The sequence below is a fragment of the Cygnus olor genome, chromosome 11 (assembly GCF_009769625.2).
Source record: "Cygnus olor isolate bCygOlo1 chromosome 11, bCygOlo1.pri.v2, whole genome shotgun sequence".
Classification (NCBI taxonomy): domain Eukaryota; kingdom Metazoa; phylum Chordata; class Aves; order Anseriformes; family Anatidae; genus Cygnus; species Cygnus olor.
In genome coordinates, this window is record NC_049179.1 from 21,735,306 (window position 1) to 21,991,267 (window position 255,962).

At 63.1% G+C, this 255,962-nt stretch overlaps 30 protein-coding genes and 3 long non-coding RNA genes across 80 annotated transcripts in view; 14 read left to right on the forward strand and 19 right to left on the reverse strand.

Annotated features, from left to right (window-relative positions):
• Positions 1-2,236: 2,236 nt before the first annotated feature.
• LOC121076077 lies at positions 2,237-7,813 on the reverse strand. 2 transcript variants are annotated; one of them, XR_005823318.1, is made up of 3 exons: positions 5,976-7,813; positions 4,756-4,876; positions 2,237-4,367 (listed from the first exon to the last, which is right to left on the reverse strand). It is a non-coding gene; the product is annotated as an uncharacterized LOC121076077 (long non-coding RNA). The 2 variants fall into 2 exon arrangements; XR_005823317.1 differs by having other exon boundaries at positions 4,756-4,965.
• Positions 7,814-7,853: 40 nt separating this feature from the next.
• ANKRD34C (ankyrin repeat domain 34C) lies at positions 7,854-10,872 on the forward strand. The gene has a single exon (XM_040570093.1). The coding sequence runs from the start codon at positions 7,854-7,856 to the stop codon at positions 9,432-9,434; it is 1,581 nt and encodes a 526-aa protein (XP_040426027.1). The 3' UTR covers positions 9,435-10,872.
• A 389-nt stretch (positions 10,873-11,261) lies between these two features.
• TMED3 (transmembrane p24 trafficking protein 3) lies at positions 11,262-14,012 on the forward strand (the record flags this gene model as incomplete). Its single annotated transcript, XM_040570095.1, has 3 exons — positions 11,262-11,450; positions 11,967-12,215; positions 12,674-14,012. Coding segments are annotated over 3 exons (675 nt in total), but the record flags the coding sequence as incomplete, so codon positions are not given.
• Positions 14,013-15,229: 1,217 nt separating this feature from the next.
• LOC121076075 (gonadotropin-releasing hormone II receptor-like) lies at positions 15,230-17,808 on the reverse strand. Its single transcript, XM_040570094.1, has 4 exons — positions 17,530-17,808; positions 16,574-17,127; positions 16,079-16,283; positions 15,230-15,909 (listed from the first exon to the last, which is right to left on the reverse strand). Exons 1-4 carry the CDS (start codon positions 17,561-17,563, stop codon positions 15,473-15,475), a joined length of 1,230 nt encoding a protein of 409 aa, XP_040426028.1. The 5' UTR covers positions 17,564-17,808; the 3' UTR covers positions 15,230-15,472.
• Positions 17,809-18,108: 300 nt separating this feature from the next.
• Positions 18,109-42,301, reverse strand: LOC121076102 (AP-3 complex subunit sigma-2). Of its 3 annotated transcripts, XR_005823330.1 has the most exons (7): positions 42,091-42,301; positions 41,715-41,806; positions 41,517-41,628; positions 40,023-40,094; positions 36,797-36,904; positions 35,918-36,126; positions 18,109-18,127 (listed from the first exon to the last, which is right to left on the reverse strand). XR_005823330.1 is itself a non-coding variant. In XM_040570153.1 (6 exons), the coding sequence occupies exons 1-6, from the start codon at positions 42,157-42,159 to the stop codon at positions 35,995-35,997; spliced, it is 585 nt and encodes a 194-aa protein (XP_040426087.1). In that variant the 5' UTR covers positions 42,160-42,299; the 3' UTR covers positions 35,339-35,994. The 3 variants fall into 3 exon arrangements, 2 of the variants coding, with proteins under 2 accessions (XP_040426087.1, XP_040426089.1); XM_040570153.1 differs by lacking the exon at positions 18,109-18,127 and having other exon boundaries at positions 35,339-36,126; positions 42,091-42,299; XM_040570155.1 differs by lacking the exon at positions 18,109-18,127 and having other exon boundaries at positions 35,339-36,123; positions 42,091-42,291.
• Positions 18,809-20,297, reverse strand: LOC121076101 (mesoderm posterior protein 1-like). The gene is made up of 2 exons (XM_040570152.1): positions 19,392-20,297; positions 18,809-18,961 (listed from the first exon to the last, which is right to left on the reverse strand). The coding sequence occupies exons 1-2, from the start codon at positions 20,295-20,297 to the stop codon at positions 18,899-18,901; spliced, it is 969 nt and encodes a 322-aa protein (XP_040426086.1). The 3' UTR covers positions 18,809-18,898.
• On the forward strand, positions 23,302-24,225 carry LOC121076209 (mesoderm posterior protein 1-like). The gene has a single exon (XM_040570339.1). It carries the CDS (start codon positions 23,302-23,304, stop codon positions 24,223-24,225), a length of 924 nt encoding a protein of 307 aa, XP_040426273.1.
• LOC121076100 (alanyl aminopeptidase, membrane) lies at positions 25,363-31,061 on the reverse strand. The gene is made up of 20 exons (XM_040570151.1): positions 30,430-31,061; positions 30,090-30,232; positions 29,877-30,013; positions 29,673-29,799; positions 29,375-29,529; positions 29,188-29,301; positions 28,887-29,030; positions 28,701-28,766; positions 28,487-28,552; positions 28,109-28,281; positions 27,935-28,011; positions 27,683-27,816; positions 27,529-27,584; positions 27,286-27,433; positions 27,054-27,145; positions 26,761-26,871; positions 26,515-26,682; positions 26,301-26,441; positions 26,073-26,154; positions 25,363-25,810 (listed from the first exon to the last, which is right to left on the reverse strand). The coding sequence occupies exons 1-20, from the start codon at positions 31,059-31,061 to the stop codon at positions 25,658-25,660; spliced, it is 2,919 nt and encodes a 972-aa protein (XP_040426085.1). The 3' UTR covers positions 25,363-25,657.
• A 5,224-nt stretch (positions 42,302-47,525) lies between the features above and the next one.
• On the reverse strand, positions 47,526-49,464 carry LOC121075910. Its single transcript, XR_005823239.1, has 2 exons — positions 49,355-49,464; positions 47,526-47,814 (listed from the first exon to the last, which is right to left on the reverse strand). It is a non-coding gene; the product is annotated as an uncharacterized LOC121075910 (long non-coding RNA).
• On the forward strand, positions 48,873-77,202 carry ZNF710 (zinc finger protein 710). 9 transcript variants are annotated; one of them, XM_040569657.1, is made up of 5 exons: positions 48,873-49,037; positions 71,418-72,887; positions 73,818-74,009; positions 74,535-74,709; positions 74,929-77,202. In XM_040569657.1, exons 2-5 carry the CDS (start codon positions 71,445-71,447, stop codon positions 75,099-75,101), a joined length of 1,983 nt encoding a protein of 660 aa, XP_040425591.1. In that variant the 5' UTR covers positions 48,873-49,037; positions 71,418-71,444; the 3' UTR covers positions 75,102-77,202. The 9 variants fall into 9 exon arrangements, with proteins under 9 accessions (XP_040425591.1, XP_040425592.1, XP_040425588.1 ...); XM_040569658.1 differs by lacking the exon at positions 48,873-49,037 and adding an exon at positions 49,550-49,722; XM_040569654.1 differs by lacking the exon at positions 48,873-49,037 and adding an exon at positions 50,271-51,003.
• A 104-nt stretch (positions 77,203-77,306) lies between these two features.
• Positions 77,307-81,235, reverse strand: IDH2 (isocitrate dehydrogenase (NADP(+)) 2). Its single transcript, XM_040569661.1, has 11 exons — positions 81,040-81,235; positions 80,269-80,360; positions 79,767-79,932; positions 79,404-79,564; positions 79,174-79,317; positions 78,885-79,021; positions 78,579-78,730; positions 78,372-78,484; positions 78,200-78,297; positions 77,969-78,061; positions 77,307-77,666 (listed from the first exon to the last, which is right to left on the reverse strand). Exons 1-11 carry the CDS (start codon positions 81,152-81,154, stop codon positions 77,579-77,581), a joined length of 1,359 nt encoding a protein of 452 aa, XP_040425595.1. The 5' UTR covers positions 81,155-81,235; the 3' UTR covers positions 77,307-77,578.
• Positions 81,236-87,848: 6,613 nt separating this feature from the next.
• On the forward strand, positions 87,849-95,875 carry SEMA4B (semaphorin 4B). The gene is made up of 14 exons (XM_040569696.1): positions 87,849-88,102; positions 90,785-90,945; positions 91,268-91,330; positions 91,423-91,521; positions 91,620-91,731; positions 91,850-91,966; positions 92,066-92,223; positions 92,721-92,902; positions 93,028-93,178; positions 93,316-93,526; positions 93,615-93,730; positions 93,964-94,127; positions 94,208-94,302; positions 94,445-95,875. The coding sequence occupies exons 1-14, from the start codon at positions 88,000-88,002 to the stop codon at positions 95,218-95,220; spliced, it is 2,508 nt and encodes an 835-aa protein (XP_040425630.1). The 5' UTR covers positions 87,849-87,999; the 3' UTR covers positions 95,221-95,875.
• A 1,210-nt stretch (positions 95,876-97,085) lies between these two features.
• On the reverse strand, positions 97,086-100,090 carry CIB1 (calcium and integrin binding 1). The gene is made up of 7 exons (XM_040569701.1): positions 99,968-100,090; positions 99,616-99,650; positions 99,162-99,264; positions 98,660-98,813; positions 98,271-98,389; positions 98,104-98,192; positions 97,086-97,823 (listed from the first exon to the last, which is right to left on the reverse strand). The coding sequence occupies exons 1-7, from the start codon at positions 100,061-100,063 to the stop codon at positions 97,802-97,804; spliced, it is 618 nt and encodes a 205-aa protein (XP_040425635.1). The 5' UTR covers positions 100,064-100,090; the 3' UTR covers positions 97,086-97,801.
• On the forward strand, positions 99,616-101,379 carry GDPGP1 (GDP-D-glucose phosphorylase 1). The gene is made up of 3 exons (XM_040570340.1): positions 99,616-99,649; positions 99,967-100,116; positions 100,258-101,379. Exon 3 carries the CDS (start codon positions 100,276-100,278, stop codon positions 101,377-101,379), a length of 1,104 nt encoding a protein of 367 aa, XP_040426274.1. The 5' UTR covers positions 99,616-99,649; positions 99,967-100,116; positions 100,258-100,275.
• A 126-nt stretch (positions 101,380-101,505) lies between these two features.
• On the forward strand, positions 101,506-114,067 carry TTLL6 (tubulin tyrosine ligase like 6). 4 transcript variants are annotated; one of them, XM_040569697.1, is made up of 15 exons: positions 101,506-101,693; positions 102,368-102,408; positions 103,490-103,608; positions 104,142-104,272; positions 105,841-105,997; positions 106,278-106,421; positions 107,538-107,623; positions 107,765-107,990; positions 108,586-108,770; positions 109,719-109,907; positions 110,379-110,562; positions 110,914-111,111; positions 112,795-113,164; positions 113,605-113,715; positions 113,783-114,067. In XM_040569697.1, the coding sequence occupies exons 1-14, from the start codon at positions 101,539-101,541 to the stop codon at positions 113,688-113,690; spliced, it is 2,271 nt and encodes a 756-aa protein (XP_040425631.1). In that variant the 5' UTR covers positions 101,506-101,538; the 3' UTR covers positions 113,691-113,715; positions 113,783-114,067. The 4 variants fall into 4 exon arrangements, with proteins under 4 accessions (XP_040425631.1, XP_040425633.1, XP_040425632.1 ...); XM_040569699.1 differs by lacking the exon at positions 109,719-109,907; XM_040569698.1 differs by lacking the exon at positions 106,278-106,421.
• A 370-nt stretch (positions 114,068-114,437) lies between these two features.
• On the forward strand, positions 114,438-120,669 carry VPS33B (VPS33B late endosome and lysosome associated). 2 transcript variants are annotated; one of them, XM_040570292.1, is made up of 23 exons: positions 114,438-114,705; positions 115,006-115,086; positions 115,163-115,221; positions 115,409-115,458; positions 115,848-115,915; positions 116,103-116,148; positions 116,521-116,615; positions 117,020-117,124; positions 117,283-117,379; positions 117,494-117,571; positions 117,665-117,738; positions 117,894-117,980; positions 118,063-118,153; positions 118,362-118,436; positions 118,742-118,806; positions 118,889-118,943; positions 119,023-119,069; positions 119,341-119,473; positions 119,672-119,745; positions 119,998-120,099; positions 120,204-120,279; positions 120,350-120,463; positions 120,547-120,669. In XM_040570292.1, the coding sequence occupies exons 1-23, from the start codon at positions 114,610-114,612 to the stop codon at positions 120,624-120,626; spliced, it is 1,848 nt and encodes a 615-aa protein (XP_040426226.1). In that variant the 5' UTR covers positions 114,438-114,609; the 3' UTR covers positions 120,627-120,669. The 2 variants fall into 2 exon arrangements, with proteins under 2 accessions (XP_040426226.1, XP_040426225.1); XM_040570291.1 differs by having other exon boundaries at positions 114,440-114,705; positions 115,160-115,221.
• Positions 120,670-120,780: 111 nt separating this feature from the next.
• On the forward strand, positions 120,781-128,511 carry PRC1 (protein regulator of cytokinesis 1). Of its 4 annotated transcripts, none has more exons than XM_040569985.1 (14): positions 120,781-121,038; positions 121,553-121,685; positions 121,786-121,908; positions 122,272-122,505; positions 122,586-122,756; positions 122,998-123,147; positions 123,400-123,547; positions 123,681-123,817; positions 124,072-124,167; positions 124,290-124,436; positions 124,884-124,985; positions 125,313-125,423; positions 125,859-126,044; positions 127,438-128,511. In XM_040569985.1, the coding sequence occupies exons 1-14, from the start codon at positions 121,028-121,030 to the stop codon at positions 127,513-127,515; spliced, it is 1,827 nt and encodes a 608-aa protein (XP_040425919.1). In that variant the 5' UTR covers positions 120,781-121,027; the 3' UTR covers positions 127,516-128,511. The 4 variants fall into 4 exon arrangements, with proteins under 4 accessions (XP_040425919.1, XP_040425921.1, XP_040425918.1 ...); XM_040569987.1 differs by having other exon boundaries at positions 125,859-125,967; XM_040569984.1 differs by having other exon boundaries at positions 120,883-121,038; positions 124,884-124,994.
• On the reverse strand, positions 127,958-132,086 carry RCCD1 (RCC1 domain containing 1). The gene is made up of 7 exons (XM_040569989.1): positions 131,901-132,086; positions 131,421-131,775; positions 129,874-129,995; positions 129,611-129,715; positions 129,386-129,529; positions 129,274-129,303; positions 127,958-129,097 (listed from the first exon to the last, which is right to left on the reverse strand). The coding sequence occupies exons 1-7, from the start codon at positions 132,055-132,057 to the stop codon at positions 128,955-128,957; spliced, it is 1,056 nt and encodes a 351-aa protein (XP_040425923.1). The 5' UTR covers positions 132,058-132,086; the 3' UTR covers positions 127,958-128,954.
• Positions 132,087-132,150: 64 nt separating this feature from the next.
• UNC45A (unc-45 myosin chaperone A) lies at positions 132,151-139,417 on the reverse strand. 2 transcript variants are annotated; one of them, XM_040569982.1, is made up of 20 exons: positions 139,317-139,417; positions 138,599-138,757; positions 137,937-137,973; positions 137,657-137,832; positions 137,458-137,550; positions 137,036-137,203; positions 136,595-136,763; positions 136,196-136,366; positions 135,881-136,052; positions 135,333-135,633; positions 135,091-135,185; positions 134,876-135,017; positions 134,575-134,715; positions 134,232-134,359; positions 133,969-134,035; positions 133,758-133,871; positions 133,253-133,368; positions 132,996-133,113; positions 132,764-132,919; positions 132,151-132,632 (listed from the first exon to the last, which is right to left on the reverse strand). In XM_040569982.1, exons 1-20 carry the CDS (start codon positions 139,326-139,328, stop codon positions 132,372-132,374), a joined length of 2,796 nt encoding a protein of 931 aa, XP_040425916.1. In that variant the 5' UTR covers positions 139,329-139,417; the 3' UTR covers positions 132,151-132,371. The 2 variants fall into 2 exon arrangements, with proteins under 2 accessions (XP_040425916.1, XP_040425917.1); XM_040569983.1 differs by having other exon boundaries at positions 138,599-138,712; positions 139,317-139,356.
• A 149-nt stretch (positions 139,418-139,566) lies between these two features.
• LOC121076211 lies at positions 139,567-141,812 on the reverse strand. Its single transcript, XM_040570342.1, has 4 exons — positions 140,539-141,812; positions 139,974-140,187; positions 139,690-139,837; positions 139,567-139,605 (listed from the first exon to the last, which is right to left on the reverse strand). The coding sequence occupies exons 1-4, from the start codon at positions 140,885-140,887 to the stop codon at positions 139,567-139,569; spliced, it is 750 nt and encodes a 249-aa protein (XP_040426276.1). The 5' UTR covers positions 140,888-141,812.
• Positions 141,813-141,901: 89 nt separating this feature from the next.
• MAN2A2 (mannosidase alpha class 2A member 2) lies at positions 141,902-150,266 on the reverse strand. 3 transcript variants are annotated; one of them, XM_040570178.1, is made up of 23 exons: positions 150,091-150,266; positions 149,644-149,898; positions 149,336-149,480; positions 149,070-149,241; positions 148,634-148,761; positions 148,368-148,541; positions 147,889-148,075; positions 147,624-147,801; positions 147,278-147,480; positions 146,609-146,791; positions 146,306-146,420; positions 146,059-146,126; positions 145,685-145,850; positions 145,182-145,418; positions 144,955-145,077; positions 144,741-144,855; positions 144,513-144,646; positions 144,284-144,425; positions 144,057-144,190; positions 143,636-143,713; positions 143,125-143,319; positions 142,909-143,019; positions 141,902-142,547 (listed from the first exon to the last, which is right to left on the reverse strand). In XM_040570178.1, the coding sequence occupies exons 1-23, from the start codon at positions 150,220-150,222 to the stop codon at positions 142,395-142,397; spliced, it is 3,528 nt and encodes a 1,175-aa protein (XP_040426112.1). In that variant the 5' UTR covers positions 150,223-150,266; the 3' UTR covers positions 141,902-142,394. The 3 variants fall into 3 exon arrangements, with proteins under 3 accessions (XP_040426112.1, XP_040426110.1, XP_040426111.1); XM_040570176.1 differs by lacking the exon at positions 143,636-143,713; XM_040570177.1 differs by lacking the exons at positions 143,636-143,713; positions 149,644-149,898; positions 150,091-150,266 and having other exon boundaries at positions 149,070-149,203; positions 149,336-149,460.
• An 803-nt stretch (positions 150,267-151,069) lies between these two features.
• FES (FES proto-oncogene, tyrosine kinase) lies at positions 151,070-157,233 on the reverse strand. 2 transcript variants are annotated; one of them, XM_040570320.1, is made up of 19 exons: positions 157,086-157,233; positions 156,110-156,360; positions 155,840-156,013; positions 155,661-155,757; positions 155,245-155,428; positions 154,788-154,925; positions 154,566-154,685; positions 154,361-154,483; positions 154,102-154,288; positions 153,918-153,995; positions 153,497-153,706; positions 153,053-153,175; positions 152,831-152,884; positions 152,619-152,737; positions 152,306-152,400; positions 152,064-152,187; positions 151,803-151,960; positions 151,464-151,586; positions 151,070-151,354 (listed from the first exon to the last, which is right to left on the reverse strand). In XM_040570320.1, exons 1-19 carry the CDS (start codon positions 157,210-157,212, stop codon positions 151,212-151,214), a joined length of 2,628 nt encoding a protein of 875 aa, XP_040426254.1. In that variant the 5' UTR covers positions 157,213-157,233; the 3' UTR covers positions 151,070-151,211. The 2 variants fall into 2 exon arrangements, with proteins under 2 accessions (XP_040426254.1, XP_040426253.1); XM_040570319.1 differs by having other exon boundaries at positions 151,464-151,960.
• A 2,102-nt stretch (positions 157,234-159,335) lies between these two features.
• Positions 159,336-174,502, reverse strand: FURIN (furin, paired basic amino acid cleaving enzyme). 2 transcript variants are annotated; one of them, XM_040570081.1, is made up of 16 exons: positions 174,310-174,502; positions 171,372-171,729; positions 167,232-167,330; positions 166,741-166,836; positions 166,108-166,236; positions 165,780-165,856; positions 165,345-165,433; positions 164,964-165,136; positions 163,818-164,030; positions 163,623-163,723; positions 163,418-163,521; positions 163,209-163,326; positions 162,013-162,192; positions 161,810-161,934; positions 161,297-161,413; positions 159,336-161,209 (listed from the first exon to the last, which is right to left on the reverse strand). In XM_040570081.1, exons 2-16 carry the CDS (start codon positions 171,549-171,551, stop codon positions 160,641-160,643), a joined length of 2,370 nt encoding a protein of 789 aa, XP_040426015.1. In that variant the 5' UTR covers positions 171,552-171,729; positions 174,310-174,502; the 3' UTR covers positions 159,336-160,640. The 2 variants fall into 2 exon arrangements, with proteins under 2 accessions (XP_040426015.1, XP_040426014.1); XM_040570080.1 differs by lacking the exon at positions 174,310-174,502 and adding an exon at positions 173,362-173,484.
• Positions 174,503-178,959: 4,457 nt separating this feature from the next.
• On the forward strand, positions 178,960-182,895 carry MFAP1 (microfibril associated protein 1). Its single transcript, XM_040570195.1, has 9 exons — positions 178,960-179,192; positions 179,266-179,485; positions 179,964-180,093; positions 180,388-180,575; positions 180,886-180,994; positions 181,065-181,225; positions 181,484-181,643; positions 181,982-182,071; positions 182,192-182,895. Exons 1-9 carry the CDS (start codon positions 179,114-179,116, stop codon positions 182,372-182,374), a joined length of 1,320 nt encoding a protein of 439 aa, XP_040426129.1. The 5' UTR covers positions 178,960-179,113; the 3' UTR covers positions 182,375-182,895.
• A 677-nt stretch (positions 182,896-183,572) lies between these two features.
• HYPK (huntingtin interacting protein K) lies at positions 183,573-184,567 on the reverse strand. The gene is made up of 4 exons (XM_040570196.1): positions 184,337-184,567; positions 184,155-184,210; positions 183,972-184,023; positions 183,573-183,787 (listed from the first exon to the last, which is right to left on the reverse strand). The coding sequence occupies exons 1-4, from the start codon at positions 184,523-184,525 to the stop codon at positions 183,692-183,694; spliced, it is 393 nt and encodes a 130-aa protein (XP_040426130.1). The 5' UTR covers positions 184,526-184,567; the 3' UTR covers positions 183,573-183,691.
• Positions 184,568-185,143: 576 nt separating this feature from the next.
• SERINC4 (serine incorporator 4) lies at positions 185,144-189,545 on the forward strand. Its single transcript, XM_040570388.1, is given in 12 exon segments — positions 185,144-185,364; positions 185,438-185,584; positions 185,869-186,047; positions 186,122-186,201; positions 186,296-186,389; positions 186,453-186,664; positions 186,904-186,999; positions 187,073-187,199; positions 187,504-187,576; positions 187,916-187,974; positions 187,976-188,242; positions 188,571-189,545. Coding segments are annotated over 12 exon segments (1,602 nt in total). The 5' UTR covers positions 185,144-185,313; the 3' UTR covers positions 188,788-189,545.
• A 606-nt stretch (positions 189,546-190,151) lies between these two features.
• Positions 190,152-193,160, forward strand: LOC121076010 (ras and EF-hand domain-containing protein-like). Of its 8 annotated transcripts, XM_040569909.1 has the most exons (12): positions 190,152-190,218; positions 190,293-190,408; positions 190,791-190,859; positions 190,964-191,045; positions 191,244-191,317; positions 191,387-191,537; positions 191,652-191,732; positions 191,839-191,977; positions 192,042-192,123; positions 192,249-192,363; positions 192,501-192,883; positions 192,965-193,156. In XM_040569909.1, exons 1-12 carry the CDS (start codon positions 190,153-190,155, stop codon positions 193,062-193,064), a joined length of 1,458 nt encoding a protein of 485 aa, XP_040425843.1. In that variant the 5' UTR covers position 190,152; the 3' UTR covers positions 193,065-193,156. The 8 variants fall into 8 exon arrangements, with proteins under 8 accessions (XP_040425843.1, XP_040425841.1, XP_040425836.1 ...); XM_040569907.1 differs by having other exon boundaries at positions 190,964-191,317; positions 192,965-193,160; XM_040569902.1 differs by having other exon boundaries at positions 190,293-191,317; positions 192,501-192,734; positions 192,807-192,883; positions 192,965-193,142.
• A 454-nt stretch (positions 193,161-193,614) lies between these two features.
• Positions 193,615-194,431, reverse strand: SERF2 (small EDRK-rich factor 2). Its single transcript, XM_040569910.1, has 3 exons — positions 194,276-194,431; positions 193,937-194,045; positions 193,615-193,841 (listed from the first exon to the last, which is right to left on the reverse strand). The coding sequence occupies exons 1-3, from the start codon at positions 194,412-194,414 to the stop codon at positions 193,778-193,780; spliced, it is 312 nt and encodes a 103-aa protein (XP_040425844.1). The 5' UTR covers positions 194,415-194,431; the 3' UTR covers positions 193,615-193,777.
• Positions 194,432-194,829: 398 nt separating this feature from the next.
• LOC121076012 lies at positions 194,830-195,297 on the reverse strand. Its single transcript, XR_005823299.1, has 3 exons — positions 195,113-195,297; positions 194,958-195,035; positions 194,830-194,880 (listed from the first exon to the last, which is right to left on the reverse strand). It is a non-coding gene; the product is annotated as an uncharacterized LOC121076012 (long non-coding RNA).
• A 1,489-nt stretch (positions 195,298-196,786) lies between these two features.
• On the forward strand, positions 196,787-201,760 carry ELL3 (elongation factor for RNA polymerase II 3). Of its 3 annotated transcripts, none has more exons than XM_040569912.1 (11): positions 196,787-196,923; positions 197,189-197,307; positions 197,808-197,968; positions 198,382-198,623; positions 198,699-198,823; positions 199,037-199,139; positions 199,515-199,755; positions 200,058-200,112; positions 200,462-200,633; positions 200,706-200,750; positions 200,868-201,760. In XM_040569912.1, the coding sequence occupies exons 1-11, from the start codon at positions 196,873-196,875 to the stop codon at positions 200,973-200,975; spliced, it is 1,422 nt and encodes a 473-aa protein (XP_040425846.1). In that variant the 5' UTR covers positions 196,787-196,872; the 3' UTR covers positions 200,976-201,760. The 3 variants fall into 3 exon arrangements, with proteins under 3 accessions (XP_040425846.1, XP_040425847.1, XP_040425849.1); XM_040569913.1 differs by having other exon boundaries at positions 196,788-196,923; positions 199,040-199,139; XM_040569915.1 differs by lacking the exon at positions 196,787-196,923 and having other exon boundaries at positions 197,112-197,307.
• A 904-nt stretch (positions 201,761-202,664) lies between these two features.
• PDIA3 (protein disulfide isomerase family A member 3) lies at positions 202,665-211,756 on the reverse strand. Its single transcript, XM_040569911.1, has 13 exons — positions 211,483-211,756; positions 211,261-211,339; positions 210,142-210,259; positions 209,347-209,454; positions 208,365-208,494; positions 207,763-207,879; positions 207,174-207,299; positions 206,428-206,610; positions 205,766-205,874; positions 204,769-204,897; positions 203,990-204,069; positions 203,375-203,432; positions 202,665-203,071 (listed from the first exon to the last, which is right to left on the reverse strand). The coding sequence occupies exons 1-13, from the start codon at positions 211,644-211,646 to the stop codon at positions 202,952-202,954; spliced, it is 1,521 nt and encodes a 506-aa protein (XP_040425845.1). The 5' UTR covers positions 211,647-211,756; the 3' UTR covers positions 202,665-202,951.
• Positions 211,757-214,500: 2,744 nt separating this feature from the next.
• Positions 214,501-225,199, reverse strand: LOC121076183 (creatine kinase U-type, mitochondrial). 2 transcript variants are annotated; one of them, XM_040570316.1, is made up of 9 exons: positions 225,102-225,199; positions 218,369-218,567; positions 217,822-217,917; positions 217,468-217,689; positions 216,934-217,019; positions 215,774-215,897; positions 215,452-215,586; positions 215,012-215,137; positions 214,501-214,760 (listed from the first exon to the last, which is right to left on the reverse strand). In XM_040570316.1, exons 2-9 carry the CDS (start codon positions 218,528-218,530, stop codon positions 214,644-214,646), a joined length of 1,068 nt encoding a protein of 355 aa, XP_040426250.1. In that variant the 5' UTR covers positions 218,531-218,567; positions 225,102-225,199; the 3' UTR covers positions 214,501-214,643. The 2 variants fall into 2 exon arrangements, with proteins under 2 accessions (XP_040426250.1, XP_040426248.1); XM_040570314.1 differs by lacking the exon at positions 225,102-225,199 and adding an exon at positions 224,561-224,751 and having other exon boundaries at positions 214,502-214,760.
• A 537-nt stretch (positions 225,200-225,736) lies between these two features.
• PPIP5K1 (diphosphoinositol pentakisphosphate kinase 1) overlaps positions 225,737-255,962 on the forward strand; it is a 52,991-nt gene continuing 22,765 nt past the window's right edge. For 5 of the 15 annotated variants that reach the window (XM_040570408.1, XM_040570414.1, XM_040570420.1 and 2 more), the window contains exons 1-26: positions 225,737-225,796; positions 230,550-230,710; positions 231,032-231,206; positions 233,327-233,522; positions 233,611-233,701; positions 234,351-234,436; positions 234,673-234,827; positions 235,827-235,928; positions 236,203-236,364; positions 237,396-237,517; positions 237,943-238,044; positions 238,155-238,241; positions 238,682-238,757; positions 239,280-239,389; positions 240,360-240,445; positions 240,855-240,983; positions 243,350-243,471; positions 244,211-244,393; positions 246,689-246,830; positions 247,470-247,693; positions 248,756-248,883; positions 249,368-249,482; positions 250,913-251,020; positions 252,311-252,427; positions 252,754-252,918; positions 253,977-254,067. In XM_040570408.1, the coding sequence (XP_040426342.1) occupies positions 231,060-231,206; positions 233,327-233,522; positions 233,611-233,701; positions 234,351-234,436; positions 234,673-234,827; positions 235,827-235,928; positions 236,203-236,364; positions 237,396-237,517; positions 237,943-238,044; positions 238,155-238,241; positions 238,682-238,757; positions 239,280-239,389; positions 240,360-240,445; positions 240,855-240,983; positions 243,350-243,471; positions 244,211-244,393; positions 246,689-246,830; positions 247,470-247,693; positions 248,756-248,883; positions 249,368-249,482; positions 250,913-251,020; positions 252,311-252,427; positions 252,754-252,918; positions 253,977-254,067 (3,046 nt within the window). In that variant the 5' untranslated portion in view covers positions 225,737-225,796; positions 230,550-230,710; positions 231,032-231,059. Of the gene's footprint in view, positions 225,797-225,933; positions 225,959-226,339; positions 230,711-231,031; positions 231,207-233,326; positions 233,523-233,610; positions 233,702-234,350; positions 234,437-234,672; positions 234,828-235,826; positions 235,929-236,202; positions 236,365-237,395; positions 237,518-237,942; positions 238,045-238,154; positions 238,242-238,681; positions 238,758-239,279; positions 239,390-240,359; positions 240,446-240,854; positions 240,984-243,349; positions 243,472-244,210; positions 244,394-246,688; positions 246,831-247,469; positions 247,694-248,755; positions 248,884-249,367; positions 249,483-250,912; positions 251,021-252,310; positions 252,428-252,753; positions 252,919-253,976; positions 254,068-255,962 lie in introns of those variants that run through there. The other 10 variants (XM_040570415.1, XM_040570416.1, XM_040570417.1 and 7 more) reach the window with 9 other exon arrangements.

The window sequence follows — 255,962 nt, forward strand, 5'->3', positions numbered from 1 at the left end:
ACTCCCAGCCTTCCCCCGTTTCCTGAAGCAACACCACTTGGATGCCAGCAGAACAACACTGCTCCTCAAATTGGTTTCCTGGCAGAGAAAAGAGCTCAGTGCAGCACGGTCTGTGCCCCAGGGCACCCCACACCAGGTCCCAGCGGTGCAGCCCGAGCCCCAGCCACACACCCAGCGCAGGAGCAGCGGGGCCTTTGCACAGCCCCAGGGCAGCTCCCTGCACAGGGCAGGATGGAGCCGGGATGGAGACCCCCAAGAGCGAGCGTCCCACCACAGCAGGGACACAAAGGGGACATGAAGGGGTCGCCGCGGGGAGCAGCCCAGGCTCCGCTCCGCAGGGCTCCCACCCAGGGGCAGGAGGCAGGTCCCGGTCCTAGCACAGCCCCGTGGGGACGGCAGCTCCCCAGGGACAGGGGGACGGAGCGGCGGGGCTCCAGGCACAGGCAGCAGCTCCCCAGAGCATGGCGCAGGGCTCGGCCGCCAGCCCCGCTCCGCAGAGCGCCGCATGCGAGGAGCTCTCCCTGCCAGGCCTGGCAGCTCCCAAATGCTCCGACGCTATTTTTACCCCGCGGTTGCCATAGAAACCCCAGACCCACTTGCGATGATGCAGCCTCTTTCGGAAGCGCTGTATCACCAGCTGCCTCCTGCCTCCGAACGCTCACAGGGCAGGGGGCCGCTAATTTTTGTGCTTCGGCAGAGCCCCCCCAGCAGGAGGTAACGAGCCCTGGGGGACTGCCCGGCTCAGAAACAGAGGTAGGGAGGTGGGGATGGATGAAGGGGGCATTTCAGGGCCCATCCCCTGCCCCCCAGCTGCTGCTCCCCACCCCGGGGCCACCTGAGGGGAGGGCAGCAGCCACCCTCTGTCCCGTCCTCCCCCCGGCTGCCCCAGGAGCTGCCTCCTCGTTTCTGTGCATCCCTGAGCACCAGCAAGCCCAGGCCTCACCAGGTCTGCAAGGAGAGAAGGCTCGGGCTTCTCCCTGCGCCTGCAGCGGGAGGATTTCTCCAGCAAGTCGCGCTCTGGGCAGATGGACCTGCCAAAGCAGCAGCTGTTGGGGGTTCCCTTCCCCTGGGCAGGAGAGGCTCAGAGCTGGGCTGCTTTGAGGCCACGAAAGGAGATGGCACAGGTTGTCCAACACAGGATATCCCAGGAGGGCTGGGGCCTAGGAGCTCACAGAGCTGCAGATGAGGAAGCAGCCGATCAGGATTTGTCCCTTCTGCCAGGCTGTGTCCAGCCGTGCAGTACACACAGCACTCAGACTCAGAAATTAGCAGGCAGCATTTTTAAAGGCAGGAGAGGGCTGCTGGTCCACGTGAGCGCCTCCTCCTGCCCTGGCAATGCTGTGGGATGTGGAAGAGCCCTTGAGGAGCAAACAGCCACCTACCTGCTGCACCATTTCTGGTGCCCCTGGGCTAAGGGCGAGCTGCTGCCCTCCCGAGCCAGGACCAACCGGGCAGTGACCGTGCAATGTCCCCACAGTCCCTGCATCAGAACAGCTCCCCAAAGCCCCCAGACCCCCACGTGCCCAAGGCAGCCCCGGGCTCTGTGCCCCACTGAGCCCTGTGGGTCAGGGGACACATCCTGCACTGCAGCCGTGCCCCAGCAGGGCAGGAGCAGCATTCGGGGCGGAGGTGGTGCTCTGCGAAATGCCAGCACCAAACGCTCCCTCCAGCACCTGCGTCCATCCCTCCAGGGTGAGCGTGTTTATAAAAAGCTGCCGTGCGTGGATGAGCTGGCAGAAATAGCTGTGCGCAGCCATCTCCGCACGGTGTAAGGGATGATCACCAGCTGTTCTGCAAGAGCACCCAAAATAGAGCCAGCGCCTGCCATCCCCAGGGAGACGGTCTGCATTTAGCCAAGCCCGCCGGCAGAGGCGAGGCTGCGCACCGTGTCCCCGCGTCCCCCAGCAGCCCCCACACCCAGGGTGGGCTGCACAGGGCCGGGGAGCTGCTGTGCCAGGAGGAGCCCCTGCAACAGGAGATGGCCCGGGCTCTGACAAGCCACCGGCTGCATTCACTGCAGCTCCTCCCGTGGCCCCAGAAGCACTCGGAGCTGCGGCCACCCCTTGCCACTCACAGCTTTGGCCTCCTGGAGCAGCACTGCAGCCCCTGCACAAATGCACCACAGACCACAGCAACACCAGACACACCAGATGTCCCATCACAGGCCCTAAGCAGCTGACAGCGGGTCCCTCCTCCCAAGCCAGGCTCTAATTATAACTTCCAAAAGCTGTAATAAACTGACCAGAGCTGCTTGTCTGCAGCGAGGTCACTGGAGCGGCCCAGTGAGCACTCAGCAGCTCTGCTGTCCTCTTCTGCAGCACAGCGCGTCCCCTGCCGTGCTCCCAGTGACTGCACAGGGTGCAGGTGCCCATCACAGCAGCAGGGGCCAGCCCAGCCCCTCGCCAGAGCATCTTCATAGGCAGCACTCCGGGCACTGCTGGAGTGCCTGGGGACAGGATCCTGCTGGGCTCGGCCCTCTCCTCTGCCACCCCCAGCCCAGGCCCCACACCTCCCCCCAGCACTTCCAGCCAAGCCCCCTACTCCACGCAGCCTGGCCCGGGGCCACATCCAGCCCCTGCACCAGAGTTTCAGCTTCTCCCCCTGCAACCATCGCTGCTGGCCCCATTGCCATGGCACCCCCAGGATGCCGGATGGAGGAGGCTGAAGCCAGGATCCGGCCTCAATCCCCTCTCCGGGAGGACCCAGCCCACCCCCCAGATGGCCACTGGCAGCAGTTCCTGGACAGCCCCATGCTCGCTGCCAGCAGCATGAAGCTGCAGGATGAGCTGGCCCTGGCAGCACAGGCACAGCTCTGCCCCAGCGCTGCCCTCACTCCCCTGTCCAGCCCCCTGGGGGCTCTCGGACAGCACCGCCTGCGTCTGTGCTAGCAGAGAACCAAGAGCGAGCCACACCGATGTTCCTGCAGCAGAGGTGACTTCAAAATGCTCAATCCAGAAGGACAGGGAGGGTTAAAGCTGAGATGACAGAGCACTTGCCAGGCATCTCTACGCACCCCTTGGTTCAGCCAAACCCCCTCACATTCATGATAAACCAAGGAAGGAGCAGGAGTATTCAGCCCAAATCTGCTTCATAACCAATCACCCATTTAACCCAAATCTTCTGCTGCAGGCACATCTGTCTGTATGTTCAAGCAACTGGGCCTCACACTCCCAGCCTGGTGAACTGGCACTAGACACGCAGTGCTGCTTACCTGGCCGAGGAGCAGAAGCTGGCCCCGAGCCGGGTGGGTGCAGCCGGGAGCCTGCTGCGCCCCTCGCCCCATCACCAGGGAGAGCACTGCAGCCTGAGGAGCTCGGGCATTACTCAGCAAATCGTTATGAATAACTAATAGTGCTGAAAAAATGCAACCTGTGATAATGTGTGAATATGGAAGGGGTGGCACATCTCCATTAATCACTCATTATGAATTATTCAACAAAACAGGAAGCAGGAGGCAAATGTTTGGTGTGGAAATGGAGTGGGCTACAACGGACACTCCAGCCCCATCCACGGGGTGTCCCCGGTGTGATCTGAGTTGTCCAGCCCATGCAGACAGCCCCGCCAGTGCTACCCACACCCAGCCCCAACCCAAAACGCCCCGTGGGCAGCCCTCCAGCAGCTCCTCAGGGCTGGAAACCAACGGGCAGATGGAGCCAGCATCACCACGCACCGGGGCAGGGCTGGGCAAGGGTCCCGTGCAGGCAGGGGGTGCTGGCTCCTCGGCTCTTGCTGCTGACGCTGTCCCCAACAGAGAGGAGTGCTACCGGGAGGAATAATTAGAGCCTGGTGGATATCACACGTGACTCACCATGTCTCGGCAGCCCCCTGTACAGCGCGGCCAGCTCTCCATGCAGCAGCTGATGCTACATGCTGGAAACGCAGCAGCCCCCTCACTTTGAAGCAGCCCCACCAAACCTCTCAATGGAACCACTGCAGGATGCGACCAGCCCAGGGCACACCACGCGCCAGGAGCTGGATGAGGCCACCTCCAGCCCAGGCCCCTCCGCAGGGGCACCCTGCCCCAGGGGACAGCCTTGTGCTGTCCTGCGTGGTCTTCACATCGCCCTGCCCTCGCACAGGCACCCACTCCCATCACATCTGAGGTCCCAGAACCTCTTTCCCCTGTTGTGGCTGTACCTTGCTGCCCTTAGCTCTGAAATCACTGGGGCAGGTGGGCGCATTTCCTCTTGATCCAGCCCAAGAATGCCCGCTCCACGCCGGGAGCTGCAGTGCTGCCATCGGGAGCAGAAGGGAGAACAAACCCACACTCCTGGGGAGGGAGTTCTCATCCTGCCAAGGCAACTTCTGTGATTCTAAATCTGTTCTGTATGTAGAGCTTTGCTACAAATAATCTGCTGTGCATGCATCTGTGAAAATGAATGGACAAACAGTTACATTTTCAGAGCTTATATGGCCAATTTAGCAAGTTAGTGAGAAGTCTTTGCTTTACTTGATTTAATAAAGAAGCTGCCATAAAGTTTTCCTAAATGCTTGCTAACGTAATAAGACCTACTTCATTTTTCTGCTGGCTCTGATTATTATTGTTATCATCATCTTTTACCAAAGAAGGCTACAATTTTAGATTATATTTTAGTAATCACAAGAGAATTTCCCTTAATGTTAATCTAGTTTCAGAGAGAGTACTATAATAAGTACCACTACAGGCAGCAGTAGCCTGCTAAATTATAGAATCATGTGCAACGTTGTGTTTATCACACATTTATGACCATTTTTCCCCACCTTGTAGCCAATTACCTGTTTCTGCTGGGACTACTCCTGAAGAGCCAATCTTCGCAGCAGAGCAAGACGGGCTGGAGGCTGCAGGAAAGCGGTTCTCTGCCTGGATGAGAGATTCAAGGGCCGGAGACTTCTGCCCCTGCGACAGCAGAAGGCCATGGTAGCTTCTCGCCGGACACCGAGGGGAGGCTCTGCCCTAGAAAGCAGCACATGGCCTCTGGCTTCCCCCTGCAACAGAGCACTTCGGCAGCGCCCGTGTGCACACGCAGACCTCAGGGTCACATTTTTGTCAGGTGGAGCTCGGGGGTCCCAGCCCAACCCTGCCCCAGGCAGGTCCAGCCGTGGGCTCTGCCCAGTTTGCTCGTGACAGCCCCCAAGGATGGGGGCAGCACAGCCCCCCCCCGCCCCGGGGAGCCCGCTCCCTGCTGGGCTGCCCTCGGTGGCACCGGGCACCGTGGCACACGCGGGGCACGGCACACCCCGGGCGGAGCTGCGCACCCCGCGCACGGAGCCACACGGCCGCGGGCAGCCGCACGCAGCCCCCCCGTGCCTGCGCACACGCGTGCCGGGACAGAGCCGTACCCGGGGCACGCGCAGACCCCCGGGGCACCCGCCCACTGCGCCGCCCGCATCGCGCCCCGGGACGGGGGCACCCGGCGTGCACACGGACACACGCGGACCTCCGGGGCTCCGCACCCAGCCCCGCGCTCGCACGCTGCACAGCCGGGGGCACGCGGGCACGCGCCTCGCCCACCGCCACGCGCGGAGGCGGCCGGCAGGACGCCCGCCCGCTCGCTCCCCCCCCCCCCCGCCGCCGCTCCCCGCAGCCAGCCGGGGGCGGACGCGCCGCCCCCCGCCTCCTCCCCGCGCAGCCCCGGTGCGGCCGGGCACGGCCGGGAGCAGCGGGCACGGCGGCGGTGCCGCAGCCGCCCGGGGCGCACGGAGCGGGCGGGGGGCGGCGGGGCCGGCCCCTGCCGGGGGCTCTGGCCGGTGCCCGCAGCGCCGAGCGGCGCCGGGGGAGCCCCCGCCGCGAGGGGAGGGAGGGGAAGGACCCCCCCAAAGCCGCGGTTCGTCCTGCTGGCCCCCGGGACGGCGGGAGGGGCCGAGACACCGCCACGACCCGGCGCAGGACCGGCACGGGACCCGCCGGCGGCCCCGCGGCCGGGACGAGGGGGATGGAGGTGAGAGCCGCGGGCACCCGGGGAGGGCTGGGGGCGCGGGGGGGGCGCTGCACTTACCGGGCCGGGGCCGCGCATCCTCCGCTGGGGAGGCTCCGGGGACAGCCGGTGAGGTGCGGGGCGCTGCGGGCTGGCGCTGCCCCCTCGGGGGGGCACCCGGGTGGGCACGGCGGGAGGGTTGGAAGCTGCTGCTGCTGCCGCCGGCTGCACGGCCGGGGGGGGGGGCAGCGGGAGCGGGGGGCGAGCAGGCGGCAGGGTCGCTGTGCCTCCAACGTTCCCGCGGGGCCGGGCGTTCGCTGCCCCTTCCAGCAGAGCTCCGAGCCGCTGCTTCTGCCTCGTGCACGGAGCTCAGCGGCTCTCAGAGCTGCAGGTGCTGCTCTTCGAGGAGGCAGGCACAAGGCCAGGAGGCACTCAGATCCTGGGCGGTGGCACTGGGGCAGCACACAGGAGCCTTGCCCAGCTGAATTTCCTAGAGCCAGCCCGTGGCAGGCAGAGTCAGGGAGCACTTTCCAGAAGAGACCGTGCCCGTTGAGCCTCTTGAGCCAGTCCTGCCACGAGTGGAAGCTGCTCTCCTACAGTACTCTCCTGCACAAGCGGCTCACACCACCATGAAGCAGCACAGGGTTACAGACAGCATTTCCCTCAACAGTGAATAAGCAAAGATCACAGCCTCTGCTCAAGAAGCCGCAGGAGACGCTCACAGCCTCCAGCGGGCTCTGCCTTACAGCCTGAGGGACCTCCGAGACACGGCAGAAACCTCACCAGCATCGGGACCATTCTGATTTCTCTGGCACTTGAGGAAATCAGCTGCATCCAGGCAAACACCAGCATGGCTGTTGGAGAAGTAGAGCTGGAAAAGAGTGAGGCAAGATGAGCTGAGAGTTGTATTGCCAAGGGCAGCGAGAGCAGAGCTGCTCCACAAGGGGAGGCCAGCCATAAGCAGCAGGCGACCATCATGCAGGCAGGTGGTGAGACCGCATCAGCGGGGACAAGGTGGTGACAGGTCCCATCAACAGAGAGCATCCGGCCAAGGCAAGGTGACAAATCAGACCACGAGGGAAGTCCAATGAACAACTCCAGTCTGACAGGGCCAGATGCAGCCTTGGGCACCCACACACTCAAACCAGGCCCAAGCCTCTGGGCCTGCATTTAAATAGAGCTCCCAGCCTGGGTAGAGTGGGTGGGGTCCCAGGTGAGGCTGCTCAGGGCAATTGAGGCTGATTGGGGCACTGAGGGCACATGCCAAAAGCAGAGTAAGGCCAGAGACCCTGTGCCTGATGGGGCTTCTTGGAAAAATAAAATACATCCTAAAATTAGATTACTGAGAATGGACCGATGTCATAAAGTAAAAGCGTTGTAGGGGTGTGAGAAGGCTGGGCCAACGCATCTCCCAGCTGCCACAAAGCTGCTCTTTCACTCCAGGAGGTCCCAGAGGAGAACAGGCTTTTCCTCCTGCTGCAGTTCCCCTTGCACCCCAGCAACCCCAGCAGGCAGCAGGAGATGCTGTGCATAAGGCCAGAGAATCACAGCATTGGTTGGGTTGGAAGGGACCTTAAAGATCATCCAGTTCCAGCCCCCTGCCATGGGCAGGGACACCTCCCCCCAGCCCAGGCTGCCCAAAGCCCCATCCAGCCTGGCCCCGAATGCCTCCAGGGATGGGGCACCCACAGCTCCTCTGGGCAGCCTGTGCCAGTGCCTCAGCGCCCTTGTGGGACAAAATTCCTTCCTCATATCTAATCTAAATCTCTTTTGATCGGGAAAATGCATGGGGGGGGCAGCCACGGGAGGCAGAGCAGCGCTGGGAGCGCGGCACCCCAGGGAGGGAGGCAGGGACGGGGCGAGGGCCGGGGCAGAGGTGCCAGCCTCACCTCTCCATCCCGGTTGCTTTCCCAGCTGCCGGCTGACGCTGCCGTTCCCTGCCAGTGAGCAGCGGGTGCCATGGACGAGGTGACGGTACTGCAGATGGGGGAGAACTCCCTCCTGAAGGCGGTGTGGCTTGGCCGGCTCCGGCTGACCAGGCTCCTGCTGGAAGGGGGGGCTTACATCAACGAGAGCAACGAGAAAGGGGAGACCGCCCTCATGGTGGCCTGCATCACCAAGCACGTTGACCAGCAGAGCATTAGCAAGGCCAAGATGGTGAAGTACCTGCTGGACAACAGAGCCGACCCCAACATCCAGGACAAGTCTGGGAAAACGGCTCTCATGCACGCCTGCATCCGAGGCGCCGGGGGAGAGGTGGTGTCCCTGCTGCTGGAGAACGGGGCTGACCCCAGCCTGGAGGACCACTCCGGAGCCTCTGCGCTGGTCCATGCCATCAACGCGGATGACAAGGCCGTGCTGCAGCACCTCCTGAACGCCTGCAGAGCGAAGGGGAAGGAGGTGATCATCATCACCATGGACAAGTCAGCCACCGGCACCAAGGCCACCAAGCAGTACCTGAACGTGCCTCCCTCGCTGGACTTCAAGGAGAGGGCCCCCCCCGAGGCGTGCACGGCAGCCCCCAGCCTCAGCCTGACAGCAGCCGTCCCGTCCCCCCCGCCCGCTGAGAAGGAGGACGGTGCCTTTGGGCCGCACTCGGCCCAGCCCGGGGACAGCCCCCCTGCCAAGGCCACCACCGAGCCGCCCTCCCCGGGGCGGAAAAGCGGCGCTGCCAAGAGAACGCGGCTGCCCCAGCTGAAGCGGCTGCAGTCCGAGCCCTGGGGGCTGGTCGCGCCCTCGGTGCTGGCCGCCTCCGCGCACCACGAGGACCAGCGGGTGCGCACGGATGACGAAGTCATCGTGGGCATCGGTGAGCTCTCCTTTTCCAAAAAGGCTCCCCTCACCCGGAGCAACAGCAGCAAGAGCAAAGACCCGTCTCTCTTCCCCCTGGTGGACGAGCAGGCTCTGAGGACGCCGTCAGCCTCGGGGCCGGTCTCCAGGAAGGCGGCCTACGAGAAGAGCCCGGCCGGCCCCCAGCGCCTGCCCCGCAGGAGCACGGTGCCCGAACAGCCGGAGAGCGGCGGCCCCGGCTCCGCGGGCCCGGCAGCGATGGAGGCGCTGCACTGGCGGAGGCTGGGCGCCGAGCACCACGACTGCGACGACAGCACGGGCCTGGCTGAGGTGGGGAAGGTGGCCTCGGAGAGGAGGAAGCTGAACGGGTCCCACCTGGCCCTGCTCAACGGCTCGCGGGAGGCCCTGGACAGCCTCGCCAGCACGTCGCCTGGGGCTGTCCGGCGCCGGCCGCCCAACCTCCTGGAGCGGCGAGGGTCCGGGACCCTGCTGCTAGACCACATCTCTCATACCCGGCCGGGGTACCTGCCCCCTCTGAATGTGAACCCCAACCCCCCCATCCCTGACATTGGCTCCAGCAGCAAATCTTCCTCCCTGCTTGCTGCTGGCTTGAAGTCCCTGGTGCCCATCGCTCCCAGCTCACCCAAGCGGGGTGACTTGAGAACCAAAAAGAAGCTTCTCCGGAGACACTCCATGCAGGTGGAGCAGATGAGGCAGCTCTCTGATTTTGAGGAAATAGTGGCCCAGTAGCCGAGTCACAGTCGATTTCCCAGAAAATTTACCAAATACATGCTCTCTGTAGAAACATAAATGATGGTTCCTGAACAGAGCGGTCGCTGGCTCCGGGGAAGTGCTGGCAGCCCTGGGTGTTCAGCCCCGTACCCAGGGGCTGAGCGAGGAGGGTCTCGTGCTGCTTCCCAGAGCTGGGGAGAGCCAGGAGTCGCAGGCGGCAAGGAATCGAGCCCAAGCATCTGTCATGTACTGATAACTCATTTCTGGACTTTCCCCCAAGAGTAACTATCTGAGAAATCCAATCCCAGAACATCTCAGATACAGAGTCAGGCTTCACAAAAAGGCTCCTGGCTGCAGTTTATTTATTCCTAATTATTTACGATCCGTTTTTCTTCCATCCCACTCATTCTAATACAGAAACCGGTCTGGGAGCCCCACGCCAGGGAGCCGGGGGCTGATGTATTTGTGAAGTGCCTACCAGGAAGGAGCTTACTGCTGCAAGAGGTTGGAAGAGCAGAAATAACCCTCCTCAGCAATTGAATGTATTTATACCCTCACTGTGCTGGAGAAGGGAGAGGATTCCTGCCTCAGAGATTTCCAAGCACTTTGAAATGACAGAGGCTGAGCTAAATCTGTTGCTGGTGCAACCCAGTGTCTTCAGCGGGCCTGCCACCAGGACGGATTTGCCTCAGCATCTTGAGAGCCACCAAGGCGCAGGGGCAGTTCCCACCACACTGAGCAACTCCAAGCACTGACGTCCCGGCTTGTCCCTGTGGGAAGCTTCCCCAAGGGGAGCGAGGGTGCCGAGGATGGCACGTGGCGAGCACCAGGGCTTCGTGCCAGCCGCAGGCAGCCGCAGCCAGGACGCCTTCCTCCTGCTGACCCCGCTGCCACCACGGTCCTTTGGGGTGAAGCGGACGCAGGGACACGGCTCCGTATGCCGGGCTGGGGCACAATTGTGTCGCCACCTCCACCCCTCGGCCGTCCCGAACCCGCCCGCGATGAGCTGGTTCCTTACCCAGGGCATTGGTGGTCTTTCTCCGGGCTGTTGCAAAACTTTGCACAGGTCCTGCGTACAGCGGCGTTGTGTTCTGGTTTTATCTGCACAAGAATGTTCCCTGAAAGTGCATTTTAGATTTAAATATGCTATTTAGAGCAAAGGCGGGCTTATATTTTTACAGCCTTAAAGTTTACACTTCCTGTCTGTCAAATGTCTTATAGATTGAATTTCAGGTGTATTTTGCCTATATCAATGAAGTTTGTCTTATATTTAAGGCTGTGGAATTTAAAATCCCATAGCTTTCGTTTCTAAATATTCTGATATTTCGTGGTGCGTTTGGTTTTTTTAAAGTAATACTTAACGTCATCTGCCAGTGGTCTGAGAAAACAATGGTGCCTGCAAACCGCAGCTCACCCGTTACGAGCCTCCCGCGTTCTGTGCGCTGCTACCGGGAGCGTGCCGAGTGTTTCCCCGCGGGAATGTCCCGCACTCCTTTACTGCGTTTGTTCAGCCGGCTGCGGGCGCGCACGGCCGCGAACGCGCGGTGCGGGGCGATGGCGCCGTGTGCCGGCTCGGGATTTTCGAACCGCCGCTCGCTCAATGAAGGCGCTGCCCCTGGCCCCGCGGCCTCTCCTCGCCCTTCCCCTTCTCTGCCCCCGGCCCCCCCGGACCCCCCCGAGCCCCGCGGAGCCGCCGCCTCCCGCCCGGAAGAGCGGCGGGGCCGGGAGCGGGCCGGGGCCGCTGCCACGTCAGGGCTGGGCGGCCCGCGGGCGGAGCGGGGCCGAGCGGGGCCGGGAGCGGGGCCGGAGCGGTGCGGAGCGGGGCCGGGAGCGGGGCCGGGAGCGGTGCGGAGCGGGGCCGGGAGCGGCGCGGCGCGGCGCGGAGCGGGCAGGATGCGGGGCTGGGCGCTGGCCCTGCTGCTGGGCGCGCTGCGGGCGGGCGGCACCGAGCTCACCTTCGAGCTGCCCGACAGCGACAAGCAGTGCTTCCACCAGGAGATGGAGCGGGGCCTCAAGTTCACGCTGGACTACCAGGTACTGCCCGGGACCCTGCCCCGGGACCCTGCCCCGGGACCCTGCCCCGGGACCCTGCCCCTTGCCATGTCCCTTCCCGTCTCCCCCCGTCCCTGCCCGTGCCCCTGCCCGCATCCCACCGAGCCCCAGCCAGGGCTGCCCCCGCACCTCTCCCGTGCACTCCCCGCTCCCCCTGCGCTGCTCAGGCCATTCCCTGCCCTGAGCCCTGCCCAGCACTGCCCACCCTGGAGCTGTTTGGCAGAGCCAGGATGGACCCGCGGGGGCTGCAGCAGCACCCAGAGCAGTGGCAGGGGAAGCAGCCCCCCTGCCCAAGTGCCCCACCTGAGCCCTGGGCACCATGGGGCAGAACCTCCCCGGGCCTGGGCCCCCTGCCTGCGGTGGGCAGCCGTGGGCATGGTGCCCGTGCTGCTGAGGGCATGGCCGTGCTATGGGCACGCGGCAGGACAGCGCCGCTCCGTGCGGGGCGCAGGGATCCTCCGGAGGTTCGGCAGGTGCCACCAGCATCTCCTTGCGCAGGTGATCACCGGAGGGCACTACGATGTGGACTGCTACGTGGAGGACCCCAATGGCAGGACGATCTACAGGGAGACCAAGAAGCAGTATGACAGTTTCCCACACCACACCGAACTCAAGGGCATCTACACCTTCTGCTTCAGCAACGAGTTCTCCACCTTCTCCCATAAGACCGTCTACTTCAACCTGCAGGTGGGCGACGAGCCGCCCATCCTGCCCGACATGAGCAGCCGCGTCACCGCCTTGACACAGGTGCGTTGCGCAACGTGGCCGCTTCCCGCGGCAGGAGGACGGTGCTGCTGCAACTCCTGCTGGCGGCCAAACGGCACAGCCCCGCAGGACCAGGCTCGCCCCCTTCCCCTCCGCCAAATGCAGAAGTGCCAACCGCCGGCCAACCGCCCCTGCGGCGTGCCAGCCACGTCCTCCTCCCGCTGGCACGAGCACAGCCGCCGTGCCAGCTGAGCAAGCTGGGACCGAGAGCCCTTCCCTGAGCCCAGACACCTGGGCAGGGCTCTCTGTGGTGCCCTGCAGCTCCAAGCAGGCTCCCTGCTGCTGGAGGCTGCTCTGCCTCAAGCACCACTGCGCTCAGGCAGGGGCTGGCAGAGACCCAGCCGCGCAGGGAACTGCTGCCTGTCCCCGCTGCCTGAGCACAGTCCTTGGGCTGGGCTGTGTGGGGCCCCGCGAGCAACAGCGTGTGCTTGTCCCCCCAGATGGAGTCTGCCTGCGTCACCATCCACGAGGCTCTGAACGCGGTGATAGACTCCCAGACTCACTACCGGCTGCGGGAAGCGCAGGACCGGAGCAGAGCCGAAGACCTCAACGGCCGGGTCTCGTACTGGTCGGTGGGGGAAACCGTCATCCTCTTTGTGGTCAGCATTGGGCAAGTGATGCTGCTCAAAAGCTTCTTCACCGAGAAGAGACCAGGCAGCGGCGGAGCTGGCACCTAATGCCGAAGCTGTGCCCATGCCCAAACTGCAGGAGGGGGAGGCAGGAGGGAGCGGGCAGACAGCGTTCCCCTGGGTCACGCTCGACCTCTGCTTTTCACAGGGTGCTGCCGTGGGGACGTGGCTGGGGATGGAGCAGAGGGTGACGTGACTGCTGAGCTGGATGGAGGACGGTCACCCGAGCACCAGCCCCCCCACGCGAACCCCACCAGCAGCACCTCCCGCTTTGCTGCCACCCCCCCTGCCTGCTGCCCCTCCGTGCCCTGCCCCGCTCCCCGGCTCTCCCAGGGGTTTGGGCTCGCGGGGGCTCTGCACCAACGCTCTGCTCCCGTGTCCGTGCCAGGTGCGACTGCAGGGTGCAGTCACAAGGCCACGGGCACCCAGCAGAGCGCAGGGCAGGGAGCTGTGCCCCCAGCAGAGCCCCCAGTGCCCCCCTCCTGGGTGCTCCCGCAGCCTGCCGTGCTGCCCTGGGGGCTGCAGCATCCGTGCGTCCCTGGCCGTGCGAGGCAGGCGGAGCGGCTGTGTGCGCACAGCTCCCCTCTGTGTCCGCAGCGGGCAGGTCGTTCCCCGTTCCCCTGGAGCACGCTGCAGCACCGGCCGAGGCTGGGAGCGGGGTCCCAGGAGACCCTGGCTGGCTCAAAAAACGGAGGTGAGGTTTCAGCCGGGGCTTTTTGCTTGGTTATTTCATGTGCTTTCACACTTCTCACGATGCAGCATTTCCCAGGCCCTTTTCTGCCACATGCACGGGCGGTGTGCGCCACAGAAGACATTTTCATCCTTACATGAGTCCATGCCAGGGACTTGTGCTGAGACCCAGACCCCTTCCCCGAGCCCCAGCCACCTCAGCAGAGGCTCTTGGGGGGCAAGTTGGGTGGGTTCATTGCACCGTGCGAGGCAGAAGGGGTGGGCACAGCTCCGCTTTGTCCCAGCCAAGGAAGCCCCCAGGAGCCGCGCTCCCTGCAGTCCCTCGGGACAGAGCCCCCCAGCAGCAACGGCTGCAGCACCCAGCCGTCCCCAACCCCTCCGGCAGCTCCTGCCAGACCCATGGGAGATCAGCACCACTGTCGTTCCCCTTTGCCACTTCATAATAAACCATGCGACTGTGCTTCCTGCTGCTGCTTCTGGGCACCGCTCCCATGTCCTGGTACTCGGGGCCACCGTCCCTGCCTGCAAAGGGTGCTGCCAGCTCCTGCCTCACCGGGCTCACCCCCAGAGCTCCCCCAATGCCATCAGCACCTGCACACGGCCTCTGCCCCTCCTGGTGGCCCGGTGTGCCCGTGGCCCTGCACGTGGCAGTGCTGCCCTGCGGGGCCGTGCCATGCTGGGCTGTGCTGTGGTGTGGGCACGGGGTTATGTGCCGTCCTTGAGCCCTCACCAGCACCAGGCTGTGAAGATGTGGGGGCTGCAGCTCTGCCCTCGGCTCCCTCCCAGCTCCCTGCAGCGAGTGCGGGGCTCTCCCGGTGCCCCCCAGAGCCCAGCCCACTCTGAGGCTGCGTCCAGCCCTGCAGCAGCAGCCCAGGGCTCGGGGAATGGTGCCCATGGCTCACTGGGCCCATCCCACCCATCGATGGAGCAGAGACAGACTCAGCACCTGCTGGAGCGGTGCCAGGCTCCATGCTGGCCCATGGCAGACCTCTGTACAAGGGGTTGGGTTTTGGCAGGGCCAAAGCATTCCCCGGCCCCTGCTGCCTGCTTGCAGCCCATGCCAAGCACAGGCAGGCCCAGCAATGGCTCCAGGAACTGGCAAATGTGCTCCCAGCACAGGTCCGGGTGCCAGACCCCGGGGGACCTGCCAGCTCTGTGCTGGAACCTGCCAGCAGCCCCCCACCCTCACGGAGACCCCAGGCACAGCTCGCACCGGGGGCTGTAGCTGCAGCCCCCACCCCACAGGAGCAGGGCGGCACAGCCACGTCTCCAGGCATCCGTGGCCCCAGCAGCCGCACTGGCCTTGGACCAGCCGCCGCAGAGCCGGGAGCTGCTGGGCTCCCGTGCCTCGCAACGACCTTGGGCAGGAGCCCAGCTCCCGTTCCCAGCAGCGGGCACAAGGCTGGGGCTCTGCCTGGGGCGAGCAGCCCCCAGCAGCTGCTGCAGGGGGAGCAGCACCAGCCCCGTCCCACCCGCAGACATCCCTGAAGCTGCCCCCCTGCAGCGGGGGTGTCCCCAGGGACTCCCCGCTGTGGGGACAGGAACAGCTCCAGGCCGGGTGCCCTCGGGGACAGCAGCGGGGGTCCCTGCACAGCCCAGCCCCAGCCCCATGAGCCGGCAGCCCCAGCACAGCCCAAGCTGGGGATGGATGCAGGCAGCGCACGAGTTGGCCACGGGGTGCTTTATTGCTGCGTCCTGCCCCAGCACAAGGCTTAACGGGCACAGAGAGGGAAGAGGAGACCCGGGGGCACTCGTGCCCACCCGACCACAGGACCAGCTCTGCCCCACTGCTTGCAGAGGTGCTTTGTGGCACAGGAGCAGTGCCGCAGAGCCCCCATCACTTGTGCTCGCTGTTGTGCCATTACAGGTCCCCTGCCCAGAGCCCCCTGGGGATCTGTGTCACGTCGGGCCAGCCCCGGCTCACAGGGTGCTGCTTTGGCAGGAGCCAGCCCCAGCGGGCAGCCCAGGCCCCCGCACACCCCCAGCACCCCGCCTGGCCCGCAGGGACGAGGCCGAGCAGTGGAAGGAGCCCGTGGCCGGGGAGGGCGGCTCGGGCTCAGGGCTGTGCCCGCAGGGGCAGCCGCAGCCCCTCCGGAAGGGGATGGTAAAGAGCCCGTAGGTGATGGGGTCCAGGCAGGCGTTGAAGAGGCCGAAGATGAAGAGGATGTGGGTAAGGGACGGCGAGACCCTCTTCTGCATGGCCCGTGGGCAGAACCAGTACCACAGCCCCAGCAGGTAGTAGGGGGTCCAGCAGAGGATGAAGGAAGAGACGATGACCAGGCTCATCTTCAGCATGCGCAGCCGTGCCCGTGGGATGTTGTTCCCGGAGCACCGCAACGGCACGTCCCTGGAGGAGACTGAAACGCAGCAGGGGACCCCTGAGCGGGGGGCTCAGCCTCCTGGCCAGGGCCAGGGACCTGCACACTGAGCGGAGCCTGGAGGGCCCCACACAGCCCTGGCCTGGGCTTCACCTCCAGGATGCTGCTCGCCGCTCCCCCAGGCAGGGCCCTGCCAGCCCCCACTCACAGAGGCCGGAGCCCATGCGCCGGGAGATCTCCAGGAGGATGCGAGCGTAGCAGCAGACCATGATGAGCAGCGGCAGCAGGAAGAGGCAGGTGAAGCTGAGCATGTTGTAGAGGGTCTCGTGCCAGCGCTGGGGGAAGCTGCCCCGCGTGGTGCACTGGGTGAAGTTGTGCGGGGGCTGGAGGGTGACGGTGTGGAAGAGGAAGAGCTGGAGGCAGAGCAGAGGCGGGATGGTGCCAGCCCCCGGGGGCTGCAGAGGGCACAGAGACCCTGCACCTCCCCGAGGCAGCACGCGGCGATTCTGGCTGCAGAGCACCAGAGCGGCAGGGTCAGATCCTGCCCGTGCGAGTGGGAGCTGTGCCCGAACCCCTCTGGCCCTTCCCATCTGCCGTGCCAGGGGCTCACGGCATCGCCATGCTGGCGCGGCCCCTGGAACCCCCCCGGGAGCCCCAGGAGCAGGGGGTGCATGGGGCCGGAGCAGAGCTCCGTGGCGGGCACCTGTGGCAGGGAGAGCGCGGCGCTGAGCAGCCAGGCGGCACGGAGCATGGCGCGGTTCCTCCTGCGCGCGCGGGCGATGGCCAGCGGGTGCAGGATGGCCGCCTGCCGGTCCAGGCTGATGACGACGGTGACGAAGGCGGAGGCGTACATGGCCAGCAGCCGGAGGTACATGAGGAGGCGGCAGGCCAGGTCGCCCGCCCGCCACTGCAGCGTGATGTTCCAGACGGCGTCCAGCGGCATCACCGCCACCGTCACCAGCAGGTCGGCCGCGGCCAGGTGCCGCAGCAGCAGGCGGATGTGGGAGCGCCGTGCACCCCGCCGGCCCCCCGCCGCCCGCAGCACCGCCAGGTTGCAGCCGGCGGAGAGGGCGAAGAGGGCGAAGGTGACGGCCACGCGGGCCTGGGCAGCCGGGGAGAAGGTGGGCAGCCGCAGGGGCTCCTCGCCGCCCTCGGGGCGGGGGCTCCAGGCGCAGCCCTGCTCCGGGAGGGTCGGGCTGCCGGGGGGCTCCGCGCTGCCGTTCCCCACCGCGGGGCCTGCGTCTGGCCGGTCCCCTCCTGCCACGACAGGCAGACAGGCAGCGGGGCCTGGCGTGGGGGCTCCCGGAGGAGGCAGGTTGCTCTCAGCGCAGGAGGGCCCCGTCCCCTCCAGGACCCCCAGCCCAGCTCAGTGCACTCCTGTCTTCAGCTGCTCCCTGCAGCTGGGGGCTCTGGGAAGTCTCCAGAGACCCCCCCCCGCAGCCTGTAGACATCTGGGACCCCTGGCATCAGCAGGCAGGGCAGGGGGAGGCACTCTCAGCTGGCCCCAGCCCCCTGCCCACCCCAAGGCACGCCTGCCACCCCATGCCTCCCCACCCCGCAGCATCCCTCGTGGTCCTGCCCGCAGACGGAGACCTCCCGGCGCAGGCAGCCCAGCGCAGGACCCCCCGGGTGCAGCACCCCGCTCCCCACGCCCCTCACCTGCAGCCGCAGCGTCCGGCCCCTGCCCGGCCATGTCGGGGCTGCTGCTCACACGCCGCCGGCTCCCTGCTCCACGGGCTCCCGCATGGGCGCTCGGCTCAGCCGCAGCCGGCGGGGAGAAGGGCGCAGGGCAGGCACCGCGGTGCTCCAGCACCCGCAGCCACCTCCGCTCCTGCCCCACGCAGCCGGTCGGCGGGACGCCCTTGGCAGCTCGGGTTGCTCCTTGACGTAGCCAGCCCAGGTGGAACGTCTCGGTCCTTCACCCTGAGCCACCCACACAGGCACGGGCGTGCACAGCCTTCATGCATGCACACACAGGGGCTCAAACGCACACTCACGGAGATGCACGTGCACAGACGTGGCTGTCTGTCCCCACGGCCAGAGCCTGTCCCTGTGGCCACAAAGCACCCCCGGGGGCTGCAGCCTGGGGGAGGGGAACGTGGTCATTTTGCATCTCAAAGGCTTTGTGCCCCCCGGCAGAGGGAATTACGGTTATTAGCAAGTCATTTCACAGATAAGTGGGGCTCATTATCCCTGCAGACCCCCTGCCCCAGAGACCCCGGAGCGCGTTAGCATCCGCCTGCCAGTCCCGGGCAGGGCCCCAACGCCTGCTCCAGACACCCCTGAGCCCGCGTCCCGCCAGGGCTGGGAGGGGGCCGAGCCCCCTGCACCCACCCGGACCCCCCTGCACCCACCCATGGCCGTGGGGTCCCCCCACCCGTGGGGTCGCCTGCCCGACGGCGCGCAGCCCCCACCCTGCAGCACCCCAGCCCTTTCCTTGCTCCTGCCCCCGGGCACCCACATCTAACCCTGCGGTGTGGGGGCCCCACAAGCTCCAGGTGCAGGGGGTGAGTGATGCTCAGCCCTCACTGAGCCCCAGGGCCGGATCCGGGGGTGCTGGTGCCACCACGCGTGCAGCAGGAGGTGTCTCTCCTGATGCCTCCCAGCAATTGCTTTCCCAGATGCTGCCCGCAGCTGCGTGTCGTGGTTCCCCGGCCCCATGGCGGTGCTCAGAGGTCCTGCTCATGCCCCGAGGCTTGCCCCTGCGTGGAGCAGCAGTTTCACTACCTCAGCCCTTCTCTCCTGGCCCCAAACTCAGCACAGTGGCCCAGGCACATCGCGCCCCATCCCTCGCCCAGCAGCTGCTGCAGGAACGGCCTCATGGCGACACACAGGGTGGGCAAAAGGGTTTATTTATGTACAGTCACAGCCAGCCTGGCACAGCCAGCATGGATCCAGGCTCATGAGGCACCTCGTCCTCCCCACCTCCCAGCTGTCCAAGGGGGGACACGCGTCCCCTGCGCCCTCCAAGTCACAGGCGTCCGGGCGCTGCGTGGCTCCGGCTCCGAGGAGCTTGGGTTTGCCCCGGTCAGTCCTGGGGCTGCGGCGGCAGCAGAGCCTCCAGGAGAGAGAGGAGATCTGCGGAGAGGTCCTGCGGGGGAGAGAGTGTGGGTGAGATGGTGACCAGCCAGGGCAGGGCTGCAGGTCAGGGCTGGGATGTCGGGGCAGCAGGGATAGGGGCTGGCAGAGCCCACCTGCCAGGAGGGCACCCGCTCAGGGACCTGCAGGAGCCTGGCCTCAGGTCTCTGGCAGCTGGTGGGACTCCGACAGACACAAAGGAGGGTGGCACTGGGGAGGACAGGAACAGGGGAAGGTACCGAGCACCCCACGTGCACCCACTGCAAGGGAAAGGGGACGAGGTCTCCATTCCCAATCCCAGACCACGCTGCTGCGACCCCAACACCAGTCCCACACTGCCTCAGGGGTGCTCCAAGCCCACCAGAGAGGCTGTGCCCTGTCCCGTGCCAGCCCCCTGCCAGGGGCCATCCAGGCTTACCCCAGCCCCGCAACCGTGCACGTACCTGGGTGACCGTCCCTGCATCCGCGACCTCCGGCAGCATCAGTCCTGCATCCAGGATGGGGTCGCTGGGGGGGTCCGGCAGGGTCCCTGCCCCTGCGCAGTGAGGAAGGGACAGCCAGGAGGACACGCCGGAGACAAGAGCCCCGTGCAGCTCCGGTGGGGTCCCCACAGGGGGGCTGTAGGGGGGTGACGGCCAGGCCCCCGTCCCCATGTCAGGAACCCCGTGCAGCGCCAGGGGAGTCTCCAACGCCGGACCATAGGAGGGTGACCCCCAGGCCCCCATCCCCATGTCGGGAACCTCCTGCAGTGCCAGGGGGGTCTCCATCACAGGGGGTGACCCCCAGACCCCCGTGCCGGGGGGCGAAGCGTCCTGCGGGGCCGGTGCCGGGGGGGGCGGCCGAGGGCGCGGGGGCTGGCAGCAGCCCAGGCCCTGGGGGCAGAGGGGGCAGTGCCGGGGGGCCGCCCCCCGCCGCCGGGCCAGCGCCTCCTCGCTGAGCCCCAGCAGGGCCGAGAGGTGGGCGATGTAGCGGATGGCGAGGCGCAGGGTCTCGATCTTGGTGAGGCTCTGCCCGGCGGGCGCCAGCGCGGGCGGCAGGTAGTGCCGCAGCCGGTGCAGCGCCTGCGCCAGCCGCCTCATCCGCAGCTTCTCCCGCTCGCTGGCGCTCTGCCGTGGGCCCCCGGGACCCCCGGCACCCCTCCTGCCCACGGGGCCGCCCCGCGGGCGGGTGGCAGCGGGGCCGCGGCGAGGTCCCCGGGCGGCGGCAGGAGGCGAGAGGCCGCAGGAGTCGGGCGAGGGTGCGGGCGAGCTGCTGCTGTAGCCCTCGGGCTCCGGGGCTGAGGAGCGGCCCCAGTGCTGCAGCGAGGCCGTGGTGGGCACCAGGAGGCCAGGGGCTGCCGGGCGGGCCATGGCTGCGGGGCCGTGTGCCGGCGGCCCCCGGTGCCTCGGCTTTATGCCGAGCCGGAGGTGTGAAGTGGCACCTCCATGGCCGGCGTCGGCAGCACTTCAAAGGCCGGGGGGGGGGACAAGCGCAGCCAGCCTTTGAACACACGGGTGACGAATTTTACCCCAGCGGTGTGAGGCTGCTCTGTGCCGCCCACCCCCCTGACATCCCTCACCCCAGCACCGGCACCAGCACCGGCACCGGCTGGAGGAGTCCTTGTGAGCTTGGGACCCGCACGGACCCAGCAGCAGGGTCAGCAGTGGTGCTGGCAGCAGCAGAATGTGCACAGGGGGGTCTGCAGGGGGGTCTGCAGGGGGGTGCAGGCTGCAGTCACACCAGGGCCAGCCCATACCCATGTCCCCAGCATGTCCCTGGGTGGGCAGCATGGTGCGCAGCACAGCACCCCCAGGCACCGTCCCACCTGCACCCTGCTCCCCTGTGACCGGCCAGGCTGGGGGCCAGGGCCCTGCTCCCCCCCCATGGCCAGCCACGGCAGTGGGCTTTGGCCAGGTCCCCCGCAGCCCTGGCTAATGGCATTTCACATGCTCACACTAATGAGCCCTGACGCCTACAGAGCCGCTCAGCTCCTGCCAGGGCCTGGTGCCCGGCAGTCCCTGGTGCTGTGACTGACAGCGCGGGGCCCCTGTGCTGCCCCCCGCACCCCTCCCTGCTCCCCCAGACTCTGCAGCAGCTCTGAGCTCAGTCCCAGACCCCAATCTCCAGGTGCTGCTCCCCACCTGCCAGGAGCGGCACCCAGGGGTAGCAGCAGTGAGCACAGCCCCACGGGTCCCTGGCCCTTCCCGGCACATGCAGCCCCATCCCGGCCACTGGCGGGGGCTCCGGGGGCTGGGAGGGGGCCCCCCGCCGCGTTCCCAGGCCCTGTGCAGGGGTCGCTCCCTGCGGGTGTAAAGGTTTCCAGGGAAACCCAGCACTGCCGCGGGAAGGAAAACAGATCAGGGAGAGAGCCCGGGGAAGACGGGGGGAGAGCTGCATCCCAACGTGGGCTGCAAGCCCCCCGCCACACTGCCCCCGCAGCACAGGCTGCACAGCCTGCCCGTGCACTGGGATGCACAGCACGGGGTACAGCCGTGTGCACAGCCCCCAGACACCGCGGGTGCAAGGTCCCTCTGCAACACCAGGCAGGGGGCACAGTGCCGGGCACGGGGCATGGAGCCAGCAGCGGGGCACGGGGCACGGGGCTGACCCCTCCCCAGGGCAGTGCTGGCGATGGGGCCGGGTGAGGCAGCGCCGTCACCAACAGGCTCCTGGTTCCCAACGGTCACATGAAAGTTATGAAATTTTCCTTGGAAAAGCAGTGGCATGGAGGCAATGACAGAAGTCCTGCTTAATGGTCACCGCTGGCCCCCGCATTTCCCCACTCCTCACCACGATGGCCAGGGCCAGGCCCGTGGCTCAGCCCCACGGCAGCTGCAGGGTCTGGGCAGGGGCATCTCCATCCTATAAAAGCCATGCCGTGCGGGTCACACCATGCCCAGGCGCTCGGCGGTGCCAGCACTGCCAGGACAGGCGCTCCGCCGCCTCCAGCCCCGCTGCACCAAGCTCGCCTCGTGCCCAGCCCCGGTGCCGCTCGGAGCCACGTGCACCCCGGGGCACCCCCGGCAGCCCAGCACCGCAGGGGCACCTCGCTGCAGGGCACCCCGGCACCTGCTGCACCCCGAGCCCCCTCCAGGTGACCACCTCCCATCGCCCGTGCCACCCCAGCTTGGCAGCGCCGGCATTAAAAGCGCAGTTATCTCCCTGCAGACACCGCAGGCATAGAAGATAATTGCGGAGGAGTTAATTGTCATTAACCCCTCTGCCCTCGCTGAAGGAAACGCCCTTTTGCTGCCCCATCCAAGGTCCAAGCGTGCCGGGGCACAGCCGACCCAGACGCACGGCACCTCTCCATGCTCAGCCACCCAGCGCCGCCCAGAGCCCGTCCGCAGGGCTGGGGCTGCGGTGGGGTCTGTGGCATTTGGGGGAGCCGGGGGCTCCGTCCCAAGGAGCACAGAGGTGCTCAGTGGAGGGCTCTGCACCCATGGGCACAGCCTGGGGCACGGCCCCTTCCCTGCGCGTCCCTCTGCGCGCCTCTCGCCCTGCTCCCTGCTCCCCGCTCCCCTCCCATTCCCAGACCCCCTCCTGTTTCTCATTAGCTGATGAGCTCCTGGGTAATGAGTTCTGCGGCCCTGCTGGGCAGTCACTTCCCACTTCCCTCCGTGTTTAGACAAGTGCTGAAGCGCGGCTGTGCCACAGCAGCGCTGGGTGTGGGGTCAGAGCCCCCCCACGGGCCAGCGCCCACGGCCCCTCCCTGGGGGAGCTGGGGTCACCCCCCCAGCCCGTGCTGATGGAGCGCAGCGGGGCAGCCGTGGTGAGGGCACGGGGATGGAGCTTGGCCAGGGCTGGGGGCCAGGAGCCTCCACCAGGAAGGGGGCACACGGGACTGCCAGACACACCAACCTGGCTGGGCACCCACCTAGCTGAGCACCCCTGCGTCCTCCTGCCCCTCACAGCAGTCATTCGGGGCTGGAAGCGCACCCAGAACATGCAGACCTCAGAGCTGGGAGCTGTGCAGAGGGGCAGGGGCAGCGTGGGGACGCCGGGGGTGTCCTGCGGTAGAAGTTCAAGTCCCCGCTGCCCCTCGCAGCACAGCTGGCCGGGCAGAGCTGACACACGGGGCGGTGCGGGCGCTGGCAGGGCTGGTCGGCACGTTAGCATCTCTCACGACCGTGTGAATTGGTCCCTGCACACTTCCCAGCACCGGGCAGTGCCAATTAAGGGCCAGAGGAGTCAGAACTGACACCTCCACAAATGGGTCTGGCTTTCCCAGGCTCCTGGTCCGGCCCCAGCCTGCACTCTGTAGGTTTTGACACCTCCGGGTGGCCACAAAGGTGTCACTTCGCACCCCGGACCCACATAAAGCCAGGGCTGCCGGGGTGCCCCCAGACGCGGGCGACAGAGAGGACCCCAGCCATGGCCGGGTCCCCGGCCCCACTCCTGCCCCATGGCCTGCAGCCCCCGGCGGGACGTGCCCTGCTCCGGCACCGCCTCGGCGGCCTTGCCACTGCCGCCTCCCCAACCCTGTCTGAGGAGCCCCCCAGCGCGTCCCCGTGCCCCCTGCGGGGCCAGAGACCGTGCAGTGGGGCCGAACTGGGGCGATGGGGGGGCCGCGTGGGCAGGAAGGGTGCCGGGGGTCCCGGGGGCCCACGGCAGAGCGCCAGCGAGCGGGAGAAGCTGCGGATGAGGCGGCTGGCGCAGGCGCTGCACCGGCTGCGGCACTACCTGCCGCCCGCGCTGGCGCCCGCCGGGCAGAGCCTCACCAAGATCGAGACCCTGCGCCTCGCCATCCGCTACATCGCCCACCTCTCGGCCCTGCTGGGGCTCAGCGAGGAGGCGCTGGCCCGGCGGCGGGGGGCGGCCCCCCGGCACTGCCCCCTCTGCCCCCAGGGCCTGGGCTGCTGCCAGCCCCCGCGCCCTCGGCCGCCCCCCCCGGCACCGGCCCCGCAGGACACTTCGCCCCCCGGCACGGGGGTCTGGGGGTCACCCCCTGTGATGGAGACCCCCCTGGCACTGCAGGAGGTTCCCGACATGGGGATGGGGGCCTGGGGGTCACCCTCCTATGGTCCGGCGTTGGAGACCCCCCTTCAGCTGCATGGGACCCCTGGCTCAGTCTCAGGCTCCTGGTCATCACCGCTGTGCAGCCTCGGAGCAGTGACCCCGCTGGAGCCACCCTGGAGCTGTGCAGCAGCCACAGGCACCGGGACAGTCCCCTCCTGCTGCTTGGAACCCTCAGCCCCTGCCCAGCCTCCCAGGGCAGGATCGACGGCCACGGGGGGCCCTGGCCCCCCCCCACATGGCTCCCAGGTACGTATGACTCCCTCCCCACCCGCAGGCTGAGCACCAGCACAGCCCTGCTCCCGCACCACGCCACACAGGGCCAGCAGGCTGGCAGCAGAGCTCAGGATGGGGTGGGGTGGGGTGGGGTGGGGTGGGGTGGGGTGGGATGGGATGGGACGGGACGGGACGGGACGATGCTCCTGCAGAGTGCAGGCAGAGGTGCACCAGCAATGGTACGTGTGCCATGACTGGGGAGACTGCATGGGGTGACTGATTTAGGGGGTGGGGGGCAGAAAGAAGTAGAGCCCACTGGAGAGGCAGCCCGGGACGCATGGCACAGGGCATGGGCATGGGGCACAGTGGTGTCGCACGCAGCTCCCCTGACAGCTCTTTCTGCACAGCTCGGCAGCCCAGCCCCAGACTTGCTCCTCTCCTCCGACACTCCTGGAGCCCCCATCCTGACTGGCTGCGCCCCAGCACGGTGCTGGGGGTGGTGGAGCTGATCCGGTGCCAATGGCTGGCGAGGAAGCACGGAGGGGACATGGCGCAGCGGTGCCACGGAGCACCGTGGGGTGCTTGGGAAGGGCTCCTCATTAAAGCCGCTGCTCCTCATTAAAGCTGCTGTGCACCACGGTGCCCTGCCTCGTTACTGTGGGGATCCCACGTGCTGTGCCCCAGCATGGGAAGGAGCTTGGGGCACCCCAGGGTGGGCTGTGGAGGGGCAAAGCTCAGCCATCGCCCTCCCCACACACACTCATGCCCAGTCCCAGCCCACCCCAGAGATGCCCTGGGGTGACGGAGGGGCCCCCCACCCAGGGCTTCCCCAGCCCACCGCCTCCCCCAGCACCGCTGCCCCCTGAGAGGGCAGTGCCCCCCTGCCCACCACGTCCCATCTCTTCTCTGTGCCTAAGACCCAAGGGAGGGTTCGGGGCTGAGGCTCGCAGGCTGCTGTGTCTGTGCTGCTCCCCCTGGGAGCGCAGCAGGAGAGCTCACACACAGCCGTCAGACGGAGGGGCCGGGCGCTGGCGTCGCAAAGCCCCCAGAGCCACTTAGCACCGGGCTCCTAATGCCCAGGGGCTCTGCCCCCCCACTCCCTCACGCTCTGCAGGGTCCCGGACGTTTCCTGCCTCACCCCCCCTCAGCCCCCTGGGCCAGCCCGTGCCCTCCACGCCCCGCTGCCACAGCCTCTGCCAAAGCTCCTGTGCATCCCTTTATTTACAAGAGCTAAGGCTTGGCACAAGCGCCCGCCCTCACCCATCCCTGCCCATCATTCAGGTGCTGGGCACTGCTGGGGCCCATTCCCATCATGAGCAGCAGAGGACGCAGATGGGCTGGCCCCAGGGGCGTGGGCAGAAGCGCTTTGGGGTGGCCGCAGGAGGGGGCCGGAGTGGGCGAGTGTCCAGTGTGGCCGCCGAGAGCAGCGGGTGCAGGAGCGCCGTGCCGAGCCCCCACGCCTGTCCCATGGCAGGAAGGTGTGCGGGGCCAGGTGCGGTTATCTGGAGTTTTCCGTGAACCAGGCCAGCACAGACTCTTTGTTCTCATTCACCCAGTTGATGTTGGTCCTTGTCCTCTCCAGCGCCTGCTCCAGGGCGCGAGTACCCGACCCGAAGCCGACGTCCTGGTTGTCTGCCTTGAACTGCTCCAGCTGCAGGGGGACAGAGGGGCTGGAACTGGGGCAGGGACCCCCGCGGCGAGTGCTCTCCCCCCCGATGGGGCCAGGCAGCTCAGGGCAGGGCAGCAGCTACCCGGACCCCCAGCCACACAAGGGGCAGGGGCAGCCGTCCCCTCCCTGGGGCTGCTGGCAACGGGCGGGCTGCAAGGTGCGGCAGGATGGAGATGGACCCAGCCGCGGGGAGCCTGGGTGCCAGCCGCCCAAGCCCACAGACCCTGCCAGGGCCCAGCCTCACCTGCTGCAGCTCAAACTCCGTGGAGAACCGCTGGGTCACGGATAGGATCAGATTGGAGAAGGAGAAGGAGCCACCCCCGTACCTGGGAGAGCAGAGAGGGACGGCTCAGCCGGGGGCTGCGGGCTGCACAAGCAGGGGGAAGGGACAGAGCCCCCACCCCTGGGGGCACAGGCAGCCCACCGATGCTCCCAGCTCCTCTGCCCCCCCTGGCCCCCATGTGGTGCTCACTGGCCAAAAAGAAGCTTCCAGTTGCTGCGGATGAAGTCCCAGGCCAGGGGCTGCCCCACCACGTTGCTGGCGATGCTGTTGATGGTGGAGGTGGCATCCTGCTTGCGGATCTTGGTGGGGTCGATGGTGTACTGCAGGTACCTGGGGGGGGGAGCCACCGGGTGAGGGGCTGTGCGAGCAGAGCCCTGGCCCTCGCCCTGGCCCCTGCACCCACCGCTGGAGGATCCAGGTCTCAGTGCTGCAGGCGAGAGCCGTGCGGATCTTGTCGGCCTCGGACACGATGGTGGCCTCGCGGAACCTGTCCCACATGAAGTCCCAGGCCTCCTGACCGCCCGTGGCCACCGCGCTGCAGTAGATGGCGGAGCGCAGGTTCGCGGTGATGCTGCAGGGGAAAGAGCCGTCTCAGACGGGGAGCCCTCGCCATGCCCAGCCCGGCCGTGGGGGCACCCCAGGGACTCACGGGTTGATGGCGGAGTTATTCTGCCACTGTTTGAAGAGACTGGTGGCCAGCTCCTGGCACTCAGGGATGCCGTAGGAGCAGGCTGTGCTGATGGCATTGATCTCATTGTACCTGGAAGGAGAGGAACCCATGGGGCTGGGGACGGGCACGTGGAAGCCAGACACCAACCGGCCAGCGACAGGCCACGGGCAGGACCCTGCGCCTCCTCCCTGCACACGCTGGGGGTGAGCGCCCTGGTGCGCCTGGGGAGATCCCAGGGGCCCGGCCAGGCAGCGGAGCCGTGTGACACTCACTGGTCCATCAAGCCATCGGGGTTCTTGGTCCAGTTGACAGTGATGTTCTTGTAGTATTCGAAGAGGGGCTTCACCTGCTTCTGGATGTATTTCTGCAGGGCAGGCGGGAGGTCAGTGCGGGGCAGCACCAGCAGCATCCCGCACCCCAGCCCCGGGTGCAGACCCAGCCCTCAGTCCCCGTCCCGCAGCGCGGGGTCTGCCCTGCGCCCCCCCGGCGGGCGGCACAGCTCACCTTCATCACCCCGAACACCTCGCTGCGGTCGAACATCAGCTGGAAGTACTTCAGGTTGCTGAGCGCCGCCTGCCACGGCATGTACGCCGTCTCCTGCCTCAGGAACTGCGTGGTGTTCAAGGCCAGCGTCACGCCGATGTACTTGGCCCTGCAGCAGGGACAGGGCAGCGTGAAGATCCCCAGCCCTGCGCCACGCGGCCCCGCCGCCCATGCCTCTCATCCCTGCCCTGCCGCGCCGCTCACCTGGCCAGGTTAAAAGCATCGTCGATGACCTGCGCCCGGTTGATCACAGGGATGACCTAGGGGAGAACAGAGCCGGTGTTGCCGGGTAGCCCTGGCACAGGGTGCGTGGAGTGGGCGCCCACCCCCCGCCCGTGGCCCAGCCAGTGCCATGTACCAGGTGGTCTCTGGAGAGCTGCTGGAGGAGCTGGTCCCAGTTCTCCTGGTTGTAGTTGACGCGGAAATAGCCGCTGACGTTGAGGTTCAGCAGGAGCCAGTCGGGGCTGTCCACCTTGAAGCTGGAGTTGGTGTCTGGAGGGGGAGAGGAGGGAGGTCTGCTCTCCCCTGTGACCTGGGGAGGCCCCGAAACCCACCAGGGCAGGGGAGGTGGCAGCAAGATCCCCACAGCCAGACCCCCCCAGCACCGTACCTGAGACGTCTACCAGCCAGTACCTGCTGCCGCTCGTTTTGGATGTCATCCAGGTGATGGGGACAATCCAGGTGTAGCTGTGCCAGGGAACAGGAAGACAGCGGGAAATTTCTCACCCTCTGCACCCCCCGGTCCTTCTGTGCCCCCCAGCACTATTGCCGCAGCCCCGCTCACTTGAACTCGGAGGGTCTCTCCACCTTGGAGGCGGGGTCCAGAAGGAAGTGGCTCTGCTGGATGCTGCCACTGAGCGTGTTGACGGTCACCACAGGGAAGCCCATCTGCAGAGTCCAGCGGTCCATGATGGTGCTGATATTGCCGGGCAACGAGACGTTGTTCTTATCGACAGCCTGCGGGGAAAAGTTGGCTGTGGGTCCCTGGTGCCACGGGGTCTGGCCCCACACAGGGGCTGGTGGCATGGGGCTCAGCAGGTGCTGCTTCCCTCACTGAGGGCACGGCAGCTGCGTGCCCAGCACCCCATCCTGCCCAGCCCCGGCAGGGAAGGGGCTGGGGGAGTTTGAGGCAGCAGCTGAGAGCAGCCCACCTCCCTCATACCTGTTGCAAGTGCTCCCACAGGTCTGTGTAGATGGTGTTTCCATAGGAGTAGGTGTGGAGGTAGGACTGCGGGAGAGCACCAGAAGAGACTTGTGGGCAGGGGCAGATCCCGGGTGGAGGCGCCCAGGGAGGCACCAGCCTCCGTGAGGCTGCCTGCCAAGCCGCCCACCCCGCACAGGGGCCCGGTGTCCAGCCGGCACCGGCAGATCCTCACCTGCAGCCCCTCCTTGAACACGTCCTCGGTGAGGAAGTCGGAGAGCATCCGCAGCACCGACGCTCCCTGCAGACACAGTGCGTGAGAGCCGGGCACGCAGCCCTGTGCCTCCTCGCAGACACTGCCCCGAGTCCCCACGCCCCCAGCCCCCTGCACCCAGGGCTCGCACGTGTGCTGAGCACCCACCTTGCTGTAGGCGATGCTGTCGAAGACCTCGCTGATCTGGGCCGGGGTGTTGATCTCATCCTCGCGGAAGGAGAGCGGGTGGGATGTGGTCAGGGCGTCGGTCGCCATCACCGTGTAGACTTCATTCAGCACCATCAGGTCTTTCTGCAGGGGTCAGCGCCAGCACCCACATCAGCCCTGCTCAGCCCCAGTAGCCCTCTTGCAGCAGGGCAGCCCCTGGGGCGCTGGGCAGCAAGAGGTGCCCGTGCCTGAGCCCCACGCCCCATGTCCCATGCCCGTGCCCACTGGCCCCAGCACTCACAATGTTCCAGGTGGGCTCCGCTGAGTCGGCACCCAGGTATTCCACGTAGGAAGCAAAGCCCTCGTTCAGCCACAGGTCGTTCCACCACCGCAGCGTCACCAGGTTCCCAAACCACTGCCAGGGAGCAGAGCACTGTGTTGGCCGGGCACCGCCAGCAGTGGGGGAGGACAGGGGGACCGGCGGGTACCTGGTGAGCCAGTTCATGGGCGATGACGGTCACCACCCGCTCCTTGTTGCCAATGGAGGAGGAGGTGTTGTCAAAGAGCAATGAGTTCTCCCGGTAGGTCACCAGCCCCCAGTTCTCCATCGCACCCGCGTTGAAGTCAGGGAGGCCGACCTGGTCTGGGGGATGGAGAGGCGCTGTCAGCGCACTGCTCCAGCAGCACCAGCCACCTGCCCCGCAGCCAGCAGCAGGACCCGGCCGCCCGCACGGTGCTGCAGCCCCACCAGCCTGGTCCCAGTGCCCCGGCTGCCCCAGCACCCACCGGACTTGGGCAGCGGGTACGCCGTGTTGTAGTGCTGCTCGAAGAAGCTGAGGATAGGCCCAGTCACCTGGAGCGCGTAGGCACCCTGGTTCTCCTTAATGGCTTCAGGGCGGCCCCAGATGCGGATCTGAGAGGAGAGATGGTGCCGGGCTCAGGCGCTGCCTGGGCTCTGCCCTGGGTGCAGGGTGTCCGTGCCCAGCTTACCAGCACGTTCCCCGAGTCATTGTGCACATAGTCAAACTGGCTGACGATGAAGGCCAGCAGGTAGGTGGACATTTTAGGAGTGGTCAAGAATTTAGTGACGTTCCAGCTCTCGCCTTCTATCTGCACCTGCTGGGTGCCTGCGAGGAGCAGAGGGACGCATGTCAGCCCGCCCGCCTGCCCGCCCCGGCACCAGGCTCCCCCTGCCCCACTCACTCTCGGTGGGCATGTTGGAAATCGCCTTGTGGTCGGAGGGGTGGATCAGCGTGATTGTGAAGTTGGCTTTCATGGCCGGCTCATCAAAGCAGGGGAAGGCTTTCCGCGCATCGGGTGCCTGCATCTGTGTGGTGGCCACAACCCTGCGAGAAAACCCTGTCAGCACCCCAGCGCCTGGGGTCTCTGGCCCCTCTGCACCCTGCAGGGAGATGGGGTCCGTCCGCTCACCCCACACCCTGCCCGCTCAGGGTGGCGTGCAGAAGCACCCTGCGCCCACGGTGCATGAAGGCATGGGCTCCCCAGCACCCACAGCCACCTCCCTGCCATGCCCCCCACCTACTTGGTGACATTTCCTTCCACGTATTCGCTGCGGTAGAAGCCCGCCAGGTCGTCAGCCAGCTCCCCCGTGAAGATGCTGAAGAGCCTGTAGCTCTGGTCCTTCTGCAGTGGGGCGGCCAACTGCACCACCAGGTACTGGGTGGTGGTCTCCAGCCAGGTCTGGGTGATGGCGGGTGCATTAGGGCCGTTCACCGCCTGCAGCGAGGTGTGGAAATTCCCCTGCAGGGTGTAGTTCAGCTTGTTGCTGTGGATGATGATGAGGTCAGTGGCTTCCTCGCAGAGAAAGGTCACGCTGCTGTTGCCCTTGAAGATGTACATGTTGTTGTTATCGGGCTTCAGGAAGGGCTGCAGGGTCACCTCGTAGAGCTCAGGCTTCAGCGTTGTTGGCAGCCGCCACCGGTTCCAGGGGTTGTCGGGGGCAGCAGTGGTGTTAGGAGCCAAGGAGGTGATGGTGGCAGTGGTAGTGGTGGTGGTGGTGGCAGTGGTGGTGGTGGTGGTGGTGGTGTTACTGCCAGAGCCTGACGTCCTGTTCTTCTCCTGGGCATACACCACCGACAGCGCGATGATGGTGGCCACAGCCCCCAGGGCCAGCACGATGCCCACGGCCTTGATGATGAGGAACCCGGCCGCCATGGCGGGGCTGCAGGAGCTGTGCTCACAGAGGAAGCTCTGCCCAGCTGGCACGGCTTTTAGCCTCTCACTCCCCCGGGGTTTATTAGTCCAAGTTAATGGGTGAAGGATTAAACAAACATGAGGCTCGGGGTGGTGACAAGCCCCTGGGATGAGCTTTCCGCCCGCCCACCTCCCAGCCCTACAGGAGCGCTAATCCCAAGTGCTGCTGCAGCTGGGGCGAAACCGGGAGCTCAGGATTGCATCAGCAGGGATGGGCAGCACGGGAGGGGGCACAGCTGCAGGCCAGGGCTCCTGGCGTCCCTCCCGGGCACTGGCCTGGCCCTGCGAAAGGAGGACAGAGCTGGGTCACAGCCGGTGGCCACGTCCCCGCCTTGCCACAGGGAAGGCAGGCAGCCCCAGTACCAAGCCCAGGCTCTTGCTCAGCATCGCACCGTTCACCCTCAAGTGGCAGGGTCTGCAAGCACAGAAGGGTGGGAGCCGGCATTGGCCCCCCGGCACGGGCACAGCCAGCTGGGGCTCCCCACACCGACAGGGAGAAGCAGGAGGGTGCAGTGCTGCAGACCGGGGGTCCGCAGTGGTGCGGGGCTGGAAGCCCGGGGCCGTGCTCAGGAGGAACCCACCCTGCCTACAGTCCTCTCAAAGTCCAGGTTTGCATTAACTGGTGTGCACTGGGAGTTCAAACTCCAGCACCATGAACCCAGCAGAGGTTGGCACGTGCCCACTGCGGCCGGCTGCAGGGCGCCCAGCATCCTGCGTGCTCTGCAAGCTGGGGGTCCCAACACAGCACACAGCTGGGGGTCCTGGGGGCTCAGCCTCCCCTGCACTCCCCAGCAGGGGCCCCGGCTGGGAGCCAAGCAAAGGCACCAGGGCTGGACGTGCTGGTGCATGGGGCAGGGGCACACACTTCTCCTGCGCACTGTCCCCCGGGCTCTGCCCTCACAGGGGAGAGCAGCCCCAGACCCCCAGGCTGTGCCCCACTCACTGCCTTTTGCCAGAGGCTTCTGTGGGCACAGCAGAAAGCAGAGGAGTAAAGTCCCCATGTGGGGTGGGGTGGGGAGTGGAAACGCTGTGCTTCCCATGCTGGGAACAGAAACTTCCCAGGATCTGATTCCTCCAGCGGTGTTGACCTGGGCTGGTTCTGCTGGCAGCAGGCACAACGGGGCAAGGAGCAGACCGGGGAAGAGGGTGAGAGGTGTCCTTGGGGAACTGCGCCCTGGCCCCATCAGCACCCAGATGCACCCAGCATCGCTGCAGCTGGCAGAGCAGCCCTGGGAGGCTGCAGCGTCCCCGGGCATCCCCTGCACAGCTCCACTGGCCCCGCAGTCTGGGCAGCCTCCACTCCCTGTAGCACAGCCAGGCCCCTGACCTTGCTTTGGGAACTGGGTTTGGGAAACAACATACCCCAAGCCATGGCTGGGATGGCACCCTGGAGACCGGGGGAGTCCCACACGCCCACCGCTGTTCTGTGCCCTTGCAGAGCCGGCTCCCCCATGCAGACCCCAGTGCCCAACCCCACGTACTTCTCACCCACTGACAGCAGCCCCCCCAACACACCGCTCCCAGCCCGGCATGGCCACCTGCACCGCCCCACACCACCCCCTGCTCCATCTCCCCCACCCCAGCGCATGCAGGCTCGCAGCCCCCAGCCTCCCCGCAGAGCCCCCACCTCCACAGGGGTCCCCGCAGACAGCGCACGCCCTCGTCCCGCGCCCTGAGTCCCACCGGCGGGCACCGGTGTCGTGTGCTCCCTGCCCACCACCTCCAGCCCCACGGTGCACACGCAGCTCCCTGCTCCCCGTAGCTCTCCTGAGCCGCACGCTCACTCCATAACCCCTCACACCCCCGGAGCCCCTCCATCACATATGTGCTCCGCAGCCCCCACGCACATGAGCGCCACAGCCCCGAGCACGCCACCAGACCCCGTCCCACACGCCACGGTCCCGCTGTGGCCCCTGCGTGTGCACAGCCCCTTGTCCCCCAGCACAGCCCACAGATGCCCCAGGCAGGCCCCCAGCCCCAGGAGCAGTGGCTGCGGGGTCTGCCCAGCACCCACCTTCCTGCGCTCAGCCGTGGGGTGCAGCAGGCGCCGGGGCTCCCGCCTGCCCTGTTGCCATCGAGGCGCCCAGCGCTCGGCTCTCTGCTCCGCTAGTTCAGGCGCCAGTAGGAAGGAAAGTTTCCTCCTCATGCTCCAAGGGAAGTAACCTGAACCATTCCTCGGCACCTTAACCCCTGGGCTGCTGGCTGCCCCTACCCGGAGGGCTGGGGGGCCACGGCATGGTGCAGGGGGGCTGCGGCACAGAGCCCAGCCGGGGCACCAGGGCTGTCCGGCACAGCACCGGCACAGGGACGGGGCGAGGCACCGCTGTCTGGGGAAGGTGCTGCCGGGCCTGGGCAGAGTGAGGCCCCCCAGGGCAGACGGGGATGCCACCGAGCTGCAGGCCCCACCTCGGCCACCACTGCCCCATCAGAAAGGCACTGCTTGGAGGAGGCTGCCCGCCAGCGGCGCACAGCCTGGGCACCCCAGTGCCCCGCTGCCAGGGGCAAAACGCCTCTGCCTGCCCAGCCCCCAGCACCCTGCCGAGTGTCCCCTCCCTCACACCAGCCTTTGCCAGAGCACTCGTCCCTGGGGGTAACAAGGAAGGGGACAAGCCACCAGGGGACAAGCCACCACCTGCCAGCAGCGACAGCCTGGCTGTGCACCCCTCGGCATGCAGTGCACCTGGGCACCCCGGGAACATCGTCCCTGCAGGATGGGGGGAGAAGTCTCACCCCGTCCGTGGCAGGGAGAGGTTAAACACTCCTGTTGAGGGTGTGCAGGTGCCTGCGGAAGGGCTGGGCATGTGCCAGGCTCCATCCTGCTGCCCCCCATCACGCTGCCAGGGAGGGAGGCCAGAGCAGGGGGACGTGCTCCCACAAACAAGCCCCGGCTGAGCTCAGGAAACCCAGGAACTCGTCAGTGCCAAAGCCTGGCCGGGGACGGGCCAGCCCCCAGCAGCCTCCCAGGGCCAAGGGGCTGGGGGCCAGTCCCGGCTCTCGCCTCGCACTGTGCAGCAGCCCTGCCCCAGGCAGCGGGAGCGAGGTCTCTCCTCTCGCAGCGCCACCCCTGCCCCATCCCAGCCGGGGCTGTCCCCACGCTGCTGGGCTCAGGGCTGCAGCCCTCCTGGGTGGGGTCCGGGGGCTTGGCCCACCCCGTTCTACCTGCCCAGCCCTGCACGCAGGAGGGACAAGGGAGCAGCCGGACTCACCCAGCCGCAGCACCCTCCACGGCCCTCGGCGTCGTGCAGACCCACGGGGCTGAAGCTCTGGTGGGATACAGGAAAGGGTGGCGGGGACGGAGCTGTTACCGGAGGTGCCCGAACGTCTCATCGTCACGTGTGGCCAGGCACGCGCTGCTGACCACCACAGCACCGGGCTGGAGCATGGGCACGGCCCAGTGCAGCCGGGGCTGCCTGCCCATCGCCCCCTTTCCTCCCGTACCCGGGCTGCCTGGGGCACGGCGGCACCACGCTGAGCCCCTCGCTGCCCTGTCCCAGCCCACGACACGTCCCACCCCGACACATCCCACCCCGACACGTCCCGCCGCACCGCTCGTGGCTCCAGCAGCTGCTGGGAGGAGGAGGAGGAGGAGGAGGAGGGCTGGCAGCAATGAAGAAACGGCTGCCCAGCTCGGTGACCTCACGAGCTGCTGGGGCATACGTTGGCCAGCTGGGGAAGGGTTAAGTCACAGAGAGGGGAGACAGCAGGAAAATTCCTTCCAAGCAGAGTCACCGTTTCCCTGCCAGGGGAAGTGGAGGCAGAGCCCACAGGAGCGCAGCTGGCCCAGGGCGGGCAGGAGGGAAACAGGACAGGAAGGGGCCCCCGCACCAGCCCGGATGTTGGTGGCTGGGGGGCCAGGGGGGGAGCCGGGGGCATGGGGTACCGCCGAGCAGAGATGTGGCTGCCACCTTCCCTTCCTCGCCAGCACCCAGCCACAGCTGCGGGGATGGGGATGCTCCGCGGCACAGAAGGCAGGGAGGCCGGCAGGAGGGCAGCGGGCAGGGCACGGGCTGGGGGCCCAGCTGCCCAAGGCCCCGAGCAGGGGACGCCGCTGTCCCGGCCCCACAGCGCGGCCATCCCACACCCCCGCCTGCTGCAGGGACGCAGCACTCCAGCGGGCAGCACCCCAGGCCCCCATCACCCCGCCAGCAGCCTCTGCCAGCCAGGAGCCCCCCGGGCAGAGCTGCACGGAGCCCCCGGCCCCGCATCCCTGTCCAGCCAGGCCAGCAGCACCCACCAGACACGGGTTCTCACAGTGGTTTATTAGGAGGAAGGACATGCCCTCAGCGCAGGCGTGCACGTGTCCTGGGCGCGGCAGGGGCATGCGGACAGGTTCCACCCGGCCCCCCACAGCGTTCGACAGAGGCCCCGGAGGCAGCGTGCAGCTCCCCAGTGCCCTCCCCTCCCGACACCGTGCCCCTGCCCCTGCCCAGCGGGTGCCTCCGTGCTGCCCCGACCAGGCCACTTGGGGCCTGATCCCACTGAGCTGGCCCAGAGTGGGCATGGAGCCACCAGGCACGGCACAGAGCCATCCAGCCCAGGGAGGGCAGAGAAGCAGGACAACCTACGGCTCCTCCTGGAGCCATCAGCTACGGGGGTGTTTTGGCAAGGAACGATCCCAAGAAGCGCTCGGAGCGGCAGGACTCGGCTCTGCCCAGCACAGAGAGAGGAGAGGCTGCACATCCACCGTGGAGGGGGGACACGGAAGAAGAGCCACCCTTGTTGGGTGACCAAAGGGCACGGCTCAGCTCGGTGCCCAGGGTGACAGACACCGCCCTGCTCTTGTTGGGCCCCAACGCTGCTCTCTGCGCTCTGCCAGCCCCGGGGAGCCCAGCAGACACCGGCTCCCCCCTGCCAGAGTGAGCCCAGGCCGTGGTCCCTCCTCGCCTCGGGCCTCTCACATGAACTGGGACAGGCTGGGCACTTTGATGTTGATGTCTCCGATGTTGATGTTGCGAGGGATCTCTGGCAGGTTGATGTTCTTCACGGCCGAGACGGCACGGGACGGAGCGGCCGAGAGGCCTCCCTGCTGGAGAGAGGGGAGCGGTGACCGCTCAGCCCCGCTGCCCCAGCAGCGCAGCACACCCAGCCCAGCACACGCAGCCCAACGCCTGCAGCACGGCGCACGCAGCACACGCAGCCCAACACCTGCAGCCCTGCCCCGAGCCTGCCGGGACGGGCTCACACCCAAGCTGCAGCCCCCCCCCCGAGGCTTGGACGCCGCTGACAGCACGCTATCTGCAGAGGCAGGGACCGCGCGGCTTTTCACTTCCTGCTATCACATCACGGTCGCATCTTCACAATGACAGTGCAAACAGGGGCCATAAACTTTTCACTGCCTCACGTTATTAACCTTGACGGGAGCGGTGATAGCCGTGCTCGGGCTGCTCCCTGCGCTCCCAAACACGGAGCACAGCTCGGGAAGCGGTGCCCGAGCCCTCTCCCAGGGGACGTGCACAGGCAGAGGCTGGGTTCACTGGGGGCACCCCACTCGCGCCAGCTCCTCTCGCCCCACAGAGGCAGCCCCCGCACGCCGCCCACCCACATCGCAGCCTGGAGGACACCAGCCCCTTGCACAGGCACATGTTTTGCCCTCCTGCCACCCCACGCCGACACCTGAGCACATCTCCCCATGCCCCCAAAGCCCCGGGCTGTCCCTGCCGCAGGCCCCACCAGAGAGCTGCGGCATCGCCACTCACCTCCGCCTTCTCCAGCTTGCTCTGGGCCTCTACCTGCGCCACGATCTCGTTCATATTGGTCTCCAGGACCATGCCGCCTATCACCACCTCCTGCAGGATGTAGTGAACCTGGAACACAAGAGCAGGCTGCGAACCCAGCCCATGACTGTGCCAGAGGGGCACAGGGGCAGGCTGGCGTGGAAGCCACGCTGAGGATGACATCGACCTGAGGCAAACCCAGCTCCTTCCTCCTCTCAGCCAGAAAGCACGGGCCTGACAGCCCCGTACACAGAGCTCCGAGGGCAAGAGGGCAGCCCCGTCCTCACAAAGGGGCAGCGTCATCCACTGACAGACGCCCAGGGCCTCTCCACAGCCTCCAAGCACACCGCTTCTTCCCAGGACCAGGTCCTTCTACACAGAAAGCCAGGCCAGAGGCAGAGCCCAGCTTCATTGCTTTCTCTTAGAAAAGATGGGGCTGTGGCACACACACACAAGGCACAAAACTGTTAAGAGAGTACCCTTCCTTCCCCTGGGTCACCCAGGCCCAAGGACAAGATGGAGCAGTCCCCGAGCTGTGAGCTGCTGCCTCCCGCCAGCCCCAGGATGCCAGCAATGCCCCACAAACACGGCCCTGGACAGGGCCCATCTTGGTTTGCAATCCGATAAAAAGAAGAAAAAAGAGCCGCAGGTGGGCTGGGACATGCTGTGCTGCTGCAACACACCTTCGGTTATACCAACCCGCACAGCACCAGCTTCCCTGCTAAGTCAGCAGCTTCCAGCACCATCCAGCACAGATAACGAGTTTATGGCTCTCTAGTTACTTTCGCAAAATATGGTATTCCTGGAAGATGGTTAAGTTATTACATTGTTTTATGGCTGTACGAGGGCTGATTGCACTTGTGAATATTGTGCGACAAACACTGCCAGAGCAATACACTGAAAAACAAAACAGTACTGAGAACCCTTCCCCGAGGAGGGGAAAATCCAGCATTGTGCGAGCCACGGGCCCGGTGCCCCCATGGCCCCTCTGTCGGCTCTGTTGGATCCGACAGCACCAGGAGCACCACGGCGAGGGCCCGGCACAGCCCAGCCTGCCCGGGACACCCCGGCACCCAGCCACCTTTGTGCACCCCCCTCAGCACCGTCCTGGTTTGTGCCCACCCCCTGCACACACCAACCCGCACGGCGCTGGCAGCTCCCCGCAACCCGAGAGCATCTGGGATGCAGGAAATGTTGTTCCTTCAAGATCTGGCTTTAGTCCAAATTGGAACAAAACCAGTAGGACAGAAATCCCAACAACCTTTTGTTTTCCAAACTGAACACAGGGCTTCCTGAACAAACCACGTCCCCCCCCGGGAGCTCGCAGCTGCTGGGCGCAGCTCACGTTCTCCTCTGATGCACGAAGCGCAGGGGCTGGGCAGCAAGGCCACCCCACCCCGCAGCCTCCTCGGGGCCTCCCCACGACTTCTGTGCCTGCAGCCTCCCCTTGTGCAGGGCCGGGGGCCATGAACACAGCTCCAACGGCCCGGACCCCGCGCTGCTGCCCCGGGGCATCTGCACCCCAATCCCAGCTAGAACCCACTGCATTCAGCACGTTCTCAGCCAAAGTCTCCGCTCAGCAAACCAGCATTTTCCAGTTGGTGTCAGCCTAACTCCTCACCCCTTCTAGTCAGGGAGTCACAAAATTTGTGCTGGATTTGTGCAGCGCGGTGCCCGGCCGGTCCTGCGCAGCCCCTGCTAGGGCAAAGCCCCGGCAGCGGGGGGAACCCGGCCGCACGCAGCCCTGCCCGGGCGTGCGAGGCGCAGCGGGGAGAGCAGCGGGCACGGCCGTGGGCCCCACGTCCCAGCGCTGCACCGCCACCAAGCACTTGGACAGCGGGTGCCCGACCTCCAAGAAACAAACAAATGCCAAACAGAAAGACAGCAGGGCCAAACAGGAGGGCAGGCCGATAGCGGCCAAGGACCAAAGTCAAGGCTGGGAAACAAAGGGAGCACAGCACCGGATATAAACAAGCCAAACACGCGAGCCTGGGGAAAGTTGAGCCCAGGACTGTCCCTATCAGAAACCCTCCCTGACTTTTCTCTCGTTTGAACTCTCAGCTTGGCAAAAGGGTTCGGAGGAAGGACAGTTCGTGCTACTGCTGGCTAAGCGCATGAGCAACAGTGCAACTTCTGCCTGCAGGTTGCTGATTCAGTGTAAAGCTGCCAGGTCTCAGCCATGCCACAAAACAAGTCAATGAAAGTGCACCCTACCCAAGACGTGGCCTCAGATTTCACTGGCTGTCATCACTTCTTCCCTGAATTCCTCTTACAATCTTCCTTACTCTCCTTCTTCTTTTGTTTGCTTTGATAAGAGCACTTTTGCTGACAAAATAATCAACCTTGTAACATCTCTAAAAGTTTACAGCCAGTCAAATAATAAAGTCAAAGTCTTACTTAACCAGTTGCTAGAACATTCAGCTGCTCTAGGTCACCTAAGAACATTTGCTAGTTCTGTTTCTCTGCCAGAAAGTTCCTAAGTTAGAATCACCAACAGGAAGGGAACATTTTACAGCCTTATCGATTTTTCACTCCTTTTTTTTTGTTGGCATGTTTTGTCTTCAAGAAAGCAGGAACAGCCTTATCAACAGCAGCACAAGTCCGGCACACGTCAACTAACCCTCCTTTCCCTAAGGACAGACCCTGCTATCTGCAGCTCCATCTAGGAGACGATCAAAGAGAAGATATTTCCGCCCAGAGGCTCTGTCCAGCTAAAGAGGAAACATTAGAGGTTGTGGCTCAAATGAAAGTTTACCAAACACTTTGTATTCCAAATACTTCCATTGTTTCTCCTTTTTTTTTCCTGCAACTCCCCCGAAACATTAACGAGGCTCCAAATGGCGTCCTGCAGCACAGCAGACAAGGTGAAACGCCCGCACACAGCCAGAGCCGCGCGCAGCTCCGCCAGCCCCGGTCCCTGTGGAAGGTGAGGAGCAAAGCCGCAGCACGGAGCCTGCTGCCCAGGGGCAGCCCCCAGGAGCAGCCCTCAGGCACAAAGCCCTGGCACGCTGCAGCAGAGCACGCGGCCCCAGCAGAGTTTCACTCTGGGCACAGCAGCCCCGAGCTCGCGGCAGCCCCTGCACGGCCCCCCAGGCCTGGAGCCAGGCCCTGCACTCGGGGCCGCGGGCACTGCAGCGGGCAGGGCTGCAGAGCAGCGAGGGGCCGGCAAGGAACGCGCTGGTGGAGCAGGCAGAAGCCAGGAACCCACCTTGTCCATGTGGAAGATGAGGTCCAGCTCGCAGACGTTCTCAAAGCACTTGTCCAGCGTCTCCACAAACACCTGAGGGGGGAGGAAAGGGAAGGTCAGCGCAGGGGAGGACCCACAAAGAGCTACAGCCCTGACCAGAACGCATCAAATCGCTCTTCGCAGCCTAACCAGGGCCAAGGCCTGGCAATCCCACCCGCCCCTAACAATCCCACCTGCCCAGCCCAAGGCTCCCCGGGAGCCGTGCCCCAGGAAAGCCGAAGCACCAGGGACAGTTGGGGGACAGGGGTGGCACAGAGCAGGCTGGGCAGACCTGCGTGGGGCGCAGCCAGACAAGGAAAACGCCTTTTACATGGGCACCGCCTGATGGTGCTGGGACAACAAAAGGCAGTCTTCCCCCGAAGAGATTTTTGTACCCAGCTGCTATTGTCTTCTGCTGTTCCTGGTACTGCCCTTGGCACCCAGAACATCCAGGTGCAGGGATCTGACCCAGCGCCAAGCTCAAAGGGCCTGACACAAGGACAACTGCACCGAAATGCAGAACTTGGCCTTTCTGGGGGAGGAACCCAGGTGTTGGTGCCTGGATCCACTGCAGCCACGGGCACCAGCTGGGACAAGGACTGGTCACGGTGCTCGGGGCAGGCCTGCAGCCAGCTGGAAGTGCCTGAAAGGGGCTGAGTTCTGGGAACTGCGCAGTCACAACAGCTGATCCGGGCACGGCACGCATCCACCCGCAGCCTGCTGTGCCAGCACTCTCACGTGTGCCTCTACTGGATTTAGCAAGGGTCACTTTAGAAGTCTACGCAGGTTTTGAACACGATTTAAAAAAAGGAATAGTACGTTCATTGAGGTGCACTTCCCCGGTGTTTCCCCACAGGCGAGTTCTAAGCCGTGTGTCAGCCAACACGTGTGGCACCTGGCTGCATTCACAGAGCAGCTTCTGTCACTTCCATGCACAGACATGTTTCAGACGTGTAAGTGCCACGGGGAGGCTGAGGAGACCGGGCCGGCCAGCAGGGACTGCACACGGGGGAAGGCACCCCCCTCCGGGCCCAGCAGAGTGCTGGTGCTGCTACAGAGGCACAGGCCGAGGGCACAGACACCCGGTGCTGGTGTCACTGCACTGGCACCGGGCTCCCTGTGGACCTGGGCACCGCTGTCCTGCCAGTGCCAACACCCCAACTCGGGGTCCAGGGGTGTCCCCAGCACTGGCACAGCTGCACCCAGTGCGGGCACAGCACTGGGACGCAGCCTTTGTGCACAGCATCCAGCCCCATCACGCCTGCAGCACCCAGCCCAGGAGGAAGGGTCTGGGCACGACTCATGGCAGGGAACACCATCCCACGCTGTCCCCGCTGCTGGCAGCGCCCGCTGCCCATCACAGCGCCTCCAGCTGCTCCGGGCGAGGGTCTCTGCCCAGGCACCCGGGGGCTGAGCAGCCGCACCCGCGCTCACGGCGGCCACCCCCTTGCAGCGGGGTCCCCCCCGCAGACGGACCTGGATGAGGTCCAGGATGCCCAGCTCGCTCTCGGAGGAGTCCACGCAGAACACGAAGTACAGCGTGGCGTAGTGCCGGTAGATCAGCTTGTAGTCGGCGCCGCCGAACAGGCTGCGGAGACACGGGGACGGGCTGCAGGAGCGGGGCCGGGGCTGAGCCCCCCAGGGCCGCCCCCTCGCCAGGGGGCAGGCGGTTACCTGCCGCACTCGAGGAAGTTGCAGACGTGCTCATCCCGCTTGAGCACCAGGTGGAAGGTCTCCCGGATGAGCTGCTGCTGGACCTCCTCCGCCTGCGGCGAGCCGAGGGCAGGCGGCCATGGAACGGCGGCCCGGGGAGACGCGGAGCGCCCGCGCTGCTCGGGGCCGGCGGGGCCGGGAGGGCACGGAGCCCGCAACCGGAGCACGGAGCCCGGAGCCCCGCCGCCGCCCGGACCCCCCGCGGGCCCGGGCCCTGCCCTCGGGCTGCGCACCCAGCGCTCCCCGCCCGCCCCCGCCGCCCCGGGTCCCCAGCCCCAGCCGAGCCCCGCCGCCCGCCGCCCCCGCCCCGGCCCCGGCCCCGGCCCCGGCCCCGCACCAGGTGCTGGTAGAAGCGGACGAGCCGCGGCTTGCCGTGGTTGTTGAACACCAGGACGGCGTTGATCATCCCGGCGGCTGCCCCGGGACGCGCCGGAAGCAGAACGGGGCCGGCGGCGGCCGCAGCCCCCCCCCGTAAGAAGCCCCCGGAAACGCGGCGGCGGGGCGGCCCCGGGCCCGGCGGGCAGAGCCCCGGGGTCCCCGCGCCCCCGCCCCGGGGGGGGCTCAGCGGGAACTCGCGGACCCCCCCGCGGCACGGGCTGCGAGCGCAGCCGTTCCCCCTGGCCGCGAGCTGGGCCCCTGCGGCCGGCCCACGGCTGGCGCGGCGCGGCACGGCACGGTCCGGTACGGCCCGGTACGGCCCGGTTCGGCCGCGGGCCCCGCAGCTGCTCCCGTCCGCGCCGCCAGGGGGCGCCGCCGCCACGGGGCTACGGCGACCGGGCGGGGCGGGGGTGCCTGGGCGGGGCTGTGCGGCTGGCCACGCCCTCCGGGGGTCGTGGGCGGGGCCCCGTATCGCCCCGCCCCCCTTTACCGCGGCGTACCGGCACCCAGGTGCGCGGGAAGGCGGCCGCCGGCTGCGACCCCCCCGTGCTGAGCGACTTTGAGACCGGTGAAGGAAGGCGGCCCGTCGGGTCACGGGGAGGAACCAGCCCCCGGCAGTGCCAGCTGCCCGAGCGCCTTCCCCACCAGAAAATCAGAGAGAGACAAAGGGCACGGGGCCGGGATTAGCAGAAAGGGATGGTACGGCGGTCACGGCTGGAGGGACATCAAGGGCTGCGAGAAGGATTCAGTGCACTGTGCGATGGAAGAAAGAGGGAACATAAAGATCATTGCTTGGTGGGAAAAGGGGAATAAAATAACCTTGGGTACAGAGAAGCCATCTTTGCTACAGCCTTCATACAAAAACCTCGTTTGTGACCAGGATTTAACACTGCTGATTTGAAGAGGGGCAAGATGGCAAAGATCCAGGCGAAAGGACATCAGTCTCTGCAGGAGGGGGCCACCTGCACCCATGCGTGCAGACCTGCCCCAGCACTGTGCCTGTCACCAGGGTGACACCAGAGCAAAGCACCGAAACCGCAGCATGCATGCCCCATAGGGCATGGTGGTGAAAGGAACAACCCATGCCCTTTTCACCAGAGAAAACTACATCAATGGCCACTGGCTTGTAATGGCTTCAAACTAAAAGAGAGGAGATTTACATTAGATATAGGGAAGAAATTCTTCACTCAGAGGGCGGTGAGGCACAGGCACAGGCTGCCCGGAGGAGCTGTGGGGGCCCCATCCCCGGCAGGGCCCAAGGCCAGACTGGACGGGGCTGGGGGCAGCCTGGGCTGGGGGCAGGGGGCCCTACCCATGGCAGGGGGGTGGAATTAGTTATTTTTTTAGGTCCTTTCCAACCCAAACCATTCTGTGATTCCATGATTCTAACACCTTCCTACAAGGATCACATCGGTGAGTGTTGATTGGCTGAGGCTGCTATCGGCAGCCTCAGGGGTGGGAGGATACGCGCTGTGATTGGTTGAGGCGCAGAGGCTGCCGCAACCACCGTGTCTGTGAGCTTGGACTGGCTGGTGCGTCAAATTTGATGCACGGATCATGGCCCTGAGTTGTGACTGCCTGAACCTGCAACACTGCTGAAGAATCAGGTCTGCAAGACACCGCCGGCTGAGGCTGTGAGGCTGCCGCAAGGATCACGTCCACTGGTCTTGATTGGCTGAGGCTTCAAGGCTGCTGAAGAATCATGTCTGCAGATTTTGAGTGGCTGGGGCTGTGAGGCTGCTGTAAGGATCATGTTCGCACGTTCTGATGGGTTGATGCAGTGACGGTGCTGTAAGCACCATGTCCACAAGGTGCCATGGTCTGAGGCTGTGAAGAAGCTGCAAGAATCGTCCACCAGTTCTGACGGCTGCGGCTGTGAGCCTGCTGAAGAACGGTGTCTGTGCTTTTTGACTGGCTGAGCCTGCCAGGCTGCCACAAGCTTCGTGTCCGCAGATGTTGGTTGGCTGAGGCTGCCAGGCTGCTGCAAGGATCGTGAGCGTGTATTGTGATGGGCTGAGGCTAGCATCTTCCTACAAGGATCATATCCGCGGCTTCTGATTGGATGAGGCTGCTATTCCCTACACACGTTGTGTCCTTGAGTTACGATGGGCTGAGGCTGCAGGCCTGCTGAACAACCATACCCACACTTTTTCATCGGCTCGGGCTTTGAGACCGCTGCAGGGATCATGTCTACACGGTTTGATTGGTTGATGTGGAGAGGCTGCCGCAAGCACCACGTCTGCAAGACTCCGTTGTCTGAGCATGAGGAGCTGCCGCAGGCATCATGTTCTCAAGTTGTGATTGGCTGAGGCTGCAAGGCTACCGCGAGCATCAGGACTGCAAGTGTTGATTGGCTGAACCTGCAAGGCAGATGACAAGTCCTGTGTGCACATTCGGATTGGCTGAGGCTGCGAGGCTGCTGAAAGGATCACGGCCGTGCGTTGTGATTGGCTGAGGCTGCTATCCTCCTTACACAGTTCAAGTCCCTGAGTTCTGATTGGCTGGGGCTGCAAGCCTGCTGAGGAATGTAGCCGTGCTTTTTCATTGGCTTAGGTCGCAAGGCCACTGCGTGGATTGCGTCTGCAGATTTTGGTTGGTTGATGCGGGGAGGTCTCTGTAAGCACCATGTCTGCAAGTTTTGACCGACTGAGGCTGTGAAGCTGCTGCAAGCATCATGTCCACCGCTTTTGAATGGATGAAGCTGCTAGGCTGCTGCAAGGATCCTATCTGGGAGTTTTGATCAACTGAGGCTGTGAGCCTGCAGAAGAATTGTGTCCCCACTTTTCAATTGTCTGAGCCTGTGAGGCTGCTGCAAGCATCGTGTGCACCAGTTCTGACTGACTGATGCAGCGAACCTGAAACAAGAATCATATCCATGAGTTTTGATTGGCTGAGCTTCCGAGGCTGATGAAGAATCATGCCCACAAAACACCATGGGCTGAGGCTGTAAGGCTGCTGCAAGGATCATGTCCGCTCGTTGTGATTGGCTGAGGCTGTGAGCCTGCAGAAGAATCACGTTCACGCTTTTTCATTGGCTGAGGCTTCAAGGCTGCCGGAGAATCCCATCTGCGCGTTGTGGTTGGCACAGAATGTCAGGCTGCGGCAAGGATCGTGTCTGCACGTTCTGATTGGCTGAGGCTGCAAGCCTGCTGAAGAGCCGTGTTCATGTTGTTTGATTGGCTGAGACTGCCGGGCTGCCGCGAGCATCACGTCCGCAAGCTGTGATTGGCTGAGGCTGCTCTCCTCACCCACTGGTCATGCCCCCAAGTTCTGATTGGCTGAGTCTGAGAGGCTGCTGAAGAATTGTGTCTGTGGATTCGGATTGGCTGAGGCTGCGAGGGCACTGCAAGCACCGTGTCCACGCGTTGTGGTTACCTGGGGCTGTGGGTCTGCTGACATCATTGTTTTGTTCGACACGCCATTATCTGAGGCTGCGGAGCTGCTGCAAGCATCATGTCTGCGGGTTTTGATTGGCTGAGGCTGGGAGGGTTGTGGCTGCTTTCTTCCTCCAGGGGCCATGGCCTTGAGCCGTGGCTGGCTGAGGTGTGAACCCGCTGGAGAGCCATGTCGACACGTTTGGACTGGCTGAGCCTGGGAGCAAGGCAAGGCTCACGTCTGCACAAGGTGATTGGCTGAGGCTGCTCAGCCACCGCATGCATTGTGGCAGCCAGCTGTGATTGGCTGACAGTGTGAGCCTCCTGTGAGCTTCGTGTCTACATGCTTTGACTGGCTGTGGCTGCGAGGCTGCCGCACGGATAATGGCTGCTAATTTTGATTGGCTGAGGCTTCTGGGCTGCCCGAAGGATCGTGTCTGCATGTTTTGATTGGCTGAGGCTGCAAGGCTACTGCAAAGGTCACGTCTGCCCGATTTGATTGCTGAGATGGGCAGGTTGCTGCAAGGATCACAACCGCAAGATTTGATTGGCTGATGCAGAGAGGCTGATACGGGATCATATCCGCACGTTTTGATTGGCTGTAGCTACGGGCCTGCTGACGAATCATATCTGCACGTTGTGATTGGCTGAGGCTGCGAGGCTCCTGCAAGGCTCACGGCTGCGGTTTGCCATTGGCTGAGGCATCGCCGCCGTGCGCTGGGCTGCCAAGGCCAGGGTGCGATGTCCGAGGGACAGCAGGAGTGCCCCCCGCGAGCAGAGCCCAGCAGCTGCCCCCCATGAGATCAGAGCCAGCTCCAGACAGCTCCAAAGGGGACCCGCTGCTGGCCAGACCTCAGCCAACGAGCGATGCTGCTTGGGCCTCCGTGAGAGTGTGGTTAAGACATGGAGGGGAAGAAAATGCCACACAAGAGCAGCTGGGAGAGAGAAGTGAGAAACAGAGACAATCCTGCGGACATGAAGGTCAGTGAAGGAGGGCAGGAGGTGCTCCAGGCACCAGAACAGAAGTTCTCCTGCAGTGGAGGAGCCCCCGGTGGAGCAGGTGGATATGGCCTGGAGAAGGCTGCAGCCCATGGAGAGCCCCTGCACGAGCAGGCCCCGGGCTGGAGCTGCAGGCCGCGGAGAGGAGCCCACGCAGGAGCAGGGGGTCTGGGGGGAGCTACTACCCATGGGGGACCTGTGCTGGAGCAGTTTGCTCCTGACGGGTGAATCCCGTGGTACGGAGCCATGTGGGAGCAGTTCTTGAAGAGCTGCTGCCTGTGGGCAGTCCCCGCAGGCTCAGTTTGGGAAGGACGGCATCCTGTGGGAGGGACTCCACGTGGAGCAGGGGCAGAGAGGGACCGTGAAGGAGCAGCAGATGAAGTGTTACTGGTTGGCCGTAATCCCCATTCCCTTGCACTACTCGGGGAGAGGAGGTAGGATGGATGGATGGATGGATGGATGGATGGATGGATGGATGGATGGATGGATGGATGGGGGTAGGGGGGTACTTTGCTTTTAGTTTCTCACCACACTAGTCTGTTAGTAATAGGCAATAAATTACATTAATCTCCCTATGCCGAGTCTGGTTTGCCCATGACAGTAATTGGTGAGCGATCTCCCTGTCCTTATCTCAACCCTGGAGCCCTTTTCCATCGTACCTTCTCCCCATTCCTTTGAGGAGGGGCAGTGAGCGAGCGGCTGCGGTGACACCACCGGGGGCCCCACGGCTGCATCGGGGCTGCCAGGGCGCTGCCGGATCGCGTCCGCAAGGCGCCATTGGCTGCCGCTGCCCAGGGGCCCCTGTCCGCGCACGCTGATTGGCCGAGGGGCTGCTCCCCAGCAGGCCGCCTGGCTCCCCAGCCGCTGCCCCTCCTGCCCCAGCGCCCTTCCTGCTCCGTGACCCCCATACTCGCCCCGTGCCCACCCTTGCCATCTCTGTGCCGCTCGTGCGAGCGTCCCTATCCTTCCCCAGCCACTTCTGCGCCCCCTGTACTGCGCGGGGGGACACCAGTCTGCTTCAGCCCTACTGATGATCCTTTAATATTTGCAAATATTTGCACAGGCAAACTCCATCCTTAACAAAGCCCACGCAGTGAGCAAGGATTGCAAGCACAAGGAGGCGAGTGTCAGTGCCATGAATATTCGCATCAGATGGGTCTGGTTTCCGGCAGAGCTTTGAACCAGGCCAGTCAGAGAGCAGATATAACGTTCCAGGGTTGCTGGACCAGCACTCCACATGCACTGTAGATATGTGAAGTAATAACCATGATTGCTGAGAGTTTACGCATATTAGCAACATCAGTTTTCACCTAAGAACACACAAAAAAAATAGTGAAAATGAAAAGTCTGTCTGCGAGACAAAGGACTGCATTTTCAGACAAACTCTTTGCTGTGATTAGTCTGTCCAGCTCCCCCTGCTTCCATGGAGATGAGTCTGTGCCTTCACATGCATCAGCTGAATCCCCGCTGCCTTCGCTCCCTCTTCCACCGCTCCCTGCAGAAGACCCTCACCTCCTCCTCCTCTCCCATTGCAGCCCCTGTCCCCTGGCAGCAGCCACAAGGGGCCTGGCAGCCATCACCACTCCTTGCCACAACCCTGTGCCCCCTTCCTGCCACTGCAGCCCCCTCCCGCTCCCCAGAGCCCCTCCACCCACCCCTGGAACCTCCAAGGGGCCTGAACAGCAACCCCCAACCGCGGCATGCTTTGGGGTTTGGGGAACAGGGAAAATTCTGCCCACCGAGGGGCGGCCGGCCTTTCCTTCCGGGGAGAGCCGAGCCCCCCGCGGTACACCCCGGCCCGAGGGCCCCACCGTGTGGACAGGACGGCGATGCCCAGCTGCCGCCTGGCGCCAGGGCAGGGCTCTGGGGACGCGCGCCGGGGGCGAGCCCCACGGGCAGCCACGTGCTGTGCTGTGCCCCCCCCGGCCGGTGACCCCGGGAGCGGCCCCCGGAGTCCCGCCGGGCGGGAGGCCCCGCACACGGGGGACGCGTCCCCACGCACGGCCGGGACCGGGGCCGCCGCCGGTGGCTGCTCGCTCTCCCGCTGCGCCCCGCGGGCCGGGGCCGCTCCGCCACAGGTGGTCGCGGCCAGCGCCAGCCCGGGCTCGGCGGGGGGGTCCCGGTGGTCGGCGGCCGCCCCCGCTACCGGCAGCGTTGCGGCCCCGGCGGGCGAGCCGCGCCCCGCAGCTTTGTTCCCCGCGGCCGGTGCCGGGGGCGGGCCCGGCTCCGGGCAGAGCCGGCGGCCGGAGCGGGCCGGGCGGGGGGCGCGGGGCCGCTCGGAGCCCGGGAAACTTGTCCGGGCGCGGCGGGGGGGACGCGGGGGCACGGCGGCGAGATAAAGGGCCCCGCCGCCGCCGCCGCGCTCCTCGCTCCCGGCCGAGTTAGGAGGAGCTGTTTTGCATCCCTTCACGTCAGCCTGCCTCATTCCCTCCTTCCTTCCTTCCTGCGCGCCCAGCGCCGGGCCCACGGGCCCGCAGCCGCCGCCGCCGCCGCCGCCGCCCCGCGCCCTGCGGAGCCGCCGCGGGAGCGCACGGTGAGTCCCCGCCGCCCCGCGCCCCCGGGGCCGCAGGCCCGCGGCCGGGGCCGCCAACATGTCGCCCGCTCGCCCGCTTCCACCTTCCCCGCGCCGAGCCGGGAGCGATGGCGGCGGGAGGGAGGGACCGGGGCGCCGGCGGTGCCCGGTCCGCACGTGGGTCCGCCCGCCCCGCTCCTCGCCCACAAGTTTCCCCGCCGCCGCTCGCAAACTTTCTCCGCGGCCGCGGGGCCGCCAAACTTGCGGCGGGGCGGGGAGCGGGGTCGGGGGCGGCCCGGCACGGCTCGGCCCGGCACGGTGCGGGGCCGCTCACGTACCTGTTGAGGAGGGAGCGGCGCGGGCCGGGCGGGGGGCGGCGGCCCCGCACCGGGACCCCGCACCGGCACCGGGCGCGGCGGCCGGGGGGGAGCCGGGGGGGTGGGGGTGCGGGAGCGGGGGGAGGGGGGGGCGTGCCGGGAACGCGCGTGGCCGGGGCCGCGCGGCGGGGGGGGAGGCGCTGCCGGGACCCCCCCGCGCCCCGGGGCCGGTCGCGGCTGGCAGCGCGCGCGCGGCGCTGTCGCGAGTGTCGTCGTCGTCCCCCCCCCGGCCCCCCGCCTGTCGCCCGCTCGTCCCGCGCCGGTGTCCGGGGGGAGCCGCGGGGCTGCGGCTGCACCGCGCGGCCCCGAGGGGCGAGGAGAGCCGGCAGGTAGGCGCCGCGCGGGGCCGGCCCGGGGCGCCGGAGGGGGGGGCACGGAGCCGCCTGCCCCCGGCGCGGCCGCCCCGAGTTTGGGAGCGGTCGCGGGGCTGCTGGAGGTGGCGGCCGATAGCCGCCGCTGCCCGGGTGGGGACCTGCGGGGCGCCCACCGGCACCTCCGACGAGAAGGGACGGGCCCCGGGGCCGGGAGGGGCAATAACCGGCGATTCCCGGGGAGCCGTGCCCGGGAGGGAGAGGCCGCCCCCGGGCCGGGCAGACCCCGGGGCTTCGCTCCTTTTGTCCCCCGGCGCCCCGGGGGCTCCGGAGCCGCGGGAGGGGCCGGGCCCGGGGCCCCGGCTGTGTCCGGGCAGCGCCTGCTCGGTCGCGCTTCGGGCCAGGGAAGGCGGCTCTCGGAACTTTGTGCGGCCCCCTGATAGCTCCTGAGAATCAGCAGGATGCGGCGGTTGAATTAGTTACAATTAATTAATTAGTCAATCATTAGTAGCTCCTTTGTCAGCACTCCGTGTGGGAAGGGAGGGTGGGATGATGCAAGGGGAAGATGGCATCCGAGGAGCCGAACTTCTCACCGCGCCCAGGGCCCGGCGCAGCGGCCGCTCAAACCGTCCCGGGGCTGCAGGCGGGAGGACGCTGCCCCGCGCAGCAGGGACGAGTTCAGCTTGTTTGCTCCTGGGTGGCACTGATGTGAACCAGCCTGATGAGCTCGTGCGCTCAGCGGTTCCAGTAAGCGCAGTTCCAGTCTGGTTTGTGCGGGCCGTCTGGCCTGGCCATCGCCTGGCTACGAATGCGCCTTAGGTTAGTGGGAGACCCTAAAAGCACGGCGCTCCTAGGGAAACCTCAGGGAAGTCGCAAGCAGGGGCACTGGTTTCACCGCCCCTGTGCAGCCCTTCGGGGGTAACTGCCTTCGGGCAGTAAATTGAGGAACAGCAGCTGTGGCACCGCGTGTCCCGGCCAGCAGAGGAATGGGAGCGCGTTTCCCCACTCGCAGGGAGCAGTCATGGGAGTCTGGCAAGTTCTTGTAACTGAGAGCCACCAGAGATAGGGGCTAAATAAATATGGTGCTGAGGCTGCTTGTTCTGCCAGCAGGCTTAAATGAGTGCCCTCTGTGAACACTGATCGCCTTATCTCCCTATAAAGTGGTGCATTAGATTATAGTAACTTGGGCTCAGATACACACCAAGAAACATTCCCAACCTGAACTTAGGAGGGAACTCAGGGGATCAGAAGTAGATGCCTGCGGTTGATAGAGGGAGAGCCTTCTTCCACGGTGCCCAGGTAATGTGTCTGCTTGTTTCTTCTGACATCACCAGGGTTGGGTTAATCTTTGAGAAGGTATTTTTAGTTGGTTTTATTGGGCTAAAATGCAAAGAAGGCTTTTTGTTTATAAATTAGCTTAGGAAACAGTATGAGGAGGGATGAGCACAAATGTTGTCCTGTACTGAACAGCTAGAAATGTTAATGAACAGGCAATACAATGGGTTTGTACCGCAAGGAGCATGCCAGCATACGATCCCAAAGTGAGCGTTACAGGCAAACGTGCCATGCTGATAAAGGCCGTGTCTCTGTACGCTTACTGTTGCTGTGAGGTAGGCTCCAATTCAACATCTGCTGAAGCAGTCTTAATTTCAGCCGAAGCAGTCGTGTACTTGGATATTTTGCCAAATCAGGGCCAAAACAAGAGAGAAGGGAGGCAGAGTAAGCAGAGTTGTGCATGCTGTTGCTGCCTGGCTGGATCAGTGGGTTTCCTACGGTTTTATGACCATTGCTCCCCTTTCCCTCCACTACCTGCCGTGGGTTTTTGTTTTTCCTTGACCTTTTACATCTCGTCCTGCAAACTGTTAAGCACAGGCAGACAGGAACCACAGCTTTTGTCCTGTGCCCACAGAACCCACCCAGCCTGAGACATGGGTGCTGTGGCCACATGAACACTGATGGCAGCAAATAAAATGTCCCAAAATACCTGCACAGGGCTGGCTTGCTGTGGAGACAGCCACAGCTTTGGCTGGAAGAAAGTCGCTGGGTGGCTCAGATGTGCTCAAGGAGCTGCAGTCATCTCCTTTCTGCCTTGCCCGGGGTGGCCGGCAGCCCCCGTCCCCGTGGGACTTTTCCCTTCCAGTGCAGCTGGACCTCGAGACACGGGGCTGGGATCGAGTTGTGAGGGGCTTTTCCCTGTCCTGCCATTCCGCATTTCCCTCTTCCATCCCTGCACACTGCTCTCACACACCCCCAGGTCCTTCTCACAACCACGCTGTGGTACCACACGGTGACTTTGGTGCTCGGAGAGGCAGGGCCAACTCAGCCTGTCTGCCTTTAGCTGCAGTTTCCCTACAAAAATAACCTCTTTCAAATGTATACGGCAATGGAATGAAATACATGGTGGTGCTCAGTACTCTCTCTGGAGTGAATCGCAGAGGACTTTTTATTTGAGAAATTAAGCAGCCATCACTCTTCTTCCCATTGATTTTGGTGGAGGCCTGCTTAGAGAATGAGCAAGTAATGCATTTTCTTTCTCAAACTTTAAATTGAAGGGGACAGAGAGTGATTTTAAATTTTCCCCATGGTGGTCTTTGCTCTCAGCTGTCTGACAGTCATTTGAATGACAATAGAGCATTTTAACAACAGAAATAGAAACAACATGTAAGCAGCCTGCCTAAAAATTTCTTTGGAAAGTACACGGCTTCCTCGTAGCGCTTGTGATAACGCTGTCCTCCCATTTCCCTCCCCATTTCTGTAATGTTCTTCACAAGATATCATAGTCTTTTTAGTAAAGGAGAAGTGAGCGGGAAGGAAGCTTCTCTTTTTTAAACATCAGGTCTTCTGAGTTTCTGTGAATGTTCTCAAGTGGGAAGAAGAAACATAACTTCCCACTCTCCCTTCCCTCCCAGGCCACCTCTAGTTTCACAGCAGAGAAACTGAGGTAGAAGGGCAGTGTCTGAATTACTCCTCTGTGTGGGGAGAGGAAAAAGCTCGTAGAAAATTCATCTGAAATTTCATAAGTCTTGCTTAGTTTGGGAGTAAAAAATGAAATAGTTCAGTAACTGGGGGAGCGCAAGAGGCACTGCAGAGGCAAGATGCGAAATTAAACCGAGGTAAATGGAGGTAAAAAACCGAGGTAAATTAAACCAGTGCGGCGAGGGCGCGGGCACCGCGGGGCTGCACCGGGCCTGGCACCGCTTGGCAGCATCTGGCTGGTGTGGGCAGGGGATGGCTGGCACATCGGTGAAGCCCTTTCCACAGTTAAAATCGTTAGTTATGTTCCAGAAGTTACTCGGAACTAGGGAATCCACACCGCATGATGTGGAGTGCAGTGGCAGAAGAAATTCCAAGTCAGTAGCTGAGAAGTAATGTACAAAGGAAGAAAATTTGTAACAATTCGTCACCTTCTGAGGTTAAAAAATAACTAAATTAAACCTCAAAAGGGACCTGAGCATTGCTGCTGACAGCTCAGGCAAAGGGCTTCGGTGTGCAGCCACGGCTGGAAACGCGGGCGGGATGGCAGGAGGGGTGGCAGCGCGGACAGCACCACGCAGCTGCCGGGCCCCCGTGCCCAGGGCTGCTGCCCCCAGAGAGCCCGAGAGGGCTCCTGTGCAGCGGTGGTTTCGTCTCGGAAAAGAGGAGCGCAGGAGGGCAGGACGCCAGCGGTCTGTGAAGTAGGGTTGTGCAGAGCAGGGGATGCGCTGCGCTGCCCCGCTCCTCCTCGCTGTGCAGTGCTGGGGAAGGCAGACGTGCAAGGAGACGAGTTTTGGTGGAGAACACTTGCTAACAGGAGTTCCTACAGCTTTGGCACGGCGGTGGTTGAGCAGACGGGCGGGTGGTAGAGGTGAGCAGTGAGCGGAGCAGGTTTGGTCTGCGCTGTCAGGCCAGGAGCCTTGTGCGAGGCGAGGCTGATGAAGAGGAGCTGGGAGCTGGGGCCGGCGGCTGGGGCCATGGCGTAGGGATGGCAGGGAGTGGGGTGGCTGGGGCAGCAGTGGCAGCTCCAAAACCCAGGCTGGTAGGAGTGCCCAGCAGCCAGCACCGTGCTGGCCTGAAAATGGCTTAAAAATGGAACGGCTGGATGTGCTTTGAGGCTTCAGTACTGCAGCAAGAAAAGTGAGTTGCAGGGCAACTGTATTTTAAATTAATTCTGTGACACAGAGCAACTGAAATGAGTAAATTCAGTTAAAATCAAAACTCTATTCTTCATCTTTTTCCAGTGGCTCTTCAGCATGCCCCGTGTGCCCCCATGCCACCGCAACCAGCATGCTTCCATGCTGCGTGTGGCCAGGAACAGGGCAGGCACTGGGAGCTTTGACCTAGGGAACGCCAGTACGTGCTCTACAGGTTTTATCTCAGCACGCCAGTTTTGGGGAGGGAGTTACGTTGACTAGGAAGCAGCGCGTGGACATGTTCAGGGCTTTACTTCCATGGCTTGTCCGTATGAAAGCCCAGTTCCACACCCGCACCGTGCCCCGGACCGTCCTGCTGCGGTACGCGGGGTGGTCTCAGGGCTCGCAGGATGAGGCCGGGAGCAGTTGATGCAAAAGCCAGCAGCTGGCAGGGGCTGAGTGCTGGCAGCCCCAGGGTTTGTCCATCCCTGGGGTGCATCCGTCCCCTGGGTTTGGCCGTCCTGTTTGGCAGCAGCAGCACTTCCCGGTGCGCCTGCGCCACGGGGCCAGGTTGCTTCTCCCCTCTCTGCCCCTTCTCTCAGCACTGCATCACTCACCGGTGCTTCCCCGGCATTTATCAAGGTCCCTCCTTTCCCCGCTCTTTTCTCTCCTATGTTCATTTCTCCAGGGGCTCCCCATTTCTTTCCCCTCCTCCTGCCCTTGCTCCCCCCAGCAGAGGGTTGGGGTGCGCGGGGTCCCCGTTGCAGAGCCCCGGCTCCATCCAGCTGCGGGTTTCGTTCTTGAGCGGTGCCTTAGCCTGTGTGAGCTCAGCACGAGCAGGGCTGGAAATAAAAGAGAGCTGGAGGACGGTGTTTGGAGGTTTTCCCATGGGGAGGCCTTTGTTTAAAATTTAATATGCTGTTCTCTTTCTCTCAATGAGTAAGAGAAGGATGCCGGCTCTCTAACGTGCTGCCGTTCAGCGCTCCACCCGTTCCTCTCCTTCGCCTCGTCTTTCTGGCACAGTCACACCGCAGCTCTGTCTCGGCTCTCCCGCTGCTTCCCACTCGCAGGTGCTGGCCAGGGCTCAGATGTTAGTGCTGGGGACAGAGTCGAATGGAAATTTAGGCCATGGCTTGCTGATAAGAGCTGGGCCCACGCAGGAGGCAGGCAGGTGCCGGCCCTGCCGGTCCATGGCCTCCTCAGGGTCTGGGTAGGAAGGTGCTGAGCTTTGCCGGGTGTGTCCCAGGCCCGATCCAGCCGGCTGCTGTTGGGAAACACAAATTGTTATTTAAGAATGGATATTCTGGGGAGCTGGCTCCCTTTTCCAGGTAGAACCCAAACAAAGATGGTGAGACTTGTGCTGGTCCCCGACAGAAGCCTTGCCGCTCTCCAGCGCTCGCCCTCCGGCCATCTGCAAACGGGTCAGCATAAGACTTGAACCTTAATAGCTCCATACGTGGCTGATTGCAATCTCATTTCTCTGCACCACCTGAGAGTTATAATTTTCAGGAATTGATTGACCTGTCCTTCTTTGTTTGCCTCTTCTCAGTCCCCTGTAGATGTCGGTAACACGTTCCCGTTGGCTGTTGTGCATTTACGGACAGCCTCATCCTGCAGCCTGTGCCCGTGCGTAGCCCCTGCTCAGCCCTCCGGCTGCTTCCCCAAGGGGCTGCAGGCTGAGGGCCTGAACTCGTAGGCACTGCTGCACTCCAGGGGAAAATTACTGTCCAGAAGACAGAACTGTGGAGCCTTTTTGTCAGTGGTAGCAAGCCCCTTTGTTGAATTTCTTCTTCTTCCCCGTTTTATGCTTCGGCCATTCAGCATGTGCTTCAGAAGCCCATCAGCGTAATTGCAGAACTCATCTGCAGAGAGTAAGCCTTGATTTATGGGGGGTTTTGAGTGGTTTGGTTTCATTTTATGATTATCAACAAGGGACACATATAAGCAAATTATTTCAACAGTTGAATATTCTGTATATTTATAGGACTTTCTTGCTGTAAGAAGAAAGAGTGCAAAATATAGCAATTATGCATATTGTTTTGAAAATGCGGACTGGAGGTAGTTCAAGCAGGCCCTTGCAGTTGCCAAAGCAAGGGGAAAATGTGTTAGACAAAAGCAGCCTTGTGGCCATGGTATAAAAGGTATAAAATATTTATAAAGACTAGTAAAAAGTACAAACATTTCCAGCCTCCCCCCAGCACGGCCAGCAGCTTATCCGCTGCGTTTTCCATGCCATTAGCCAGCGAGCTCTGCCTGTGCAGTGCGGGGCTGGCGCTGCCACCCGCTTGCAGCTCAGCTCCCTCTGCTTTGGGCAGCGTGGGGCCGGGCGAGGGGCAACAGGGAGCTGCCAGGGGCACCACCAGCCCCTCGGTATGGGTGCTGTGGGGCGCCAGTGGCCCCAGAATCGTTAAGGTTGGAAAAGACCTCCAAGCTCATCTTGTGCAGCCACCCCCTACCACCACTATCATGTCCCCAGGCACCACGTCCAACCTTTCCTTGAACACCCCCAGGGACGGTGACTCCACCACCTCCCTGGGCAACCGGTCCCAATGCCTGACCACTCTTTTTGAGAAGAAATTTCTCCTAATTTCCAACCTGAACCTCTCCTGGTGCAACCTGAGGCCATTCCCTCTTGTCCTAAATATTCGTTTCACTGTGGGCAGATTTTTCCGGGCCTTCCATCCTTTAAGTGCGTGGAGCACACAGCTTCGTGCGAGCACAGCGAGTGGCCCTGGTGACACCCTGAGGCCGTGCCGAGCACCCCGAACACCCCGTCCCCCTGGCTTGGGCACTGCCAGGCCCGGTGCCGGCGCGGTGCAGCAGGAGCAGCGCGCAGCCATGGGTGCTGCAGGAGGGGACCTGCACGGGAGCGGTGCGCAGCGCTGCCTCTGGATCCGTGCAAACGCGTAGATAAATGTGCAGCTCTGGTGTGAAATTTCAGCCAACGCAGCAGCTAGGAGGGCTGGTAAGCCCGCAACATGTCAGCACGCAGAGAAACACAAGTGCAATAGTGCCTGAAAGCGGGTGGGAGCTTCTTTCCGAGCCGGCAGTGAAAGCCCCGCAGAAGGGCACCGCTAGCAGGAGAACCAGGCCTGCCCCCCCCGCCACGCGCCACAAGGACGGTGTCTGTGCAGGAGAGGCGGCGGTGCACGGGCTGGGGTCTGGCATCGGCGGGTGGCTGGGGCACTGCACTGGGGGGGCTGCAGCAGGGGGTGTCTGGGGCACACGTGGGGAGCTGAGTGCGTGCAGAGCTCCACCAGAGCAGAGATGCAGCTCAGGACAGCTCTCCCCCTCCGCTGTCAGATATTTAAATCTGAGAATCCAATACATTGCAGGAGTCGTGTTTCTGAATCTAAATTCCTGCTCCCCTGAAGTCATCAGAAATGTGAAAGAAGTCAGATGTGGAGCCCTTTATGCCAGTGAGTCTTTATGCAGAGATAACCCGAAAGGTTCCTCACTGATGTATCTGAAGTAGAGGAAAAAGTAGCTCAGCTTAAAAAAAAAAATCCCCCAACTCAATTCTCTCATAGACTCTCAAATAGTCTTAAATTACATATACAGCCTTTATTTTCTGAAGCATCCTCCATCTGTGTCTGCCATACATTTATTATCCTTCATTAGGGCAGAAACAATGCCTTCCAGCTTGGGAGAGGTGTTTTCCATATCAGTCACTTTGACTTCAGTGGCTTGAATTTTACCTGTCACTGTTTCGAACTTTTTATCTGTGTTAGGTTAGGCTCCATGCTGGAGGTTTTTTTCTTCCTTTAATGACAAAGTTCAGTATTTTGAAACACACTTGCTTTGTGCTCCCACAGTGCTGCTTCTCTGGGCTAAGAGATTCGAGAAAGAAACCACCATCTCTGGCCCTGGGCAGAGGCTTAAAGAGGATTTTTTAAAAGGAGGCCCATGTGAGTGCACACACAGTTGCTTGAGAATGTGTTTGCTGAACTTTGATAAAATAAAAGCAAAACAGTGCATTAGCCACATTCCTTACTGTAACCCCCAACATACACAAATGCAGTTAGGAGGAGCGATCACCCTGCTCGGACCCGGAGTGCACGTGCAGTTGTGCTCTCGGAGATAACAGCAGGCAGAGCGCTGTTGGCTGTGGGATCCCGTATTTGCCAGGGCAAGGCTTGGTTAATAAAACACCCGCCGTTTGCTGTTGGTGAGCGGGCTCGGTGTCTGGGGTTTCCCTTGGAGCTGCGGAGCAGGGCCTTGTGCTCACCGCTCCGGCAGTCCCTGGGAAGGGCTCTCCAAACATTGAACACTCACTTTTCCAAACTGCTTCCCGGCTCAGTAAAGGATCTGAAACATTTTTCACCTTGCGGATCTGAAAATAATGTGGTATTTGCAGCTGAGCAATCAGTTTTGCTCCTAAAATGGTGCAACATGTCCAACAACGTTGCTATTAGAGGAATCAGAACCGGGACTTTCCCACAGGGCTGACGCCTTGTGTGAATAGGAAGAAGTCAAGCTGCTCTCGTGTTCCTGCACGCTTGCTGCGAGAAAGCTCTGTGATTTTCCCTCCTCCTTTTATCTATGGGTTACAGAAAAATACACTTGATGTGTTTGTTATTTAACATCTCCAGCCCACGTGACTGGTGGCACCTGTGAGTTCTGTAGGGAAAGATTTTGTGTGCTCAAGATAATTCTTTGAGAAAATGCGCTGGGAAGCCCTGCTTTCCACTGCTGTCTTGGCCACGCTTTGCCTAGCCAGGGCTGCCGCGGGATCTTTCTGCCTTGCTGCGATGAACCCGTGGCAGCTGGTGCTGTGCTCGGGGACCCCACGAGGCCACTGCTCCTCTGCGGCCTCCGAGGAGACACGGAGTGCCATTCCCTCTCACCTTGGCAGCTCCATTCCCCTGCTCAGGGATGTAGCGCAGGCTCTGGATGGGCCTCCATGCAAGCAAAATGAGGGGGCTCCCTTTCTGAACAAGAGTGAATTTCAGAAGTTCTACTTGTGAAGGAATATCCAGGCTGGTATTAACTAGCACCCTCAAATTAAAACCTCCCAGATACTTTACATGTCGTGCAGGCCCCAGCTGTGCTGCGCCTCCCTGCTGCCGGGTGTCCCAGACACAGACACGAGGTCCCTTGGGATGGAGCCCGTCCGTGTTGTCAGCGTGGGCAGCTGGGGGCTTCCCAGTCACAATCTGGGCAGGGCTGGCATCCCTGGGGACAGGTGGTATCCCTGGGGACGGGTGGCATGGCATCCCCACAGGGACCAGCCGGCCGTGCACCTGCCGAGGGCCGCCTGTGTCTCTGTGGCCACTGAGAGGAACGTCCCGGCCCCTCAGGGCTCGGGCAGACCCCAGCACCCAAAGCAGTGTCCTGAACACCCAAAGCAGTGGTTTGAAAAGCAGAAGAAAGTTTTACATGGCTGTATTGAATGCTGTGCTGAAGTTCTCGTCCCTCTTCAGTCATGGGGTCACAGATGGCTCTGGTTCCTTCCCTTAGCAGAAGTAAGAGCAAAAATACATGGTACTTGCAGGTCGGGGGGGATATTTCCTGGCCAGCCATTGTTCAGTGTATGGAAGGACTGGAGTTGTCAGCAAAACCATCCGCATTCAGTAGCTATCACCTTCCTTCTGGCCCTTGACTACCTGTTTACAACTTCTCCCCTGCTGCTAACGGGTCTGGGCAGCCTCTATGTCCCCACTGGGCTCGGCTGGGTGCAGGATGCAGCCCAGGGTGGGAGGGGAGCAGCCGGATCCAGCCCCGGCAGCCCCAGCACCGCTGTCCGTGCCTGGGCAAGCTCCACGCGCAGGATACAAAGGCCAAAATTGTTTGCAGGGAAAATGGCAGCAACAGTCTTGAGAGTGACGTCTTCATGCTGCAGTTGTCTTGTTCGGTCCTCTTCCTCAGTGGGGCTGTGATATCACATCAGGCCCCCGCCGCACTTTTTGCATGGTACACATCCCACATAACATTTGGGCTGTTTTTCCCTTTTACAGCCACTTGCCAGACTAGACACAGAAGGGTGCTTGTCCCCGCGTCTGTCAGTTCCTTGAACCCAGCGCTCCATCGCCCCTCACCGAGGTCCCTGCCGTCAGTGGGTGCCCTCCCGGAGCCCCAGCACCCTGGTGGGTGCCAGCGGGACGGCTCCGTGCTGCTCCAGAGCTGAGCTCGGTGTGTGCTGCCTATGGCATCGCTGCTGCACCCCGCCTGGCTGCTGTCCCTCCCCATAATGCAGGCCTGCTGCTGCTGCTGCTGCTGGGCTTCTCGCCTTCGCTGTGGGGCCGTGCTGCAGGTCCTGCTCCAGCAGGCCCGCAGTTTTCTCCTTGCTGATTCCACTTCCATTATTGTCTCCTCACTGCGTTTTTATTCTCCCTTTGTCCTGGCTTACAATGCCTCGCTCCGTACTACGCTTTTCAGTCCGGGAACGTCTCTGCACCCAACAGTCTGTGAGCCCCCCCACCACTGCTGGTGACATCGAACAAAGTGGGACCCAAAGGGGGACCCAAAATGGGACCTGCTGGTGCTGGCAGAAGCGCAGCACCAGCCTGCACCTGGCCCGGTGCCGCCAGCTCTTGCCGCGCACTCCACTCCCAGCTGGCCGGGCACCACGGCCTCTCCCCAGCTCCTGCAGATGCGGGGAGCACCAGCCCTGTGCACCCCCCAGCCCCGCAGGGCTGCCCCCACAGAGCAGGGCTCAGGATCAGGCCCCTGGGTTCTGCCTGTCCAGAACATCCCCTCTTGTTCCTTTGCTTCTTGACCCAGATCTGTAATGCTGATTGCCTTCATGGAAGCGTTTGGTTTTGCAGATTTGTCTTCTCTGTTTGCTGTTATTTTCACCAGGGACTGCACGAGTGAGAGTCTTCCTTGCAGAAACTCAGTGCACAGAATTTCATTTACTGTTTTTTACATATCTGCATGTGTGATTACTAGGAGAAGTATTTTTAAAAGTAGCTCAGCGTTTCTTTCAGGGAGTTAGAAAAGACCAGATTTATTTTCTGCTGTGCTGAGAATTAACTCTCCTTTCTTCCTTTTCCCTCTGCCCCCACTGGAAAGAGAGAGAATGTAAAAAAGAAGAAAGGATTTACATTGTCGTCGTGATTGGCACAGTCTGTGAATGAGAGGTCATTTCATGTGGCTGTTTCTTTTCAAGCGCTCTTTTTTTCATGCACACTGTATTCAGGCTAGAAGCATTCTTTCTTTTCAAAGCTTCTCTGTCTGTCTCTCTCTTCCCCCTCCTTTATTTTTCATCCCTTTTCTTTACTTTTGCTGTCTTTTCATTCTGTTTTTCTCCTCCCCCTTGGGGCTCCATTTTTTCTTTCCTCTTTCCTCTATTCAGTTCCTTTTTTCTTTTCGCATCTTTTTTGAATAGCTCTTCTATTTTCAGAGAGGAAAGAGTATGTAGAAGAGAAGTCGTTACAGCAAGGAGGAACTTGAAAGTCTCTCTTTCCCTGTTTATTTCACTTAAAAGCAAAAACTGTTTTCCAAAGAACAGGGTGATTTCCATCAGGAGCCTGCTGCAGAGAGCCCGGTGCAGCATGCTGCTGGTGGTCGGGTCGCAGGCACCCCTCTGGTGCCGCAGCACCGGCACGCACCCAGCGCCCAGCCTGCGCCCGCGGGGTCGGAGCGACACTGGGCACTGCGTGCTGCATGCCTGTGCCATCTCCCCGTGCCATCTCCCCGTGCCATCTCCCCGTGCCATCTCCCCGCTCCGCATGCGGGCAGCAAGGCCAGGCTGGACAGGGAGTGGTGCTGCTCCCTTGCCCCAGTGGCACTGCCCTCGCCTCTGCAGCTCCCGGCAGCAGCTCGGTACAATTTGACTGCTGCTGATGTCGCCGGTGCTGCTGTGCGGGTGAGCGGCAACCGTTTAAAACATGGCACGGCAATAAGCTCTTGGGATCCCAGGAGAGTTCTGCCTGTTCAGATGGGGGAAGAGACGTATGGGTGGGGATGGGGAGAACGGCTCAGCTTCGTGTGGAAGGGGAGCGTTGGGCGGCCGAAAAGCAGTCCTTGGGAAAAGCTGGGCTGTGCGGCAGAGCTGGGTCACTGCCGGGGGGCCGCGCCTGGTCCGCGTTTGCCATGAAAAGGCGCCACACTCAAACCCGATGGAGACGGGGCTGGTGAGCGTCACGGTGGGGTCCTTTTGGTCTCCTAAGCAAGAGACCAGACCTTGTTCTGCTGGGCAGCGAAACACCAGAAGTTCATCAAGCAGGTGAACTGCAAAGAGCAAGGAAAATCCCAGCTCTCCCTGTGCGCTTCCATTTTCCCCATTAATTATTGTCTCCCCAGTTGCTCTAAAATAAAGCAGAAGTTGAGGAACAGTCTAGTGTAGGAGCACAGGTTGGACCGGAGCGGCCAGCTCTCGTTTTGTGTTGGAGGAGTGCTGGAGGATGGAGCTCGAGATGAGCACAGCAGCCGGGCAGCACGGTCCTGCTGCAGAGAGCAGGGCAAAACCGCAGGGTGTGCGAGCGGCCGTGCTTTTCTCTAGCAATGCAGAGGTTCTGAGTGAAAAGCATGTGCAGTGAAAATAAAGCAAAGTGGGGGCTCTTCAAACTGCAGCACTGCAGCAAAACATGGGCAAGTGAACCCTGCAGGCAGTTTGCAAGTTGCCTCTAATTGCCCAATCCTGAACATCTTGTAGCACAAGATTGAAATTCTGCTTTCCCTTTGTTTGAAGGGTTTTGAGGAAGGGCCTTGCCTGCAAGCATGGCACCTCCGTGGTTGTTTCCACCAGGCGGGGTGTGCGTTTGGGGACCTGGCCAGGAGCCTGTGGTAGGGGCAGGGGTCCTGAGCAGCGCAGCCAGGCTGCCAGAGGAGCCGGAGCTGGCTGGTGCCACAGCAGTTAATGGGGTGGATTTTTTTTTTTTTTTTTTGAGTGAGATTCAAATAATTGTAACCCAGAGATAAAGAAGACATTGGAGGAGATGAAAAGCGTGAGAGAAAGCAAGCAAGCAAAGGACAGAGGTTTGGAATACAGAGGGAGATTAGGAGATAGATGAAAGAAAAAGGAGAGAGATAAGAGGGAGGCAGAGGACAGATCCACAGCGCCCAGATAGGGGTTGCCAGGGAAACGGGAAGAATGAGGGAGCGATGGAGGAGTAGGGATGGAGGGTGCTGGGGGCGGGGCGCAGGGGTGGGGGGCTCGGCGATGGGGGCGGGGGGGCCTGGCGGGGGTCCTGCCCTGCTGGCCAGGGCAGTGCGGGAGCGTCTGGGTCGTGGCCCTGCTCCCCACGGCAAGCTGACACGGCTCCCAGTGCTGCTGCTGCGGCTCCCGGTGCTGACCCGGTGCTGCGCCCCCAGCTCCCGGTGCTGGCCCTGCACCAGGTCCTGGCTCCTCAGCCTCATGGGGCGAGAGCCGGCAGCTCTGGGCTGTGCGCGCCTCCCCAGTTCTGTGCAGTTATTTAAAAATCCTCCTTCTCCCCCTCCAGCCAGAGTGTGCCAGTAATCGGGTGGCTACGAGCCCATTAATGTTTACTCTCACCTTTGAGTGTAATCTTCGCGGTAAGAATCACCAGCAGAATTACCAAAAGATCGATTAGTGGTGGTTTTTAACATGATCTGGCAAAGAGATCCACTTCCTTCCTGACACACTGTCTGTCACGCAGACATACAATCATCTTTTTCCCCAACTTGTTTTTTTCACCTCCTCTTACCAAAAAAGGTGCCTTTGTCATAGTGCGAGTGGTAGGTTGTGTCCTTGTTTTTGAAATGAAAGCCCCCAAAGAGGATAATTCTTCCACGCAGAACGCTCCACATGCTGTCACGTCGGGCTGTCCTCGTCAAAAAGCGTGTCTGCGTGCAGGGAGCGGTTCTGCTTTCTAATCAACTCGCAGTAAGTGGGTGTTATCTTTTTTTCTAGAGAACTAGTTAATAGAAGTTTTCCTTAAAAAACTGAGTTCGGTGATACCTAACTTGGAGACACTGATTGAATGACTTTAGAAATCGTTTTGATTTCTTTAAAAGTGACGAGTTTATTTGGTAGGCAGCAATCCAGCAAAACGCGTCCTCCTTCCCGTTGCTCAGAACTTTGGCTCGTTATTTAGATTAAAGTCTGGTTTATTTGCATTGGATGTCAGTCGTGGGAAGAGGAGCGGTATTTTTAGTTCTGACCCAGATGCAGACAGGAGGGAGGCTCTGGGGCACAGCACTGCAGGGTTTGCCTCTGTGCTCCCGCAGACCGGGCTGCGGGGCCGGGTACAGGCGGTGGGGAGCTCACCCCCGGGGGGGCCTGGAGCCGACCGGCCCCGTGTTGAGCAGCTCGTCCTCTGTGCGCCGTGCTCCGTGTTCGGTAATTGTCCCCGCCCTGCCACTTTGCTCCATACAAACGCTAAACCCCACAAACACCTTCTCTGGTTCGGTCCGGGATGGTCACGGAAGCTTTAGAAACGAGGTAGACGTTTTGGCTTTGATTTACACCAGGATTTAAGCATGGAAACAACTTCGCCTTGCCGCGGTGTTAGATTGATTATCCTGCATGGGAACGCTTTTGTGGGCTGGGCAGAGAATAGGAGACCCCAGTCATTCTTTTGTCACTCAGCCCTCGCTCAGCATGCGGCTGAAACCAAGGTGACCTCATAAATCCTCAGGCCTGGTACAGAACAAGTGTTCTGGGTCAGTTTTATGAATCATTTCAATCGTTCGTTGTGATTTTCAGGGAAAAAATATATTTTTCAGCTTAAAATTTTTGTGGGTGCTTTAAGCAGCTTTATGGGAAAACCACACACAGAAAAAAAAGAGAAGATGAAAGACTGATTCTTCCTTTATCAAACTTGACTGAAAGCTTCTTTTAAAAGACAAAGAAAATAAACTCGGAGCTATTCTCACAGATACTCAAGATCTACCAATTAGCCATTTGCCGTTAACGATTGCCGCAGAGCCCTGATGCCACGGCAGGCACAGGGGATGGGGTTTCGGCCACGGCCAGCCCCAGCAGTGCCAGGGGGTCCCTTTCAGGAGGGGACAGGCCCGCAAGGTGCCCTCGCGCTGGGCACGGGCAGGCGGGCGAGCTGCAGGAGATGTGCTGCTGCTGGGACCGGCCGGCTCTGGTGCCCGCGCTTAGCAGGAGGGGTAACGAGGAGGGCCTGGGGCTCCTCGGCCGCCCAGGGGCCACGAGGTCAATCATGGAGCCTCTGCTCCCCCTGCTGCCCTTGTTGTGTCGGGGAGGCCAGGGGCAGACCGTGTGCGTGTGCCGGTGGGATTTACATGGGCTGCCCAGGGCTGCTCCACGCAGGATCGCGGGGCGTTTCGGAGCCCCTGAGCTGCCACCAAGCCCTGGTGCCGGAGCTGCGCGGGACTGCCCAAGGCACTGGAACAGCTCAGGAGAGGCCGGGGGAAACCAAGCAGGTTAGAGCAGAGAAAGGAAAGCAAAAGAAAAGTGTTCAGCAACAAATGACTCAGTCTGGTGCAGCTCCTGAAAGAGCTGGAATCCAGCAAGAAAGGTACCAGAGGCAAGGAAGGGGCCGTGGTGCAAAGCGCTGCGGGAGGGGAACCATCAGGTGTAAGGGTCTGCAGGTAAGAGCTAGGTGCTTGAGTGGTTAAACACAAAGGAACAGGGATAAAGAGAAGGTAGATGACATAAGGAAGTGGCAGCTCTCTAAAAAACAGTTTTAATCACCTAAGGAGCAGGCAGTCAGTAAGAAATGGCAAGGCTCTGAGGAGTATGGGCAGGGGCTGGGGCGAGAGGAGCAGCGAAATGCAGGGGGCAGCTGGATTCCTCCAGCCCGTGCTGATACTGGAGGAGAACAGATCACACCCAGACAAAGCCTCCCAGGAGAGGGAAGAGAGTGCTGAAAGAAAATTTCACAAAACCCAGAAAACAGGAGTAGGAACTGCTGCCGGCCCCAGGTGCGTCCTTCCCCAATCCGCCATGGGAAAGAAGAAGCATGACCGTCGGTGGAGGCACGGACGAGAGGGAACAGGGGAACACCAACACTTGTGGTTTTCAGAGGAGACATTCACAAGTGCATTTGTGTAACTTCGGGTGTGGGAAAAGTACAGGCGGGCGAGTGTCTCAATCAGCAAATGAGCTGGAGAGCACGTAAACCCTAACTCGGGGCTTTGATGCAAGCCCAGGCGAGCATTTGGTTCCCAGCTCAGCACGCGGGCAGGAACTGCTGCAGCTGGGCGAGGGCCGGGCCTGCCGGTACCTCCGCGGGAGGGATTTGGAGACTGGAGCCGGGGCTGCGGAGAAGTTGTTCTCGTGTTGCTACTGGGATCGATATTCAGGCACATTTAATCCATTTCCTGTTTTTCTGATCTGGGGGAAGTGGGACAGACGGATGAGCCGAACTCAAGAAGCAATCATCAGGAACGGGGTTAGGGAAGTCAGCGTGGAGACGTGCAGAGGTAGCGGATGGTAACGCGTTGCACAGCGCCCGTCGGGAGGACCTGCACCCCCCCGGCACAGGCAGCCCCCGCCCCGCTCAGCCCCGCGGGCAGGGGACGAGCTGGTCCCGCTGCCGAGCTCCTACCCACCCGTTAGGGGTGGCACCGAGGCGCGGGGCCCTGTGCAAGGCTCACCTTTTGCACCGACTGGTGGAGTTAAATCGCCCCTGCACCAGCCTGGTGCCGTGGCACTGGGTCAGCGCTGGGCCTTGTGCCGGCACCGCAAGGCAAGCACCGTCCCCTGCCCTGTCCTGCTGCCTGCACATCTCCCCGGCCACAAGCGGCTCCTGCGTGTCCAGCTGGGGCTCGGCAGCAGCCCAGCTGCTGCTGTGCTGTCACAGCCGGGAGGGACAACCTATTTCTGCTGATTTTCCTTCCCCTGCCGCCTTCAATGCAGCTGTGCGGCGGGGGCCGAGCAGTGCGCTGCGGGACGGGACCCTGGGGGCCAGGGCCGGCAGCGGCTCCCCGGGGAGGAGAGGGTCCGGCTGCACCCACGGGGAGCGTCCGAGCATCTCGGGGAGGAGCTGGGAATGCCTGGCCCAGCCTTGCTTGCCAGTATGCCGGGAAACAGCATTTCCAGCCTGCTCTGCAAGGCCTTCGAGAAGGCTGAACAGGGAAGTGAGAGCAAGGAAGTGAAACAAAAGCATTTGTCTGATTCCCCACTTCCCTCTCGGTGTGGTGTGTTTGTGCAGCTGCTTCAGCAGCTCTGCTAACTGTTGCGGCCTTGCTCTCTTTTGAATAGCAAAGCTCACTGTCTTATGCACAAGGGCTTGAACGTTTGACAGAGAAAAGTGCAAAGGCTGGTCTGCGTACCACACAGCTTTTGTTTTTGCCCTGGAACCCCAGAGGAGCAGCGCTCATCCCCTTCCTCGGAGTGCTGCAGATAGGAATCTATAATTTACTTTCTTCTAAAGGCCTCTGTCTTAGGGTTGTTGTTTTGTTATTTTTTTGGTTTTGGTTTTGCTTTCTAAACACGTGAGTGCTGGTCTCAGGAGCGCGTGCGTGTGCGTCAGCCGCTCAGCCTCTGTGCCTCGTGGTGCTGTACTCGGAGGCAGAGCCGTCCCAGAGGCCAGCGCTGTCCCGGCCCTGTGCCACACCGGCACGGTGCCTGCACGCTGGCACTGCCGGGGCACCGGGAACCCCCGGTTCCTGCCCTGAGCCGGGCGGCATTACCACAGCAAGGCTGCAGAACACAGCCAGAGATGTGTGGGCATTCATTGTCCTGAATGATAAATGGCTACAGAGAAATTGCCCCTTGGAGAAAATGGGATCCTAAGTGGACTGGAAGAGACGTCCAGTCCATGTGGGAAATAGAAATTGCTGCACTGGGCCCCAAAATGAGGAAGAAAACAAAATGGAAAAACAAATCAGAACAGCTTTTCCTGCTTTCCGGTCTCCCTGGCTCCTCTTGCCAGCACTGAGGGAAGGGACCCTGGCTTTCCTGCCCGGACCAGGGCCCTGGGGAGCTGCCTCTTGTTTTTAGTTTCCTTACTTGGAGCAGGAATTACATTAGCAGGTCTTGAAGCCAGCAGCACTGCGCCCATGTTCCTTCCGGGAAACTGCTGTCATTCCAAGCTCCGGCTTTGTGCTTCCTGCCGCGGCGCCCTCCGGCCAGCCCTCTGGCCCCGCTCGGCCACGGCTCAGCAGGGGGCTGATGAGCACGGTCGTGATCAGGGAAATTGGAGCAGGGAGCGTGGAAGTGAGAGTCCCTCCCGTCCTCGCAAAAATGGCAGGGAATGTTTTTGCAGGGGTGAGTTCTGTTGTGCTGCTTTCTCCGGTAGCCGTGCACCCCACGGAGGCGCTCGCTGTAAGCGAAGCATCCAGCTGAGCTCGGCGGAGGGAGCGTGCGCGTGGGAGACGGGAGCAGCGGGGTGATGAAGGGTTTGGAGACCACTGCACGTCTACAAAAACTCCACCCACGCTGGAGAGTGGAGGCTCATCCGCGCTGCGCATCCTCCAGAGCAGCACTGCAGGCTGGCGCTGAGGGGAGCGCAGGAGGTTTCTGCTGTGATTTCCCCCCACCCCACCCCCTGCTCAGCAGCACAGACAGCTCCCCGCGCTCCCCCCGCACTGTCTGGGGGGTCGGGGGGCTCCGGGGGCTGGAGAAGCCCAGCCGGTGCTGGGGGCACTGCAGGCAGACAGAGGACAGGGAAGGGGTCGAGCTCCCAGCAGAGCTCCCGTGTGCCCACAGGGGAGTCCGGGGGGTGCCGGGGGGGTTCTGGACAGGGCCGCGGTGTCTGCTTCCCAAGCAGCACCGGCTTGTCCTGCTCAATGCTGCAGGGGGGCTCCCACACCCCACGCCGTGGGCACTGGCCGAGGGGTGCCTGCTCCCATCCCCGAGCCCAGCAGCACCCGTGTCAAGCACACAGCGAGGCTGTGGCCGTGGTTGGGCCCAGCGAGGCCTCATCTCTCCCCCGGGCTTCCTCTTCCTGCTCTCCAGCCGGTTGTTTTGCCTCCCCCGTCACTTCTCCCTCCCCAGGAGTATGTGTGCTGCAGGCGCAGTGCAGACATGGGAGGACACATGGAGAAGGCAGCTTGTGCCCAGCCCTGCACCCCAACCAGCCGGCCGGGACAGCGGCCGTGCTGGCTGCTGCAGCGAGGATGATAACCTGATAAAGTGGGGCTTCTCCGTTCCGGGAAGGAGAGCGGTTAGTTAGCCCACAATTGCCGCTTTCAAGTCTTGCAGGTGCTCCTGGGACTGCGACATAATCTGGTTTAGAGTTTATTCCTGTTTTACCTCCCCTGTAGGATTCCTCTTTGTTGTAGCTGCAGAAATAATTATATTTTAGAAGGACATTCTTCACTGCAGGAGGAAGCTGCGGCCTCCTCTGCTTCACTCGGGGGCAGCTCCCCCAGCGCTGCCCTGCCCGGCCGTACCAGGCACCAAGAGCTGCTCCGGGGGCGCTGCTCCAGGGGGGCTGCTCTGGGCCGTGCCCACAGGGAAGCCCAGCCCGGGGGCGATGCACGGCTCCCCCCAGCTCTGCTGGGGACGCCGGAGCTGCAGTAGCAGCGTGGCCATGCCCAGCTCTCTCCAAGGCCAGGCACAGGGAGCAGGACTCGAGTGGGCTGCGTGCGCGCGGGCACCTCTCAGGCTTGTTTCAGTCCTCACAAACCAGAGCGCCCAGGATGCCCCCACGCTAGCACAGGATGCCCCCAAGCTAAGCGCGTTTGGCAGCTGGCACTTCTGCTTTCCCCGCCCGCTGGCGGGCTGCTCCTGTTCCCAGACCTGCCTGCCTCTTTAAGTGTCTCTCCCACTTCTCTCTCCCACTTTCTCTTTTGCTTTGTCTGAGATCCTCCCTTAGCTGCTTTCCAGCCGCTGCTTCTCCCAGCCAGCATTTCCGACCGACCTGGGGCGCAGCGGGCTGAGCTCTGGGGTCTGAGCGTCCCGCAGGCGATGCTCCGCGCTCCTCCCCTGCCGCTGCTCCCCGGTGCTTTGCTGTCCCAGCTCCGCGGGTGGTTCGTGGCAGCCTGAAACCCCTGCCTGGCTGCCTCCTTAAACCCTGAGGATGAGCAGGTGCTGCCCGCTGCTGGGTGCAGGTTTCTCCTGGTTTTCACTGGGAAGTGTGCACGGTAAGGAGCGGGGGCTCCCGAGAGGCTCTCTTCCCCCTCCGGGGTGACTCAGCCCTGGCTCGCACGGTGGAGGTGCGAACGCGCCCCGCCGCTGTGGGCCCCCTGGGACCAGCCGGGCGCGGGGCTGCGTGGGGCCGCGGGTTTGTCCGTGTGGGACCAGGGCTGCACCCCGCAGGCTCTGGGGCCGGGCCTCCACGGTGGCAGCGCTGCGTGGATGGGGGCTCGCGTGGCCCCGCAGCCCCCCGGTTGGTGGCTACGTCACCTTTTCAGCCTGTGTGTCCCGAACCGGCCAGCGTCGTGTGTGGCACCAGTGCGAACGCCACCGTCTGCCTTTCGTTCCCCTCGCTCGTCACCAGAATGGTCCGGTGGAGCGAGCAGAAGACTTGAAACCGCTCCTTTGCGTGCTGACCCTGCCCTGTGGCTGCACGCCTCGTGCAGAGGACAGGCTGCTGCCTGCAGCCTCGTCTGCACCGTTTGTCCCTTGCTTTGTGGCCGTGCGTTATTTCTCTCAAAACGACTTGCTCGGAAGAGCTTGTGTTGCCAACAAACCCGAGCAGGCTGTTCCACCAGCCAGTCCCACCGCGGTACACTCCTCCCCGTGTAAGTGAGCAATGCTTTGTGCCATTTGTAAGCGATTATTTGACTTTCTTCCTGGAAATAGATGGAATTATTAATAGCGCTAGAATCCTGCAGGATCCTGTTGCAGGCCCTCCCAGAGGGCAGAGGGGACGGTTCTCTGGACCCAGGTGCATTCACACCAATGCCCTGGAGATCCATGTTTTCTGCAATGATTTTAACTAACTCTGTAGCCCTCACTCTCTAAGTGATCTCATAAATCTGCCCTGTAAGCAGGCTCTATAGGCCCACTGCTACTGCAGGGGGGAGGAAGGCAGGGAAAATGGACACACATAAAATCTGAGGGAAAGCTGCTGGAACCTGGCGTGCTTACTGCTGGGACAGAACTGCTGGGGAAAGGCATTAATAGAAACAAAAGAAAAGGGGCGAGGAGGTGCTCGAATGGCAACGAAAGGAGGATGGAAGGTTCTTGGGGTGGTGGGGGCACAGCAGAGCTGGGGCAGCCTGTGCCAGGCGAGTGCACCACAAGCACCAGCCCCACGCCGACCTGGAGCCTCTGCCGTGCGTTTCACTCGGGCTCGTGGGCCTGGCAGTTGTCAGCTCGAAATGTTCCCAGGGAGAAGGATTTGGGCCCTGTCTCCCCATGCCCTTCGCTGCTGCATCTTTCCTGCAAAGAACCCAGGAAAGAGGGGCACCTTTGGCTTTCCTGGCCTGTCCCTGAATGGCACAGGAGCCTGTCCATGCGAAATTCTGCTCTGAGGGGCACAGGGAGCCCAGACCTCAAACCACGGGGTTTGTAACGTAGCCAGCAGGGCCAACAGCGGGTCCTGGGCTGTGCTTCCCTGCTGCAGCCTGGTCCCCAGCCCCTGCTGCGGGTGTCACACGTGGGACCCCCAGAGCTGCACAGCCCCACGCGTCCCAGGGCACACAGAGCCCGGGGACCAGCTCTGGAAATGCCCGTGTTCGGTCTGGGGGGGTTGCTGGGAACGGTGATCAGCAAACAGGTCTGTCCGTGCTGAAACGAGCCTTTTCCAGAGCAGCGTGGCTGTCGGGCCGCGCAGGGTGGGAGGGATCCACGAGGAAGGCTAACTAACGTCCGTCCCTCTCCTTCCCCAGCCATGACAGCATAGGCAGTGGTGAGAAATGGATCGCTTCACCGAGTGTGGGACCCAGACGGACGCCGTGGTGGTGCTCTCCCTGGCACAGGCGGCGGTGCTGGGCTTGGTGTCCGAGAATGAGCTGCTTGGGGCCACCGTCAGCCCCGCCGGCTTCTTCCCGGGGCTGGGAGGAGAACTGCCCGAGACGACGGGAGTGGAGCCGACGGGAGTGGAGCCGGAGGAGCCGGAGGGCGAGTACCGGCTGGAGGGCGACGGGCAGGCACCGGGGGATGGGCAGGAGGAGGAAGCCCTGGAGGCAGAGTCGTCCTTGGAGAAGCATGCCCGGAGGAGGAAGCGGCCTCCTGTGAGGCTGGTGCCCAAGGTCAAGCGCGAGAAGGCCGAGGTGGAGGAAGAGGTGGTGTACGAAGTGTCCGTCCCCGGGGAAGACAAGGGCGAGCTGCAGCACAAGCTCCCACCCGCCTTCCCGGACCCCAGCCAGGAGAAGACGGTGCAGAGCAGCGCCGTGAAGATGATCGACCTCAGCTCCTTCAGCAGGAAGCCCCGCCGCCTGCGGCACCTGCGCCGGCACACGCGCCAGTCCTCGGAGCGCTACGAGCCGCTCCACGGCAAGCCCGACCCGGCGGGCACGGCGGAGGGCAGCACCGCGGGCACCCCGCAGACCGAGTGCGCCTTCGAGGCGGGCGCCCCATCCCCGGGCGAGGCGGAGGCGCCCGCGTCCCCCGAGCAGGTGAAGAACGAGCAGGGCTTCACGTGGCAGGAGCCCGGGGAGCTCGAGGCGGATGCGGCGGGCGCCAACAGCGAGCGCAACAAGAAGGCGCAGCTGGACCGGCTGGACATCAACGTGCAGATCGACGACTCCTACCTGGTGGAGGCGGGGGACCGCCAGAAGCGCTGGCAGTGCCGCATGTGCGAGAAGTCCTACACCTCCAAGTACAACCTGGTGACCCACATCCTGGGCCACAACGGCATCAAGCCCCACTCCTGCCCGCACTGCAACAAGCTCTTCAAGCAGCCCAGCCACCTGCAGACCCACCTGCTGACCCACCAGGGCACGCGGCCGCACAAGTGCGAGGTGTGCAGCAAGGCGTTCACGCAGACCAGCCACCTGAAGCGGCACATGCTGCTGCACACCGACATCAAGCCCTACAGCTGCCGCTTCTGCGGGAGGGGCTTCGCCTACCCCAGCGAGCTGAAGGCGCACGAGGTGAAGCACGAGAGTGGCCGCTGCCACGTCTGCGTGGAGTGCGGGCTGGACTTCTCCACGCTCACCCAGCTGAAGCGGCACCTCGCCACGCACCAGGGCCCCACGCTCTACCAGTGCCTGGAGTGCAGCAAGTCCTTCCACTACCGCAGCCAGCTGCAGAACCACATGCTGAAGCACCAGAACGTCCGGCCCTTTGTCTGCACCGAGTGCGGCATGGAGTTCAGCCAGATCCACCACCTCAAGCAGCACTCGCTCACCCACAAGGTAGGTGCCGGGGCCGGGCGTGCGGCGCATCGAGCGCCCCAGGGCTGCTGCTTTTGCTGTGCCCCGGGGGGAGGCGTTGGCCCCGGGGACAGGGCTGGTGGGCCGGTTAGCATTAACTACAGCTCCTTAAATAGGAGAGAAATTGCGGTCATTGTGTAGGCAGGGTGTCCGGGGGGTTCCCATCCCCAGGGAAGGGGGCTTTCAAACCTGCTGCAGGGGGCTGTGCTGGATGCTGGCCAGTGTGCTGACCCCACAGAGGGTCTGACTGAGGGCTCTGCTCTTTCGCAGGGGCTCTTTCAAGGGGGAGCGATTGCCCGGTCAGCCAGAGGGCAGAGCCGGGCCTGGCAGCTGGGTCTCCTTGCGCCCAGCTCCCCACAGCCCACCTCCTGCATGCTGGGGGCTCGGGCAGGGCTCTCCGAGGTGCTGCACCACAGCGTGGGCTGCAGCAGGGCCGTGCTCTCCCAGTGGCTCCTTTCTGCCCCTTAGCCGAGCTGCTCTCGGTGTCGCCCCAGCGGCACTTAGTGCGGGTTTTCCAAGTGCCGCGAATGCTTTCCCAGCGTGGCCAAGAGGTGCTGTGTGGGGCGAGGAGGGGTGCGGGCTGCCCGCTGCACGGCAGAGCTGGGCTCCCAGGCAGCGGGAGGGGACAGCCCCAGGCTCCCGGCAGCACCAGCGCTGCTCGCAGAACAGGCAGGGAGAAGGAGGCAGGAAACACTTTGGGAAGGTGCAGGAGGGCTGGCTAGGGAAAATCTCCCATTGCAGCTGGCTCCAGCCAGCAGTCACTGAAGCACAGCTCCCACCCCTGTGCCTCAGGAGGCTCTGCTCTGGTTCCCCCCGTGCGCCCCGGCCGGCAGTGTGCAGCCGGAGCTGCTGCAGCAGAGCCCTGCCCGCGCCGCCTCGCCCCGCGCTCACCCCGTGCTGCAACCCCTCCAGGGCGTGAAGGAGTTCAAGTGCGAGGTGTGCGGGCGGGAGTTCACCCTGCAGGCCAACATGAAGCGCCACATGCTCATACACACCAGCGTCCGTCCGTACCAGTGCCACATCTGCTTCAAGACGTTTGTGCAGAAGCAGACGCTCAAGACCCACATGATTGTGCACTCACCGGTGAAGCCATTCAAATGCAAGGTACCGCGGGGGGGCCGACATCCGCCCGGGGACAGTGCAGGCCCTGGTGCGCTGCTCTCTGCTCCTGGAGAGGTGCCAGCGGGGACTGGGCTGAGCCCTCAGCCTAACGAATGCAGTTTTGTGATGCCTCCCTCTGTTCGCACGGGCAAACAGCTCGTCCTGCGCTGCCCCTGCTCGAGCTGCGGCAGCAGGCAGCAGCTCCGGATGAGGGCGTGGGCACAGCTGCCAGAGGAGGTCAATTCCTGCCTGGCTCTAAGCGGTGCTAGACATGCGGGGTTTCACAGAAATACCAGCAGATGGTCCTCGAGGCCTTCCATGAAAGGCAGGGGGAGGGAGGGGGGCAGCCCCATTAGTCTTGGACATCCGTGGAGTCAGTCGGGGGGACCTGGGAGCAAGGTCGGGTCTGCGAAGCCCGCGTCCCCGAGGCAGTGGTGCCCGGCAAGGAGAAGTGCCTGCTGCTCAGCCCTTGCTGGGGGCCGGGGGGCAGCAGGAGAGCCCTCGCTAACCCCAGGAACGTTGTTGTAGGTTTGTGGGAAGTCCTTTAACCGCATGTACAACCTGCTGGGCCACATGCACCTGCATGCTGGGAGCAAGCCCTTCAAGTGTCCCTATTGCTCCAGCAAGTTCAACCTGAAAGGCAACCTGAGCCGGCACATGAAGGTCAAGCACGGGGTGATGGACATCAGCCTGGACAGCCAAGGTAGGTGCAGGCGGTGCTGGAGGCTGTGGCCGGTAGCTGGCCCTGCCCACCGCAGCCAGGCACTGTGGTGTCCCTCGGCTTGCTGTGGGAGCTGGGCTGTGCCACAGCACCTCTGGCGAGCGCCCGTTGGGTGCTGCGGTGGGGAGGGTGCCTCAGAGCCATGCGTGGAGCAGCAGCACCACGGGGCAGGGCTGACATTGTGTGGGTGCTCTCCCCTAGACCCCATGATGGACCTGGCCGGGGCTGAGCACGCCGAGCTGGACGGCCAGCAGGAGATGGAAGACTTCGAGGAGGAGAACTCTTACGGCTACGGAGGGGTCGGCAACCCCCCGGATGAGAGTGCACTGACGGAGCAGGCCATGAAGGAGATGGCGTACTACAACATGTTGTAGCCAAGCGGGAGGGCGGCCGGCCCGCAGCAGGCTGGAGGAGGGCGGCCGCCAGCCTGCGTGGACCTTGCGTGGTAAGAGGAGCTGCTGCTGCCCGCGGGCTCGGCGCCCAGGCAGACCCGCTGGAGAGGGGCATGCTGCAGCCGGGTGGGCGAAGGAGGAGACGGGGATGTCCTGCGAGCTGTGCTGGGTGGAGGCTGGAGGCAGCGCGGGGCAGCGGTTGCAGCCTGCCTCGGGCACTCGGAGTAGGTATGCCAAGCCAGCAAGGCTCCAGCACGCTTTGAGAGCTGCAGAAGCCTGGGCAAGCTCTTGCCACCAACGGGGGCTGTTCCTGCTCGGGGCCCCGTCTCCTCCAGCCGCCCTGGAGAAGGAGCACCCGAGCGGCACACAGCTCCCCTGCCCAGCGCCATGCTGCCCGTCCTCCTGCCCTCCCACCTGCCCTCCCACCTGCCCCGCTGCTGGGTGGGAAGCCAGGACCTCGCCCCAGTCTTCCCCTTGCCTGTAGCCCAGCATCCAGCGTACTCCAAGCTGCAGGCAGGGGAGGGCACATCCCAGAAGACGACGAGCATTATTTGTGATTCTACCTCCTGGGTCCTCCCCGCTTGGCTGGGCTGCAGGCCAGCTGCACCGCCAGCCCAGTGCCCCCACCGCGCGGCCAGCAGCGCAGGAGCCCCTCTGCCTGCACGAGGCCAAGCAGGAAGGAGGCTGTGCTGCAGCTCCCGCTCAGTCCCCGTCTCCTCGGCAGGCGAGAGCAGTTCTGGTTGCTCTGTCATCAGCTGCGAGCTGGTACAGGCAAAGCTGTGGCAAGCCAAGAGAGGCCACAGGGCACATACAAAACAGAATATTTTCTTACAAACTAATTGCAAAGCTCAGTGGAAGCAGCAGCTCTGAGTATAGAGCAGCTTTAGTGAGCGATGTATTTAAAGGAAGGCAAACCCTGTTCAACTTGAGCAAATGATGGTATTTTGAAAGTAATTTATTTTTTTCAGATGTGCCGCGTGGTTGGATTTATCTTTTCACTGAGTTCAGTTTCCTTCAACCAATGTTCTTTGTAAACCTGTGTAACGTGTGTGATCTGTGAAGCTGCGAGCAGCGCAGGCGGCGGTGGGGCACGGGGCTGCGGGGGGAGGGCAGAGCACCCAGAGGGGGGGTCCTGCTGCCCACGAGAGCTGCCGTGCCGGCCTGCACTAACGCACCGAAGCTGCTGTACACACTGCTGGCGCTCCTCACCCCTGTGAGCTTCTCCAGACCAGGGCTCAGGAACGTTTTTGCTCTGGGAACACAGCCCCGGGATGCTGGTTTTGCCTGTCTGGCTCCCAGGTGCTGTGAGGGGGAACCAAGCCCAAGGAGTGACGGAGGCAGAGGTGGCACCGGCTGGGATGGGGACGGGGACCCTGCTGCCCGAGGAGGGAGCAGGCAGGGAACAGCTCGCTCCCCAGTGCGTGGCACGGCTCCAGCCAGCCCAGGGAGGCTGCAGCAGCCCCAGGGCACGCAGCGATCGCAACCTGTCCATGGCCATGCTTACCGGTGCGGGGTCCGGCGGCTTTCCCTGCGGCCGGGGGTGTGGGGGTGTGTGTGGGGGTGTTCCTCCTGCTGCACTAGCGCAGAGGCGCTGCCATCTGCCTGTCTCCAGCAACCTGGTGCCACCACCCAGCCCTGTGCCCCAGCCCCAGCATCACCCCCCCCCAGCTGCAGCCCCCACCAGATGTGGCGCAGGGTGGAGGTGGCAGCAGCCTCCCCCCAGCCCAGAGCCCCCCATGGCGCAGCCCCCTCCCCATGCCCACCCCTTGCTCCCGGACAGCGCAGCGCATCCGCCACAAGCTACCTCTGTCCCAGTACCAAAAAGCGCTGGTGCCAGCGGGAGCGGTGCGAGGAGCACCCCCAGGAGCACCCCCAGCCGTGCCGGAGGGGGCGGCGAGGCCGCATGGGGGCTGCACTGCCCGGGCCGTGCCGGTGCCGCTCCGCACAGCCCTGGCGCGCCCGCCTTGTGTCCGCAGAGTGGTTCACCTGCCCCTTGTGCAAAGCCCTACTGTGTTTATTTTTGTTGATCTCTTTGGTTTGAAGAGTTGTTTAGCAATAATTCTAAATAAATGAATATTCTTTAGCTGCTGGCTGCCTCCTGCGCCCGGGCAGGGAGGACGTGGCCGGGCGGCGAGCCCCCGGCGTGCCCGTGCCCCCCCGCAAGCCATGCCACCACCACGCGCGCCCTGGGCCGGTGACATGTTTAATAGCTGTTTGGCACCATGAGGTCAGAGGTTACAGAAATTACAGTACGGTGAAGGGCAGCCCCCCCCCACCCCCTTCCTACAAACCCCTGCTAGAAAGGCTTTAAAAACACTCGTAGGAAAACTGCTTATAAAAATTATTCAAATGTTCCTGAGCCGTGTCAGTGAGCTAGAGGCGGCGCTGGCTCGCTATCCTGTTAAAAATGAGGTAAAGGCTGGGCAGCACACGCGGACCCCCGCCCGGGGGAGCCTCTTCTACTTCTTGCCCAGGGCCTTGTCCAAGTTGTTCTTGATGGCGTCCAGGAAGTCGGTGGTGTTCACAAAGTGCTCGTTCAGCTTCACGCTGGGAGAGAAGGGTGCAGGGAAGGGCTGGGGGGGTCCCGCGGGGCGAGGGCCCTGCCCGTCCCTGCCCACACAGCGAGCAGCGCCAGCTGGCCGCGCTTGGGAAGCAGAGCCCCCGCAGCGGGACGTGGCTCCCTGCCCAGCCACAGCCACCGCCCGACCAGGGCGAGCCGTAAATAGATGCCCACTGTCCCCAGAGGCCGTCCAGCCCCCAGTGCCCGTCCTGCAGCCGCCCCAGAGGGCGAGCTTGCCTTCGTGGCACACGCTCCCTGTACACCCCTCCGCCCCGTAAGCCACACTTACTTGGCAAGCCCGTGAATGCAGCCGGCCAGATCCTTCGTCATCGTCCCACTCTCCACGGTCTCAACGCAGACCTTCTCCAGCGTCTGAGCAAACCTGGGGGGCAGCGGGGTCACCGGCAGCCACGGCACGGCATGGGTCCCCACGTCCCACAGTGTCTGGCACCAGCCGGGCTCAGGTAGGACGGGGCCACCCTGTGAGCACCCCCAAACAACCCCACCCCACCCCGCTCACTTGATCAGCTCTGGATTACTGTCCAACTTGCCCCTGTGCTCCAGCCCACGCGTCCAGGCGAAGATACTGGCGATGGGGTTGGTGCTGGTGGGTCGTCCCTGCACGCAGAGAGCCCCTGTCAGCGGCCGGGCTGGGACAGCTCGCCCCGGGACTGTGGGGGCCGCACACCCACCTTCTGGTGCTCCCGGTAGTGGCGCGTGACGGTGCCGTGGGCCGCCTCTGCCTCGATGGTCTTCCCGTCCGGACACACCAGGACGGAGGTCATCAGCCCCAGGGAGCCGAAGCCTGCGGTGGGACGGGGTCAGGGCGGCCCCGGGCAGGTGGCAGTGCCCCCACAGCCACCCCCTCCCACCGCCCCCCCCAGCAGCCCTGGTGCTACCTTGGGCCAGGATATCCGACTGGACGTCCCCGTCGTAGTTCTTGCACGCCCAGACAAAACCGCCGGCGGACTTTAGCACCTGGGCCACCATGTCATCGATAAGCCGGTGCTCGTACCAGATCTTCAGCTTGTCGAACTCCGTCTTGTAGTGCCTGGGAGCCAGAGCAGCTGTCAGCAGTGCTGCAGTGGGCGTGAGTGCCACGGGGCGCGGGGCCCCCACCCCAGGCCCCGGAGCCACCCCCAGGAGGGGCAGGCGGCTGCCCCCCCCCAGCTCCATGCAGACCAGCAGCCCGGCCAGGTCCGTACTTATCGAAGATCTCCTGGAAGAGGTCTTTGAAGCGCCCGTCGTAGGCTTTGAGGATGGTGTTCTTGGTGCTCATGTAGAGAGGCCACTTCTTCTGGATGGCGTACTGGAAGCAGCTGTGAGCGAAGCCCGAGATGGACTGCAACGAACGAGTGCAGACGCTGCGGTCAGCAGGGACCCGGGCTCCTCGGCTGCCCCGCAGCGCTGCGGGACCCCCGCCCCGCCAGCCTGGCCATGAACCCACAGCAGGGCCGTGCCAGCCCACAGGACCCCAATGCCCCCCGCCAGTACCTCGTCTGTGTTATACATGCCCATGCCCACGCCGCCGCCGGGGAAGTTGTACACCTCCCACTCCTTCACCCCACTGCCGTCCTTCGGCGTGAAGACCATCTTGAACGTCCCGGACTTGTTCACCACGAAGTCGGTGGCTTTGTACTGCAGGGGCGGCACGTGGTGTCACTGCAGGGCTGGGGGGGACGGCCGGCACCCCTGGGCGCTGCGCTGGCCACCCCGCAGGCTACCTGGTCGCCGTGGGCATGCCTGCCGATGGTGATGGGCTTGGTCCAGCCGGGCACCAGGCGGGGGATGTTCTTGCAGATGATGGGCTCCCGGAACACCGTCCCGCCCAGGATGTTCCGGATGGTCCCGTTGGGGCTCTTCCACATCTTCTTCAGCTTGAACTCTGGGACGCAAAGATGTGAGGCGTGGGACACCAGGCACAGCCCGGCACAGCACACAGCCCCCCAGCGCCACAGGTTCTGCCAGACCCCACCGCCAGCCAGATGGAGGCAGGAGCTGGCGACCGGGGGGGCTCAGCTCCCCGCCGTGCTGCTGCCCCCCCCCGCAGCAGGCGCTCAGCCCCATTCCCTCGCCCCCCTGCCCACCTTCCACCCTGGCTTCGTCCGGAGTGATGGTGGCACACTTGACAGCCACGCTGTACTTCTGGGTGGCCAGCGCCGAGTCGATGGTGACCTGGTCGTCCGTCTTGTCCCGGTGCGGCAGGCCCAGGTCAAAATACTTCAGCTGGACGTCCACATTGGGCAGGATCAGCTGGGGGGGCAGCAGTGTGTCAGAGCCGGGGGAGGCACAGGAGTGCCCAGGAGCAGCACCAGGCACTGCGGTATGGCCAGCCCCAGCCCCCTGCCCCGACCGGGCCCCCTCCCCGGGGCCCTCCCCACCCGCCGGACGGCACACGGGTTGCACCAGCTGCTTCCTGCAGACAGACAGACACGCAGACAGACAGACACACAGACAGACGGAGGGCAGAGGGCAGGGACCACCTGTTCCCTGCACAGCACCCGCCAGCTCCGCGCGTGCAGCGCCCGCCCGTTTCCCGTACAGCAGGGAGGGGCCCGGCCCCGTGCCCCCCCGCCGGGACCCCGCTACCTTCTCCTTGATGAAGGCCCAGATGATCCGCGTCATCTCGTCTCCGTCCATCTCCACCACCGGGTTGGCCACCTTGATCCGCTTGTCGGCATCTGGGCAGCGGGGGCACGGCTCAGGGGCGCACGCCCGGCCCCGGGTGCAGGTCGGGGCACAGAGCCCCGCGTGGGGCCGGACACGGCGCAGGTGCAAACCCCTCTTGGGGCTGGACCCGGGTGCGAATTCGGGTGCAAAACCCCGCCTGGGCCCAGGTCCAGCCCTGCTGCAAGCTTCCACGGGGGTGGCCACAGGCCGGAGCACAAACCGCACCAGGGTGGGGGTCAGGGTGCTGGGCTGCAAAACCTGCGTGGGACCGGGGCCAGACAGGATCCGGGTGCAAACCCCACTCAGGGCGGGACCCGGGTGCAACTGGGGGCGCAAAACCCCGCGTGGGACCGGGCCTGGCCCCGCGCAATCCCCCGGGGCCGGCCGCAGTTCCGGGCGCAATCCCCCCCAGTTCCCCCCTTAAATCCGGGCCGCAGGGGCGCGGGTCGAACCGTGCTGGGGGTGGGGCCGGCTGCGCACGGCGCCGGGGCCGAGCCGTGCCGGGCCGTGCCGGGCCGTGCCGAGCCAGCCCGCCTCGAGCCGTGCCAAACCGCGCCGCGTCCCCGGAGCCGCGCCGCGCCGCGCCGTGCCCCCCCCGTCCCGGCCGCCCTCTCCGCCCCCAAGGACACCGCCGCGCCCCCCCCGCGCGCCCCCCCGCGCGCCCCCCGGGCCAAGGTCACGCGCACTCACAGTGTCGCCGCGGCCCCGAGGGTCCCAGCGCGGCGGCGGCGGCGGCGGGGGGGCAGCGGGGCAGGCCGGCGGCGCGGCTCAGCGCCGGGACGGCTCGGAGGTAGCGGGCGGCCATGGCGGGGCGCGACGGGGCGGACGCGGCGGGGCGGCGGAGCGGGGCCGGCGGAGCGGGGACGCGGCTCGCCCCGCCCCGGGGAGGTGCGAGAGCGCCTGCGCCCGGCCCCCCCCCGGCCGGCCCCGGAGGGGCCCGTGCGGGGTCCGGCGGGGGGTCGGGGCGAGCCACCGCCGCCCCCCAGCCCGCAGCCCCCCCGCACCCACCCGACGGCCCTGTAGGGATGCGCAGAGAGGACCCCCCCGGGGAGGCACCGTGGGGACGGGAGGGGGCGCTGGGGGGGGGGGGGGTGCTGTTCCTCCACGCCAGGCGCAACCGGTGCCAAAGCACAAGGTGACCGGCGGGCGGGGATCGGCTTTCACCGGGCGAGGGCTGGCGGGCGGTGCTGGCACGGCCCCCCCCCTCGGCCGGGGCACCCCCCGGCACACAGCTAGCCCCTCGCCTCCGTGCGTGTCTGGCGGCGCTCAGAGGGGCGCGGCGTGGCACGGCGCGGGGAGGTGCCCGTGCCCGCCGCGGGCAGGGGACGTGGCTCCCGCACGGCTGGGCCAGCAGGGGCCACGCTGCCGGCTCGGCCCGGGGCTCGGCGCTCCGGCTTTCCCTACATAGCTAGAAGCGAGCGATGCCGCGCGTGCCAGCGCGTGACGCAGGGCGGACGGGCCGAGCGGGACACGCAGCCGCTGCCGCCTCCAGCAGCCTCGCCTGGTCTGACCCCGGCACCGGGGGGAGACGCGCCTCGGGGCACCCCCAGAGCGTGCACGGGGGCCGGGAGGGGTGCAGGGGCCCAGAGCGCTGCCGTCCCTCTGCGCGGGCCAGGCCAGCGGCTTTTTTTAGCTGCGGGGGCCGGGCAGGTCCCGCTCCGGGAAGGAAAGCAGAACGACGGCCACCAGCCCCGAGCAGAGGGGCTGCGGAGAGGAGGCAGGGCCCGGCGCTGACGTCTGTTGGCTTTAACATTAACCAGAGCCGCAGCCCACGGGGCTGCCAGCTGCGGGGGGCCGCTGCTCCGGGGCAGCGTGTGGGAGCTGGGTCCCACCACCCTCCCGCAGCACCCTCCCACAGCACCCTGCCCCGCGCACAGCCCTGCAGCTGCAGGGACAGCGCCGTGGGGCTGCCCCACAGCAGGGGGCCAGCGGCGTTACCCCAGCACAGGGCCTGGGGCTGCCCCACGGCACCGGCTGCAGCCCTGCCAAGCCTGCGGTCGCAGCCTCCCAGTGACCGGGCTCTCGCAGGGACGAGGTCAGGACAGCGCGGCCCCGGGCGTGCAGGCTCCGGCCGTGCTGACGGAGCAGCCATGTGGCACCGGCCCAGGGAAGGGCTGCCTTTGAACAAAGGAGGCATCCCTGGCCGGAGCCCAGCCCACACGCCCCAGGCTGCTGCCAGAGCAGCTCCCCCCGCAGCTGGGTGGCCCCAGGAGGGTCCATGCGGGCTGGCCGGGCTCGCTGTGGGGGCCAGGGCCATGCTCCAGCCAGCCCTGCATGGGGAGCAGCACTCGCAGGCGGGCTGACTCCAGCTTTTTGGGGCACCGAGAGCCCAGCCAGAGGAACAGCAAGGGTCCAGGGAGGGAAGGGGGGCTGTCTTTGCCCCCATACAGCAACCCCACACCTCACCCCCCCACCCTAGGGCCCATGGGCTGCACAGAGGCAGCAGCTGCAGGGACCCCAGCCCCACTGGCTAGGGGCAGCCAGGGCCACGCAGGGCAGGGCAGCACAGCCACCCCAGGGATGCAGCGTGACATCAGGCAGAGCAGATGGCAGCGCCTGGGGACATGGCGCAGCTGAAAACACAAGTGGAACCTCCACAAAGGAGGACGGGGAGCCTGGAGGTGTAGGGCTGAGGCTGACTGGCCCCATGTCCCTGCCTGGCCCAGCGCTGGGCAGCAGCTTGGCGCTCGCTCACGGCGCCTACTCCCTGCAGGGCTGGTACTGCTGCCACAGTTCTGCTCACAGGCTGGGGGAGGCTCAGCCCACTGGACCCCCGTGCTGGGGCACAGCCGCGTGCCTGGCTCCCCTCACCCCTGTGGCTCAGCCCCCTGCCCCGTTCCTCCCTCTGTGCCCAGTGCCCGGCCACCCCCACCTTGCATTCCCCTGGGCTGGGCAGGCCCCCCCCCGGCCGTCCTGAACACCAGCTCAGGCCCACGAAACCCCATCGGCTCTGCTCACCGATGGCACCTGGCCAGCAGCCTCCAGCCCTGTGCCACCGAGCAGACACCTGCAGCCATGTGCTGCTGCAGAACGCCCGGAGCTGCACATCACCGCCGGGGCCTCACGGCAACGCCTGCAGCCACACGCGCTCGTACCCGGTGTCCCTGCACCCACCGCGCAGCACCAACACCCCTGCTGCTGGGGCAGCACTCCCCTCCCCGTACGGGGGGCCACAGGCTCTCGCCCCGGGCAGGGCCCCCCGCAGCAGCCGTGCTGCAGGACCCCGCAGAGCCCCGCTCCCCACCGGCCCCGGGCTCCGCTGGCCGCCGTGCAGCCGGCGCTGCTGGGGCGAGCGGCATCGTGCCAGGGTCCCCCCACCCCGGGACCCCCCGCCGCCCCCGAGCTGAGGCGGGGCCCCCCGCTCCTGCACCCCAGGGCTGGGGCTGCCCCGGCTTCAGCCCCCCGAGCAGGAACAACGCCCGCCCCCTCCCCGGCCCCCCGCCCCCGAGCCCCGGCGGGGCGGGACGGCGGCAGCGCTGCCGGTGGCGGAGCCGCGGGCGGGGGCGGCCGGGCGGGGCGGCCCTTTGTTGCGAGCGGCGGGCGGAGCAGCCGGAGCCGCCCCGGAGCCGCCCCGCGCCCCGCCGCGGGCGGGGAGCCCCGGAGCCGCCCCGCGCTGCAGGCGGGTCCCGCCGCGCCGCGCCCGGAGCCGGTAAGCGGCGGGGAGGAGGGCGGCGGGGCGCGGGGGGTGTGTGCGTGTGTGTGCGTGAACGCGTGTGTGCGTGAGCGTGCGTGTGAGCGCGTTTGTGTGTGTGAGCGTGCAAGGGGGGTGTGCGCGGGAGGGGTGTGCGGGGGGATGTGTGCGCTGCTGGGCGAGCACTTGTGTGCGGGGGGAGGTGTGTACGCGCACAGGGTGTGCAAGACGATGTGCGGGCACTTGCACGGGGCTCCCCACGCGATGTGTGTGTGCAGGGGCGGCCACTGCCCTGGGTTTGCCGGGGCCGCGGGGGTGGCAGAGGGCCTGTGTGTGTGCAGTGTGCGTGCAACGTGCGTGGATATCTGTGCAGCATGCGTGTGGCTGCGTGTGCAGGGTGCAGGAGCACTTGGGGCTACGTGTGTGGATGGCTGCCCGCCCCAGAGCACGGGGCTGTGCTCACGGGGGCGTTCCCAGGTGTGTGTGTTTGCAGGGTGGGGTGTGCGCCTCCCGTAAGCCACTGTGCGTGTGTTTACATGTGTGTTAGACGCGCGGCACGCACGGTGCTTGCCCGAGGAAGTGTTCTGGACGGACGTCTGGGTTTCTTGTAAGGAGGTGTGTGCGCTCACTCGGTGTCAGGTATGGGGCACGCGTGTATGCTGCATGTGCCACGTGTGTGGATGTGTGCACAGCGCCGGGATGCCTGCAGGCTGCACACGTGCTGCGTGTCCCAGGCGTGCCGGCTGCACCCGATGGGGTTAGGTACCTCAGCAGCCTCTGGGCTTGGGGGCACAGGTAAAGCGGGGGCCACACAGGTTATGGAGTCAGGGACCCCCTCTTCCCGCAGGCAGCACCACAGTGAAGGGTGCTGCTGTGGGGTGGGGGGAGCAGGGCCAAAGAACACCAGCACTGGCCTAAACTCTGTGGGGCCAGGGCTGGCTGGGAAGGGGTCACATATCCCTGAGCCAGGGCCCCCTGTTTCCTGCACCCTGGGAGCAGAAGTACCTGGGCTCGGAGACCACCGCATCCCAGCCCTCCAAGGGGTGCTCGGTGTCTCAGTTTTGCCCTGTGCCAGTGGTGCCCAATAAGCAGCTGGGGCTCAGGGTAGTGTCCCACGTGTCCTGCAGCCTCGCAGGCCAGCAGCATGCACCAGCAGGCACACAGATTGTGCAGGAGAATGGAGCAAGGGAGGGGGGATGGCTGCATTTTGTAGGGTCCAGAGGGAGCCTGCCACAGGGCCAAAGGGGATGCTGCAGGGCAGCGTGGGGCCAGCACCTGGACAAAGAGAAGGGACATCCAGGTGGTGGGGCCAGAGCTGGCTGGGGAGGTGTGGGGCACAGGGACAGGCAGGTGGGAGCAGGGCTGCAGCCCCTTGGGAGGCCCCCGGCTCGGCAGGGGGCACGGCCGGTGCCTGCAGAACCGGTAAGATGCCCAGGGGCCCTGGGCCTCAGGGTGCCCCTCCTGCACCGCGGCTGGAAGCTGCCGCAGCCCCTGGTCCCGAGCGGGGCCTCTTCCCCGCTGCCTGCCGGCGTGCAGCGAAGCAGAGCAGGCGTGCGTGCTCCACACTCCCCCCGCCACGCTGACCGCGGCTGTGCCTCCCGAGGCAGCCCCGCTCCAGCGGGACACGCGTCCTTCTCTGAGCTGCTGGCACTGAGCAGCTGGGGCTGGGAGCATCTGTGCGTGAATCAGCAGGGCCCGGCAGCGCGCGCGGCTGCAGGTGTGCGTGCGAGCGCGCTCCCGCTCTGCCTGTGTGCGCGGCTTGGGGGAGGAGGGGGTCTTGCGAGGACGGCCTGGTGCTGTCTGGCAGCCTGCAGGAGGGAGCCGAGCTGGGGGCGTGCGCGCCATCCCCGGGAGACGTGGGTCAGGAGGAAGAGCCTGTGTGTATAGGCTGTGTGTAAGCGCGGCTGGAGTCTCCAAGCAGGGGATGTGCCTGTGCCGTGCCTGTGCCGGGGCAGGTTGATGAGCAGGGCTTGAGCACACAGGCAGCAGCAGCGGGGTGGTTCTGGTCCCAGCTCCTCGCAGGCAGCAGCATGGCTCTGCGCTGCCTTCCCAGCCACCTGCAGGAGCAGGGCGGAGGGCTTCAGCGTGGGAATTTGGTGCAAAAAGCACCAGCGCGCCTGCCAGTTGACCCTAGGCCACAGGTTTTGGTGCTGCCCGGGCCCGACACCCCGAGCAATTTCCCCATCCCTAACCGCTGTTGCAGGTGGAGGGGCGGGAGGGCTGGCACGGCGGCCGCACATGTGCGTGCAGGTACGGGCAGAGCCGCGCAGGGCACGCAGGCACGCACATGCCCACCTGGGCACTGCGCCTGCGCACTGAGCGAGGGGCACAGTGCTGCAGGGTGCCCCTCGCGCTGCCCCGCGCTGGCAGCCTGCGTGGGCAGGCGGAGGAGATAAATGGGAGTTTGTCGTAAACAGGCCGGGCTGCCAGCAGCAGGCTGGGGAGCTGTTCCAGACGCGCTGCCGGCAGGCGCTTAAAGGCGCAGGCTCCGGACTCGCCCCGCTGCCCTGCTCCTGCCCGGCCAGGCAGCCTGGGCCGGGGCACCCTGCCCGGCCTGTCCTGCCCACCCTGCCCTGCCTGTCCTGCCCGCCTGGCCTGAGAGTGGCTGTCCTCCCCCTGGGGGTTCCCACTGCTGCGTGCCGTCACACCAGGGGGTTGGCGCTGCGCTCCCGTGACCACGCGCAGGCGATGCTCAGGTCCTCAGAGCCCCTGCGGGAACCCCCGGGGTTGCAGCAGGCAGGGGGGGCATCGCTGCAGGGGCAAGCGTCCACTCTCCTACCCCACGCAGGGTGATGCTGCCCAGCCCTGTGACGCAGAGTCGCGGCCCTGTCTGTGGCGCTTCCCGGGCAAAGGGTGCTGATAAGGCAGGTGGGGTAGAGCCCCGGCCCGTGCCCAGGAAGGGATGGCGGCCGCAGCGGGAGCAGGGATGGAGCCGAGCCAAGGAGGGAGGCAGGGGCCCCACTGGTAGCCCCAGTCACTGGGCGCCAGGTTCGGCCCCGGAGCGGGCACCGTCCGGTCGTGTCCCACTGGCAGAGCGTGGAAGCGGGGCACAGCCCTACCAGGAGTGTGGGGGCGCCTCCCGGGCGGGGGGCTCACACAAGGGGCCCTGCCGGTAGGGTGGCGATGGCCCAGGGGCGCAGGGCCGGGGCTGGCCCAGCAGGCAGCCAGGGGCTCTGCCCCAGGCATAGGAGCGAAGTGGCTGGGCGGGCCTCGGCCCCGGGAGGGCTGCCGAGGGGAGACCCTTTTCCCTTTCCCCCATGTTGCCATGGCAAAATAAGCAGCTGTCATTAATAACGCATTTCCATGGCAACCGCTGGACGAGCGCGGCGGTTCTCTGGGGGTCTGCGTGTGCTTTTGTGGGGGGGTGGCGAGCCCCCCGCGGCCTGGCGCGGCCCCGCACACCGCGGGGCTGGGAGCGGGTCCTGCTGGGCAGCCCGCCCCGGCCCGGCCCCGCGCCCCCGGGGACGGCCCGTCGGGGCGGCGGCGCCCCTGCCCTATGCCGCTGGGCGCTGCCCGCCGCGGACACCGGCGGCAGCGAGCTTTGCCCCGGGGCTGTTGTGGCCCGGGCCGCGTCCCCCCGGCAGGGCAGCGGGCGCTGGGCTGTGCCGGGAGCGCGGGCGGGCGGCTCGGGGCGCAGACGGAGCAGAGGCGCCGCGGGCACTGCCGGGGAAGCTCGCGGCACGGTGCCCCCTCCCCGGGGGGCTGCGGTGCCCGGCAGCGGGGCCCAGCGGGGCGGGGAGGAGGCCACGGGGCTGGGCTCGGCTGGGCTCGGCTGGGCCGGGCGCTGCGCCCCGTGCCGGTGCCCGAGCGGGCGGGCGGGGAGCCCCGCGGGCCGGGGCGGGCCGGGGCGGGCCGGGGCCGGGGGGCGGGGGCGGTGCCGAGCCGAGCCGAGCCGCGCCGCTCAGCCCCTCTCTCCCCACAGGTCTGCAGCGCCCGGGGCGGCTTCGCGGGACGCCGCGGAGGCCCGGCCCGGCCCGGCCCGGCCCGGCTCGGCTCGGCTCGGCTCGGCTCGGCTCGCCATGGCGCCGCGGCCGGCGCTGCCCGTCCTGGCGCACTCGGTGCTGGCGGCGCTGCTGCTCTCGGCGGCGCAGGAGCCGGTGCCGCGGGTCAGCCTGCCCTACGGTGAGTGCCTGCGGGGCTGCGCGGGGGGACGGACGGGGCGGGCCCGGGGGCTGGCCGGGCACCCCTCCGCCGGCACCCGTGGGACCCCGTCCGGGAGCGCGGGGGGGAGCCCCGGCGGCGGGGCTGCCCCGAGCATCTCGCCGTACCCGACGGCCGCCCCTGGGGGGCGCGGGCTGCCCCCGCCCGCTCGGCCGGGACCGGGACCGGGACCGGGACCGGGACCGGGACCGGGACCGGGACCGGGACCGGGGTTGGCCTCCCCCGGCCGTGGGACGGAGCCGGCCCCGCCGCCCCGGCGTGGAAACGCCTTGTGACAGCCCGCGGGGTGCTGAGCCTGCACAGCTCCCTCCCAGCCAGCCCGGCAAGCCGGGGCTCGCTGCGCTCCGGGGGCTGCCGGCAGCGCGGACACGCGGGGAGCGGCGGGGGCTGCGTGGCGGGCATGGGGCAGAGCCCCCGGGCTGCAGGCGCGGCGGTCGGGGAGCACGGAGTTGGGGCAGGTTGCTCGTGTCCCCCGCGCACGGGGTGCGTGAGCGTGGGAGGGGGCGAGCCGGCCACAGGGGCTCTGCCCGTTGGCACTCCACGCGGCTCCGGCCCCGTCACAGCAGCCAGGGTGCCTGCGGGACCCCCCTCACGGCTGGGGGTCTGCGCAGCCCCTCGCCGTGCCCAGCCCCAGGTGCTCTGGGATCCCCTGGCCCTGGACTGGGCTGGGGAAGGGGCCGGGGAGGGGCGGCCCAGGGCAAGTGGGGTCCTGGCAGGCAGAGCCCCCCCTCGCCCTGCAGAGCCCCTCCTGGCTGCTGCCTGGGGCTACGTGCCACCGGTTGACGTCGGGGGGGGTCAGCATCAGGACACTCCTGGGGGCAGCTCGGGTTGGCACCGGCAGCCATGGGCCCGGCTCCATTGGCCGGCACTGAGGCTGTGGCGTGGGCAGCCCACAAGTGTTGAGGCTCGCTGGGCTCCCAGAGGTGGCTAAATCCAGCTGCCGTTGGCGAGCGGTGCCTGTCCCTCACTGGCTCCTGGCTGGGGACAGCTGGGGAGGGCGCGGTGGCTTTGGGTCAGGACGGTTCTGGCACGGGAGTGCTCTCTGGCTCCGTGTGCTGTGGTTCATCGGCGTGGACGTGGCCCTGCCACGTGCTCCCGTGACCGCCGGCCACAGCTGTGGTGGCACCAGCAGATCTGGGACCTGCTGAGTGGGTTGGGATGGATGGGAGCCCCCGGAGCCAGCGGGACAGCCCAGCTCGGCACCGTGCCTTGCCACACCATGCCGTGCCACACCGTGCCTGCACAGACCGGTTCTGGCCCAGCTCTGCCCTCCTGCAGAGGCTGTTTTGGCAGCGGCTGCAGCCTGGGCTCATGGCTGTGGGGAGAACCTGGGGGTCCTGACCTAGATCCTCCCGGTGCCACTGCAGGAGCGGGCAGGGGGTGCCGGCAGCAGCGTGCATCCAAAAGTGGCTCCTGTGTGGGGCTTGCGGTTGGCAGGGGGGAGGAGCAGGCAAGCTGCTCCCCTTGAGCGGCTGGATGTGCCTCCAGCAGGTTTGTCTGGAAGAAGCAGGTCTTGTCCTAACAGGTCCCCCTGGCAGCCAGCACAGGCTCCAGAGCTCCCAGGCTGGGAGAGCTCTGCGGGGTGCAGGGGCTGCTGCTGCCCCTCTGCTGGCCGCACTGCGCCTGCCACGGGTGGCGTAGCCCTGACACCTGGGCACGGGACCCCTTGGCAGGATGCGGCTCCCTGGGGCATCCTTCCCTCTGTGCTGCCACAAGGGAGGTGGCGTCAGAGGGCAGGCACTGGGCCAGGTGCCCTGGACTGTGCCCAGGCTGCCGGGATCGGGGAAGGGCTGTGCCGTGCCTTCTGGGGAGGGAGCCCAGGGTGCTTGTCAGGCACAGCAGGTGGGGATCGGGGTTGGGAGCGCTGTGTCCCTGCGGGGCTGTGTTGTGCCCCCCACGCTCGCCCTGGCTGCTGTGGTGCCAGCAGGAGAGCAGGGAGAGGAGCAGGGTCCTGCCCCGGCAGCGCTGCCAGCACCCGAGCGCACCGGACAGAGTCCGTGCAGCAGCTGGCACTGAGCAGGGGCCGGGCAGGTCGGGGCATCCCCGGGGAGCTGTGGGTCAGGGGTGAGGGAGTTGGCAGCGTGAGTCAGCCCGACGTGTCCCACTGACACAGCGAGGCCGTCTGAATCAGAGGGCTGCTGGCGGGAGAGGAAGGGCTTCCGGGGCAAGGCCACCCACGCGGGACAGGCGCTCGCCTGACTCAGCCGCTGCCCAGGGCTGGTGCGGGCAGCTGCTGGGGCAGTGCCGGGGGGCTCTGCGGGCGGGGGTCCCCCCAGGGCTGGCTGCAGGGCTGAGCCCCGAGGGGCCGCGCTGCCCTGTGCTGGGCAGAGTGTCTGCAGTGCTGTGCGCCCCGGGGCCATCCCCGGGGGCCAGGATGCTGCAGCCCGTGCTCGCAGCAGTGCAGACGTCGCCCTCGGGCGTTATTGCAGCTGTTTGTGGTTCGCTGCGGTGCCGGGGGTGCAGCCGGCTGTGGCGCAGCCAGCCCGGCCCAAGCCGCCAGCTCCCTCAGCGAAGGGCGAGGGGAGCTGCCCCATCTCAAAGTCTGCTGCCTTCTGCCTCGTGTCACGGCCGCTGCGGAGGTCGGTGCGGTGCGCGGAGCCCAGAGCAGCGTGCGCGGTGCTGATCCCTCGCTCTCCCCCGCAGACTCTGCCGAGCGGGTCGTGCACCGCTTCAAGGTGCCCGGCGTGTCCAACTACACGGCGCTGCTGCTGAGCCCGGACGGCGGCACCCTCTACCTGGGGGCGCGCGAGGTGCTCTTCGCCGTCAACACCAGCCACTTCCAGCCCGGCGCGCCGGCCCGCAGGGTGAGCCCGTGCGGAGGGGCCGAGCCCCGCAGGACCATGGAGCCCCGGGGAGGGCTGGGGGCACCGAGCCCAAGTTTGGCGCGGGTTCCGTTCCGTGCAAGACCTGGCGCTCTTTGCAGCCAGTTGGGACAGCGAGGAGGCTGCTGCCCCAGCTGTGCTGGCAGCGGGTGCTCAGCCCCAGGCGGCAGCTGCCTCGCCAGCCCCGTGTGGGATGGAGCCAAGGGAGGACACCGGTGCTGGGGCCGAGCTCTGCCAGCCCCAGGAGGGGTGTCAGGGAGCCAGCCGGTGACGGGGGCTCCCAGTGACTGTCCCCTCTCTGCAGCTGCCGTGGGGTGCGGATGAGGAGAAGAAGAGACAGTGTGTGTTCAAGGGCAAGGACCCCCAGGTGAGCCCAGCAGGATGTGCTGCCTGGGGCCGGCAGCGCCCCGTGTGCTGCACCTGCAGGCGCGGTGGCTGAGCCCTGTCCTCCCCCTGCAGAGGGACTGTCACAACTACATCAAGATGCTGCTGCAGCTGAACAGCACCCACCTCTACACCTGCGGGACCTGCGCCTTCAGCCCCGCCTGCGCCTACATTGTGAGCATGGGGAGGGTGCCGGGGGGCCCTGTGGGGCCGCGAGTCCCCAGGGTGGGAGGCGGGCGCCGTGCCGTGCTCACAGCCCCGTCCCCTCGCAGAACGTGCAGCACTTCAGCCTGGAGCGAGATGCGTCAGGAAGGGTGCTGCTGGAAGATGGGAAGGGACGCTGCCCCTTCGACCCTGAGTACCGGTCCACCGCCGTCATGGTCGGTAAGGCACGCGCACCCTCGTCCTCTGCGGCGGGCCGAACCAGGGCCAGGCACGGGCAGCCCCGGTGGGAGCGGGTCCGTGTCCGTGCTGGGTCCCAGCAGGAGCTTCTCTCTGTCAGACGGCGAGCTCTATGCCGGGACTGTCAGCAACTTCCAGGGCAACGAGCCCACCATCTACCGCAGCCAGGAGAGCCGCATCGCCCTCAAGACGGAGAACTCCCTCAACTGGCTGCAGGGTGAGGGGGGGCTGGGACGGCAGGTCGGGTCGTCGGCCCTGGGCCAGGGGAGGTGCAGGGACGGGGACGGGGTGGTGCTGAAGGCGCCTGTGCCCCCAGACCCAGTCTTCGTGGGCTCAGCCTACCTGCGGGAGAGCCTGCCTGCCGGCAACCCCGAGGGTGACGACGACAAGGTCTACTTCTTCTTCAGCGAGACTGGCAAGGAGTTTGACTACTTCGAGAACACCATTGTCTCACGCATCGCACGCGTGTGCAAGGTGAGCGCGGGGCAGCGGGGGCACACGTGGGGAGGATGTGCCCGGGATGTCGCTGATGCGGGGCAGGGGGTAGGGGGTAGGGATGTGGGACCACCCTGCACATGTCTGTCCCTGGGAAGGGACCAGCCCCTGCGGGGGAGCCCTCTGGGGCAGTTACAGCTCCACGGTGCCCAGCCCAGCTCAAGCTTGTTGCCCCTGCTTGCCCCACTGGTAGCAGCAGCCCTTCCCTGCCTCCTGTGCCGCCCGACGTAGGGGACACAAACCCGTCCTCCTCCGGGATTGCATTTCCCTTCTCCTGTGCACGCTGCTTTGCTTGTGCCTCCCCAGCCCTGGGGCTGCTCTGGCCAGGGCCTCAGCGCTGCCGCGTGGACAGACGGAGCCCCTGTCCCCTCAGCCAGCCCGGGGGGCTCTGCAGCATGGGGGCATCCCCATGGGGCTCCCCCGTGGGGCAGCGGAGCCATCGTGCCCCGTGCCCTGACCCCCTGGTGCCTGCACAGGGGGACCAGGGCGGGGAGCGGGTGCTGCAAAGGCGGTGGACGACCTTCCTGAAGGCACAGCTGCTCTGCTCACACCCCGAGGACGGCTTCCCCTTCAACGTGCTGCAGGACGTCTTCGTGCTCACGCCGGGGGAGCTGCGCTGGAAGGAGACGGTCTTCTACGGGGTCTTCACCTCGCAGTGGTGAGCGGCGCGGGGGGCGCAGGGGGCAGCGGGGTCGGCTCCAGCCACCCCTGGATTCCCAGAGGGGTGTGAGGCTCAGCGGAGCCGCGGTGCCTGATCCTGCCGTGGGCTTCACCTCTCCCCAGGAACAAGGGTGGCCTGGGCAGCTCGGCGGTGTGCGCCTTCCCCATCCGCAGCGTGCAGAGGGCCTTCAGCGGGCTCTACAAGGAGGTGAACCGCGAGACACAGCAGTGGTATACGGACACCAGCCCCGTGCCGGAGCCCCGTCCAGGCACGGTACGTGCCCGTGGGCACAACTGCAGGACGGGGGCAGCCCCTGCGCCCGCCGCCACCTCCATCCCTCTGGGTCCTGGCAGTGGTGGCAGGGCCACCCGCTGCCCCACACCCAGGCTGACCCCCTCCTCTCTCCCCAGTGCATCACCAGCCACACGCGGCACCTGAAGATCAACTCGTCCCTCCAGATGCCGGACCGGGTGCTGAACTTCATCAAGGACCATTTCCTGATGGACAGCCCCGTCCGGAGCCAGCCACTGCTGCTGCAGAGCCGCCTGCGCTACCAGCAGATCGGCGTCCACCGCGCGCAGGGCCTCCACGGCACCTACGACGTCCTCTTCCTGGGCACGGGTGGGTACAGCCCGGGGGCTGGACGGGGCGGGATGGGACAGGCACCTCGTGCCCTCAGCCCCACTCAGCACAGTCCTTGCGTTTGCAGATGACGGCCGCTTGCACAAGGCTGTGCATGTGAACCACAGGGTGCACATCATCGAGGAGATCCACCTCTTCCCCGCCGGGCAGCCCGTTCTGAAGCTGCTGCTGGACCACGACCAGGCAGGGGCCGGGCACGGGCGCTGTGGGGTTGGAGCAAGGGGAGGTGTTGCGAGGGGCAGGGATCTGCTCGTGGTTTGGTGATCACTTTCTCCCTCCTTGCCAGGCCCCCACTGTGCTGGGAGCTGTGGCTCCGAGCCCAAGGCTGGGGAGCCCCGGGGGGCTGGGATCCGGCCCTGCTGCAGGTGTTGGGGCCGGGGCCGTGACACTGACCCCCTCCTGCCTCCCCACTGCAGGGCCTGGTCTACGCAGCCTCCTACGCGGCGGTGGCTCAGGTGCCCTTTGCCAACTGCAGCCTGTACCGCAGCTGTGGCGAGTGCGTGCTGGCGCGGGACCCCTTCTGCGCCTGGAGCCGGGGCGCCTGCCGCAGCACCGCCCTGCACCCTTCGGTGCACCCCCAGTAAGTGCCGCACCCCGGGAAGTGCTGCACCCAGCCCCCTGCAGCCCCCAGCACCCTGACCCCCCCTTCCTCTGCCCCAGGCTCTGGGCCCAGGACATCGAAGGCGCTGACACGGAGCGGCTCTGCCAGTCGGCCAACGTGTCCCAGCCCCGTCCCCGCATCCTTCTGACCCCAGGTGAGATGCTGCCAGGGTGCTGCCACGCGGCAGGGGCTGCTGCCGGCCCCAGGCCCCCGCTTGGCCCCCCCAGCTCCCCCAGCACCCACAGCAGCAGGGTCCCGCAGCCTTGCTGACGTCCCCGCGGGTTGTCTCCCCGCAGCCTCGGGCACCCCGTGCCAGCAGATCCAGCTGCCGCCTAACGCGGTGCGCCCGCTGCCGTGCCGCCTGCTCTCCAACCTGGCCTCGCGGCGCTGGCTGCACAACGGTGCCCCCGTCAACGCCTCCTACCTGGTGCTGCCCGAGGGGGACCTCATCCTGGTGGGCAGCCCCGAGCGGGCGGGCACCTACGAGTGCTGGTCGCTGGAGGAAGGCTTCCGCAAGCTGATGGCCAGCTACTGCGTGGGCGTGCAGGAGCTGGCCCACGGGCCGCTGGAGGCCGGCAGCAAGGTGTCCGCCGGCCGGGATGCCCTGGAGGCCGTCAGCACCTCGCGGAGCACCTCGGCAGTGGGCAGTGCCGCGGCCCGGCTGGACGGCAAGACCTACTGGACTGAGTTCCTGGTGATGTGCGTGCTCTTCGCCACGGCCGTGCTCGTGCTGGCCCTCTTCCTCCTGCACCGGCACCGCGACGGCATGAAAGCCTTGCTGGAGCCCGCAGACCCCGGCCGGCACCAGAAGCCGCCCCGCAAGCCCGTGGAGAGCCTGCCCCTGAACGGCAGCAGCCTGCCCAGCGCGGTGCCCGAGCACAAGGGCTACCAGGCCCTGCAGGACAACTACATCGTCAGCACCCCTGTGCACGAGCCCCCGGGCACCACGCGCGCCTTCTCCGAGTCGGAGAAGAGGCCCCTCCACGTCCGGGACAGCTTCGTGGAGGTGTCTCCAGCCTGCCAAAGACCCCGGGTGCGCCTGGGCTCTGAGATCCAGGACTCGGTGGTGTGACGGGGGATGAGCCCAGCCCCCTTGCGCATGACTGCCTCTGCTCTGCTGAGCCTCGCCGGCCCGTGGCGCCGCGGCTGGGATCGGTGTTCGTCTGTGTGTGCATGCCCGGAGCCCGCGCCCGCCACGCCACGTGCTCAGCTGCCGGAGCTCCTGGGGGGCTGCCCAGGCACCACCTCAGCTCCAACCCCACGCCTTGGGATGGGGCTGGCGGCTCCTGGCGTGGAGGGGCATCGCGTGCCTTCCAGGGACAGGCGGGATTCCTCCCGCAGCCCTGCGTCCCTGCCGCGGGATGGACACGGTGCCCGGCACGGGCTGCCGGCGCAGCCCCGGACCTGTCTATGCAGAGGGCGGGGGGGTCGGCCGCAGCCCCCCTAAACCCTGACTCACTGTGACGTCCCACTGCGGGACTCAGAGCCACGCATGCGGCCGGGTGGTGCCAGAGCGCAGCGGCCCCGCGGCATGTGCTGTGTGTCCGTGCTTGGTTCAGTTTTAGTATGTTGAAAATGTGAATCGTGTCCTGGGGAGAGGGGGGAGAGCAGGCAGCAGAGCTCACCCCGTGAAGGGCTGGCAGGGCTCATGCCCCTCGCCCACGCGCTCCCCAACGTGCGTGTGCAGAAACGTCTGTGGTTTTTACATAAAGTTCTGGTGTCTCCTTTGTACGCGTGTGTCCTGCTGCGGCTGGTGGGGTGCGGGGCCAGGGACCGTGCCCAGAGCCAGGACTGTCCCCGTGGCCCTGCAGCGAGGAGCCACAGCCAGCTCTTGCCATGTCTGGGGGAAAACAACAGGGGGCTGCTCGGCCCCCTGTGGGGGGCTGCACGGGGTGGCGGCGAAGCAGTAGGACACGGCCATCCCAGCACCACGAGAAGCTGAGGAAGGCATTGGGGAAGGAAAGGAAAGAGAGGGGGAGGCAGAGGCTGGGCCAGCCTCTGGCAGGAAAGGGGCTGTGGCAATCCCAGGACCCCACTGTTCCCGTCCCTGCCCTGCCTGGCTGCAGGCAGACCCCCACCGCTTTCCCAGCAGGACCCGGCTGTGCCCCAGGGAAGCAGCGCTGGAGCAAGGACCTGGCAGCACGGCACAGCGCCGCTCATCAGCCCTCGCGCCTGGGAAGCAGCGAGCTCTGCACCAAGCCGGCGTGCTGGGGCAGGATCCCCCCCCCCCCGGGACCAGCACTGCCTCGCTCCCGGCTGGAGCAGCGCACCCAGCTTCCTGCCCAGCCTGTTCTGGGACATCAGAAAAGCCACCGGAGGCGTCGGCTGGTGCCGTGCCAGCAGACACAGCCCCTGGGGCCGCGGGCCGCGGCTGGCAGATACCATCAGCGCTGCGGGGCACTGAGCTGGAAGGGCCGGCACCGCCGGGAGCTGGGACGTGAGAAACGTCTGAGAGCCGGGGCCGCGGCTCCAGCACCGCCGGGGCACAGCTGTGGCAGCGCTGGGGGAGGCCGGGCGCCGCGGGCTCCCCGTGCGGGGCCGTTGCAGCGGCTGGCAGCCGGCCAGGGCGAAGCCCGCTGGATGAACAGACACAAAGCCCCGGCGCTGCTCGCCGCAAAGGTAGCTGCTCGCCTGCCCTGGATTTCCTTTTGTGCCTCCTGCTTGAGAGCCGAGCTCTTTGTGCAGCGGCCGCTGAGCGCGCTGGGAAACAGCCCCCGGTTCTCCCAAGGAAGGAGGTGTCCCCCCGAGGAGGGAGCTGTCCCCCGGCAGCGCCGGACCCCCGCAGGCCCCGTCCCTGGGAGCCGCAGCTGGCGCAGGCAGAGGGGCCTGGCAGGAGTCCGCGTCCCCAGCACCCCTCATGGCACCGGTCCTGCAGCGCTGGGGGCAGTCCCCCCTCCTCCGTCCCCCGGGGCGAGACAAAAGCAGCAGGGCCAGGCAGAGGGTGAAACCAGAGCCCTTTATTTGTCCTCTCCAAAGCACAGAGAGGAAGAGCATGCAGAGCCACAGCTGAATGCAAGCCTGAGGAGGGGCAGAGAGAAAAAGAAAAGGAAAACCAGACCCTGAGTGCACTGATGCTGAGGCAGAGTGCGGCTGCGGCTCCTGCTGCCCCGGGGCCAGCCCTGCAAGCAGGGAGGCGCAGCTCCGGAGTGGCAAGAGGACAGCATCGCTGCTGGGACATTGCATCCGAGGTGGATTATTTCTCAGAAGAATCCCTGTTGTGCAGGAAGGCCCCGAGGAAGAGCGGGGGAAGGCACAAATTGGTACTGTGAGCGGTGAGAGGGGCTGTGCTCGGTGCAGCGTGGCCCCAGCCAGGAGCACCCCTGTGCCAGCCCCGACCCACCGCAGAGCTGCGCTCATGAAGGGTTAAAATCTGATCCTGAGGCAGCAGAGCTGCTGCCTCCTGGTCTGGTGGATGTGTCCAGGACCGTGGCAAGGCAGCGTCCCAGGACCACTCATCGGCTGCAGAGCCCTGCAGACGCCTGCTGTGCATCAGAAGGGAGCAGGAGCGGAGTCCTGCCTAAGGCACTGCGGTACCGCCAGGCTGGTGAGGCGCAGGGCCCTCTGCCGCCCTGCTCACTGGAAGAGGAAATGTCTGAGACCATGAAGAGCTGTGGTAGCCGGAGAAGCAGTTCTGCTGGAGAGCTGCAGGGCTCTCACAGGACGATCTTGAAGGAGCTGCAAGAGACACGACAAGTTCTGCATCTCCTCACTGCGTTGCAAGCAAGCGGTGTGCGAGCAACCAGTGCTCTGCGGACACATTGTCACCCTGTGCCAGAGGGGCCTCTACAGATTTATCATGGGATGAAGTTCCCTTCGCTGTTACAGGAGACCTCGTAAGGGATAGGCTTGCCTTACTGCTCCTGTGAGAGCTCTGCCCCAAAGCCAGCGCAGCAATCGGGGTGGGCTAGCCCCTGGACAGAGCCCCCTGGGACTGCACCACTGCAGGCCACAGTACCTGGCAAAGTCCGGGGAGCGGGAGACAACGTGCTGGAACTCGGAGAGGTTGATGGTGCCGTCCTTGTCAATGTCTGACTCCTCCAGGATCTGCAGGGGAGAGAAAAGCAGTGAGCTCTGTGTGGCCAGGACCATGCAGCGACCCCTGCCCAGCCTGATGGTCCTCACGTTCTGGATGAGCTGCTCCATCTCTGCGTTGCTCAGAGAGGCCTCCTCACCTTGCCCTGTCAAGCAGTTGACCAGCTTCTCCAGGTCCTTTCTGTCCAGAGTCCCATCATCGTCAAAGTCTTTGGGGAGAGGAAAGTTACATCTCGGCAGGGCCCCCGTGCCCCGAGTCAGAAGCACTCATGCTTAGGGAAGAGGGGGCCTGGATGACCTGCAGGCACGGCAACTCTGCGCTGCACATCTTATGCACGCCCTGCTGAATGCATGGTCCCCGCAGGGAGTCCCTAAAGCTGCCACTGCTGTGGGCATCGTGAGGGCCCTGCCAGCCCTTGCAGGCTGTCCCCAACCACGGGGGGAGGATCCCAGAACACTGCGTCTGCCCCTAGAGTTACCAAAGATGCGGAAAGCGTAGTGGGATTTGATATCCGAGGTGGCGGAGTCGCTGAAGACACTCAGCATGTCGAGGAAGTCTTCAAAGGACATGCTGTCGTCCCCCTCCTCTGAGGTGGAGAAGACCCTGCAGATCCGGTGCTGGAAGGGGTTTGCCTGCCGAGATGGGAGGGCTCAGGGCAGGCTCCCACTGGTGCCAGGCCCTGTGGAGCACTGCCCCGCACACACGGGGCGCCCCGCTCTGCCACCAGGCCATCGTGCACGGTGCAGCTGTGCCACCCTGCGCAGCATTGCCCTCGGCCCAGCGGCACGGTGGGGACAAGGGATCCAACTGTAGGCACAGCTGACATGGGGTGGGCGATACGCTGCCCAAGTGTCGGTCAGAGCGGCACGGCAAGGTCCGAGCGTGGGCACCACGGGGACCTCGAGGGGTGAGCGGTGCCCTGCCCAGACGCACCCCACCCAGGGAGCAGCGCGGGGTCCCGCTGCCGCCAGGCACCGTACCCGCAGCTCGGGCAGCGTCAGGATCCGGCTCTTGGGAACGCGCAGGGAGCAGGCATTCTCCCTCTGCTCCTTTGGCAGCAGCTCACTGAACCTCTTGTAGGCACTCGAAGAGGCAAGAACAAGAGAGGCTCTGTGCGTGAGCGGCGCGGGGCACCCCTCGGGCCGGGGGGAAGCGCCAGCTCCCGGGACCGGCACCGGGGGGCGAGGACCCGGCCCCGTCGCCCGTCCCCTCCGTGCCACGGGTGGCCCCGCCCTGCAGCCGGTGACGCTCCCGCAGGGCAGGAGCCGGGCGCCCTGCCCGGGGCGGCCGCACCCAGCGACCTTCGCACCCTGCCGCCGGCAGCCCCGCGGGCAGGGAAAAGGCTCGGCCTGGCCCCGGGCCGCCCCCCCGGCCCTCCCCGCCCCGGGGCAGCCCCCTCCCGGAGCGGAGCCCCCGCGCGGCCCGGGCACTCACAGCAGGATCTCCTGCTTGCTCAGGAAGGTCAGCTCCTGCGGGGACAGCGCGCGTCAGCGCCCAGCCGGGCGGCCCCGGGCCCTCGGCGGGGAGCTGCTCCCCGCGGGACCCCGAGCCCGGCCCCGGCCCCGGCCCCCTCCCCTGTGCCCCCCGGTCCCTGTGCGTCCCGGTCCCGGTCCCCCTCCCGAACCCGGCCCCATCCCCTGCGCTCCCCGGTCCCGACCCCGGAGGCCCCCGGCCCCGGCCCCCCCAGCCCCCGGTCCCGCAGCCCCCCGATCCCGATCCCGGTCCCGGTCCCGGTCCCGGTCCCGGTCCCGGTCCCGGTCCCGGTCCCGGTGCCGCCCCCCCGCACCTGGTACTCGCGCAGCGCCTCCCGCGGCAGCAGGCTGCCCGCGCCCCCCATGCCGCCCGGGGCCGCTTCCGCCTCGCACGTCACTGCCGCTGCCATGGCAACGCCCCCCCGCCCCGCCCCGCCTCCGGTGCCGCGCGGCACGTGGGCAGGTGCGGGGGGGCCGGGACCGGGACCGGGAGCGGGGGCGGGAGCGGGGGCACCGGGACCGCGGCGGGAGGGCGCGGGGCAGCGCGGGGCCCGGGGCCGGCCCCAGCACCGCGGCGCTCACCCGGCCGCCCCCTCCCCGGCAGGTCCCGGTGGCACCGAGCATGGCGGCGGCGAGCAGCGGGGAGCAGCAGGGGCCACCGGACGCCCCCGGGCCCGAGGACTTCGTGTACGGAGAGGACGAGTTCGTGCTGCAGGGGGTCGCCTGGCCCGGCGCCGCGCCGTCCCGCTTCGACCGGGCCCTGCTGGGCGCGTGGCAGGACCGCATGGCGCGGGGCCTGTTCCGGTACCGCCTCGGGGAGCTGCCCACGCGCGTCTTGCCCGGCGCCATGCGCCTGGTGGCGCAGCTCAACCCGCAGCGCGCCACCGAGCGCCGGCCGCCGCAGGCCATCCGCAGCCTGACGCAGCCCTTCGACCCGCAGCAGTTCAACTTCACGCGGATCCGGCCCGGGGAGGTGCTGCTGCGCCTGCGCCGCCGCGCCGGGGGCGACCCGCCGCCCCTCGACCGCGTGCTGGTGGCCATCAACGTCAGCCCGCTGGAGCGCGGCCACGTCCTGCTGCTGCCCGAGCCGGCGCTGGGGCTGCCGCAGGCGCTCACCCCGCAGCTGCTGCGCTTCGGGCTGGAGGCCGTGCTGCTCAGCGCCCAGCCCGGCTTCCGCGTGGGCTTCAACAGCCTGGGCGCCTCGGCCTCCGTCAACCACCTGCACCTGCACGCCTTCTACCTGGCCCACCCGCTGCGCGTCGAGTCGGCGCCCGCCGAGCCGCTGCTCCCCGAGCGGGGCCTGGCCCTGCTGCGGGACGTCCCGGCGCCCGCCCTCCTCTTCTACGCGGCGGGCGCGGACCTGCGGGGCCTGGCGGAGGCCGTGTGCGGCCTGGCGGCCGGCCTGGCGGCGCGGGGCCTGGCCTACAACGCGTTCGCCACGCGGGGCGCGCCGCCGGCGGGCGGGGAGGCGGCGCCGGGGCTGCGGGTGCTGCTGTGGCCGCGCCGGCCGAGCTTCGAGCCCGAGGCGGGGGCGGCGCCGGCCGTGGCGCTGTGCGAGCTGGCCGGGTACCTGCCGCTGCCGGCCGCCGCCGCCTTCCAGGCGCTGTCGGAGGCCGAGGCGCTGCGCGCCCTGCGCCGCCCGCTGCTGCCCGAGCCCGAGCTGCGCCGCCTGGCGGCCGAGCTGCTGCCGCCGCCCGACACGGCGGGCCGCCGCCCGGACACGTGACCGGCCGCCCACGTGACCGGCCGCCCACGTGACCGGCCGCCCACGTGACCGGCCGCCCACGTGACCGGCCGCCCTGCCCGCCGGCACCTCGGTGGCCCGGGGAGGGGGGGGAGCGGGGGGGCGTCGCCGTGGAGACGGCGGCGGCCCCGGAGCGGCGCCATGGAGGCGGGCGGCGCGGGGGGGGCCTCGGCCTCGGCCTCGGCACTGGGCGGGCCCCCTGCCCCCGGCGGGCCCCCTGCCGCCGGGAACGGGAACGGGGCCGCCGGGACCCCCGCCTCCGGCCTGGCGCCGCGGGGGAAGCGGAAGAAGCGCAGGCGAGTGCGGCGGGCGGGGGCCGCGCGGGGAGCCCGTCGGTCGGTCGGTCTGTCCGTCCGTCGGTCTGTCCGTCGGTCCGTCCGTCGGTCTGTCCGTCGGTTGCTCTGTCCGTCGGTCCGTCGGTCGCTCGGTCCGTCGGTCGCTCTGTCCGTCGGTCCGTCCGTCGGTCCGTCCGTCGGTCCGTCGGTCTGTCCGTCGGTCGCTCTGTCCGTCGGTCCGTCCGTCGGTCCGTCCGTCGCTCTGTCCGCCCTGCCCGCGGCCGCGCACATAAAGCCCGTCCGTGCACGCTCCGTGTCCTGGTGTCTGTCCCGGGGCGCGGTGCCCGTGTGCCCTCAGCAGCGGGACGGGGCCCGGCGCCCCCCGCGGGACGCGAGCCCGCGGTAACGGCCAGCCGGGCCCCTGCCCCGGGGAGGCCTCTGGGGCCTTTCTGAAGCGTAGGAGGAACGCCGCGTCCCGTAAATCGTCCCAAGCGTGACGTGCCCGGGTCAGGACCACATCGCCTCACGGCTCACCGAGGCCGTGTCGGCACCGGGTCCGCTCTGCCCATGGGCTGCGTGGGGCGCGAGTGACACACGGCTGCAGGAAGGCAGTTGTGCCCTTCCTGCCCACCCACTCTCACATGGGCTCTGGTCGCCGCACTGAGCAGCTCTTGTTTGGTCTCTTTCAATTCCAGCGTCCCGTCCATCAACCTGACCAGCTGCAAGTACGAGAGCGGTAAGGCCGGGGCGCTGCGGTAAGGCCGGGGCGCTGCCACGTGCCCCTTGGGATGAAGCCCACCCGCAGCGATCTCTGCGTGCCCGGTCGGCCAGCGAGGAGTGCTGGTGTTCAATTTCCGCTGCGCGGTTGCTTTCGTTTCACGTGCTTATTGTTTGTAAGGGACTTGACTCCTGTGAAAATTCTGCACTTTGGGCCGAGGTGCTCTCTGCTTAAAGAGGCACAAAACGTGCAGCAGCACTGCAAGCTCTCACCACCCAGCACATCTGCATTTGCCGTGCCTCTGCTTAGATCGGAGAGAAAGGTTCGGCTGGGGGCAGTTACAAAGCAGGACTGGTACCCGTGCCTGGGGAGACGAAGTGAGCTCTATGAACAGCTTACCTTGAAGCGGGTGTTGGAACAGGCTGGATCAGTACCTGCAACATCTCTTTGCCATTCGTCTCCAGTGACGTGCTCTGGGTAACTGGTTCCTGCTCCTTGTCTTGCTCTTCTTGGCTACCACAAGCTGTATCTTAAAGGAACGATTTGACAGATGTTATTAGTCAATTTGCTAATGACTACTCTAACACTGCAACCACATAATGCATTGCTAAAAGTCACAGCCTTTAGCTGTGGTCAGCTAAAGGTCAGCTGTGCAAGGAGCACTGTTTTACACAGAGCGACAAGCCGTGCGTGTTCCACCTAGGGCTACGCTCGGTTTGGTGACAGGAGGTGGATGAGGATCCCCACCGGAGATGGTGTGGCAGTCTTCAGAAGCCTTGTATCTGCCTGTGTGGTATCAAACAGGTGGCGGATGCAAGCCTGCTGTAATTCAGAGGGTGCTCAGGGACCCCACAGCAAGAGGACTTACAGGGACGATGTTCCCCAGTGTACTTGCAGTCAGAGTCTGTAGTGAGTTAGCGTGGTAAAGCTTGTGGTTGTGATGCCTCCTGAAGGGTCCCACCGAGACCTCGTCACCTTTGAGAGTGGCAGTGCAGTCTGGAGAGCTTTGTTCCACGCTCCTGTTTAGTCTGGGGGTTTAACAGTCCCTGGCAGTTATATCCTCTGCCTGGCCCCTTGTCACGTGCTTTCTTTGGTACAGTGCGACGTGCTGCACAGTGCTGCGGGCTGAAAGAAGTGGGAGAAAACGAGGAGTGGACGGTGTACTGGACTGACTTCTCGGTCTCTCTGGAGCGTGTCATGGAAATGAAACGGTTTCAGGTAAATACCCCCATGTAAAGGGTGCCCAGCGGGAAGAACTCAGGAAAGGAGGATGAGACAGGGTTAGCGGAACAAAGCGTTGCAGAACAAAACAGAAGTGTCTAAACGAGCACCCGTGCACCCTCCTTATCTGTGTTGGTCCCAGAGTGCACAGGTTCACCAGCCACTGCTTCTGTTGTGTCCCTGATACGGCGCCCTCAGCAACAGTTCAGCAGTCAGTAGCACGAACTGGAAAGTTGCCAGCCTCTTTAATGCGGAGTGAAATAAATGGTTCTTTCGGACAAACTGCTCCCTTCCATAAGCTGCAGTATTTTAGGAAGGGAGAGCTTCAGGGCTGAGATGGAACGAGCAGATAAATCACACTGGTGAAGTTCAGATAAAGCGATTCTAGTGTAATCTTATCCTTGAGCAAACGTTCAAGGCAACTGCTCGCCTGGCTTCCCGTTCTGCTGCTTATTTCTTCATACGCTGGCTTTCCCTGGGTCTCAAGGACTATCAGTGATGATTCCGTTTTTCTTCTGCACCTCTTTCAGAAAATCAACCATTTTCCTGGCATGATAGAGATCTGCCGTAAGAACTTGTTGGCTCGCAACCTTAACCGCATGCTCAGACTCTTCCCCAAGGAGTACAATATTTTTCCCCGTACTTGGTGCCTGCCAACTGAGTGAGTGATACACATTGCTGCAGCAGAGAACAGGGGTGTGAAATAGGAAGTGGGAACTTCTATGCTTGACAGCTAGGGCTTGGACGTGGGGGGCCCCTCTGAGATTTCGTGTCTTGGCCTGGGCCTTCATAACCTTCCCTGGATCTGAACAGGGTGCCGAGACCCATTTCTAGTTTCACGCATCTTTAATCCTCGTTAGGTTGAATTAGGCTGTGGAATGGCACCTGCTACAACACACCTTGCTGTTTGGCAGGTTGCAGGCCAAAGGGCTAAATCTAAGAAGAGGGACCCACCCTGAAAGGCAAAGGGCACTGGGCTAGATGGGAAGCGTAATATCTGCGTTTCTGAGGGTCATGAGCTCACTGGGAACAGGAGAGGTAACAGAGAAGCATGCTGTGTCATGGCAGAGGATACTGAGAGTGCAGGTCATCATGCTAAACAAAATACTTGTACAGTTATATGTAAACTATCATCATATTATTCAAAGTTTGGGGCAGAAGGCCTGGCTTCTCTGATAATACACAGGCAAACAATCACAGAAGTGTAGCTGAAAGATACCAAAGAGCACTCCTAAGTTTGGGTGGTGTAAGGAGATAAGATATCCGTTTTCAGACAGGTTTTATTCTTAGCATTTCCTGCAAACCGTAAAGTAGGGCTTCCGTGATACGTTCTGTAGCTGAACTCACCTCATGTTTATGATGGTTTTCTTAATATCTGACCTAAAGCATCTTTGCTGAGATATCAGCGCTTTAGTACTTCTCCTGGAGGCACTGGCCCTGGAGAGCAGTGGTTTGCTGGGTTTTGCTAATAATACCAGGCACAGGAAGGCTATTGGTACAGGTCCTCTCAGTCCTCTCCTTCCTGGAGAAGACTAACCTAGTTCTCTCAGTCTGTCTTTCCAGGTTGCGTTTCCTGGACTCAGATCGTTCTTGGCACTGTTTTCTGGGATTTGTCCTGTTTGCCTCCCCATTTCCCTTAAATGTGGTGCCCAGTATAGAGACTGTGTTCCTCCCTCAACAGCAAAATACTTAACTGGCATGTGGGCTTGACTCTTCAAGGCATCGTACTCCCAATGGAGCTGCTCTTGAAGATCAGCCATGTAGCATCATACGTGAGCTCAGCTTGAGAGCCCCTGCACCCTGCTTAGAACATCCTGGCTGTTGCCTCCTGACTGTTTGCTGATGGGCTGGAAAAGGGGATGTAAGGACTTGTGACCTCCTCCTCCTCCTCCTTTGTAGCTGGGGCTTGTTTATTTTCCCCTGATCCTTCTGCAGCAGTGGAGCCAAAATCTTAACTGGCTTCTGTGTAATCAACGGTGACCGTTTCCTGTGAACCTCCTGGTAGAGGTGGAGATGTGTGCAAGCAAAAGTTGGAACCAGAAGAGCTTTGCCAGGTTGCACAAGGACTAAATGATAACTGATGTCAGTCGGGATAGTCGTACTATTTCTCTGCTGCAGAAGATTGGTCTGTACTGGCCCACAGCACCATAGTGTGAATATCTAAATGTTATCAGAGAGGTGAGGGGCTCTTTTACTGCAGCGTGTAACAGTCACCCCTTCGTTGTACAGCTATGGAGATTTCCAGGCCTACAGGCGCAGGAGGAAAAACAGAACATTCATCTGCAAGCCAGACAGCGGCTGCCAAGGGAGAGGCATCTTCATAACACGTAATCCAGAGGAGATCAAACACGGAGAGCATATGATCTGTCAGCAGTATATCTCTAAGGTAATGGAGATAGTCTTGAAATACAGGTGGAGGATTGCAACTCCTTAGCTCTTCCAGCACCCTGCCTCCTCCCTATGTCCTTTGCCCCACGTCTCCTGAATCTGCCAGGGGCACCGGTGTGGCTGCAGTGCAGCATAGCAAGAGCTTGCCTTTCTCCTCACTGCTGAGCTGCCAGGAAGTGGCAGCAGCAGTGCACGCAGAGCAGCTGACCTCCAGGAATCAGCGGCACGCCTAGCAATGTTCCTTTATCTCATGCTTGCTCCTGCCTTTTTTCTCACAGCCTTTCCTTATTGATGGCTTTAAATTTGACATGCGTATCTATGTGCTGGTCACATCTTGTGACCCACTGAGGATTTTTGTCTACAAGGAGGGCCTGGCCCGGTTTGCGACCATGAGGTACATCGATCCCAGCAGGAGAAACCTGGTAAAAAAGGGAGGTTTACAAAAAAACTCACGTAGTATCTATAGTTTTTAGACCCTAGTTTGTCCTAGGGGCATTCCAGAACGCAAAAAGGCGGGTACTGGTGCATTTTATGGGACCCAGGTTTCTTTCTTTCTTCTTCTCCCCTCCCTCTGCATCTCCTCCCCACAGCAGTTATTTCGGGACTGTCTGAAGTAGATGTACTCCCAGGTCCCACGTCTGGGCTGTTTACTGGCATTATCACAGAATCTTAGAGGCGTTCAGATTTGGAGGAACGTTGGAAGGTCTTGAGTCCCACATTCTGCTCTAAACCAGGTCACCAGTAAATTCAGATCTGGTTTCTCTGAGTTTCACCCAGTTAGGTGTTGAAAACTCGCACAGATGGAGACTCCACAACGTCTCTGGGTAACGCTGCTGCTGCTTCTTGCCTCTGTGAGCATTCTCAGGTCTGCACCTTTCTTTATCCGCCTGTGCTTCAGGTAGAAGAGGGACCTGAGAATTACCTGGTGGTAGTGGAACAGCCTAGGAAAGACAGGAAGGAGAACAGGGAAAGAAAGGTGTAGACCATGCCCATCTCTAGGTAGGGGTCCATATCCTGTAAAATCCCAAAGGAAGATAGACTCTAGTGTTGGATTGCTGCGTTCTGGTCACAGGCTGGCATGAGATACCCTGGGTTTCTGACTATGTGCCCACTTGTCCCAGAGCTGCGTATTTGTATGCCCTCCCGCACTCCGGTACATTTATATATTGGAGTGCTCTTTTGCTTTGGATGAATAAAAGAAGAGGAAGAATCTGCAAAAACATGCTGCAGCTTCTGCCCTGAGGAGTCCCTTGTTTTCTGGTGGGGCCACAACTGGAATGGCATCTGTGGAGCTTACGCCCATGCTCTCCCCCAAGAGATAGGACAGTGGTAGGGAGCAGGTAGAGCTCTGTTTGCTCTAACTTCTGGCTAGAGAATGAATCACCAGCGTAATTAACTCCTTGCTGCAAGCCACTGCCACGGAGAGGAGGCAGGGGTGGGTGAAGCTGGTGGCTAGGTTAGTACTAATGGGGCTGTTGTTTCTGTTTACACTCTGCAGTTGAGAGTTAATGAAAGGTCTCTCGCGGTTCCTCTCTCAGGGTGATATCTGCATGCATTTGACCAATTATGCTATCAACAAGCGTAATGCAAACTTCATCCAGGATGACACGATGGGCAGTAAGAGGTATTGTCTCGTTCAGGTACCACAATGGCTAGTGCACATCCTGCAGGAAAGCTGTGTTGGGGACATTGGTTTACTTCCATCGTTCTTGGGGGAAACGTGGTATCACAGGTGAGCTCTTACCATCTCCTGTCCTCCACACAGGAAACTCTCTACCCTGAATGCTTGGATGATGGATAACAGCTACAACACAACAAAACTCTGGGAAGATATTGAAGATATTATTATAAAGACTCTTATTTCAGCTCACCCTGTGGTGAAACACAATTACCAAAGCTGCTTTCCTAACCACGCTACTGGCTGCGCCTGCTTTGAGATACTGGGTTTTGATATTTTGCTAGACAGAAAGCTGAAACCTTGGCTGCTGGAGGTGAGGAAAAGTCTCCTGCTGTGTTGAAGCAGCAGATAGCTGAGAGCTTGCTTGTCTGGGGAAAGCTCCAGAACAAGGGGTGGTGGGATGAACAGAACTTACTTGACTAAACTGGGCCACCTCGCTCACAAAATTAAACAGTCTATGAAGACAAGAGGCTAAGCAACCTCAATTCATCAGATCTAAGAACCTGTTCCCTGTACACCCTCTCTAACAACAGGGAGTTTCCTGAATCTTGGAGCTCCTTGATCTGCAACAGCATCCTGAATTTACGATAGCTGCCCTACTCTTGGAGTCCTGTGGGGTATAGGAGCTGAATGGCCTGCAGTGGGGTTGAGCATCACACTGCAGAAGGGGCAGAGGGACAGAACCAGACACTGCTTGCAGCCTCCTGCTTTCTGTCGCTGTTACAGGGGAGAGCATCAATTGGACTCGATCCTTGTGGGTCCCTTCCAACTCAGGATATTCTATGATTGATGGAAAGTGTACAGTGGGGCAGGCTGGGGCCAGCAAGCCTGCAGCTGGCAGCACGGTCTGGGAGTTGGTCTCCTGGGGCTGGGAGTTGCCAGGTTCGATCAGCTGCTTGTTTTGGCAGGTGAACCACTCTCCCAGCTTCACCACGGACTCTCGCCTGGACCATGAGGTGAAGGATGCTCTTCTCTGTGACACCATCAACTTAATAAACGTGCATGCCTGTAACAAAAGGAAAGTGCTGGAAGAAGACAAACAGCGGGCAAAGGAACGACTCCTCCAGAGCCATCAGGCTCCCCGTGTATCCAGGTATTGCTCTTCTGCATAGTGCTGCAGGTCCCTGGTGAGGAGAGCCGGGATGTGACACTAAAGCTTCTAGGGGCTGTGGCACTGTAGGGCCTCTGAGAAGAGATCGCCCAAGCCATCTGCACCATGGACAGGAAGAGCCAGATCTGGTCCCTGGGGGCGAGGAGATCTGAGACTGCCCGTGCTCTGGCCTCTGGCCTGTACAATCTTCCCCATCGAACTGTGCCTGCTCGTCACGTCCTTTTATTGCCGTCAGGCCGTGCCAGCATCCCTGGGCTTACAGTGACGCTCACAGGACAGACCGCAGCACTGCTGCAGGGGCTGGGAGCACCCCGGGGCACAGGGCCCTTCTCCAGAGCAGGGTTCCTTTCTCAGGGCTGAGGGTTTTCCCACCCTTCTTTGTCTGCATGTCCTTTCATGATTAATTAATCCACATGGCCTCCTGAGGCCATTTTAGATGAGCCTGCTGCCCGGGCTTTTCCTGCCACACAGGGCAAGGCAGGAACTCCCTCCAGCTCCCATTTCAGTGAGGAGACCCGAGATAACTACAGGCTGGAGAAGCTGAGCGTGTCAGCCTTATACACTGCATGTCCCTCAGCTGCCCCAAGGTCCCTGCTGGCGTGAAGATCTCCCAGCTGAATGCGGAGTGGCAGGCGTTTCTTGTATAGGCACACTGTGACTAAGCTTTTCTATTAACTGGGTTAAAAAGGCTGAGGGGGCAGGTTGTGAGCCTGGAGCAGGGGAGACACCTGAAAACACCAGCGTTCTACATGTAGAGGATGAAGAAGTGTGGGCTGTGCTAGTTCCCTGCAGTGACCCTGTGTGAAACGGGCTCCCAAATGGGGAAGGACGGGGAAAAAGCTAGCTAGGCCCTTTGTCTCTCAGGCAGTAAAAAAAATGGAGTCTCCCATCGCAGCTCCCTGCCTGCCTGTGCTTTCTCCTGGTTTGCAGACGCGCGGAGTTAGAGAGCAACCAGGCAGCCTGGCTGTCCCAGGCAGAGGAGTATGAGAACTCGCACCTGGGCAGCTACCGGTGCATTTATCCAGCGTGTGGAACAGACAAGTACGAGCCATTTTTCAAGCAGAGCAGCTCTCTCTTCCAGGAAACGGTATCATCCAAAGCACGAGAGGAGTGTGCCAGGTACATTGCTCCTGCAGAAAACCCACCCCTCACAGGGGCGGAACAGAGACCGCTTGCTTCCGATCCCTTCTTGGGAGTGACTCTGTTGTTTAACAGATGTAAGTAAGCTGGGGAGAGCTGGAAGGAGGAGAGTCTGCATGTGCTATGTTGCCATGGCAAAGCAGCTTCTTTAGTGTGTACCTTTGAGAGGCAAATGCAATATTCCACTGACTTTTGGACTCTGGAGACACACATTGAAAGCGTCCTCCACCCTTCCCACCCTGCTGGCAGTCCCAGCCTAATTCATAGACATTTCTTATAGCAGTGGAGTACAGTAGTCTCTCTTAAAAGCACTCCTAGCCCACTTAGCAAATTTCCATTATGATCTATTCACTACAGAACTTCTGACTGCAGTAAAATGTCCTCAGGTTGAAGTCTTTGCAGTGTTTTGCTGTTATGGAACCAGTGACCAAGGCAGTTCTTCCACGGCAGGCAGCAACTGGAGGAAATTCGCATGAAAAAAGACAAGTTAGAAGCTGTTACCAGGAAGAAGAAAAAAGAGAGGAAAGAAGAGCTGCAGGGAGAGTCAGCCATGGACAAACCCCAGATCCCTAGCAAAACCACAGCTTCTATAACCCACCTCACCTCCAGAAGCACCAAGATGCAGGATAAAAAGGTCCTTTGCTCTAGTCAGTGCTCATCCATGGGTCTCTCAAAGGCACTAACAGGGCTCTCAAAGGCAGGAACATGGCTCTTGGAACAGAGCCGTGGGTGGGTGTCTCCTAAGGAACAGAAGTACGAGGTTGGAACTCCCCTCCATGAAGTCCAGAGGGTTGAGAACTTGTGCTGGGAGGCACTTGTAAGCACCAGTGTTGCCCTTCCCTGCCGTGCCTCCCACTGGGATCTTCATCCCACTCCATCCCGAAGTCTGTAACTCTTTTAGGGCTCAGAGCAGTCTGTGGCTTTGTCTCTCTTGCCCATTACTATGGCTTCAGCTTTGTTGTAACTTGTGTGTTTCTTTCCTTAGATACAGCAAGTGCAGTATGACTCCACGCGACCCCAGGATATTGTGGAGGATGAAGAGAAGAAAAGAGTGAATGCTCTTCTGAAGCGTAAGAACCTAATCCGAGGCCTGGGCATCATAGATCAGCTCTCCCGGCTGCTCCCCACAACTGACAGATCAACTGACACCCAGAGATCCTCTCCTGTTACATCCAAGATCCAGGTAACTGAAGATTGCCCAGGTCGGTCCTGCAAGGCCAACATAAGAGACAAGTCATTCGCGGGAGGATCGTGAGGAGTGAATCATGGGCATTGAGCGTCTCTGGTGTGGCTCAGTTAAATGAGATCCCACGTAGTGTCTGGGTCCTTGGGTTTTCCTATAGTTCTGTGACTTTGTCTCTTTCCAAGTGGGTGCACGGGGGGATGCCGATCACCTGCATAGAGCCCCTGGACACCTTTCCCCAGAAGATATTGCTCATTGCTATTCCAAAGAACAGGCTACGATAATACTGCCTTTTGGACACTGCTCTCCCCAACATGCAGCATAGTGTGGTCTGCTCCTTCAGTGCCATAATATGAATCTCCTGACTAAATAAGATGAATTCCTAGGAAGGAGTTCTTACAAGCTAGGGACACTAACATGCTAGGAGCATTAAACCACTACGAGCACGATAAAGAAGTAAACAGAACAAAGAGGGACTGGAGGGAAGCATGGAAATGTCTAAAAAAAAAAAGTCAGTGTATTCTGCACTGCAGACAATGCCTCTCCCTAAATTATTTGCCCTCTACATTACACGAGCCCCCTCCTAGGGAAGGTGATGGGTCCATTACACGTGTTCTGATGCTGTTAGTGCCCGTGCTGGAAACACCACAGAGCTCAGCCCTCGGTGCGGGGCTCCCCCTTCACAGTCATCCTCACTCTGCAAGAGCATGCTACAGTGTAAACCCTTGGCTTTGCTGCTGTCATGTCTTGGATTATCTCAGGGTGCACAGCTGAAGGAAGCTGGGCTGCACTGAGGATTGCACCAGGGGAACCTGGGGATGGACCTAGCCTTAAAGCAGATCTGTTTGATTGTCTCAAACTGAGTCCTGGCTACCCAGCCAATTCCCAAACCAGGCTACTGGTGCTAGCTGTCTAAAACCAGATGAGGAGGAAGCCAGCAGTCCATTATGTGTGGAGTCCAGCAGGCTATAAGGGCTGTAACGGAGCACTGTTGGTGGCTGATGTGTAGGGAAGTGCTAATTCTGGACCAGCAATTAATGAAAAACCTTGCGAGAACCATAGCCTCTTCCAGTGGAACCATCTGCTTCCAGAAAGGCCTTCCACTCCCAGCTGGAAGGGTAACGCACCTCAGAAGGATGCTGACAAAGTCCAGATACCAGAGTTGCAGTAATTATTCAGGACGTAGGAGTCTTCTAGTACCTTATAACAAATCGGAAATGGTCCTTTTAACGTAACAGAAGTTTAAGATACGATTTGATCTGTAAGAAGTGATGGTAGCTGCCTTTTACTCTGAGACAAAGCAGAACGGAACCACAAACTCTGCCTAAACTCTGGACATACTTTTTCAGCAGCAAAGGATTATTTGGGGCTGGGTCAGATCCTTCATCACTGAAGTCTCCCCAGCCAGCTCTGGCATTTCTTTTCACAAACCCCACTCCAGCTCAGAACAATGTTATGGGCAGAGCCTGGGAGTCTCTGAGCACTGCTGCAGGCAGATCAGACGGGCAGCTGCACTGACCCCTTAGATGGTTTCAATCTAAGACTGCGAGCATACTGTGCTTGGGGAGAAAATGCAACAGAGATGCTTTAGTGAGCACCTGTAGGTGACTAGGGAAGATTTTTCCTTCCTTCCTCTTGCTGAGGCCTCCAGAGCTAAGCTGCGGCTGCTTTCTTTCCTTCCAGCCGCAGTTTCTCTGGGACGCACTCCAGGGACAGAAGGCCCGCAGCCCGATGACGCTCATCCCCCTCTCGCTCCTGGGAGGTGCCGTCCGGCCTTTGGGGCACTCGTTCACGCACGAGCCCAGCACCAGGGCCCAGCCGCCAGCCGGCCAGGGCTCTGCCCCTGCCGCCGTGGGCACGCTCTCAGTTCGAGGCCAGAGCATCCCTTGCCGTGAGCAGTGCGAGGCGCAGCACAGCCTCCAGCCACGGGACGGGGGCTGCCTGCAGAGCCAGGCTGCACAGACAGCAGGGGTCACCCAGCCCTGCACCAAAACCAGGGGACTGCCGCTGAGCGCCCAGCAGCTCCCTGGAGCCAGAAACAAGGCTGAAGGATGTGAGTACGCGTTATCCTACTTTGGTTCTGCCTTTGCACACCGGAGGCTCACATCAGTGACCGATGAGGGGCAGAGGTGATGCCCTCGGCCTTCCTGCCCCCTCCGAGCTCCGCAGCAGCCAGGTGCGGATGCCCGGCCCGGCTCCCGCTGCCCGCCCCGCACGGCACTGATCCGGGCAGGCCCAGCGCCGGGCCCCCGGCCCCGCCGCGCCGCCCCCCCCCCGGGGCCGCCCCTCCCGGCTCCGGCCATGGCGGCGCTGCTGCGGCGCGGGCTGCGGGCGGCCGCGCTCCTGGCCGGGGCCCCGCGGCGGGCGGCGGCGGCGTGGCCCGGGGACCCGGAGCCGCCGGACGCGGCGCTGGAGGAGGCCGAGAGGTGCGGGGCGCCGGGGCCGGGGCCGGGGCCGGGGCCGGGGCCGGGCCGCTCACGTCTCTCCCCGCAGGGCGCGGAGGCGGCGGGCGGCGGCGCGGCTGCAGCGGCTGCGGCGGGAGCTGGGCGAGGGGCGCGGCGCCCCCGAGCGCACGCTGAGCTGGCAGGCCATGGAGCAGATGCGGTGAGCGCCGGGGCCGGGCGGGCCGGGCCGGGGGGGCGGCTGCCGGTGACCGTGCCCCTGCCTTCAGGTTCCTGCGGCGGGAGCTGCCCGAGGAGTGGCCGCTGGAGCGCCTGGCCGAGGGCTTCGGCGTCAGCCCCGACGTGGTGCGCCGGGTGCTGCGGGGCCGGGGCCGCCCCCCGCCGCGCCGCCGCCTGCGCCAGGACGCCCGGGCGCTGCGGGCGCTGCGCGCCGCCGCCCCGCCGCCCCCGGGCCCGGCTCCGCACGGCGGCCTGGAGGTGCGCGCCCCCGACGGCACGCTGCTGTACCGGCTGCCCCGGGCCTGGGGCCCCGGCTCGCAATAAACGGTTGAACGGGGCCCGGCTCCGCCCGCTCTCTCTGTGCGCGTGCTTCCCGGCGCCGCCCGGCGCGGCGGCCGCGGGCTCCGAGGCGGCCCCACGGAGGAGGGCGCGGCCACGGCGCTGCCCGAGCCGGAGGCGCGGTGCGGGGGCAGGAGCTGAGGGCCGGCACGGCGCTGCCCCGCGCCCGGCTGCTGCGGCCGGCCCACGGCACGGCTCGGGACCGGCACCGGCTCGGGACCGGCTCGGGACCCGGGGGCGGGGCCGGGGCGGGGCGGCGGAAGCGGCGGATCCGGTGCCGGGTCGGAGCAGCGCGCGGCGCTGCTGCCGGGGCCCTGCCCGCCGCTGGGGGCGGCGCTGCGGCGGCTGCGGGGGGAGCGCGGCCCGGCGGGGCCCTGAAGCGGGGCGGCGATAAAAGGCTCGGGCCCGCCCCGCCTGCGCCTCCCCGCGCCGTGCCGAGAGCCGCTTCCGCCGCGGCGGGTCCGGGCGGGGGGCACCGGAGGGGCCCCGGGGGGTCGCGGCCCGGCGGTGCCGTTCCGGGGCTGGCGCCGGCCCCGCCATGGCCTCGGCCGCCCGCCGCGACGTGCCCGAGCCGCCCGACTTCGGCATCCTGAAGCGCCTGGCGCGGGACCAGCTCATCTACCTGCTGGAGCAGGTCCGGCGGGGGCGAGGAACCGGGACCGGGACCGGGGGGCAGCGGGGACGGGACCGGGACTGGGGCCAGGGGGTGGCGGCGGGGACGGGACCGGGACCGGGGGCGGCGGGGCTGGCACCGAGACCAGGACCAGGGGGCGGCGGTGGGACCGAGACCGGGATGGGGACGGGGACAGGGACAGAGACCGGGGGGCAGCGGGACCAGGACCGGGAGCACAGTGCCAACCCGGGCAGGCAGGGCCGAGGCCGGGGCCCGGTGCGGCCCCAGGCAGCACCCACCCTGCGCCCCGCCGTCACGCAGCTCCCCGGGAGGAAGGACCTGTTCATCGAGGCCGACCTAATGAGCCCCCTGGACCGCATCGCCAACGTCTCCATCCTGAAGGTACCGCAGGGTGGGCGGCCGGGCCCGGTGCTTCCGGCACTGCCCGCTGACAGCCCCGCGCCTCGCCCCGCAGCAGCACGAGGTGGACAAGCTGTACAAGGTGGAGAGCCGGCCCGCCCTCAGCACCAGCGACCAGTGAGTCTGGCCCCAGGCGCGGCCCCTGTGAGGTGGAGGGGGGCCGGGTGCCTCGTCCGCTCGCCAGCTCGGGATTTGCCTCCCCGGGCCCGGACGGGCCTCAGCGCGGAGCTGCCGCGGGGAATGGGGCCGGGGCAGGCAGGGCTGTGCACCCGCAGCTCTCACGCCCCTGTCGCTCTGCTCGCAGGCTCTGCTTCCTCGTCCGGCCGCGGGTGAAGACGATGAAGTACATCGCCGGTGAGTGCGGGCAGCCCGGCGGGCAGCCGTCGGCCACCTGCTGGCAGCGGTGACACCCCCGCTCCGTGCTGAGGCTGGGGGCTGCTGCGGGGCCTCCCCAGGAAGGTCAGCAGCGATGACGAGGGGCGTGTGGCACGTCCCACGCTGCGCGGGCTGCAGTCGGTGCTGTGCACCGCCAGTACCAAGCGAGCTCCCGCAGGTCCTTCCAGCCCGCAGGCTGGCCTTCCTGGGCCGTCAGCTGGCCCCGCTCCCAGGGTTTTGCTTTCTGCCTGAGGTATTCTGGGTCCAGTGGGGAGCAGGACCCCAGAGCTTATCCTACAAGGGGATTGTGCCCGTTTGGGGCGGTGGGCAGTCCTTGTCCATGGGGGCTGCAAGCGTTCTGTCTGCAGATATCGTCAACGCTGACAAGATGTCAGGCCGGAGCCGCAAGTACAAGATCATCTTCAGCCCCCAGAAGGTCAGTGGCTGCTGCTTCCACCAGCGCCCCGCCGCGCTGTGCCTGTCCGGCCCTTTGCTTTCCCCCCAGAAACATTTAACTAAAGCAAATGGGGGGGTGTCTGGGAGGGAGGGCGTCCAGTCCGCTGCTGGGAGCTCGCTGCCTGCCTCGGTGGGAGCCGGGCTGAGGGCCTCCTCCTGTCTTGCAGTTCTATGCCTGTGAGATGGTGCTGGAGGAAGAGGGAGTCTTTGGCGGTGAGTGGGACCATGGTGCCTGCTTACCTCTGCCCCGAGGGCTGGTTTGTGGCGGCTCTGACACCGCAGCACCCCAAGGGAACCCCAGTGCGGGCATCCCAGGCTGGTGGGGCCTGGAGCCGGGACAGCAGCCGCAGGCCCGTGCGAGGCTGCCCGCTGCAGGCGGGGGTGTGCACGCCACAGCATCAGTGCCTCTGCCTTGACTTCTGGGAGGGGCGATGGCCTTGCCCCTGCCTCGGTGGAAGAAGGGAATGAGTCCCCTCGGGAGGCCCCGTCTCTCTGTTCTCCCCCTCTGTGCGCGGGGCTGCCAGGATTCCTGGGGCTGTTCCTGCTGGGGGCTGGGTAACTTGCCTTTCCCTGTCCCGCACTCAGATGTCACCTGCGATGAGTGGTCCTTCTACCTGCTCCCCCTGGACGAAGACATCATCAGCATGGAGCTGCCCGAGTTCTTTCGCGACTACTTCTTGGTCAGTAGGACAATCCTGCCGGGATGCTGCCCTGCACGATGGCAGCCTTCCCCACGCTCGCCTGCTGGGCCCAGGACAAAAAGAGCTTTGTTCGGGGAGTCGATGCGTGGTGTCCTGCTCAGTCCTCTCAGCCCCTCGCTGCAGGACCCTGCTGTCCTGGGGTGGATTTTGCCTGGAGAGCTGCTCGGATGGGCTGTGGTGCCTCCACTTCTCCACACACAGCTCCCCTGCCCTGGCCCCTCCAGTCCTCCCTGGGTGGCTCTGGGCACCTGGCGTGTTCCCGTGCATCTGGAGTGGGACCGAGCCCACAGCTCCCCCAGCCCCAGTCCAGCTCCCGATGCACGCAGTCATTTCCAAGCCGGCCTGCCCAGAGCCGCTCCCCGATGCTCCCGTGCTCCCTGCAGGAGGGAGATCACCGCTGGATCAACTCGGTTGCTCGAGCCCTGCAGTTACTGAACTCCCTGTACGGGCCATTCAGCAGCGCCTACGGGATCGGGAGGTGCGCCAAGGTGGGTGCAGCCGCAGGGCTCACGCCGCCCCGGCCGGAGGCACCCGCTGTGTGCCCCAGGGAGGCTGCGTTGGCACCAGCCCCTGCTGCCCGCTGCGGCCCTCAGCAGGAGCAGGGAGCAGCTCTGCCACAGGCGCTGGCGCGCTTTTCCCCTTGCAGATGTGCTATGAGCTGTGGCGGGAGCTGGAGGAGGAGAGTGAGGGCGACAGCCAGGGCAGGAAGCCGGAGATCGGGAACATCTTCCTCATGGACAGAGGTGGGGGCTGGATCAGGCTGGAGCAAGGGGCGGCGGGGCCACGGCCTGGCAGGGGGAGCAGTTTGGGACACACGGGGCAGCAGGCAGCCTGGCAGCGGCCGGTTCTCGTTGCAGACACGGACTATGTCACGGCACTGTGCTCCCAGATGGTGTACGAGGGGCTGGTGGACGACACCTTCCGCATCAAGTGCGGTAGGTCGCAGGGCGGCAGTGGGGTGACGTGGGGCCATTCTATTGTTCTGTGATCCAGTCTGTGATTCCATTACTCTTCATCCTTCTCTGCAGGCAGTGTGGATTTTGGGCCAGAAGTCACCTCCTCTGACAAGAGCATTAAGGTGCTGCTCAACGCCCAGGATAAAGTGAGTCCTGCCCTCGTGCCGTGGCGGTAGCGGGTCATGCTAGCGCTCCGCGGGGCACCGGGAGGGGGCTGAGCAGGGAACGGCCGGGAGCCGCTGGGCCTGGGGGCGCAGGTTGTGATGGGTCGGCTGCGCAGAAGCTGCGGTGCTCTCTGCAGGTCTTCAGCCAGATACGGAACGAGCACTTCTCCAGCGTGTTTGGCTTCCTGAGCCAAAAGTCGCGCAACCTGCAGGCACAGTACGACGTGAGTACCGCCCGGCCGTGCGGGCACCCACGGTGCCTCCCTCTGCAGCCGCCTCACTGCCCCCATGCTCTTCCTTCTGCAGCGGCGCCGTGGCATGGACATCAAGCAGATGAAGAACTTTGTCTCCCAGGAACTGAAGGGACTAAAACAAGAGCATCGTCTGCTGAGCCTGCGTAGGTGTCGGGGCTGGGACAGCAGGGCCCCCCCAGGGAAGCGGGGGGGTTGCAGGGCGCTGCCAGCCCGCGGGAGGGGCAGAGGGTCTGAGCAGTGGGCAGGCAGCAGGGGCCATTGGTACATGCAGAAGTCTACGGTGGGGCTCGGGGGACGAGCTGTACACGGAGCCCGTTACACCTCCAAAGTGAAAAACTCTTGGCTGTGCAGATATTGGTGCCTGCGAGTCCATCATGAAAAAGAAAACCAAGCAGGACTTCCAGGAGATGATCAAGGCTGAGCACTGTGAGCATGGTTCTGTGTCTGTCGTCACCCCCTGGCTCCCCCAGCCTCATTGCCCCACGTCTGGGCTGTCTCACAGCCTGGCTGCCCCTTACAGACTGTTCGTGTTGGGGTGGCTTTTGAGGTCTTAAGCAGGGTCAAGCCCCATCCTTGCAGGGCTGACACGTGGCTGGGCAGGCGGCCCAGCATCACAAGCCTTCCCCTTCCCGTGGGGTTCAGGCAGGGAGGCTGAGCTGAGACCCTACCTCAGCTAGCTGGTGAGAGCCCCGGGAATGGGTGAAGTGACTCTGCCTCTCCCCCCGCCGCAGCTCTGCTGGAGGGTTTCGACATCCGAGAGAGCACCAGCTTCATCGAGGAGCACATCGACCGGCAGGTGAGAGCCGTGCTGTGGGGCAGGCCGTGCCCGGGGACACGCGGGGGCTGGCAGCCCACTCACGCCGCCTGCTCCCGTGTAGGTGTCCCCCATCGAAAGCCTGCGCCTCATGTGCCTGCTGTCCATCACGGAGAACGGTGAGGGGGCTGGCAGCGCCGGGTAGGGGCAGCACCATGGGCCTCGGGCTCAGCTCACGGCAGCATCCTGTCCCCCCAGGTCTCAACCCCAAAGACTACCGCTCCCTGAAGACCCAGTACCTGCAGGTGAGCCTGCCTGGGGGCCCGCCGCAGGGTGAGCACGGGACGGGGCGTCCCTGCCTGCCTGCTGCTCGCCATGGGGCACCACGCTGCGGCGCTCCCCGGGGATGTGCCGGCTGGCTGCAGGGGTTGGCACAAGCCACGGGCTCTGCCTGCCCTAAAGGGGTGCCCTAAGCAGCCTCCCGGGGCTCCGCCCGTCCCCGCGGAGGTGGCACGTTGCTGCCTCGCACGTGCTGGCAGCCGGGGCTCCGTGCTGATCCAGTCGACCCCTCCCCAGAGCTACGGGCCCGAGCACTTGCTGACCTTCCACAACCTCAAGCGCATCGGGCTGCTGACCGAGCAGGCGGCTGGGGAGACCCTGACGGCTGTGGAGAGCAGAGTCAGCAAGCTGGTGACAGACCGAGCGGCTGGTGAGAGCCGGAGCCATGGGGAGCCGCGGGGCAGGGCAGCCCACCGCAGGGAGCTGCCGGGCTGGGGGCAGCCCCAGAGCTGGTGCTGGCCCTGCTGCCCCTTCTCTGCCGGAGCCCGGTGCCCGCACGGCTGCTGGGCCCCAGCTGGCAGCTGCTGTGACACATCCTGGGGCTCTGAGCTGTTTTTGTCTTTTCCAGGAAAGATCACAGACGCGTTTAATTCCCTGGCCAGGAAGAGCAATTTTCGAGCCATAAGCAAGAAGCTGGGCTTGGTACGTCCTCGGGGGGCTGCTGCGCTGCCCGCTGCTGGCCGGAGAGCTGTGCCCTGGCCTGGCCCCAGAGCTCCGCAGCCCCTGGCTCCGTGTGTCACACTCTGGGGCTGCCGCTGGGCGCCCGGCTCGCCTCGCCTGCTGCAGGTGCTGCAGCCCCACCACAAGTGCAGGGCCGTGCCTGGCGCGGGGTGTGATGCGGGGACCACCCCTCCGCGTCTCTGCCGTCGCACACCGAGCACCGCGTCTCCGCAGATCCCCCGGCTGGACGGCGAGTACGACCTGAAAACGCCTCGGGACATGGCCTACGTCTTCGGCGGGGCCTACACCCCGCTGAGCTGCAAGATCATCGAGCAGGTGGGCCCGGGGCTGGGGGGGAGGGCGCCCCCGCCGCCCCTCGGGGCCGCTCCCCGGGGCCGGGGCCGCCCGCAGCGCCCCCTGAGCCCGCTCCCCGGCGGCAGGTGCTGGAGCGGCGGGGCTGGCAGGGCCTGGAGGAGGTGCTGCGGCTGCTCAACGGCACCGAGTTCTCGGAGGCAGGTAGTGCGGGCCGGGGGCGGCGGGCCGGGGGGGCGGGGGACCGGCACCGCGCTCCCTCCGTGCCTTGCAGGCGCCGCCGAGGCCAGCCCGGGCCGGGACTCGCAGCGCACCGTGCTGGCCGTGTTCCTGGGCGGCTGCACCTGCTCCGAGATGGCGGCGCTGCGCTTCCTGGGCCGGGAGAGAGGTGCGGGGGCACGGGGCGGGCGGGACGGCGGGGGCGCGGGGCCGAGCCGCGGGGCTGAGCCCGGTGCCGCCGTGTCCCCGCAGGGTGCCGCTTCATCTTCCTCACCACGGCCGTGACCAGCAGCGGCCGCCTCATGGAGGCCATGGCGGAGACCCGCGCCTGAGGCCGCCCCCCCCCCCCTCAATAAACCGCGTCCGTGCCCGCCCCGCCCCGCCTCCTGCTGTCTGCGCGCGGGCGCACGCGCGGTGGCGCTCGGGCACCGCCCGGAGCCGGGAGGGCCGTGCCGCGCGTGCGCACTGAGCGCCGCCGGTTGGGGTCGCGGTTGCCGTGGAGGCCCCGGGGAGCGGCGTCCCGCGAGAGCCGCCGGAGCCGATCTCGCTTGCGATTGGGCGGGAGCCGCGGCCGCCTCTCGCCGCCATTGGCCGGCGGCTGGCTTGGGGCGGGGCCCGGCGGCGGTTGAGGGCGGGGCCCGGCGTGACGCGGCCGCGGCGCGGCAGCCAATCAGCGCCGCCGGGACGGCAGTTTGAATCCGGGCACCGGCGGGCGGCGGCGCGGGGAGCGGCCATGAGGAAGAGGTGCGGCGGGGCGCCGGGGCCGGCACGGGGGGCGGGGGGGGGGCGCCGGGGCCGGCGAGGGGGACCGGGACCGGGACCGGGACCGAGGGGGGCGGCGGCGGCACCGGACCGGGATCGGTGATGGGGACGGGGGCGGGGGCACCGTGACCGGGGGGGCGGCGGGGGGGGACAGGGACCGGGACCGGGAGACCGGGACCGAGGGGGGCGGCGGCACCGGACCGGGATCGGTGATGGGGACGGGGGCACCGGGACCGGGGGGCGGCGGGGGGGACAGGGACCGGGACCGGGAGACCGGGACCGGGACCGAGGGGGGCGGTGGCACCGGACCGGGACCGGGATCGGGATCGGGGACGGGGACGGGGGCACCGGGACCGGGGGGCGGCGGGGGGGACCGGGACCGGGACCGGGACCGGGATGGGACCGAGGGGTGCGGCGGGACCGGGCCGGGGCCGGGGCCGGGGCCGGGGCCGTGGGGCCGGTGCCCTCCCGCCGACGCCCGGCGCGGTGCCCGCAGCGAGGTGCTGGCGGCCGAGGCCGTGTCGTGCCTGAACCGCGCGCTGGCGGCGCTGCGGGACATCTGGGAGGAGATCGGCATCCCCGAGGAGCAGCGCCTCGAGCGCACCGACGTCGTCAAGAAGCACATCAAGGTGAGCGCCCGCGGTGCTGCCCGGTGCTGCCCGCCCCGGCGGGGCCGCGCCCGGTGCCCTGCCCGGTGCCCGCCTCTCACGGCGCCTGTGCCGCGCGCAGAGCCTCCTGGACATGATGGTGGCGGAGGAGGAGAGCCTGAAGGAGCGGCTCCTGAAGAGCATCGCCCTGTGCCGCAAGGAGCTCGACTCCCTCTGCCGGGAGCTGCACCTGGACCCCTTCGAGGTAGGCACGGCGCTGCGCTGCCCGCGGGCTGCTCTGGGCGAGAGGCTTCTGCTGCCTGGCCTCTGCCTGGGATCCTAAAGGGGCCTGAGCTTACGAGGCAAACGCCTCCCCAAAACCCCCCGTAAAGCTCGGTGGAGCCAAAGGCTGGGCGGCTCCTTGCAGCTCCGGTGCTGGGAGGAGGCCGGGAGGAGGCCAGGTGCCTCGTAGCGTCTTGTTTTGAGTACTGCTGCTGCGTTTGCACCTCTCTGGGGAACTTTGCTCAGAACTAGGCTCTTGCGTCCCTCGCTTTACGTTTAAGGAGTCCTGTGTATGAGTCAGGTCTACAAGAGCCGTGGAGGAGAGTCGTTTTCTGGTCTCTCCTAGGCAGAGGAGGAAAGCACCATCCTGCAGATGGAGAAGGATTTACGCACCCGTGTGGAAGTGATGTTAAAGCAGAAGAGGGACAGGAAGCAGGAGCTGAAAGCTCTGCAAGAACAAGACCGAGACCTGTGCGACATCCTCTGCATGTCCCCGTTTGGCATCGACAGCAATGCCGTGCCCAGCCTGGAGGAGCTGGACCGCTACAGGCGCCACTTGGCCTCCCTGAGCGCCGAGAAGGTGAGCGGAGAGCGGGCGAGGTCTCCCTGAGGGGGTGGGGACGGTGCCCACGGGCTTCTCATGGGGCTCGTCACCTCCAGGAGCGAAGGCGAGAGGAGTTTGTCAGCATCAAGCGGCAAGTCATCCTCTGCATGGAGGAGCTGGACCACACTCCGGACACGAGCTTTGAGCGGGACGTGGTGTGCGAGGATGAGGAAGCCTTCTGCTTGTCCACGGACAACATTGCTGCCCTCCAGAATCTGCTGCAGCAGGTGTGTTGGCACGCTGAGGCAGCGTTGCTGTGATCCATGGGGCTGTGGAGGCTGCCTGGCAGCAGCTGGCAACGTGACGTAAAGTGCGGCTGCTCTGTTTTTAGTAGCCGTGTTGTGTTAGAATGTCCTGTTAGGAGCTCTTGCATGGAGATGCGGGAGGATGAACGGGCTGCTCTGCTAGCTGCAGCAGAGCAAACAGCATCAGGCCGTTCTGGTGCTGACCCCGCTCTCCCTGCTGCAGCTGGAAGCCCGGCGGTCCCTGAACGAGGCTGTGTGCGTGGAGCTGCGATCCAGAATCGCTGCGCTTTGGGAAAGGCTGCAGGTGCCTGTGGAGGAGAGAGAGTCCTTCGCAGTGCACATGACTGGATCCAGAGCCAGAACTAGGAAAGCTGTAAGGACCATCCTACAGTCTTTGGAGGGGGGAGGGCAGGGGAGCAGCTCTGGGTTGCACACTTTTGTTTGCTCAGCCAGAGAGCAGGAGCAGCTTCCAGCAGTAAGCGTGCTGTGAGCAGGCCAAAGCCTGCCCTCGCAGGTGGAGGAGCTGGGAGCTGGTGACCGGCTCGTTAGGAGTCGGCTTACGCAGAACACGAATCCCATTCTGCTCTTGCTGCCTTCTGAGTCTGTGCTCTGATCTCGTTGGCAGCTGCAGTTAGAAGTGGACCGTCTGGAGGAGCTGAAGCTGCAGAACATGAAGTCTGTGATCCAGGCAATCCGGGTAGAGCTGGCTGAGTACTGGGATAAATGCTTCTACAGCCAGGAGCAGAGAGAAGCTTTCAGCCCCTATTACGATGGTGGGTGCTGGCCCTCTGACTCCCCTGGGGGAGCTGCAGGCTGCCTGCCAGCAGACCAGCTGCAGAGAAGCGCTGCTGGATGCAGTGCCAGGGATCCTGGCTGCCTCCTGAACGTGCTGTTGTATCTCTCCAGAGGACTATACAGAGACCCTGCTCCAGCTCCATGATGCTGAGGTGGGGAAGGTGAAGAACTACTACGAAACACACAAGGAGCTGTTTGAGGCTGTCCAGAAATGGGAGGAGAACTGGAAGCTGTTCCTGGAGCTAGAGGTATTGTATTGCTCAGGCAGTGCTGGGTCTCTGGGCCCTGTAGGCCTCCGCTCCGGTGTGCGATGTCCTTGAGAGACCAGGGAGGCAGAGGGGGAACCCTGGCAGGCTGGTGAGGGGATGGGGTGCTGTGTCTAGAGCACCAGGATGACTTGTGGTGAAGAGCTTGCTGTGCAGGGCTGCGCTGCAGGGATGGCTGGGCAGTGAGACTGGGCTCTGTGCCTGCTTCTCTCCTGACCTCCTTTTTTCTATGCTAGAGGAAAACAACCGACCCCAACCGCTTTGCCAACCGTGGGGGGAGTCTGCTGAAAGAAGAGAAGCAGCGAGCAAAGCTGCAGAAGATGCTTTCCAAGGTAAGTTCAGACCTGAAGAAGGAGCAAAAGCTGTAGTTCTGGATAGACGCGTGGAGCACTTAGAGCCAGCAAGGAATATCTCGGAGGGCAGCCTCCCTACACTGCCCTTGTGTCCTGATCAGCTGCAGGAGGAGCTGGAGAGCAGGGTCCAGGCCTGGGAGCAGGAGCATGAGGACGCTTTCCTGGTGAAGGGGCAGCAATTCATGGAGTACGTGACAGAGCAGTGGCAGCTGTACCGCATGGAGAAAGAGAAGGAGAAACAGGAGCGGGTGAGTGCGGAGCCGAATGTGCTCTCCTGGCCTTGAGGAGCCTCTTCTGGCACCAGGCTGTTGGTGGCCCAGCCCTGCTCGGGGGGGGAGAACTGCCCCAGCCCCGGGCTCCCATCTGCTGCTGGCAGCTCCCTAGGGAGATGGGGTCTTCCCTTTCTGCTGGCTCTGTACGTGGTCACCTTCCTTACCGAGACTGGTGTCTGCCGCTGGTGGTGTCTGCGTGTTGAGCCCCTTTCTCGGCCCCAGCTGCGCCAGGACTGTGGCTTGGCTCTGGCTATCTGTAAATCTCCACCGAAGCACCTGCTTCCTGGCTGCAGGGCTGCTGCCCACCAGCAGAACCCTGCCTTTCCCCTGGCGCCGGGCAGCGAGCCAGAGCTTCACAGAGCGGAGCAGCCAGCTCTACGCTGCTCCTCTTCTCGGGTTGGTGAGTGCAGATCTCTCACGCAGCACCTGAAGAAAAGCCGCCAGATCGAGGCAGAGATGATGTACGGGAGCACCCCACGGACACCCATCAAGCGCCGCGTGCTCACCCCCCACACGCCTGGCAAAGTAAGGAAGGTAAACTGTCCACGCCGGGCAGAGTGCTTGGCTGGGACGCTGCCAGGACTCGAGTGCTGCCACTACGTAGTGCGCTTGGTGCTCAGAGCCCCGCCTCTGGGTTCAGTCTCACAAAGGGCTCAGGGATATCGCAGCAGTGTAAGGGAACCAGGAATGGGGGCCAAGCCGCGGGCACCTCTGTTCTCCTTGGGGACAGTGGGACTTGTTGGGGTGCCCTGGAACTGGAGGGCCCCGTGCAGCTGGTGCTTCCACGGTGGTTTTCCTGGTGTGGCACAGCCCCGGCTTCCTCCCCATGCACCTTGTGCTGTTTTCCCCCAGCTCAACGGCACTTCCATCTCCAGCGCCACGCCCAACAGCACTGTTCGTTCGGCCTTCGGGGCAACTCTCTACCACTCACCGACGTCTCGGCTGCCACCCTCTGGAGGGAAGGTGAGGGGCCTTCTGGGGCGCCCCTGCCCGCAGGGGGGCTTGGGAGCCCTGCCTTGCCGTGCTGTTTCACCTGCCTCCCCTGCCAAGCTCCGGGGGCATAAAGGCTGCTCTTTGGTCCCGGCCTGCTCTGCTGGGCAGCTGCGCGGCTGGTGGGATGTCTGTGGGACCAGCACAGCCTGGGGGAAAAGGAGGGTGGGCAGCATTCAGGAAAAGTCCCTCCCGCCCAGATTTCTGGTGGGCGTCTGGGCCGAGCCTGAAGCTTGTGGGGGGTCTTCATTACCTGACCTACGCATCCTGGGTCAGAATTGGGCCCCAGACCACGAAGGGTTCCTGGAGGGCGAAGTTCCTCTGGTACTGCAGAGCAGCAAGGCTAGCACAGGCTTCCTAGCTCCCCTCGGTTCATGCCTCCTGTCTACCTGTCGCCCGTTCCTGCAGCTTGGTCAGGCTCGGACCCCCAGCCGCGTGGCTGCGAAGCCCCCCCGGCCAGGACACAGGGAGCGGAACAAGGAGAACGTGTCACAGCTGAACGGAACCACCCTGAGCGGTGGGTGCACCCCCACAGCCCCTGCCCAGCGTAACTACAGCGTTAATTCTGTTGCCAGCACCTATTCTGAGTTTGCGGTAATTCACCTCTTCTAAACCCGCCTCCCCCTGGGCCGCGCGGGGGGCCTGCGCCCCCTCCCAGAGCACCCCCAGGCCCCTGCTGCGCGCAGCCCCACAGGCGCCCTGCGCAGAGCGCCTGCTCCTGCCAGCGCCCCCGGCACCGAGTGGTGGCTGCACGGCAGGAACCGAACGCTGAGGTTTGGCGGCTGAGGCCAAGCACCGCTCGCATCTTGCGTGGCCCCGAGCAGCCCCGTGGGGACCAGATGGAAACACGAGAGGAGTTCCGCTGCCCAGGGCAGCCCCCGACCCCGTGCAGGAGCCAAGCCCTGCCTGCGGTGTCCCTGTGCCAGGTCTCCTGGCACAGCCCTGCTACAGTGACGTAGCTGCTCCCTGGAGCCGGGCCTGTTCCCAGCTGCTTGTGCAAAGTACTGAGTCCCGGGGTTTGATGCAGTGTTTCCTAGGCAGCACAGGGCCTGGGCAGCTGGCAGCAGCAGCGCTCTGTCGCTGTCCTAACCTGGTCCCTGGGAGAAAGGAGGGAGGGTCCTGCTTGTCCCGGGGTCCTTTTCCCGCTGCCTGCACGGCCTCAGCCCCTGCATGCTCACGCTGGACTCGGCTTGCTGTGCCCCCTGAGCTCAGCCTCCCGAGGGACCCTGCCTGTGTGCCACCTCCTGCTGGCCTGAGGTGTGCTGGGGGAGCGGAGTCGGGGGAGCTCCCTGGGGGGAAGTGGGTGCAGGGGGGTTGGTCTCTGCTGGTGGACAGAGCTTTGGGGGCTGGAGGCCTCTGCCCTTCTGTTAGACCTCACTGAGCCCAGGCTTTAGCCTCTCCTGATGCTGCGGCCAGGAGCAGAGCTGGCAGCAGAGCCAGCGCTGGGGCTTCCCTGGCATCAGCCCCGATCCTGTGCTTGTGGCAGCCTGCGGGGAGGGAGGGTGCTGGCTGCTGGTCCCGCTGCGCTCGGCAGAAGCAGTGTTCCCTTCCTACAGCACTTGCGCACGGCTGTTCCCATGCTTGCACCCTGCCTGCGCTCCTTCCCTGCCCTGTAGCCCGTGGGCCAGCCTGCTCGCTCGCTCTCCCGCTGATCTGGAAGCGCTTCCCAGGACAGGCGGCGAGCTGCCAGCTGCAGGAGGGAGGGGTGGGGTGCCTGGCCGAGGGCTGTTGGGGCAGCAGGTCTCTTGCTCCTGGGAGCCTCATGGATCTTTCCCAGCTACTCAGAACAAATGCTTTCCTGCCCTCTCCTGAAGCAAGGGGGGGGGTCGGGTATCGAGTCTGCCCAACAACCGGCGGGGTGCAGCGTGGCCTGCCCTCCTTGCTGGCCTAAAGCCGCTGCCCCAGAGCACCAGCACCGCCTGCGGCCCCCGGCACAGCCTCTCCTGCAGCCCCCTCACCCCCCATCTCCTGCTTCTTGTGTCCACAGCGCGAACTTTCAAAGGCTTCCAGGTGTGACACCAGCTCCCGCGTCCTCAACTCCACCACCACCAACGCCTACTGCTGAGGCGCTGCCCCAGGCTCTGGCCCTCCGCAGTCGTAGTGAGTTCCTGTTCTGGGGGAGCGCTTCCGCAGCTCCCGCTGCGCCCAGGCCCGGAGCAGGCCGTGCCCGAGGTTTGGCTTTTAGCTAGGTCCCAGCATTAGTCTGGCCAACCTGCCTCTCTGCGGGGCGGGGGCCTTCCTGCCTGCGAGGGCAGGGGAAGGAAAAGGACACTTTTAACATTTTGCTTTTATTTGGGGGATTCTTGTGACTATTTGTGATTAAAGATTGAGAACAAACTTGGGGTAGCATAGCAGCGGGTGGCGGCTTCTGCGGGAGCCTGGCTGGGCGGTGGTGTGAGGTGGCAGGGCTCTGCCTTGCCGAGTGTGCGCTGGGACAGACAGGACCTAGTGCAGAGCGCTGGCCTTGGTGCCTCTTACCAAAGGCTTTTTTTTTTTTTTTTTTTAAAAAACCTTCCATATTGCTGTAGGTATTATCTACCAGGCTCTTCCTTAACAGCACAGCAGGCATGCTTAGCTAGGGCTTGCTTTCGCTGAGGTTCCTCTGAGCAGCCTCCCTGGGCCCCAGAGGGCTGGGCTCATGCTGCTGCTGCAGCCTGGGCTTGTGGCCGAGGGTCTCAGCTCCCCCACACCAGGGACTGCAGCTGCCCCCTGGAGAAGAGCTCAGGTGGTCGATTCCCCTGTTCTCTGCCTACCCCCAAGTCTCCAGCGAGGGGGGCTGCCTGTTCCCGCCCCCGCCACGTGCACCCCAGCGCCTGCCCTTTCTCGCCTGCTGCTCCTGGGGAGAACAGCGCATGCTTTGGCGGTACGACGTGCTGGGGGTCTCGTTTGCACCTTTGTTAATGAAGCTCTGTATGTGTGTGTCTGTCCCTGATCAGAACTAATTTGCACCTTGTTATCACTACACTCCCCCACTTGCTGTTATTTATTCCCCAGGTTCTGTTCCCTTGCTCTGTAACTCTGTATATACTGTTTATGGGAATAATGCATATACATGTATATAGCCACTGCTGTCTGTGTGTTTGTTGGGGTGACCAAAGGCTCCTCCAGTGTGACCCTGGCGGCGGGGAGGAGGAGAAGGTTGGGCCTGGCTCTTCAGCCCCTGCCTTCTTTCTTTAAACCTCACCTGTGCCCCTAGGGGCTGGAGCAGCTGGGCCCCTGTATCTGTGTGCAACAAAAAGCACTACCACAGCTGTTACAAAAAGAGGAGATTTAATAAATCCATGTACTCTGGCCCTGTCTTTATCACTAGCGCAACCCCAGCCCTGGCTGCCTGAGGCAGCAGCACAGCTCCTCTGCCTGAGCTGGGGTCCCGGTGGGGGGAACCCACCCGCAGTGTCTGCCCAGACCCTGCTGAGGGCTGCTCGGGGGGGCAGGAGCGGAGCCTTCCTGTGTCTCCCTTTGCTGCATGCCCCCAGCGAGGGTGGTGGGACAGCCTTGGGCCCCTCACTGCTCCAGGACGCACACGTAGGTGTTCCAGGGCCCGCACACCACCTCCTGGGCCTGAAGCCCCTCTGCCACCAGGTGCTCCACGCGCCGGGGCCGGTCAGAGCTGGTGCTGTCCCCATGGCCCAGCTGCCCGTATTTACCTGCAGACACAGCAGCTGCGTGACGGGGCTCCGGCCCTGCCCGCAGGAAGGATTTCATCCCCTGGGCAGGCATGAAAGGGGGAGCACTCCAAATAAAGCATTAACAGCCAGCAAACAAAGCAGCAAAGCAACCACCGGGACGGGCCGCGCCAGCACGGAGCAAAAGCCTCGCTTACCCCAGCCCCAGGTGTAGAGCTCCCCGGCTCCTGCAACCAGGACAGTGCCCATCAGCCGGCATCGCCCCCAGCACAGGGGCTGCCGGCCCCCCACCGCCCGCCAGGCACTCACGTGTAACTGCGGCCGTGTGCCGGGACCCGCAGCTGACGGCAGCAACCTCCACGTCCTGGGGCAGGTCCAGCAGGGCCGGGAACGCCTGGATGGAAATGAACGCGGCGCCCGGCTGCTCCCGGGGGGGCGGCGGCTCCGCAGCCCCTGAGAACAGCGGCGCTCAGCCCTGGCCGCGCCATCCCACGGGCCGGGCACGGCATCGCTGCAGCCCAGCAGCATCCTCACCTGCGCCTGCGTCCTCGTCCTGCACCTGCTCTTCCGCCACCGCTTTGGAGGGCAGCGCCAGCTGGCCAGACTCGTTCCAGCCCCACATGTAGAGGTCCCCCCCCTCTGCAGAGGACGCACGGGGCGGCACCGGTCAGGGCACAGCTCGGACCCCGCGCCCCCGCGGCAGCGGCCGAGTGCTCGAGGGCACCAGCTCCGGCCTTGCCCGGGATGACACGGGGCAGCCGGCCCTGCGGTGCCACCCCCTGCCCCCGGCCCCTCACCGCTGACGCTGGCCGAGTGCCACCCGCCCGCCGCCACCGCCCGCATGGGCACGCCGGCCAGGGCCTCCACCAGCCGCGGCTGCTGCTCCGACTCCAGGCCCCCGTGGCCGAGCTGCCCGTGCCTGTGGGGAGATGCACGCGGGCAGAGGGACGGAAGGCCCACTGACTAACAACTATGGCATTAATCTGCACAGCTGTAACGCTGAAGGAATAGGCACAAAGAAGTACGAGAGGCTTCTCAGACTTTTCTGGTAACCAAAGCTTAACCATGGCATTCAGTTTCTACAAAAAGGTAATCCTGAAATACACGACAGTAAGAGAGGTGTATAAACTTTTCCTTTAAAGGTAAAGAAGGAAAGAACGCTGGTAATATCTGTAAATGTAACAACGGCTGATTTAATTCTGTTTGCTATGACAACCTGCTGTCCGTGACAACAGCCCCCAAACACCAACGACCTGAGGACGGGAAACAAAGTGTACCCGAGCAGACCAGCAATACCGAGGGAGGAAGACACTCCAGTTTGCACAGCGCTGCTATTAGAAATACTCTTTGTTGGCTTTGTTTCACATAAGCAGCAAGGAGATCACTAACTTATCCCTTCTACCCTGTAACTCTTTGTAACTGGCAATTAACATGGTCAGGGCAGATCACCGACCAACACTCAGACCCCGCAGCTGTGCTGGTAACGTCTGCTCGGGGCTGGGCGCGCACAGCCGTACCCAGACGCATTTACCAAGCACAGGGCTCGCAGCGCGACCCCGGGGCCACCCGTGTGGTCGGACTCAGCTCGGGGACAGCCCCAGGTGCTGCCTGTGGTAAACCCCGCACAGTCAGGGTGAGACCAGTGCCCGCAGGGACTTTCGGAGGGAGTCCTGTAAGGCTGGTGGCACCAGGCTGATGTTACAGCATCAGCAACAACACACCAGGCTGAGACTGCCCAGGTAATAGTATGGGAAACGCCAAATTTGGGTACAAGTAGCAAAACCAGTACCAACAGGGAAAAGTACTGAGGACAACCCGCTGGTCCCCACTGCGCCCGAGGCCTGAAGGCAGGGTGCGGGAACGCCGAGCAGAGAGGGCCAGGCCGGCACCCGAGTGCCTCTGTCCCAGCCGCACCCCCAGGCGCTTCCCCACTGCCAGCCCTGACACGGGGCAGCGAGGGAAGGTAACGGGACAGCCTCTGCCCCGATCCCGAGCGGCACAGGGGGGCAGGGGGCAGCTCGCGGGGCTGTCGCTCAGCGTCAGAAGCAAGTAATCAAGAACCAAGACTCGAGAGTTAATTGTAGCGCAGTATTTATGTGCAGCAGCATGAAGAACAGGCCTTGAGGCGCTGACGGGTGCGCGTGCTGGCCGCTCGGCTCGCTGACCACGCAGTGCTTTACCGTTTTAGCGTGCTGGGACACCAGAGCCCTGAACCGGCTCTGCCTCGCCCCCGCGTGCTAGCAGCTGAGGGCACCCCCCGCCACCCCCCCGGCATCCTGTCACCCGCATCCCGGCCACCGGCGCCCGCCCCGCCGAGCCCGGCGCTGCCCCCCCCGCCGCTCACCTGCCGCCGCCCCAGCCGTAGATCTCGCCGGCGGCCCCGAGCGCCAGGACGTGCTCGTGGCCCAGGGCCAGGGCCCGGAGCGGCGGCGCCGCGGGCAGCTCGGTGAAGAAGGGCGGCCGGGGCGCCGCGAAGCCGCCGGGCAGCAGCGGCAGCGGGGGGCGGCGGGGCCCCGGCGGCAGGGCCCGGCGCCAGGCGGGGGCCCCCCGCAGCTCCCCCCTCAGCGCCGCCGCCCGGGGCCAGGCCTCGGCCGCCGCCCCCCGCCGCAGCAGCACGTGCGTCTCGGACGGCAGCGCCTCCGCGCACCCCGCCGGCAGCCGCCGCCGCAGCCCCGCGCCGCGCACCTCCAGCCCCGCGCCTGCGGGAGCAGCGGCTCAGCGCCCGGCGGGGCTGCGGGGGGGGGGGGCCCGGGCAGCCGGGGGCCCGGGGGGAGCCGAGCGCCCGGCAGCACCCCCGGGCCGGGCGCCCCGGGGGGCCGCTCACCGGTCTCCAGCACGGCGTAGCTCCAGGCGGGCCACACGCGGCGGATCCCCTCGGGGCCCGACTCCAGGCGGCGCGGCCCCGGCCCCGGCGCCGGCTCCCCCGCCGCCTCCTCGGCGCTGAAGCCGAACACGAGCCAGGCGCGGCGCGGGGCCGCCATGGCGGGGCCGGGGGGGCGGCGCCGGGAGGGACGGGGCCGGGCAGCACCGGGTCCGCCCCCTCGGGCGGGCGCAGACAGGCGCGGAGGCGGGGCCGTCGGTCAGGAGCAGCTTTAGTGCGGCGTCGCCGGGCGCCCCCGGTGCCGCCCCCCCCGTTAAGGCAGTGGCAGCGGCGGAGGCGGCGGTGGGCCCTGTGTTCCCCCCCCTCACCCCGGGGCGCGGCGGCAGCCAGCGGGGGGGGCCCCCGGTCGGGACGGGGCAGCGCGGTGAGCGCAAGCCCGGAGCAGCGTGTGCAGGGCAGGCCCCGGGCCCGGCCTCACTCCTGGCCGGGGCCGGGCTTGATGAGGCCGTAAGCCACGGCCTGCGCCAGGGCCTCCTGCGCCGCCTGCGCCACGCGCGGCTTGTCCGGGTCCTTGGCCAGCACCGAGAGGATCTCCAGCATCTCGCTGGCGATGAGCTGCTCCGCCACGCCGCGCTCGGCCGCCATCATGTTCATCACCACCACGGCCCCGCGGTGCTGCAGCTCCGCGCTGGGGCTGAGCAGCAGGGCCTGCAGGATCTCCAGCCAGTGCACCGTCTGCGGGCGGAGCGGGGCGCGCTCAGCACCGCCGGCAGCCGCCGCGCCGCGCCCCTGGGTGCCGTACGGCAGCGGGCCCCCAGCACACGGGGTGGGGGGCACGCGGGGCTGCCCCCGCCCTGGGCACTCACCACCTGCGGGATCCTCTTGCAGATGGGGGGATGCAGCGCGGTCAGCATGGCCAGGGTCCCCGAGGCTGCCCGCCGCAGCTTCTCATCCTCCTCCCCGCTGTACAGGACCATCAGCTTCAGCCGGTCGCTGCCCTCGGCCAGGAACAGCTCTTGCACCTGCAGGCCAGCAGGGAAGGATGTGGCCAGCAGCCCAGGGCAAGCAGCCGCCGGCTCGGCGCGGCACGGCCCTCACCTCCTTGCTCATGGCCATGTTGCACATGCACTCTGTGGCAGCCAGCCGGATCAGCTCGTGTTCCTCAAACATGTAGCCCTCGATCATGGGCACAGCCTTCTCCTTCAGGATCTTCTGCCTGCAGCAGGGCAGGGGTGAGCACTCCTTGCCCAGAGGTGCTACCCCCACACCACTTGTGGCCAGGGCAGCACCCATCCAGGCCTGGGTCCCCCTCTCCCCCCGCCTGGAACAGCTCAGCCCTGGCCCCACTGCCCTACCGCAGCCTCTCGCTGATGCCAGCCAGGTTGGTTAATGCCATCAGCCCCTCAAAGTTCTCCAGGCCTGTGCGCTGGAGGTGCAGAAGGCTGACAAGGGGCCGCACCACCTCGTAGATCTGTGGAAAGAGCAGTGCAGGGCTTGAACCAGGGGCAGGGACTCTGCCCCTGCATGGAGTATGGGCAGACCTAGCAGAAAGGCAGAAGTGCTCCCTACGGCCAGGCCTAGACAATCAGGCCGCTGGGAAACCACCAGAGTCTTTTGCCTCCTTCCCGAGGAAGGGCAAACTCAGATTGCCACCCCTCTGACCTCCATCTCCTGGGCTGCCAAGCCCTGTCTCAGGGGGAAAAGAGGAGCCAAAGCCTGCTCTGCTGCAGGTGCTGCTCACAGCAACCATGGCAGCCCCTGCCCCACAGCCCTCCTTGTGCTGCTCCCCTGCAACCCCCTGGCTGTCCCCTCCACTCCCTGTGCAGCATGGCAGGCCTGCCCCTTGGCGGTGACACTGACCCGCTCCCCAGGAAATGCCATCTCTGGGTTAGAGGTGATGGTGATCTTCGCCAGGGCCTGAGCTGCCTTCGTCTGTCCCACCTCAGTGCCCTCCAGGGACAGCGGGATGAGAGCCTGCGGATGGAGATGCATCAGCCTGTCCTACAGCTGGTCACAGCCCCAGCCCTCCCCATGGAACGGGCCGGGGGCACTGTGGTACCCACCACCTCACCTTGCCTCCTCCCTGCGCAACCACACCGCCTCGGTCCTCTGCCTCCGCCACGAGGGCCAGGAACACCCTGCAGACAGGGCAGGAGCAGACGGAGTCTGGAACCTGCTGTGGTGGGTGCCAGTGCCACCCAGATACCAGCAGCGGGCCCAGGCTGCGCCCCTTCTGCTCCTAGAAGCCTGGGTTCACCACAGGCACTAAGTTTGCAGGAGGGCGCCAGCAGCCTCAGAAGGCAGCTCCCACCTCCCTGCCCCTGCTCCCTGTACCTGGAGATCAGCTCCCGGCAGGAGTTGGTCAGTGCCGGGTTCTCGCTCTTCACCATGCAGGCCAGGGCTGACACCACGCCAGCCGTCAGCAGTTTCCGCACCCGCCGCTTCACGAAGTCCGGCTTGTCCTGTCCCAGGGGCAGGGGCACCGCTCATTTCAGAGCTGGCACCCAACCTGCCACCACCTCCTGATGCCCGGCCCTGCTGCCATCACCCCAAAGGCACCAAAATGGTATCTCCGGACACCCTGTCCCTGCTCAGGAGGCCAGGCCCTGTCCCACCCACCTGCTGTCCTGCGGGGCCAAGGCTCCCCACAGCTCCTGAGATGATTCCCCCCCCTCACCTTGGGGTGCTGCTCTGGAATGTGCTGCTTGGCGTACTTGGCCAGCTCCAGCATCTGGGGGTCTGGCTCCTCGTGGTCATAGCTGTTGGTGCAGTTCACTAGCGTGGAGGCAACTGCATAGAGCACGCTCCTGTCCTCCGACTGCAGGGGCAACGGGACACTGGTCGCACCCGTGACGCAGGACAGAGCAGGGCTTGAGCCCGCTCAGCACCACCAGGCCCCTGTGCACACCCCAGCCCCACAACCCTCTCCATCAGAAGGGGCACTTGGGCACGTTCCCCCCACGGCGCTCAGCGCTCACCTTGGCCAGCTGGAACATGGCCTGCATTGCTGCCTTGTCCTCCACGAACTCCTCCTTGACATCCGCATCAAAAGTGAGGTAGGCCAGGCCCTCCACAGCCCAGCGCCGCGTGCCCGCGTCGATCGCCTCATTGCACAGCCACCTGCGAGATGGCCCCGTGAGCCCACCCTGCAGGGCTCCCACCCCCAACGCACCCCGCAGTCCTCAGCACTCACTTGCGGCACTGCTTGGCTAATTTCATCGTGGAGCCCTCAGCAAACTGCTTCATGCTGAAGTCAGTGCCTCCGGCAGATCCCAGCTTGCAGAGCCCCTGTGAGGAGCAGAGCGTCAGGGCCGGAGAGGCCGCGATGCCCCCGTGGCAGCCCCCCACCAGGGACAAGACCCACGGGCCACCACGGCCCCCCCAGCCCCATCCAGCAGCTCGGCACTGCTGCTCCTCCCGCCCTGCCGCACTCACCACCAGCGCCCGGATGCGGATGCTGTCCCTCTCGCTGTGCTTGTAGATCTCCTTGAGCAGGCTGACGCCGTTGGCAGTGATGAAGGACGCGCGCTTGGCCTTGTCAGCGGCGTGGATCAGCGCCTCCACTGCTACCAGCTGGTGGGCCTCGCAGACGGAGGCGCAGAGGGACAGCACGCTGTCCATGATCCCCTCCAGCTCCAGCACCCTGTTCCCAGCGTCTGAGGGGCCCTGCAGCAGGCACGACACCGTCTGTATGGCCCGCAGCTTCCCGGCCAGCTCGCGCCCCTCAAACCAGCTCCTGCAGGGGAAGAACGCCAGGAGGGATAAGGCTGATCCCACCCAACACCTCCAGCCTCACGCGGTGCTGCCCTGCCGGACCACCGGCATGGCAGGTCTCTGGTGGTCTGCACTCTGCTTTTACCACTAAAAGCAAGAAGTCTGGGAACAGGGGTGCTGCCACCTCCAGCGGAGGCAGGGACAGCAGCAGAATGCTCCTGGCTGCACAAGACAGAGCCCTCCTCTGCTCCAGGGAAGCCCGGGCTCACCTCACGTAGTCCTCGCACAAGTGGTGGAAGTTCTCCCTCTCGGCATCGCACTTCAGGTCCTCGTAAAGCTTGCTCAGTAGGACTGAGGCGCTCATCCGGGTGTTCTCTGTCACGGGCAGGCTGCCCGGGGCTCCGCACACTGTGCTGCCCACCTCCAGAATCTTCTTCAGGCCTAGGAGGACACAGAGCTCAGGCACCCAGCGAGGAGCAAAATGGGATGCGCAGGCACCTCGCTCCTGCAGAGCCAAAGCACGCGTCGCCCCAGGGCAGAGGGGTGTGACGGCCCAGCGGGATGCTGCAGGCTGTTTCACTCACCCTGGTCAATCACCCAGAGGCTCATGCTGTTGTTGGTCTCCTTCGGTGACTTCCTGGGCACCACCTTGATGAGCAGGTTGAGGGCGTTGTCACGGCCGTGCGCAGAGGCCCCTTCCAGAGGTAGCAGCTCCAGGAGGTCCTTGATCAGCAGTTTCAGGTCCTTGGAGGAATCTTCCAAGAGAGACAGGGCCAGCGGTCAGTGCCCTGCACACAGGCCTCACCCTGTCATGGTAAGGCCAGTAGGAGCTGCTGGGATCGGGGGATCCTGACCCCCAGCTCAAGTCCGTGTTAATCCAGGCCCAGAGGCAGGGAGCTGTGGCAAGGCAGGCAGCAGCAGAACCCACTGCAGCTCAGCGCCTCCCCACGCCATGCCAGCCAGCTGGGGCAGCAGCCACTCACCCAGCACCACCGCATCCTCCTTGCCACGGAAGTCCTTCTGCAGTCCCTCCTTCAGGGAATCGAACATGACGTGCAGAAGGTTGCAGGCAGCCAGGGAAACCTGCTCGTGCTCCACACCCAGCACTGCCGAGAGACGCGGGGCCCCCAGCTCCGCCAGGATGGCCATGGTCTGTAGGTACAAGCACAGGCACCTGCTGGGGACTTTGGGGGAAAAACCTGGCACTCCCCAGCATCTTATGAGAACGGTTCCCCTCCACAAGGCTCTCACAACTCAGGCCTAGCAGGTGACAGCTTAGAGCTCCACCGTTCAGCAGCATGGCTACAGCACAACACAGGCAAAGGCCATCAGAGCTCCCCAGCCCGACGTAGTTCGGAGCCTCCCCAGCACAGACGTCCCCATGGTCCCCACACACAGGAGGGCTGAGCTCCAGTGGCACCTACCCGGGAGCGGTGCCCGGAGCACAGCCCCACCAGGGTGCGCAGGGCGGCCAGCATCAAGTCAGCCTTGGCCGTGTCAAGCAGCCGCATCAGCAGCCGCACACCATCGCTTTGGAAGATTTTCTCTGCTCCGGCCTCCTCTCGCGCCAGCACAATCAGGTTCTGCGCCGCCTGGGAAAAGAGAGGCGCGTTTGGGTCACCTGCCCTCCAGAACAGACTCCCCTGCACACAGGGAACCTCATGTGGGAGCCCACGGGGCAGCCACAAGCTCCCACCCCCACTCCCAGTCTCCACGGAGCGTGTTCTGCCGGCAGGAAGCCTGGGCTCCCAGGACAGCACAGTGCAGCCAGCAGTGCCGACCTAGGCATACGATTCCTCCACTCCTTGCCCTCCACCCAAGTCATGTTGCCCCGTGGAGTTCAGACCTTTTGCTTCTTGTCTGCATCTTTTTCTTCAGGATCCAGCAAGATCTGGAACATCTGCTCCACCTTTGAGTCCGTGCAGGACATGGTCTTCATCTGAGACAGGCCAGAAACAGCAGCTCAGCCCTTGCCGCCCCCTTCACCCATCGCACCCGCAGGGATGCACAGCAGCAGCCGCCCCACACACCATCTTCCCCCTCACCTTCTCGTGCATGCTGCTCCCCAGGGCGCGCAAGGCCTCCTGGAAGGCCTTGTTCTTGGGCTCCAGGCTCACGCACCTCTGCAGGTCGCTGATAGCCTGGTCCAAGCGGCCCAGCTTCTGCAGCGCCTGGCTTCGGCGGAACAGCGCCTTCATGTCCCGGCCATCGGCTTCAATGGCTGCAGAAGAGCGAGGGAGCTATCGCCAAGCCCCTGGACCGCTCCAGTCTGCCTCGGCGGGCAGCACACAGAGGCCGGTCCCTGCTGGCGACACCCGGCAGTACCTTTAGATGCATCAGCCTCCGCCTTGGCATAGTCCTCCTGCAGGGAGAGAGCGGGTGAGAAGGAGGCGCCTGGCACACCGTCCGTGCAGGCTGCATTCACCCCGCCTGCTGCACCCCCCACTGAGAGAAGAGCAGGGAAACAGCTGGGGGGCGTGGGGGGGAAACGCTGTCACTGAGAGCTGGGGACCAGAAGTCGGGTGCCCCGCCCTTCCCAGAGCACAGCCCTCGTGGGGTCCCCGAGGAGCCCTAAGGCCTGATGCTTTCCGAGCGCCCGCTGTGGCGGTGCTCCCCGCCCCTCCGAGCCCCGGAGGTTCTCCGTGCTTCCCCCCTGCTCCAGACACGGTTCGTGACGGGAAACCAAGGACGCTGCGACCGTCTGGGGGGCACACCCGGGGCGTCTGCACACCCCGGCTGGGCACAGCGGCGCGCTGGGGAGATGGGGCAGCGAGAGCCAGGGGTTGGGGGCAGGGGAAAGGGCGAGCGGAGGGATCAGCGCCCGGCCCGGGGGCTGGCGTCGCTGTGCGGGCACCCAGCCGGCAGCCCAGGGAGCCCGGCCCTGCCCGGCCCAGCCCTGCCCGGCCCAGCCGGCAGCACAGGACGGCCCGGCCCCGCCCCGCCCGCCCCGCCCGGCCCCGGCCCGCCCGGCCCCGCGGCTCACGCACCAGCTTGAGGTAGCAGGCGGCGCGGTTGCGGTGCAGCACGGCGCGCTCGGGCTCGGCGCAGCTGAGGCTCAGCGCCCGCGTGTAGGCGGCCAGGGCGGCGGCGTGCTGCCCGGCCTGGAACAGCGCGTTGCCCCGCTCCCGCAGCTGCCCCGCCGACACCTGCGACGGCACCGGCTGGCACCACGGCGGGGCGGCGCGGGGCCGGGCAGCCCCGCGGGGACGGGACGGGACCGGGCCCCGGCCCCCGCCGCGAGCCCCGGCCCGTTCCCGAGCCCCGCCCCCGGCCCGGCCCCGAATCCAGTCCGGTCCCGTCCCGCCCGTCCCGTTCCCGAGCCCCGTCCCGTCCCCGGTCCCGGTCCCGTCCCGTCCGGTGCCGCCCCGAATCCAGTCCGGTCCCGTCTTGTCCCCCGCCACGAGCCCCGTCCTATTCCCGAGCCTCGTCCCGTCCCGCCCCGAATCCAGTCCGGTCCCGTCCCCTCCCCGAGCCCCGTCCCGTCCCCCGTCCCCGGTCCCGTCCCGTCCGGTGCCGCCCCGAATCCGGTCCGGTCCCGTCTTGTCCCCCGCCACGAGCCGCGTCCTGTCCCGTCCCATTCCCGAGCCCCGGTCCCGGTCCCGGTCCCGTCCCGTCCGGAGCCGCCCCTAATCCGGTCCGGTCCGGTCCCGTCCCGTCCCGTCCCGCCCCGAATCCAGTCCGGTCCCGGTCCCGTCCGCCCCTCACCGCCTCTTCCATGGCCGCTCCGGCCGGGCTCTGACGTCACCGCCGATCGCCCGGGGAACCCGGACGCCGCCGCCCGCGTCGCGTGCCGGGAGGGCGCTGCCGGGGCCGGGCCGGGCGCAGCCTCCAGCGCCCCCCCGCGGCCCGGCGGTGTCAGCGCAGGGCGGGGCCCCCCCGCCACCCCCGGTGACCCCGCGCGACCCCCGGTGCCCCCCGTACTGCCCCCGTGCCCCCCCCCGCCCCCCCCCCGTCCTCACCCCCGTCCCCCCATTGGCAGCAGCCACCGGGACCCCTACGCCGCCCCCCCGGGAGCGCGGGGAGCCGGGGCTGCGGGGCCGGGGGTGCCGCGGGGGGGCGGCGGGAGCCCCCCGAGGGCGGGGGAGCCCCGGGGCGGGCAGCGGCCGCAGGGCAGGAGGCGGCCGAGGCTGCAGCGCTTGGTGCGGTAGAAGTGGACGAGGTCGAGGGCCATGAGGACGAGGACGAGGAGCCCGTAGAGCCCCACGAAGGGCAGGGCCAGCGGGTTCCTGCGGGGCAGGGGCACCTCAGCACCAGGGAGGGGCACCGGGGGCGCCTCAGCACCAGGTAGCCCCCAGTGCTGCCAGCCCCGGGGCCGTGCTGCCAGCGCCGCAGCCCCACGCCACCCCTCCCGGCCCCGCTCACCGGAGGAGGCCAGGCACGGGGAGGCTGGAGAGGTTCACCCCGGTGAGGGCCTCCACGGCCCCCTGGGAGCAGCAGGACTTGAGGGCGTGGGGGCCGGGCCGGCAGCAGTACCGGTGCGTGGCCGGGTCCGTCAGGCGCGGGCAGTAGAAGCCGGGGTGGTAGCGGCCGTCGGGGCCCGCGTAGCCCTCGCAGAGGTGCAGGTTCTGCACCGAGGCTGGGGCAGGAGCAGTGGGCGCAGGGCTGCGGCACCAGCACGCTCCCGGGAAGGGCAAAAGCGGGAGGGGAGGGCAAAGCCCCAGCCTGGCAGCCCAACTCTGGTCTCCCTGGTCCCCCCCTGCCCCACGGGGGCAGCGCCTCTCGCCCCACAGGTGTGCTGCAGCGGGACCAGCTCCTGGGACCACGCCTGGCCCCTGTCCCCAGCACGGACCACCGCCTCCCCAGCCCTGACTGCACAGCCTCCAGCTGGGGATGGCGGGGAGCAGCCCAGGGGACGCGGCCCCAGCAGAGAGGGGAGGACGGGCAGTGCCTGCCCCTACCTCAGGGAGCAGGGGCAAAGGGGCCGTACCTGTCCCGAGGATGCCAGGGTACAGAGCAGCAGCGAGGAGCAGCTGGAGCAGGAGCCCACCCGGCATCTTCCCTGCCATCCCTGGGCAGAGGCAGCTCCGGCGCTGTCTGAGGCAGAAACCACAGCCCCTCCTGCTCCCGCCTCCATTGCGGCCCATCAGGAGCCTCTTGGAGCCATTAGAGCCTCCTGCACTTACTGCCCCGCTCCGCAGGGACCGCGGGTGGGAGGCGGGAGCATCGCTAATGAGCTTCTCCAGGGCCAAGCGCCGGGACCGGAGGCACCATCCCCACCTTGCAGCAGGTCCGTCAGCCCTGACCGGGCACCTCAGCCCTGCTCGGGCTCCCGGCATGGAGGCTGAGGGCTGCAGGCCAGAATGGCACAGGGCGAGCGCGCCATGGCTCCGGGGCAGTGGGCAGGCTGTGCCGCAGCCCCTCGGGCCGCAGGACAGCCCCGGCAGGCAGCAGCCTGGCCCCCTGCCAGCCGTGCCATTAGCCAGGCTCTGACAGAGCCACCGCGGGCACACGCGTGCCCTGCAGAGGGGCAGGACCCGGCCAGCTCCCGCCAGTCCCCAGCACCATGTGCCCCACAGCTGGGGACCCTGAGCAGCGGTGGTGCGAGGGGCGTACTGCCCTGTGCCCGCGGCACGCTGCGCGCTGCCTCCAGGTGCTCTGCCCCTTGTCCGTGCCGTGGCTGCGCGCAGCTGAGCCTGGGGGGTGCAGCTGAGCCTGGGGGGTGCAAGGTAAGTGAGACGGAGCTCAGACGGCACCACCTCCTTCCCCAGTCCTCCCCAGGGGTGCCACAGCCCAGCCCACCAGTGCCCCAGCAGTAATAATTAGCCCCGGGGGGGCCAGGGGAGTGCAGCATCCACAGTAACCGGGACGCAACTCGGCTTCCCACAGCCTCTGAGCCACCGCAGACCCGAGGCGCTTTGGCATTGCCACCAGCTCGTTCGCACGAGTGGTCTGGGTGACCCCCAGCAGCGGCAGGCACTGTAGCACCATTGGGAGAGGCCGTCCCCACGCTCACCCCACGCGTTGCTGCCAGCACAGGGAGCTGCCCACCTTCGGTCTGCACCCCAGAGCCTTTGCTCCCACCAGAGCCAGGCACTGCCTTGTCTTTGCGCGTGGCTGACCCGGCCGTGCCACCAGGGAATGAGCGCCAAGCGCCCCGCACCCTGCTCAGCCCCGGGGAGCAGGGGCAGGACAGGGGCCCTGCGGTGCAGAGCAGGGACAGCGTCGGCCGCCCGCAGCCCTCCCAGCCTGCCGGGGCGCAGGGCACAGCTCAGAGCCTCTCCCCACAGAGCACCCCTCACGCTGCCCAGCACCACCAGTGCGAGAACCACAAAGCAGACACACGCCGGGGCTCCTGGAAACAGCCTCATGTTTCCTACAAGCTCCAGGCGAGCTCGGTCTCCAGTCCATAGCGCCTGCCCGGCCAGGCCGCTGGCAGCCCACATGCTGCCCTGCCGCTCTGTGGGAGCCCAGGCGCCAGCAGGGCCCCTGCCCCGGGGCTGCACGGTGGGCACCTCCCAGGCAGCCGTGCTTACACAGCAGCAGCCTGTCCCGCTGCCTCACCAGCCCTGCTCCGCTCAGGGGAGCCCCCGGCCCGCACCCTCTGCACCAGGCAGCATTCAGCAGCCTCCACACAGCCCTGCCGCAGCAGTTCACTGTCCAAAATCTATCTGAGAACACAGGACTAATAAATAAGAAAGCAGCAGCCTTTGCAGGTCCGGCACCTCCTGCCCAGTGCCGCCTGCCTGCTGCGGGCCTGCTGGCCCAGTCTCTCCCGGGCTGTGCTGGCGCTGCGGGGCTTGGTGGCTGCACAGCCAGTCTGCTCCTCTCCCGCCCTGGGAGGCGCTACCCCAGGCGGACGCGGAAAGTGGCGATTTCCATGGGGTCCAGGCGGATGGTGGTGCTGTTGGAGGCCGTGCCCAGCGGGTACATCAGGGTCAGCGAGGTGGGCTGCAGGGAGCCCAGCTCCAGCCCCCGGAACAGGCTGCCCAGCGCCAGCTAGGGAGACAGCAGGGAGGAGGGTGGGTGGCGCGGGCACCTGGGTTCCTGCGCTGACCCAGCCCAGGCTTTCCCCTCCCTCATCGGGGGGTGCAGGGCTCATGCCAGACTCCAGTCCCCCCTCCTGCAAAACCAGTGTCCTCCAGCTTTGCCTGCAAAAGGGGCAGAGCGGGACTGCCTGCTTCGTTGTGGGACCCTTGAACAGCCACTGGTTCTGGGGTTCAGGGGGCCCCTCCCTCCCTCCCACCCCAATCCTGGCTTGGCAGGAGCTCAGGGATGCTCGAGGCAGGCCTGGTGCCAGATGTGCCAGGGTGCCACAGCACAGCTCTGACCCCACGTGGGTGCAGGCGGCAGCTCCTACCTTGCCCTGGCTGGTGGTGCAGTTAAACCCCAGGTTCCTGGCCTCCAGGCTGCAGTCAAAGCCTTTGCGGTGCAGGATCAGGGCTGCCTCGGCCGAGGGTAGCGAGTCGTCCTGCTGGGCAGCGGGGCCATGAGGTACAGTGCCGGGGACGGCGACTGCGAGCCCCCTGTCACCAGGCTGTGCCACCTGCCCACGCAGCACAGGGCCACGGCTCACCTCTGCCTGCAGCGTCCGCAGGTTGAGGATGTGAAAGTCACAGGGGACGGTGGCAGAAAGGGGTGCAAAGGAGCGCAGGGGCGGCGGGGCTGGCTTCTCCTGGGCCGCAGGCAGGACCAGGGCCTCAGCATTCAGGTGCATGGAGGTGATGTGGCTCAGCAGGGAGGGGAAGCTGACCGGGCGGCTGTCTTGCACCTGACAAACAGCAAGCAGTCAGCGCGGGCGAGGCGGCTGCGGGGCCAGGCAGAGCCTGCCAGGGCCTGCGGGGCCTCCCGCTCCTTTTGGCCTCTCTGGCGGCACCCAGAGGACAGGCACCCGCCAGCACCGGGCACCCAGAGCCTCCAGGCACGGCCCCTCCTTCCCCAGCACCCAAACAGCAGCCGCACCGCACAGCCTGCACGGCTCCGGCTGGGCTATGGGCAGGCTACGAGCCCGCTAGGGGCCTGGCTAGGCTAGTTGCTAGCAGCTAGTGCACGAGACAGGGAGACAGCAGGGCCGGGCCGGCCATTACCTCTGGGCTGCCAGTCCTGGCGCCAGGGAAGCCCAAAGCTTTAAACACGGAGGCCAGTTTGGAAAAGAAGCTGGAGCTCTGAATGGGTGAAATGGTGCATGGATCGAGAGCAACGAGGTGATGGGATGAGAACACCGTGATTACAAGGGTTCCGTGCCCCCAGACGCAGGGCAGACCCCGCTGCGCAGTCCTGCCCTCCCCGCACACCCCACACTCTGGGCACGGCCCCATCCCTCTGCAGTGCCAGCGTGGTGGCCGGGAGGGCCATAAGGTGGCAGGGGAGGGCACCCCGCACCCAGCTGCACACGTGGCTGCTTGCAGATGCCACCGTCCCACACCGTACCGAGGCAGGGCTGGACTCTGCACCAGAGCAGCACTGCTCCTGACCCCCAAACTCCTGCAGCGTCCCCGGCCCATGCACCTTGTTGGCAGTGGCGCGGTGCTCCAGGAGGAGGCGGAAGCGGTTGCAGGTCCGCTTGTTGTCCTTCAGCCCTTGGCCCAGGCCCCGGTTGTCATCCTGCATGAGGCGCCGGTCCAGGATCACCTCCAGCTGGCCTGCGGAGAGCAGGCCCCCGAGCCCCGGGCGTTAGCAGCCGCCAGCTGCCCCCCACGGCCCCCCGGCAGCACAGCCCCACGGCCCCGGCTCACCGCTGCCGAGACTGGAGACCCCCAGGGCCTGGGCTGTATGCAGCGTCAGGCGGCTCTGCGCATCCTGGATGTAGGCCATGGCGGGCATGGGGTAGAAATTGGCCTGCAGCGGCAGCTTCTGCTGGTACCTGCGGGGCTGGATCTGTCGAGGGACGGGGGTCAGGGGCTGGGGGTGGCAAAGCACTGCCCCTGCGGGCAGCTGCCATCCCTGCCCGGGCTGCTGGCACACCTGGAAGCCGTTGAGGTCTGTGAAGAAGGTGTCGTCGCTCTCGATGTCCGTGCTGAAGCGCAAGGCCAGCTCCTTGTTGACGTGGTCACGGATGTCCACCAGGCAAGACACGTCCAGGGACAGGCCCTCCACCCCTGTGGGCCAGCAGTGAGTGGCTGGGCCCCGCAGGGAGCATCGGCCAGTGGCCCCGGGCTGGGGACCTCCAGGGCACAGCCCCACTTGTCCCACCTGGCACATTGTAAAGCCGCACCACGGTCTGGACGTGCTGGTAGTAGCTGGCAACCTCTGAGAAGAAGGGTCCCTCCGTCACTCGCACAACTGGGGGCTCCTTGGGCGTGTAAGGCTGTGGGGGGAGGAGGCTGCAGTGAGGCTGCTGGCTCCAGGACTGTCCCATGGCTGTTGGCACAGCCGCCAGCCAGGCTCTCAGAGGAGGCCCCCATACCTTGGCCTCGCCATCAGGCAGGAAGAGATAGGCTCCACTTTTGTCCTTGGAGGTTCTGGTGCCGTAGACAAGGAACTCGCTGCTCACCCTCTGCTCCCGCTCCTCCCCAGCTCGGCGGAGGCTCTGCAGGGCGCAGGCCGGCAGGACAGTGAGCACACCCTGCATGAGGCACTGCTGCGCGCCCTGCCCTCCTTCACTGCCGTGCCACCCCCAGGCCCTGCGCTTGCCTGCAGCAGGCCTGAGCGCCCCGAGAAGCAGGCCCGCAGGTGCTGGTTCTCCAGGCAGAAGTCGTCAGGAGCGGTCGGGAAGACGTGCACAGGTACAGTCTCCTGCTTGCGCACGGGCAAGTCCCGGCCGTGCAGGTACAGGCGCACAGAGGACTTCAGCACGGCTTGGCCGTCGAAGGACTTCTGCAGCTGCAGCACACGCAGCCCCAGTGCAGGCAGGCGGGCCAGAACAGAGACCTGCGGGCGGCAGGGAGACGTGACCGAGGGCTTCCGTGGGGGGCAGCCAACCTGCTGGCTGCCAGCAGGACACGGGCCCTGCTTTTGGGGTCTCTGTGGAGGGAGACGTGCGTGGGAGCCTGGGGTCTTGTGTGCCATGGGAGCTCCCATTGTGGTGCAGAAACGGTTGTTCGGTGGCGTGTCAGCGTGTGAGGGTGGGAGGTTGGCACACACGGGCTGTGCAGGGCGAGGACGGGGGCGGCAGTGGGCGGTGGGGCGCCCCATACCTGGTAGACTTCAGGCACCATGTTGGTGGCGGAGCCCCACTGTGCAGTGAGCTGGGCAGGCAGGGGCTGCCCCTCCTCAGACAGCACGCGCACATGCGGGGAGTCCACCAGCACCGGCACGACGCTCAGGCGCTCCTGCTCCAGTGGGTTGAACACAACCAGGAATCTGCAGGGCAGAGTTGCACCGGGACGGCCACCCCCAGCCCCACGGCGTCCCGCGTGTCCTGCGCTCCACACCACCCCCCGGAGCTGCACACACACACACGCTGTTTCACAGAGCCCCAGGTACCCCCGCACGTGGTCCCCCCATCGCCCCCACGAGACCCCGCTGCTGGACAGGAGGACGCAGCCCACAGCCCAGCGTGCAGCCCTACCGTGGCGAGGCGCTCAGCTTGATGACTGTTCTCTCTGGGAGCGAGTCCTGGTTGAGGCGCGTGTCGTCCTAGGGAAAGCAGCGGGTCAGCCACGGCGTCCCCACCGCCCCCAGCCCGCCTGGCCCAGCTTCCCCAGGCCCCCAGCCAGCGGCGGGTGGGCAGGCAGGGCCGTGCCGCACGGGGGAGGGCACGGCGCCCCCAGCACGAGGCCGGGGCGCGGGGAGGCGCGGGGCAGGGAGCTGCTCACCGTGCTGAGGAAGGGTGCGGCGGGGTCGTAGCGGTAGGCGTCCTTGTCCCCCAGCACCAGGTAGTGCGCAGCGTTGATGATGACGCGTTTGAGGCTCGAGAGGGAGTGGAGCAGCCTGGAGCACGGGGCAGAGTGAGAAACCCAGGACCGTCCCCTCTGCCCCCTCCCAGCATCCCCCTACACCGCCCCCACACCCCGCTGGGGCCTGTAGGCCCCTAGGCCCAGCCAGCACGCCCAGCCCCGCACCCACCAGCCCCCAGCTGACACTGCCCCCCCGGCTGTGCCCCAGCCACCCGCACGCACCGGACTCCATAGTCAACCACCACGGCCTCCTTGGCGGTGCCCGTGATGGCGTCGTGGTGCTGGAAGAGCCCCAGGTTGCGGCGGGCGTTGCTCAGCAGGGCGTAGTCGGACAGCGGGTACCGGCTGTCGGCGCCGGCACGGCGGGCGTGGGCGAGCGCCAGGCTGTACAGGATCTCTGCCCCCCTGCGCAGGGACAGAGTCACCCAGGACCTGCCAGCGCCCCGGGCCCCACGGGGCCAGGACAGAGAGGAGAGGAGAGGAGAGGAGAGGAGAGGAGAGGAGAGGAGAGGAGAGGAGAGGAGAGGAGAGGAGAGGAGAGGAGAGGAGAGGAGAGGAGAGGAGAGGAGAGGAGAGGAGAGGAGAGGAGAGGAGAGGAGAGGAGAGGAGAGGAGAGGAGAGGAGCAGCCGGCGCAGGCAGCCTTAGCGCCAGCAGGGCCCAAGCACAGGGCAGACAGCCTCGGGGAGGGCAGAGTGGTGCACGGGCTGCCGCGGGCTTGGTGAAGGTTTATCTCCCCTTGAGCCATGCCTGGGCCATCCCCAGCGCACCGGTGTCTGGGCACAGGCCAGGGGGACGGCTGGGGCTGTGGGGTACCACCCGGCCAGCACCATCCTGTGCCCCGTGCCCCACGCACCGCCCCTGCCCCAGGGCCCCAGCCTGCTTCCCCTCACCGGAGGTGGGCCTCCAGCACGCGGTCCAGGCTCTTGTAGAAAGGCCGGGAGGTGAAGTAGCCTGTCCAGTAGTGATCCTCCCGGTCCGCGTAGGAGAAGAAATCGCCACTCAGCACTGGGAACCCAGGCGGCTTCATGCCCGGCACAATGCCCACCTTCTTGTAGAGGGCATCAAAGTAGTCGGACAGCGTCCCAAACTGCGCCTGCGGGACAGCACACGCAGCTCGGAGTGCTGCAGGGAGCCCCACGCCCCTCCCCGCACTGCGCACCCCTGCCCAGGCTCCGCGCCGCTGGCAACCCCAGCCACATGGGGCCTTTTGGCAGCCCCAAAGCTCCCTGCACCTACCTGCACGTGGAGGTGGGGCTGGGAGTTGAGGAAGTCAAAGATGCGCTGGTAGTTGAGGAACTGAGCGTCCCACTCCTGTGGCTTGTCGTAGCGGAAATCGTCTCCCAGGGGCACCAGCAGCACCTTGCTGCGGTACAGCTTGGACTTCTTGCGGTACTGGTCCAGCAGGAGCTGGGCTCTGCCACGGGGCCAGGGTGTGAGGCTGGCTGCCGGAGGCCGGGCTGCGGGGCTCAGAGCCGCTCGCCCCTGCCCTTGCAGCACTCACCGCTCTGCCACGTTGGCCTCGGTGATGGCGCGGGGCGGCACCTTCCACGGGCAGTTGATCCGGCCGCCTGGCAGGCGCTTGAAGTCGAACTGGCAGCAGATCTTGGGATCGGGCCCGCAGGTATGGGGCACGTCATAGCTGTAGAAGGGCATCATGTGGCAGAAGATGTCAGTGCTGGAGTCTGGGTCTGCAGGACCAAGGACAGATGAGCATCAGCAGAGGCTCTCCCTCACCTGGCCCCTAGCAGAGGGCACAGGGCACACCGAGCGGGGGCAGAGCAGACCCAGCGCACAAGTTCGCCAGGCACCAGGCACCGGCATATTTGGGGGTCCCCCTGGGGCTGCCCACTGCAGGGCAGAGGCATCGCCTCCCGGCACTCAGCTCACTGGCCACGCAGGGAAGTGGTCAGCAGCTTTCCTCTGCTGCCACCCACCCCCGGGCAGGTCCGCTGCTGCGGTCACCTCCCAGCAGCCCCTCACCCCACGTCTGTCTCCACATGAACTCCAGGTTCTGGGTGGCAGCAAAGTGCTTCTTGATGGCGTAGTGCACACGCTGGATGAGCATGCCCGTCAGGTTGGAGCGCTTCAGCAGGTAGGGCATGGTGGAGCTATACCCAAAGGGGTCAACGGCCCAGCCTGACCGCGGCGTCACGCCTGGGGGCACAGAGACCTGTCAGCACCTCTTGTGAGCAACGTCCCCCAGCCAGCACCCCTGCAGCCCACCCTGCAGCCCACGCAGCTCTCACCGATGTTCTTCTCCAGCCACTGGTGCCCCTCGATCAGCTGGTCGATCATGGCGAAGTAGTGCGAATTGGCCTCGTCGGGCATCACCCAGCCACCCGTCACCATCTCCAGCTGCCCGTTCCCAACCAGCCTGCAAGAAACACACACCAGAGACGTGGTCAGCTCAGGGCAGAGCCCTGCGGTCAGCCTCGTATCCATGGCAGAGCCTCCCCCTCTCCTGGAGCCACCTGGCTCTCGGCAGCAGCCTCTGCGATCACCAGCTGTGGTGCGATGCCCACACTCTCCCCACGCTCCTGTAGGGAGCTCCGTGGAGCCCATGGACACCACGCTGCAGCCAGAGCCAAGTCCGGGGGGCAAAGGGCCCTTCCCTCACGCCCCCCTCGCTCATGCCCAGCACCTCCTCTGGGTGGCAGGGCCCGGCAGACAGGGCAGCCCTACCTCCGCACCGCAGCCCGCTTCTGGGCACTGATGTTGTCCCACCACTTGGAAAAGAAGGAGATCTCAGACCAGATGAAGCGCCGGCGGGGGTCCTCTTGCATCTTCAGCACCATGCTGTTGAGGATGTGCTGCGTCTGGTCATAGTAGTACTTGTCAAATGTCTTGATCCAGCCTGCCAGCACAGTTGGGGGGGGTCACTGAGCGGGGCCCAGCCCTCCCCAGCCAGCAGGGCAGGGGCCGGGGGAGCACGTCCTGTCTCTGCTCACCGGGGTCATTGTGGGAGTGCGGCACCACAAACACCTGCAGGGGCTCAGCGTCCCACTCATTGGGCTCATAGGTGATATCGAAGCCCTGCTTCCACACACCGCCATCCTGGTTGTCAAAGGGCAGCAGGGAGTACACGGCCAGCATCTGCCAGCGGGACAGCGAGCTCAGGAGGGCAGGCACCGGTCTGGGAGACCCCAGCAGAGCAGAGGCAGCACCCCAGGTGCCCTGCTGCGCATTCCCTCTCCTTCACAGGGCTGGGCCCCTCCCCCCCTGTGCTCACTGCTGCACCGAGACCCCAGCCCTTCACCTGCAGGTCTGGGCTCTGGCCCTTGCCCCCCAGGGCAAACTGGCAGTCCTGCGGGGACACGGAGAGGAAGCTCGGGCGACTCTCAGGGGGCAGCGCCCAGGAGCCGTTGGGTGGGTGGCGGGGCAGTGCCGGCTGTCCCTCCGCGTGGGCCGTCAGCTCCAGCACCGAGTCCTTGATGTGGCTGATGATCTCGTGGTTCTCTTCCAGCAGCTGCTCCAGCTGCTCGATGCGGTTCTGCAGCACCGAGATCTGGCTCTGGGGACACGGGCACTGCGGTGAGAGCGCTGCCCTGGCTCGGGGCTTCCTCGCACAGGTCCGGCCCTGCTTGCGCGCTCGCAGCAGCAGGGAACGAGCCCTGCCCCGAGCACCAGACCGGCCTCGGGCTGGGCGCCAGCCGGCCCCGGAGCCAGCCCGGCCCTCGGCCGCCCCGCGCCCGCTGCCGCTCACCCTGGGGAAGTTGCCCCCGCTCTGGTGGCGCGCGGGGTCGTGCTGCACCCGGTCCAGCATCAGGTAGAGGGAGAAGACAGCCACGCAGAAGATGGCAGCTCCACACACCGTCACCTGCTTCTTCAGCTTCATCCCGGCGGGCCGCGGGGACGGGCCTGCGGGGGGCACACCGGGCACTGCTGCCCCGCGCCCGCCGGCCCCGCCGCGTCCCCCGGTGCCCTCCGCGCCCCGCCGGGCGCGATGCGGGGTTCCGATAGCGCGGGCTGGGGCAGCGCCGGCGGCGGCGGCAGCGGCACGGCCCCGCGGGGCTGCTCGGGCCCGGCCCCGCGCCGGGCGGCCGCGGGGGGGGACGGGGCGCCCGGGGAGCCGGGGGGAGCCGGGGGGAGCCGGAGCAGGCCGGGGGAGCTGGGGGAGCCGGGGGCCGGCCGGCGGCGGGCCGGCCGGGGGCGGCCCGGGGCAGGCCGGAGCAGGCCGGGGGCTGCGATGGGGAAGGCGGCGCCGAGCGGGCCGGAGCGGGCGGGGACGGGCAGGCCGCGGAGCCGGGCTGCCGGGGGGGCTCGGGGGGGCTCGGCGCGGCCCGGGGGCGGAGGGGGGCGTGGGCTCCCGGCGGGGCTCCCGGCGGCGGGGCCGGCCCGGAGCTGTCCGGCGCGGCCCCCCCGCGGCGCGGCCCCCCCGCTCTTACCCTGGGCGGCTCCGCGGCCCGGCCCCGCCGCTCACATCGCCCGCCCGGGCCCCGCCGGCTGCCGCGGCCGGGATGGGCCAGGCCCCGCCCGCCGCCCCGCCCGCCCGGCCCCGGCCCCGGCCCCGGCCCCGGCCCCCGGCCCGCCCCGCCGGGACGCGGCGCTGCGGCCCCGGGCGGCCCCGGGGCCGGGCCGAGCGAACGCCGCCGGGCCCGGCCGCCCCCCGCACGGCCCCGGGCCGGGGTCCCGGTGTCCCGCGTGGCCGGCCCGCGCCCCGTGCCCACGACAGACGCAGCGCTGCAGAGCCCACGTTTATTGCCCGGGAGCCTCCTGGTGCACGCCCGCCGCCGCCCGGCCGCCCCCGGCACCCGCTTCCCAGGCGGGCCCCGCCCGCGGGACGGGCGCTGCCGGCGGGACGGCCCCGGGGCGCGGGGCCGCCCCTCACCGGTGCCGCTTGCGGATGCCGATGAGGTCCTGGTGGACGGCGCTGAAGCTGGGCCGCCGGCGGGGGTCGTACTCCCAGCAGCGCTGCATCAGGCGGTACACCTCCTCGGGGCACTGCTCGGGGGGCTCCAGCCGCACGCCTGGGGGTGGCAGCGCTGGGGACGGGCCGGCCGCGACACCGGCCCTCGCCCCCGCGGCCCCGGCGGGCACGGCTGGGCGGGGGACCCGCGGCCCCGCCGCCGCCCTCACCCTGCTCGATGGCCTCGCGCGTCTGCTGGTTGCTGAGGTTGGCGTAGGGGACGGCGCCCAGGCTGAAGGCCTCCCACAGCAGGATCCCGAAGCTCCAGACGTCGCTCTCCGAGCTGTATCGGCCTGGGGACACGGCGTGGGCCGGGCGGCGAGCGGCGGGGGACGCCCGTGTCACCGCCGCCCCAACGGGTGCCCCGGCTCTCCCTGCCTCCCGCCCCAGCACCACGCGCGGGGTGCCGGGCGGTGCCCCCTGGACTCCTGGGTCCCCCGGCACAGCCTCCCCCCTTCCCTCCCCGTATGCTGCGCAGGTCCCAGGCCATGCCCGGTGCCACCCCGTACCGTAATTCAGTGCCTCGGGGGCAGTCCACTTCACAGGGATCTGCTTCATGCCTCCCGTGGAGGCGTAGATACCATCCTCCTCCTCCCGCGACATCCCGAAGTCGCTGATTTTCAGGATGTTCTTCTCCGTCACCAGGCAGTTGCGGGCAGCCAGGTCCCTGGGGCGGCTCAGAGCCGTCAGCCTTGCGCCCAGCTGTCCCCAGGACAGGGGGGGCCCAGCTGCCCCTGCCCTGCCCGGTCCCCGCTGCTCCCCCAGCCCACCTGTGGATGCAGCGCTTGCTCTCCAGGTACTCCATGCCTGCTGCAGCGTTCTCTGTCATCTTGATCAGCTCTTTCACCTTCAGGTGGGGCCCCTCGCTGCGCAGGAAGCTCAGGAAGTCCCCCCCTGCACCGAGGAGCACAGCTGGCGGGCGGCCATCCCAGCCCCGTGCAGCGAGCTCACACTCTTGCACTGGGGTGAGCTCACACACATGCACCAGGGGCTGCAGGATGGGGCTGCTCACCCTGCACCAGCTCCATGACAATGTAAATGGGCTGCTTCTGGGTGCAGACGCCAATAAGCCGGACTATGTTGGGGTGGTTATACTGTTTGAGGATCCTGTGGGGACAGTGAACAGCACCGTGAGCACATGGGGACCCAGCTGCCCCCAGCACACACCACCTCCATCACCACCTGCATCCCAAGGATGCTGTGCCCGGCCGGTGCAGGGACCCAGCCCCCAGCCAGAGGGCTGCTGTATCCCAGTGGGGTTTGTCTCTTTGTCCCGAGACATCAGGACAAGGATGGGCCAGGACAAGCATGACGGTCACACAGACCTGGCTTCCTGCAGGAACTTGGCCTTGAGCTCAGGTGGCAGGGTTTCCCGGCAGGATTTCACAGCCACGGGGGTGTTGTCAGCACGCAGGCGGCCGCTGAAGACCTCCCCAAAGTTACCCTGCCGAGAGACACGGATGCACAGGCCGAGCCTGCCACAGCGCACCCGCGGCCAGCCCTGCCCTCCTGCTGGGACCCTCGCACCCCAACTCACCCGGCCGATGCGCTCCCCCAGCAGCACATCCTCGTGGTTGAGCACCCACTTGTCCTGCAGGCAGCAGACACTGCGGTCAGCGAGCCGCCCCCAGCGCGCCCCAGCCCACATCCCCTCCTGCTCCTGCAGCTCCCTCATGCAGAGATGAGTCACGGCGGCTGGAAGGGGCCAGGGCTACGCCCTGCACAGGGCTCTCGCCTGCCTCCCGCTGCCCACCCTCACCTTGGGCACGGCCCTGGCCAGGATGATCCCGCTCTTGCGGGTGATGGGCTGCTGGCTGTGCAGGAGGTGGTCGACGAGCAGCGGGATGGTGGGGAAGCCGTCGCCCTCCAGCCGGTACAAGTTCTGCAGGGAGGGGAGGCTGCGGGGTCGTGCCTGCGTGCACGCATGAGGTGCACACCTGGGGGAGTGCATGCATGGGGGTGCGTGCACACACACACACACAGCACAAGCGTGCATTCACACACACGATGCAGGCTCACAGCTCGTGCTCCATGCTTGGTCTCTGCAAGGACACGCACACAGCTCGCAGCTGTACGCACACATCCTGTGCATTAACACCAGTGTCCCTGTGGCTGCACAGCCAGGGCAGGGCCTGGGCAGGGCCCCAACATCTGCCCGCTGCAGGGGCCGCTCCCAGTGCCACCCCCACCTGCGGTCACTCACGTCGGCAGCCTGGATGATGAAGTGCCGGGGCTGCCCGTCCCACAGCACGCTGAGCACATACTCCTGCTTCCCCTGGCTCTCCCGCACCAGGAAGTCCCCGCTGCAGCTCAGCAGTTCCTGCACCTCTGAGCGTGGGATGGCCCCATGGTACCAGACCTGCTGGCACAGCGGCTTCTGCACCTCCGGGATGAGGGGCACAGGGGGTGGCAGCTGGATGGGGACAGAGCAAGACCGGTCATTCCCCCAGGGGCAGGGAGAGCAGGGTCCAGAGGGGCTTGTGCAGGGTGCGGAGAGGGGCTGGAGAGCAGCATTGAGCAGGGCTGTGGGGCAAGACAGGAGAGGACAGGGGGTGCCGAGGGGCTGGGAGGTTTGACAAGGTGGCTGGGCAGGGCAGGGTGGCTGGAGGTGCCCAGGGTCTCACCGAGAACTTGGGGCTGAAGATGCCCGAGATGTGGTTCTTGAGGGTCTCCAGCGCAGTGGCCCCGCTGCGTTCCTGCTCCTGGGGAAAAGTGTGAGCTGTCCCCCCACAGGCACCCTGCGTGGGGCCACCAGAACCCGGTGTAACCCAGTGCCGTGTCTCCCGGAGCACTGTGGGGAGGACTCACCACGGAGGAGACTGAGTGCCGGTCCTCCTGCAGGGGCAGGGCAGGCAGGGGATCTCCAGAGCCCAGCTCCGCCAGCTTGTTGGCCAGCACATCCCGCTGTGCCTGCAGCTTGGCCTGGGTGCAGAGGCAGCCCTGGAGCTGCTGCTGGGCCTCTTGCAGCCCCTGGCGCTTGCTCAGCAAGTGCACCCTGGGGACGGGATGCAGCGGGGTCAGCCCGTGCCACCTCAGCCCCGGCCCCGCCGCCCCCCCTGCACCTCACCGCTCCCCGGGTCTCAGCCCCTGCTCCTCGCCCTGGATCTCAGCCTGCAGCTCCCGCACCCGCTGCTCCTTGCTGCTCACAGTCTCTGTGGTGGCCGCCAGCTCCTCCTCAATGGACGTCAGGCTGCAAGAGACACGGGTGTTGGGTGGGCGCTGAGCCATGAGCCCGCCGGCCTGCCCCCCGCCTGCGGCCTGGCCCCGCTCACGAGTGCTGGACGCTCTCGACAGTCAGCTCGTTCAGCTGCAGCTCCCCTGGCACCAGGCTCTCCGTCTCCTCCAGCAAGTTCTCGTCAAAGGTGACGGCTGGTGGCACCTCGCAGCCATACCTGTGGGCACCCGGCACAGAGCTGCCCTCTGCTCTGCTGTGCCCATGCCCACCCCCTGCAGGGCCGTACCCGGTGCGGTGCCCGCGGCCACGCCATCTCTACCTGTGGCACTGGACAAAGCTGCTGTACTCAGCGGCAGGGCTGATCGCTTCGATAGCATGGGCAATTTCCTGGTGTACGGCCAGCACGTCCTCCTGCACCAGGCTGCTGATGCTGTAGTACTCCCCGAGTATCTCCTTCCTGCAGGGACACGGGTGCTGGGGGCTGCCCGGCCTTCCGTACCCCCCGCAGCCCAGGCTTGGCCCCGCACTGCCCAGGCCACCTGGTTCTGGTGTCCCCTCAGCCCCTGCCCCGCATGAGGTGCTGGGGAAGGGCCCCGAGCTGCCCCGTCCGTGATGGCTGTGGTGCCAGAGGAAGGGGGTGCGTGGCACAGGCAGTAGGGCAAGGACAGTGCCTGTGTGGCTGGGGGCTCCAGCAGGGGGAGGGAGCATCGCTGGTTCTCAAGGGGAACAGGGGTGCAGAAGCAAGGGGGTGCCAGGAGGGGCGGCAGGGCTCTTACAGAGTGAGGACCATCTCCTGCTGCAGGCTGTAGAGGGACTCGTGGAGGCTGGGCAGCGCCCGCTGGTAGTGGTGGTGGTGGTGCAGCGCGGCTGCCTGCACGGCCAGCACGTACTGGTTGTGCAGGGCATAGAGTTTCCAGAGACTGCGCACATACTTCTCCTTCGCCTTTTCCCTCTCCCTGTCTGTGAGGAGAGGCCATGGGGGCACCCACTACCCTGGCACCACAGTTCCCAGTGCATCCCCCCAAGCTCCCAGGCCCACCGAGGTTGTGCCCATGGGTCCCATGGGGCTGCCGTGGCTCCAGGCATCCCTGATCCCATGGTGGGGCCCGAGGAGAACCGGGGATCAGGGAGAAGAGGGCACAGCAGGACGAGGCTGGGGGATGTGTCAGGACAGTACAGGGCTGCCACCCACCTTTGCTGGCCTCCTGGTACTTGCGCTTGGCCTGGGTACTGTCACGCACCAGGCTGCGGTACTGCGCCTTCAGCTTCTCCATCTCCTGCTGGGTGGTCTGCAGGATGAGGCACCCTCAGCGGAGGGGGGCCGGGGCAAGGGCCCAAGCCCCCCAGCCACCCACACAGCGTCCTGCCTACCCGGGTGTACTCCTGGCTGAGCTGCTGCCACTGCTCGCTGAAGGCCTTGCGGAGCTGCTGCTTGTCGCGGATGAGCAGGCTCAGCTTGGCCAGCGGCCCCGCCGCCAGCTCCTCTGCGTGCCGCCGCAGGGTCTGGCTCAGCGTCTCCGTCTGGCTCACCAGCACCCACCACGACTGGGGGGACAGGGTATCAGGGATGGAGCAGGGACGGCCACCCTCTGGCAATGTGCCGGGTCTGTGGGGTGTGCTCCCACACCCTAACGTCCCTACCTCCCCAATCTGGCCTCCGTGGTCACCAGCACGGAGCTGCCCAGAGCCCTCCTGCTTCTCCAGCTGGGAGAACATGTGGTGCAACATCCCCGCGTACTCCCGATCACTCTTGGCCCGCTGCGACATCCATTTCTTCATCAGCTCCAGGAGGCGCAGCTCACTGTCCTGCAGCCGCAGCAGCGCGCTGTGCCCCTGCGGGCTCCACAGCTCCGGCCCGAAGCCCATGGCACCGTGGTCCTGGTGGGACGAGGCTGCAGAGCAGTAGGGCAGCCTGAGACGTGGCTGCTACCCTGCACTCTGCATTGAGCTCGCCTGTGGGCAGGGCCCTTTGCCTCCGATGCCCCCCCACCCATCTCCCCACGGCAGGCGTGCGGTGCCCAGGGCAGCCCCACAGCGGGGGGCAGAGTCACCAGCACCCTCCACAATCTGCCTTGCAAAAGGCATTTGAAGCAGCTGGGAGGGCTGAGCGTGCCCAATGCGCCGCAGCAGCGGGGGCCCACGGCGGGGGCAATGCCAGGGAGGAGGAAGCGTGGGGTCAAAATCCAGTGCCGCCTTGCTGCGTGCCGCAAGGCCGGGAGCACCGGCCCCATGGGGCTCCGGCAGCTCTGGCCCTATCCTGCCCCACTCCCTGTGCCCGTGCCAGGGGCAGCTGGGCACACTGGGGCAGGAGAGCGCCCAGGGGCCAGGGCACGGGCAGGAGGCCAGCAAGAGGGGGACAGGGCACTGAGCCGCAGGGGACAGTGCCAAGCCTGGATGTGTCCCTGCGCACGGAACTCTGGCATGGCCAGCAGGAGCCGAATTCAGCCCAGGCGTGGTCCCAGGGTGCACAGCCCAGCAGCGAGGGCACAGCCAGGAGCAGGAGGGTGCTGGAGCCTGGCTCCATGCAGGGCAGGATATCCCTGCGCAGACTACAACCCCGCAGAAGAACAGGGCCATGACCCCCCCAGCCCCACAAAGGGGTCCCCTTCCCTCCAACCTGTGTGTGCCGTGAGGTCCCGGCCACGGAGCTGGTGCCGGTGTGCTCCCGGGGCTGGGGCCGGTGCAATCTGGACCTGGCGCAGCTCCGGCTCCCAGAGAGGAACAGGAAACCCTGTGCTGACCATACAGCCATTGCGAGATTTCCTGCGCTTCCTCCCCTCCCTGCCGGTCCCCCGTGTTCGAGGCTGACTCCAGCACACAGCCCCGAAGATGCTGGGCAGCCCCCAGCTCCAGCGCCCCTTCCAGCGGCCAGGCACCAGGGCCTTGCACCATCAGGATTTGTCCCTGCAGGAGCCCGGGCCCCTTCCTTGCCTCAGCTGTGCTGCGCTGCCACCGCACAGTCTCCAGCTGCAGCTCAGCCCAGGTTGGCTCAGCTGCCTCGTGGGGCTCCTCCTGCAGCCAGGCAGGGGTCCCCCGACCCCAAAGTGGTGTCACAGTCACCTGCAAGACGCGTTCAAGCCGTTTCCACTTCTTGAGGAAGTTGTGGGAAAAAGCACATAGAAAGGTTTTCCTGACTCGCCTTCCTACGGCTGAGCGATGCCCGGGTGGTCACATCGAGGAACACTGCAACGCCACAGCAGGGCTCTGCACTAAGTGCTGCCGCGGCCCCTGGGCACGGTCAGTGCCAGTCTCCCTGGAAACAGTGTTTTTTCACAGCACGTTTCAGGGGCAGAGCAGCTCTACCAGCAGCAGCTGCTCTGTCCTGCAGCACACGCTCACCTCCCTCCAGCCCCCTCTGCCCCGGTCCCAAACCCTGCCCAGGAATCCGTTTGTTTTCTGCGTGAGCTGCACCAGCAGTACCCCCTGCACCACCTGCTCCAGAGGCACTCAGCGCTTCCACAAGATCAGCAAGTGTTCTGCCAGCTGGGCTGAGGGGCTGCTTCTCCCCGCCCCAGCACCCCTCCAGCATCCCCTGGCTTCTCCCAGACAGCGCAGGCTTTCCCCACGTGCATGGGGCTGGCACGGGGGACACCGGGCACCCCGAGCCAGGGGCTGGGGCCTGACCCCACCACACCTGGCTAGTCAGGGCAGCCAGGCTGCGAGGCTCCGTGAGCGACCGTGATTGCAGAAGCCAGCAGAAGCCCTCGCTCCCCAGCAGCCCTGACCACTGCCTGCAGCAGGAAGGTCGCTGCGGGCTGCGCTGCAGCTCACCCAGTTTCACATCCTCCATCCACTGTCCCACAGCCTGCAGGGCCCAGCGCTGCGGTGCCCCGTGGGGCTGGCCCCCATCTGATCCCCCCACGGCACCGTCACTGCGGCTGCTGGCTCTGCCCTGCGCAGCCCTCGGCCGAGGGGCAGCGGGGACGTGTCCCCTGCCCAGCCTGGCAGGGGAGTGAGAAAGGGAAAGCTCCCGCAGCTGCGTGCACGCAGCAGGGAACTCGCTCCTGACCACAGGAAGACGCCACGGCTGGGACGGCACGAGGGGATCTGCAGAGAGGAGCAGCCTCTGAGCAAGCACCCAAAGAAAACCGCTCAGGGCTGTCCCCCTCCCTCCGACAGCCCCCACGGCAGGCTCTGCCCGTCCCACGCAGCTCAGCCCCAGGTGGAGCAGGGCTGGGTCCAGCCCGGGCTGGCAGCGGGGGGGCTGCCCGCAGGCAACACACTGTGGCTGCAGGGGCTGCGCTGGGCACGGGGGCTGCAGCACGCGAGCTGAGCTGTCCCCAGGGCTGCAGTAGAGGGACGCGGCCCACATGCTGCAGGAAAGCAGCACGAGCTCCCCGGCCTGTTGCCCCCCTCCGCTCACTAGAGCCGGTTCCAAAATTAGCTCCTCTGCGGGTTTGCGACAAGCAGCTGCTTCCCGTCACTCAGGTGAGGGTGACGGTCACCGCCTGGGTGCCACATCCTCACCGCAGCCCCAGACAGCGGCCCCGTGCAGCGCAGCTCCTGCCACAGCCCGCAGCTCTGCAGGGCTCCTCGCCTCCGGGGGGGGCTTCTCCGTCCTGGACCGAGCCCACGCGGGGACCCAGAGCCGCAGGGCTCCATCCAGCAGCACCGCTACCGCGGGCAGCGAGCAGCCGGGCCCCGCGGCGCGCTCAGCCGGGGGTATCGCGGCAAGGGCCCCCCGCACCCCCGGCTCAGCCCAGCGCTCCCTGCCCGGCGCCTGCCCCGGGCCCCCTCTTGCGGCTGCGGAGCAGGGCACGGGGCTGCCGGAGGCCCCCGGCCTCGCGCCTCCATGGGCCCCGGGGTGCCTGCCTGAGGCCCCCCCGCTGCCTCACGGCGGCAGGACACAGAGCTCGGGCAGCGGGGCTGGTTTGCATAGTTCTGAACATTTAATAACTCAGTCTCTCTAGCGTTATATCCACATCCATTAAATTAAAAACAGGCTCAGGAGGCAGCTCCCGGCTGATTAAATTACAAGAAAAAATTACTGTGCACCAAAAAGTTATTATAGAAAAATAGTCCTGTGGCCCCCCTGCCGGCAGCTCCGTCTGTGAGGAGCTGGGACTGGCGCGGGCACGGGGCAGGCAGGAGCCCGTGCCGCAGCCCCGGTGCGCGGCGGTGGCGGCGGGCGGCGAAGGGGCTGGCGGCACCGGCCCCCACCCCGCAGGGAATGGGCTGAGGGCAGGCAGTGCCGGGGGCTCTGGCGGGGAGCAGAACGGATTGTCACCAAGTGGGGGCAAGGCACGTCGGGGGGCAGGAGCAGGGGGGCCGGGGCTGCCGGGCTCTGCCCGGTACAGGCAGCGCGCAGGCAGAGCCAGGGCACAGGCAGGCACCAGCGCTGCCTGACCGAGCCGGCCGGCAGCACACAGGGCCCTGCCCAGGGGCAAAACGGGGGGGCTGGGGCTGCCCCCCAGGGCAGGGGGTCCCTCCCCTCGCTGGGGGCCCAGCCTCGGGCACAAGGGGAGGCGCTGCCCTGCCCGTGCCTTCTGGCACAGGGGGCTCCATCCGCCCTGCAGGCGGCCGTGGCTGTGGTGGGACGGGCAGGCAGCGGGCAAGCGGGCAGCAGAGGCTGAGGCCTGGCCATTATTGCTGTTGATGGGCACGGGTGCAGGCAGGGCAGACAGGCCCTGGGTAGGTGGCGGGGAGCCAGGGAGCAACAGGGGACAGGGGTGGCAGGCAGAGCCCCAGGGTGTGCTCAGGGCAGCAGCGCAGAGGGCGCCATGCCCCAGGCTTGGCTCAGCCCGCAGGGACAGAGCCGCCCCTGCGCCACCGGCCCCACTGCAGCAACAACGGGGGGGAGCCCGGGCACTGCCCCCCCAGCACACACGCATGGTCCCCAGCAGCAGCCGCCTGCCCGGGACAAGGAACGTGGCTGCCAGCACAGGGCCAGCAAGCGCCAGGGTCCCGCTGTCACCCAACCCACGGGCCTGGGGTGCGGGGTGGACACGGGGCCGTGAGAGATGGTGCAAGGCGGGGACGGCGCCAAGCTGAGGACGGTGCCGGCAGGGCCGTGCCTGCCGTCCAGGCCAGGGCTGAGGGACGGTGCTGGCAGTGGGGAGCCCCAGGCCGCCACGGCGCGGAGGGGGACGGGGGCAGAGTCCGGGGCCCCTCGGCCTCGCCTGCCCCTGCCCCGTGGCGCTGGGCAGGGAGGAGGGAGGGGCAGGAGGGCTCATCAAAGGGCACTTTGGTCTCTGATGAAGGCAGTCCTCTCGTTGTGGGCCTCGTACTCCTCACCGTCCGACTCGGAGGGGCCCTCCTCCTGCCAGATGTCAGAGGGCAGCCCCTTGTAGGAGATGATCCCGCTGTCCAGGGCGTAGACCTTCACGCCCCGCAGGCTGAAGCCCGAGCGCGCCTGCAGCACCAGGAAGACGGTGACAAAGATGATGACAATGAAGACGCAGCTGAGGCTGGCGATGAGGATGGGCAAGTTGGCTGCAGGGGGGGCCTCGGCCAGCCCCTCGCCCTCTGCCAGGGCAGGGGACGCACGGCTGCTCTGCGTCTGGTGGGAGCAGGAGAGGTCTAGGCTGCTGAAGTGTGAGTGTGCGGGGCAGGTCAGGCACTGGTTGGGGCCAGGCCCCGCGCAGGTGGCGCAGGAGGGGTGGCAGGGCAGGCAGAGGTGGGGCGCGATGGGCTCCACACTGTTCTCCAGGCTGTAGTGCGTGCTCTGGACGCCGGGTGCGAAGCCAGGGGGGCAGCGCTTCAGGCAGCTCTTCTGGTGCAGGTAGTACCCCTCCTCACAGACTGCGGGAGAGGCAGGGTCAGCATGCCGGAGGGCCACCCGTGCGCCCGCCCCCCCCCCCCCCCCCCCCCCCAGGGCCTGGCACTCACCCACGCACGTCTGACTGGGGGTCAGGGTCTTGCAGCCGCTGCTCTCCAGCTGGTTGGAGAGGCTGGGGGAGTCGGTGGCCGTCCCATACAGCACCAGCGTGAACTTGGTCAGCGTGCCTGAAATGAGGCAGAGTGAGGCCCACCAACGTGCTGACAGGATGGGTGCAGGGGGAGGGCTTGCACCGGCACCCACTGCGGGCTGTGCGGAGATGGCAGGGCTGTGCCTCTGCCTGGCAGACCCCCGCACCAGGGGAGCCTGCAGGGGCCCCTCCCCAAAGCACAGACAGGGAGCGCCCAAGCGCAGGGACGGACCACCTCAGACCCACCCTCACCACCCCAGAGCAGCCGTGTCCCCTCCCCGTGCGCCCAGCTACACCACTGCCCACCCAGGTCGCTGCAGAGCGGCAGGAGCCAGCAGCCCGCCCTGCCCAGGGGCACGAGGTGTACACCAGGCACAGGAGTTGCTCCCACTCCCACAGTAGGCTCGGGGCAAAGCAGCGAGCCCACCCCTACCATAGTTGTTGGCGTCACTGGTGTTCTCGATCTCCAGCAACCAGTCCCCGGAGGGGTCCTCATCCCACGAGTGCGTCGTCATGAAGGCCCAGTCATTGAAGCCATCAGCTGAGTAGTCATGGGGCCTGGGGAGAGAGGTACACGATGGCGTTCTGGGGACCACCTGTGCCAGCTCTGGAGCATTCCGCGGCCCCGGCAACTACCTGGAGGCCAGCAGGGTGGAGCGGGTGCCCATGGGACTGACGAGGTGGATGGCGAGGTCCCCCCGACGGTTATAGGACAGCGTCAGCCTGGCCTGCGCGTGCTCCAGCCGGCTGATATAGTTGGCCTTCCCCAGGCAGGCATCTACTTTCCGCCGTACCTCCAGGCGCTTCCCGATGTCCCTGCCAAGGAATGGCAAGAGTGAACCCAACCCCACCTCACGGAGGCTGTAACAGGGCGCCCCGGACCTACTCCCCGCTGCAGGGCTTTGCACGTACTCCAGGGGTGTTCAGCTGCTCTCCGGCCCTGCACTGAGCGGTGCCGCGAGCAGGCGGTGGAGCTGGAGACAGTGACGGAGCAGCTGACGGCAGCTCCCCGCCGCCAGCACGGGGCGCAGGAAGCAGACGGCCCCGAGTGGTGCAGCCTTGCTGCCGCACGCAGCTCACCCCAGGTCCCGGGGAACCAGGAGCGCAGAGGGCTTTGCTCTGCTGAGTGCGTGCTGAATCACCGCTCTGTGCCAGCCATGAATGGGGCCCTTCTTCACCAGCCAGGGGCCAGCTCCACCCCTGCACAGCGCAGCCAGGGCTGGATGGGCACGGCCATCCCCGTCCTGCCGCTCGTGTGCGGCTGCCCGGGCACAGCCCCGGTGCTGGCACAGGACTCCGGTCACAAGGGGCCGCCTGCTCGGGACGTGCGGGACCTGGGCCGGCGCCTGCTCACTGGGGCCGGGTCCCAGGGGAACGGGGCAGGGCAGCAGGCGCAGATGGGGCCCAGCCCCCCCATGCCCAAGGGCTGCCTCCCCAGGGCCCGGGACTGCCCCAGCTGCACACGAGACCGGGCAGACAGTGCTGAGGTGGCAGCAGCCAAGCGGGAATAAAAGGAGCTTCTGTCTGACCCCTGAAAGCCCCTCTGTCTGATGATGGCTTGTGCTGGCTGCTCCCAAAACCACAGCGCGGCCGCCTCCCGGCTGTGCCCGGCCCAGCCCAGCAGCGGTCAGCATCCAGCGCCGGGCGGCCACGAGCTGTGCTCCCTGGCCCTGCCCCAGTCCCCACAGGAGGGTGGCCCAGGGGACGCAGGGCTCAGGGCGCAGCTCAGCCCCAAGCACCCCCACACACTCCCCCCCTGGGGCCGAGCATCCCCCCAGCCCCTGCCGTTGCTGGCTGCTGGGCAGCGCCTGCCTGGGCTCCCCAGCCCTTACTTGGGCTCCGTGAGGACGTCGATGACACATTTCCTCTGCGGTCCCACCGTGGTCCAGTTCCTGGCCAGGCTCACCATGGCCCCGGCATCCAGCAGCCCGTAGCCGTAGGAGTGGCTGACTGCGGGAAGAGCAGGGTCAGCGCCGCCCCCGGGGCCTCCCTGCCTCCCGCGCCCCGGGGCTGCCGCGGCCCCCTCCCAGCACCCCGGTACCTTTGCGGCCGACCCCATTGGTGACCCAGTCATTGGCGTTGAGGTGGGCTGGCTTTGAGGTCTGCACCACCAGGTGCTGCATGTCCCGCCACGTCAGGTTCTTGCTGCGGGGAGAGGCGAGGCTCAGGTGCCAGCGCCCGGCTGGCTCCAGCCCCACGGGCTCGTGCAGGGCTCCCCAGCCCGGCCCCACTGTGCTCAGCCTTACTTTGCTTCCAGGGCAAGGGCGATGATGCCGGCAGCGAGGGGTGCCGAGGCTGACGTCCCTGTGTGCGACTCGGTGCACTTCTGCCTCAGGTCAGTGGTCACCTGCAAGGAAGGGCCCCGGGTAGGGGTTGCTGTGCCCCCGCCGCTGGCTCAGCTCCCACACGCTCAGCCCCGCGGCCCCCAGCGGCGCACTCACAATCTGCTTCTCGTTCTGGTTGCCACTGCTGTAGGTGGTGGCGAGGGTGGAGGAGCAGGCCTCGCTGTACCAGGGCACGTTACCGTACTGCGTGGTGCTGCTGATGGACAGCGTGTAGATGCTGTTGGTGTAACCGTCACAGTTGCAGCTGTCGTGCTCACGGCCCCCGTTCCCGGACGCCCAGACGAAGATGGAGCCCAGCCCCCCTCGGCCCTAACAACAGAGGCACAGTGAGGACCGGTGCCCACACGTCGCCCGCGTCACGGCAGAGCGGAAGGCGCCACGCGGGAGCCAGGGCACAAGCAGACAGCCCTGGCCCCGCAGAGCTTGGGTCTGAGTTGGCAACACCGAGCAGACGCAGACGGGGCCCCAGGGATGTTCCCGGCCGGCTGCTGGCCTGGGCCCCGGCACAGCCATGCCCCGCTGCTGCCGAGTTACAGGAAGAGGTGGACAAAGCAGCTCTGCAGAGGCAACACAAGCAGAGGACTTTGCAAGAACCGGTGCCTTTTTCTGCCTGGCTGGCTACGAGGGGTTTGTGTACACGGGACTTGCAGCTGCCCGGCAGCCCCGTGGGAGCTCCACAGAGCGTTCCCAGCCGGCTGCTGAACCCCTGAACGCCACGGCTCCATTCACAGCATGTGCAGCAGAGCTGGCACGGCACAGCAGGGGGATTCGCCAGCACACCCCACACAGCACGCCAGCATTTCCGTGCAGGGAATCCCAGGCAGAACACAGCACAGCTGAGCCACGTGGGCTGCGCCGCAGCCACACCACGACGGAGCTGACAGCAGCTGAGGACAGCGAGGGGAAGGACAGGCGGAGGAAAGGGCGAGCAGCTGGCACGGAACAAGGCAGAAACAGAACGGGGCTCCGGGGAGGAGGGAGGGATGGTCCCCGCACCAGGCTTCCTGGGAGCTTCCTGAGCAGGGAGCACGGGTGGCAGGGGGAGCACCCTGCGCAGGAGGAGCCCTAACTCAGAGCCATCGCACAGGAAGAACCGGAAAAACCAACAGAGCCTGATCCCAGGGCCGGGCTGAAAGACGACTCACGGCGGGATGGCCAGGACAGTCGGGACTGCCCGGCCACCCAGAGCCACCGGGGCAGGTGCAGGAGCTCAGCTGGGCCCCAGCAAACTCTGCTGCTCACCTGGCTGACTCCTCGGAAGAAAGCCTCCTCCGCCAGCCGGGCTGGGCCATCCACGGTCTTGCCGTCGTCCTCTGGGCCCCAGCTGGCACTGTAGATGTGGATGTGGTTGGGATTGAGGCCCAGGGAATGGGCCTCCACTGCATCAGTCACCTCCCCATCCAGCATGCGCACGCCTAGGGCCAGAGAGCAGATGTCACAGGCGACGGGACTGGGCTGGGCGGCCGCGCTCCGCAGGGCAGCGGTGCCACTGGGGACGGCTCTCCGCCTGCTGCCGGCCGGTGCTGCGGGCTGTCTGCTGCCTTGGCAGCAGCGCCGACGTCGCAGGCACCCGTGGAGCTGAGCACGGGCTCTGCACTCGATGCAGGACAGGGTGGCACCCACCTCCGATCCGCGCGTTGTAAGCCACGCCGACACCGCAGATCCCATTGTTGGCCACGGCAGCGACTTCCCCGGCGCAGCGCGTGCCGTGCCTGCAGGCAGAACAGCACCAAGGGCACTCGGCGGGGAGCGAGGAACACGGCGCTGGGTACCAGCCACAGCCGGGGGGCAGCGTCCAGGCTGCCTCCACCCCCACCCCTCCCCAAACCAGGCTGCCAACAAAGGCCTGCTGAGCCCACCCCGCAGAGCTCTGGGGCAGGGGGCACTCAGCGGTCTGCTCTGGTTCCAGGCAGCCCCAAGGGACGCAGCTCGTGTCAGAAAGGGAGGCAGGGAGGTCTCCATGGGGCAGAATTGCCATCACCCCGGCACCCTCCCAAAATCTGTAAGGGCTGATGCTGCCTGTGAGTCCCTGCCGCATCCGGGCTCTGCCAGCCTCACCTGTTGTCATTCATCTGAGTGTAACGGGGCTGCGGGTCTGGGTCCTGGTCATTGACATCAAAGCTTGCCCCTGGATCCTGGAAGGCAGACCTGGCAGTCAGAGGTTGTGCCCTGGCCAGCAAGCCCTACCGCCCTGGGGCCATGCCTGCACCGTGTGCCCCAGCACGGAGCTGAGCAGGGTGCAGGCTCCAGTCCCACCACCACTGCTGCCCCCCACACCCCCATAGCAGGCACAAGCCCTGTGCCATGCAGCTCTGGGGGTGCAATGAGCAGACACCAGCCCCTGCGCAGGCTCCTGTGCACCGCCCAGGGATTGCCCCACACTTACATAGTTGGCCTCTAAGTCAGGGTGGTTCTTCTCGATGCCATCATCCAGGATGGAAACCACAATGCCCTTGCCCGTGTAGCCCTGCTCCCAGGCCTGACGCACATTCAGGTCGCGCTGGTTGGTGTTGTACTGCCAAAAGAAGCCCTGACGTTATCAGCTATGTCCAACTGCTGGCGCTGGGAGCGGGGTGTGCAGGCCCCTCCACACCCATCTGTAAAGGCAGCCTTTGCCCTGCTCTCTGCTGTGCCGTGGGGGTGAGGAAATCCCATGGGAGTTTTGCACAGAGCACGGGGCTGGCTGAGGAGGGCGCTCAGAAACGGGGCTGAGTCCCAGACGGTGCTTGCGTCCCACAGACACAGCTCCCTGTGCTGAGGCAGGCTTGTGCCAGCACCCAGGCTCGGTGCAGGGGCAGGCAGTGCAGGCACAGACCCAGCTTCTGAGACAGGCAAGGGGCAGCTGCCCCGACTGCCAGCGCCCCAGCAGGGCACATGCATCCTCTTCCCCAGTGACACGATGTAGGGCTGCGGCCTCAGCCCTTCCTCTTCCTCCTCCTCCTCCCCAGCCTGGCTGGCAGCAGCGGCCTGGCAGCCCTCCCTCGGGTGCCACCACCACCCCCCCTCCCCCAGCACTCACCAGGTACCACTGCTGGGGGAACTTGGGGTCAGTGGGCTCCATGAAAACGTCTCGCTTGGTCCTGCGCTTTGCCACCTGCTGCTCCAGCCAGCGCACCTAGGGCAGAAAGCGCATGGGGCTCCCGCTGCTCCTGCCTGCCCTCCTCCCGCCCGTGCCCTCCAGGGAGCCGCCAGCACCTCCCCGCGTCGCCGCCACGGCATCCCAGGGGCCCGCCAGCCCCGGCTCCTCCCGGCCTCCCCGCCCGCTGCGCCAGCCCCGCTGACACAGGCTCTGCTCCAGCGGAGCAGGCAGGGCAGGGCACCGAGCTCTGCTGAGCAGCAAGAGCCTGGCAGCCGCCGGGCCGCACGCCCATTGTGCAGGGCTCAGGACGCCTGGCGAGCGTGCCCGGCCCCTGGGCCGCAGCCAGGGCACGGCGACCGCTGCCATCCTGCCACACCGCTGGCTGTGAGGGCCCCACGAGCACAGCCGGCCGCCCGCCACGCTGCACCTACCTGCGGCTCCCGCGCCAAACGGCTGTGCCAGGGCTGGTGGGGAGAGAGGGAGCGCTTCACCACGCCGCTGTGCCGAAAGTGGTAGTAGTCGCCAAAAATCTGGAGCAGAGAGAGGAGCAGGATGGATGCAAGAGCACAGCCTCCCCGGTTCCCTGTCCCTCACCAGCAACCTGCACCCCAGGGCTGCCCATGGAACCCCTACCTCCAGTGGCAGTAAGTCCCACATGGTCCAACAAAGCTGCTGCCCTGGTAGGGAGAGCGCTGGTTTCTGACCTGTGTGTCAGTCCTGGGACGTGACCAACACCAGCAGAGCCAAGTGGGGGTATCACAACGGCTTTTCTGCCCACCACCACCCCCCCGGGAGGAGGCAGCATCAGCCAAGCAGCTGGGCAGCACTGGTCCCAGCTCTGCCCCCACGCACGAGGGGGTGGCTCTGGGGAGGGACAGGACGTCAGCACAGCCCCAGCTGGCCCAGGAGGCCGCACAGCCTCCCTGCGGGTTATTTTTAAACCCTGAAGCCCTCTCCAGTCCTGCCATTTCCTCATCCCCTCCTGCATGTCCCGGAGGCTGGCCTGGCTGCAGCAGCCCAGCCCTCCCAGCCCAGCCGCCTGCTCGGGACGGGAGAGGGGCTGCGTGCCCCCCGGCCCCCTGGGCAGCAGCTGCGGGCAGGACCCCCCCACCTGGGCTGGCGAGGGCTGCGGGAGCACGGGGAGGGGACATCCCTCCCTCTGCCCACCCCAGACCCTCAGGCTGAGGCACAACAACTTGGTTACCTTTAAGGAAAGCCCAAAAGCTTATCAGAGCCCTGCAGATGTGACATGGTCCTGGCCGCCGCGCAGCCAGCCCACGCTAAGCAGGGGGAGGAGGGGAGCCCTGCCCAGCCACGAGGCACCCGCAGCCCCAGGGCAGCAGTCCCGAAGTCCCGCACTTCGCCCAGATGCTCTGCAGGGCGAGGGAACACACCCCCGACCTGCAGCAGGACCAGTGCCACCCCTGCTCCTGCCCAGGGGCTGAGTGCCGGCAGGACAAGCCCCCGCCCAGAGGAGCGATCACCTCCCCCTGTGCACCAGCACACGGGCAGGAACGGACTCGGCTCATGGCAGCCCAGCGCTGGTGGCACAGGACAGCAGGAGCAGGACACCAGGGGCACAGCTTGTGTCCACGGCTCCATTGCCAGGGCAGGCTGGTGCGGGCAGGTGATGCCTCTGGCTGCCAGCACCGGGCCCCGCTCCCTTCCGTGCGCCTGCCCCTGGAGCAGGCTCTGTGGCAGGGAGGGAGCTCGTGGCAGGGACAACGCAGTGGGCGAGTGAGCCCCCGCTGTGCCAGCCGGCGCTATCCGGGGAAGCCACAGATCACACCGGCACCCCGAGGCATGGTGCCCGTGACGTGGGGCCTCGCTCCCTGGCACCGACCGGCAGCTGGGTGCTGCTGCTGCCGCGAGGGGAGGCTGAGACACGACTGCTCTGCAGCCTTCCCTGCAGGGCACAGGCAGGTGGAGCCCCGTGCAGCCAGCAGCCCGCCTGCCAGGGTGGCACCGCACCCCCAGCGCCCCCAGGGTCACGGGGGAGCACGTCCCCACAGGACGCTGTGCCCCCTAGTCCAGCCCGGGATGCCCAACTGCTCGTAGCACTTGGTGCTGTGCTGGGGCGAAAAGCTTCCGCGCCAGGCTGGCTCCCCCAGCACCCTCACCCCTCCAGGGGCATGAACAGAGCCCCGATTGTTCTGCCAGCAGATCTCGGCTCTGCCCGGTGACTGGGCTGGATTAGGTCTGCACACACGCTGCGGTAGCAGCCGGGAGCCGGCCAGCCCACATGCTGACACCCTAATCCCCCGCAGTCCCTGTCCTCAGCAAGGGCAGAGCCGCCCCCAGCCCCGCGCGTCCCCATGACGCCCACGAGCTGGGTGGCAGCGCCGATCCCATGGGGAACGGTGCCAGCTCACCCGGAGATCAGCCCCAGCAGCGGTGCCTCCCCCGTTACTGCCCATCTCCTGCTCAGACCTGCGCCTCCCGTGCCCCCCTCCTCTGCACCAGCCCTGGCGGCACAAACAACCGCGCTCCCATCTCACCAGGGCATCTGACCCTCGCCTCTGACCCACGCCCCCCAGACACTGTCCTCTTGGTCCGCTGCAAGGCCACTGGCACTGGGCAAGTGGCCACGAGTTACAGACCGGGTCCCAGCACCTCCAGGCAGCTGCCAAAGCCCGCTGGCGCAGGGGACTCCAGTGCTGCGGCCACTGCCCGCCCAGGCTCTGCGGGCAGGGAGGACGCCAGGCCGGCGTGCCTCTGAGGACAGCATCCAGGCACCACGCGGGGGCCGGGATCCTCCCAGATATGGACCCCGGGGGCCTCTCCCTAGGGCACGGCCAGAAGCGCCCGCTCCTCCCCGCCTCCTCCGGGCTGCCTGCCGCATCCTGTCCCAGCCGCACCAGCTCCCCAGGCCCCGCTCAGACACCCCCACCGGGGAGCCGGCTCCCCAGGCCAGCCTGGCCTCGTGCCTCAGCGCAGGCACCGGGACAGGCTCCGGGACGGGAGAAACGTGCTCGGGCCCACACCCCCTGCTGCAGCCCGAGCTGACGGCTCACTACAAGGGTCGTGCTCCTGCTCCGCCAGAGCTCAGCAGCTGGCAGGGCCAGGGAAAGGTGCCGGCCTCTGGCTGCGGGGCAGGTGGTGGGTGCTGCCCAGCCAGACCTTGTGCTGAGCCTCCCAACACAGCCCCAGGCTCTGCACCACACTGTGGGGCATCCGCAGGCAGGCAGAGACGTGGCCGCAGGGCTTGGTGCCCCCTCGGCCCTGGCCCAGGTCCCGGGGCCCCACGGCAGCAGACAGGACGGGGCAGAGGCAGCACAGCAGAAAATGCCGTAGGGGAGAGCAGCTGAGCCCTGTGCCCCACGCCCAGCAGACCTGGCAGAGACCTGGCCCAGCGGGACATGCCCAAATCTCCTCTTATAGAGCAGGACACACATCTGTCCTCCAACACACACCCTGGAGGACTTGGGGCTCTCCTAACCAGAGCCCTGCTGCCCCCACAGCTGTGCCAGGGCTGCTCTCAGGCAGCAGGGTGAGGCACCCGCTGGCTCCCGCTGTGGCCACCCTCCCCACGCTCCCAGCAGCTGGCTCACAGCGAGGTCCTGACACCGCAGCCATGAGTTGTGCAACTTCCTCTGGGATTTCACCCCTTGCTTCCTTCCTGCCAGAGCCAGCATGGCCCAGCGCAGTGCCTGGCTCACAGGGCTCTGGGACAGCGGGGTCCCTGTGCCGGGGGTAGTCACAGCACCGCAGCCCCTCGCAGCCCCAGCATCCCCACCGCACAGCAGGGCGCCGGCAGAACCACGAAGGCTCTGCTTTGCTAGGCAGAGGAGAGCAGAGCTGCTTCCGCCTGTGGGGGCTGTCCCAGAGCCAGCCCCCTGCTCCACAGACCCATCAGACCCCCGGGGCGGCAGGCTGGGCCTGGGTTGCACCCCAGGCTCCACGCGCTGGGCACCCAGCTGCCGCCAGCCCAGGGCCCCACTCTGCCCACAGTGAGGTGCCCAGGAGAGCACTGCAGGGCCCTGGGCAGCCGGAACAGCGCTGTGACAGCAGCTCAAGAGGTGCTGGCCAGCCAGCAGGGACAGGACACAACGGGGCCACACGTCCTGCCCACGGCACTGCAGAGCACAGCACCATCCCTGCACTGGCTGAGGGCAGAGAAAGCCGAGAGCGCTGGGGACCTGCTGACACAGGGCTTGTGAAGGGCAGCTCTCACTGAAGCAGGAGGCTGCACCACACTCAGGCACCGCTCGCCATGGGGAGCATGGGCAGGAACTGGGAGATGCACCTGGAGCCCTTCCCTCCTCCATCAACGCGCAGCTCTCCCAGCTGCCTCGCCCCGAGATGGGCTTTTCCTCCTTCCACCTCCAGCAGGCAGAGCCTGCCGTGCCGCGCCACCAGACTGTGTCGCTGATGGGGAGGCTGCGGCTCCGGCCAGCCACCACCACCACCGTGGGTGCAAGACGGCTGCAGTGAACCAGCACAAACACAGGGGCCCGGCCTCCCAGGCAGAGCCACCCGCCGGCAGTGGGGCTGAGCCCAGCCCCTGCCCAGACAGCAGCAGAGCCAGCGGGGACACTGCTTCTGTGGCGAGAGGGAAGCGCGGGACTTACCGGGCCCAGGTTGAGGAATCCATGCTTCCTGGCCAGCCTGTCAGCCTCCTGGGGCCCCGCAGAGACGAGCACGGCCCAGGTGTTGGTGTAAATACGCTGGGCCAACACCTCTTGGGCCAGGAGAACAAGGGCAACCAGCAGAGTCCAGAGCAGGAGCAGCGAGCAGGGCCTCAGATCCATCAGAGTATCGGGGTTCCTCTACCAGGAGCACAAGGGTCCAGGCAGCGGCAGATCCGGCGTCCGCCCTGTGTCAGTGCCCTGCGGCCCCGCTCTGCCCCGCCGGCCCCCGCTCAGCCCGACAGACCATGGGGACGGAGCTGCGGCAGCGGGCGTGGGGCGGCCAGGACAGCAGCACAACCTGCAGGGAGATGGAGAGCGGTCAGAGCTGGCCGGGACGCGGCCGTGGGCCGGGCTGGGGGCTCCGCTGGCTGCACACGACGCAGGGCCCTGCTGGCCCCAGGGCTGCCCGCGGAGCTCCGCAGCGGCCGGCCCCAGCGCGGAGCTGCTGTTTACCTCGCCTATTGCCCAATGTGTGCTTATGCTTTGCGCTTACAAACAGGGGAGGCAGACCGGGAGGGGAGCCGGGCGCAGAAGGAGGCGAGGAAATGGAGGCTGTGCCTCCTGCTGCTGGAGCCTGCTGCAGACAGGAGCCCCTTCTCCAACCCAGAGGGGTCGGTCTGGGCACGGAGCTCTGAGCAACCGGGAGGGGAGCCCTGCCTGCCCGGTGACATGGGGGGCACGAGGAGATGCCCCAGGCTGCGGCTCCTGCCCCCGGGAGGGAAGTGCCGGCAGCGAGCTGCACCCTGCCGTGCCTGGGGCTGAGCTGTGGGCTGTGAGCAGGGACCAGGCCCGGACGGGCTGAACATGGGGAACTCTGGGCACAGTGGGGTGCTTCTGGGGCTATGGGGACACATGGTACACCGGGACAGAACCACACCAGCTGCAGCAGGGGAAAACGAGAGGTGGGAAGGAGCAAAGCCAGCGAGAGCCTTTGCTCCCTGGTCAGCAGAGCCCCAGACCCCAGCACCTCATCTGCCAGCCATGGACCCAGCCGCGCCTGGCAGCAGTCACAAGCAGCGCGCTGCCTGTCACCATCCGCAGCTCAGCTCTGCCCTTCCCCAGGAGCACAACGTGCTGACACCGGTGTGACTCATCCCCAAAACAGAAAGGAAACAGGGAAAGGGGTCCGCCGTCACCTCCGGCAGGCACACCGCAGCCGGGAGATACCCGGTGGCGAGAGGCCAGAGGTGGCCCTGCCGAGGCACCCAGAGCGGCGAGCACCCGCCGGAGGCTGCCGAGGAGCCCCAGTCCCCGGGTCGTGCCACGGCCCGAATCGCAGCGGGAAAGACTCCGTGAGCCCCAGGGAAGGGAAATAACGGGCGGCGAGGACACACGGCGCGGCTCCGCGCCAGGCCCCCGGCCCCTCCCGAGGGTCCCCGGGCCCCGCGGTCCCCCCCACGCTCCCGGCGGGGCCGCTCCACGTGCGGACGAAGCCGCGGCGCCGCACGGTGCTTGGAGCCCGGCCGGCCGCAGCCCCGCGCCCGCGCCCGCGCCCGCCGGGGCAGGGCTGCCTTCCCCGCGCTGCCCGGTGCCCGCGGGCAGGAGCGGGGAGAGCCGCGGGGACGGACGGACGGGGGCCGGGCTCTGCGCCGCGCCCGCAGCCCCGGAGCGATCGCGCCCGGCCCCGTCCCGGGGCTGCCGGAGCCCGGCGGCTCGCTGCGGGCCGAGCCCGGCTGCCGCAGGCCGCGACACGGCGAGCCCGGGGCGGCTGCACGGCTCCCCGCGGCCCGGCCCCGCCGCGGTCCGGCCCCGGCCGAGCAAAGCCCCGGGTGCGGCGCGGAGCGCTCCGGCCGCGCTCGAGGACGAGGGGCACCGGGCGGCGGCGGCGGCACCCCCCCGCCCCCCGCTCCCGGCCGGGCGGCGGCCCCGCGCGTCCCGCCCCAGCTGTCAAAGCCCGGCCCCGGCCCCGGCCCCGGCCCCGCGCCCTTACCGCGGCGGCGCCGCCCGCTCCCGTCCCGCCGGCGGCCCGGCCCTTCTGGCGGCGGCGCAGCGTCACGGCGCGGGGCAGCCCCGAGCGCCCGCCCCGGAGCCGGGCCCGGCCCAGGCAGGGGCGGCGGGGCGGCCGCGGGGCCGCTTGTTTACAGCTGTCAGCGCCGCCGCCCCGCCCCGCTCGGCCCCGCTCGGCCCCGCTCGGCGCGGGGTGCGCGCCCCGCTCGGCCCCGCTCCGCTCGGCTCGGCCCGGCCCGGCCCGGCCCGCCACGGCCCGGCGCGGCGCAGCCCGGCCCGGCACGGCGCGGCACGGCCGCCGCTCCGCCGGGCGCCGCCGGATGCCGTCACCGCCGCCCGCCCCGCCCGCACCGGCGCCGCCGCCGCCGCCGCCGCCGCCGGCCGCGGCCCCCGCCGGGTCCCGGGGCGCCGGAGGGCCGGGGCTCGGGCCGCAACCCCCTGCCCGGTCCCCGCCGCCGCCGGCCGGGGGCTCCCGGGGCCCGGCCCCGCCGCGGAGGGCGCCCGGCAGGCGGCTGCCCCGCGCCCCCGGGCGCACGGGCGGGCCGCGAGCCCGCACGCAGGGAGCGGCTCGGCCCGGCCCGGGGAGCGGGGAGCGGGGGGGGGCGCGGGGGCAGCGCGGCCTCGGGCCCGGCTGGGGGCGCCGCGGTGCGGCCCCGGGCCGGCGCGGAGCAGCGCGGCGGAGAAGCCGTCCGGGGGGCACCCGCGGAAGCCCAGGAGCGTTCGGGCTGGAAACCACCGGGCCCGGCCGTCGAAAAAAGCCTCCGCGGCCGATCCAGGTGCCGGGAGGAAAGGCGAGAAGTGAACGCCGGTCGTCCCGGCCTCGCTCCTTCCCAGACAGCGACCCGCCGCCGTCCCCGCACGCGGGGTCTGCGTGTCCAAGAGCGATGCGAAAGGCAGTGCGAGAAAAAAAAGCAGCAGAACCCCAACTGACCTGAATCCTGCACGCTTCAGAAGGGGCTTGGAGAAGCCCAGGATAGGAGCAGGTCGCACATCTCACAGAGAAAAGGAAGTCACCGAGATATCATGATCGAGATATGAAGCGTTAGCAATCGCACAGGAAACAGTCACCTTGGTAACTGAGATGCCGAGAACAGCCCAGAAAATCTGGCACAGGGCAGTTTTCTTTGCTAAACTAGGTTAATTCTGCAGGGCAGTGCCTGGTTACAGCCCGGTGCCAGGAGCAGGGGCTGCAGGCCGCCCGGTGCCCACCACGACTGCCCCAGAGGGTCCCGGCCGGCCGCACGAGCTGCGGGGCTGGGGCAGCCCGGGGCCCTCGCGCCCTGCAGCGCTCGCTCCCGGCCTCCGCCACGCTGCACAGCCTCCTGCTGCCCCGGGCCCTCCGTGTGCGACCCAGATATATGGGTCCGGCACGTCCCGCGTCTGCCACTGCCCCCGCCCCTGCCCCTGCCCGGGCCTTACCTCAGGTGCCTCCTCCAGGAGCCCCCGGCTGTGCCCAGGCAGGGGACAAAGCTGCTCCACCCGGCCCTGCGGCACCTCGGGCTGTGGGGAGAGGAGCTGACAAAGGACCCCTTGTCACCTTATCTCGGTGCTCCAGGGCAGGAGAGCAGGAAGCACATCTCTCTTGCACACTTAGACTTGGACAGGCACAGCCGATCGCTCCTCCTGCCAAAGACAACGCCGCTCACCTGGGAGCAGCCGGAGCGCAGAGCGGGACCTGCTGCCAGCAGCCCCTCGGGATCGGAGCGGCTGCCGACCCTCTGAAAGCCGGGGACCTGCTCAGAGCTTCCTCCTCAGCTGCTGCCTGCAGGGGACAGTGGAGGGGTGCAGTAGTTGCCGTGGCAGGGTGTGCAAGGACCACAAACCCTCCTCTCAAACGTCTCACTGAGTTTGGTGGCCTTTACTTGGTAGCATCGGCGCACTCCAGGAGTTGCCAGGAGCTCTGTGTGTGACTCCCAGTGCACGGCACCCGCCAGCTGCCCAGCAGCTGCCCACGAGGCATCCCGCGCCACGCAGTGTCCCATGGCTTCCCCTGCTGAGCCACACACTGCAATCAATAGAAACCTACTTTCACAGAAAAATCAGGTCAATTTTTGGCTTTCTCTTGCAGAGATTGCACAAGCTCCAACGGTGACACTGCCCGTGGGCCAGTGCTTTGCAGTGGGCAGCGCGGTGGTGGGGCAGCACCCCTCCCTGTTCGCAGGCACCTCCAGCCTGAAGGTGCGCTCGGGGGCGCAGCAGGACCGCCACAGTGCTGGGAGAAGACGGGCAGCAGAGTGGAGAAGCTGGGGAGGTAGGGCTGGGACCCTCACAAACAGCTGAGAAAACCAAACAGAAGGCAGCGATGGCAGACGGACACCGAGAGGCACCCAATCGATCAGGCAGTGTTTACTCGCAGCATGGCAGCCCCGCGCCAGGCAGGCTCCGGGCCCCGGCGCGTGGGGCTGGGACAGCCGCGGGGGCTGCGCGCTGCGAGGCTCGGGAGGCTGCGCTCGCAGCCGCGCTCCCAGACACAACATCTGGCCGTGCTCACACGTGGGGGGCTGGGGATCCAGCCCAGACACCCTGACCTTGCCCCGCGGTGCAGCCTGCAGACAAACAGCGGCGGCACAGCGTGGCTCTGTGACTTTATCTGCCTTCTGCCCTTATCATCAACAGCAGCGAGGCTGCCGAGGCGTCACAACTGCAGCCCGCCATGCTGCTGCCCCTGCTCTGGGCTGCGAGTCGCAGCCACCACCTCCTGCCCCCGCTCGCTCTGTAACTGTCCAGGCAAAGAGATGCTCTCACCCACCCTCAGCACGCTCAGCACGCTGCGGTGCCCACAGGAACACCCGCGCCGAGAGCCCACACGCAGCCCGCAGCGAGGCCGCCCTCACCCTGCGTGCCTCAGAGGGCCGGGAGGGCTTGCTCAGCACTGCTGCCAGCCCGCGTCCCCTGTCCCCGGAGGGGCGACGAGGACGGCTGCAGGGCTGCGGCACCCTGGTGCAGCTGGCACGGCGCGGGCTCGCTCTCCGGGCCCAGGACAGCACCACAGGACCCCGCCGGGGGGGAGCCCACAGCCTGCGCCTGCGGGGTCAGTCCCAGCCCGCTGTGGCTCCTGCCACGTCAGCGTGTGGCTCCTTCAGGTGCCTGCGGCTCTCTGGGGACATGGGGAGAGAGGCACGTCAGAGGATTAGGGCTGCTGCTTGCCACGGCTTCAACCCCCTGCGGTCACAGCACTGAACCGGCCAGTGAACGCATTTCCCCGTTTGCCGAGGCCTCGAGCTTAGCTTCGCCTGATCAGGACACTATGTGCTTTGTGCGCCTTCCTTTAACTTTAACTTTAACTTTAACTTTAACTTAAAGCCTTCCTTTAACTGGTGTGCCTAACTGTTTCAGCCACGGAGTCACGTGTTGAAGCTCGCTCCTTGCCATGGTGACACAGGATTCATTAGGTGGGAACACACTGTGACAACCACACAAGAATAACATCTCATCTGATCATCAAATGCAGCGCAGGCAGCTGGCCGGAGCTCTGGTTGTCATCCAGACAACAGGCCAGGAACACCAGAAAGAGCTCTTATTTACCCCGGGTACTGGCTGCTGCGGGAGCGCAAAGCTTCCCGTGCCGGGGCACCAGGGCACAGCACAAGCCGCAGGGCACGGGGGACGCCGCAGCGCTGGGGCCGGGCCGCGCAGCGCAGCTCCTCCAGCGGCTGCACGTGCAGCAGAAGCACCGGGGCCCTGGGGAGAGCCAACGGCCCCCCCCTGCTCAGCGGGAGCAGGCGGCGCCCTCACACGGTGCCACAGCAGGGGCTGAGCCCGCGGCGCTCGACGCCGGGCGGACGGCAGGAGCGGCTGGCCCTGCACGCCCCGGGTCTGGGAACCTCTTCGCGTGGGTCAGCGGCCGCGCTCCCGCCGCAGCACCGGCAGGATTGGATTCACCCAGCGGGGGCTGCTGCCCCGCCTGGGCCTGCCCGGGGCGAGGGATTTCCCGGGAGAGAGCCTCGCCGCCCTGCGGCCTCGCCTGCCCCGCCGCCAGCCTCACAGCCCTGCGGCCGCCGTGGGGACCGTCCCCCAGGAGCGGGGCCCAGAGCGGGGCAGGGCAGCTGCTGGGAATCGGCTCTGCCCCTGGCGGACCGGGAGCTGGGGCTGCTCAGCGTGGAGACGAGAAAGCTCGGGGGGATCTCACCGGCGCCTAAACTCCTGAGGGCGGGGCGCAGAGAGGACAGAGGCAGGCTCTTTTAGTGGTAGCGAGTGCCAGGGAAAGAGACGAGGGGCACAAGCTGGAACGCAGGGATTTGCCTGAACGCCTGGAAGCACTTCTTTGCTTTGTGGGTGATGGAGCACTGACACAGACTGCCCCGAGAGGTGCTGGGGCCTCCTCCTCGGAGAGCTTCTAAAGCTGCCCGGACGTGGTGCTGCACACCCTGCTCTGGGCGGCCCTGCTGGAGCAGGGGTTGGACCAGAGGGACCCAGAGGTGCCTCCGGCCTCAGCCGTGTTGTGGTCCTGGGGGACCAGAGACCTGCGCTGGCCGGGCTAATCCTCCCGCAGGACGGCTCCCAGCCTGAAGCCAGGGACACCAAAAGGAAGAGTTCCCTGCGCTTCCTTCGGGATCGAGCTTCAGCGCTGCGCCACTGGCTGGGAGAACACGCTGGCTTTCGGCTTTCCTGGCCGCCCACCTCCAGCAGCGGCCCTCCCACGGCTCGCAACAGACCCTTGGGGTGTCTGCGGGGGCACAGCAAGCGCTGGCACGTGAGGTTAAAGCACGGCCCAGCCTCCTGCTTCCCAGACCTTCTGCTGCAGGACGCGCCCCAGACTGAGTCCCGCACTGAGACTTTCCGGAGGGTAAAACCTCTTCCTTTCTTCCGAGAAGGCAGCACAGAGCTGCAGATGTTGCCACCTGGTTTGCGGCACAGCTCTGCCCGACTTCAAGAAAAGTCTTATCTTCCGCGGCCGGGTGCTGGCGCAGGGGCGACCCTCACAAAAGTCCCCGCCAGGCGTGCCCGGGGCGGCTTTCCCGTGTGAAACCCGGCTGACGGGCGGGGGCACGCTTACGCAGGCGGCACCGGGCAGCTTCCAGAAAGTCCGTCAGGCTGCCACGAAGGGGCCGTGCCCGCGGGCACTTCCCGACGCCGCCACACCGCCGGCACCGCGGGGGAGCCCGGGCAGCCTGGGGCAGCGGGGGGAAGCCCCACGGGAGGCTCCCGCTGCGCCCGTGCCAGCCCCGGCCTCCGGCCGGCAGCCCGGCGGCGGCGGCGGGCACCCAGCGAGGGGCTGCTGGTGCCCCCCCCGCACGGGCCGAGGCTGGCGCTCACCGGGGGCGACCCCTGCGGGCGCCGCCACCGGGCGCCGGAGCCGGGCCGGGGCGCAGCGGCTGCCCCGCGCTGTGCCTGGGCTCGGCCCCCCGCCGGCAGCGGCACGCGGCCCCCGCCCGGCCCAACCGCGCGGGGACGCGCCGGGGGCTCCGCGCCCGGCCGGGGACGCGCCCCCAGCCCCCGCGGCCCGGCCCCGCCCCGCCCCGGGCCGCGCCGCCCCCGAGCCGCCTTCCCGGGCAGGCCCCGCCCGCCCGCAGCCCCAGCGGCGCGCCGGAAGTGACCCTCGCGGCGCGTGCCGCCACTTCCGGCCACCCGCGGCAGAGCGCTCAGGCTTCCGCCTCCGGTGCGCCGCCGGAAGTGGAGCCGTGCCGCCGCTGCGCCGCCGGAAGTGGAGCCGTGCCGCCGCTGCGCCGCCGGGGGCTGCCGTCGCCCGCCGCGTCCCGTCCCGCCCCGCCCCGCCGGGTCCCGCCGCCGCCGCCATGTCGGTGCCCAGCGCCCTGATGAAGCAGCCGCCCATCCAGTCCACGGCGGGCGCCGTGCCCGTCCGCAACGAGAAGGGTGAGCGGGGGGCGCCGGCGGGCGGCGGGGGGGGCCCGGCGGCGGCGGCGGCCCGGTAACGGCGGCCCCGCAGGGGAGCTGTCCATGGAGAAGGTGAAGGTGAAGCGGTACGTGTCCGGGAAGCGGCCCGACTACGCGCCCATGGAGTCCTCGGAGGAGGAGGACGAGGAGTTCCAGTTCATCAAGAAGGCGAAGGAGCAGGAGGCCGAGCCCGAGGAGCAGGAGGAGGAGGTCGCCAACGACCCCCGGCTGCGGCGGCTGCAGAACCGCGTCACGGAGGACGTGGAGGAGCGGTGAGCGCCGCGGGGAGCGGGGCCGGGGGGCCGGGCGCGGCCGTGCTGCAGGCGGGCTGCAGAACGCCCCCAGAGGCTGGCCGCGCGCCCTGCCGGCGCCGGAGCCGCCCCGGGCTGTCGCCCCCTCCGGCTGCGTTGGGCTGCCCCGAGAGCTGCCCCGAGAGCTGCCCCGAGAGCTGCCCCGAGAGCCCGCGGTCACGGGGCCAGGGCTCAGCCCCGCGTTCGGGCGTGCTTTGGGTGGTGCAGGCAGCCTCTGAAACAAAAGCTGCCACGACGCGCTAAAGCTCAGTGCTGACGGAAAGATGGGGTTCTGCGTAAAACGTGCCCGGGGCAGAGAGCGACCGAGTGCTGTTTGGGCTCTCCCGTGGAGTTGCTTCGGCTGTCGGGCCCGGTTAAGGGGAGGCTCCCCCATGGAGCAGTTCGCTTCCCGCAGTCCCATTGCACTCAGAGTACTGAATTTAACCGGGCTCCGTTGTAGGCTGGCACGGCACCGTAAGATCGTGGAGCCTGAAGTGGTTGGAGAAAGCGATTCTGAGGTGGAGGGCGAAGCGTGGCGCCTGGAGCGAGAGGACACCAGCGAGGAGGAAGAGGAAGAGATCGACGATGAGGTACGCTCGCGTTGCTGAACAGGGGTAGCCCGGAGGGGTCCCCGAGCGCCACGGCTGGAATTGCATTCATACGGATGGGAGCTGTCTGCGGGGACCGAGCGAGGGCCGGCACCTGGGTCGCAGCAGCGGCGGTGTGACGCTGGCTTGGGGCTTACGGGGCGCTGGGGGAGGCCGCCCCCACCCTGCGGGGTGGGCGATCTCATAGCCTGCGAGTTCGGAGCACCGCACTCTCTGCACGGAAAAGGGAGAAGGAAGCAGGAGCAGGGCTGACTGCGCGCGATGCGTCTCCGTTAGGAGATCGAGCGTCGGCGCGGGATGATGCGCCAGCGAGCGCAAGAGAGGAAGACCGAGGAGCTGGAGGTGATGGAGCTGGAAGACGAGGGCAGATCTGGAGAGGAGTCCGAGTCGGAGTCCGAGTACGAGGAGTACACAGACAGCGAGGATGAAATGGAGCCGCGGCTCAAACCCGTCTTCATCCGCAAGTAGGTGGCAGAGCGGGCAGCTGGGTGCCGCGCACAGATCTGCTCCTGCGGGACGGGAGGGCAGAGAGCTGCAGCGTCCTGACAGGGCACGGCTGGGCCTGAGCGGCAGCGCGGTTCTGACGGGGCTTCGGGCAGGTGCAGCGCAGTGGGAAGCGAGCAGCAAGCTCTGCCGTGCTCCGCAGCCACGGGCAGGATCTTCTGCCACCTGTGCGTGCCTGCGGCCGCAGGGGGAGCAGGCCCTGGGCTGGGCGACACCAGAAATGAAGTAGCTCGCCAAAAGGCTGAAGGTTTCTGTGGCCCGTGCCTACAGGAAGGACCGAATCACGGTTCAGGAGCGAGAAGCAGAAGCCTTGAAGCAGAAGGAGCTGGAGCAGGAAGCAAAGAGACTGGCAGAGGAGAGGCGCAAATACACGCTCAAGGTACCGCGGGGCAGGCTGGGGTCTGCGCGGGGCAGGCAGTGCAACGGGCTGAGCTCGGTCCTGCCTCCAGATCGTGGAGGAGGAAGCGAAGAAGGAGCTGGAGGAGAACAAACGCTCGCTGGCAGCGCTGGATGCCCTCGACACTGACGACGAGAACGACGAGGAGGAGTACGAGGCCTGGAAAGTACGTGAGCTGAAGCGCATCAAACGGGACCGCGAAGAACGAGAAGCGTGAGTATTGTGTGCTCAGGCAGCAGGGGAGCGCCTGCGGCCCTGGGCCCCGCGGGGCAGCGGACAGTTGGGGCATCTCCTCCCGACCCCCTTTTGGCAGCGCGCTCTTGCCTAGAGGAAGCGTCCAGAAACCCTCGGGGTGCCGTTGCTCTGTTACGGAGCCGGTAACGGCGACCCCTCAGAAGGGCCCCGGTGGCAGCAGCTGCCCTGTCTGGGGGGTGCGGGGGGCCTGGGGCTCAGGGTTTTTCTCCTGCCCAGCATGGAAAAGGAGAAGGCGGAGATCGAGCGGATGCGGAACCTGACGGAGGAGGAGCGCCGCGCCGAGCTGCGGGCCAACGGCAAGGTCATCACCAACAAGGCCGTGAAGGGCAAATACAAGTTCCTGCAGAAGTACTACCACCGCGGCGCCTTCTTCATGGTGAGTGCTGCGGCCAGAGCCCGGGACCACGCGGCTGCCGCGGGGGCGCTTCCCCTTGCGGTGTCCAGCCCGGGGCTGGGCACGCGCGTGGGACAAGGGCCAGCCCTCGGTGGCAGCGCGCGGCCGGAGCGACCGGGGCGACGTGAGCTGCCCGCCGGGGTGGCGGGACGGGGCGAGCAGCAGCACGGCCTTGCTCGCGTCCTGAGGGCGGGCGGGACCGCAGGCGCTGCGGCAGTCCCGGAGCGGAGCAGCGGCACCGGCTGCTGGGGGCTCTCCTCTGCTCCTGGCACTTGCTGGCAGAAGCTCGCAGCTCAGGCGGGTGTGCCCTTCCCCCGCAGGATGAGGACGAGGAGGTGTACAAGCGGGACTTCAGCGCCCCGACCCTCGAGGACCACTTCAACAAGACCATCCTGCCCAAAGTCATGCAGGTGGGTGCGGGGGGCTGACCGCCAGGGGCTTGTGCGCAGCGGGGGGAGGAGCCGTGGTGCGAGAGGGCGGGGCCCCCGCGTCTCCCCCGAGGGGCCGCTCACCGGCTTTGCCGCTCCCAGGTCAAGAACTTCGGGCGCTCGGGGCGGACGAAGTACACGCACTTGGTGGACCAGGACACCACCTCGTTTGACTCCGCCTGGGGCCAGGAGAGCGCCCAGAACACCAAGTTCTTCAAGCAGAAGGCAGCAGGCGTGCGGGATGTCTTTGAGAGACCCTCAGCCAAGAAGCGGAAAACGACCTAAGGAGGTGCGCGGGAGGCGTCCCGAGGCTGACCGCCGGGCGGGAAGGCGCTGCTGTGCCGGCTGCCGAGAGCCTGAGCAGGACAGAGGGGACAAAACACTGCCGGGCCGCGCCGCGCCGTTCTGTGCCCCTGCTCCGCGCCCTCCCCGGCGGCACGATCCGCCCGCGCCGCGCAGCCGCGGCCTTCTCCACGCCTGGCTCCCGCGGAGGCTGCCGCCCGCCCGAGCCGCCCAGCCCCGGCTGTGTCACCGCCCCCCCGCCCTGAAAGCGCCTCGGCAGCGCCGGGCACGGCTGTGCGGGAGCACAGCACCCCCTGCCCCCAGCACCCCCACCTTCAGAGGAACTGCGGACTTTTAGGTCTGCTCCGTAGCATCTCCCTGTGCCCTGTACCCTCCCGCTGTCAGGTCGGGCCCCCTTCTTGGTTTGGAACAGCTGTAACGACGTTTCCTAACCCTGTTTCTGCAGGGCTTGGCTTTTCTACCCGGGCAGTGGGAGGGGATTGTTTTGATTAAAGCGATTTTTTTCCTAAGACCTGCGGTAGCGGTGTCCGTGGAGGAGCCCGCCAGGCGCTCGGCTGCCCTCTGTGCCTCGCTCCGGGCGCAGCCGTGCGGGTGCCCCCCCCGCAGTGCTGCCCCTGCCCTGCCACGGCAGCAGCACGGCTGCAGGGGAGCAGCGTCCCCACAGCGCCGGCTCCCCTCCCCAGGAAAGGGGAGAGCCCCGCGTTAACGGGTGGGACGCAGGTGACGCTGTCACCGCTCCTCCGGGCCTCCTGCCTGCGCTCAGGGGTGGGGCAGGCGCCCGGGGCAAGGCAGGGGCTGCTCCAGGCTGGTCCCTGCCCGGCGCTCGCGTCCTGGGTCTACAGCCGCCTGCGCGTCCGGCCTCCGGCTGCGGCTGGCTCGCAGAGAAGGACGCAGCAGCGGCGCTCTTGCGGCTGCCCCGTGCAGCCCGGCGTGTGCGCGCCCTGCTCGGGAACAGCCCAGCCCCTCGCAGCCCGTCCCCGGGAGGAGCTCGAGCCTGGTGCCAGCCCCGGGGCAGGCCGACTCCTCTGTCGGCAGGGACCAGTGGCTGCTCTCTGGCCGTGGGGTGCAGGGCGGCCCCACCACCACACGTCTTCCCCCTGTGCTCCCTGGGGCCGGGCGCCCTCTGGAATCTGCCCCCGGGGGAAGCACTCGGCGCTGCGCGAGCCACGGGGACGCCTGCTCCCGCTGGTGCCTTTATTCAATAAGTTAATACGCCTCCTCTCCAGCCGGGCTGTGTCGGGCGAGGGGCCGCTCCCGCAGCAGGGGACGGCAGCGCCAGCGCAGCCGCGGGGCCCACGCTTAGTTGGTGAGGGTGATCAGAGCCTCCACCACGTTGCCCATGTGCTCCCGGAGGCTGCGCTCTGCAGCCGCCCGCGAAATCTCCATCTCGTTCATCTGCAGGAAGACAGCCGCCGCCCGCTGCAGCAGGCGCCAAACGGCCACGGGCCCGGCCCGGGCAGGGCTCGGCCCGCCTGGGGCGCCGCAGCCCCGGGCCGCCGGGATTCCCCAGCCGGGGCGGTGCCAGCCCCCGGGCGCCGGGGCTGGGGACGCGCTGCCCCCCGCCCCCGCCCCCACTTACGATCAGCTCCAGGTCTTCCTTCTTGATGGTGACTTTCGCCAGCTCCTTCTCCCTGCAACGAGGCAGCGCCCGCCGCCGGTGAGGGCCGGGCCTCCCCCCTTCGCCCGGGCACGCTCCGCGGCGGGACGGCTCCGTCTCCCCCAGGACGCGGCGCCGGGGCCGAGCGCGGGGCCGCTCCGTTACCTCTCCTGCTTCGCCTTCTGCTCCCGGGACCGCCGGTCTCCGATCACCGACATGGCCTGGCGGGACGAGCGCGGTCACGGCGGGGCGCGGCACCGGGACCCCCCGGCCGCCCCGGCCCCCCGGCCCCCCCCCCGCCGCCCCCCCCCCGGCCCCCCCCCGCCGCCGCCCCCCCCCGGCCGCACCGTCTCGAGGTTGGAGCTCTGGATCTCCTTCTCCTCCGCGTAGTCCGTCACCCTCTCCAGGTCCGCCGCCCCGCTGTCGTGCTTCCGCGGCTTCTCGGCCGCCCTCCCGCCCGCCCCGTCGCCGCCGCCGCCGCCGGAGCCGTTGGGCTCGGTCTCCAGCTCCAGCTCCACGTCCCCCTCGGCCGCCATCGCGCCGCCCGCACGCCCGCTTCCGGCCACGTGACGGCGGCGGAAGCAGCGAGAGGGCTCCGCCGGGCGGGAGCGGCGCCCCCGGGGCGCGAGAGCGCCCCCAGGCGGCGGGAGGCCGGCGGGCGGTGCCGGGGCGCTGCGCCCGCCCCAGGCCCGGGGGGGCCCGCAGGGGCCGTGCGCTGCTCCCCGCCTCGGTTCCCCCGCCTCAGCCCCCCCTCACCCGCACTTCCCCAGCGCCAGCCGTCGCCACGGCACCGGCAGTGCCACCGTGTCCCCATAGCCCCCCCGAACACCCCCCCAAACCCCCCCCCCCCGAACACAGCCCCCCAACACCCCCCCAAACACCCCCCCCAAACACAGCCCCCGAACACAGCCCCCGAACACAGCCCCCAAACACCCCCCCCGAACACAGCCCCCAAACACAGCCCCCAAACACCCCCCCCAAACACCCCCCCCTAACACAGTCCCCGAACACCCCCCCGAACACCCCCCCCGAACACAGCCCCCCAACACCCCCCCAAACACCCCCCCCAAACACCCCCCCCGAACACAGCCCCCAAACACCCCCCCCAAACACCCCCCCAAACACAGCCCCCCCCAGCACAGCCCCCCCACAGCCCCGTGCCCGGCCCCTCAGGGCCTCGCCGTGCCCGTGAGAGACCCGCGGCGAGGGGCTGCGGGGGCTCAGCCGCTAATCCCCCCCCGGCCCGCTCCCCGGAGCAGATGGCGGGGCGGGACGAGCCGACAATCCCCCTAATCCCGCCGGGGCAGCGGGGCTGAGCCGGGCCATGGCGGGCACGAGGGCGCGCGGCCGCCTCCTGCACTCGCTGCTGGGCCAGGTGGGACCCCGGGGTGAACGGGGGGGCCGGGGCGGGGGGCTGCGGGTCTCCGCTGACTGCGCTGCCCCCCCAGCTGTGCTGCGGGTGTGGCTGCAGCCCCTGCCGCGGGCTCCGCGTGTCCACGGGCACCCGCGTCCTCTACACCCTCCTGCACGTCCTGGCCTCCACCGTGTGCTGCCTCACGCTGTCCCGCACCGTGGCACAGGCCGTGAGGGAGAAGGTGAACGGTGGAGCTGGGCGACCCCGGGCGCTGGGGGGGCTGGGGGGGGCCGGGGGGGCTGGGGGGGCTGGGAGCAGCGGGGGTGCTGGCGGTGCCAAGGAGAACGGGGAGCCAGGGGCACTGCAGGTGCAGCCATTGCCCGGAGCGAGGGGGTGCCGGGGACGGCGAGGGCGTTGGGAGTGCTGGGGGCATCAGGGGTCCCACTGTGCTGAGGGTGCGGGGGGTGCCAGGGGTCCCCGCGGTGCGGGCGCACCGCCGGTCCCAGCCCCTCGCCGTGCCCGCAGGTGCCCTTCTCGGCCGTGCTGTGCCAGCACCTGCCTGGCGGCACAGACTGCGAGCGGCTCGTGGGCTCCTCGGCCGTGTACCGGGTCTGCTTCGGCACCGCCTGCTTCCACCTGCTGCAGGCCGCCCTGCTCCTCAACGTGCGCTCCAGCACAGACTGCCGCGCTCAGCTCCACAACGGGTACAGACCGGGGAAGGGGCCGGGGGCTGCCGGGGCTGCTGGGCGCCCCCGTCCTGCATCTCGCTGCCCCGCAGGTTCTGGTTCCTGAAGCTGCTGGTGCTGGTGGGGCTCTGTGCCGCCAGCTTCTTCATCCCTGAGGACGGCTTCATTCGAGGTGCGTCCCCCGCCCCGTCCAGGCCAGCCCCTGCCCGTAGCCCCAAGTCCCCCCCGCCTCGTGCCAGCCCCACCACCGCCCTCTCCCCCTGCAGCCTGGCACTACGCGGGCGTCTGCGGGGGCTTTGCCTTCATCCTCATCCAGCTGGTGCTGATCACCGCCTTCGCGCACACCTGGAACAAGAACTGGTGAGTGCCGGCGCGGCCGGCTGGGTGCCCAAGTGCCCCAGGCTCTCACCCCTGTCCCGGCAGGCTGACAGGCGCTGCGCAGGACAAGCGCTGGTACCTGGCCGTGCTGCTGGCCACCGCCGCCTTCTACACCCTTGCCTCTGCCGCCTTCTCCTTCCTCTACAAGTACTACACCCACCCGGCTGCCTGCCAGCTCAACAAGGCGCTGCTCACCGTCAACGGCAGCCTCTGCGGCATCGTGTCCTTCATTTCCATCACGCCCTGCGTGCGGCTCAGTGAGTACTGCACAGCGCCACACGGCACGGCGCTGCCTGGCGAGGTGCAGGGCTAGCTGCATCCCAGCACCGGGAGGGCAGCTGCAAGCTCCCAGCTCAGCACAAGAGCAGTGGGCACCTGGGGAGGCCCCAGCTCCTGCTGGCCCCATTCTGTGCCTTGGCACGGGGCTCTGGGCGGGAGACCCGCAGGAGGGGACTGCCTGGAGCCCACACGAAGCCTCTGACCCCTCTCCTTGCAGAGCAGCCGCGGTCAGGGCTGCTGCAGTCCTCCATCATCAGCTGCTACGTGATGTACCTTACCTTCTCTGCGCTGTCCAGCCGCCCTCCGGAGAGAGGTGAGTGGTCCCACCTTCTGTGGACAGCCAGCCCTTGGGACACGACCCCCCTCTAACCTCCACCTCCCTGCAGTGCTCTACAAGGGGCAGAACCTCACCGTCTGCTTCCCCGGCACCCGGCAGGATGAGCTGCAGACAGAGGACACAACCGTTGCTGTCCTGGGGGCTGCCATCATGTACACCTGCGTGCTCTTCGCATGGTACGTGTGCCTGTGGCACGGGGTGCAAGGGTACCCGGCATGTCACAGCGCACCCAGAACTGCCCCTTGTTGGGCACAGCCAGCTCAGCACCGTGTGGGGACCCTGTCCCCAGCCTGTGGCATGGCCGGAGGAGCTGGGTTGTACCCAGAGGCATCTCCCGATGGGCAGGGGCAGCGTAACGTCCCCACGCCGGGCACAGCAAGTCTGCTGCTGCTGTGTCAATGCCAGGTGATGGTTCCGTGGGGTGGGCTGGGGCTGGCGCATTCCCTTGCGTTACGCCCTCTGCCTCTCTCCCGTGCACAGTAATGAAGCTGCCTGTCTTGCCGAGGTCTTTGGGCCCCTCTGGATGGTCAAAGTTTACAGCTTCGAGTTTAAAGTGAGTATGGACGGTGCCCGCCCCCACCTGCGCCCCACATCCTCCTGCCACAGATGCAGCACCCAGCGCCCTCCCGGGCCCCAGTTCCAGCCCCGGGGCAGAGGCAGGTTTGCCCAGCTCAGCTGGGGACTCTCCTGTGCTTACCCAGTCTGCGCCTGCTCCCTGCAGCCGGGCAGCTGTGGCACCAGCAGGGCCAGCTCAGTCCAGATGCTGCGGGGCTGCCCAAGTGGGGCAGCAGCTGTGGGGCTGGGCTGCCCCAGCAGCAGCAGGGAGGGGTGGCCACAGGTCCCTGCCTTTTCCCCCGCACCATCACCAGCTCGCCTCTCTGGCTCTCTACAGAAACCTTCCTGTTGCTTCTGCTGCCCAGAGAAGATGGAGGAGGAGCTGAGAGGTGAGTGCCAGCAGGTCGGGGAGAGGCTGCAGAAACGCACAAACGTGGGCACCAGCGTCAGACCCCAGGAGTGCTGGCCAGGACAGGGTGCAGGAGCTGTTGTCATCTTGCACTCTCCCAGGTGCAGAGCAGACGTGTGAGCAAGAGGAGCCTGCCAGGGGACAGTGCCTTGTCCAGGATGAGCGAGACCGGGTGGTCTACAGCTACTCAGCCTTCCACTTCGTCTTCTTCCTTGCCTCACTCTACGTCATGATGACCCTCACCAACTGGTTCAGGTAGGGCTCAGGGTGCTGGCCAGCCCCCCCCCCCTTATCCTTGCTCCTTTTCCCTAACTCTGGTTGAACCACCCTGCCCAGGCTGCCCACCAGCACTGTCAGCAGCCGGCTCTGACCCGCTCACGGTGTGGCCGTAGCCTGGTGCCTGTCACAGGCTGCTCCACGTCAGGCCAGTGTCACCAGTCCGGTCATGTGCTGGGCAAGCGTAGGGCTCTGTGCCTGCAGACCTGCGCTGCTTCGTCCAACAGCCCCTGCCCAATCCCCAGCGGATGCCGGGGTCACCCCTGTTGGTGTCCCTCGGGTGCTGACACCTGCCCTCTCCCACCAGCTATGAGAACGCGGTGCTGGAGACCACCTTCACGCATGGCAGCTGGTCGACGTTCTGGGTGAAGGCGGCTTCATGCTGGGCCTGTGTCCTGCTCTACCTGTGGCTGCTGCTGAGCCCCCTCTGCCTCCACGGCTCCCCCCAGCACCGGCGGAGCAGCCCAGCCTTGCGTGTCCTGCGGCGGCGACGCGCCCCACACCGTATCAGTGTGTCCACGTAGTCCCTGCTGGGACGGACTGCGCCTGGCCCCGTGCACAGGTCATGCCGTGGTCCTGTGCCCGGGCCCCGCCTGACCTCGTGTCCCAGGAAAAGGCAGCATCAGAGCACCGCAGGGGGATCGAGGAGGTGTGCGCTCTGCTACACCAGCTCGCAGGGACGCTGGTCCTGCATTGAGCTGGAGCCGTCGAGGGGCCAGCCTGAGACCACCTGGGTGGCGGGTGCTCAGCCTCAGCCACAGCTGCGGTCCCTCCAGCTAGGGAGGCAGCTCCTGCCCGTGCACCCTTCTGGCATCGCTGGCCCCCTGGCCTGGGGCCTGCCAGGAGAGCAGCGCTCTGCGCTGGCCACCTCCACTTCAGCTCGCCTGCCTGGCTGTGTGGTTATTGTAAATAGCTCCTTGAATACATTTTTTTTTTTTAATGTAAAGCTCTGAGTTAAGCCTATGCCATCTGCCCCACATGCACACAGCAGCCATGGGTCTGGCAACGCAGGTGCCAGCAACACCCCAGCAGCCCCCAGCCCTCCGGGGGCATGGAGCAAGGGGCAGGGGCCTGGCCTGAAAGGGAGCAGCCAGGGAGCGCCCTTGGTCCTGCCCCAGCTCACAGCCAGCACCAGGCCCTGCACCCAGCCCTGGCACCAGGGCTGCTCCCGTCCCCATCTCCACCTGATCCCCGCGCCCACTCCCCCCCCCCAGCTGCCCCTCTCCCACCACCGCAGTCACGCCAGGCTCCCACTCCACTCGCCGCGGCCGAGCCCAGCCCCGCGAAGAACGGACGGACGGACAGACGGACGGACAGACGGACGGACAGACGGACAGACGGACGGACGGACGGACAGACGGACGGACAGACGGACGGACGGACAGACGGACGGACAGACGGACAGACGGACGGACGGACGGACAGACGGACGGACAGACGGACGGACGGACAGACGGACGGACAGACGGACAGACGGACGGACAGACGGACGGACAGACGGACGGACGGACAGACGGACGGACAGACGGACGGACAGACGGACAGACGGACGGACGGACGGACGGACGGCCGCTGCCCCCGGCACCCGCCCATGCCCGGAGCGAGCCCGGAGGGGCCGGCGGCCGGAGGGCGCGGTACGAGCGCGGCCGCAGGAATGCAGACCGGCCCCGGGCCCCCGCCCCGCCCGCAAAGCAAACACGGGGGGGGCGGCCCCGGCGGGGCCCCGCTGCCGCCCGACGGGGGCCCCGCGCGGCGCCTCGCGCCCGACCGGGACCGTCGCGGGTCCGCCGGCGCCCCGCGCCCGCCGGCCCCAGGAGCGGAGCGGGGAGGGCCCCGTCCCGCCCGGAGCGGGGCTGCCCGGGGGCTGCCGCCTGTGCCCCCCCCCGGCCATGCAGGGGCGCGGGCGGGGCGCGGGCGTCGCGCGGCTGCAGCAGCGGCTCGGGGCCGCCACGCAGGTACGGGCGCGGGGCGGGGGGCGGCCGCGGCCCCGGGCTGCGCCGCCGGTGCCAGCGGGACTCTGCCCGCCCAGGAGAACGCCCGGCTGCGGCGCACCCTGCGGCAGGCCGAGGCCGGCGTCTCCCAGCTGCAGGCAGAGCTGGAGCGGCTGCGGAAGGACCTCGGGCAGCGGGCGCAGCGGCGCACGAGGTGGCACGCGGGGCGCGGGGGGCGAGGCGGGACCCCAGACCCAGCCCCTGCTTCGGCACGGCCCTGCCCCACGGGTCCCCCACACAGCCCTGGCCGTAGCCACGACGGCCCCGGTGCAGCCCCGGGCTCGTGCTGGGCCCGGGGCCAGGCTCCCGTCGGGAAGCGCTGCCCACCCAGCCGTGCTGCGAGCACCGGCAGCCGTCGGGAAGCCCGTGCAGAGCAGCTGGCACGTCCCCACCGGCCTGCTGTTGGCCGCCCCTGTGACACCGGGTGTCCCGGGGCCGTCCCAGCACCTCTGCCAGCCCTGCGGGGCCGGGGCTGGAAGGCTGTGGGCAGCCCCAGCCTTCGGAGGCCCTGCCATGAGGATGCTGTGTCCCTGCAGAGAGCAGCAGGCCCTGCGGGAGCTGGCGGAGGAGAACCTGGCCTTCACGAGCTACGTCAGGACGCTGCAGTACGTAGGAGCCTGGCAGGGAAGCGGTGGCAGGGGACAGCTGCGGGGACCAGCTCCTGTCCCAGCCCCTGCCAGCCTGGGGCTCAGGCTGCTCCTCCGGGCAGGGCGACGAACAGGAGCCTGTGTGAGAGCAACGGCAGCCTGCGCTCAGCCCTGCTGCTGGGCTCCTGCCTGGGCCCCGGAGCGGTGAGTGCTGCGCGGCGCAGCAGGGAGGGCAGGGACGTGGGCGCTGCTGGGGTTCCCCGCTCGCCCTGCCCGTGCCCCAGCTCAGGTGGGTCCAGCACGGGGGCTGCAGCCGGCACCCAGGGACCTGCCGCAGCCCCGGGTGCTGGGAGTGGTGGACGCCCCCCCAGGAGCCCCTCCGCACTGATGCCTCCCCTACAGCCATCGCCCCCCCTCCAGCCCCGCAGCCCCCTCGCTGACCCCTCACCCTGCCTCCCCGAGGACGCCCACAGCAGGTGAGCAGCGGGTGCGGAGGAGCAGGGACAGCCGTGGCCGCCCCTCCCTGAGCGCTGCCCTGGGCACAGGTACAGGGGGGGCGGCTCTCCACGCCCCCAGCTCCCCGCGACAGGCCCCCGGCAGAACTCAGCCTCCAGCACGGACACAGCCTCGCTCAGCGACGCCGGCAGCTGGAGCTCGGAGGACGCCCGTCCCACCAGCCCCTGCTGGGGCACCCAGGTGAGGCCCTGCCCCGTGCCCCAGCTGGGGAGGGGGATGCCGCTCTGCCTACCCGTGGCCCCCAGCCCACCCCACGGGCTCAGAAGCCTTGTTGTGATGTTTGCCACCCTGCAGGACCCTGCGCCCCCGGCAGAAGGCTGCTGCCACCCTGCGCAGCACTGCTGCAAGAGGAAGCTCCCTGCCTTCCCACCGGAGGTAACCAGCAACGCCCCATCCGGTGCTCGCAGCCCAGCTGGGGAGGGGAGCGGGGGCACCCCCGCTGCGCCGTTCTCCCAATGCCCTCCTCCCCCCTTCTCCCCAGGGGTCCAGGGCAGCAGAGGAGTCTGCTCCCCCCTGCCCCATGTACCGGCTGGTGCTGGCAGGTGACAGCGGCACAGGCAAGTCCAGCTTCCTGATGCGCCTGTGCACGAATGAGTTCAGAGACGTCTCTGCCACACTAGGTACCAGGGCTGGGGTGGAGGGGCAGGGGCACAGGGAGCCGGGCCTGACTGCTCCTCCTGGCAGGGGTGGACTTCCAGATAAAGCAGCTGCTGGTGGATGGGGAGCAAACTACACTGCAGATCTGGGACACAGCAGGGCAGGAGAGGTGAGCAGAGCCAGCCAGAGCCATGCCCGCCTCTGGCATCCAGCCGGCAGGGCTGGCAGGTCCCCACAGCTGGCCCCGGGGTGGGCAGGGGTCTTGGCCCCCCTGCAGTGACAGCCCTGCTGCAGGTACCGGAGCATCGCCCAGTCCTACTTCCGCAAGGCCCACGGCGTGCTGCTCCTCTACGACATCAGCTCCCAGAGCAGCTTCCTCAGCATCCGCCAGTGGATTGAGGACATCAAGGTAGAGGGGAGGATCCGACGGCCCCTGTGGAGCAGGGCAGCAGCCCTGGGGCTTCCCTGGGGAAGGCTGTGCTGAGCCCCAGATGGTGCTGTGGGAGCAGCAGCAAACCTGCTCCAGCTGGGCCGTTTGTGGAGCAGTGCCTGGGACCAGCCAGGCCTTGGGGAGCACCTGGACCAAAAAGGGCAGAGCCCTGCAGCCCCAGAGGTTGCTCGAGCCAGGCTGTGCGCCCCGGAGCCACGAGCTGCCCCTCGCTCCAGCAGGCTGCTGAGACAGCGCTCCCGCTCATGCTGGTGGGGAATAAGACTGACCTGCGCCCCAGCCTGCCGGAGGCAGCGGGGGTCCGCACGGCCCACGGGCAGAAGCTGGCCATGGTGAGCAGCCACAGCTCAGGACGGGGCCCAGGAGGGCCGGGACCTCCCCCCGACTCGCCTGCTCTCCCCCAGGCCCACAACTGCCTGTTCTGCGAGACCAGCGCCAAGGACGGCACCAACGTGGTGGAGGCTGTGCTGCACCTCGCCCGGTGAGCAGCCCTGCGTGCCGGGTGTGCCGCGCGGCGCCCGGGCAGCGGGCCTGGCTGACGGCACCGCGCTTGGCCCCGCAGGGAAGTGAAGAGGACGGCGGGCTCGAGCAGCGGCCGCGGCGTCCGCCTGGACGTGAGCATCCCTCCCCCGAGGGCAGCTCCGCGCTGCTGCAGGGCCTAGCGCAGGAGGCGGGCGGGCTGCAGGACATCGCCCGCCCCCGGCCCCGCCCGGCGGCTCCCCCCGGCTCCCGGCCCGCCGCGCCGCCCGCTGCCCCCGCAGCTCCCCCGCAGCCGCGCCGCCTCCCTGCGGGCGGCCCCCACTACAGCTCCTTCTACCCCAGACGCAGTCCTCCGCTGGTTTCATTCCTCCGGGCTTCCAGCGCATCCCCGTCCTTCCGCCGTCCCCCGGGCGTCTCCCCTCGCCTGCCCCGCCCGGGCCCGGCCCCCCCCGCACGCCCGCAGCCGCGGTCGGGGTCCCCCGAGGCGGCGCCCGCGGAGACCCGGCAGGCTGCGCCCTCCCCTCCCGGCCTCATCTTTGTTTCTCGCCGTGAGGCTGCGGCCGCTCCGCGGCGGCGCTGAGCCCCTCCGTCCGTCCGTCCGTCCGTCCGCTCAGCGCCGGGCGCGGCCGAGGCCGCGGCCCCACCGGGCAGCCCCGCGGCGCGGCCCCATCCCGCCCTCCGGGCGGCCCCAGCCCCCCCCAGCCCGGGCGCACAGAGGGAGGAGGCAGGGCCTGCAGGGCTCCACAAGCTACTTTAATAGGAGAGGGGCCCGGGGCGGGCGCAGGGCGCTGCTGCCGGGGCCCCCGGCGGGGCGGCCCGGCCCCGGGGCTGCGCTGGGCATCCTGCCGGCGGGCGGCCCGGCCCCGGGGCTTCAGAGGCCCGGCCCAGCCCCGGGCTACTTGGCGCCCTCCTTCTTCTCGTCGGCCTTCTTCTGCTTCTGCTGCATGATCTCCGAGTCCCTGCGGGAGAGCGCGTCGCCGGGCTGGCACCAGCACCACCGCCGGCACGGGACGGGGACGGGGGGGGGGTGCCGGCGGGGCCGGCCGACGCTCACCTCTGCTTGCGGGCGGCGGCCGAGAGCCCGTCGTCCCGCCGCTTGCCCTTGCCCGAGTCGCTCTGCTTCTTCAGGTTCTTCTGCCGTGCCAGTTCGCGCTGGTTCCCGCCTGCCACGGCGCGGCCGCCTCAGACCGGCCCCGAGGCCCCCGGCCCAGCCCCGGGGCTCGGCCCCGGCCCCGGCTCGGCTCGGCCCAGCCCAGCCCGCGCCCCCGGCCCGGCCCCAGGGCCCGCGCTCCCTGGCGCGACGCCGCTCCCCCGGCCCGGCCCGGCCCGGCCCCCTCCCCCCGCAGCGGTGGGTCGCGGCGCCGCCGCCCGGCGCTGCCCGGCCCGCACTCACGGGTCATGGCGCCGCTCCCTCCCGCCCCGCGCTCCGCCGCCACGTCCCGCACTGCCCCCCCACGCCCCGCCCCGCACAGCTCTTTAAGGGCGCGCCGCAGCCAATCGCCGCGCCGAGCCTGGCCCCGTCGCGCTCCCATTGGCGCGCCGCGCCGGCTCGGCCCCGCCTGATTGGCCGCGGGCTACGACCGCCGGTCTGCCGGCGGGGGCGAAAAGGCCGGGAGCTGCGGCGCAGGCGCGAGGGCCGCAGAGCCGCGCCCACCGCCCGGGAGAGCGGGGCCTGACAGAGCCCCGCCCCCTCGTGGAGCTCCGGGGCGCAGGCCGGGCCCAGTCCCCACTCCGGTCCGCCGCCGCCGCCGCCCCTCCGCCGTCCCGCGGGGCGGGGCCCGGGGCCGCTCAGGCCGCTCCCTCCTGCGGGGCCCTGGGGGCAGAGCCGGCCGTGAGCGCTGCCCGGCGGCACGGGGCGGCCGCGCCGTGCAGCGGGCCGGGCGCGGCCCCGCCAACGCACCCGGGGCTCCGCGGGCGGTCGCGGGGCTCCTCGGGGGCGGCGCGGGCCGCGGGCCGGGCGCGGCGCTTCACCAGGCGGGCGAGCTCGGCGTGGACGGCCTGCGGGGGGAGGCGGCCGGGCTGCAGCGGGGCGGCGCGGGGGAGGCCCCGCCGCGCCCCGCCCCCGGCGCCCGCACCTTGCTGGCCGGGTCCAGCTCCAGCGCTCTGCGCAGGACGAGCGCGGCCTCCTCGTCGCGGCCCTGCTCCGCCAGCAGCTGCGGGACGGGAGAGGCGGGGCTGGCGGCGGGCGCTGGCGGCCGGGCGCGGCGGCGCGGGGCGGCGCGGAGCGCACCTGGCCCCGCCGGAGCAGCGCCTTGCCGTTGTCCGGGCTGATGCGCAGCGCCGCCTCGCAGGCCGCCAGCGCCTCCCCGCCGCGCTGCAGTCGCCGCGCCGCCGCCGCGCAGTTGTTGAGGCACTTGACGCGCTGCTCCCGCAGCTCCTCTTCCTCCTGCGGCCCGGCCGGGGCTGCGGGGGGCACGGCGGTCAGCGGCTCACCGGCGCCGTCGAGGGCCCGCAGCGCCAGCCGGTAGGAGCGCAGCGCCGCCGCGAAGTCGCCCCGCGCGAAGTGGACGTTTCCCCGCTCCCGCTTCTGCGCGCCCAGGCGGAGGCGGGCGGCGGGCGGCAGCCGCCGCGGGTCGGGGCCGTCGCGCACCTCCAGCAGCGTCACCTCGAAGAGCAGCGGCGCCTCGGGCGGCACGTCGGGCTCCCTGCGGGCAGAGCGCAGGCTGCCCCCTGCGCCGCCCGGCCGCGCCGCCCCCCGGCCCCGCCGCCCCCCGGCCCCGGCCCCACCTGCCCGCGCGGCCGTAGCCGTAGGGGAAGGCTGCGAGGAAGAAGGAGACCTCTCCGGGCTGCATGGTGGGGACGCCCAACTCCAGCGCCTGCGGACACGGGGCACGGGCTGGGATCGTCGGGCGCCGGCCCCGAGCCCCGCACCCCCGCCGGAGCAGACCTGCACGACGTCGCCCTGGCCCGGCACGAAGCTGAGCCGCGGGTCCCGCTCCACCAGGCCGCCGTCCTCCAGGGCCCCCAGCACCTTCACAGACACCTCCTGGCCCGGCCGCGGCGGCGGGCCGCCCTGCCCGTCCCGCACCACGCGCTTCCGCAGCAGCCGGTCCTCTGCGGGAGGCGGCCCCTGAGAGCCGCCCCCCGGGCACCGCCGCCCCGGCCCGGGGCTCTCGGCCCCGGCTCCCCGCGCCCGGGCGCTCACCCGTCAGGTCGCTCCAGCCCTCGGCGGCGAAGAGCGGCGTGAAACCGGCGGGGCCCAGCGCCGCGAGTCCGTCCAGCCGCCGGTAGAAGAGCTGCTCCTCCTCGCGGCCCGACGGCACCGCGATGGTGGTGTGGGGCATGCGGAAGCGGACCCTCCTACCCCGGCCCGGCCCCCGCGGCCGCTCGCCGGCCCCCGCCTCCCGCTCCGGGGAGCCGCCGCCTGCCGAGGGTCCCTGCATGCCCGCCCCCGGCCCCGCTCCCCCCCCGCAGCTGTGACCCGGCCTCGGCCCGGGCGGGTCCTCGCTCCCCGGGGCTCGGCGGCGGGCTCCCGCAGCCCCCAGCCCGCTCCGGGCGCGCCGCCTCCGGCCCCGCCGCCCCGCGACTGCCCCGGGCAGCCCGGAGCCGGGGGCGCCCACGAGCGCATCCCGCGGGGCCGTTACCTAATGCCCGGGAGCCGCTAAGGGGATTAGCGGTGACGGCAGGGCTTTGCGAGCCGCCGGCAAAAATAGCCGGCTCAGGTCGAGCTCTGCCGCGGGGGTCCCGCCGGGACCGGCCCGGGACCGGCTGCCCCGCCCCGGAGCCGCCCCGCCCCGCCCCGGTGCCGCCCCGCTCCGGTGCCGCCCGGCGCGGTCCCGCACTCCGGGCCATGCCGCGGGCGCGGACGGAGCTGCGCGGACGGCTCCGGTACCGGGGCTGTGCGCGGGGCCCGCGGCTCAGCCTCCTGCACGTGCGGCTCTCGGAGGCGGCGGCGCGGGCGCTGCGAGGCTGCCAGCGGCGGCAGGTGGGACCGGGGCGGGCCGGGGGGCGCGGGGGAACGGCGCTGTGCTGGGCTCACGGCGTCCCGCGATGTTGCAGGGGGCGCCGGGACCCGCGATCGCCTTCCAGGGGAGCCAGGGGGTGAGTGGGGCTGGGGACGGCGGCTGGGGAGGACTCGGGGGGACCGGGGCGCCCGGGGTAGCCGGGGGTGAGTGGATCGGGGCACCGGGGAAAGAGGGGGGACGGGACGGGACGCGGCACCCGGGCCGTCGGCGGCCGGGGGAGGCTCGGAGCGCCCCGGGACGGTGTCCGCGGGACGGTGCCGGGGTGGAGCCGCCGCGCCCCGCGGGATGGAGAGGCTCGGGGGGGGGGGGGCGCGGCCATGACAGCCGGTCCCCGCCGGCAGTGCCTGACGGTGCCGGGAGGCCCCGGGACCTCTCCGCGGCTCTTCGCCTTCTTCCTCTCCCGCTGCAGCTGGGACGAGCCGCAGGCCAGCTTCGAGTGTGTGCGGCTGGCAGTGCCCCGGTGAGCCCCCCGCCGCCAAGCCAAGGGTCCGGTGGGCTGCGGGGTTGCTCGTTCGTACCCCCCCGGAGCCAGCCCTCTCCCACTCTCCCGGTCACCTCTGCACTCGACCTGTGCCAGCAGCACGGCGTCAGCCCCAGCCCTGGCACTGCTGACGGTGCTGCGGACACCCATGGGTGCGAGCACTGCCCGTGAGCACTACTTCCCATCACTGTTCAGACCCCAGTCATGTCCTATCCTGCTCACGGTCCCCAGTGGCAGTCCAGGACTTTCGGGGTCTGAAAATCCCCAACAGCCTCTCATTGTTCGCAGCATCCTCAGCCTACAGTCCCTGCAGGGGCATTCAGTATGCTGGGGCAGCAGCAGCCTTGGAGACAGGTCCTCTCTGGGGACAGGCTACCTCCTCTCTTGGGGTGCTCGCCTTGCAAGGTCTTCTCTGGGCTTTGCACGGGATAGGGCGCATGGGCTGGGCTTGGCTGGCAGGAGATGTTGTCTTCTCTCAGACTAGGTCAGAGCTGGCTGGACAGAGTGGGCAGCATCCAGGAGAAAATCACAGTCTGTGCCTCAGAAGGCACCTACCCACCGCTGCGGGAGCGTGTGTCCCAATCTAAGGAGCCCTGGAGCAGAGCAGTCGCTGAGCCAGATGTGGCTGTGCCTGGCTATGGTAAGCAGGGTGCTGCAGGGGGTGCTGAGCCTCTGCTGCCTCTCAGGCTGAGGCCACACTGAGGACCCACACCCGCATGCTGGCAAACCACCAGGGTGTGATGGCTGCAGGGCCCCTGCTGTACCCCCAGGAGAGGGATGCTGCCTCCCCTGGGACCTGCTGGCTCTGGGATGTGGCAGCTGCTTGCCGTGGCCAGGAGCAACAGCTCTGCAAGTCTGGGGGTGTTGGGCCACACCAGGTAGCAGGAGCCAGCAGTGGCACTGCGAGTGCGCTACTGGGTTCCTGTCCTATCACCCACAGTGGGGTGGGCACCGCTGGCTGGGGGCACAGGGGCTGCACTGGGTGTGATGGGGGAGGAGACCTGGTGTGATTCTGCCAGGTGCTGACACTGCTCTCTCCGGGTGTGTCTGCAGGCAAAGGTGTCACGGCTCCCGAGAAGGCAGGCACGGTCAGCGTGCTGCAGCAGAGCTCCCTCTGTCACATCCGCGAGGGCAAGAACCACGGGCCAACAGCAGCCAGCCCCAGGGCCGCTGCTCAAAGCCTGGTTCAGCTCCTGGCCCTGCGGCCCCACCGCAAGCATGAGCTCCTGCAGCGGCTGGCGGGGACGCAGGCAGGCAGGCCCGACTGGGCAGGGCTGCTGGCTGCACTGGAGGAGGTGAGGGGCGCTGGGGCAGCTCAGCTCTGGGATGTGAGCACTGCGGGACACGCACCTGCTGCTCTCCCTGTGCAGGTGGCAGACCTGGATCCCACAGAGTGCTGCTACCGCCTGAAGGAGTCGCTGGTGGGGCGGGTGCAGGAGGACTGGCCAGGGTACACGGCCCAGGAGCGTCGGCAGGTTGCCCTGCTGCAGCGCAGGTAGAGCCGGGGGACCGGGGTGAGGTGTGAGGAGCAGGGGGCTGCAGGTGCACGTTTGCTGCTGGGGTCTTGCCTTGGGCGCGCTGCACGTGATGCCAGGTGCTCAGCACCCTCCAGGCACAGCTGGATGCACCCTTCTGCTGCCCGGGCACCAGGCATCCGAAGGCGCTTCCCCAGCCTGGGTCTCTGGTGACCCCCCTTCTTGTGCTCCAGCAGTCAGCCCCATGGCCCTGCAGCCCGGTCCTTCCTGGTGCCTCTGCAGCAACCACTGGAGTGTGGCTCCCCTCCAGGTGCTGGTGGAAACCGTCTGGGGGTGGTAAGTGCTTGTGGACACCGGCAGCAGAAAGCTCCCGGGTTCACAGGAGGAGAGGGCCTGGCTGGGTGTCTGCTTCCCGAAGGCATCCAGCTGCTTCTTCACTGTGTCCCCTTCCCATGGAGCCCAGCCACCCCAGGGCTCTGGGTTCTGCTCCTGCCTTGTGTCCCAGCCACCCCTGTGCCCTGTGTAGCAGCAGGGGCTGGCCCTGCTGCAGCTCCTGGCTCACAGACACAGCCCAGTGGCTGGGGTGTGCCAGGGCTGTGACATGAAGCAAGGGATGTCGCAGCCCTGGGCTGAAGCTGGCAGAAGCATGCAGCACCAACTGCTGGAGCAGGGGTCTGGAACAGGCACGAGGCAGAGCGAGTTTTCTTTCAGAAGCGCCTGGCACTGCTGGATTTCTCCAACCCAAGAGTCAGCAAGAGGCACCGGAGCTGCCTGCGGACATTTGGCACGAGGCAGCCAGGAGCACGGGGCCAGCAGCAGGCTGGGCCTCTGCCCCCGAGTAGCAACACCAGGGAGCTGCAGGGTGCAGAACGGGGGGAGAGCAGAGAAGAGGAGGACAATGACCAGGAGGAGGGCACCCCATGCCCCAAGCAGCGCTGCTCTGCACCCAGAGGTGGGGGGGGCATGGCCAGGGCCTGGCCAGCTTGTGTTGCAGAACTAGACCCTAGGGTACCTTGGGAGGGAGGTGGGTGGCCCAAAGGAGGACTTCTGGTAAGCAGAGAGGTCTTGGCTCCAGAGCCAAGGTGAACACAGGGATGGTGCATGCCTGGATGTGCTGCCCAGCCTCATGGCCCCCATGCCCAGTGGAGCCATGCACCTGCCAGTTTGGTTTAGGACAGAGTGCTGGACAGGTTCTGGCTGAGTGGGAGGAGAAGGCCCTGGGAGGGCTTTAATCCTCACTCGTCTCCTTGTCAGACACCAGGTCCCAGCCCAGCAGTTCCTCCTTAGCAGAGATCCCGGATTACTTGCGGTAAGAGAGTTTGGCACTAGCTACCACAGTATCATATCATCACCCTGAGTTTGCCACTACCTACCACACACCATCATCCTGATGATTTGGGCAATTTGGCCCAGTCCCACAGCATTGGACAGGCTGAGACCAAACTGCCTGTCCAGCCTCCAGTGGCAGCAGCAGCAAAGGTTGCAAGCCAGGTCCCGGGCACAGCAGTGTGACAGCCCTGTGTGCTCACTGCCGCTCATGCTGAGGGCACTGGCAAGACAACATAGCATGGCCAGGCCCCTGCCCTGCCACCAGCAAGGGCTCTACTGCAGCGCTCTTGAAGACACGGAAAAGAAGCCTTTTCTCCTCGTTGTGGCAGAAAATACCATACCATCCGCTCAGCAGAGCAATGCAGATCTTACGAGGCAGCGTTCAGTGCAGACTACGCTGAGTACCGCTATCTGCATGCTCGCATTGGTAGTGTGAGCCAGAAATTCATTCAACTGGGAGCTAGAATGAAGACATTGAAGCAAGGAACAGAGGAGCGCAAGGCAAGCAGTAGACCTGGGCCATGGGTGACACAGCTGTGCTGTTTCTGCTCATCTCCTGCTTTTGGCTTTCAGGCACTTGAAGCTAAGATTTTGTATGAATACAGCCACTTCAAGAAGGTAAGGCTGCGTGCCCAACAGGTACTGGGGTCCCTCCAGGAGCTGATCTTTGTGTGTGGTTTTCTTTTTTGTTGGTGTTGTTCTTTTTTTTGTTGTTGGTTTTTGTTTTCCTTTCAGAGTTATCCTAGTTACCAGCAGGAGAAGAACCGCTGTGAATCCCTGCACCAGAAGCTCTCCCACATCAAAAATCTGATTCTACAGTTTGAAGGAAGAGGAAGCTCCTAAGCACACCACTGCTGGGATTCCTTTCCTTTTTTTTTTTTTTTTTTTTTTTTTGCTTCTCAGGACCAGCTTCCTGGAACAGGGGAAGAGTTGGAAGAATTAGGTCCCCAAAAATGCATTAGACTGAGGGTGATGTTGAAGAATGTCCCACAGCCCAGGGGTAGCTGCCAGGCTGCTGTAGAAACAAGCTGCCTCAGCTGCCTGCCGTGCTGCATTGCCAGTTGTGAAATGTTTGTCTACTCTGCAACAAAGCACCTGGCCTGGACACAGGCAGTAACACTCACCAAGAGCAGGCTCTCAGCCATGCTCTTAGAAGAATGTCACCTGTGCTCAGTACCTGGCTGCCACCGGTTCTGAAGTCAGACTAGACCAGATGACAAGGATGGGAAAAGCTGCTTCTTACCCAGAGCAGGACAGCACTTTGTCCATTAGGGAACCAGCACTCCGGTGTGGTTTTACAGAAGATAAATAGGGCCTGTTATAGTCCCATTTCTTGCATTAGTGTCTGGATCTGCAGCCAGCTTCAGGGATCCTACCAGCTTGAGGTGCAAGGGGGTCAGATTTTGCTCTAGGACACCACCAAAATGGGGCCTTGATACCTGTGCTTGGACACAGACCACTTGGCAGCCATCAGCGGAGTAGAGAAGGTAGATGTGGTTTAGTATACTGATGTAGTAGAAATTCTTGTATTTCAGAACTGCATAGCTGCTGTAGCCAGAAAACTATGTGCTAAGTGTTGTACGATCTACTGTACCTGGAAGATTTCAGCAACAATAAAAAACTGGTACACTGCCTTTTGGAAGTGTGGGGGAGGAAACCACAAAGCAAGCACTAGTTCTTACCATGGTAATTGCTGCACCTTAGAAATACCTCATAAGTCTGCTGTTCCTTGTTCCAATCCACACAGGTCCTGAGAAACTCATATCCAGGGCAACAGCCTATCTTTGTTCACCCACCACAGCACTCCTGACCTTTCCAATCAGCACATTCTGGGACAGGGAAAGTTAGGACTGCTTGTACCAAGACAGTCAGTCACAGCCCACACCATCTGACTGGAGAATAGGATTGCATTCCTCTCCTGGAGAAAGGCATTGCTACAGTCTGCTTTCTACCAAAAAAAAAATCTTACAATTAAGTGGTCTTAATTAACTGTCCTAACCACACACAAAGTACAGACAACAGATCTTCAACAAGCCTACCGGCTGTGAAAAACACCATCACTGGCTTTACCTGTGCTTGGGTAGAATATGGTGTTACTAGTGCTCCTCCCCTACACTCAACTAATTTTGCAAAATTTAAAAGCTTACTTAATGCTGCTGATCAAACCTGATGACATACTGCTCTGTAAGTCTGCATGTCTAGATCCAGCAGTCACATTAAGTACTATGTACCTCTAAAGTCACCAAAGCAGCATTATTGCCCTACCAGGCAACATGCAGACAGCAAAAGCATTTATGAACAGGGTCCCTGAACCCTAAATCTGCACAGCTGCAGCACCTGCAGCACAACCCATTGGGGCAGTTGCTGCTACTACACTCTGGGAGGACTCCATATCTGGACAAAGAGATAAACAGTCTAAAGGCTGAGCCTAAAGGCTCTGAAGTAAACTAGACTCACAGTAGGAAGGTGCTGACTAGAGAGCAGCAGCAGCCTGATGCTGTGTTTGAGAGATCTCCATATGACAGAGACACCTTGGTTTAAGGGGGTCATTTTATTGTTTCACTTCTCCAAATGTACAAAAAAAATTAGAAAATAACCCTACTCCCACCCCCTCCCAAACCACAAAACAAACCAGTCTGGGGAGCCCCACAACAGTGCAGCTAAGAGACGGCAGGAAATTAAACAGAACTAGATACAGCAGCTGGGGCCCCTCAGCCCACATGGTCACTGGCTCTTCACAACCCAGAACTGGCCCCAGTCTGCCCAGTGCTTCCCCAATTCACACAGAGCTCATCCTGACAAGATGGTGAGTGGGTACTTTACAAATCCTCCTTTGCTTTCTTCTTGGATTTCTTGGTTTTATCTTCCTCCTGCAGCACAGGAGTGCTGGTTGCCTCCCGTTTCAAGTAGCTGATGAAGTCACTCACCTCTCTGCCACCCTGCAGGAAGCACAAGACAGTAAGGCAGAGCCTGATCTCCCCACGGACTTCCCTCTGCTGGGTTGTGTGTGTGGGGGTGGTGTTCAGGTGCCAGGCAGGAGACCAAAGCAACTGTAAGCAGAGCTCTCCCCTGTGAGTCTGCAGCATGCAGCAGAACATTCCCAGCAGGTACCACCAGGTGTGTTCCCAGGGTAACCGGACAGAGTGCCAGGCACAACTCCAGAGAGACTCCGCATTATTTGGACACTTGGATTCTACTTTATCTTTTTTTTTACGAAGCCCCAGGAGAAGCAAAACACTCACCTCATACTTCTTTGGACTCTGCTTCTTGCCAGCTGGAGCAAAATAAATGGTGGGAAAGCTGGGGAAATAGAATAGATGCCTGAGCTCAGGATGTGCTATTTTCTTCAGGCTCTGTCCTTCCAGACTATCAGGCCAACACTCACTGTGGGAACTCGCACCCTGCATTGCTCTGGTTTAGCATGGCAACAGCTTCACCAGCTCTTATGCCAGAAGGTATGACCTCCAAAAGCCTGGTCCTGTCTGCACAGCTGGCTGACCACAACTATGGCCAGTTTTGCAAGCTAAACAGTTTTCATAAAAGCAACTCCAGTGTTGTTCTTACGCTGCTGAGACCAGAATCATAGCAGATTCAAAAGCAAAGCAAGGGGTTCAGTGAGACAGGTCTTTAAGCATGGCCAGGACACCAGAATCCCAGAGGAGAGTGACAGATCTGTGTAGTTTTTATCCCACACGACTTCTTCACACTAAGCAAATGCCTAACAGTTGTATGCCAGTTGCCCCTGAGCTCCCATCCACCCCAGGAAACACTTTCAGCTCTTCTGTAGGGACTGCTGGTCAGAGACAGAAGCCTGAACTGGTCCACTGATGCAGTGCTATAATGGCAATAACACCTACCCTCTGACTTCATATGGAGAAGGCACATCGTTGGCTGTAGCATCCATTTTGGCAATGACAATATTGGGGTCTTTACTGAGCTGTTAGTAGAAAGAGCATATTAATTACCAATCTGTATTAGTTAACACCAGGAACTAAGCAATCAGCAAAGACAGTGATGTCAGGACAGTACACACTGTACACAAAAAGATCAGCAAATTTCTGTGCAGTTTTCTTCTGCCTCAACAGGGGCACAAAGAAGAAAGTCCCTCCTTATTCAGCTGTATGCAGCACACAACTCCCAAAGGTACCTGCTGAATTTGTCCGGTATAACTTCTGGGGAATGCTGACCCCGGAGAAACCACCTACCTTCAATCTTTTAGATGTAGGAAAGGTGCCTGACAATCAAATAGGAAAACACTGGTCGGATCTGAGAAAATAGCTGTATTTACTCCACTACTGAAAATATACAGGGCAGTGTTATCCTTCACTAGACAAGAGACTATAATCATTCAGAGGGAAAGGACCTAAAAGAGGAACTTCGCCAATTGAGGACAGTCACTGAATCAGGGAACATTTACTTGCCAGAGCAAAAAGAGCAAGCTAAACCTAACAGTGTGGTTGCTACCATGCTCCAGATCCTGCTAATACACTTCCGCATTCACAGGCAATGCCAAGCAAAGTCCTCAAGAAGGCATAATCGTGCCCTGTTATCATAAAGGCTAGACAGACAGAACCTGCAGGATTGTTTAGCGCTGCAAAGTTCTAGTTTACACTTGCAACAGAGTCCTAGGACCTACCTTCTCCCCCAGTTCTTTGTATTTGGGCTCCAGATTCTTGCAATGGCCACACCAAGGTGCATAAAACTCTATCAGGACGTCTTTGTCTTCTGCATTAACAATTTCATCAAAGTTCTCAGCAACCACCACCTGACAGAGTTTGATCAGACAAGTTAGTTTTTTTGTAAGTCAGCGGTGAGGTAACATGACATACTCCATATACTATGCCCCAGGAAGCCTGGCTCTCCCACAGCAGGATTCACACCACACCTACACAGCAAGCATCAAAATGACCAAACACACAGCCCCTCACCAAGCTGTAACATCTTTAACTTGCAGGCAAAAGACGTAAGATACTGGCACCACCTGCAGGTGAGGTTTGGACCTGGTAACATTGCAGGAGGATGGTAAAATCGTTTATTTTTAATTCCACTAGTTCCAGGCTGAAAAATGAGCTTAGCCAGACTGGCCAGGGCATCCCCATGCACACAAAAAAAACAGTGCCCTTCATTCCCTTGTAACACCCGCATCATAAAGCCAAACCATGGGAATACTTTCTTTCAGGGCAGAATTTAGTGGGATGAATGTACAGTAGGAATTATACCATTCCCCTAAGCTGATGAGATGAACATGTAACTTTTTAGGAACGGTGCAGTTGTGACCAGCTCGAAAGCCATGCCATGGGGGAGCACAAGTCAAGACAGCAGGCCTCTGCAGAATCCCCGTAAATTGTGATGATTTCACACTTGGAGGACAAATCACTAGTGTGCTCAAGCAGCAGTTACTGTGCTGACAGAACAGTATGGAATGAAAACTGCAAGCTGCATTTCCCCCTTGCCTCAGAAAACTGCAACATAAAAAGGAGTGAATTCTTTTTCTATCTATCACAGGATAGGCTTCTCAAGATGCCACAACACAGCATTCACAGTATGGGATACTGGCACATGACTGGAAGCTGCCGCTGAAGTGTTCTCCAGCCACTAGTAGGAGCTGCTGCTACCCTTGATACAGCACTCACCTTCACAGGACCATCATTGCTTTCAGGGACAGGCTCTGATTTCAGATACTTTTTTAAATTTCCATCGAAGTAATCTTGCAGGAATCTCTCCAGAGCCTTTCCATCACGGCTGAAAGCAAAGTGACATTTTACAGCCACCATGACACATAGAGGATGAGAGACAAAAACTTTCAAGGCTGAAATAAGCTCCTTCCACCCACATAACAGATGCTACTTGCATCTGTGAGAGCACCAGTCTGGGGCCAACTTAGAAGACCCAAGAACAAGCACAACAGAAACCAATAGAGTTTTGACAGGAGGCTGGATGCATACCCCATTCAAGGTTTTAGGCCTTCCAACACCCTTAAGTTTCTTCTTTTCTCAATAAAAAAGGTATAACCATTCCCACCTGTACCCTTTAATACATCTTAATTCCTAACCAGACATTAAATAACTTGAATTTAATTCTGTACCTTTGTATAAAAACAGGGGGACTGGGAAGCTCTCTGGAGGGTAGGAAAGCACACCTGACAACTAAGGTATTTTGACCCAGCAGTCATTTCTTCCATCAGGAAGATCCAGTTTTCTTGTTTCCTCCAAGCTAATGAAGTATGATCTGGTCACAGACCCCCAGACAAAAGTCTATCAACAGAGAGGCAACATTGCTAAGTTCAAAAACTTACGAGAATTCTTCCTGCATGACATATTTATCTCCTTTAGCTGTTCTGATGGCAACAACAGGAGCCTCACCCACGCTGCTGTCTAGACCAAATTCTGACAGCTCATGGCCAAAGGTTTTCCGGCTAGCAACAGCAAATGACAGTTTGTGGCCAGCATCCAAGAACTTCTTTGCAATCATCATAACTCTGAGGAGAAAAAAAAACAACAGAAAACAAAGATGATTCCCTGGAACGTTATTTTCCACATGACATAACACCTTTCAAGTTGAGGCACACACTGGACAAGGAATTCAGTGGTGTGAAGTGATATATTCAGCATAGGTAAGTCCTACAGAAGTGGTGTTGAGAAGCAGAGTAAGCAAGCAAGCTTGTGTTTATTCTGAATGAAGCCTGTGCAAATGTCAGGTGCATTCATCTTTTAACCATCAGCTTGATCACTAAGGTCTAAGGCAGTGGTGAATAAGAAAGACAGAATACCATATAACCTTACCAAGGAAATTTCAGTTTAAGGTCAAGGGACTAGAGATCCAAAAGCAAATATGGTGGGGTTCCAAATGATAAATGCCTTTGGTTCTGCAGACAGGAGCCAGCCTGGTAGTTTTGATTAGAAACCCACCTGGAATTTTTCTGAGAGAGAATAATTCCCATACGAACAGTTTTAAGAAACTCTGTAAATGGAACTCTGGAACAGCACTAACACAGGGACCAAATAAGAGAAGCAGATGAACACCACCCCGGCCACTGCGTACCTGTTACGCCAGTAGTTGGAGCCCTTTGCATTCTTCTCATAGTCCACATCATAGTATGCCACCAGCAAGTCCTTCCCCTGGATCAAGTCTTTGTTGTCTTCAGTCATGTGTGGACAGATGCCAAAGCTATCAATGAAAAAGAGGTTAGCAGCTTTGATTTCACTGTCCAAAACCTTGTCTTGATACAGTACACTCCTGTTTCACACTCAAGAATGTTCAGTAAGCAGTAAGACCCAAGTAAGAACCACTTTGCCCATTCATGTACCAAGTCAAATCTCCATCTCTAGCCACAACGTCAGTTAACATATCTGGCCTAATTAAAGCCAAATTTGGCATACTTCTCAGGAAGTTCACTATTTTTTAAACACAAGTATAGTTGCTAGATTATGGAGTAGATGCCAACAACCATGCCAGGATTTCCAGAAAGAAAGGAGATATCCCAAAGGACACAGTGCCTGAAAGACAGCTCTTACGGAAACTAAACAGGAAGCAGCAGCAATGCCAGGTAGAGAAAAAATGAGTTCTGACAGGTCTGAATCCAGTTCCAGATAGATGCATCTATCATGTTCTCCAGTAAGGAAACACTCACATGTTCTCCTGGATAAATTTCTTGATTTTTCCACTGGTGATTTTGTCTTCTGTGTACTTGACAGTGCTGTCCTCAAACTTGTTCGTGAGCCGTGAAGGACGGAATAAGACTATACCCCTGAGGGGAAGCAGATATCATGAATTAGTTTAAAGTGTCCCTAAGCTTCCAAAGGGCAGCAGCTAGAGGAAGCAAAAACCTGATCTCCAGTGACTACCCCCATTCGATGTTCATAGATGCAGCAAGACTGGCTAGTTTCTCAGTGGCACCACTGCATTATATCTACCTGTCAGGCTGTTTTCCATTATTCAGACAGGACACGGCCTTCTACAGTGAGAAACTAAAAAGAACATAGCAAGCAATGGGGAGGCAAAACACCTCTGCTGAGACATTTCCCACCTGGAGGCACACACTAACTCTCCACATCCTGCAACTCTCAATTCCAGACATTTAACTACATACGTATACACACACACACAACTGGCATTTGGAAAAGCAACAATACCTTAAACTATGTTCAGAAGTTTAATCCAGTTAAGAACTGGAATCCATGAATTTGTTCCAGATGTCTCAATAACAAGAAATCTTTACATTAAACAACTTACTCTCCATCTTCCTCATACTTCTGCACCAACTGCTCCTCACTGGTGTGTGCAAAACGGTAGTTATCTCTTAAGTTGTTGGCAGCTTTCATGAATTCAGAATAAGCATCACCAGATGCGTCTCCAAAGAAGCCTGCAGCAGAAAGACAGATGGTGACCCCAAACCAACTCAGCAACAGTTACTGTGCAGCTCTCATCATTTATCTTTACAATGCATTGAAAGATGTCTTCTGAATCAAGTCCTCCAATGCATGTCCAGGCCCGTCTTTGACAGCTTCTCTCCCATTTTTAGTGAAACATTCCCTCCCTTCCATCAGCAGGAAGTTACTCAAGAATTAGTCATTCATCTAAAAGAAAGATGTCCTCTGAGCATGAAGATTTCTATTCACAACCACACGAGACACTGCTAGTGGTAACAACAGCCAATGGTACTTAAGGTCAGGACTGCTGATCAATACTCATTCTGATCTAGACAAAGAAAAACTGCTATTGCCACTTGTAAACCATGATCAGCTCATACAATGCTGACAAATACCACCCTAGTGTACCTTCTAGAAAACAAAAGCTACCTCTTGTCAGTCAGCCAAAAGAGCAACAAGCTTAAAAAAACAACAAACACTACAGTGCCAAGAAGTCTGAAAGACAGTCAAAGAATCAAAAGAAAAAAAGTTGGAACGAATCCCCAGAGGTCACCAAGTTCAATCTCTTGCTCAAAGCAGAACCAGCTTCAAGGACAGGTCAGATTGCTCAGAGCTTTGACCAACTCAGTTTTGAAAAATTTCCAAGACTGAAAGCTTCAAAACCTCTCCGGGCACACGTTCTAGTGCTTTTTCACTCTTGCCATGAAAAACTTTTTTGCTCACATCCAGCTGCTACTTCCCTTGCTACAGCCTGATAGTGCCTCTCATCCTTTCACTGTATATTCCCAGCAGATTTTCCAGAGCCAAACGTCCACTCATTTCAGTGCTGCACTGATTCTACTCACCCACTACAGAAGCATCTTTATCACCGATGAATTTCTCAAAATCAGCCACAGAACTGAGAGCCACTGAAGCAGGTCCTGCCTGTTTCTTGAGATGACTGACAATTCCATCTTAAAAGAAAAACGAAATGATTAAAGGGATGAATACAAAGTTCTAAAAGACATTTTTCAAGCTTCCTAAAACAAAAGCTGTTTCTCCAGAATCCACACACCTGGTGCCACGTGATAAATACGATATGAATTGAAAGACTGTCATCAGCACTTTCTCTTAAGTATTTCCATGCCATCACATTGAAAACTAATCTAAGAAAGGCAGAGCTTTTCAGAGCATTGCCCTTACAAAAAGGATCTTTTTCAATGCTCTCATACCAGGAGCTGCACGGTACGCCTATTAGGTGTACCAGAAAGCTGTACTGGTAAAAATAACGTATTCCAAGAAAGCTCATCAAGACAAACACAGAACACCCTCTCACTCGTGCAAAACGACTTCAGAGATTAATTACCATGGAACAAGAAGTTATCTGTATGAGGTCTTCCCCTCAAGCATGTTCTGCATACCACCCATCAAGGGTGCTATGGCTGAAAGACAATTTAGAAACCTTCACCTTTAGAAGAGCTTTAAGCATCCAGGACTTTCACAGCACAAAGAGTTCTGGAAGGGGCAATGCGTACGTGTAGGTGGGATTCTTCTTTGTATCTCTCAATACATTTAACATCCCCAATACAAGCCTATTCAGTGTGGGCCTGCCTTCCAGCACTATTTCAGCAGGTGAGATGCTGAGACTAACAAGCTCTTACCCGCTGTCCTGGGCCCATCATAGGTTCCTGCCTCTTCTCCGTCTCGAAAAATCTTCAAGGTGGGATATCCACTGACTCCATACTTGTTACAGGTGTTTGAATTTGCTGTACAGTCAACCTAAAGGAATAGAAATATTGCTGCTCAGCGACCTAGCAACCTGTATACCCAAACAAAAGCAGCTTTGCCATTACCCACACCGTCACACAAATTGGAAGTTTGATGGCTGGAAAGCTCTCACATGCTTTTAACCAAGGCTGGATTCCTTCCACACAAAACGCAAGGATCTGAGAAGCATCTATGTGACTGACATGTAGAAGATTAGAACCCAGGCCTAGCACCCAACCAAGTGGTCCAATGGGGACTCATTACACAGACTACCACTGAGAAATCAGTAACAGGGAAGGACGTAATGGGTGTTACAGCACAGAGGTAATAAAAGACCCAGAAAAATATTTGACGAAATACTGGAAAGATTAAATAGTTGTAGGTTTGACACGACTACACGCCAAAAAAAAATCTGAGAAAGAGTAGATCATTGCAATCAATGACAGGCTTAACAGGAATTGACCATTCTTAACACACTACCAACCCTAACGGTTCCTGCCATGCCTGAAGCAAACAGGAGCCCATAGCACTTCCCACAAAGGAACAGGAAGACCCTCATTTAACAAAACTAAGCAAGTTTTCTGGCAGAAAACTCTTGAAGAACGTCCCTTACTTTGTAAGTCACGGGACAACACCGTGACTACATCGCACGCTAATTCTTGGACTAGGACCACGCAGCTCACAGGAGGTTTCTTCCTCCCAGCCTGTCTTCCTCCCAGCCTGGGAGAGGCCCTCCCTCAGGCAGCGGCACACACCCTTTTCACACTCTGCAGGCCAACCGAACGGGCCGCAGCCCTCACAGGCTTCAGCTTCCCGACCGCTCCCTGGCGCTCGAGCCCTCAAAGCGGAGCAGCCTGGCAGGGCTCCCAGGGGCCACGGAAGGCCAGGCGCGTGCACGGGCAGAGGCTACCGGAGGGCTGCACCACCGACGCCTTTATTTGACCAAAGTCTGTCCGGGAGCCTCCCGCAGGTCAGCGCCCCCCCGGCTCGAGCCGCCGCGGCCGAGCCCCCACCTTGACGAGCGGCACGATGCCCTTCAGCCGGGTCGCCGCCGACTCGTACTCCGGCGCCAGCCGCTTGCAGTGCCCGCACCTGGGAAGACGGAGGGGTTAGGCCCGCGGGGAAGCCCCAGCCCGCCCCGCCCCGCCCCCGCCCCGGGCCCTCCCGCCCGCGCCAGGCCCCCCCCGGGCCCGGCCCGGCCCGGCCCCGCCCCGCCGCCCCCCGCCGCCCCTCACCAGGGCGCGAAGAACTCCACGAGAACCAGCCCCGGGCGCTCGGCCAGGCCGCTCTCGAAATCGGCGTCGCTGAGCTCCACCACGTCGGAGGCGCGGCCGGGCCGGGCAGCGAGGGCGAGGGCGAGCAGCAGCAGCGCGGCGGGCGGCGGCCGGGGCGCGGACATGGCGGCGGCGGCCGGGGCTGCGCTCCCTGCTCGGCGGCGGCGGCGGGGGAACAGGCGCCGGGGGCCGCGGACCGGAAGTCCCGCCTCGCCAGCCGGATCTGCCGTGTGGCAGCTCCCGGTTGGGCGTCGTGCCGCGCGTCACGCGAGCCGCGGCCAATGGGCTACGGCGCGGGGCGGTTGGGGAGCCGCGGCGGCCCCGCCCCGGCCGCGGGGTCTCGGCGCCGGCAGGGCCTCAGCGGGGGCGGGGCCGGGGCCGGGGCCGGGGCCGCCCGCCCCGGTGCGGCCGCGCAGGGGAGCGGCCGCTGGGGCCCGGGGCCCGCCGGGGCTGCGGCGTTGTCCCGGGGCCGCCCCGCCGCTGGAGCCCAGCGCGGCGCCCGCCCCGTCCCGCAGCGCCGGGCCCCGCCGCCACGCCCGGCTCTGAGCCGCCGCGCGCGCTCCGAGCCTGCCGGGCCCCCGGCGGCGGGTCGGGGACGCGGCCGTGCCCCGGCAGGGGTGGCACTCGCGAGGGACTTCGCTCCTTTAACGGCCGTGGCCGTGGGAGGCGCTGCGGCGCGTTGAGGCCCCGGTGTCGTCGCCCAGTAACCCCTGCCAGCGCCACCGAGGGCGCTGCTCCCGCCCGCCGCGCCGGGCAGGTGGCGGTCCCCCGCCGCAGGCTCCCCGCACGCTCACGGCAGGCGCGGTGCGAGGCGCCGGCAGCTCCGCTCCCACCGCCGCCCACCCACCGCGACCCCCGGCCTCCCGGGGCAGCGCTGCCGCAGCGCCCGGCAGGGAGCAGCGCTCCCGGCCCCCGGCACCGAGGCGCTCCCAGCCGGCCCCGGCTGCGGGCCTCTCCCAGCCCCGCGGCGCGCAGCGGCGATTTGTGCTGCTCAGCCGCTGGGCGGGAGCGCGGCCCTCGCTGCTGGGCCGCCTGCGGAGGCGCTCGGTGCCCCCGGCAGCCCTGAGCTGCGTGGGGAGCAGGGGGAGCGGGGCGCCGCCTGCCCCGTTACTGCGGGGCCGGCAGGAGGCGCCGCCGCCCTTGTCGCGGGCTCCCCGGTACCGCTGGGCGCCGTGCGGCCCAGGGGGCCGGCGCCGAGCCCAGGAGGAGGTCGAGCCCCCTCCGCCGCGGCCCCGCCTGCCCTCCCCGGCCCCGAGCGGGCCGGCCCCCGGCATCAATAACGCAGTAACGCAACGGCCCGGGCATTGTCTGCGGTGCGGGGGCGAGCGGGCAGCCGGGCCTCGGGTTACAGGCCCGGAGGGAAGGCTGCCGGAGTCGGCGCCAGGCGCCAGGCGCTCCCCGACGGCAGGAACGGCGTGAGCGGGCCGGGGCCGGGCGGGCTGCGGCACAGCTCCGCCTCAGGGGGCTCCGGGGCCGCCGCTGTCGGGGGGAGGGCTGGGAGCTGCACAGAGGGCGAGAGTGGCCGGGCTGGAGCCGGGCACCGCGGGCAGCCCTGCGGCAGCCAGGCCTCGCCCGCCGGTCCCTCCTTCGCTCAGCTCGGAGCAGCCCCGACAGTCCCGGTGCAAGGTGAGCCCGGGCCGGTCTCGTCCCACGCAGGCGCAGGTAGCGGCCGGGTTGCAGGAAGGGATCGAGTGATCTCCAGCGGCTGCTTCTGCCCCCGCTTCGTGTCTCCCGGCTCGTCCGCACGGCGCGGCCGAGCCCCCGCCCCCGCCCCCGCCGGCTCCCGGCGCGGAGGCTGCCGCGGGGCGCGGGGATGGCGGATTCCCGTCCCGGCGTCGCGCTGGGGCTGCTGCTGCTGCGGGCTCCCGGCGCCGGTGGGTGAGCGCAGACCGCGCTGAGACGGGGCCGTGCCCGGGACCCGTCCCGCACCTTCGACCCCTGTCCCGCGTGGGAGCCCATCCCCTGGTGCCGGGCGTGAAGGGCCGGGCTGACCCCACGCGCGGGGCTTTGTGTGCCGGCAGCTCTGGGAACGTGCGCGGTGACGCGGCGCGGGGCGAGGGACGGGGCACGAGGCCGGCACGGACACGGTCCCTCGCGCAGATCCGCGCGGGGGCCGCGACCTCCGGGCAAGGCTGCAGCCCAGCCGGCCAACTCGGCCCCGCCTGCCCTGCAGGAGTTGTCCCGGGACGGAACGGCTCCGTGCCCCGAGACCTCGCGGCCGTCTCGAAGTCCCGGGCCCGGCCGCTATCGCAGCGCGCCGTCCCCGTCGCCCCACGAGTCGGAGCGCGGCAGCACGGGGAGGCGCCGGGCCCCGGGCAGAGCCCGCCGGAGGCCGCGGGGGTCCCGCGGGTGGCGAGCTCAGGGACTGCCGCGGCCCACTGTCTGCCCAGAGCTGTGTGCGTGTGCATGTGTGCAGGTATGCATGTGTGCGAGCACTGTGACGGGCTCACAGCAGCAGTAGGGATGTGAGTCCTTTCCGTGGAGTGCCAGGACTGACACGCTCTGCTCTGAAAGCACTTTCTTCCCTGCAGGCAGGAACAGAGCTGGGCTCCGCTCTGATTTCACCTTGGTTCTCCTCCTCTGCCTGCCCCAGAGCTTTCTGTGAGTATCCCTCTAATAAAGTGGCGATGGGAACCCAGCTCTGCCTGCGGTGATACAAGAGTTCCTTTTTGCAGCTCATCCTGTCCCAGCAGTTCTTGGCCACCTGCTGCCTCCCAGCTCCCTTCCCACATGCAGCCCCTTGCAGCCTCCAGACCAGGGCAGCCCCAGAGGCCCCTCAGGCTTGTTCCCCAGGGCAGCAGTGGCACAGAGAAAGCTCAAGGAAGGTGAAGCTCCTTGAGGAAGGTGAAGCTTCTTGAGGGAAGCTCAAGACAGTTGCAAGAAACACAGATTTGTCCGGGTGCCTCTCTGCAGGCACAGGGCTGGGTGTGGCGGTTGGCAGGGCTGGGTGTGCTGTGGGGCTTGAGAATGGAGCAGACTGAGACATAGCTACAGCAGCGCACATTTATGGGGTCGGGCCTGGCGCGTCGTGGGTAACAACGCAGCAACATGCTGGGCACAGCGATGGTGTAAGCTACAGCGGGAAGCTGGGTCCTGCAGGGCTGGCGCTGCCGTGGTCCAGCTCAGTGCCGGAACTGCGGGACCGGGGAGGGGATGCGGATGTCCTGCCCCTTCTCCAGGCGCCGCTCACAGTCGATCAGGTAGTTCACGCCATCTATCACCAGCTGCACCAGCTCCACCTGCACCGAGGGCGCACACACACATCCTGACTCGGGGGCTGTCCTGGCCCCAGCCAAGCCTCTGCTGAGCCATGCCAGCAAGGGTCCCGGCCACCGCGCTGCATGAAGGGCACATGCTGCCACCTCTAGGAGAGTGGTACAGCCCGCAGACCTCATGTGCCAGCCCCCGCACACAGACCCAGAGCTGAGGGCCTGTTGTGCACGCGTGTTCCAAACCACCTGCTGCAAAAGCATCTCTGTCTAGCACCCACCTCTGACTTCCCCAGCCGGTCCAGGTTGGAGATGTCGAAAACATTGCCAGTAGCTGCGGTGTCTACACCGCCTGTCCCACGCTTCTGTAGCCGGAGGTTCTCCAGGATCTTGGGGAAGCGGTTGTCCTAGTGCCCAGAGAACATGTCAGTGCTCAGTGCAACCATCAGCAAGGCAGCCAGGCCACTGCAGCTGACTGCTCCCCGGAGCAGCCCTCCCACACCTTGCACAGCCCCGTCTGTGGGCCCTGCCCTGAGCAGACCCAGCTCAACATGCAGGTCTGGCCCCTTGTATGCTTCACTGCCCTGGTGAGCCTGAATGAGGTCCAGGGCTGGTCCCATGCAGTCCTGCGCCTCCCCACGAGGCTGGGCTCCCTGTGCTGGCAGCTGAGGCTCGCCACAGCCCTGGGCTTGCTCCCCACAAAACGAGCCGTGGTAACTACCTTGCTGAGCAGCGGCAGCTTGATGTGGACGCCTGCTCGCAGCCCGGTGCCCAGGTTGGAGGGGCAGGTAAGGATGTATCCCAGCCTCTCATTCCACATGAACTCCCAGCCTCGCTCCTGGATTAGCCGCTCCACCTGGGTTAGAGGTGCAAAAAGCAATTCAGCCTCCAACTGCACAATGCACTGCCCTCAGCAGGGCACTCCTGCCACTTGGGTGCTGCCCAGCCCTGGGACAGTACAGGACACAAACCCTGCAATGGCTTTGCGTGCCCCTGTCCACCTGTCTGTGGGTCTGGCACGGCAACAGCCGGTGGGTGCTCACCTCCTTCAGGCCCCGGCAGAACCGCTCAAAGACGCGCTTCATGTTGCCACCCTTCTCCATGGAGATGATGCGTGTGTGGTCCTCCTCATTGATCCAGATCAGGAAGGTCTTCTCATTGTTGTGCCTAGGGACAGGGCAGCATTTGGCTGTGCTGGCAGCCAGCAGAGCCCCCGTGCACACACAACTGCCTGTGCCAGCCCCAGCAGTGCCCTGCTTCCCCCCGCACCCCCCAGCCCCGGTGCCCATGCTGCCCCTGGATCCAAGCTCTCGCAGCTGAGCATGTTGCCAGAGCACAGCATGGCAGTGAGGCAGACAGCCAGGAGATGCTCCCAAAGATGGGCCAGCATTCATCCACACGCACTGCTGTGGGTGACAAATGCTGGCTTCGGTGCCCTGGGCACGGGCAAGCGCTGCTGGGGAGGAGCAGCGTGGTGCCAGCCCTTCCTGACCCTGGGGCAGGGACAAGGCTCCTGCACCGTGCAGATAGCAGGAGGGGCTGCGAGGTGTGAGGTGCACTCCGGAGTGCTGGGGTTTGGGGCGGCTGGAGCCGTGTGTGACATGGAGGTGTTTTCCCTGAGGCTGCTATAAAAGCGCTGTGCCTGCCAGGGCAGTGTGGGCAAGCGCATGTGCCGGCTGTTGCTCCGCGGGTGCGTGGGATGCTGTGTGGGTGTGCAGAGATGCTGGGAGCGAGCGGTAACAAGCAATTGTAGCAAGATACATCTGGGGGCAGGTAGAGTGTGCAGAGAGCAGGAAGGAGCACTGGGGGTTGCCTGGGGAGCAGAAGGCAGTTACAGGTTTTTGGCAGCCCAGAGAATGAGAGGCTATAGGCTGGAAAGAGCGGTCAGAGTTGACAGCAGGGGCCTGAAATGGCCGGCTCCTGAGCTGCCCACCGCTTAGCGAGATGCGGTTTGTGTGAGGAGCAGACACCCACTGACTGCTGCACAGCTCAAGGGGCTGAAGCCAGCAAGGGGACCCCAGGTTGGGTGTGAGCAGGGAGGGCCCAGCTGCCGGCACCACGGAGCTGGGGCGATGGCAGCCTGGGGTTTGCAGTGCAGGGAGTGAGGGGAGCATGGGCGGTGTGGCTGGGCCAGCTGGACAGAGCAGCAGTGTCGCCCTGTCTGTCTGCCCTGCTGGCTGCTCAGGGCTGGGAAGATCCTCACCAGATCCCTCGGGCGTCGGGCCAGTCCCGGGCCATTCCTGCCGCTGTCAGGAGGGGGGACACCGGCTTGTCGAAGAGGAAGTGGTCCTGGAAGGAGGTAGAGAGTCAAAATGCCCCCTGGGGCTGCACAGCCGAAGCTGCGGCACCCCATCTCTGGTCCCAGTGTGCCATGCAGGCGATGCACTGCAGCTGTCCCTGGTGGGGTGAGCTCGCTTGCTGTCCCAGCTGCGGTCAGGAGTCCCTGCTTCCTGACTGGGCAGGCAGAGGCTGCTGGTGATCCTGCCTTCCCCTGGGCATACACAGGGGCGCGGGGCAGGAGCCGGAGGGGCCCATGGGTTGCTGGGGCTGTGTTCAGCCAGCTCTGTCCTCCCCCAGGAGGGCTGAGAAGTGCCATAAGCAGCCTCTGCACCACTGGGGCAGGGAGCCCTGGTCCCACAGGACCGTGGGGCTGGGGAAGGGGGCCATGGCCTTCTGGGGAGGTGATGCCTGGGATGGGGTCCTGCCCCAGGGCTGGCCAGGCGCTGTGCCAACTCACATCAATGAGTTGCTGTTGCTCCTTCTCCGTCATCTCGCTGAGGCGGTAGTACCGGCCTGCCAGGTCTCCAGAGAGGCCGTTCAGTGCCTCCACGGCCACCTTCTCCACCTCCCGCCGCTCGGCACGGGTACAGGCTGGCGGCAGGCTCAGCCCACGGATGCTGCGCCCCGTCCGGACCCGGGATGAGAGCACATAGCGCTCATCAAACTGGCCAAACTTAATCTGGAACAGACAGGTGCCGTGGGTTGTTGGTGGGGTGGTGCTGGTGCTGAGCATCGCCCTGTACACCAAGGCTCAGGAAGGGCACCCTGCTCCTAGCCAGGGCTATGTGGCACTGCCACCCATCTCGCCCACCTTGGAGGCGTCCAGGTCCGTGACATGCTTCATGGTGCGTGGGTTGTACCCGTTGTGTCGCTCCTGGATCACAGGGTCAAACAGCTCGGCAAACACCTGGAAGGACACGGGACGGCATGCAGCTCTTCAGATCCAGTGTCCCACAGAGCCCCTGCCACCAGCATCGGGGACATGGCAGCACAGGGGACCACAGAGGGTGGCTGGGGTCACCTCACATCCCGCAGCACAATGGCAACCCAAAGGGCAGACACTGCCCAGACAAGTAGGGCTCAGGGGCAAGGAGGAGGAGGCTGCAGGGCTTCAGGAACAGCTGCTCTGCAGGAGCCCTCTGTCCCCATGGGGACATGCTCCAGCTGCCTGGGCTGAGTAGGAGGAGGCGAGCGATAATACTTCAGGCTGCTGGATCCCAGGGATTGGGTCCAGGCCAGCAAGAGACAGCACACATCGGGCCAGAGCTATGCCATGTCCCACAGGTACCGGGACTGCCACGGCTGCTGCAGCCACCCTAGAGGGCCTGGAGCACAGCAGGGCTTTGGCCATCACTCACCTCATATGTTTCTTCATCACCAGCTACCATGCCCACAGTCTTGATGAAGGGGTGGCCAGGATTGTCCACACCTGTCTGGATGCACTGGTCTAAGGTCCAGCCATTGGGGGTTGCTTTGTCACAGAGCCTGGTGTAGATGGCTGGCGTCAGGTTGCTGGCCATGCAGTTGTTGTGTTTCCGCAGGTCGGGGTACTCGGCACTGCAGGGCAAGAGAGCAATGAGCCTTTGGGGCCAGGGGATCTGCACTGGGTCTGGCTGGGACGGAGGTCACTTTCCCCACAGCAGCCCACGTGTTACCGTGCTCTGCACTTGTAGCTAGAACACTATTGCTATCACACCAACGTTTTGGATACTGCTGAGCAGTGCTGGCACAGCATCAGGGCTGTCTCCAACCCCTTCCAAAGGCCAGTAGCCAGGGGGTGGGCAAGAGGTGGGGAGGGGACAATGCCAGGGCAGCTGACCTAAACCGACCGAAGGGATATTCCTTATTGTATGACAGTCTGTTCAGTGACAAAAGCTGGAGGGAAACAAGGAGAAAGGGGGGAGGCGGGAGTCTCGTTATGAAAGTGTCTGTCTGCCCAAGCAACCACATGTACTGAGGCCCCGCTTCCCAACAAATGTCTGAATGTTGCCTGCTGATGGGAAGTAGGGAATTTTTTTTCTCCTACTGCTTCTGCGTGACTTTTTTTTTTCCCTTTCATTAAACTGCTCCTTATCTCAACCCACGAGCTTTTTTTCATTGTATTTTCTCCCTGTTTCCCCCTGCGGAGTGGGAGTGAGAGCAGCGTGGCGGTGCTGAGCTGTCCATCTGTTGCTGCATTGCCACCGGGACCCAGCGCTCCTGCCCCACAGAGACCCTCAGGGCAGGCATGTGCAGGGGAGCTCTGGGGGGGCTGGGAAAGCCACGCTGCCTGCCCAGGAAGGCAGCCGCTGGCATCACACAGCAAGGGCAGAGAACAGCCCAAGCTGACTGCTGATATTGCCACAAGGACAAGAGTCCACGAGCAAACCTGGGCCGGTTGTTAGGGTGCGGCTCCTTATCAGCTGCGTACCAGGGCTCCTGGGCTCTGGGCCGCCACGTCAGCCACAGCCCTGTGCAGGGTCTGGGTGTGGAGAGGCTGGCTGGCCGGGCCATGGGGGCTCTTGCTCGCCTTCTCCTGCAGAGGGGCAGCTGCTCCCAGCACCAGGGTCTGCCCAGGGGCACGAGCCCGTCCCATGCAGCCAGCGGGGCAGTGGGGCACGGAACCCTTGGGGGCCCTGTCCCAGGTCTGCCCGCACTCGGTGCTGTCCCCTGGGCCCTGACCCCACACAGCTCAGGCACCGTGGGGCAGGAAATCGGCTGACCCCGATCTGCAGCTGGTGGGAACTGCACCAGTCTGGAGCAGTTTATTGTATTAGGGGAATGCTTCCCTCTAATCAGCTTAGTGGGAGGCCGTCTCCTGACCTCCTTCCCACTTCAGCTGGGCTTTGTGCTTGTCCTGTGTTCCCAGGGGGTGGCGAGGGGGGGTGTTGGCAGGACAGGACCCCGACTCTGACCATGCTCTCCTTGGCCAAATCCCTCCCGCTGGGAGGTGCCACTGCCTGCATGAGTGGGACAGGCAGGCAGCCCGGAGGGGTCCTGCAGCCCTGGGGACACCCAGCTCCTCTCCCTCAGGGTGGCACAGGCAGCTTGGGGGCTGTGTGGGAAGAGAGGTGCTAGGGGAAGGCCCAGGTCTGTGGCAGTGGACGGCTACCGTCACCGCCACCCAGCCTTGACACGCCGCAGGCGCCCAGGTCCGGCACAGGTGCGGGTTTGGCTGCCAGCAACCAGCCCCGTGCTGCAGTGCACAGCACCGCCGCTGCCCCCACCCCTGCGTCTGCAGGTCGGGAACGCACATTGGCCCTGCGCCTACGCCTTGGCTGCTGTTTGTGGCTTCCGGAGTTTGCAGAAAGAAAGGGAGGTCGGGCTCTCATTGCCACTATGTTTGGGGAAGCACTGGCAGTTCCAGCCTGGCCCCGTTCAAGGAGGCGTTTGCGCCAGGCAGGAACGGGTCGCAGGCCTGTCCGGCTGAAGGCTGCTCCCCCAGCCCACGCACATTTCTCTGCCATGTTGAGATGCTTCAGCTCAAAGGATGGCTTGTTGTATATGGGACGCATCCTGCCCCAGCCTCCCTTGTTGCTCCTGCCCCTGCCATCAGCTGGCTATGGATCCATGTCTCCCTGGGGAGAGACATCCTCATAAAAAACACTGATCAGAATGGGACGCTTGGACACGTCCCTTCCCTACCCCCAGCACTGCCTGGCATGCCAGGACTGAAGCTCACACTGCTTTCCTGGTGCCAGTGGACTACGTCCAGAGAGCCAGAAAAGGTTGCTCAGGGGAGCAAGCTTGCTTGCAGAAAACAGAATGCTGTAGTTTTAAGCTCACCGACTGCTGTGGTCAGTCTGTACCTCCACTGCAGAGTTCAGAGACTAAAACCTAAGAGCCTGCCCCAGGATCTGTGCCTGCTGCAGTGCTGATTTAGTTCCTGGCCCAAACACACCCTTCTCCAGAACAGCCCTGAATCACAGCCAGCAAATCTGGGCAATCTCTTTTCAGCCTTTCCAGAGAACCCCAACTAAGCTGGATGGTGCCAGGATAAGCAGGGCAATGCAGGGGATGAAGGTGTTACATGCTTAGTGCTCTCAGTGCTGTGCTCACAAGCACTTCCAAAAAAGCTAGAGCAGAGCTGCACAGGGCACTGCCCTGCCACCCGCCTGGGCTGCTTCCCGGGGCTGTGTGGCGAGGACAAGGGGAGCAGGCGCTCTGCTCTGCCGGGTGTCCAGGTTTCCTCTGCCACAAGCAGGAAGGTGACAAGGCACTTGGCCTTCCTGGGGTTGCCTTGCCCTTTGGTTCTGCTCCCCAGAAACGGTATTAAAGCAATGGCCCCTTCAGAGCTGGCTTTTCTTTGCCAGTGCCCTGATGCTGAGCTACGAGGTGCATTCCTGTCAGGCTCCCTGGCCACAAAGGCTGGGAGCTCTTCCAGCAGGAGATGGATGCCTGCCAGTACAGCGCGGCTGGGAGCGGGCACTTCGCTACTGGCCGTGCTGCTGTGAGAGCCAGATCAGCACTGCGGTGCTGCCACACCGTTGGGACGGGGCTGCCCGCAGTGACCGTCCTCTCTGCCCTTACACGAGGGGTGCTTCACCCAGGAGACCTGCGAAGTGCTCAACAGGCAGTATTAGCCCACCCACTCTCCTGGAGCGGCAGTCTGTGCGACTCCTCGTGACTCTTTGTGGCTAATCCTGCAGCCTCCGGCACCCTTCCTGGCGTCACCGGCTGCTGCTTCTGCAGGTGCACTCCGCGGACACCCTGCTGAGGCCACCCCTGCTGCGCGGGGCCTCAATCGAGGCGTGGGGCTGTGCGGGGCGAGCACCGCGGACCCTGCGGGAGGAGCTGGTGCCGGCGAGGCTGCGGCAGGCAGCGGAGCATGCGGCTTGCTCACGCAGGGAGGGGGGGCAGGGGCTGGGATTCTCCGCGTGACTGCTCAAACGTGGCTGCTGCGGGACCCTGCCTGGTGGCGGGCAGCTCCACGCCAAGGTGTCAGAAAGCTGACGGGGGTGTCCGTGCCCCCAGAGTGTGGTCATTTGTACCTCTGACAACCATTCGACCATTGTGTGATGTAAAGATCTCTGAAGGCTGTTGCCAATGCCTCTCATTGTTTGACTTAAAACCTAGAGGGGGCAAGTCCCCCATGGGATGACTTGCCCTGCAGAGCAGGGTGCTGTGGCTCACCCTGGGGCTCTGTCCAGGCTCTTTCCAAGTGTCAGCATCATCACAAAAGCCAAATGCACCCTCCCGGGAAGCTCATCTCAGTGCTTCCCTGACGGATCCCCTGCCCTGGATTACATCGCTTCCCCCAGACTCATCTCAGCCTCTGTTTCCCACGGATGGTGCCTGTCTCTTCCCCTCAGCCCCGTCTTTGTTTTCAGCATTAACTCTGACCTGCTGTTTTCCCCCAGCCTACTGGTCCTGCCACAGCAACACCTTCGCAGCACTGCCAGCTTGCCCCCCACCCAGCAGGTGTTTCGAGTGTGCAAGGGGACACGTCTGTGTTCAGGTTCAGCGGGGTACAGGCCAGCTGCCTGCAGATGCCAGCACACCTCTGTGGGGCCAGAACACAGGCAGAGTGCCTGCCTCTCCCACACCAGGTGGGTCTCACAGGTCCCGGTGGATTTTCCTCCCCATCCTCACTCAGTAAAGACCTTCAGTCATTCAGAAAGCTTGAAAGCACAGTCCTCTCAGGAGATGAATAAACAGTAACATCCAATCTTCATCAGTCCCTGAACTCGTTCCATTTCCATCCCGTTTCCATGGCCCGACCCAGCATGTCTGAGCACCAGAGCTGGCTCTCAGCACAGCTTTCTGCACGAGCAGAGCTCTCAGCCTGCAATGCAGAGCAGCACCGCTCGCTGACAACACGGTGTTTGGTGCAGGCATCACAGCAGCCGCATGTGTTTGGAGCAGTGACACACCGCCTCCTTCCCCGCTCTTCTCCTTCACTGCACGCAGTCCCTGCTGGCATCAGGATGGGGGGGACACCTCTCCTCGCTTTTCCAACCTGCATCTGACCTGTGCCAGGCTGCCAGCGCAAGGGGAAGGGCCTGCTGGCACCCACAGCATCCCTCTCCCCTGCCCTGCCCTGTCCCCGTGAGGCACAAGCAGCTCTGCCCTCTTCCCCCCCGTCTTGTGCTTTTCTCCCCACACTCCTCGGGGCCAGGCAGCGTGGGGGCCAGGAGGGAGCTGCCACCCCTCTCCTGGCCTTGAGACCTCCTCTTTCTCATTGCTAAGGCAAACAGTGGTGAGTGGAGCAGTAGGTAATGCCTCCGCATGGACAGGGCTGGTGGCAGCCACGTGCCTGGTCCCCCTTGGCAGAGAGCAGTTTGAAGGGGGGGGGGGTGTTGACACGGAAACTTCTGTGCTGGAGCTTGAACCTTAGCACTGCTCCGCAGCTCTGACACTTATCTGGCTTAAAGGATCAAGCACAGGTTGTGGAAATAGGGCCAGCAGCTCCCGCACACAAAGCCAGCATTACCCCAAAAGCACCCCTTAGCCAGACCAGGCTGCACACGCCCGCCTGGCCCAGCTCAGCCCTGTGCCCACCTTCCAGGCACTTGCCTGGTCCCGATCACACACCTCAGGGCTCATCTTAACCCCACATCTTCCAGCACAGCTCTGCCTGGGAGGACAGGATGAACTGCTCAGCCTTAGCGGGACCTGTGGGCCCTTCCAGTTCTCCCTTTAGAATCTGCCATGAGATGGGAGAGCGAGGACCGTCAGGGAACCTTTTTTTAACGCCCTGGAAAAGTCCTTGTCCCAACGTCAGGCACCGGTACAGCCCAGTGGTGAAAGGCTAGGAGCCACAGCCAGCCCCGGGGCAGCCAGGGAGCCTCTGCTCCAGCACAGGCCCACACGGACAGAGCTCCAGGGTATTTTGCCAGGACGAGAGAAAATGCAGCCTTCCTTTTGCTCCGTCCTGTTCCCACCAGGATATTGGCAAGCCTCCACTGGCTCCTGCGACAACCGGGCCAAGCTTGGGGCATTTCTTTGCTTGACATCTCTGCGACGCTGTCCCCGCCGGACGGACTCACCGCCTCCGCCGGTCCCAGCTCTGCCCCAGCCCCCGGCCCCCTCCGCTGCCCAGCCCCGTCCACCTCCGCCCGCCCCCGGGCCCGCCGCGGCAGCGGCTGCTCCCGGTTGCCGACCCGCCCGCGCGAGGCGCAGCCCGGCCCGGCCGGGACGGTGGTGCCGGTGCCGGCTCGGTGCCGGCCCGGGGAGGCCGCGCTCGAAGCGGAGGTTCCAGCGCCGCGGCCCGCGCCCCTCCCGCGCCCCTCCCGCGCCCGGCGGCCCCGGTGCCCTTGGGCTCGGGGACGGGCGCCCGAGGCGGAGCTGCTCCTTCCCGCCGGAGGCGGCCAACACGGGCGAGCCCCCCGCCGCCGCCGCGCCGCCCGGTCCCCCCCGCCGCCGCCCGGCTCCCCGGGCTCGGTTCCCCGCGGTCCCGGTCGCTCCCCGCCGCGGGACGCGAGCGGCCCCCGGGGAGCTGGGGACGGGGAGGGGGGCGCGGCCCCGCGCCCTTCCCCGGCGCCGTGGCCGCGGGGACCGGCCCCCGCCCGCCGCCCGCCGCCCGCCGCCGGCCCCCCCACACGTGCGCCCCCGCCGCCCGCGCCCGGTACCTGGGCGGGTAGCGCCGCCGCTGCCGGTCGCCCGCGCTGACCGCGTCGCGGGCGAGCAGGAAGCCGGCGGCGAGGGAGCCGGCGCCCACCATGGCCAGGAGGCCGGCGGAGCGGCGGGCGGAGAGCGCGCGGGCGAAGGTGCTGGCCATCGCGGAGCGGCGGCGCGGCGGAGCGAGCGCGGCGGGGGCCGGGCGGCGGACGTGATGGGAATGGGAACGGCGGCGGCGGCGGCGGGAGGGTGCGCGGGGGGCGGGGAGCCGGCGGCACGGGGGGGCCGCGACGGCACCGCCACCTGCTCGGGCCGCCCCGCCCCGCCCCGGGGCCGCCGCCGCCGCCTTCAGCACCGCGCGCCGGACAGCGCCGGCGGGGCCGCGCGCCCGACCCGCCCCGGGCCCCTCGCCCCGCGCCCCTCGCCCCGGGCCCCTCGCCCCGCGCCCCTCGCCCCGCGCCCCTCGCCCCGCACCCGCCGCCGCAGGCGGGCACGGCGCAGCGGGGCGAAGCCCGCGACTGCGAGGGTGCGGCCGGGGCAAAGTCCGCGCACCTGGAGCCGGCGGCGGCGGGGCGCGGATGCCGGGACGAGGCGCCCCGACGGCCCGGTGTCGGGACGGGAGGCGGCCCGGGCTGCGTGCCGGGGCGGGCGGGCGGCGCTCGGCGGCCCGTCCGGACGCGGGCGGGCTGCTGTCACCGTGGCGCCCCGCGCCGCTGCCCGCGGCCGGGCATCCCCCCCGCTGCCCTCGCACGCCGGGTCCGGCCGGGCCGGGGCAGCCGGCCGCAAGCGCCGCGCTCCCGGCGGCCGCGGCAGCGGCGGGGCGCGGAGCGCCCGCCTCGGGCCGCCCCGCGCTCCGCCGCCGCGAACGCCGCGGGACGGCAGCGCCGCGGGCCGTGCCCGGGTCGCGCCGCCCGCCCGCTGCGGGCCCGCCCCGCCTCGCGGCGCAGGGCTCGCGGGGCTGGCCCGGCTCCGCGGGACGCGGGCGCCCGCCGGGCCGCGCGGCGCCGTTGCCGCGGTAACGCGGGGCCCGGCGGCGCCGCCCGCGCCCGGCGCGGCGCTCGCGCCCACGCGCGCGCGGCTCGCGCGGCCTCGCAGCGCCGCCCGTGGCCGCCAGGGGCCGCCGCGCCGCGCCCGCCCGCGGCAGGCCGGCCCCGCCCCCCCGCGCCGATTGGCCGGCGGCGGCCGTCAGCAGGTCGCGATTGGCCGCCGGCCGCGCCGGCCGCGCAGGGTGCGCCCGGAGGCCGCAGGTGAGCGGAGGGAAATGGCGGCGCCCGGCGGGGCGCCCCCTGCCGCCGCCCCCCGCCGCCGCCGGCGGAGCGGCTCCGCCGCGGGCTGCGCCGGGCGGGACGGGGCGCGGCGGGGGCGCCGCTGCCGGGCGCGGGGCGGCGCCGGGCGCCGGGGGGCGGCGGGTAGGTGTCGGCGGCCGCCGCTCGGCGCGGGGCGCCCCGGCCGCCGCTGCGGCCGCCCCGCGGCCGGCCCGGCCCCCCCCGCGGCCTCCCCTTCCCCCTTCGGCGGCCGAGCGCGGCGCGGCCCTGCGGGGGGGGAGCGGGCGGAGCGGGCCGGGACTCGCCCCCGGCGCTGCGGGCGGGCCGTGCCGCCGCGGGCCGGGCGCTGGCTCCGAGCGTCCCTCCGGCGGCGGAGCGGCGGGGCCGGCGCGGCTTTGCCGTGGCTCCGCGGCCGCGGCGGGGCTCCGGAGCCCAGCCTCGTGGGCAGGCGCTGCCGGCGCGCCGCGCGCGAGGCCCCGGCCCCGGCGTTCCCCCGCCGTGCTGCGGGGCAGCCTCGGGACCGCCGGGGCCTTCGGGGGAGCGGCGGCCGGGCCGGCGCGCGTCGGCCTCGCGTTCGGCGTGCGAGGGCAGGGTAAGGCGTGCGAGCGGCTGCCCCCGGAGCGGTTACCGGCCCGCCTGCAGCCCGGGCTGGGGAAAAATGAGCGTTAAGTGCTACCGTATCCACAGGTTGTACGCTAACAAACCAAAGCTAACAAACATAACAAATTACGTTTTAAAAGTTCAAACATCTTTAAACTTGCTTATAATCTTCCTTATTAAAAAAAGGAAATACTATTTTATGTTTAAAATTGCTAATAAATCATTATTAACAATTACAGGCTCAGAAATTCTGATGCTGTAAAGCTTCACACTTAACAATCTCGTAAATCTCGTAAAAAAAAAAAAAACACATAAAATAATTTCGTAATCAAGAGCGGATCTTACTCCTGCATTTGCTATGTGAACAATATAACAGCTGCTCAAATGTGGAGGAGGTAAGCCAACAGGTTTTTGCTGGATTTGCAAGTAGAGGCGTTGTGTAGGAGAAGGAGCTCCTAGTCAGGAAATGTGCTTTAACCATTGCTGCACTCTCTGGGTTTGAAGTTGTTGATAGATTTGCAGTTACTGACAGTGCTGCTCAAACAGGCAGAACAGTATGTTTAGAAACATGACTTCAGCTGCCTGATTTTGAAGACATTGAACTTCTTTGTTAATAAAACATGGAAAATTTTCTTTAATACACCAAGTCTAAATAGCTTTTAATTATTAACTCTGAAATAGGCGTGTGGTTTTTTTTCTGAGGCAATTAAGAGTTTGTGACTTGATTTTTGATAAGAGTACAGCTTTCACCTTTTGTATGTAAGTATGTAATTAACCTCAATACAAATAGTCCTTGTGACAATGGAAATGACCCCTTTGGTACAGTTACTTCACTGATCATACATTCAGGGTCAAGGCATAAGTTTTGTTGTTTTTTTTTAAATACTGATGATCATCAGTATTTTAAAGTGTCAGCTATGTGTATTCTTAAAGGTTGTCATATGTCGGGTACTTGACCTTGCTTAAGTCAGGATGGGGTTCTGTAAACTCATTTATCCTCACAGCCTGTTTGCATGCAGTGGTATCCTGCACTCCTTTGACCTCTGCTCTGCTGCTTCCCGCAGGCTCCCTGGGGTGCAGAAGCCTCTCCCAGCCACCTGTGGCTGCTGCCACTGGCGATGTGACTGGTTTTCATTGGTCACCGCATGCCAGAACCACGGCAGTCCTTGTCCTTCAGCTCTCCGCTGTAGAGACTGTGCTGTCAAGTAGTGCTTCTGCAACTATAACAGGCTTTGTTTTAAGAACAAACAAACAAAAAACCAAACTAATCAATCAGAAACAACACCCCTCCCACATAGTTTTCACTTGTTAATGCCATGCTGGGTGTGAAGTTAATGCAAGATATGATCATCCTTTCTGCACTTAAATTTCTGGTACTTCAGAAGTTGGGCGCGAAGAATAAATCTCTCCATGCTGTGGACGTCCTTATCAGAACACCGCCAGATTCATCTGCTGGAGAACCTGGAAACAACTTACGTCTCATTTCTTATCACTAATGCAAGGTAGTCCAGAGAGCTGAATTAGTCCCAGAACACTCAGAGGCAAAGTTTAAATCTCAGTTCCGGGTTGTGTGTCAGCAGTTTCTGCTTGCCGTTAGGTGATTACATTAACCTTTGGTATGACTGTGTAGCAGACCATGGCTGTCCTTGGAGGAGAGTGCAAGGATGTCTTTAGCTGGAATGGCTGGTACGTACTTCCTCATATATTTGTGAAGGGATGAGCAAGCATGAATATTTAAAAATAAGAACCATGCTTAACTTGTGTGTGTGTGCCATTGCCTTGTCAAGGCTTTTGATTCTCTTGGACGGTACAGCCAGCAACATTAACGATTTATTTTCTTGCTGTGATTTGTGAAAGGTGAGAGACCTGTAGTACTCTTAGCAAGTGGGAACTGGTCTGAACCTATGGGCTGTAGGAGCAGTTAGCCCAGGGAGCAGCGAGAATGATGTAGAACCATCAGGACACCTGTGTGAGAAGCAAACATCCTATACTGCCAGGGTCTCTCACAGCTCTAGGTTTGAAGAAAAAAAGCAGCAGGGAGGATGTAGGCTGAGCACCGTACAGGAACCTTGCTAGTACTGTTTCTGTAACAGACGTCGCTCTCCTCCTGTCATATAAACTCTTTGATATCCCAGCTCTAGAGCTGATTCAGGCATGGTGGCAAATCCTCATGTAATCTGTCTGTTACACTAGAATGGTACTTCTCTTGCCTGTTTCCCTTTAACAGCAGTCTGTCCGAATTTTGCATACCTTAGTTATGCCTGTAACTGTTTCATCAAGTGACTGTAGCCTTGGTTGGTAGAAAGCCAGTCAGAGAAGGGATATGCTTTAAACAGAAACTTGGAAAAGGTTTTGCTTATACCCTGTCCCTTTCCTCTCACCAGAAACAACCTGAGATAACGAGGTTTATCCCATTAACACCAAGGGCATGCTGGATGTATCAGTGGCCTTTGGCTTCACTGAGGCTCTGGGTTTTCACTCGTTTTTAGTATGGCATGTCATACCCTCCAGAAATAGTTGCAGAGCAAAGTAGAAGTTTTTTTTTTTTTTTTTTTCTGGGATAGAAGCAGGAATGTAGAGAACCTGTTGCTTTCTTAGTTCTTAGGCCAAAGGTTTTCCTGCTGCTTGATCTATTTTTTCCAGGAGGGAGGGGAGAGTATGCGATTGGTGAAGACAGTCCTCCTCCTCCTCTTCTTGGCGTGGTTTACTTCATTAAGTCATCAGCCACCAAGCTGATAGTGAACTTGCTAAGGTCTCACTCTGCGCTGGCATGCTGAGGCAGCAGGGCCAAGGAACAGAAACGGTTCCTGAGTATGTTGGGAATCCTCCTCTTGTCCTTGTGTGGAAGTAGCAGGATTATACGGCGCACACAGTAGAAATGCCTGTGTAGCCTGGTCTGCCAGTACTATTGCTACCGCCAGCCGAGAGCATGGGTGGTGGATTAAAGCTTTAACTCTCGCTAATCTGGATGCTCATGTGTTGGGTGTGCACTGTGCCTCAAGCGGCACGTAGGAGCAGGCAGCACTGGCCTTTGTGCACCGGTGTGAGCTGGGCTTGCTGTGTCTTCTTGCTGGCCTGGGCTCCCCTGGCAGATCTGGTGTGCAAATTGACAGTCTTGCCTGCGCCTCGTGGCGTGGGTTTGGGCACTTGTCCAGCGTGTTTCTGCTCCAGTGCTTTCCGTGAGTGCTCAGCTCTTACCTCTCCTGTCCTTTCTGGGAGTGTGCAGCCTTTCTGCATGGAGGCATATCTTAGTTTTATCCATATTTCCCTGGTGATTTCAGAGGCAGCTGGATTGCCTGCTGTATATTTGTTTCTTTTGCCTGTTCCCACCCTGCTCGAGTGGATGAAGTCAGTCTCCCTCCTTTGTTCTTGGTGAGGGGATTTGCACCTACCATGAAACTGTGCTGGCAGCAGGCAGGTGGCGTTTGGGTGCATTTCCTCTGTTTTCTGAAGAGCTGTCAGGGAGGACTGGGAATCCAGTTGTATGTGGTGGTACATCCTCCTGTGATATGCTGGCTCTAAGGCCAGGCATGCCTCAAAAGAGGAAGTGCAGTAACTGTCAGTCTGGGGAAGGATGGAGATCATGTGAGAGTACAAGAAGCAGTGGTAGAGTGTGCATTTGTAGGAAATATTAGCATGAGGTGTTTACAAAGTCATCTTCTCGAGGTTGCACTTCCTGTACTGGTTTTGGCTGGAATAGAGGGAGGAAAGCTTTTCACCATGGGGAAACCATTTCCCCATTTGTGTGGGGAAACCAAAGTAAAGGGCAACCACTTGACATTTATGTTTGCACAGCTATGGACAGAGCTGAACAGTTGTGTCCTTGGTCTGTACAGGTCATGCATACTGTACATTCAACTCAGTTGCTTGTGTGGCCGACAGTGCTGCCCCTGTAGGCGATTGTGCAAGATGTGCTCATTTCCTAGTGTTTATAAAGAACGGCTTGTATCTGGATAACCAGACTCCATGGTCAAAGAGTAAATCAGAGCCAAGCTTGCAAAACTTAGAAGTCCTGACCTGCAAGCCGCTCCTTCTTTTGTGTCCTCTTTACCTGCCAAAGAGTTGTCAGTCCTTCCTTTTCCCTTCTCCCCTGCAAACTCATATGTCCCTCAAACTGTTCTCTCTGTTACTTTAGGTCTTCTTGAGCTAGAAGGATGAAAATTGGCAATTGGAAAGTCACCGTCACTCTCCTAAGCTTCCTCCTAACTTCCAAGTTCCAGTTTGGGTGTACAAGGCTGCGAGCAAGTCTACTGTCCCATTCCATGATTTAAACAGAGGCTTGGAGCATGCATCATTGTAAGGTTTAAATTATTTCAATGCTAGCAGCGACACTGTCCCTTTCCCAGCTGCTGCAAAAGGGCTCATTGCACAATGGAGCTACCTTTCTAAAATGGTTCTGGGTCCTGGATCCCCTCCCACCCTGAGGGTCTCTTCCTGCATACCTCTGCCTAGAGGCTCTCTTCATCTCACCTGGCTCTCCCTGTTTGTCCTGGGCAGCGTGTCCCTGGACTTGTTCACTCTAGCTCAGTCCCTGCCCTGCCCACCCTCACCTGCTCCCAGTGGCATCAGCCCTGGCTCAGGCCCTTCTTTACCACTTTTTGCGCACTGTGATTCCAGAGCGGGATGGTCGGCCACCGAAGCTGCCATGTCGTCCCTGACGACCTCCAGTGAGGGAGAGAACTCCACTCCCAGGTTTGTCGTCGGTTCCAGGGATGATGAGACAGACTTCCTGGAATCAAACATGAAGACAGATGAAACCGATTTTTTTGAAGATGATGAAGAGGAGGAGTCGGTAAGGAGGTCCTGGCATTCTGGGTTGGAGCATCTGTGCAGAATTCCTGGGTTTCAGCCAGGTTTTGCATGGTTCCTGCTGAGGCCACAGACAGTCAGGACTGTGGGGAACATGGCACCAGGCTGTGTGGCACAGCCATGTGAAAGATGCATTGCACTGACATGCTGCCAGACTTGGTGCCTCGTGCTGCAGTAAATTCTAGCCTTTTCACTTGCAGGTCTTTTCCAGTTGAAACAGCAGATTTCTTTATCCTAGCAACTTAACCCTGATACTGCTGTAAACCTTTTGCTTTACCAGGGAACTTTTTGAGGAAAACTGAAGGAACTGTGAATAAGGGCAGAGAAGTGTCTGCGGGGAGGAAGCATTTGCTCTTTTCTGTAGCCTCCAGGAACAGGCTGCAGAAAGGAGAATGATCTCCAGCTCCTGACTACTTTTGGCCTCTATTCAACCCACCCTTTCAGTCCCCACAATGGCCTCTGTACAGGGCTTCTCTTCAGAGGAGCTTCATGCCACTGAAATCATCTTGCCTTTTGGTGGGCTGAATGGACTGCTCGCATGGTGAACTGCTCTGACTTAATCTTATTCCTAGTACAGCATGAAGGGACCTTGCAGAACTTTTATCAGCTGTTATCCTGTCTATGCGCAGCCTGTGGGGGCTAATACAGGTAGATCCTCTAGCACAGTTAAGAAAGGTCATCAGCAGCATATGCTGACCTCCTCTTCAAGGATGGGAAAGTAGATTTCCAAGGACAGTGCAGAGAAACCAGTGAATAGCTTGAACTTGTCTCTGCAAGACTCATGGGCGAGGGCACTGCTATGAGGCAGAGGAACTCCTGACCTTTCATCCTTTCATTCTGGTGATTCAGCTGGGACTTGTTTAAGTTGGTGATAGCTTTAGTGTTTTTTTTTTTTTTTTTTTTTTTTAATTCAGAATGGGCTGAGCAAAGTACTGTAGAGTGGAGTGGAATGTCCCTCACTTTGTTCCTGAGGAAAACACCAGTCCATCCCAGAGAAACAGTTAGGTGCCTTGGGCACATTAAAAGTGACATTTCCTCCTCTGAAGTTATGAGAAGTTGCTTTTCCCCCATGCAGATGCCTTAGGGTGTTGCACAGTCCTCTGCTGCCTGCCCCTCTAGTGAATTCCTGACAGAAATTGCCTTGAAATATCAAATACATCTGCAGCACATGGAGACTCAGCTTTAGGAAGGATACAGTGATACAGTATTGATGGCCCAGTGATGGGAGTGCCCAGTGTTTGTGGCATTTTATTTTTGCTGTGGAACCTCAGCCCTTGGCTTTGCAAGTCAGTGCAGGTAGCTTCTGAAGTCTCAGCTTATAGTTTGAAGCCACACTTGCATGTGCCGTGTAACCCACAGTCCTGTGTGTATCACTTCAAATGACCTTACTGAGTTTGATTTTGCTTAGACCAGAATTGCTTCATCAGGAAAACATCCAGTCTTTGATTAAAAACAGTCAGTGATGGAAAGACCAACACAGACCTTATCCTGTTCTTCTGTTACAGTTACCAACATTTTTTGAATACAGGCCTTCTATCTTGCCTTATTCGACTTAAATTTGTCCCACTGGATCTTGCTATACCTTTGTCAAGTATATGGAAGAGCCCTTAATACTGTTTCTCTTCTACTCACAACTACTTGCTGTTGTGATCTCCCCTTCATTTTCTCTCAGATAAAACAGACTGAGCTCCTGCTGTAGTCTTTTGCCATAAAGCATATGCAGCTCTTCTGTAAGTCTTCTTAAGTCTGCAACTTGTCCTGGTGAGTTGTGGGCCAGAGAATATGAGGGAGGATTCCAGTCCCTGCTGCTTATTCAGGTGCCAGATACTTTTTTCTCTGACCATGGCATTAGTACCTTGTAAAAGGAGGAGGTACATGTTGCCCGGCAAAGAAACAATCATTTTGGGCTGCTCCTTAATGACATCCACCAGTGGAATCTAGTGGGAGCTGGAACTGTGTATGGTCTGAGTCTAGGAAGGGCTGTGAGTTCTTAGGGTTGGAAGAAAATCCTGTGTTTGTTCAGTATTGCCACATTTGCACACTTACAGCTTAAATTCAGTAAAGCAGCCAATCCTGAACTAAAAGTCTGTGTCTTCCCTTTAGCCACCTGAACGGCAGATTGTGGTTGGAATCTGTGCCATGACCAAAAAGTCCAAGTCAAAGCCCATGACACAAATTCTGGAGCGTCTGTGCAAGTTTGAGTATATCACAGTTGTGATTATGGGGGAAGATGTTATTCTGAATGAACCAGTGGAGAACTGGCCTTCCTGTGACTGCCTAATCTCCTTCCACTCCAAAGGTAAAAGTCTGTAGCAGGCCTTAGCCTACCTAAGATCTGGACAAGGGAGCTTCCATTCATTCTTTTTGTTTTGTTTTCTGTATTTCAGGATTCCCTCTGGATAAAGCAGTTGCATATGCCAAGCTGTGCAAGCCATTTTTGATTAATGACCTTGGTATGCAGTATTATATCCAGGACAGGTAAGTGTCTGTGATCCAGTAAAGCCCCTTCCCTCTTCCTTTGTCCGCTTTCTGTCCTTAGCATGCTGTGCAAGCTTCTTCCTGGCCACAAGCAAATGAGATGGGAAGGAAGGGTACTTTAGCAAGGCTTTTAGGGGTTGTTTCCCCATAACACAAAATGGAGTAGATCTGGGGGTAAACCCATTGAGACTTGGCATGTTTTGTCTTCTGGTTCAAATGCATTGTAAGGAATGGCCAAATGAAGTAGGATGTGGAAGTGGTCTCATGGAATGAGACTATTGTGCCTAAGACAAAAAGACTACCCTCTTAGTAGGAGAGCCAAGTAGTGGGGTGGCATTCTGGGGCAGAAACTGGGGGCAGCAAGGCTAAGTCAGACCCTAAGGAAGGTATGTTGGTGAGGCACTTCAAGAGGCTTCTTAGCCAGTTAGTAAAACTAACTTGTAGTCATGTACCGCAGTGCATACAAACTGCTTTGGCTGTATACGGGTAGGGCTAATACTAGACACCAAACCTCCCACTGTATTTTTGGGTTGTGAGCAGTGTTCCTGCAGGTGCTGACAGGCACCCCGAGGTGTAATTGTAGTGAAGGAATTTCAGTTTTCCCATTCCAGACTCTTCTGTTGAATCTCACTGTTTCTGTCCTCTCCAGGCGTGAAGTGTATCGGATCCTTCAAGAAGAGGGAATAGACTTGCCCCGCTATGCTGTCCTCAATCGAGACCCCGATAGACCGGAAGGTAAGTGCCCAGGCTCTTCTGAAAGCCATTTGCACATACTGTACTATTTAAGATATTCTGCAGAGGTTGGGCACTGATAATCAGCTCAAGCAGGTCTGATTCACGAGTCTATTGACTTTGGTGGAGAAAAGCCGTTTCTGCTGGTTGTGCCTACTGGCCAGGACTGAAGAGCTTCAGCTCTGCACAGGGGCTGCTTCCACTTTTCCTAACATGCTGCTGCTCTGCTTTGTCTTCAGAGTGCAACTTGGTGGAAGGAGAGGACCATGTGGAAGTAAATGGAGCTGTTTTCCCAAAGCCATTTGTAGAGAAGCCGGTCAGTGCTGAGGACCATAATGTGTATATTTACTACCCGACCTCAGCAGGTGGGGGCAGCCAGCGGCTCTTTCGGAAGGTGAGAGGATCTCTAGTTCTGGTGTTGAGACCAACAAATTTGTGGGTCTGAAAGATGCATGTGGCTTCAGGAGGGAGTGTTGGGGCAGGTGAAGGGGAAAGGAAGGTTTTGTGTTGGGGAACACAACTTCTTAGAAATTTTAGTTGAACCTTAAACAGCTGGGAATTCCAGAGGAATGTATTTTAGTGGTAATGGTGACTTCACCTTTGCCATCCTATGTCTGCCCAGTGTTCTGTGTAGCAGTTATGGAGAAATGTGTCCCTTGTTGAACTACATACTGTTTTTTTCCATATCATTTCCTCAGTTTATTGAGATGATCCTTTTTAAAATCTGTTCCTGTCTGCTAACATGCTTGCTGCCTTTCTCAGCTTAGTGTTGCTTGCAAATGTAATAAATGCACTATGTATTCATAGATTTCACAGAGAATCTGCCTTTACTCACTTCCTCTACTTTGCCAGCAAACAGTTAAAAGCTATGATGTATCTTTTTTTCCAATCAGTTACACATCTGCCATTAGTAAACCTAAAGTGATTGTTTCCTTAGCTAGTATACACACATGCAATTTGAAATTGTATCCAAAGCCTCACTAGAACTTAAAATGACATCATCTTCTGTCCATAAGATCTGTCATAGTGTCCTAGAAAGAAGTAAAGTTGGTCTGATTATGAACTGTCATCAGTTATTATCATTTCCTTATTAGCTAGTCTCCTTACTTTACACATCTTTATCTACTTTTTTTTGGTGCATATCCTTGTAGCTATTGGAGTCAACCTGAAGGTCTGTAATAACTTTTCTCCTCTTTAGGCCTGGAAAAGGACATACCTATTGTCTGTCTTTTAGAGTCTTTTTTGTCCTCCATAATTATGCTGTAACAGCTAGGGGTTCTGAGAGGTGTTCAGCCAATTCTCTCCCTATGGGACAAAGCTTATGCTTTTTGTTCTTCCATCTAAGAAAAGAAACCCAACTGACTTCCTTGATGTGTTTATTCTTTCCTTTCAGATTGGTAGCCGGAGTAGCGTGTACTCCCCAGAGAGCAGTGTAAGGAAGACAGGGTCATACATTTATGAGGAGTTCATGCCTACAGATGGCACTGATGTAAAGGTAATGGAAAGCCTGGAATCGCTCCTACTTTCTCCAAGCCTGGGATAGCTGAAGGTTGGGCAGTCCTGCCTAAGTTGACTCTGGAGTGTTTGTTTAAGCTGTGAGGTGCTGTCTGTGCAGCTTGGATCCCAAAGTGGGGAGTGGGCGTTCTGTAGATCATAACAGGAAGAAAGTGTGAGACCATCTAAATTTTTCCATGTGTCTGCAGTAGAACCTTCTGGAAGATGCAGTTACTCTAGATGGTTATGTCAGGCGTATCTGTTTCTCTTCCTAGGTGTACACTGTTGGGCCAGACTATGCCCATGCAGAGGCTCGCAAATCTCCTGCTTTGGATGGGAAGGTTGAACGGGACAGTGAAGGGAAAGAAATTCGTTACCCAGTTATGCTGACTGCCATGGAGAAACTTGTTGCACGGAAAGTCTGTGTAGCCTTTAAGGTCTGTCTGTTTTCTCCACTACACAAGCAGGATACACCATGAATGTCTGATTTGTATCTGAAGCAGTGTTAAAGCCTGAGTTCTGTTACCCCACTGTGCTCCATGACTGCTGCCAGCTGCCATCTCTGCAGGCTGGGTACAGCTGGTCCTGCTGGCCCTGGCAGTTTGCTGATCAAAGATGACTGGGAAAGCAGGAGGGCCTCCATCAAATGCCCTCTGTGCGGGCAGGTGGCTGGTGTCCAGCGCACATCTAAGCATTTAATATCAGATTCTGAGTGTGCTGCTTTGTCATATGTGCTGGTCCCTCCTTCACTATTCCTAGTTGTACATGTGTAGAGACCCTGGCCTTCATTTCCTCTGCTTTTTTTTGTTCTGTTTTTGATGTGGCTTTGGTGCGCGTTTGTGTTCTACTGTAGAGGTAGGTAGCTGAATGTATGTAAGTCTAGGTGTAGTTACATGACATGTTCAGCAGTGTCAGCAGATGCTGCACTTGACTACTTATTCCCGGCCTCACTGCAATTTGCAACCCATGCAGCTGTGCTGATACAGCTGTTCCGTCTTACAGCCTTTTCCACATACTGATGGATGTCTGTGAATTCACCACTTATTGTCTGTATTTCTTCAGTGTGCTTCAGAACAGTTGAGTTTAGAGGCAAGAGCAAGAGAGCCTGGAGCTGCTCTGTTCTGATCCCTTAGTGTTCTGTGGAGTAGGGGGGCTAGACCCGATGGGCTTAATCCAGGAGCTCATGGGCTGGGCTCTTGGTGCAGCTGTGAAGCTGTAGAGGTTCCTCTAAAGGGCCTCTTACTGCTAACTTGTGGCTGTTTTCCCACTTTAAGACCCGTGAGGCAGGCATAGAATGTAGAAGTGCTGCAGCAGTGGTGCCTTTGGAGGCACCAGTGGAGCTGAACTGGGCAGCATATGCTAACGGGGCACGTGTATCAGCCGTACTTGGCTGTGCATCTGCTGTCCTGCTTGCGGTACTCCCTCCCCATGTGCTTATGAATCCTGTGTCCTGTGTTTCCTCACGCAGCAAACAGTGTGTGGGTTTGACCTCCTGCGGGCAAATGGCCACTCTTTTGTTTGTGATGTGAACGGCTTCAGTTTTGTGAAGAACTCTATGAAGTACTATGATGACTGTGCCAAAATCCTTGGGTATGTAAAAGGGTAGAGGAACCCACAGCAAAGTATAATGAATGGAGATGATAAGTATGACATAGAAATCTGTGGATGGTTCAGCTAGGGAAATTTGTTCAGAAGGTGAAAGCTTGGCTCTGGGAGGAAGGGGTTAATTATGTATAGCAGCTGGAACTCCTGCCTGCATTGGCATTAGCTGTCTTTTTCTATACCTAGAAGTATCCTACAGGATACATCTAAGATTGGTTGCTAAGGCCAGATGCAGTATTGGTGATGTGAGGGGAAATTGGTGTCCCCTGGGGGGTGCCCTAACTAGCCCGTGGTGTGCTAGATGTCTCTGCAAGGAAGGTATCTGTTTGTGGTTCTCAAATCTTTGAGCAGGACCACCAGGCAGGAGAAGGAGAACCAAGGGAATGTGAGTTTTATGTTTTGATTTCTTCCAGAAACATAATAATGCGCGAGTTGGCTCCCCAGTTTCATATTCCCTGGTCTATCCCAACAGAGGCAGAAGATATTCCTATTGTCCCCACAACTTCAGGCACCATGTGAGTACCTGTCATCTTCTCAAATGAATGCCCATGGAGGCTACATGAGGGACAAAGTGCAAATACTGTCCAAGGGACACATTTGTCAAGTATATCTTCTGTTTCCCCAGGATGGAGCTTCGTTGTGTTATTGCAGTCATCCGGCATGGAGATCGTACCCCAAAGCAGAAAATGAAGATGGAAGTTAAGCATCCTCGGTAAGAGTCAAGGCACGAAGATGCTGCATTGCTGGGAAGTGAGGAGGGCCCATTTGCTGAATCAAGAAGCACAGCAGAAGAGCACATGGAAAGCAGTGCTTTTTCCTAGCTCCATTCAATCAAATGTTTTCTTCTAAGTTGAGGGAGTCTTCTTTCCCCATAAGAATCTAGTCACCTTCTTCGTGAACACTGAAAGAAAGAGTGAAGGCTGCTAGATTCTTCAAAGTGAAGTACCCCACTAAATTGCAAGATAGTGGCTACCTCCTTTTCTTAACTGAGCCTGGAAACATTAATTTTTATGAGAATTTCTGAAGCACAGGGAGGACCCAGTGGGTCTGCTGGTTCTTCCTGAAGAATAGTGCATGAATGCATATGTAGGGATGAAAGTTGTAGCACTGAAACAACAGAAACTGTATCAGGGTTCTTTGTTGTCCATACAGGTTCTTTGAGTTATTTGAGAAATACGATGGCTACAAGACAGGGAAGTTGAAGCTGAAGAAACCAGAGCAGCTACAGGTGAGAGGAGCCCTCTCTGGGGTTACTGTGTGGATAAAGGTAATTTGGATCCCAGTGTGAGGCAGTTTTTTGGGAGGGTGAAAACCCTCAGAAAGGCAACAGTCTGTCGCAGAAACACTCCCTTTCTCATTCTCCACCCACTATGCACTCAGCAGGGTGATAGTATGAGAGCATAGTGAAAACTGCTCCTGGATGATTTGAAGACTGTAGAACGGGGATGACCTGATGCCGCTTGCCCATCTGTTGTGGTTGCCTCCAATGAGAGACAGCTCCAGGCTGGGACAGGACCGTTTGAGGGACCTGTTTGGTTCTGAATGGGGCTGGAGCACGGGGTGAGGATGAAGCAAACTGCAGTGTGAAAGTTTGTTCTGCCGGAGTTGTGTCTTATGAAATGACATGTCTCTAAGGAGTATGTATGTGGCCCTTATGGTGGGTGAGACTGTCTGGAGGCCTTGTAAGATTATGGTGGTGAGTGAGAGGCAGAATTGCTGGGTGTTTGAGACAGTGTCTGCCCTCCAACAGGAAGTGCTGGACATTGCACGGCAGCTTGTGGTGGAACTGGGAACCCACAGTGACTGTGAGATTGAGGAGCGGAAATCCAAATTGGAACAGCTGAAGAGCGTCTTGGAGATGTAAGGATTCATATAGTGGGGCACTGTGATTCTGTCTCAGAGCCTTGGTCGGCATGTGATGCAGAAGCAAATTGGGCTGCTGATGTCTTAAGCAGCTAGCTCTCCAGAACTCAGGGTATCCTCTGTCCCTTGTTAGAAGCTATATGTAAAAGGTGCATTCCTGTTAACGTTTTCTCCTCAGCATCAAAACCGCTGTTGATTCTTATTCCAAGTGTCTCTGGTGTTTGTCTAAACAACTTGAGACAAAACTGAGCTTCCTTTGCCGTGGGAAAGGAGCTGGAGTCCTGTAAGGACCATATTAATACGAAGCATTTTTATAAATTTGGAACAAATGTGATTTAAATAAGGTTGTTCGGTGACAAAAGTTTAACAAAAGGCAGCTTGGAAAACATGAAAAGAAGTTTGTGTCCTCTTAGATTGCATATAGATGAAATAAAAGACAGTATGGTGGTGGTGTCATCTCAGAAACAAAAGGAAGGTTTCTCTCACTGTGGCATACACAGGCGGTGTCTATGTAAGCCATGTCTGTGGAGCACAGAAAATTATTTTTTACCATGATTCCTTCCCCTGCTCTCTCCGCTCATTAGAGGTGTGGCTACACTTAGAGTGGCTGGCAGATTCTTTTTCTGTGATCCCATTAATTCACTTGCTAAAGATGTAGATAGAAAATAACTAGGGTTGATTAAAGTCCTTGTGGGGGTATGAGAGCACAGAATGCTGTCAACTGAAGAGCAGGCAAGTAAATGGGTCTTTGAATTTCATTTAGGGAGGTTATATAGCTTTTTTTTGTGTGTGTTCATGCTGGGTCATAGATAGATGTCAAAAATGTTCTTGCTCCACGGCAGTTGGTGTTGTAACAGGAAGTCAGTGCTTGTACTGTGTATTTTTGCTATGTGCTGTCTAGGGACCTGTGGATACAGGGTGAATGGGGTTGGTTTATTTTTAATTTTTCCCCCTCTCACTGTGATAGGTATGGACATTTTTCTGGCATTAACCGTAAGGTGCAGTTGACCTATCTGCCTCATGGACATCCAAAAGCTGCAAGTGAAGACGAAGGTAAAGAAATCAGACATTGCTGCCATGATCTTTAAAGCCTGGTGTTTAAGAGTGTGTACAGCTATCCTACCTATAAAGACCCCTGGATATACTAGCAGAATTAATGACCCATTAATCCTATCTTTGCTGCCATCATAAGAAGGGGTGAAGCGATACACAATGTAGTGTACCAGTACACCCTGGATGGTGCCACAGGGCTTATGTTTCCAATTTAGTGAATGTCAGCCTATTCCATCTGAAAGTAGTGGTTCTTTATTTGGTACTTGCTGGCTTGATTCTTGTGGATTCTGGGTCAGACTTGTGCTGAGAATGCTCTGCAAGGCTCTGGTGGCAACTTCTTCCTCTCATCCTCTCCCACTGCAAGCTCAGCTTTGAGATCTGACATAGTGAGTACCTGTTTGTCTCCTAGAAGGTCGCAGAGAGTCTTCCCCTTCTCTTCTCCTGGTGCTGAAGTGGGGTGGAGAGTTGACACCAGCAGGAAGAGTCCAGGCAGAAGAGCTGGGGCGAGCCTTTCGCTGTATGTACCCTGGTGGCCAAGGTAAGCTTTTTAAATGCATCTTAGGTCCTGTCCTGTGACTGTACCAGGTTGCTTAGCCCAGGTAATCACCAGTGCGAGGAATGCTCATATGTCTGTAGGTTGTGTGCAGCCTTTGTGATTCAGGTCATCACTGTTTTTGTTCTTTTGAGTTGACCTGATAAGGATAAATAATTCAAGTGGGCTTTGCAACCAAAGATAGCTAAGCTAGCCAGCAGTGTTTGTTGCAGTGGTTAAACTTCAGAATGTCTTAGTATGGGACATAGAATCACTAGGGCTGGAAAAGCCTCTTTCAATTAATCTGCCTGTATTCAGAAAAGAGAAGCAAGTCTAACAAAATAATCCTGATGCAGCAACACTTCAAAATTTATATATTTATTAAGAATGAAATTAGGTCAGATGTAGAGAACAGAGGAAATCTGTCTTGGAACACGGATAATTATGTCTTGGGACAGGGCAATAGTGAAATAACTTACCTGTATTTTTTCTACCTTAATTCTGTGACTGTGAAAAGCACCTAGTACAGAGCCAGGAGCCCACCCCCTGCCAACAACAACAAAAGACTGAGATTGCCTTTCTCATCCAAGTAAAGAAGAGTCAGAAGTAATATACTTCTATATCGGTCTGATGAGACCGATTCACTTAAGATAATTTAAGGTGAATTGGAGAAGATTTTCTTCTAGAATAAGGGAGAATTAACCTAGGTGGAAGAGGATCAGGTTAGGGAATACTAAAGCAAAATGGACGTATGCAAGTCCATGGGTTCTGATGGGATGCCCCCATGAGTGTTGAAGGAGGCAGCAGATGTCATTGAAAGGCCACTGTAGATTATCTTTGAAAGATCATTGTGACTGGAGGAGGTGCCTGAGGACTGGAGGAAAGGAAATGTCACTTCTATCTTCAAAACTGGCGAGAAGGAGGACCAAGGGAGCTGCAGGTTGGTCATCTACACCTTGATCCCTGGAAAGGTGATGGAGCAACTAATCCTCAAAACTGTTTACAAGCACATGAAGGATAGGAAGATGATTGGGAGTTGGCAGCATGAGTTCACAAAGGAAAAGCATGATTAACCAACCTGATAAACTGCAGTGAAGTGACTGGCTTGGTAGATGAAGGGAGAGCAGAGGATATTTTCAGTAAGACCTTTGATGCCGTCTCCCATAAAATCCTCACAGAGAATCTGATGAAGTAAGTATAGACTAGATGGGCAGACAGTGGTGAGGACCAAAAGCTGGCTAAATGACCAGGACCAGAGGGTGATGATCATGGCGTGAAGTCTAGTTAGGGGTCAGTAACTAGTGGTATACCCCTGAGGTCAATATTGGGTCCAGGCTTGTTTAACGTTTTCATTAATGATCTGGATGATGGGGCAGAGTGTACCCTCAGCAAGTTTGCAGATGACACGAAACTTGAAGGAGCAGCAGATACGCCAGGGGGTCGTACTGCCATCCAGAGGGAACTGGACAGGCTGGAGAAATGGGCTGACAGGAGCCTCATGAAGTTCAACAAGGAGAAGTGCAAAGTCCTGCACTTGGGGAGAGATCTTAATCTGCAGTGAGGTGCTGTGTCACAGTTCCTGGAGAGCAGTTGGTACATGGCAGCTTTGTACAGATATACAGCTGACTTCTGTCTAATGTCTGTCCTTATCTAGCAGAGTGTTTCTCTGAATTATGAGCTCAGAGCTGGGAGCCGCGTCCCCATCTTCTCATCCAGTGTGACTGGGTACTGTACAAATTCATCATGGGATTCCATCCAATAGCAAATGAGTCACCACTATACTGTTTTTGGAGGGTCAGACTCAAAGCTGCATGAGTTGCTTTCTCTCATTACTGATCTGTCTCCTCTGGTTGACTCAGCCATCATAAATAAACTATTTTTCATGCCACAAGATAACTGTAGCTGTACAGGATATGCTTTGGAAGCCAGGTGCTTCATTACTGGCTAGCTCTGGCTGCAGTTCTCATGGCAGCAGTACTTGCTTTTGTGCAGAGAACAAATAGAAGGAGGCAATTCTGTTGTGCTGCTTTATTCTGCACAGGGGCATTCAAGCTAGCAAAACAGTTACAGACTGTTGGGAGAGGGTTGCTGCAACATTTAGACAGCATCAGACCTTTACTGGTGAATCCTCAATTTCTTCCTCAAAATGAACTTTCCCAGTTTAACCTGAAACAGATTTTCAGGCTTCATGTATTGGCTAGAGCTCTGTGTTTTGGAGCAGCCTAAATGCTAGCTGTGAAAGTGATTAATTCTCTACAAAACTTTGTTACTGCAAGGAAGTTTGTTGTCTAAAGTAGTGGTATTCTGCAGTATACTCAGCTGATAGTTTTGCAGATGTCAGAATACTATTTTGACCTTGTTCTCTGTTCCAGGTGATTATGCTGGTTTCCCTGGATGTGGCCTGCTCAGACTGCACAGCACATACCGTCATGATCTCAAGATTTATGCCTCCGATGAGGGACGAGTTCAGATGACAGCAGCAGCTTTTGCAAAGGTTCTTCCTCTTTTTGGGCATCTGCTAATTCTGCTACGTTGGTCTTAGAATATGACAATTCTAAAAGAAAACATCTGGTAATGAGGAAGGAACTGTCCTAGGAGTTTCCAGCTGCCTGTTGGGAGGGCAGTGGTACGCTATGCTAATAGCAAGTTTGTGGGGCAGCACTGGAAACCCAGTGTAGCTGCACATGTATGTTGTCTTTGGTATTATGCCCAATATAGGACTCTGACTTGAGGAGTTACTTACAGAGTATTGCTGGTGTTTAATGTTAGAACACATTACTGAGTATTAATTGCCTACAAAATGAAAGCTTCTGACTGCCCAGCCAGAGGGCAAGTGTCTTTGGTGCCCAGACAGCAAATGTCTTTGGTGCATTTTGGGGTGAAGGCTGGGGAGGAGACAGATTCATCTGCGGTTACAGCTTGAGCCAAGGGGGATCCTGTGGTAACCGTAGCTGTTCTTCAGAGCCTCTGCTGTATCAACATTTTCCAGCAAATTGTGTTGCCTGCTTAAGGATTGCCCAGACAAATCTGGGACTGCTGCAGGCAGAGATGGTGTTTTGCCTAGAAAAATGGCTGATGCTGATGCTAGAAAAAATAGATGCCGGTGCTGTAAAAATGCTCTTCAAGGACAGTTGAGATTTCACTCAAGTTGACTGAAGGTTGGCCTTGAAACTAACAGAAATATTTGTTGCATGGGTTGCACATAGCTGAAATCTTGTCCTCTGTTGTATTAGGGTCTGCTGGCCCTGGAAGGAGAGCTGACCCCCATCCTGGTGCAAATGGTGAAAAGTGCCAATATGAATGGTCTCCTGGACAGTGACAGTGATTCTCTTAGCAGCTGTCAACACAGAGTGAAGGCACGACTGCATGAAATCATGCAGAAGGATGCTGAGTTCTGTGAAGAGGATTATGAGAAGGTAAAGCACCTGCATAGTCTTAGAGCTTCCTGTGTCTAGAAGGAGAATAGCGTTGCTGCAGTAGTTCAAGATGTGAAGCTGGCTGGGATGTGAACAGTAGTTCTGTTAGTCTCAGATCAGCTCTAGTCAGAATTGCAGGATATAAATAGAGCTTAGGAATGGCAAAGGAAGGATTTGGGGGAGTAACAGTCCCTGTACGTCTCCAAGTGGAAATCCTCACAGTTGTTCCGGTGTCCACTTGTCCACTTCAAGAATCATCATCATGGTACCTTTCTCTCCCTTTAGAAGTCCCAGTGCATTTTATTCTCATTGCTATGCCAGAAGCAAATGGGTTTGACAAACCTGTTTTATAAATGCATGTACAAATATGTGATTGACTGACATTTGGCATTTTTTTCAAAGATTTTCAGTGTGTGAAATCAGTGTAATCCTTGTTAGAGGAAAGCTCCAAGCTGTTGTGGAAGAAGTTGCTCCTCTGGTCTTGTGAACTATGTCTCGTACAGGTTAAAATTTAAAAAAATAGATCTAGGGGAATTTTTAGTGAGGACGCTACAAAAACCTCTTTCTTCAGTGCCGTATAGAAAACACTACCCAACATTGATGCTGGAGTGTCAAAAACTAAAGGGCTTTTTATAAACAATGGGTCCTGCAATAAGCTGGCCACAGTCGCATGACCTTCTGTGTACGCTCTTGCACAAAACTGTAGGGAAAATGTGCGGGTCTAGGGCAGAGAATGGGAACTACATTCAAAAGGGGGGTGATGTTGAAAAGAGCAGCGGGTTCAGCTGAAAAGCTGCAAAAGACATTGCCTCTTCTGTGTAAGAGAAAATTCCTCCCCAGTTACTTCTCTGCAGGATGGGAAAGTGGTCCCAGAATAGCCTGCCAGTGTGGTAGCTCTCACTGGTTTATTTCCTCCCTTTCCCTTCTCCCCTAACCAGGAATCTGGATTTTTAGCAGCTCTGCGCAAGTGTATACTGTACTGTATACTATATGTACTGTATGCTGTACCTGATAGCCCCAGTACAGGAATCATATGCATAGCAATGTGAGTTGCTTGCTATTTAAATCAGATTGATTGTGCCAGCTAGGGGTTAAAAATAGTATGTTTTGCAGCAGAGAGACTTAAACATGATTCAATAGGAACTATGATGAACTTTTGAAACAACTTGATATGGAGTAGGGTGAACTTTGAATCTATAAACCCAAAGTAACTATCTTTCGTAAGTGATCTCTATGCAGAAAAGACAGCATTTCATGTGACTTTTTTCCCCCTTTCACTATCTAATTTCATTAAGGTCTATGTTGATACAAAGCTTGCTGAACATGCTTCAGATGCCAGTTTGTCTTTGGAAAAGCTCCTTTCTGTAGTCCAACTAGAAGTTCTGGATTTGGTTCTGGGACTGCTGCGTGAGCCTGTGATTTGCATGTGGTGAGGCTAGATGGTCACAATCTTCCTTCTTGGTTTTCAAGCCAGTGAATCTTTGAGCTCCTATTTTTGTATGTTGTGGCTCATGATTTGGATGGATAAGATTGTGTCAGAGACTAAGGCTGTAAGCACAAGAACCAAATGCAATAGGCTTTGTTTATCCCAGCCTTACAGGAAACCACATGTCAGTAATATAGGTGACATAAAGCAAGAAGACTTTTCTGTCCTTGTCTTCTTTGGGGCTCCCTGATTAGGGTGCATTGCTGCATGCTGCCTGGAACAATCCAGTTTGCTGTGGGTGGGCAGTTCACCTTTGCCAGATGCTAGATCTTTCGTGTACATATGAACAGATCTTTTGGATACAAACCCTTACGTGGTCCTGTCAGTGTCTGGTAACTGAAGAGTAGAGGGCATATACTACATCCAGCACTGTAGCTGCCTCTCCAACCAGTCCCTAGACACTTTATTTTTCCCAGACTCTGAGATATGATTACAGAATACTTTTTCCCAGACTCTGAGATATGTTTACAGAACTGAAACCCATTACCATTAAGGAATATATTTATCACCTCAGAAAAATACTTAAAACACCTGTGGAGCCCTTCTGTTCAAGCACAGAAGCAAAGCAAGCCAAGAGTGGATATTGTAGGTGGAGGAAGGTCTGATCTGACAGGGGCAGTTGTTTGCTATCTCTGAGTTTGGTTCTAAGAACATGCCTAATTACCTTGAGCGTTATGCCAGATTATTACACTTGGCTGGGAATGCAACTTTAGTACCTAGTTTTAAAGCAGGGCAGCTGAAGAAGGCAGGTATTTTGTGTTCACAGTCTGTAAAGCTACTAACTAATCTCTATTGTTATCTTCTCTCAGCTAGCACCTACAGGTAGTGCTTCTCTGCTCAATTCCATGACCTTTATCCAGAATCCAGTAGAGATCTGTAACCAGGTGTTCACCCTGATTGAGAATCTCACCTCCCAGATACGAAAACGTCTGGAAGACCCAAAATCTGCAGGCAAGCATCAGAGCTGGAAAGGGTCTGCAGCAGATTCATTTATTCTTCTGACTTCAGAGCTCCCAAACATCACTGTGGTTTATATATATAACTATAGCAAAGAAATTGTAGAGTGAAATTTTGTATGTGCTATTGATATAGAAGGCTCCTATTCTGCTTTCAGCTACTGGTAAAGAGAGCTGTAATGCAACAGAAATGTAATATGTATCTTGGTTTTAGAAGGAATACAATCAGCAGCACTATGGCCTGGAGGGATATGCTTGGCTTTTTCAGGAATGTCTTGGAGGGTAGGTCAAGGCTGTAGGCAAGTTCTTTGGGTCATGACTTGCTGACCTCTGAGAGTTTTCCTTATAACAGCACAGAGGCTGGATAAAGGCACCTGTGGGATGTGGGACACTGACACATTCTATGGTAGACAAGCTGTAAGGAAAGCAGTTTCACTTTTTTCAGATATTTCAGAAATAATTTATTGCTGCAGGTTAAGATGCAGTGCAACAGGTCCAGTGGCTTTTCCAGGCTTGGATTCCTGTGGGTGGCATAATGCCTTCTATGCTGGGAGAAGTCAGTTGTAGCTGTCACTTGAAATCTACATGGAATTAGGCAGGATGTGAATGCGTTTTTGTGTTCTCTGCTGTTTAGACCTGCAGCTGTACCACAGCGAGACTTTGGAACTGATGCTGCAACGCTGGAGTAAGCTGGAGAGAGATTTTCGCATGAAGAATGGCCGTTACGACATCAGCAAGATCCCCGATATCTATGACTGCATCAAGTATGATGTGCAGCACAACTGTGCACTGAAACTGGAAGGCACAGCTGAGCTCTTCAGACTCTCTAAAGCCCTGGCAGATGTGATCATACCCCAGGTATAGCCTGTCCTGCCTGTGTGAAGATATCTGTGGTGCCACTTTCTGACCTATTCTCTGTCTGTTTTTTCTTGCATCTCCTGCACATTAACTTTTAAAGCAGTGTATCACAGATATTTCTCAGATATCTCTCTTACTGTTTGTATAATGCCAAAACCATATATGACTTAAGATATGGCAGTGCTTTCTTCATGGATGAGGATTCTAACAGCATTAGAGCAATCAACAGCTGATGCAGCAGCTTTCCCATGTTCATCACAGTGCATTGTAGCACAGCTTCGAGTTGAGTGTGTGCTCTGTACGACATCCCATCTTCCACACACAAGATTGTACCTGGGGATAGGGTTTTCTGTGTTAAAGTGAAGGCTTTTTATGGTAGATCTAATGTCCTTGTTAAACTAGGACTTTTTGAGTTTGCAAAGTTGGATTGCTTCTCACAAAATTTTTGCATGTATAAATGGGAAGGGAAAGGAGGGCCATTTGCAATAGATCTCTTTATTCACCATTGTTCTGTCCCACTTGAGGCACAAATCTTTCATTTATGTGAAATGAGCTTCTTACAGCAGGGTCCAGTTGCCTTGGGCCCATGTAAGGCAGAAGTGGGCTTCTAAGCTTTCCCACACTATTCCTGATGAGAGGTCCTTTGGCCATTTACAGCTTAGCTCTTCAAGTTTTATCACTGCAAATAGCAGTTGTTGCATTACTGCTTGTGACAGATCTGGGTATGTGTGTTCATACATCAAATTGCGTGTGTCCTGAGAGGAAGTTCCCTGTTGGGTACTTGTCTCTCTCAGTTGTTGAAAGTCTACTGATAGTTGTGTCCAGGCAGGCTAGGATTCTTGGAGGAGCCTCTGTCCTCTGTCACCCTCCTCAATATGTGGAAAAAATGAGAAAGTTGCTGAGTGGTGTTTCCCTTTCTGGCCTTGCTTAACTGTAGTTCTGTTTGTGGACAGGACTGTGGAAGTCCAGCCTCCTTTTGTCTTAAGATGTGGCAAAGAACAAAGGCTCAAAGATATCTATTGTGTGTTCGTTTGTTTTGCTTTTTGTTTTGTTTTCCTGCAGGAATATGGAATTAATAAGGAGGAGAAACTGGAGATTGCTATTGGCTTTTGTCTTCCTCTCATTAAAAAGATCCAGTTGGACCTACAGAGAACCCATGAAGATGAGTCTGTCAACAAACTACATCCTTTGTAAGGGCTGTGCTGCATGCTGTTATTGGTGGGGAGGGCCAGCTTTGGAGCAGTGTGTGGGAGCCATGCAGAAGAGTGTACGGGTGTGTGAGGAGGCACTGAACATACGCTGCTCCCTCCTGGTGTGTCCTTTGGTTTGTCTGATGCTCCTTGAAGTGGAAGGGAAATGGAAAGGAACATTGAGACTGCTGAGAGTGAGCCAAGGTGCCAAAGAAGCTTAAACCGATTGTAGCTGGATGGTGGTACCTTCATTCCTGTCTCTGCAAGGGGCAAGTGCTAGTGTGATGTAGGCACTTCTGCATGTCTGTGTCTCTACCACTCGCTGCTTCTGTGCCTAATGTTCACTCTGCTCGTTCTGTTCCTGCGTCTCTTTGACAGTTCCCAGTGTATGATTTTCTTGTTAAGTAAACAGAAATGGTGTTGTATGATAGATGTTAATACACTGGCAGACTGTGAGTAACATGGGGCTAAACATTTTTTTTAGGTACTCAAGAGGAGTTTTGTCACCAGGTCGCCATGTTCGGACACGGTTATACTTCACCAGTGAGAGCCATGTGCACTCTCTGCTCAGCATCTTCCGCTATGGGGGGCTCCTGGATGTAAGTGTTCCAGCAGTGCTCACAGAGTAAGCCTCCCCGCTTTTTCTCAGTAGCCCTTTCCAAGGTAGACAGTGTTTGTAGGTTGCCCCTTTAGGCAGTGTTCCCAGTAATGATGTGCATCAGTGGCCTCTGGCCTACTCCATTTCTGCTGTGTTTGCATGTTGCAGCGTCCTGCCTTTCTGGCATGTAGGAGGATTGGTCTTCCTCTTTCCTGACATTGCCTGCCTTACTTGTCCAGAGGAATGTTTTCTCCAAAAGTTCTGTTGATTTTAGATGAGTCTAGACCACTTGCCTGTGTAGGAAGATAGCAATATGAGGCAGTGGTGATGCAGGAATTTCTTCCTGCCTCCTTCAGCTCTTTATTTAAAAAGTTATGCAGTCACTGTTATTTAGTGTTTTTCGGTCAATTCTAAGTCAAGAAAATCAGTTTGCTTACAGGAAAATTGACTTGGGGTTGCAAATGCATAGGGGGTGTTCTGTACCAGAGGGACAGATGACAGAGTTTTAGGGGACATACTCATCCAATCCAGCCTCTTCCTGTGCTCTCATAATCTACTTCCTGAAGGAATCATCATGCAGACCCTGAGAAAAGCTCTGCTTTAGACTATGATTTATCTACCTGCTTTTAAGCATGGTGTTCTCAAAAGCCATGAGAGTTTGGGGTTGTTTAGCAGGTGTGATTTCTGATGTCTTTGGAAGCTACCTATATCTGCAGGCAGCCATCATGCAAGTACCTCTGTATTACTTGCTCACTCTGTAAGATGCTGCTTTATTCCCCACTCAAGTGTCAGAGGATGCCGTCTTGCCAGTATAAGAATGTTAAGCTGCATCTTAGTTCATATGTACCGATGGGGTTCATTTCATGTCCATCAAGGTGGTGGGACACTCCACAGCAGCATGAGTGGCACTTTAGGTATGGCCAATCCCTAGCAGTGCTGGGAAACAATTATGGGTGGGCTGCCCTGCCTTGTGGAGCCCAAGGGTCCAGCGTGGCTCTGTAGACATCATTCAGCATTGTGTACAAGCAGCTTCACTCAGTCCTTTATTTACCAGTTCATTCCTTGTGCTTTTCTGTGATTTCTCTAAGATACTCATTCTGTAGAACACTGAGAATGACTGTGTTTGGGTACCGCTGTGGGTTATGCTTTTCTTCAGTCAGCATGGCATAGGGGGCTTGCATCTGGATGTGCTCAGAACTGCACGTGGATTGTATGGGTAGCTGTAGTATCCCTCTATGCAATTGCTCCTTACTGTAAGCATCCTGCCCTCATTGCAAGGTCATCTCTCTTCATGCAAGTTAAGCAAGATGTTTTTGTCCTGACAATGCTGTTACCTCGTGGAGAGGCTAAGTCTCTCAGACCCATTTCACTGAATGCTGCAAGGTGTCTGCTGTTGCTTATTCCATGCGACTGTTTATGTGTATATATCAGGAGAACAAAGACCAGCAGTGGAAGAGAGCCATGGACTATTTGAGTGCTATCTCAGAGCTGAACTACATGACCCAGATTGTTATCATGCTCTACGAGGACAACAACAAGGTGAGGGATATAGCTGTAGGACAAAATCCTTCCTGCCATGATGCAAGGCACAGTCCCCTGAGAGATGTGTTCAGCTGGGAAGTTTGTGACCTGAGCTCTCTCACCTTGTAAATAATGATGGATGGATCATTTACACAACCGCTAGTTTTTATTTTTAGGTGAGAGGAAGTGACTCAGTTAATGTTTGTTACATGTAAGCAGAATGCCATCCTGATCAGTAACACCAAACTTACGTAATTGATACTAGCTATTTTAAAGCATGTCCTAAAGCAAAATCATTTGGTGTTTCTTACTATTAATTACAAATGAACAGTAAGAAAAACAAAATAAAACCAAATTATATTTGACAGTTTATTCAGAATAGTTCTAGAAAATGTCCGTAAATCCCACATTCATAAACTTCTTTTATTTAACTGAACAGAAATAGACTGATATAGTTAGGGAAGTATATACTGATATCTTCAGGAAGTAAAGATAATCACTTAAAAAAACAGATGGAATATGGAAGGTGACAGTGATGTCCATAAATAGTTTTGACACTGGATTGTACATACTGAATCCCAGGTTTGGTGACCTGTACTGCAGGAGGTTGTAGTGGGTGAGGGGAGCAGTCCCTTTTTTCTGTAAGCTTTAGAATTAGAATTTTGTATTCAGAGAGCTGATGTGGGATTTTAATGGCAGAATAGAGATCTTGAGTGGTGTAAGTCTGTTAGTGAATTGAGATGATGAAACTTGGGGTTTTCATTAGTGCCAGATCCTGTAAAAGCTCTGGCTACCTTTTAAATATATATATATATATATATATATATAAATAAATATATATATAAGTTTTTTATAAGTTATATATATATATAAGTTTTAAATGAATATGAGAGACAGTTACTTAAATCTTGGAGTAACTTGACGAAAGTTATAGGAGGGAACCCATCTCTCCCTGTGCCAGTAAGTTCTGATTTTGCAACAGGAATGGATCAGAAGGGGCTATGCTTTAGGTTTGTATATATACATATAGCCTGATGCTGTTTTGGTCTTCTGGTGGCTGTTGTCACAAAATAACAACAGTTTGAATGCCTCAGCTTTGTGCTAATAAGGGCTGTCCTTTTGGATGAGACAAACCTAGAGAAAGTATGTTTGTGGTTCCTTGTTGCTTCTGCCTTTCTTCCAAAAGGATGTGCTTGGGATGCGTGCTGCACCAGCATGGTGGGCTGACCTAAGTCCAGATCATGGCCTGTGCTGACAATGGGATTGATTTTTATTCGTTTATTTATTCCCTATCACACATGTTCACAGGACCCATCTTCAGAAGAGCGTTTCCATGTGGAGCTGCATTTCAGCCCTGGTGTGAAAGGCTGTGAGGAAGACAGAAATGTCCCCACGGGATTTGGCTTTCGGCCTGCATCAGCAGAGGTGAGCACGTTGTCCTAGACAAGAGTGACACTGTGGCCTGCATGCTGGGGACATGGTGAGCATGGATCTGTCAGACCCCATGCTGCTCTGCTGGGCCCTGCTGCAGTCCAGTCTCCAGCAGCATGTTCTCCTCCGGCCTTTAGTCTTGTGCCTGAGGACTCTAAGTGGGTTATGTTCTCTGCCTAACTTCGTGGGCTTTTCAGGACAGTCTTTGTGTAAGGAGAAAGCAGAATGCTATATCTCACTGAGCTTAGCAGAGCTGGAGATATGAGCCTAGAGTAAATACCCTGGGCAGTGCCTGGAGCTGTCAGTGTTTCCTACTGCAGAATGAGGACAAAAAAACAGACCAAGGCAGCCTGGAGGACCTCTCCAAAGAGAAGGGCATTGATGAGCCAAATCGTGCACAGCAAATGTCTCCGCAGCCCTCTGAGCCGGTCAGCATTCAGCGAAGATCACCATTGATCAGGAACCGGAAGACAGGGTCCATGGAGGTAATAGTGCAACGGGCTGTCTAGGTTGTTCTAGTGAAGGTCTTTTGCCTAGTTTTAGTTTCCTGAGGTTCCTCTTAACATGCCAGAGTTTGAGTTGATTCTGTGGATTGATTTGGGGATGGAATTTGAACAGGGATTTTTTGGAAAGCTGACCTACCAAACTCCTCACTGAAGAAACAGGGAATTGATGAGGAAGAGCAAGTAAGGAAATGCTTGAAAAACACAAGTATATTTAGATTACATGCTCTGTAAAGGCATTCATGTTCCAGCCGCCAGATTGCTTGCAACCTCTTCACCTTGCCACATTGTTATCTTTGTGTTCCCTTAGATTCCAGCCTTTGCATCTCACAGTTCAGCTCCCCATTTCTTGTTCCTGTTCCCTATCTGTGGTCTCATGCAAACCAGAGGTCCCTGCTAACTGGCAGGTTTATTAGAGTATTTAATCTGTCATAGGGTTTAGAGCTGTCAGTCTCTGATCTGCTAAAGCAACAGAGATCGATTTTATTGATCTTACTACTCTCTTTCATGGCTATTTGTATGCCATAAGGCTAGCTTCACAGTCAGCAGGTAGCTGACACCTTCAGGGTGTTTCATGGGCATTTTTGGTATCTATTTTCTGAGCCAGTGAAAGCAGAAAGTTAGAGTTTGGGATGTTTGTTAGCTGTCTTCTATCTCTGTGTCATTTGTGCTGTAATCTTTGTCTGCAGTACGTGGGGGCTCTTTGTAGTGAGCGCATGCTATATTTAAGGGGACATTTCTGCTGCTTAAGAAGGAACTGTATGTCCCAGTGTTTCCAACAAGAGTTTTGGGATACGAGGAGCTTAGTACAGGAATCCCTTCATACTTCTGAAATCTCTACTGTTCCATAACCCAACACAAACCTGAAATTAAAATTGAACACACACTGTCACAAGCTTAGCATACAAGTACCTGTATGCTTGAAAATTGTGATTTTTAAGGAAGAGACACTTTTCTTTACTTTTTATGGGTGTATAAAGGCTTTTGACATCAGTGGGTAACTTAGGGCATGACACTAACTGTACTATCTCTTTTTGCAGGTGCTTTCTGAATCTTCTTCCAAATCAGGAGGTTATCGCCTGTTCAGCACTTACTCAAGGCAGTCTTCTGAGATGAAGCAAAGTGGCTTAGGTACTGTACTTGACCTATACTCAGCCTGCTCACCTGTACCTCTGTATTTTTGCGTGCGTCTGTCTGTCCCTTCCCATATACATCTGGCTTAAGTTCCTTGTATGTCTGTGTATATGTGTTCTCTCTTCTTGTAGTGTTACTGCCTAGACTGCTATAAAGGCTATCTTATTGTAATGCCTTTTGTGTATGATCTTCTTCTTCAGTTTCTAGCAACAGAAGATGTACCTGTCATCCTTTATAGCACGAAACAACAGAGCAACCTGTGTACTTAGAGACTGGACTTCTGCTTCTGTGTTGCTATCATTTGTTACACCATTTTTAACCTTAGTAAGAAGAGGTGATTTCACGTGAGAACTAGTATGCTTTGTGATCTGAAGAACGGTAATTTACAAACAAAGCTGCTCTTCATGTAAGACTATTTTATTTCTAGCTTTGTTTCATAAAGAACTCTTGTATGGAACAGCTCTGTCATCTGCTGCAGTGTTTTGACAGCTTCAGTTGAGCTAGGATCCACTGGTTAGCTGTTCTTTGCATGGTAGCCAGTGGCAGAAAATATTTTGGGGCAGTTGGTGTTCTCCATGTGTCCTTGAGGATACCATTCCCTGCCAACCTAAGCTAAACTATGTGTTAATAGTGGAATTTTTTCCTGAAATATTTTTGCTAAAGCAAGATCTGTTTGGAAGGTGAATAGCAGTCTTTGGTGTCATGAGTTTTAAAGTAGCTGAGAAACCTAGATCCTGAAGATGACTAATAAGCACCAGGAGGTGGAAGTGCCCAAGTTATGCTCACTTTCTTTTTCTTTAAAGCCATTTTTTACATTTTGGCTTTGAGGCATGGCCGTAGATTTCCTTGCAGAAGTTTTGATTTACCAGTTCTTTTCCCTGTTATGTGGGCATCCTGCAGCCAAGGGTTTTCTGAAAGGCCTAATCTTTTTTTTTTTTTTGGTCACTTTTGAATGATTTGCTTCTTTGGAAACTAATTCTTGCCAAGTTAATTGAATTTTCTTTGGAATGATAAGGAAATATCCATGGAGTCTGCAACCTATAGCTCCAGCCAGTTGGAAAAGTCGAAGAAGTAATGCTGATGCATATTATTTTCTTAAAGGCATAATAACCTTGGCCATAGTGGTTTTTGAGTGTGGTATATCTACTGCCTTTCACAGACCACATGCAGGATTAAGGAAGCTATAATAGACTGCCTTGACTAGGCTTGAAGAAACCTGTGGTTAATCTGTGAATCCATGTGAATTAATATGAGAATTTCTAAGATAGCACTCTCTCAATGAAGGACATCTGTTTGAAGAATGACTACATCAAATGCAACGTGCAAACTGTCTTCCCTGTTTGGATTTCTGAGTGCCAGGAGGCATGTGTTATGGAAAGCAGATTTTACAGCATAGATATTATACCATTTTTGAGGTTTCTGAGGAATGTCTGTTTTGGGGATAGAGGAGACTACTGCTATACCGGACTCTTGCAGAGGACTACTTTTCCTTGACAACAAAATTTAAAATGTGATCCCATCAGGTTTAATACCAGGTTCTTGCCTGACTTGCCTTGCAGGAAAGCCTTTGCTGATCACTTCCAACTGTGAAGCTCTGCAGAGGCAAAACTTTGGGTAGGAATTGAGAGACCAGATCTGTGACAGGAGATACAGCTGGATACTCAGTTCAGTCTGTAGAGACTTGCAGCTGCATGCAAAGAAGGGTTGAGCAGAAGAGACTTGTGGTGCAATGCCAGCTTGCACAATCTCTGGTTATAAGGATGTCTGTTTCTGTGAAGTTCTCTCAGCCTGAGAACTGTTGAAAAGAATGGTGCCTCTTTACCTTTAAAAGTCAAGCTCTTCAAGGAATATTCCTGCTTATTTTGTAGAAATCTAATTTCTTCCCCCTTTGT

What these genes read in the sequence shown, in the direction of transcription:
- FURIN (XM_040570081.1), bottom strand. Translation starts at nt 171,551, where the DNA reads ATGGATCTGAGGCCCTGCTCGCTGCTCCTGCTCTGGACTCTGCTGGTT. An exon ending in ACTCAGATGAATGACAACAG is followed by an intron (nt 165,434 to 165,779) that starts GTGAGGCTGGCA and finishes TTCTGCCTGCAG; the next exon opens with GCACGGCACGCGCTGCGCCG. An exon ending in TTACAACGCGCGGATCGGAG is followed by an intron (nt 165,137 to 165,344) that starts GTGGGTGCCACC and finishes CTCTGGCCCTAG; the next exon opens with GCGTGCGCATGCTGGATGGG.
- IDH2 (XM_040569661.1), bottom strand. Translation starts at nt 81,154, where the DNA reads ATGGCCGCCCGCTACCTCCGAGCCGTCCCGGCGCTGAGCCGCGCCGCC. An exon ending in GGCATGCCCACGGCGACCAG is followed by an intron (nt 79,318 to 79,403) that starts GTAGCCTGCGGG and finishes CCGCCCCTGCAG; the next exon opens with TACAAAGCCACCGACTTCGT. An exon ending in GCATGTATAACACAGACGAG is followed by an intron (nt 79,022 to 79,173) that starts GTACTGGCGGGG and finishes CGTTCGTTGCAG; the next exon opens with TCCATCTCGGGCTTCGCTCA.
- VPS33B (XM_040570291.1), top strand. Translation starts at nt 114,610, where the DNA reads ATGGCCTCGGCCGCCCGCCGCGACGTGCCCGAGCCGCCCGACTTCGGC. An exon ending in GACGATGAAGTACATCGCCG is followed by an intron (nt 115,459 to 115,847) that starts GTGAGTGCGGGC and finishes TTCTGTCTGCAG; the next exon opens with ATATCGTCAACGCTGACAAG. An exon ending in AGGAGCACATCGACCGGCAG is followed by an intron (nt 118,807 to 118,888) that starts GTGAGAGCCGTG and finishes GCTCCCGTGTAG; the next exon opens with GTGTCCCCCATCGAAAGCCT.
- ZNF710 (XM_040569657.1), top strand. Translation starts at nt 71,445, where the DNA reads ATGGATCGCTTCACCGAGTGTGGGACCCAGACGGACGCCGTGGTGGTG. An exon ending in TGAAGCCATTCAAATGCAAG is followed by an intron (nt 74,010 to 74,534) that starts GTACCGCGGGGG and finishes ACGTTGTTGTAG; the next exon opens with GTTTGTGGGAAGTCCTTTAA. An exon ending in CATCAGCCTGGACAGCCAAG is followed by an intron (nt 74,710 to 74,928) that starts GTAGGTGCAGGC and finishes GCTCTCCCCTAG; the next exon opens with ACCCCATGATGGACCTGGCC.
- SEMA4B (XM_040569696.1), top strand. Translation starts at nt 88,000, where the DNA reads ATGGCGCCGCGGCCGGCGCTGCCCGTCCTGGCGCACTCGGTGCTGGCG. An exon ending in GCGGGTCAGCCTGCCCTACG is followed by an intron (nt 88,103 to 90,784) that starts GTGAGTGCCTGC and finishes TCTCCCCCGCAG; the next exon opens with ACTCTGCCGAGCGGGTCGTG. An exon ending in GCCCCGCCTGCGCCTACATT is followed by an intron (nt 91,522 to 91,619) that starts GTGAGCATGGGG and finishes GTCCCCTCGCAG; the next exon opens with AACGTGCAGCACTTCAGCCT.
- RCCD1 (XM_040569989.1), bottom strand. Translation starts at nt 132,057, where the DNA reads ATGGCGGCCCCGCGCCGCGCCTGGCTCGTGTTCGGCTTCAGCGCCGAG. An exon ending in CTACGCCGTGCTGGAGACCG is followed by an intron (nt 131,776 to 131,900) that starts GTGAGCGGCCCC and finishes CTGCTCCCGCAG; the next exon opens with GCGCGGGGCTGGAGGTGCGC. An exon ending in GGACGAGGACGCAGGCGCAG is followed by an intron (nt 129,530 to 129,610) that starts GTGAGGATGCTG and finishes CGCTGTTCTCAG; the next exon opens with GGGCTGCGGAGCCGCCGCCC.
- FES (XM_040570319.1), bottom strand. Translation starts at nt 157,212, where the DNA reads ATGGTCAGCACAGGGTTTCCTGTTCCTCTCTGGGAGCCGGAGCTGCGC. An exon ending in TGGGGGAGCGCATCGGCCGG is followed by an intron (nt 152,738 to 152,830) that starts GTGAGTTGGGGT and finishes GTCTCTCGGCAG; the next exon opens with GGTAACTTTGGGGAGGTCTT. An exon ending in TGTCATGGAGCTGGTGCAGG is followed by an intron (nt 152,188 to 152,305) that starts GTGAGCAGCCCC and finishes TCCTCGGTGCAG; the next exon opens with GGGGGGACTTCCTGAGCTTC.
- LOC121076010 (XM_040569901.1), top strand. Translation starts at nt 190,153, where the DNA reads ATGCAGGGGCGCGGGCGGGGCGCGGGCGTCGCGCGGCTGCAGCAGCGG. An exon ending in GGCTCGGGGCCGCCACGCAG is followed by an intron (nt 190,219 to 190,292) that starts GTACGGGCGCGG and finishes CTGCCCGCCCAG; the next exon opens with GAGAACGCCCGGCTGCGGCG. An exon ending in AGTGGATTGAGGACATCAAG is followed by an intron (nt 192,364 to 192,500) that starts GTAGAGGGGAGG and finishes TTTGTGGAGCAG; the next exon opens with TGCCTGGGACCAGCCAGGCC.
- LOC121076075 (XM_040570094.1), bottom strand. Translation starts at nt 17,563, where the DNA reads ATGGCCGGGCAGGGGCCGGACGCTGCGGCTGCAG. An exon ending in CCGCGCTCTCCCTGCCACAG is followed by an intron (nt 16,284 to 16,573) that starts GTGCCCGCCACG and finishes CTCTGCCTCCAG; the next exon opens with CTCTTCCTCTTCCACACCGT. An exon ending in GCGCATGGGCTCCGGCCTCT is followed by an intron (nt 15,910 to 16,078) that starts GTGAGTGGGGGC and finishes GCTGCGTTTCAG; the next exon opens with TCTCCTCCAGGGACGTGCCG.
- MAN2A2 (XM_040570178.1), bottom strand. Translation starts at nt 150,222, where the DNA reads ATGAAGCTGAAGAAGCAGGTGACGGTGTGTGGAGCTGCCATCTTCTGC. An exon ending in CATGTGGAGACAGACGTGGG is followed by an intron (nt 148,076 to 148,367) that starts GTGAGGGGCTGC and finishes TTGGTCCTGCAG; the next exon opens with ACCCAGACTCCAGCACTGAC. An exon ending in CCGCACCCTTCCTCAGCACG is followed by an intron (nt 146,127 to 146,305) that starts GTGAGCAGCTCC and finishes TGCTTTCCCTAG; the next exon opens with GACGACACGCGCCTCAACCA.
- CIB1 (XM_040569701.1), bottom strand. Translation starts at nt 100,063, where the DNA reads ATGGCAGCGGCAGTGACGTGCGAGGCGGAAGCGGCCCCGGGCGGCATG. An exon ending in AGCAAGCAGGAGATCCTGCT is followed by an intron (nt 99,265 to 99,615) that starts GTGAGTGCCCGG and finishes TGCCTCTTCGAG; the next exon opens with TGCCTACAAGAGGTTCAGTG. An exon ending in CGCTCCCCGGACTTTGCCAG is followed by an intron (nt 97,824 to 98,103) that starts GTACTGTGGCCT and finishes TGTCTCTTGCAG; the next exon opens with CTCCTTCAAGATCGTCCTGT.
- GDPGP1 (XM_040570340.1), top strand. Translation starts at nt 100,276, where the DNA reads ATGGCGGCGGCGAGCAGCGGGGAGCAGCAGGGGCCACCGGACGCCCCC.
- ANKRD34C (XM_040570093.1), top strand. Translation starts at nt 7,854, where the DNA reads ATGGACGAGGTGACGGTACTGCAGATGGGGGAGAACTCCCTCCTGAAG.
- UNC45A (XM_040569982.1), bottom strand. An exon ending in ACATGGCCATGAGCAAGGAG is followed by an intron (nt 132,920 to 132,995) that starts GTGAGGGCCGTG and finishes GCTGGCCTGCAG; the next exon opens with GTGCAAGAGCTGTTCCTGGC. An exon ending in GCAAGAGGATCCCGCAGGTG is followed by an intron (nt 132,633 to 132,763) that starts GTGAGTGCCCAG and finishes CTCCGCCCGCAG; the next exon opens with ACGGTGCACTGGCTGGAGAT.
- SERF2 (XM_040569910.1), bottom strand. Translation starts at nt 194,414, where the DNA reads ATGGGAGCGCGACGGGGCCAGGCTCGGCGCGGCGATTGGCTGCGGCGC. An exon ending in AGGGAGCGGCGCCATGACCC is followed by an intron (nt 194,046 to 194,275) that starts GTGAGTGCGGGC and finishes GCGCCGTGGCAG; the next exon opens with GCGGGAACCAGCGCGAACTG. An exon ending in GCCGCCGCCCGCAAGCAGAG is followed by an intron (nt 193,842 to 193,936) that starts GTGAGCGTCGGC and finishes GCTCTCCCGCAG; the next exon opens with GGACTCGGAGATCATGCAGC.
- ELL3 (XM_040569912.1), top strand. Translation starts at nt 196,873, where the DNA reads ATGTTGCAGGGGGCGCCGGGACCCGCGATCGCCTTCCAGGGGAGCCAG. An exon ending in GTGCGGCTGGCAGTGCCCCG is followed by an intron (nt 197,308 to 197,807) that starts GTGAGCCCCCCG and finishes GTCTTCTCTCAG; the next exon opens with ACTAGGTCAGAGCTGGCTGG. An exon ending in GAGATCCCGGATTACTTGCG is followed by an intron (nt 200,113 to 200,461) that starts GTAAGAGAGTTT and finishes TCGTTGTGGCAG; the next exon opens with AAAATACCATACCATCCGCT.
- LOC121076209 (XM_040570339.1), top strand. Translation starts at nt 23,302, where the DNA reads ATGGCCGGGTCCCCGGCCCCACTCCTGCCCCATGGCCTGCAGCCCCCG.
- PRC1 (XM_040569984.1), top strand. An exon ending in TGCACCTGGACCCCTTCGAG is followed by an intron (nt 121,909 to 122,271) that starts GTAGGCACGGCG and finishes GGTCTCTCCTAG; the next exon opens with GCAGAGGAGGAAAGCACCAT. An exon ending in TGCCACCCTCTGGAGGGAAG is followed by an intron (nt 125,424 to 125,858) that starts GTGAGGGGCCTT and finishes CCGTTCCTGCAG; the next exon opens with CTTGGTCAGGCTCGGACCCC.
- HYPK (XM_040570196.1), bottom strand. Translation starts at nt 184,525, where the DNA reads ATGGCGGCCGAGGGGGACGTGGAGCTGGAGCTGGAGACCGAGCCCAAC. An exon ending in AGAGCTCCAACCTCGAGACG is followed by an intron (nt 184,211 to 184,336) that starts GTGCGGCCGGGG and finishes TCGTCCCGCCAG; the next exon opens with GCCATGTCGGTGATCGGAGA. An exon ending in CAGAAGGCGAAGCAGGAGAG is followed by an intron (nt 184,024 to 184,154) that starts GTAACGGAGCGG and finishes GCCTCGTTGCAG; the next exon opens with GGAGAAGGAGCTGGCGAAAG.
- LOC121076102 (XM_040570153.1), bottom strand. Translation starts at nt 42,159, where the DNA reads ATGATCAACGCCGTCCTGGTGTTCAACAACCACGGCAAGCCGCGGCTC. An exon ending in TCATCTTCCACATGGACAAG is followed by an intron (nt 36,905 to 40,022) that starts GTGGGTTCCTGG and finishes CTTGTGTTCCAG; the next exon opens with GTTCACTACATCCTGCAGGA. An exon ending in GCAAGCTGGAGAAGGCGGAG is followed by an intron (nt 36,127 to 36,796) that starts GTGAGTGGCGAT and finishes CCCTCTCTCCAG; the next exon opens with CAGGGAGGCCTCTCGGCCGC.
- LOC121076211 (XM_040570342.1), bottom strand. Translation starts at nt 140,887, where the DNA reads ATGCCGGGAGCCCGAGCAGGGCTGAGGTGCCCGGTCAGGGCTGACGGA. An exon ending in CCCTGGCATCCTCGGGACAG is followed by an intron (nt 140,188 to 140,538) that starts GTACGGCCCCTT and finishes CTCCTGCCCCAG; the next exon opens with CCTCGGTGCAGAACCTGCAC. An exon ending in CCCGTGCCTGGCCTCCTCCG is followed by an intron (nt 139,838 to 139,973) that starts GTGAGCGGGGCC and finishes CCTGCCCCGCAG; the next exon opens with GAACCCGCTGGCCCTGCCCT.
- LOC121076101 (XM_040570152.1), bottom strand. Translation starts at nt 20,297, where the DNA reads ATGGCCCGCCCGGCAGCCCCTGGCCTCCTGGTGCCCACCACGGCCTCG. An exon ending in ATGCAGGGACGGTCACCCAG is followed by an intron (nt 18,962 to 19,391) that starts GTACGTGCACGG and finishes TCTCCCCCGCAG; the next exon opens with GACCTCTCCGCAGATCTCCT.
- LOC121076183 (XM_040570314.1), bottom strand. Translation starts at nt 224,709, where the DNA reads ATGGCCAGCACCTTCGCCCGCGCGCTCTCCGCCCGCCGCTCCGCCGGC. An exon ending in CGGACCTGGACGCCTCCAAG is followed by an intron (nt 217,690 to 217,821) that starts GTGGGCGAGATG and finishes TGTCTGTTCCAG; the next exon opens with ATTAAGTTTGGCCAGTTTGA. An exon ending in CCCGACGCCCGAGGGATCTG is followed by an intron (nt 215,898 to 216,933) that starts GTGAGGATCTTC and finishes CCCTGTCCCTAG; the next exon opens with GCACAACAATGAGAAGACCT.
- MFAP1 (XM_040570195.1), top strand. Translation starts at nt 179,114, where the DNA reads ATGTCGGTGCCCAGCGCCCTGATGAAGCAGCCGCCCATCCAGTCCACG. An exon ending in GACCGCGAAGAACGAGAAGC is followed by an intron (nt 181,226 to 181,483) that starts GTGAGTATTGTG and finishes TCTCCTGCCCAG; the next exon opens with CATGGAAAAGGAGAAGGCGG. An exon ending in ACCGCGGCGCCTTCTTCATG is followed by an intron (nt 181,644 to 181,981) that starts GTGAGTGCTGCG and finishes CTTCCCCCGCAG; the next exon opens with GATGAGGACGAGGAGGTGTA.
- PDIA3 (XM_040569911.1), bottom strand. Translation starts at nt 211,646, where the DNA reads ATGTCCGCGCCCCGGCCGCCGCCCGCCGCGCTGCTGCTGCTCGCCCTC. An exon ending in GCAATGATGGTCCTGTGAAG is followed by an intron (nt 204,898 to 205,765) that starts GTGAGTGCTGTA and finishes AAACTCTGTCAG; the next exon opens with GTGGTGGTTGCTGAGAACTT. An exon ending in TCTCCATATGAAGTCAGAGG is followed by an intron (nt 203,433 to 203,989) that starts GTAGGTGTTATT and finishes CTATTTCCCCAG; the next exon opens with CTTTCCCACCATTTATTTTG.
- TTLL6 (XM_040569697.1), top strand. Translation starts at nt 101,539, where the DNA reads ATGGAGGCGGGCGGCGCGGGGGGGGCCTCGGCCTCGGCCTCGGCACTG. An exon ending in GGGAAGCGGAAGAAGCGCAG is followed by an intron (nt 101,694 to 102,367) that starts GCGAGTGCGGCG and finishes TTTCAATTCCAG; the next exon opens with CGTCCCGTCCATCAACCTGA. An exon ending in GACACGATGGGCAGTAAGAG is followed by an intron (nt 107,624 to 107,764) that starts GTATTGTCTCGT and finishes TCCTCCACACAG; the next exon opens with GAAACTCTCTACCCTGAATG.
- LOC121076100 (XM_040570151.1), bottom strand. Translation starts at nt 31,061, where the DNA reads ATGGCGGCCGGGTTCCTCATCATCAAGGCCGTGGGCATCGTGCTGGCC. An exon ending in GATGCTTTTAACCTGGCCAG is followed by an intron (nt 27,434 to 27,528) that starts GTGAGCGGCGCG and finishes TCCCTGCTGCAG; the next exon opens with GGCCAAGTACATCGGCGTGA. An exon ending in TGGAAGCTTCTTTTTGGCCA is followed by an intron (nt 26,155 to 26,300) that starts GTGAGCACCACA and finishes CTGCTCTCCCAG; the next exon opens with GTACGGGGGTGGCTCCTTCT.